The following is a 288,358-nucleotide window of genomic DNA, read 5'->3' on the forward strand; positions in this document are numbered from 1 at the left end:
CTTTAACCAGGGGAACATGAATAGTTTGAGCATGCTCTTTCTGAATGATGAGTTTCAAGAATAAAATAATGGTAACAAACAAAATTGATCTTTTTTTGAATCATACACCACACTGCAGATTCCCTGGAAGATAAGCTTCCCTTGTTATTGACTTAGGGGCCAGGAGAACCTTGCACCTATGCTAAATATGCAGCCATCTGCTCCTGTTCAAAATGGCCTCTTTGCTTCTGCTAATATTTTACATCCTTGGCTAAATAAGCCAGAAATTTAATCTAATCTTATCTTACCTATGTGTGTGTGTATTAGTGTTGTCTTCCTTTCAACTTGAACATTCAAGTGCCTTTGCTCATTTCTATTAATTTTCTAGTCAGCAGTTTTATGTTTATTGTATACAATAGCTTGGGAATACTTTCCAATGTACAGATCACTCTAAGTGTCAAAATTTAAGGTAGAATTAGGTTATATATGCTAAAAATTATCATATAGAATAACATACAAAATATATAACTGTGATCAAATTTGAGCTCACTGATGAGATTGGTACCCTAATGGGTATCTTCAGATGTCCCGGTCTTCATCTACAGAAACAAGCTTTCCTTGATAGTACACATATCTGCTAGTCAAATGATACCTATTGTGTCCAACAGTGTTACTAATTGCTAAACATATCAATTAAGTGCATGATAAAGTCTCTTAATTGTATTAGTGCTAGACAATATACTTAGATTCTCAATATGAGATCTAATAAAACACTATGAAATTAGGAACATGCCTATCGAGGCACATCAAAAATTATTCAGAAAGGGGGACAGAAATGGGGAAACTTCACAGGGTACTTAATGCTATATATGGTAATAAGCAGCCACATGATTTCAGTCATGTAATGCAAGACTGATTTCTTCCTCAGCTCACAGTCCAATGTGGGTTGGTAGGGAGGTTTTGCTTTTCACAAATTCAAGCATCCAGGCTCCAGGGACACCAGGAAAGAGAACAGAAAGCTCATTGGTAAGGCACATCTACTACTTTATGCCTTGGCCTGCTCACTTATCATTAGTTAAGCTGATTAAATGCCCTGAAATATACTTAGCCAAGGAAGAGGAAACATTGTTGAACATTAACCAGTCTCTGATGTGCCCATAATCCATTCTAATACTTTTTTCAGGCCAAAATAATTTCATGATAGTAAGCAAAATATTAATTTGAAAAATATGCTCTTACGAAAGTTAAAAGAAAATGTAGGCAGTTATGTTGACATAACATGGAGATCATTTAACCAAAAAAGTAAAGCATTTTGATTTCCATTATCTGATGATTTCTAATGAAACTGTAGTTAATTATACATGATGTTGTGAGAGAAGGGATTTTAGAGATGCTTTTAAAAAGATGAACTTTAGCATTTTAAGAAAAGGCTAAATATAAATGTGTTATTTAACAAAGAACAAATGATACTTATTCTCATAGCAGATCAAAGCCATCTAAACCCTGGATTAGATAAGATTTTAACAGCCAACATTTTAATAACTGTCTCCCCCAATGTATCTCAAATGCACTCTATTAGCAAACATGACAGTCCAATTATTTCCATGGTGCTTAGCAATTCATGGTGGCCTATTGCCAACAGTAGAATATGGAGTGGGAAACATGCCAAGGAAGTTAACTGATTTTAAAGGCTAAAATATTGCTAGTGCTGAAAATTCAAGGTTTATGTGAGGCTAACTGCCCTGACCCTGTTTAAACTCATTAGATAAGTAGGTGCCAATGTATTTACTTAAGTAATAACTCTTAATATTCTGCTGAAAAAAACAAGTAGGTAAGTCAATTTTGCTACAAAGATCATGTGGGTGAAATTTTGTCACATAGAACCTTTTATTTATCACTGGAGGATGTAAAACAATTAAAAAATATATTGCTAACCTATTATACATTGATCTGTCTATATCACAAAATCTAAAATATGAAAAAGTTCACCTGTCAAAACAGGAAGGAAAAATGAGGAAACTGAATAAACTACAAAAATATGTCTAATATTGGATTGTACAGGATTTTTCTGTAATTTTATAACCAGTAAGGAACCATAAAATAGGAAAATATAATCTGTTACTCTTGGAAAAGTCTGAATCAAAGAGAAATTATAACCACACCTGAGTGTCTGATCCACAGTAGGAATTTAATAAAGATATACTGAGTGACTGAATAAATGAATGAATGAATGAATGAATGAATAATGCAGTTGAAAGAGGTCTGAACTTGGAAGTCACAATGGCTAGGTTCCACTCTATGCAATCACCAGTTAGCCTAACAAGAACAAATAATAATAGCTATAATTTATTGAAGTCTTGCTAAGGAGTTGTTAAAAACACGCATTAGATCATCATCCTATGACATAGCTACTACTATTATGCTCATTTTACCAAGAAGTAAAGTGAAGTACAGAGGAATTAAATAACTTGATAACAGAGCCAGGATCTAAATTCAGACAGTGTGCCTGCTGAGTTCTCAATTTTATCCACTGCATTATATTTCTCCTCTATATAATCTAGGGATCCCCTCTCTCCTTTGAGTCATAGCTTCATTGGTGAATTAAAGGTTTTGGATTAGATGTCCTCTAGCATCTTCTGTATATCTAGATAGTTTACTCCAAAGTGGATTTGGACTCATATATGTAATTAGTACTCTAATCCAGAGTTGGCAAAAATTTCCTATAAAGGGCTAGATAATAAATATTTTAAGTTTTGTGGACCACACATACTGTCACAGCTATTCAACTCTACCACTGTAAAAAAGCAATAGACAATACACAAAAAAAAATGAGCAGTGTTCCAGTAAAACTTTAACAGAAAGAGGGTATAGTTTTTTGGCCCATGTCTAAACCATCATATATAATAAAGAAATAGGATAGTTTTAACAAGAATAATTTAGAAATATTCAGCATCATTGTGCTAGGAGACATCCTGACATATAAGATGTTCAAGTCTTCTGCCATCATAACTACATCATTTAGGACATATGACTATCTGATGGTTTTTAGAAAGACAGACTATACAGATCCAAACACCAAATTTACCTGTCAGTTTTTACAAATAAAAGCATACACGGTATATTTAAAAAAGATATTTCCAAATAATGGTTAGATTTCTAGACTATGTCACACAAGCCTATCAGATGCATATTATAGCCAAAATAATAACAGTATGCAATGATACACACACATGCATTCACACACACACAGAAGGAAAACTTACACGTTTTAGTTATAATCATTGCTAAATAGAATTTAGTAAACTATTATTTTCATTAAAAATACATTCCATAGCAAACAGTAAGTAGAACAAATATTTGTACCAAGAATATAAGTTATTTCCTCCCTGCTTTACTTATTAAAAGAGCTGAGGGGGAAATGTGGTCTAAGGTTTCAAAATATGTTCCTTCTGTATCATTGTGATAATTCAAAACAACTATGATATTTCATTCAGCAAATAATCTGATATTCTGCTCTTGTGCCAAGCACTAGGCCAGAATTTCTGAGAGAGAATTAACCTTTGCCCCTTTTTGAAACAAACTTAATTTTGGGGAGATGACATTGCCAAACAAAAGTGTTTACTACTGATACATTTGTTGAATGATATGCTGGCATTAAATAATCAGAGTGAAAATAAACAATTCAAAATAATAAGAAATAGCATGTAAGACTATGTAATTATTTACAAGAGGATGGTTAAGAAATCTTTTATAATTTAAGAGGAATGCTTTGGATTAGAGTGACTCGGTAAAGTTTTGTGGTTTATTGATTGTAGTAAGGTTCTTATACTAAAGACAAAGTGATGTAGGGGCGTCTGGGTGGCTCAGCCGGTTGAGTTTCCGACTCTTGATTTTGGCTCATGTCATGATCCTAGGGTCACATGCTCAGATGTGCTGCATATGTGCTGACAGTGCAGAGCCTACTTGGGATTCTCTCTCTCCCTCTTTCTCTGCTCCTCACCTGCTCATGCACATGTTCTCTCTCTCTCAAAATAAATAAACATTTAAAAAGAATAGATATTTTGAAGAGCTATGTACCTATTAGAGAAATTAAACATTTTGTAAAAACTCCTATCATAAAGAAAATTTCAGGCTTCCCTGGGAAGTTCTACCAAACACTGAAGGAGAAAATATAATATCGTCTATATACAAGCTACTAGAAAATAGATGAACACTTCTCATTTTATGAAGCTAGTATTACGATGATAGCAAAATCAGAAGACAAAAACTATAGACCAATGTCCCTTAAGAACACAGACATAAAAATTCCTAATAAAATTTTAGCAAATCAAATCTGACAATACATAAAAATGATAAAATATTATGACCAACTAGAGTTGATCTTAGGAATGCAAGGTTGGTTTAACATTAGAAAATATTGGCAAGTTACCATATCAATAGACCACAAAAGGGGGAAACTCAAAGATTACTTTCATATAAAATATTTGATAAAATTATTTTCCAACAGAAATTCTATTCCTGTAACTCTCAGTAAAATAGGAATAGAAAAAGGATCTTCCTCAGCTTCTTTAAGGCATCCACAAGTAACCTATAGTTGCTAATGTTGAAACTCTTCCATTAAAATGGATTTGTCAATTTCTCTTTGCAGTATTTTTTTTAATGTTTATTTATTTTTGAGACAGAGACAGCAGGGGACGGGCAGAGAGAGGGAGACACAGAATCTGAAGCATACTCCAGGCTCTGAGCTGTCAGCACAGAGCCCGACACGGGGCTCTAACTCACAGACTGTGAAATCATGACCTGAGCTGAAGCCGGACGCTTAACCGACGGAGCCACCCAGGCACCCCTGCAGTATTTATCTTTTGAAAAGCAGATTTATTGACATGAAATTTATAATAAAATTCATAAATTTCAAAGTACTTTTAAAAATATAGTCATATAGCTATCACTACAATCATGACATAGAGGCCCCTCTGCTCTATGCAGAAAATCCCCTTTCTTCCTACCCACCCCCAGCCTTGGGCCTCTGGAAACCACTAACATCCTGTCACTATAGAGATGCCTTTTCTACCATTTTATGCACACGGAATCCTACATGTAACCTTTTGTGTGCATCAGTAGGTGGATACTCTTCAAGGCTGAGTTGTGGGTCTGAGTTGTTTCCAGTTTGGGACTATGATGAATAAAAGCTATATTATTCATGCATGCCTTTGTATGGACACACCTTTTCTTTGGAGGAATACCCAAAAGGAATATTGCTGAGTCACATAGTTAAGTGTGTACTTAACGTCATTTAAAAAAGAAAAAGAAAACAAAACCCCCAAACTTCCAAATGGCTGTTGCAGTTTTTATTCCTATGAGAAATTCAGCATGTTCTTCTTTTTCTACTGCATCATTTCCACCTACATATAAAAATGCTTCCATTTCCCATCTTAAAAAAGTCTTTTGACCCCCGGCCTCCTCCATATTCTCTTTCCCTGCTCAGCAGTGCTCCTGGAAGGACCAGTCTCCAGTCTTTCCTCTCAGCATCATTTAAACCCACTCCAAACAAACCTCACTACTCATCAAAACTGCTTATCAAAGTCACCAAATCCAGAGGTCATTTCTTACTTATCTTTAAAAGTGCATTTTCAGCTTAAAATTATTCATCTCTCCGTAAAGACTGTGGACTCTGAGTAGAGGTGCTGTTAGTTCATTTACCCTATCCTGAATATTAAAAATATTTCATTGGGGCACTTGAGTGTCTTAATCAGTTAAGCATCTGACTTCGGCTCAAGTCTTGATCTCATGGTTCTTGAGTTTGAGCCCTGCGTTGGGCTCTGTGCTGACAGCTTGGAGCCTAGGGCCTGCTTCAGATTCTGTTTCTCCTTGTCTCTTTGCTGCTCCCCCGCTCACGGTCTCTCTCTCTCTCTCTCTCTCTCTCTCTCAAAAACAAATGTTAAAAAAAAATTAAAAATATTTATTATACTTGCAACCCTCAACATGTGTATTCAATGAATAACCGAAGGAATTTCTTTAATATCTTGGAACTGGAAAATCAAACTAGAACCCACAATTTAATAATCACAAATTTGGGTAGAATTTTGTTAAGTTTAGATTAATTTCTGAGATTTATTTTACCACCACAGATTCCTCAGATGCCTGTGTATCATAAGGAGGCATAACTACAGAGATGAAATATTGGAAACAGATACTCAAAGATTTATATATGAGCACTTACATTTTTCACAAATTTGTTTTCATTGTATGATAAAATATAGTTTCTTAAAATGAATCCTGTAAGTGTACAAGGTACCTGTTCACAAAGGAGAAATAAAGTTTGTCCTAAGGACTTATACTTTAAATAATTGAAAAGGGACAAGGTAGGGCAGTATTTATTTCTATTCTAAAGAATATTGTTAAACTAATAGGCACAAAAATAATTTACAATGGTAGCTACACATACTAACATATTTTACATTTTATTTCACTGAATTGGTAGGTCATTGTTCATAAGACATTTCTTTAACAAATGAAAACAAAAGCTTTCCAGTTGGAACTAAGTTCACCTTTCTAAAATGTAACTGTAATTATCAAGATCTTCAGTTTCCAATCAAAATCACCAATGAATATTATAAAACTAAGTCATAGTTCCTTCTCCGTTTGTATTTCTAATTACCATGTAAGAATTTTTTAAAAAAGAAATAAAGCTGCAATTTCTTAGTATCAGTAACAGTAACTCAGGAACAGAGTGGGTAGAAATGAAACCATAAACATTTTGTGAAACCATAAGCATTCTGTGAAACAGTTTTTCAAAATTAACTTTGAAAGCAGACAAAGCTTGGTATTTTGGGTAACCTAGAACTCTCTTACTTTACTCCTATCAACCACAGCTAAAGGGAGTAATATGTCAAATTAACTTGTTCAATTTTCTTTTCTCAACTTTTTCAATGCCCTTTAGGAACACCATTACAGAGCAGCTATTGTTAGCATTTACAGCATAAAACCTAGTTCTGGAAGGTTGATAATGCAATATCCTAAATATCACAAAACTGAAAACTGTACAGTGCCAGTTGTTTCATGATACAAAAGGAAAAATGAGTTTGTGGATGAGCCATTTTCAGTTTAAAAAAAAAAGCTTGAGAACAGTCTTAACGGTTGATTTATATTTAAATATAAGCAATGCAAACAAAATGACTACTACCTATAATTTAAAAAAACTTGTTAAAATTGCTAACTGAAAAATACTTTTGTGTATTCTTTCATATAATAAATGTGACAGTTAGAGGAAAATAGACCTTTCCATATTGTATTAATAATCTCATTGGAGCAAAGCCTTCCATTTAAATAAAACATCATGTTAGTCATTGAAAATAATTTAGAAATTATTCTCCTTAATGTTATGTTCAGTACAAATAAAATTTATCACTAAAAAATGCGTAACAAATGCTTATCAGTATGAAATAACCAATCTATCTTTTAAATGAACCATGTAGAGACATTTCACATGAAAAATTATAACTTGATATAGGTATCACAAGCAATTCCTAGAAACACAATTATGTCTGAGGACAATAGTTTTCTTAGCATTTGCCATGATAAATATCATTTATTTCCCCCACATGTTAAATAAATAGTTGTGGCTTTGTCTATTTTTCCTTTATATGTGAAGACAAGATATCAAGAAAACAACTGTCTTCCTTGTTTCTATGGACTCTCTCTCTGGCTAGTCAAACAATTATTCACAATATTGCCACTTCATTTAAAACTCATTGGAAAAAATATTTTAATCTTCTGGTGAAGGAAGAGATGTAGGTTGGGACTAGCTTTTATTTATTTTTTTTTTTTTAATTTTTTTTTTCAACGTTTATTTATTTTTGGGACACAGAGAGACAGAGCATGAACGGGGGAGGGGCAGAGAGAGAGGGAGACACAGAACCGGAAACAGGCTCCAGGCTCTGAGCCATCAGCCCAGAGCCTGACGCGGGGCTCGAACTCCCGGACCGCGAGATCGTGACCTGGCTGAAGTCGGACGCTTAACCGACTGCGCCACCCAGGCGCCCCAAGGGACTAGCTTTTAAATACAAGAACTAGAAGTAAATTAGATCTGACTCTAAAATCACCTTGCAAAACAAAAAACTTACAAAAAAGAATTTACTTCATGTGACAAATTGAGCTATATCTACTTGAATATATTATTATATTCAAAAAGTCTCAGCATTGATTCACAATATATATATATTCACAAAGCATATGCTGTTATAGACACAGAAAACGATTGTTTCCTTTAAACAGAAATAAAACGTGGCATTCAACTGTCTGTGCCACCATCTATGCGCTCTGCACTCTAACATTGCGCATGTCCCTCAGTACCACTGGTCGGTAGTTTTGTTCCAAAATCTCCATGTATTCAAAGTAATCACTCACTCGAAACCCATGCAGTGCTTCTTCCTGTCAAAAAATACAGAGAGAAGTTAATTCTCATGCGTAAAGAAACACATTCTACGTTAATGAATTTAAATAGTTGACTTTTTTTAAAGCTACAGACAGGGTTTTATGTTGCTAGTAAATTGTAATTGCTTTTTATGTAGTAGGCTGTGTATGTATGTGATAGCAAGAAATCATGTCCCTATGAAACAAGGTTGTCTGTGTTTAAAACCAAATATGCTTTACAGCTAAGAAAATATAAGACAAACTCTTAGTTAATGAAATCTTCCCAGTATTTTGGATAGTTTCAATTACAGAATGATTGTTCACATTTTTAGTTAGTAAAGACTCTAAAGCTTATCAAAGGATACTATAATGTCATAAGAAATATCTTGTTCTACAGCTATGAAGGTTCATAAAACCTTCAATAGTCTGTAACTCATAATGTTGGTACTATGCATGTCTATGCTAATTCTGAATTTAATGGTTAGTGTCCCAAATGAGGCACTCAAGAATAAATTAAAACAATATGAATATTAATTTAGAATCTTAGAGACTTTTAGAGAATTGTGTCTATTTCTTTTAGCATTTCCAAATACTAGCTGTGCAGTACCTACCCTTCAAAATAAAACAAAAATTCTGAAGAAAAATCATACCTGATTCAATGTAATAAGTATCATGTTCAGAATTTTGGAGATTATTTTAAAAACTGGACAATTCATGCCTTCCTATACATTACAGTTTAAAGGTAAAAGTTGCTAACAAAAACCAAAAGCAATTTAAAACGAGTAAGAGATATTATCATATACTAGAAATTGTGTTATAGACAGTTTACAGATGAGATACACGAATGTATAACACCTAGAAAAACATCACATATGCAATTTTCAATAAGAATGCTTGTAAAGGCTTCCCTCAGATGTCACTGCTCACTCCTAAGTAATAGTTCACAGCTTACAAATAACTTGGGAGAAGTTATACTAATTTTACCATGCATCACCTAAAATATAGGCAATCTGGAGGAATAGCTGGTACATTAAAAAATTTATTACTTATCTACAAGTCTGGTGTTATATCTTTTTTTAAAATGTTTTATTTATTTTTTGAGAGAGAGAGAAAGAGTGAATGAGCTGGGGAGGGGCAGGGAGAGGGAGGGGTACAGAGGATCCAAATCGGGCTCTGTGCTGACAGGCTGAAAGCAGCAAGCCCGACGTGGGGCTCAAACTCATGAACCGTGAGATCATGACCTGAGCCGAAGTCAGCTGCTCCATCATCCAATGTGCCACCCAGGTGCCCCCACACATCTGATGTTATATATAAAAGAACTAAATGATGTTAAGTTGTATGCAAAGCTTTACACCATTAAGGCTACAGTTAATACCTTCCAACATAAAAATCTGAACTCTATTCAATTAACACAAATAACTGTAATGTTATCTATTCTCTTATTTCTTCATTAACTCATTCATTCTCATTGTATGTAAAGTTCTTGGTCATATCTTGAAGACACAAAGAAGTCTGCAGGTCCCTGTCCTAAAACATTAACAGCTGAGGTGTATATTGTCTCCAGTTTTATGTATAAGCAACTCAAAGGGAAGATGTTCATCTTATGAATAGCAGAAACACTAGGTTTTTGTGATTTCTCTATAAAAAAATATTTCACTTTGTTCTTTGGGGAAAATAGGATTGAAGTAAGGCCATTCTTACTGTTCTAGAGTTCACTTTAAATAGTTACTGTTGTAGTCACAGAACTATTTATGGATTTATCCATTCTCTTCATTCAAATTATGTGTGATTTGGTACTGATCAACTCCTCACTAAAACTGTATCTCAGCTGGTGAGAAATTATAGTAATGTGTTAATCTTACCAGATAAAGGCCTCATGCCAGAAAAATTGCTTTAGTGTATATTCATGATTTTTAAAAGAATGTCTATTGTTCATCAACTAAATCACAACAGAGGATGAAAGCATTTGAACAATAGCTCTAATAATTCTTTTCTGGGCAAACCTAAGCAAAATATACTGAACATCTTTTAATTATTGTTTCACCTAATTTATAAATAAAAACTACCTATGGAGAACCATAGCTATCACTGTTTTAAATATATTTTTTCCTTAGAATGTTTTCTAAATTATGGTTTCAATTGTGGACAATAATTTTAAAATAAAGAGAAAATATCCTGATAACTACATTGAAGAGACACCTTTAATGCAAACTGGTGCAGCCCCTCTGGAAAACAGTATGAAGGTTCTTCAAAAATTTAAAAATAGAGGGGCATCTGGGTACCTCAGAAGTTAGGAGCCCGACTCTTGATTTTGGCTCAGGTCACAATCTCACGGTTCCTGAGTTTGAGCCCCATGTCAGGCACTGTGCTGACAGTGCAGAGCCTGTTTGGAATTTTCGCTCTCTCTCCCTCTCTGCTCTCTTCCTGCTTGTGTGTGCAAGTGCACTTTCTCTCAAAATAAACTTAAAAAAAAAAAGTTGAAAATAGAACTACCCTATGATCCAGCAATGCACTACTAGGTATTTACCAAGGGATGCAACAATACTTATTCAAGGGGACGCATACACCCCAATGTTTATAGCAGCATTATCAACAATAGCCAAATAATGGAAAAAACCCAAATGTCCACCGACTGATGAATGGATAAAGAAGATGTGGTATACACACACACACACACACACACACACACACACACACACACACACACTAGAATATTACTCAGCTATCAAAAAGAATGAAGTCTTACCATTTGCAACAACATGGATGGAACTAGAGAGTATTATGCTAAGTAAAATAAGTCAGAGAAAGACAAATACCATACGATATCACTCATATATGAAATTTAAGAAACAAAACCGATGAGCATAGAGGGGGAGAAAGAGGGAGGCAAACCATTAAACAGACTCTGAACTATAGAGAACAAACAGGGTTATTGGAAAGAAGGTAGGGGGAGTGGGCTAAATGGGTCATGGGTATTATGGAAGGGCCTCGTGATGAATCACTAAATTCTATTCTTGAAACTAATATTACACTGTAAACTAATTGGAATTTAAATAAAAACTTGAAGCAAAAAATGGCAAATAATTCTTATATCAAGGTCATATTTCATAAGAGAAAAATCAAATATTCATTTTAAAAGAATGTTTTTAAATTATGTAGTTCATTATTTAAAATTCACAATTTATAACTCTGAATAAAATCTTCAGAATCTCCAAATCTACTTTCTGTGTTCAGAGTGGTATATTTTTCATTTTATTCTAAATGTTCTCTAATGACCTTTTTACTGGATAACTTTACTTTGCAATTACAGCCATCTAGACTGCCAGTTTATCATTCAAACTATAACAGACCATTTCTTCAGAATACTGCTTTATCATTTTGTTTATGGACTTAAGTACATGGGACTCTGTATAAAAATATGAATCTCCTTATTCTTTTTTTTTTTTTTTGTAATCTCTATCTCCAACATGGGGCTTAAATTCATGACCCCAAGATCAAAAGTCACATGTTCTACTAACCAAGTCGGCCAGGCACCCCTGAATTCCCTAATTCTTTAAATAGGTAGACATATGTAATTATATCTGGCAACACTATGCCTTTTTATATAAACAATGCACTACTTCTTCAAGAAAAGCATTTTTTTTTTAATTAGGTTACTTCTGAAGTGGTTTACATATTGGTTAGAAGTTCATTTTGAGCATATTGCATTTTCTTTTTTGTACCTAATGGCTTTTCAACCAGTATGCCTTCAATGATTATCTCTCTAATTTCTGGGTTTCAAATGTTGAATCATCAAAAAGCATTAAAAATTACTATTCTAAACAACAGTGTTTCATGTGCATTCAATATGACATGATATGGCATATCCACAGCTTGCCTCTCTCATTTGCATATAGAACTCCGTTTTCTTTTACTAATGAGAACATTTAATTAGAAGGTCCACTGAATTTAAAGTTTTTTAAAAAGGTAACCAGATTACTCAATGAGAGACAACTTGATACACTAGAAAGAGCACAAGATTTCGATTCAGAGCAAAAAAATGTTTCAAACTCCCCTGTAGTAGTTACTAGATATATACACCTGGGGAAGTTACTGACACTTTAACCTTCAATTTCTCATGTGTAAATGTAGCACATGAACTCTTTATCATGAACTATAAAACCTTGTATGATCTGGGTCCTGACACCTCTCTAACTACCTCACCTTGTTCTAGCCACGGTAGTATCTCAACACTTTCTAAGTGGACCAAACTCATTTCTCCCTTTAAGCTTCTGCCCTTGCCTTTTTTCCCATTTAGAACAATTTTGTCCAGAAGTTGCTTTTCCTTGCCTCATTCAAGTCTCTGTTTCTGCTCTCAGAGTAGGCTTTGCTGGACTCTTTATCCAATAGCACCTCTGACTTCCCTTACCATGTTTAAGTTCCTTAAATTAAGATTTATCAATACCTAAAATATTTTATATTTATTTAAATATCTACCAGTAGACTGTAAGGTCAATGTGGGTAGGGATATGACCTGTTTTGTGACTATAATGCCTGGGACACAGCTCTTGTACAATAGTTGAATAAGTCAATGAGTGAATTAACAATGCGTATAAATTCCTTTGCCCTAGTGCCTGGCATTCAATAAGCACTCAAGGTGTTAATGGTGGTCATAATAAGAACATCTTTGTTAACTGACGGTCTCTAAAATGGCTAAGATAGATTTTCTTGATTGCACTGCAAATCTATAATGTGAAGCATCAATGATTATTGACTCCAGTCTGTTTTTTTCTTTTTTAATATGAAATTTATTGTCAGATTGGTTTCCATATAACACCCAGTGCTCATCCCAACAGATGCCCTCCTCAACACCCATCACCCACCCCCCTCTCCCTCCCACCCCCCCATCAACCCTGTTTATTCTCAGTTTTTAAGAGTCTCTTATGGTTTGGCTCTCTCCCTAACTTTTTTTTTTCATTCCCCTCCCCCATGGTCTTCTGTTAAGTTTCTCAGGATCCACATAAGAGTGAAAACATATGGTATCTGTCTTTCCCTGTATGACTTATTTCACTTAGCATAACACTCTCCATCCAGTTCTATCTACGTTGCTACAAAAGGCCAGATTTCATTCTTTCTCACTGCCAAGTAGTACTCCACTGTTTTCAACCCCTTGACAAAAAACATAAGGGAACAATCCACTTACGATATTATATTACAGTCTTTTCTTGTAACTTCTCAGGAATATGCCTATTATGGAAATCAAGCTATACCTATCCTTTCAAACATTGCTTGTACCAGCAAAGGTTTCCAAAAATAATTTCAGCAGAAATGTTTTTAGAGCTACTGCAAGCCCTGTAAATTTGGAATCTGAATCAAAGATAAGGCCTTTCAGGGTGGTAAATAGATACAAAGTACAAAAAGATCAAGTGTACTTACTTACATCTTACTAAGTAAGAAGTAAGAAGCATCAAATTATATTGTAAGAGTCACATGTGAGAAGGGGTTTTGTGAACTTAGTTCCACTTTTTACCTTTGCTAGAGATGGTTTCTTGTGTGTTGTGTTTGACCTATCATGAAAAAGGAGCTTCTTTCTCAGTTAAAGTGGTAGAAAAATAACCAATCTGCAAGTAATGCTTTTTTTCTAGTATGCTTCTCCTGGGGTGCTTGGTACAATTAGAAATTCCTAAGCCCCAAAGCCCCAAAACTTCTGAATCTCTGGTTTTGGCATCCTGTATTCAAGTTTCAAAGGTGACATTTTTACATATCCTAGAAGTTTCAAGCTATTTGAGGTTTTATACTAAAACGTGACAATTCAGGCCTGTTGTGAAAATTGTTTTGGTAGGTTGGGGAAGAGTCTAGATGTGTCAGTTTCAATAAACATACTAACGATCCTCAGGATCAGGGGAGTGTATATAGCATGTGTGCTTCTGGACAGAATGAGGCTCTTAAATATTCACTATAGTGTGTGATTCTTAAAATTTTTAACTCAGGGGCACCTGGTTGCCTCAGTCGGTTAAGCTTCCAACTTTGGCTCAGGTCATGATCTCACAGTTCGTGACTTCAAGCCCTGCGTCAGGCTCTATGCTGACAGTACCAAGCCTGCTCTGGATTCTCTGTCTCCCTCTCCTACTGCCCCTTCCCTACTTGCACTCTCTCTCTCTGTAAAATAAATAAATAAATAAATAAATGAATAAATAAACATTAAATTTTTTTTTCAGCTGAGGGGTACATGGGGATATGTGATGACTAGAGAGATGATCCTATCTTGGCTGGGTAAATGAGAGATGAGGCCTTGACCAGATACAATGTAAGAGAATGTTCCTGACATAGCTCTGAAGTACATGCCAGGTAATCTATGATATACTAAGATGTCTAAGGGCCTAGAGAAGAGAAAAATGGGAGCAAAATATATATTCTAACTGTAGACTCAGGAAAAAGGCCTATTTCCTTTGTTCTCTATGCATCTTTTTCTTCAGTTAATAAGAGCAACAGGGGTGCCTGGGTGGCTCAGTTGGCTAAGCAACTTGGCTCAGGTCTTGGGGTGGCTCTTTAACTTGGCTCAGGTCATGATCTCATGACCCTGAGATAGAGCCCCGGCATTGTACATCATGCTGGCTGTAGGGCCTGCTTAAGGTTCTCTCTCTGCGCCTCCCCCACTCACACTCACTTGTGCACTCTCTCTCTCAGGAAAAGAAAAAGAAAAAAAAAAAGAATAGGAGAAGGATGAGACAGGGATGTAGAAATTCAAATAACTGCTAACTTTTTTTTGAAAGCACTTGCTATGTGGCAATGTTCTAGAAGTATTTTACAGATATCATCTAATTACTCCATGTAATAGGTATTATTTCACAGTTAATTATATGGATGAGAAAACCGTGGCACAAAGAGGTTAAGCAACGTGCCCAAGCTTACAGAGTGACAGAGCCAGAATCTGAACGCGGGCAGACTCGAGTGATATAAGAACAATGAAAAACACATATCTGCAAACCACTGTTGACATAAAACTGAACATGTTTTATCTATTCCCTCAGATGGTGAATTATTTTTAGTACCATGTATACTTTTGTCTGTTAAAAGCTTAGCAATTCATGTGATGTTTCTCAGTCTGATCTCCATTCCTTACCCTGTCAACATGATCTGGTAACAGCTGCAAGAACAACAAAAACAAAATTCCTCCTGACAATTTACTGATTGGATTGAAATTAATCTGATTTTTTCATAATTATAAATTGATTTTGCCATAACATGCAGGATTTAGTTGAAGCATTCTAATTAAGTATTTTGAGCCTTCACAGCCTGATTTTCACTGGAAGGCAATCTTTTCCCAGCCTGGCATTTCAGTGAAGTTTTCCCCAAGTCGAATTCAATTGAATTCACAAACTAAACCAAGATCACTGCCAGCCTATTATCAAGCTAGAGAGAAATGCAATATAGCCAGTTGGCTGAAACAGTGAGTCTTCTAAACTATTAAACTCTTTCTAAACCGGCTTGCTTGCGTGAGTGAGAGAGATGACTCCACTTAAACAAACAAACAAACAAAACTTTACACTTCCAAGCTCACTGGGATATTTGAGAGCACTATACTTATCTTTCTGGGTGATGTTTTTCTTTCTAGTAAGTGTGATGCCTACAGATTTCCTGAACCTTTATCTGTCACAGATAAAAACATTTAAGACCCTAAGTCCAAGGACTAAGCTCTTCAGCGTACCTTCAGAAGTTGCTTTTTAGGTCAGTAATGATCTATCAATTGCCACAGTGTGGGGATAATGCACTTATTATACATAATATATAATAACGCTGCTCTATTATCAACCTACATATTTGTTGTGTCTACAAAGATGTTGTGAAAAACCGAGAAAATACCTTGCTAATAACAACTTATATTCATGCCATTCAATAATCATTTACTGGTTTAGTCAAAAAAGGAAAAATAAAGTGTTTGGGTTTTTTATTTTATTCTTTGGTTTTGTTTTTTAAGTAAATCAGGCCTGACTATGCTCACCACCTGGTCTAACAAATTCCAAGTCATCTTTTTAATACACTGATCATGAAGAATTGCTCAGTGGGCTATCAGAAAAGTAGGCAATGAGTCTAGACTCTCAATTACCTAATTTAAGATCTGGAGCCTAAACCAAATTAATACAAATGGGTTGATATTGTCTCAACACTATCTGCTTCAGATAGGTCATTATTATTCCTAAAGCGATGCTTCTATCATGTCATTTTCTGTCAATAATTAACCAGGAAAAAACTGCATATTTTCAATCTTCTGGAACTGTCTAGTACCTGAAGTTTTCAGGATAACTAATAATAGTTGAAAACACGTTTGTGGTTTTTCAAAATTTTTGAAACATTCAATTGGGTCTGATTATTTGAACATTGTTTACAATGGATGCTTGTTTTATCTATTTTTATACAATGATTCAATATCCTCCTTTTAAAAAGTAGTTTTATTATAAAAGAAGTATGGACCCATTCTTCAAAAATAAAAAAAAAAAATAAAAATAAACCCACCAAATACCCTAAAAAGTAAGTCCTCTGTTCTACTTCACCTCTTCCAAAGCAATCATTTAAAAATACGTACAGTCAAGAAATAGCATATAATCTATATAAGAATATTATTATGGCTGTGGTATATGTGGAGAATTATTAAGTTTTTTTCCCACCCTTTGCACAAGTCTGAGATTTCTGGATTAGAAAGTATAATAAAACATAATTCCCCAGGTTTAATCCTTTAACTTCTACTTGAATGAGAATTTTTGAATCATAGAACTATTTTTGACTTGGGTTGTCTTCCAAAGGAAGGGAAAATTAAATCACTTTATTAACCAAAGTTTCATTATTGGTTAATACGTGAATAAGTAGAAAATAGTCTGTATGTATTTATATACATTGGAAACAACAGACCATAACAGGGCTTAATAGAGTAACAGGGTATGTAAATGCATATTTAAATAAACCACACTGGAATTTATCACACAAGAAAAATAACTGCTCACCAAAAGAGATCAGTGAACTTGAGATTTACTTGCTGAAAACAAAAAATAAAGTGAAGCCACAATATCAGAAAGATATTTCTCCTAATCCCTCAGATGACTGCCAACAGCAGAGCAAGAAGTAAGGTTAGTCCCGGGACAAGTGCTAAAATTAATTCTTTGCCAACATGTTATTAGTTTGGATTTAAACCAATTCAATTAAAATTTTAGTAATTTAAACAGGACTTGAGTAGTAACCTTTCTCCCCTCATTTAAAAATTCTTTAAACTGACAGCATTATCAAGCAGTAGAGAACTCAACAGACATGAAACTGCAATAATCACCACCAGCAATCAAAGAATTCGGTAATGTTTGTTATTAAATGTGAAAAAAACTAAGTTCATCTTTCCCTTTATATTTTTTATTTGTTTATTCTGTCAACAGATATTTACTGGGCACCTACTATGTGCCAGGTACTGTTCAAGGCATTGAAAATACATTCGTAAACAAGATGGACAAAATCACTGTCCTTGTGGAATATGTACATTATACTGAGAAAGACTGACAAAAATATATATAAAATAATTTCAGCTATAAGAGGTACCAAAGTGGGATAAGAGGTTATAGATTTACAGGTTAGAGGATATTCAAATATAAGCCCTTAGGAAAACTTCAGACTCTGAGATTCCTATGAATTGACCATGGCAGTGACGAAAGTGTCCCTTACTAAATAGGAACCCACATTTTTGTCCTCAACATAATTCCCACTTGTTTAACCATTCCTGTCCTCCAAATCACCTGTTGCAGATAACTTTTTTTCTTTTTCTACCTAAGTTTCATTTTACATGTACAACCACTGTCTTGGTATATTTTTTCATTAAAAACGTTCCTAAGATCATAATTCTAGTGATACATATAGAAAGTCTGTGACCTTCTGAATTCAGTATCTCTATGAAATAGAAATGCCTGATAGTTTGGCAACTTTGAATAATTGATGACATTTATTTACAGAAAATCATTATTAAATGGAAAATAGCTCTGACAAGATCTAGTGGTAAAGAAAAATGACAAAGAATAATTAAAGAATTAATTAACCTAAAGATTATTTGTTGATCCACAGAAAACCTAGCAAAGGACTAATGCAGGTCTGGGTGTGTGCATGTGTATGTGTGCTTTGTGGGAAGGTGAAGGTAGCATGGGGAGGGAAACATACTTCAAATTCAAGGAAAGATTTTAACTTAAAATGAATACAGTTGGATTCCCATGAAGAACTGCACACAGGGATGTATTTATTGAACATGTGTTTCCTAAAGTCCAGAGCTTCAAAAGTCATATTACTGTGAGAAACAAACTGAGCAACTATATTGTATTTAAAACATTAACTATGTAAGGTAGTGACTGTTTAAAAAGAATGTTATGATGGAATAATCTTTCATGGAAACATTTTATAAGAATAGGTGAAAGTTTAAAAAATATAGAATATGAAGGTATAGGAAATTACATGAAATGCTTTTAAAATGTTTCAAACCTCTGTATTGACATAGTAGCTTGAACTTTTAGTGACCAAATAAGGTAGAAGGAATATAACAAAAAACAGTGTGTGGAGTAGCACGCTGGCTAAAGGCCAAGTTTTGAATCCCAGTAGCTTAGCTACTTCACATCCCAGTCCCACTGCTTCTTACCGTGTAATCTTGGGCAGCTTACTTAAGTTGGTCCCTCAGTTTCCTCAACTCTAAAATGAGAATAATAGTACCTACTCTAAAGGTTGTTTTATTTTAAGTTTATTCAATTATTTTGAGAGACAGAGAGAGCGAGTGGGTGAGGGGCATAGAGAGAGGGAAAGAGAGAATCCCAAGTGGGCTCCACACGCGGGGCTCGAACTCACAGACTGTGAGATCGTGACCTGAACTGAAACCAAGAGTCAGATGCTTAACCAACTGAGCTACCCAGCTGCCCTGCTTAAGGTTGTTTTTAGATGACTGTCTAGAAAAATTTCTGATATTAAGAATCAAATTAAAGTTAGCTGTGAACTCAACCACCATGTTCCCCCTGAAGTTACTTACTTTTAGGAAAACCTGCAGATCTTGAGTCTGAGTGTGCTGCAGAATGTCTTGTTGTAAGTGTTTGAATATAGCTATACAGATATACACTTGGTAATCAGGACCAAGGAAAACACAAGTAGCGATATAATGGCAGATTTCTATCCAATCTAAATAATTCCAAAAACACTGAGTTATCCACTGTAGGCATATCTAGAAAAAAAGAAGTCAGTTCATTAGAAAGCTTATAAAACCATACTTTTTTTAAAAAAAGCAATAACCACTAATTCATGCAAAAGCAATGAAGAGCTTGGCATCCGATCAAAATAGAAAGATATCCTGCACACAGGGATGCTTCATCTATTTGCTTAACGTGTGAGAAAACGTTCATGGCCTAGGGACCCAGGACTTAGAGGTCACTGATGGTGTTCACACTGCTCACATACCTATTGCTAAATGCCTTCTTTATTCAATATAGTCCTCTTAACCACAACATCAGTCTGCTCTCTACAGATAACAAATGCTAAGAGACCATTTTAATTCAGAGATGGGAGTTTTTTTCTACCCTACCTAATAATCACAGATGTATAATTATGCAGATGACAGATTGCTAAATGTTACATTAATGCGAATGGACTCTTGCTGAATCAGAAAATAATTTAAATCAAACAGGATTATATAACATAAAAACTGGGAGCTAATGTGGAAAATAACTTAGAAGTGAGACTTTTACAAAATCATTTATCTTACTTCTTGAATAACATTCAGATAATTTGGATTACAAAATGTATACATGCCCATTGTGGAAAAAAATAGAAAATACCCCTTTAAAATAGAAAAGTTAAAAAAAAAAAACACACAATAACAATGGGTGGAATTGTGTCTTTCCCCTAAAAGCATGTCCAAATCCTTGGATTTGGAAACATTATTTGGAAACAGATTTTTACAGAGGTAACTGAGATAAAATGAGGTCACTAGGGTGAGCCCTATTCCAGTATGACTGGTATCAGTTAGAAAGGGAAAATTTGAACACAGAAATAGACATAGAGGGAAGATGAAAAGGCACACATGGGGAATGTCCTACGAAGACAGAGGATTGGAGTGATGCATTTACAAGCCAAAAACCATCTGAGGTTACCAGAAATTAGGAGAGAGGCATCAAACAGTTCTTTCCCTAGGGCCTTCAGAGGGCACACAGTCTTGCTAACATTTTTTTTCTTTCAAGTTTATTTACCTTGAGAGAGAGAGAAAGAGAGAGGAACAGAGAGAATCCCAAACAAACCCCATGCTGTCAGCATAGAGCCTGACATGGGACTTGATCTTGGGAACCTTGAGATCATCACGAGCCAAAATCAGGAGAGTCAGACTAATTCCCCGACTGAGCCACCCAGGTACCCTGTTAACACTTTTATTCTGGACTGCTGGCCTCCAAAACTGTGAGTCAATAAATTTCTGTTGTTTTAAGCCACCAGTTCATGCTATTTTAATACTATAGTCCTAGGAAATTAAGATACTTTCCAATATTTTAATTTTCATTTATGGTCTACAAATTACCATTGAAGGAAAATTTCCTTTATTGAACCTACTTTTCTTTTTGGAGGTGGGGAGCAGGGAATGGCAACAAATATAATGGCTTCTCTCAATTTATCATAGATGTAAAAAACTAAGATACACAAATTTTCCTTTGTTCTACTGTCTTGTCCTTTTAAAAATATATTCTTGAATAGTTTCTAAAACTTATTTTTAGATCTGATACAATTTCGAGGAGTGGTTGATTCTACCTTAAGTGCCTTTAACATGGTGTATTAGTCTGCTCAGGCTGCCATAATATAAAGTGTCACAGACCAGGTGACTTAAATAACAGAAATGTCTCTTCTCACAGTTCTGAAGTCTAGGATCAAAGGGTTGGCAGGGCTACATCTCTCTCCTTGGGTTGGAGATGGCGGTCTTCTATGGTTTCATATGGTCTTCCCTCTGGGTATCTGTGTCCAAATTTCCTCTTCAAAGAACAGTGGACAAATTGGATTGGGGCCTACCCTAATGTACCTAATTATCATGTAATTACCCCTTTAAAAATCCTATCTCCAAATACGTCATTCTGAGGGTAGTGGTGGTAAAGATTTCAACTTATGAATTTCAGGGTTGGGTAATACCATACCAGATGGTATTATTGAATTTTTGTTTTCCATATGCTATTACTTATGTCAACCATTGACATCTTAATTTCAGATATTATGGGCATATCTTTTCATTTAATTTTCCACTCATATTTCCTATTATTGATAATACTGACTATAGATCCCCAAGTATTTTTTCTTTTTTTTTTTTTTAACGTTTATTCATTTTTGAGAGAGGGAGAGAGACAGAGCAAGCAAGCACACGAGCAGGGGAGGGGCAGAGAGAGAAGGAGACACAGAATCGGAAGCAGGTTCCAGGCTCTGAGCTGTCAGCATAGAGCCCGACGCGGGGCTTGAACTCAAAAACCATGAGACATGACCTGAGCTGAAGTCGGACACCCAACCAACCGAGCCACCCAGGCACCCCTAGAGCCCCAAGTATTTTTTCTGTTTTTTAATTGTAATTCCATTCTCAGGTATAAGATTTTGCTTTATAAATATTATGTTCTTCTTCTATTATGCTCCAAAATCTATTCACAGAGCCTATGAGTAACTCAATATTGAATTTTGTGTATGAATATTCGATATTTATGACCTGGCAGAATATATTTAATTTCCTTTTGTCTCAACTTTAGTCTTATCACTGATAGGATTTTCCCCTCAGATCTTGACCTGGAGGGTAGCTTGGCATGCAGAGTTCATTACCAAACTTCCATCGCCCACATAGTATGGCTCTACTGAACTGGGGAGAAAATATCTCCTACTCTTACTTAACTAGACAGGTTGAAGCAGTCAGTGGTTCTTTGACTAGAAGTAATACTTTTAATTCCCTTAGTGTCCTGCTGCCAGGGTTCTGTCTCTGTTCTATGCTATAGCTATTAATGCCAAGAAACTTCTGGCCATGCTGTGTTAATAAAAATGAATCTCCAGATGAGTTAAGGAGAAACAAAGAGTCAAAACTAGTACAAATGATCCCTGCAGCCAGGGGTATTTGTCCGTCCTCTTTCTCAAGTAGTCTTAGTGTTCTACTGGATTGACGGTGTGAAACTGCTGATCCTCAACTTATTTTGATCTTAAAACCTCACAACTCTATATGGTTCAAAGATATCTGAAGTTAAAATATATATAGGGAGATACTCTTCCTTATTAGTTAAAAGAAAGTCACCCCAGAATCTGCAATTAGTTATCATACATAGTTATTCATGCAGTTCAATGTTCTGGTATTTACATACATTCAACTATTGTTTTCCATACATTGTCTACTTTTCTTCCATTAAACAGAGATAATGCCTATCTTTTTCTACACATGGGAAATTTAGAAGAGGGGAAAAGATTATAACTGAAAACACTTTGAAAGTATATAAAGTGCTATTTAAATGTGATTCTATAACAAAGGTACAGATGTTTATTATTCATTTAATATTTATCAAGAACCTAATATACAAATAAGCATTATAATTTTTAACTGAAAAAGAGACATTTACTCTCTGTTCTCACGGAGCTTACACTCAAAGGGGAGATGTACTCTTTTTCAATATATGTCCCTCTTCATTTGGCAGAAATTATATCTGCTATTCTGTGTGCAAGATGATTCAGAATTATTAAACTGTAATACAATGCTAAAATAGTATTCCTCTAGAAGAGTGAGCAATGAGTCACAGTATTCAGTCCTTCAGCAAATAACTTCTCTATCTACAAAGATACATGAAAAGGATGAAAAGGTTTGCAAATCAGCTGATGAACTCGAATTTTAAAAGGATAAAGGAAAGAGTGTGTCCAAGCAGAATGATAAATTCCTAAGACATTTTTAGTGCGGAATTTTCCAAATATACATAAAATTTAAAAAGCTATACATCACAGCTTCAAAATTTTTAGTGATTGATAAGTCTCTTTAGTCCATCTCCCCCTACATGTAAGTTCCCCTTCTTTAAATTTTCTAAGAGAAAACACGTAAGTTGCTATATATTATATCTGTGTTTGCTTTAAAACACACAGAAAATCTCAGTTACCAATGCCACCCATTTTTGTTTTTATCACACAAGACAAAAATCATAGAATACCGGCACTACCATGAGCAATATGATTACTTCAAACAGTATTACTACTGTTCTTTGCCTTTAGACAACATATCACTTGACACATACAGTCAAATTACTGTATTTAAAGTGATTCTCATGAGTTTATACCATCAAATGGGTTCTGGTGGGTTCATTTTCTTCAGTTTGACTTTATATTCTCAGGGACAGAATATGTTTATTTTGTTGGTTATATACATTTATATCACATAAAGTATTTAAATGATTCTAAGGCAAAATACAAAAGGTTTATTCATTTCTTGATCTCATTCCTTCTCTATCCCTATAAGCAATCATTAAAAAATGGTACATTCTTTCATGTTTTTAATATAAGCACATGCATTTGTATCCCACTCTTTCTTACATAAATGGTAACATACTAAACACTTTATCTTCACCTTCTTATCACTTAACAAAGGATCCTGTATATCATTCCACCAAAATATACAGAAGGATTTCTCATTTTTACAATGGCATGGTATTCCACCATGGATAAGCCATAATTTTTCAACCAAGCCTCTATATCTGCATTGTTTCTAGTCTTCTGATACTATAATCAGTGCTGTAACAAACACCTGTACGTATTTTCAAATTTTTGTCAGAATATCTCTGGGATAGATTTCTATAAATGAGATTGTTGGGTTAAAGGGAAAATACATACATATGTGATTTTGCTAGATACTGCCAAATTCCCTCTTATAAGTACAAACATATACTATATTTTCAAATCTAAGCAACTGAGTTCTTAAATTCACCGAAAAATATTAGTAGTTCATGAAATGGTGTACAAAGAAAAGGAAACAAACTAATTAGGTTTGTTTTTTTATTATAGACCAATGTTCCTTAAACCTAATTATACTTGAAAACATTTAAATGGTGTTTTAGGCTTCGAGGAAAGTACGATACACATCAAAATGTATCACAGCCTTCCTAGGAAATTTTGCTCTTCAACCATACTTAAGCTGCTAAAGGACATTAGATAAACATAATTATTTTATCCGAGGTATATTATTCTCACTTGTATCTAGATTTGAAAAACAATCTTCAAAACATTCCATAAGAATTAAAAAAAAAAAAAAAAGTTTGGCTAGAGCAATTATTTGTGGATACCTGATTAAGCCAGAATAGGTATGAACTAAATGATCAAGTTTTATGATTCAAAGACAATATTTTTAACAACTCTTCTGGACTCATTTTATTTGCCCACACCATAGAAAGAATATTAGCAAAATAAGAAAGAAAACTAATTTCAAAATCAATAGATGTGGTTCCAAGTGAAGTCTTTGCTATCATGGTAACCTCACTAAATCAATTCACTGACTTCATTGATCCTGAATTTCCCCATCACATGAAGCAGTCAAAATTTTAAATGAGATGAGATCTGGAAATATACCTTTTACACTGCAAAGAGTTGTTATACACATACTATTTTTGTTGTACTTGTAAGCGAGATACTGTGTCAGACGCTCAAAGAACTGGAAGGTAAGTCAGGTACACATGCCTTTAAGGAACTTCAACTATTAAAGAGGTAAAGGACATAAAGAACTATTCCACAAGACAAGACACAGATTTCTACTAGAAGCATAGAAATAGTACACAAATTCATATCTACTGATAGTTCAGCAAAAAAAGTTTCCATTTGGACAGACATAAAGGATAAGTCCTTGACATATTAAGATGTGGCACAGGGAGAAAGAAGGTACTATTTCACGTGGCAACCTTGGCAACATGAGGAGAGAGAAAGTCTGGGGATATATATATTTATGAATATGACTATTAACAAGAAACATTCTGATTTGCATTTGTGTAATTTTCATTTTCAAAAAACACTATGTCACAAAGTATGAAATGTTAGAATAGTTTTCTTTAATCCAGTCTTCATGATGAGAGGAGAAGAAGAAAACAGTAAATGAGAACAACCAAAATGTTTTTCTAGAGTATATTCAGAGGATTATCCATGTTAGCCTACTTGCTGACACAGTACAATATAATAATGATATGCAGAATAAGGACCCCACGAAATTATAAGAGATAAATCACTAAAGATATGTGGTACTTCTTAAGCTAGGAAAGTTAAATAAGGTCCAATAATGAAAAGTGTTTTACCAAAGGATAAAATTGTTCAAAACACTAATCAAAACGCGATTTTCTGTTCATTTAAAAAGGAAGACTATATATTTGAATTTCTATTTTCCAATCTCAGTTACTCTTAAACTCTAATCAACATATATTTCTAACTACTTTATTTTTTTTGTATTCTAGTCGAACGTGTATTTTTACTCTAGAGATATGTGTATTTTATTTAGCAACCTGCTCACAAATCCTTCATTAATCAACCAACCCCTTAGTGTCTGTAAATACACAACTTCAAAAAGCACTGCTCCTAATTACATCAAAATGAATAAGCTTTGCAATACAAAATCTATATCCAAACGATTACTTAAGCACCTATACCTATTCATTACTTAAAAGTTGTTTCATATTTTATAATTAGCAATAAAATGGCAAATTATATCAACAAAGCAATGATATATACTTAAGGCACAAAATGATTTGCCCACATAGGGAGTCATTAAAAAGGAATTTTACATTAGATAACTTAAGAAACATAACATTACTGCTTAGAAATTTTTATTAGATAAATCTGCTATATTTATGCAATTTTAAATTGATAAAGAAACACCAAAATGATAAAAAGGTATCAAATTGATACAGTGAGGCCTAAGGTATTGCACGTTTTTCCCACTGTTTGTGGCAATACATTTTAAAATTAGAGGATATATGTTAGGAACTAATAAATGAATGGAGGTATTAGACAATATACAGTATATTAATCAAGACTAGAATGGCAAAAGAATTCTCAGGAACATTTTGTTCCCTAGCTTGGATTTTTAGAAGAGTAGAAAGAATAGATTACTGAGCTTATAGTAAATATTTAAGTATCTACTTCCAACCAGAATTAAACATTTTAGGATTTAAATTTCTGAAAAGTGTTTTATGTACATGCTGGGTAAAAGCACCATGGCCAAGAAAGAATATTCCTTTCCACTACATGTAATTCCTCATTATATTTAGACCTATTCAGAAAATTTAAAACTCAAGAGGCATAGTAACCACATACAAGTAAATGTAATTACATGACATAAAGGCTCTTCAAAATAAGTATAAAGGCATATTGCCGAGAACTATACTGTCTAATTAGGAAGAAAAGATTGCCAAGACAAATCCAAGGGAATTCAAGAATGGTCTACTATTAAGAAATCTACCAATAGGTCACATAAACCCCAAGATCAAGATAATCTTAACCCTAAAGGAACCCTAAAGGAACATTTTTATTTGAATAAAAGAAATAAAATTCAATATTTTACATAAAGTAGAAGGATTCTTCCATAGTATGACAGGAAATAATTCTCTTAATGGTGAAATACTGGAGGTTTTCCTAATCATTGTTAAAGTCTAAAACAAGGAAGCAACTATATAGAATTTTCTGGGAAAATTATAGAATTTAATTTAAAATGAAGCAGAAATAAAAAATTAACACAAATCTAGAAAAAAATGTACAACCTAACAATTATAGAAAATTTAATGTCTTTACTAATTATTAACAGTAATCAGAAAATAAAATTAAAAAAGATTTCAAGCTACTCTAATTAGAAATATCTGTAATATGAGATATATTATACCTATATGGAAAAAATATATGCAGCTTCAGTAAAATATAATACAAAGAAAATAAATGGAAAAATTTACTATGTTTCTAGATAGGAAGTAGGAGTAAGTAAGTATGAGTAAGTAGTATGAGTACATACTCATAATAGTATGAGTAAGTAAGGACATAAACTATAAATTACTTTGAGAAAAGTGAACATAATAGCTATCTAAATTTTATCCAGATCCAAAAGCTCAATTCAAACTAGGAAAAGTCACTTTAGAGGGCACATAAAGGAATAAACAGAAATAGTTAAATTAGCTTTTTTAGGGGGGAGTTAGGGAGTATATTATAGGTTTATTCTTACCAAGTATTAAGACACAATATAAGGTATTAGTAAAATGTAATAAATAATATAATAGTAAATAAATAAAAACACTAATAGTAAATAAGTAATAAATTACAATAGTAAATAAAATACATAACATGAATTGAAGAGATGTGGATAGTAGAGTTACTTTTTAAGAATATACAAATCAATAAGAAACATGCTAAGACAGGTGGGCAATTAAGAAGATTCAACTATTAACAAAGCTATGGAATTATAGTCAATCTTGCTAATGTTCAAAAAACCCACAAAATTTTAAAAAGAGAATGTCACCTATTAATTTCTCTATTAGTTTTGAAAAAGCCAAATACCCAGACCTGAAGAACAGATACTTTCTTCGTTTGTGTTAGAAGAGTAAAATCAAAGCAAAGTATTTCTACCTTCTGGAACTCTCACCTAAAGATGTAATTCTAAGAGTGAAAAAGGTTTAAGCTCTAAAACGTTAAGTTTTAGCCTGATTAGAACAGTAAAGAAACAATCCACCCCTCCACCAAGGAGGGACTGCCTATGCACAGGAGGGAGACATCTGTGACTACTGTGTGTGACCACAAGCACAATTCTAGGCCCTAGAAAAATCATTAAATCTTCCCAGCTCCCAAGAGCAGAAACAGAAAGCTGTGCTTTTTGTTGAGATCCAGTATCTCTTGCAAATGACATATCAGATAAAGGGTTGTCATCCAAAATCTATAAAGAACTTGTCAAACTCAGCACCTAAGAAACAAATGAGCAGGAGTGAAGAAATGGGCAAAAGACATGAACAGACACTTTTCCTAAAGAAGACATACAGATGGCTAACAGACACATGAATAGATGCTCAACATCACTCATCATCAGGGAAATACAAATCAAAACCACAATGAGGTATCACCTCACACCTGTCAGAATGACTAAAATGAACAACTCATGAAACAAGATGTTGGCAAGGATGCGGAGAAAGGAGAACACTTTTGCACTGCTGGTGTGAATGCAAACTGATGCAGCCACTCTGGAAAACAGTATGGAGGTTCCTCAAAAAATTAAAAAATTGAACTACCCTATAACCCAGCAATTGCACTAGTAAGAATTTATCCAAAGGATATAAAAATATTCCACTGTTTACAGCAACACTATCAACAATAGCCAAATTATGGAAAGGCCCCAAATAGCAACTGATTGATGAATGAATAAAGAAGATGTGGTATATATATGCAATGGAATATTACCCAGCAATTAAAAAGAATGAAATCTTGCCATTTGCAACAAAATGGATGGAACTAGAATGTGTTATGCTAAGTGAAATAAGTCAGAGAAAGATAAATATCATATGATTTCACTCATATGTGGAATTTAAGAAACAAAACAGATGAACACAGGGGAAGGGAAGCAAAAATAAGGTAAAAATAGAGATGGAGACAAAACATATGAGACTCTTAAATACAGAGAAATGAGGGTTGCTGGCAGGGTGTTGGGTGGAGTGATGGGCATTAAGATGGGCACTTGTTGGGATGAGCACTATGTGTTGTATGTAAGTGAGGAGTCACTAAATTCTATTCCTGAAACCATTACTACACTATATGTTAACTTTTTTGGATTCAAATAAAATTTAAAAAAAATTTAAAGAAGATACAGTATCTCTAATAGCAGACACCCAGTGTTAAGAATTCTTACCCTTAGTTACCTTACTTAATCCTTAGATTAGCCTTATGAAGTAGATATTATCTACATTTAAAAGCCTACATGTCATAGACTTCCAGAATGTCTATGTCCTTGAATAGGTTTTCAAAATCTGAATGCTAGGGATCTACTACAAAGAAAACTATGTATTATAACAGACCTAGGGGGAAAAAGTCAGTGTAGATATTTAAACATAAAGGTATGAATACTTACAAAAGTGATCTTATTAATTTAAATGTATTTCCTATATTTGGTGAGAATTTAATTTTCTTTTAAGACCCTGAGATCTGGGATTTGAAGAAACATTCTTTCCTATGGATTACCTGGGATGGTGCAAAACCAGACATGTGAAAAGCTGAAAACACAAGTGGCACCTCCACCTTCAGGAGCATTTCAATATAATGAGTGCTGCAAAAGTATATCGGATGGATGCCAGATTCTATAGTGTCAGCAGGTAGGTACCTCTGCATAAAAAAGAGACATTGAGAATTAATGAATATGCGACTAATTTAAAATAATATAACCAACTTACTTAAATCTCTTGCTTTGAGTGGCTACTTCAAAATTAATATGGTGGCATAAGTAGTTACTGCAAACATTATAATTATGCAAGTTAAAAAGTCAGAATGTTAAACACTGTAGAAAGAATAAACCTCAAATAACGGCAATGTGATATACTTTCCAAGACAAAGCAATGAAGTTAATACTGTAATTCAATGCCTTGTGGAATGAAGGGGATGAATGTTGCATGAAAGAATAAATGTATGAGTACACGAGTAATAAAGCTTTATAATTTAAGAGTGAATGTATTTCAATATGCTGGCTATCCTTGGCTTTGGCCAATAATTCTATAACATTAAAAAATTTTAGTTTGTCAGCTCTTAGGAATATTTGCATAGCCTCCTTTTTCTAAGATAATGTTATATAACCCAAATCTGAGCTTTAGTTACTAACAACTGAAATTGGGAATTCCGTAAGAAATTTATCTCTAAAACAGAACAAGGCATAATGCATTACCATCAAAGTTTTTGGGCCAACTACCTTATATGTATGTATATAAAAATTTCTATAATAATTACATATTACATAATTTATATATTTTATATTTTACATTTACTTATATGTCCATTTATATATGTGTGGATATACACACACACATTTACAAACTTGCATTTTTGGCTATTTCTTCATGAAGTTAGTTATTTTTTTTATTTGTCTCTTAAGTAAAATTTATGCCATCATGAATGCTCTATAATATTTCAATGATTGTTATCACAAATTCAGTATCTAACCACAGCATTTTTTTTTTTTTTTTAAATTTTTTTTTCAACGTTTATTTATTTTTGGGACAGAGAGAGACAGAGCATGAACGGGGGAGGGGCAGAGAGAGAGGGAGACACAGAATCGGAAACAGGCTCCAGGCTCTGAGCCACCAGCCCAGAGCCCGACGCGGGGCTCGAACTCACGCACCACGAGATCGTGACCTGGCTGAAGTCGGACGCTTAACCGACTGCGCCACCCAGGCGCCCCTAACCACAGCATTTTTTAAACAAAGAATAAACTTGGAGATATCATTTTGTGTCAAGAAAAACTGTTAGACTACCAAGTATATGCTATAAACTTATACTAAAAATTTACATTCTAATTAGTTCTGAAGAATACATAATTAAGAAACTTCCTGAAAGGCATTTTTATGTTCTTAGCTTTACTGGGTAACTGTAATAAAAGAAAATCCTTTTAAATTAAAACAAATCAAACTTACGTATAACAATTACATACAAGTTAAGATAAGGGTTTCTTTCAAACTTTATTGCTAAAATGCTTTTAAGGATTTAGGTTTGAGTTATACTAAAATTTCTGATATCAGTGAGGTGGTTTATCAGTGTCATCAGCATAAATTACAATTTACCATTTCACATTGCATAAATATATATTTATAGGAATACATATGTAGAAATACGAGAGGTTCTTAGAGATCCCTCACAGTACACAAGAAAACATTAATTTTATATACTGATTACTGGAGACATATTATAGCATATTAAGTGGACATCTCAAGGTCAACTTCAGATGAATGTCTAGTAAAGAAATTATCTCTTTTGAGTAGTTAAAAATAATATAAACTGAGAATTAGTATCCTTTAACTTACCTTCTTTTATGAAATATATGTGTTTTATTAATGACTATTTGTATAGTAGAATTAATGAATCTAATAAATAGCAAAATATCAACTTACACATATAATTTTCAATGCAAGCATAGGTAATCATTTTCTGAATATATGCATAATAGTAGTGTAAGAAATGTATGCATAAAAATCATTCTTATACAGTATCTTCTTTTTTTTTTTTTTATTTTAATTTGTTTATTTTGAGAGAGCGGGGGAGGGGCAGAGAGAGAGGGAGTCACAGAATCTCCAGCATCTCTGAGCTGTCAGCACAGAGCCTGAAGTGGGGCTGGAACTCATGAACCATGAGATCATGACTGGAGCCGAAGTCGGATGAAGTCGGACGCTTAACCAACTGAGGCACCTAGGCGCCCCTATAGTATCTTTTCTATGTTGCATTGAAAACAATGTATCTGGAGTTGGTATGTTTTAGAGTCCTGCCTGATTTCAGTTTTATGGAAATAAATGCTATTAGAGCACAATATCACTGTTACGTTAAAAATAATGTGTTACAAAATACTTTATAGATTCAAAACAAAAATGCAGCTTTATAAAATTATGATTAAAAAAAGTTGACTGGTGATATTTAACAGTGTCACGATCTAAACACTAAACTAGAATAATTAAGACTAGGGGAATGCAGGAATCATTTTCAAATATTTGACATGAAAATGTATGATTAGATTCAAATTCCATACTCATTATCAAAAGATTTCTCATTTGTAAATGTAAGAGTGGAATTTTTTTAAAGTTTTTATTTAAATTCCATTTAGCTAACATATAGTGTAATATTGGTTTCAGGAATAGAATTTAGTGATTCATCACTTACATACAACACCCAGTGCTCATCACAAGTGCCCTCCTTAATACCCATCACCCATTTAGCCCCTCCCCCACCCACCTCCCTCCATCAGCCCTCAGTTTGTTCTCTAGACTTAGAAGTCTCTTATAGTTTACTTCCCTTTTTCCCCCTCCCCTATGTTTTTTTCTTAAATGCCACATATGAGTGAAATCATATGGTGATTATTTTTATCTGATTGACTTATTTCGCTTAGCATAATACATTTTGGGTCCATCCACATTGTTGCAAATGGCAAGATGTTATTCTTTTAGATGGCTGAGTAATATTCCATTATAGATAGATAGATAGATGGATAGATAGATAGACAGACAGACAGATAGATAGATAGAACCACATCTTCCATCAGCCAATAGACATTTGGGCTCTTTTCATAATTTGGCTATTGTTGATAATGCTGCCATAAACATTGGGGTGCCTGTGGAATATCTAAGATTTTTAAAACTCAAATTCTGGTTAACAGGAGGAAAATAGTTTCATAGAGAAAAACCAGTACATACTCTTTTGCCATTTGCTTCCGCCTACTCATGTAAGCAAACTTCTCATTATGCTGAAAAACTAGAGCTAAACATTCTTATTCAGGAATTTCATATAGCTATTTCAAGCATAAAATTTTTAAATTTCAATATTTATAATGTATTCCTCCTTGATGTTTTGCTTTTATTTTCCTTATCACAAATATATACTGTAAAAACACATAATATGTGCTTTTATTTAACTCCACATACTTTCCAGCTCCCTTAACTTATCCTTGGGTGCCATGTGGTTGCATTGTCCACATGCTCTATGTCATAAAAACGGTTTGTGAAGTATTAGCCTATCTTATATAGTAGATAGTTTCCTCAAGTTGGAGATCTTAATGGCAGTAAGTAAAATAAAATACAGAAATATTGGTAAATTTAGGAACACTCTTACCTCTAAACTCCAAGATCTCATGAAGCTAGTAAAATCCTTTAAAATACACTATAATACCCTCAATCAAAACTCATCACAGATTTACAAAATGTATAGTTTTTTCCTCTTGATGGAATACACTGATAATTTTGACTTATTTTCGTACACTATAATTTAACTGATTCTTTCTAACAAAGCAATAGTAAAAAATCCATTCAATAGTTCTTATTACATATATATTTTTTATAATTTACTAAATCATAAGTTTAAAATTTAATCATCCATCTAGTATCACTAATCTTTCATGCAGTTACCATTAGGTAAGACATCAAGTATTTGAGAAAATGTCAAATCTGTAGCTTCAAAGAGAATCAGTCAAAAAGCATTCAGGTAGAAAACGAACATAAATTATTACAGAGCTCTCTACAAACAAGATCCCAACGAATTTAAATGGGATTTGCCTTAAAATTTCACACACTCCTTTCAAAATAGACTAAAAAGTCTTACAGAAATATGTAGTCTTGGCAACCAAAGGAAAGCAGAGGTCAGAAGCCTGGAGAACTGCTGAAGAAATCTGAATGTTTTCTCTTTGTCCCCACACATTATCATGAACAGAGAAGATACAAACCAGTCATGGCCAGCATAACTCCCCTGCAGGCAGACTGAAAAGCACAATTAAGGAACTTTTACAATATTTTATCTTAAAAGATGAAATATGAGAACTCCATTAATATTCATTTCCAGGATCCCTGTCAGGAAAGAGGTATTGATACTTAGCCCTCATTTTATCTTCAACCAATTTACAAGCTAATGTACTGTTTACTTACATGTTCAGTGGAGGCCAATGGCACTAGCAAATGGAGAAAAAACCACATGCCCTGTGGCAACATTTGTTCAAATCATTAAATAGTACCCTCTCTTTCTCTGGTTTAGGTTATCTGCTAAATTACTAGCATAATCAAGTATAAAAAACCCACAAATATTTAGAATTCAGTAATGCAAATGGTTTGTACACTTTTTTTCTCCCTTCAGGTCAAACCTATTTTTGAAAAATAACCAATTCAAGCAAAATGAATGTATGTTCCATTACTATTCTAGATTTACTAAGTCTGGAATACGCTTTTCTAGATACACTAAAACTATTTTTAAAACTTTCTTGTATGTATCTGAAAATACAGCCTAGTAACTTTACTCAGTTTAAGATTCAATGAAGAAGACTGAATTTAGTAGTTAATGCCCAATCTAATAAAATACATATTTAAAATACAGAATAGTATAAAGGTACATGATAACAAATCAGTAATATAGGTTAAAGTATTATTTTACCATAAATGTGTTAAGGTCCCCTATCAAAGAATTATGAAAAATACATAAAGAAAGTTCAACTACTGTGAATCCACTCAAAAAAGGATACGAAGAGAAGATTTTATGGGTACTTGCTGCTGTTTCAGGAATCTCTCACAGTGCTTTAAAACCAACGTAAGATCATTTTCTGCACTGTCTTTCAACAGGTTGAGGAACTTGCCATACCTATATTAAAAACCCACAAAACATAAAAACTGAAAAATGTCAGGTCTGCATTGTAAATTCACTTTTTAAAACCTATCAAGAGCAGTCCTCTTCTTGATAGCATAAGTATGCTATATAGAACTTAGTAAAGCTTAACACTCAGTGTATGTTCCTGATAATTATTTTTGGATTAGATAATGATATTTGAATTAGATTATTATATCTGGTAAATGCTGACATTTTAAAGGAAAATAAAACAGTAGTGAGAGAACAGAATGTAGATACTTAGATGAAAAGAATGCAAGCATTTTTTTCCTGAACTTAATCTAGAACATGTAATGTTGACAGCTTAGACTGACAGAATGTTAACACTGGAAGCAATTTTAGATTTCGTCTAGTCCAGTGGTTCTGAGGGGAGGGTACTTTCTGTCCTGGGGCCACTTTGGAAATTCACGGGGGTGTTTCTGATTGCATAGTGAATGGGGGCACTACTGGTACTTGGTGAGTGGTGGCCAGGAGGTTAGACATGGGGCAGTCCTGCACAACAACTTGCAAATGGCCTGGCTGTTACTTGCATGAAGAAGCTATTTGTAATTATCTGAAACCAATTCTGTATTATATAAAATCATAAGGGTTTTTTTTCTATATTTTTTATTATAAACCGAATGCAACCATGTGCACATCAGAGAAAGGAAGTACTTTCATTTCAAGCCTAAAACTTGTTCACCATTCTGGAAAGTTACTTTGCCAGTGGCAAAACTCTACTAGAGGTATTTGAAGCACCAAAATACTGTCAGTCTTTATTTACAGCTGCCAAAGTTACAATGACTATTTGGTTGACAGCTATGTCATATACTGCAGGTGTGTACAAACATTTCATTACAAAGTATTTTCCATTCACTTCTTACCAATAAGACGTTGTACTGAATTTAAAAAAATATATATATGACTAGCCTGCTTATATTATCTATAGATTCCATTTCAGAATAGAAACTGGACATTACAAAATAAAAAGCAGATAGAGGGTCACAAAACAATGAATTATATGCTTTATGTGATACAGATGGATGAGCTAAAATTACTTTAATACATTTCATTATAATTTCATTATGTTATGTATTTATGAAAACATTCTTTTTAAAAGCTTCCACGTGCATCCTTTTTATACTTGATTCTAAAGATTACCCACTGAAGTAGGAGGGAACTGTCAAGATCTCCATTTAATAAGCAAGAGAGAAGACTCAGTCCTTAATTCCCAGTCTGCCATTTAGTTTCTTTTGAAAATTACAATTTGAGTACTAAAAATTCAAACTACTATAATTGGCTTGTTCATTTTTAACTTCTGTGTCTATCCTTAAGGTACTTTTGTACTCATCACCATAGTTTAACAATTAAAATCTACCATATTTTAGGGGCACCTGGGTGGCTCAGTCAGTTAAGTGTCTGACTCTTAGTTTTGGCTCAGGTCATGGTCTCACTGTTTTCGTGAGTTCAAGCCCCACGTTGGGCTCTGCACTGGCAGCACAAAGTCTGCTTGGGATTTTGTCTCTTCCTTTCTCTGCCCCTCCCCCACTCACACTGTTTCTCTCTCTCTCTCTCTCGCTCTCAAATAAACTTAAAAAAAAAAAAACTACCATATTTTAGAAAATGGCATGATTGCGCTACCAAAGGCTGATTTTTACAATACTCTTTTTTTTTTTTTTTTTTTTTTTTTTGGTAAAAGCCAGGAGTCATAGAGGCTTAAATATACTGTAATTAACCTCTGAAGTGATAATGAACCATAAATGATGTACTGGCAGAGGTAATTTAATCATATGCCAATATCCTCAAAACAAAGTTATTATTTTCTGAATGATAGACTCTGCATTTAAAGTACACAAAATAGTTGGTTGTTAAATACTATTAAGCACATATCAGGTAGATAAAACAAATTCTAGAAATGAGCAAGGGAGATATTTCCCTGTAATATACCTGACAGTCATTTTAATGCCAAGCTGCTGCACAGATGAAAGACTTTCGTTCTTCACATTTGCATCAGTAGCTAAACACAAAAGAAAACTGGGTTATAAAAATGTATAAAAGTCTGCATAATAATCACAGTTTAATTGCAAATTGATGAAAGTAATATTTTTACATATTTTAATGTGAATTTTGAAAACACTGATGAATTTGTTCTTTTAAGAGCTGTCAGTTATATTTTCAAAGAAATTAATAAGAAACTTTACAAATAACTTTTCTCCTATAAAAATCATTTAAAAGCATATTAAATACAAACAACTAATTGTAGTTTTAAAGCAACCTATTTTTACTCGAATCTCAGAACACAAAAGGTGTTAACCCAAAAATGATCTAGCATATTGTACTATAATCAAGCACTGCATATATAAGATTTTGAATTACAAATATGTATAAGTATGGCTGTTTACCTCTTAAAGATTTAAGTCAAGAAGGAATAATCAGTTACTACTTATAATGTATAACAATATATGAGGGCGGAGTGAACAAGGTTCTTCCAGCAGGTGCAATTTCTTTTTTTTTTTTAATTTTTTTTCAACGTTTATTTATTTTTGGGACAGAGAGAGACAGAGTATGAACGGGGGAGGGGCAGAGAGAGAGGGAGACACAGAATCGGAAGCAGGCTCCAGGCTCTGAGCCATCAGCCCAGAGCCTGACGCGGGGCTCGAACTCACGGACCGCAAGATCGTGACCTGGCTGAAGTCGGACGCTTAACCGACTGCGCCACCAAGGCGCCCCAGCAGGTGCATTTTCTTTGTGATGGAGGAGTTGTGATCTACCAAAAGTGAAGGGGCTGTCTGCACTACGGGAGAGACTGAAAATTTAGTTCTGGAGAACATTGGATTATCAAGCTAACAGTGAATGCTCAAAAGCATCACTAGGTAGCGCTAAGGGGTCTAGGTGAAACTTTCAGTTTTTGGCTGAAGAAACTGTAGCATGCATACAGACAGACACACAATATTAAGGGAACTGTCCAAAATCACATAGTTATCAAGTGGTAAAGAGAACTAAAATCTGGGTTTCTCATACTCATATCAGTGATTTTTTTTTCCTCCCATTACACACTGGTGCATCTCATCCTATCAATATAATCTATTTAACTTGTAGACTCATTCACTCCTTTTAATACACCCTTTTGGATAAAGTAACTTGCATTACCATGCTAGAAGCTGTGGGGGCTACAAGATAAATCATACATCATGCCCTAAAAGAACTTCCCACGTAGTGTCAGAGATAAAATTCATATATAGATAACTCTGATAAAAATGTTTTAAAGTACTAAGTGGAACAAGAATGGTACAGATAGAGAGTTATGTGAATTCAGAGAAAGAGATTAGGAAGAAGCGGCCTTTAAACTGAACCTTAAAATATGGTTAGGCTTGAGATCTACAGACATAAGGAGGAGAAACAAATTAAACATCACTGTTATCAAACATCTACTCATTGGACCAGCAATAATTCATCTTTTAACACTCTTGGAGGTAAGGTACATCTAGAAGCATCTCCTAGTTTGCCTAGGACTAGAGTGGTTTTAGCACTGAAAGTGTCATGCCCTCATAGTCCTAGGCAAACCAGAGTGGTTTATCACCTACGTAGAGTGGCAATTTTCTTTAAAAAAAAAAAAAAAAAAAAAAAAAAGATAAAATACTAATGTGCTCTGTTAATTTCTTGACAAGCTACACCTGAGTTTTTCTTATTTAGATCAGAACACAATCTTAGTATTGTTATATTTTGCCTATAATGATAGCAGTTAAGCTACTTTTTATGTATCTTAGAATTCCTCCCTATTTATAACTCTAACTTTACTAATAGATGTGCATTCTAGATATACAGATTGCTAAGGACAGCTCTGCCCCATTTGTATAAGCCAGTAATTCTGCCTCCTTCTCTTAGACAGAAAAAAAAAAAAATGAGTTTTCATTACTTGACGCCAAAACATATATGTCACAAATTATTCTCACTCTCACAAAATGGTCTATTTTTAAAACTATTAATCATCATTCATCATGTTCACCATAATTTTAAGTTCTTAGTATTATCAATGGCATTTAAAAAGAAACCAGCCATAATTTAAGCATCATTTTTAATGTCCCCTACAATATAATCAGGTTAAATTCATTTGGACAGTGACCAGGATGTTCTTTCTGTGTCAGTACCTGAATCTAACTCCTGGTGATCCTATATTTTATTAGCAATTGTATTTCAGTTTCCCAAGTTTAAATAACATAAAACTTCAGTGCTGTAGTGTTGGTGACACTGGCTGACTTTACAAAATTCAAGAAGTTTCAGTAAAATAAATATTTTGGTTTATATATTTTTAGAACCATGAAATAGACCTACCTCCAATCAACTATCATAATGGGAGATTATAAGATTGATTTTTTTTATTAGTAAGCTATCAAATATTCTTTAGGTATACCTTATATTCAAAGAAATATAATTAAGTATATAGTTTAATTAGTTTTGACAAATGCATACAGGCTGTATAACCGACATCCCTCTAAGATGTAGAAAATTTCCCTCACCTAGAAGTTCCTCATGCTCCCTTCCAGACAATTCCTGCATATCCTTCTTCCCTAAACTAGCTACTATTCTGATCTCTTTCACTGTTGGTGTAGCTCTACTTAGAACATCATATAAATGGATTCACAAGTATATACCCTTTTATGTTTGTTTTTATTTCACTTAACACAGTGTTTTGAGATTCATTCCAAACTGTTGCATGTTACCAAGTTTTTTTTTTTTAATTACAAGTAGTATTCCATTATATAAAATGCTGAAATTTGTTTATTCAATGTATATCCTGAAATTTATTTTTATTTTGGGACACACGTGTTTCTTTTTTCAGATTTTAATTTTCATGAATAAAGAGCTCTGAACATTCTTGGACAAATATGAAAGGTGAGCTATCACCTCAGGCCTACCAGAATAGCTAAAAGACAAGAAAGAAGTGTCAGCAAAAATTGGACAAAAGGAACCTTTGTACACTATTGGTGGGAATATAAATTGGTAGCTATGGCAGAAAACAGTAGAGAGGACTCCCCCCCAAAATTAAAAATGGACATATCATATGATCCAATAATTCCACTATTGGGTATTTACCCAAAGAAAATTAAAACATTAATTCAAAAAGATACCTGTACCTCTGTTTATTGCAGCATTATTTACAGTAGCCAAAATATGGAAGCAACCTAAGTGTCCATCAACAGATGTATGAGTAAGGACGATGTGGTGTATATCTGTACATACGTACATACACATGCATGTACACACACACACACACACACACACACACACACACACACAGGAAGATTACACAGCCATAAAAAAGGATGAGATCATGCCACAGGTGACAACATGGATGGACCTAGAGGGTATTATGCTAAGTGAAATAAGTCAGACTAAAACAAATACCATATGATTTCACTCATATGTGGAATCCAAAAAAAAAAAATTATTTCTTATAAATACAGAAAACAAACGGTGCTTGCCAGAAGAGAGGGTGTTGAAGTGTTAGGCAAAATGGGTGAAGGGGAGTGGGAGATATAAGCATCCAGTTATGGAATGAATAAATCATGGGGATAAAAGCCACAGTGTAAGAAATACAGGTGATGATACTGTAATTGCAATGTATGGGGACAGACAGTAGCTGCACTTATAATGAACAAAACATAACGTATAAACAATCAAATCACTATGTTGTACACCTAGAATTAATGTAACATTGTGTGCAAACTATACTCAAAAACAAAACAAAATGAAATAGTAAAGTTCTTCAGGCTGAAATGATACTATGAATACATAGATACACACACGTACAAGAGTACAAGATAATGTAAATATATGGGTAAATATAAAATAATTTTTCTCGTTTCTTAATTCAGTTAAAAATAATTGACTCAAGGGAAAAATAATGTGTAAAAGTAAAATGCATGGAGTAAATAGCACAGGAATGACAAATGGAAATATGCTTTTTGTAAGGTTCTTATGTGAATAACATAATATTAATTCACGGTAGACAAAAATTATCAAAATTATATGTAGAAGTTTAAAATATCGATAATCATGTAAATGGACTAAAAACAATCAATGGCAGAAATTCTCAGACTGAATTAAAAACAGAAAGCAAGATACAACTATATGCTCTATGTTTTAGGATGCCCTTAAACTGAAAGACATGACAAAGAATGGGAAAACATATCCTACCAATACTAATCGTAAGAAAGCTGAATGTCTACATTATTGCCAGACAAAATACACTCTAGGACAAAGAGTATTAGAGATAAGATACTTTTTTTTAAAGAATAGCATGATCAATATATCAAGAAGAAAAAGCATTACTAAGTATGTATTTACCAAATTGGAAAGCTTTACAATACATGAAGCAAAAACTAAATAATTAAAGGGACAAACAGATAAACATAAAATAATAAAGAGACAGCTCAACACTACTGTATCAGTATTTGGTACCAAAAACAGACAAAAATTTAGAAATTATCTAGAAAATCTGAACAGCATGACAGAACTAAATTGTCCTTATCAGTTATTTATAAAACACTACAACCATCAGCTCCAAAATATACATCCTTTTCATTTGTCAATGGAACATTTACTAAGACAGAACATTTATTAGGCCATAAAAAGTTTCAATAAATTAGAAATAAATTAAATTATACAGAGAATATTCTCTACAAAAGAACTAAAATAGAAACCAATAACGAAAAGATTCTGGAAAATCTCCCAACACTTGAAAGTTAAGCAAAACACTGGAAATTGAGGTCAAAGAAGAACTAGCAGGCTAAATTAGGAAATATTTTCAATGTAATGATAATTAAGACCTATCTAAACATGCATTGGGAGGCAACTAAAGCACTGCTTAGGGGAAATTTTATAGCTCTATCTACTTATATTAGAAAAGAATAAAGGTTTAAAGTCAGTGATATAAACTTCTATCACAGAAGCTAGAAAAAGAGGTGGAAATTAAACCCAAAGTCAGTAGAAAGAAGGAATAAAATATAATACAAACCAATAAAAGAGAAAATAAAGAAGTACAGAGTATATCAATAAAACCAAATTTTAGTTCTTTGAAAAGATCAATAATATTGACAAAACTCTACACAGCTTATAAAGAAAAAAAGAGAGAAAACACAAATTATCATTATCAAGAATAAAAGAGAAAATATCACCATAGATCTTACACACCCAAGAAGACAGCAAATCTGTGAAGAGTCTTACATTAATTAATGAAATTGAATTATTTTTTAAAAAGCATACCATGAAGCAAACTCAGACCCATATGGTGTCACTTAACTAGTTAACTGTATCAAATAAGTAAATTAGTAACAATCTTGCATACTTATAAGCACAGCATAACCATGACCCCAAAAGATGCAAAGACATTAAAGAAAACTAATGACTAATATTGCGCATGAATATAAATAGAAAAAAATATTTAAAAAATATTAGCCAAATTCAGCAATATATTAAAAGAATAAAGTACCATGATTAAGAAGAGTTCATCTGAAAAATGCAAAGTTAGTTTAACATTCAAAAATCTATCAAATCCATCCTTTCCCCTAAGAATAGGAACAAGCAAATTGTATAGTCCTACTTATACACTTAATTAAGTCTTGACAGAATGTACAAAATAATTCAACGAGGTAAAAAGCTTTTCAATTAATTGTGTGGGAACTAGATATCAGGGGGAAAAAAGTGTAAACTCTTACCGCATACCATATAATGAATAACTCAAAACAGATTATAAACCTGCAGTTAAAACTATAAAGTTTTAACCTATGAAGTATAGAAGACTATCTTTATGGCCTTAATGTAAACAAAGATTTTCTGAACAGAACCCTGAAAGCACTGCTCACAGAAGAAAAATTGGTAAGTTGGACTTCATCAAAATTTGACTTTATTTTTCAAATTTTTATTTAAATTCTTGTTAGTTAATATATAGTGTAATATTGGCTTCAGGAGTAAAACTTAGTGATTCATCACTTACACAGAACACACAGTGCTCAACACAAGTACCCTCCTTAATACCGAATACCCATTTAACTTATTCTCCACCTATCTCCCCTCCATCCACTCTGTTTGTTCTCTATAGTTAAGTCTCTTATGGTTTGCATCTGTTGTTTCCCCCAAGTTATTAATTTTAACCATTCTGACAGATGCAAAGTGGTATCTCATCATGGTTGATACGGATTTCCCTGATGATCAGTGATATTGAGCATCTTTTCATGTGTCTGTTAGCCATCTGGATGTTTTCTTTGGAAAAATGTTCATGTCTTCTGCCCATTTCTTAACTGAAATATTTTTTTGGGGGGTGCTGAGTTTGATATATTCTTTATAGATTTTGAATACTAGCCCTTTATCACATATCTCATTTGCAAATATCTTCTCCCATTCTGTAGGTTGCCTTTTAGTTTGGTGGTTGTTCCTTCGCTGTGCAGAAGCTTTTTATCTTGATGAAGTTCTAATAGTTTGCATTTGCTTTTGTTTCCCTTGCCTCTAGAGACATGTCTAGTAAAAAGTCGCTGCCTGTGTTCTCCTCTATGATTTTGATGGTTTCCTATCTCACATTTAGGTCTTCATCAATTTTGTATTTATTATTGTATATGGTGAAAGAAAGTGGTCCAGTTTCATTCTTCTGCATGTTGCTCTCCAGTTGTCCCAAAGCCATTTGATGAAGTAACTGTCTTTTTCCCATTGGATATTATATCCCACTTTGTCAAAAATTAGCTGCCCATATAGTTTTGGGTCCATTTCTGGGCTTTCTATTCTGTTACATTGATCTATGTGTCTGTTTTTGTGTGAGTACCATACTATCTTGATGACTACAGCTTTGTAATACAGTTTGAAGTCTGATGCCCCCAGCTTTGCATTTGTTTTTCAAGACTGCTTTGGCTATTCAGGGTCTTTGTGGTTCCATACAAATTTTAGGATTGTTTATTCTAGCTCTGTGAAAAATGCTGGTCTTATTGGTAGGGATTCCATTAAATGTGTGGATTGCTCTGGGCAGTATAGATATTTTAGCAATGTTTGTTCTTCCAATCCATGAGCATGGAATGTTTTTCCATTTCTGTGTCATCTTCAGTTTCTTTCATAAGTGTTCTATAGTTTTCAGAGTACAGATCTTTCACTTCTTTGGTTGGGTTTACTCCTAGGTATCTTATGGGTTTTGCTGCAGTTGTCCATTGGATCAATTCCTTGATTTCTCTTTCTGCTTCTTAAAGGTGGACTTTCATTCATCAAAAGACACCATTAAGGAAATAACTAAACAGGCTACACAATGGAAGAAAATACCTGCAGTATAAATTAGATAAAGGATCATATCCATAATCTATAACCACCACCTATAACTCAAACATAAGAAGTCATGAAACCCATATAAAAATGTTGAGGTGGATAGGAAACAAAATACTTGGATAGACATCTCAAAAGAAGAGATGTATCCAACACCATTAATCATGAGGAAAATGTAAATTAAAACCACATGGAGATACTACTGCATACCTCCTAAAATAGCTAAAATTTAAGACTGAAAATACCGAGTGTTGGTAAGAATAAAGAGCAATTGGAACTGTCATACACTGTTGGTTAGAGTGTAAAATGGTACAACTATTCTGGAAAATGGTTTGGGAATTTTTCGTAACATTGAACATACTTCTCTCTATGAATTCCACTTATCTGTACTTATATAAAACATTGATTTTTATAAACTATTACCAGAACAATTTTTACTTAGACAATAATGCTTAGAATTCTAGTACATATAAAATTGGACTAAACATGAGAAATATTTATCTTCATCTACATATAGATCCATGTGCTTATAATACTAATGTTTCTCTTTTGAAAAGTATAATACAGCTAAATATCTTAATAGTAGGAGGAGTGTACAGTGAGCTAAGGGTACTAATAAGGAGCATTCCTGATGCTATCGAATTCTGTACATCAGGGTAACTTCTAGCAGAAGATGCTGACATCTGTATCAGTGAAGAATGGAATAGTTAAGGATCAAGGTGAGTGAGTTACCCAAAAGAACTATGATACTCCATGTTATATGAGTTTCGGGTTCTTAGTTCTTCCCCATATAAGGAAAGAGTACTTCCAGAGTGATCTAGCTGTCTCCTGAGGAGTCCTTTTACCTCTTCTGGGATTGTGTAAATAATTTCCCCAATCTATGCCTTTTCTAAAAGTTTATGATGCTGTATATTGAGTAAAAACTGAATTCTGCACATTTCAACAGATAATTGTTCCCAATTATGGCTGTTCATCAAATTTCTCTAAGCCTTTTAAAAGTAAAGATAAACAGACTCCACTCCAGACTACTGAAGGAGATTGCTGAGTGAATGTCCAGTCATTTGTATTTTTAAAGATCGCTACAGCTTATTCCTTGTGCACTGAACTTGAGATCAACATTTAAAGGAAAAAAGGTGAAGTTTAGCTACAGTTAAAATTGGACAGGAATAGTCCACCACACAAATTTCATTTTTAAGAATGTAGGAGTTAAATAATCAAAGAGGCTTTTAAATGAGAATATGGGGGAGGGTATTAAACATACCAAAACAAACATCAAATACCCATTCTAAGAAAACACTAATAATAGAGCGCCTCGGTGGTTCAATCAGTTAAGCGTCTGAATCTTGATTTTGGCTCAGGTCATGATCTCATGGTTCGTGAGCTCAGGACCTACATCAGCTCCATCCTAACCATGGAGCCTGCTTGGGATATTCTCTCTCCCCTCTCTCTCTCTCTGCCTCACCCCCTACTCGCACATTTGTGTGCATGCTCTCTGGCTCTCTCTCTCTCAAGATACATAAACATTAAAAAAAAAAACCAATAAACGAAAACAGTAATATTAAATACACATAGGTGACATTAGTGTAAATAAAACCCCATTGAAAAAAATAAAGTTTCAAAACAGGAATAAAGAAGTCAGAAAATAGTTAACTATTTACTAAATATTTTATTTACAGAGCCACTTCAATTTTAAATTTGTTTGATAGATGACAACTTGACAAACAGAAATGGATCTTGGTACTACAAAAGTTCATTGAAATAATCTTTTGTTATATGCAACCTGGACTAAATACAATTTATAAAGCAATAATTAAAATCCTCAGAAATAAAACAAAATTGATGGGGTAAAATAAAATTCAATGATAAAAATATATGTCTTCAGGGGATTCTGATGTATCACTGGTAACCAATGACTTATTGAAACATGCGCATCTATGTGTGAGATACATAATAGGTGCTTAATAAACACTGAGTGAATGAGTAGAAAAATGAATAAATGAATGAACAAGAAATTATACTTCATATCAAATGGAGCAAGGTAGAGATGGAAATGGATATGGATTTAAAAATATTTTCTGTATATTGAAATTAAGTAACCAATGGACGATATAGTTCCTACTCCCTGGAGTCACTATGAAAAACATGTTGCTGATAAAATATCAACCAATGACACCTGTAGCATCATAGTTACCCTACTTAATGTCAATTCAGTCACAGTATTAACTATTTGAAATAACCAATCAATTTAATTGTAAATTTAATTGTAATTGTAAATACAATGGTCTCAGAACAAAAAGAGTTGGAAAAATTGGCTTAATATTGACTGAAATTGCTCACTCTGGTAATGAATTATGTTCTGTTTTTGGTTTGCAAGCTAGCACACAGAGCAGTAGTCGAAGATATGAAATCTATTCCGCCTGGCACTTGGCTAATGTTGTGGAAAAAATTAATTTTTAGAAGAGTAAAGAACTTCTCCACTGGAGTACATTTCCATGGTTAGAGAAGCAGTTACCACTTTGTTGTTTACGGATTCTTCTGAAAGCCCTACTGTATTTGTTATAAAGTCAAAGAACTCTCACCATCCAAAGGAGTCGGAGTTCTTTGACTTTATAACAAATACAGTATCGGTATACTCTCTCCTACCTCCTTCCTTCCCCAGAGACAGTCTGCAGACTCTGTTGCTTCTCTTTTAACATGTGGTTGTAACTATCCATTTTATTCAATTCTTACTGACATAAAATTCAACTTCTTGTGGCCAAGCTATTGTGAGCCTCAGTCTCCTAATTGGTATAATCAGCATTATTTGGGGGAAAAAAAGGAATTTTCTTTCCAGGTCTCTATGCAATGACCCTTTCCAGCAAGTCTCCCTTTCTAGTTTTTTCAGCTGTAATAGCCCAGCAGGCCACACTGATGCCACTCTTTCTGCTCCATTATCACTTCTTCCTCTTATCCTCCATGATGGCACTAGTCAACTCTGATCACTCTTTCCACTGAAAACCTGTGGCACTTAAAACAAAACCCCTCATTTGATAATAACCCAATTTAAATACCATAATTAAAGGCACATTGCCTGAAATAAAATAGTGAGCTGGAAAATATCAGTTTTCTTTATTTTCTCTAACTAAATGCTGCAATTTACTTAATTCATGATTGTATTACTATTTCCCCTCTTTTGAGGACAATGTAATCCATGTTATATATTTCCTTGCAATTATCAAGTGTACTCACAAACATGCTCCCTAAATGTAAGATAGAAAAGAGCATATTTGCTGAATGTCCAAAGAAAGTAGAAAATGTGTTTAACTATATATATTAAGGTTAAAAGAATTTTAATAGTCAAAAGGTGAAACAATGCAATATTTTCTGATTTCTTTCCAACTTTTTGATTAAAAGCATAAAGAGTAAAGTCCTAACATTAAAAATAATTACTACCTTTAAAGGAATATTTCTCATTTAAAGAAGCAATTACAGTAGGAAAAAAAATCCCCAACTCATTCCAGGGAATTAAACCAAGAAAAAATTGACATCACTTAAGATTTGGAAAGATACCTATATAGATGTACAAACTGCAATTGTGCAGAAATTTGTTCATTCCTTTTTCTTTAAGGGGATAAACGGCTAAACTAATCTGATTTTTCCAGATTTGCAAATTTTATAATGAATTGAAATCCTGAGGGAACTAACAACAGATGGATGATTGTGTTATTCTAATTTCAGCTACCTTAGGGTTTAAGCAAGCTGTCATTTTTAAAAAGACAATCAATTTCTCATTTCAAGAAACATGAAAAAAAACAATGAATATATCTATCCAGCATTTGCTTTGAAACATCTTTTATATCAAAACATGGTTTTTATTTATTTAAAGTAAATAGAGTGAAATTTTATAATAGGAAACCATTGATTCACTAGCCAAAACAATAAATGATGAAGGGTAAGGATATCTAAAGCTATGGGAAGAAAATGATATTAGCAATAAGCTTACCCTATCATAATATATACTGTACAATCAATAAATAAGAAGCTACCTTATTTTTGGCTGTACTCTAAAACTCCAGTGGACAGCTGTTCAGCAGGAGCCTTTAAAGAATCTAAATTCACATTTGGAGTTTATCTGCCTTGATCATACATCCAAAAAAACCAACATCTGAAATCTCCCTCAGCATAATTGAGAAATTTAATACAGGGCAATGAATGTATACATATTGAGCAATTAGTCTTGTTAAGTATTAGATGATTTATAAAACATATCTACAGAAAATGTGACCCAACAATGTGCCAAGGATAGCTGCAGAAATTGGAGATTATACTGAAGACTAGGGAATGGGCACGCAAATCTCCATAATTACCATTTCTTGCTTCCTCTCTTAGTCACAGACATGACCATTAATCCCTGTATGTTTTCACATACATTTCCAGGCTTATTCATAAAGTTATCATTTTCTTCACAAATGGTCTTCTGCAAAATTCTCTTCACAATTTGTTTTCTTTCCTCTGTACTTCAATTGCCTGATTTTAAATGTGATGATTATGCCTACTGCAAAGTGTAGTTATTCATAGGGTTGAATAAAGAACACACATCAAGTACCTCAGCATACTACTTAGCTCATAAGAGGTGCTCAATATGTATCAATTCCCTTCATCTACCTAAATTTCTGTTTAATACTACCTTATATTTTCCTCTCATTTCTTTGTTCTCATTTTCTTATGTTCTATTTCACCCCTTTGCCAAACCTGCATTAAAGGTTACTGTGTAAATAATTAGGTATATGTTCATATGTGTATATGCAATTCCCAATATATTTAGAATTGTTATACAGATGTATTTGTGTGAATACAGATATGTTACAGTATATGTATTTATTTTAATAAAAATATATCAAATACTATATTAAAGATACAAAGGAGTTTGAGACCTAATGGGATAATTGAAACTAGCCACATACAACAAATATCAAAATAGTAGTTTAAAGTGAATATAATAATGAGCACAGAGGAGGAACATCTACTTAGTAAGAGGGAAGGGAACATTGTAGCTGCAACTTTACAGTTGAGTTGGACATTATCCTATGGGTGTCATGGGGAGAGGAAAGCTCATTCAGGAGGAAGAGGCAGAACAAAGGTTCAGTGACATGAATGCACGGGAGGTCTTTGATAGTGGTAATAGAGTCAGAGGGATAGGCTGGCCCAGACTGGAAGCAAATATTTTTAAGTAAATATGATGTATAGTGTCTAACTTGAATAAATATTTAAATGATAATTTCTCCAGCAAACAGAGGAGTCATGCCACCGTAATGAGGAAGAGGAGCAATATCTCTTGATTATCTATTAATCATGAGTCTTTGCTACATCTCTGCTATGTTCACTATCTCTTTGTTTACCAACCCTCCCATTCTGGATATTCACCTTTGGCAGATTTCACTCTACTTCATCCTTTACACAGTCACTAAAATAATCTTCCTAAAGTACAGATGAATCAAGTAAGGCTTCTGCTCAGAAATCTCAAAGGATTTAATCTATTGCCTACTAAAATTAAGACAAACTGATTGACATAATTTATGAAGCCCCCCTCCTTCATTCTTTTAGCCATTCTTTTATTTGTCAAATATTTCTTAATACTGCCATTCTCGTTGCAGAGGATATGATAGATAAGATATGGAAACTACCCTATAGGAGTTTACTGTCACATGAAGAATTAGACATTAAGTCAGAATGTGAGAAAGATATGACAGAGATGCATATTGGCTTTGTATATGAAGCTGATGATTTAGCAATTTATATTTCCAGTTCACATTTTTCCCCTAAATGCTAGATTCAAATATCCAATCCAGTGTAAAAAAGCATTATCTATTTAAATGTATAACAAGCATTCAAAACATAACATAAAATCAAGCTCTTCACCCCCTCTCTCAAACCTATTTCTCCCCCATCTCAGTGTATGATAATCTCATCCTTCCAGTGGTTTGGATCAATAACTTAGAGTCTTTAATTCCTTCCTTTTTCTTACATTCCATAGTCAATCTGTTACTCAATTCTGTTGGCTCTCTAATCAAAATATACCCAGGATCCAAATATTTCTTTCTCCCACTGACATCCTCATCCAGACCATTACCATTTTTCACCTGCATCTTCTCAATAGCTTCCTAATCCATCTTCCTGCTTTAGTCCTTTGTCCTCCCTTCAGTCTTTTATCAACACAGCCACCATAGTGATTTATGTGTAAATCTGAGCATGTGTTCCTATGTTCAAGATGCTACCAGTGACTTTCAAAAGCCCTCTATCATCCTTCCCTGTCTGCCTTCAATACCTACAATGCTTCTCTTGTACTTGTGTTCAGACACTCATGTCTCCTTCCTGGTCACTAGCTGGAATTCTCCTCCCCTGAAAATATCTACTTATCTTGCTCCCAACTTCTGCTAGTCTGAACATGATTTAATAATGTAACCTTCGTGCCCAAATAGCACTCTGTAGCCCTCTTCTCTGCTGTGTATTTCTCATTCGCTATCATACTATTTGATATACTGAAACATTTATTTCTTTATTGTCTGTGCTCCCACCAGAAGGCAAGATTTTCTCCTTCTTTTGCTTCCTGCTGTGCTTAAATGCTTAGAAAAATTCTACTAAATACTAGAGAACGATATCCATTTAATAAACGAATGTGTATTTGGGTGGGGGAAGGAGAAGTTGGCCATACTAATAGTTTAGGGTTCCTGAAAAATAAATAAAAGGCAAGGAGAGAAAGACATGATGCTGGAGAGGAAGAAAAGGGAAGGATAACATAAGGCCTTAGGTTTTATGATAAGAAGCTTAGACTTTATGCAATGGTCAATGGTGATCTTCCAGGGAATACAGGAATGAATGGTTCAGATTCGCACTTCAAAGATCACTCTGAGAGCAGCACAAAGAATACCTTTGAAGAGAAATCAGATTCTAATCAGCAACACCAGGAAAAGAGGCTGTTGTAATACTCGAGGCAAGAAGTAATGGTGGCCTGAACAAAGAAATCAATTAAGTAGATACACTTGAGATCTATTAAGAACACAGAATTAACATGGTTTGGTAATTGGGAAGAAAATGTGGGCTTAAATCCACATAAAATGTGGATTTACTCAGTTTCTGGTTTAGATGGACAGTAGTACTGCCCACCAAAATAGACAATGTAGAAAAAGAGTACATATCAACAAGGTCTGATGAGGTGAGGGCCCTGTTGGACATTTCAAGTTTGAGGGCTTCCATAGCACCTCTAGGTGATATTTACCTATCAAGCAGCTGGGAATACCACAATGAAGCTTAGAGTTGATCTTTGAATGGAGGATGTGAATCAGAAGTTATCAATATATAAAGTAGGTAAAATCGTACAAACAAATGAGATCACTAGAGGACAGTGAATAGAATCAGAAGAGAAGACACTGCCTTAAAGGAAAACAACTTTTGATGGGTAGATAGGAAAAAAAAGAGCTCAGAAAGGAGTTAGAAAGTTATAAGAAAACTCACACATTTGCACAGAAAAGACTGAAAGATATCTAGATTATCCATAACACCAAGTGAGAGATTTTTAAGATGCAAGTTTGTGCATATTTTTAATCTAATTAGCTCTATGAAATATTATCTATTTTTTAGATAATTAAGTACTTTTCAAAATTCAAGATGTTTAAAATGTACCTGTATATTCCACTGAGGGGAAGTAACATTCAGATGGGCTTTCAGAGAGATGAAGCACAAATTTTTCAAGCAATTCTGGTAAAGCTGTAATAAACAAGAGAATAATTAGGATATTAAAGGTTAAGAATATACATGATAATGCATTTCTAAAGTCACAGACTAGTAGATAAAAGTCATCTGAACTTCTTCACAGTTACACTCTTAAGGGGGTCCAATTCAAAACACATACCACTTTAATATTCATAACAATGTTTCCAATGTAAATTAAATTTTAATTGCTTCACTGAGAACCTATTCAATGTAAAACTGGAAAAGAATCATGTTATCTTTAGATTCTCTATGGATTACTTCAGAACTTGCTAAATGATTTCGATACAGAAAGAAAATCATCACTAATTAGGCTATAATATCTTATCATTATTCACACATACAAAAAAAAATTATCTGAACTCCAAGACCACAGTCAAGGGACAGTTCTCCTCTTTCAAAACCAGGACATGTTAGGTGTTTTAGACACTTTGCAACTTTATATATGTTCAAGACAACTGGATCAAAAGTAAGCTTGCCAGCAACTGGGCAAAGGGTAAGATGCACTGGCAGAAAACAGGAATTTTAGGGCAATGATACTCTTCTGTATGATAAATCTCCCCCATTATACATTTGTTAAAATTCATAAAATGCACATGGCACCTGGGTGGCTCAGCTGTTTAAGCATCTGACTTCGACTCAGGTCATGATCTCATGGTTCATGAGTTTGAGCCTCGCATTAGGTTCATTGCTTTCAGTACAGAGCCCACTTCAGATCTTCTGTCCCCCCCACCCCAACTCACATGCGTGCGCTTTCTCTCTCTCAAAAAATAAACCCTAAAAAAAATTCATAGGATGTACAAACACTAGGAATGAACCCTAATATAAACTATGTACTTTGGGAGACAATGATGTGTCAATGTAGGTTCATTGATTTTAACAGGGGTATCACTCTGATGTGAGATATTTATAGTGGGGAAAGTTGTGCATATATGCAGGCATAGAATGTATATGGGAATTCTGTACTTTCTGTTGAATTTTGCTGCGGATCTAAAGTTGCTCTAAAAAATAAAGTTCATATTTAAAAAAATAGGAAGAGGGGCACCTGGGTGGCTCAGTCGGTTGAGCAGCCGACTTCAGCTCAGGTCATATCTCGCGGTCCGTGAGTTCGAGCCCCGTGTCGGGCTCTGTGCTGACAGCTCAGAGCCTGGAGCCTGTTTCAGATTCTGTGTCTCCCTCTCTCTGACCCTCCCCCGTTCATGCTCTGTCTCTGTCTCAAAAATAAATAAAACGTTAAAAAAAATTTAAAAAAAAATAGGAAGAAATGCCTTTCTATTAGTGGAACAGTACAGAACTGAGCAAAAAAAAAAAAAAAAAGTAAGCTTTTCTCTGACAATGACACATAAGATATGCCACTGTGTTTGAATTTATTATCCTCAAAATGTATATAACCAGTTGAGTTATACTTACTATAGAATCCAGAATTATTTTGCTGGAAAGAAATGTATCTTTAAAGCAACTTACACGCTTATACATGTATATTTAGCAAGCAAGTTTAAGTCGCCTTTAAAAAAATTTTTTTTAATGTTTATATATTTTTGAGAGAGACAGAGACAGAATGTAAGTGGGTTAGGGGCAGAAAGAGAGGGAGACACAGAATCTGAGGCATGCTCCAGGCTACGAGCTGTCAGCACAGAGCCCTGACATGGGGCTCGAACTCACGAGCTGTGAGATAATGACCAGAGCCGAAGTCAGTTGCTCAACCAACTGAGCCACCCAGGTGCCCCAAGTCACCTTTTAAACTATGTATTACATTCAGGATATTGACTCTGATTTATATTAATCAAATAGTCTCTTTTTCATATCCAAGTACATTTTAAGCACATAAGTCACAAAGAAAATTAGTGTTCAACATGTGAAAAATGTAAATCAAATAGGAATAACAACATGTGCTTTCCAATAACTGTAGCTCTGATAAGTCATGTATCACAATATTTTAATGGCTTAAGGTAAAAACAAAATTTACTGAATTCTATTCATATTATTTCAAATTAAACTAAGTATTAAAAAGTATGAGAATGTAATTGTTGAGGATCAGAAAGGGCACCAGTATTGACAATTATTTGAACTTATAGTTGTTTAAGGGTTCTATCTTCACAGGCATAAGGATAAATTCTCTCACAGAAAAATCTTTCAAAGTTTTTAAGCTATGAATCTATACATAAATAATAGCCCTTAGGTGAGAGCTTTCAACCTCCATGTGTTTATGTCACTTAATATTGTCTCTTGAGATTATAATTTTTTAAGAGTATCTTGATGAATTTTAGAAACAATCATTCTGAATTCAATGATACAAATAAGAGGTGAGATACACATGAGTAGCAAAAGTTATATAAAAAGTTAGTTTTAAAGTGGAAATATCCATTTAAAATTATAATCGTTCTCATTTTAGCACAACCATATGTTTGCTATGTGTTATGCACACAAGTAAAATGTTTGAATTAATGAGAAAAGTCACAGCATACTGCTAAACAATTCTTTGAATCCTATGCCCCAAATCACGGTTAGCCATCAGACAGACACCTAAACAAACTCCATGAACTGGGAAAATTCTTTATCACATCTGTGAGGGAGGTAAACACAATATGATTTGAAACTTAATAGCCACCAGACTAATTGCAGGTGTTTGCAAAGCACACTATTTTCTGGGAAGTACTGATCTTGAAATGCAAAATTATGCTATTAGATCCATACATTGAGAGCTTTTAGATAAAGTAATTCTAGACATCATATGCAAAAATGGCATTACCAAACTATCTGAAGAAGGTTCTGGATTTCTACTGGTTCCAATACAGTATATTCATTTTGCCCAGCAACCCTTATGAACAGCACTAGGCACTTCCAAATATTTTGAGAGATAGGCTATAGTCATGGAATAATACTAAAAACTAATCTACACGTGGTACTTGCCTTTTCAATGTTCTCAAGTAGCTTATATTCATTCTTTCCTCTATATTTTTAAAGAAAATTTACTTTATATAATTATAGATTCAGAAAGTTGTGAGGACAGTACAGAGATAACTTCCTTTATCCCTTCATTTAGAATAGGTCTGCTTTGACAAATTCTTCATCTGAAAATGTCTTGATTTTCTATTCCTGAAGACTATTTTCAGTGCTTGAATGTCACACTACTTCCTCTGTCCTCCATCTTTTCTGGTGAGAAATCAACAGTATTGATTTTCCCCTGTAGGTAAGATGTTTCTTCTGGGGTGCCTGGGTGGCTCAGTTGGTTAAGTGTCCGATTTCATCTCAGGTCATGATTTCATCATTCATGAGTTCGAGCCCCGTGTCCAGCTCTGTGCTGACGGCTCAGAGCCTGGAACTTGCTTCGGATTTTGTGTCTCCCTCTCTCTCTCTGCCCCTCCCCTGCTCATGCTCTGTCTCTATCTTTCAAAAATAAACAAACATTGAAAAAATTTTTAAAAAAGATGTTTCTTCCCTTCTCTGCTTTCAAGATTTTTTTTGTCTTTAGTTTTTATTTTTTAAATTTATTTTAACGTTTATTTTTGAGACAGAGAGAGACAGAGATTGAAAGGGGGAGGGGCAGATAGAGAGGGAGACACAAAATCCAAAACAGGCTCCAGGCTGTCAGCACAGACCCCGACATGGGGCTCGAACTCACGGACCACAAGATCATGACCTGAGCCGAAGTCAGACGACTGAGCCACCCAGGTGCCCCTTGTCTTTAGTTTTTAAAAGTTTGACTATATTGTGTCTTGGTGTGAGTTTCTTTGGGTTTACCCTGGTTGTGGTTCTTGAATCCACAAGTTTAGGTTTCTTGAAAATTTGGAAAGTTTTTAACTATATTTCTTCAAATACATTTGTAGTCCTAACCTCTTTCCAGGTCTCCAATAACATGTTAGATCTTTTGTTATGGTTCCATAAGTCTCTAGGACTCTTAATTTTTTTTCTGTTTTTCAGTCTATTTCCTCTCTGTTAATACCTTCAAGTTTACCAATCCTTCCGTCTGTCCTTTCCAATTTATTGTTGACCAATCCATTTAGCTTTTTATTTTGGTTACAGTATTTTCATTTCTAAAATGTCCTTTTGGATTTTATTTCTTTGTTGATACTTTCTAATTTTAAATTTGCATGTGTGAGACAAAAAAACGTGTGGAAGGGAGGGAAGGAGGGGTGGTGGCCCTGTTACTACTGAGTGATGGTAAAAATCCTGAACTTTCTACCTGAGTCTCCTCTGATACAATCCTAGCAAGGAGCAGCAAGGGTGCCCCATTACTGCCAGGTAAGGACGGAAGTCCAGGCTATGCCCAAGTCTTGCTAGCAGGATTCTCTATGGTGGATTCTATGGTTGGATTAAAGTGGTCACTTTCTATAAAAAGTATCTTGATAGGCTACCCCTCTCCTGCTCCTTTTGGTTAAAGAGAGTATGCTTTTATTGACCCCGCCTTTTGATCCTATGACTTGATGGCCTTCTTAATCACTCTTTCTAGGATATACTAGGCAAAAAGAAAATTCAGAGAATTCACCTCTGAGGTGCCCACAAATATATACCACTTGTCTCTGAAAATGTAATTTCTCCAATAACAAAATATATTTTTCCCACTTTTAATTTTATAACAAATGATACAAATATGAAAACCATAAAGCATGGCTAATAAAGTGGACAATTTTAAATTATAGTTTACAAAAAAAATCTATCATATGTTTACATTAGAACCTTTTCCTTAGACTTTTATTCAAAATAATGTTCATTTAAAAATGATTTTTAGAAAACAAATGCACAAGTAACTATGTGAATATAAAACAAATTATTTGCTAGTTTAGGAAACATAGCCATCACCTCAAAATAAAATTCCAATTTCCTTAAGAGTAACTACATTTATTTGGCTGGATGTGGCAGAGTTTTAAAATATGTATCAATAAAAAAGTCAATCAAGTTTCCAAAAATGTAGCAGTATGGTAAATTCAGGGGAAAGCTGGTGAAACCAAGCAAATTATTACCTAGGTAAAGTCAGATCAGTATTCAATTTTGCTTACCAAGACCTCTTAGTTTAAAAAAAAGTTTTGTTGTCTCTCAGATTTTAATTTTTTTTGATAGTTTATGTGCTGCCTACAATTTTACTGGTATTAGGGAGTAAGGGTCGGTGGGCATCTTCCTCCATGTTCTTTCTGGCCTCCAGCTTCCTTGCATCTCAGATTTTAATTTTTGTTTTCAAGGATCATAAGTTTCTCAGAAGTTAATGGACTTCTGGAATGAGTATTATGTATTCTAGACATGCCAGTACTAATCCACAGGAAACACAACTTCCATTAATATAATTTCATACAAAAAAAACCCCACAAAAATTAACAACGTACTCACCACTTCCACTGATTATATCAGGTTTAGCCTTCATCATTTTGCAAAACTGTTTTCGGCAGTTTTCTATCCACTCAGTTTGTTTATCAGACATTTTGAAGCATAATAAAAGTTTGCCAAGATCATTGTCTAATAAGAAACATAGCTATATTATGATGAGAAACACTGAAAAATAAGTATTAATGTTAAATATGTAAATAGTTACAAATTCCAGAAAAAGTATAGTATATGGCTTTCAAAAGAAAACATTTTCTGTAATTACATCTTATACGATCAATTGCTATTTATACTTATTAAATGCCCAGAAAAAATTTAAAAGCTCACAAAATGGACTGACTTACAACCATAATGCTTGAATATTCTTTTTCTTTTTTTTTTTTTTTTTTTTAATTTTTTTTTTTTTTCAACGTTTATTTATTTTTGGGACAGAGAGAGATAGAGCATGAATGGGGGAGGGGCAGAGAGAGAGGGAGACACAGAATCGGAAACAGGCTCCAGGCTCTGAGCCATCAGCCCAGAGCCCGACGCGGGGCTCGAACTCACGGACCGCGAGATCGTGACCTGGCTGAAGTTGGACGCCCAACCGACTGCGCCACCCAGGCGCCCCTTGAATATTCTTTTTCTTATATGAAAGTGACTTATTACTGAGTATTTGAATAGACATCAAATAACAGATGTAATAAATGTAAGATTTCATTACATATATGGACATGAACATTATACTCTTATATCATGCACATTGATATAAAATTTTATTAATTCCTTTAAAAGCAAAAAGAAAACATAAGCATAGAAAAATTTCTAGTCAATCATTTATTTCCACTTCTTGCAAAAAAAATAATTATACTGAAAATGGATGACGCCAAAATATAACTTCTTTCTAAGCAATTTCATGAATACATGGGAACTTTTATCTAATTTTACTTTTCCATGTTAAATTTAGTTTTATTCCCATGAGATTTTTCCATCTTCCACTTTAATTTCATTTTTATGAGATTTAGCATTACAAAACATCTATTAATAATATATTAAATAAGGACTTTGGCGTCCCTAAGAAAAGGATATACAAATATTTATTCAAACAAACATATATAATATCTTCCCACATATATGTAGGCAAAGATTCAAGGGAACGAAAAAAGAAGCAAAAATGTTATTTTCTAGAAGATCATGGGGGAATAGGTAGTCACATGAACTCATACCTTTTAACTTTCTTTGAAAGAGATTTTTGGGATCAAAAAGGAAAAAAACACCTTTTGAAAATAAAGGGTCAAAGGCCTGACTGCTCCTGCCCAAAGATGTGTCTGGGAACACTACCAGCACAAGTACATCTGCCTAAGCTCTATTTGGGGTGATAAATCCCACCGGGAAATAACAGTGGTCAATCTAATACCAGAGATCGTTTCAATCAACTCTTCTTTTCAAAAAAAAATAATAAATAAAATAAATAAATAAAATAAAATAAAATAAAATAATAAAAAATAAAATAAAATAAAATAAAATAATAATAAAACAGGTCCTTATTCTTATAGCTTTAAAAACTTAATCATTCTACCATACCAAACTGTTCTATTTTTTTCATTCAATATTTGTAAAAATATATTCAATAAATATGTATGGAGCTCCTACATACAAGATATGTATGTATCTTGGCTACAACAATCAAGACAAAGTCACTTGCCTTCATGAATACCACATGACATAAACCATATGTTTGTATGCCTGTATATATATGTGTGTGTGTGTGTGTGTGTGTGTGTGTGTGTATATAATACTGCAATTAAGACATATCATTCCTATGATCTAAATTGGTTTTATTTAGTCCTAAAAAAGCAGATATATATATCACACAGCTCCCATGGTTATGAAATCTAAAATAATATAATTAAATATATAAATCATAATTTATGTAAATATGTCCTTATTTGACATGTAGGTCACAAAAAAAGCCTTTGCATATCAAAGCTACATATTCTTTTATACAAACATATGAGTATACAAGTAAACATACCAAAGATATGCATACTCACACAAATATACACATGAGCTAGAAAGAACTGTTTGTTCAAAGAATGTGTAATTCAGATACTTAGTATAAATATTCTCTTTGAATATTAAGACTAAAATAATCCTGTAACATTTCATAAATAGCCTCAATCAGAAACAATAACTAGAGAAAAATTAAAGTGATTAAATCAAAGTAAAAATGATTATTTCAAATAAAAACTCTAAAACCTTTAACCTAAACTCAAGAAATACCAAAGCTGACAATTTTGTTGAAAATTATGTTACTAATAACAACGTTATAATGTTAAATATATCTTAACATGACTTAGGTAAAATACTTAATGCAACACAGCATTAAAATAAGTTTTTGTAGTTTCCATTTAGAATATCTACATAACTTATTTCCCAAGAACAAACTACCTAGAGTCTAATAGGAATCACTAGTGGCACATGACTGCAAAGACAAATGCAGTTTTTCATCTCTCTTTCCTCTTCTAGGTCTTTTCCATCCTTGTGTAATCTGTCTTCTAACTACTATCTCCTTCAAGTAGAAGATGCCCACATAGCTCTTTCATAAATTACCTGCTATTTAACAATCCTATATAATTCTTTCCCTCTTCCCTCCCTCTGTCCATTCCTTCACATTTGCTATTCTGTTTCGCTTTTCATCATCTCATTCTAAGAAAAAAAGCACAAGGCACCATAACTGTAAACAGTGCTGAAGCAGCAGATGTGGTATGCCTATGGATCTACCAGTCAGAGGAAGGGCTAAAGGGTCCAGTTTACCTGGAAATTGGAATTTGGGCTGTCAGAGGGGAGGGTGGGTAATGGTTATTGAAGAGGGCGCCTGTTGGAATGAGCACTGGGTGTTGTATGGAAACCAATTTGACAATAAATTTCATATTAAAAATAAAGAAACATTAAAAAAAATTAGAAAAAAAAGAAATCTGTTAGGACCAAAACAGCTAACATAGGCACCATTACCTGGGTGTGCTGCCACAAGGCCTTCCAAATGTCTCCCTCACAATGAACTAACCTATTCAGTCACAGACAATGATTGACAACCAAAGGCCTCCCCTAATTAAAAGGTGTCAATACAACCTAAAGACAGGCTAACTTGAACGTACAGCCTACACAAGAAGGATAATTCAAGATTTTCCAACCCTCTCCCAAGTTCGCCTACCACTCTTCCTACTTTTGTGCAGAGTAAAGTGGGAAGTCCAGAGAGAGGCCAAAGGTGTTACATAAGCAAAGGCTCTTGGACATGGAGAATGAGGCAAGAGGAAATAAATCATAGGAACGGTAGTATAAGGAGTACAATAACTCTAAATTAGTGATTATGTAAGTAGAGCAAATATGAATCTGGTGTTGTCCAAAAATTTCTATGTTTATAATAACACAAAAGAATTAAACCCAGAGTTTTGTCTCTGGTCATGATATAGGTATAGGGAATAGGGTATAGGTATAGGGAATAGGTATAGGGTATAGGGAATAGGTATAGGGAATAGACCTGCTGTCCTGCTGTAAACAACATGAAAAATAAAATACAATAAACAACTGTTTTCAAACATTGGCCAATAGGCTGTAGAGGACTGTTTTGCTGGAGAAAAGGGAAACTAATGTGGTGAGCTTTATACATTTTTTTAAATTTAAACAAACAAACAAACAAAATGTGGTCAGCTTTACACCTGGGCTTTCTTCTTGAAGGCAATTCCAAGATCACTATGCAGCAAGGGGGATGCCATGGAAGTCTTCCAAAGTTGAAGAGACAGAAGTCAAATTGCAGAGACAGACTGAGGAGACTAAAATTTACAGATTATAGTACTGAAAAGAGCAGAGCCAAAAACTAGAGAGATCTGTGTAAATCTTTGTCAAGCTGATTGCAAAATACTCAGCTCTGCAAATGAAGAGTGAAACCCCACAAAGTTGGGCAAAAAACAGTTGGAAACTTGTAAAATGAACAATTCCCAGAGCATACATGGTTGCTACCAGATGTCCAAGTTCCAGGGTGAAGAGTCCTTAACTACCAGGTAGTTAGTAATAGTATTAAGTTAGCAATAAAGGCAATTCTACACTCACCCTAATCAAAAAATCAAAGCCTTGAAAAGATCAAACTGATCTGTAACTTGACAGCACTCCAAAAAATGTTTAAAGAAAACCAAAATCCCGCATTCAACAGTGTGATATCAATAATGTCTCATATCCAATAAAAAAAAAAATCACTAACATGAGAAAAGGGAAAAATGTGGCTCAAACCAGTAGCTAAATCAACTAATAGATGAAAGAACTAAAGTGATATGATTAGCAAAGATTTTAAAGTAGCTATTTTTAAGTATTTAAAGAAAATATGAACAAAATCAAAAGCTTTGCTACAATTTAAACCAATTGTAGTTTACCAGTACTGGAATTCCACTTAGTAAAAACAGACAGCATATGGTACATGTAACAAACTGGATGAATCTCAAAACTACTATGCTGAAAAAAATTAGGCGCAAAAGTATCCTATATAATTCTATTTGTATGAACCACTAGTTATAGGAAAACTAATCCTTGGCAGCTCTTCTCAAATGGACTACGTTTTGTTCTCAGGGAGGTATTTCAGCAGTCTTTAGAGACATTTCTGATTGTCACTGATTGTACAGTGGGGAATACAGAGACAGTTCTACTGGCATCTAGTGGGTAGACAGGGATGCTGCTAAAAATCCTACAATGCATAGGACCACACCCTCTGGTAACAAGCAGTTACCCACCCCCAAATATTAAGAGTGCTGAGGAAGAGAAATCCTAATCTACAGTAGTGGGGGAAAATCAGTAGTTGCCTGAGACTGGGCGTAGAGAGATGACTGCAAGGTACAAAGGGAACTTTTGCAGGGTCATGAAAATGTTACATATTTGATTATGGTGGTGATTATGTGTGCAAAAGTATGTCAAAATTCAAACTATTCTTAAAATGGATGCATTCTGGGGTGCCTAGTTGGTTCAGTCAGTTGAGCAGCCAACTCTAGATTTCAGCTCAGATCATCATCCCAGAGCTGTGGACAGAGCCCCATGTTGGGCTCTGTACTGAGCATGGGGTCTGCTTGAGAGTCTCTCTTTTCCTCTCCCTCTGCCCCTCCCCCGTGTATGCACGCACACACACACACACACACACACACACACACACGCTCTCTCTCAAAAGAAAAAAACAGATGCATTCGTTGTATATAAAAAAAATTGAGTATATTTACATATATGTATGTAAATGTTGATATAATTGAAAGTGTCAGTGAGTAAAATCTTCTAAGCATATTAGTTTCACTAAAATATGAGCAATTATAGTTCCTAATTTGATATAAAGTCTGTATTAGAACTCAATATTTCATAAGAAAGCATGTGCATATTATCAATTACATAGTTTTTAAAAAGAGGAAGATTATTACAAAATTACATGATCTTTGGGGGCAGTGAGGGAATTTTTCTTTCTCTGAAGAGCACTGTACAATTATATTTTTATGAAAAATAAAATACCTTGACCAGAAAAAAAAAACTTAATAAACCTTAATTAAGTATATGAGAATGTATAGAGGTGCCTAGGTGGCTCAGTTAGTTAAGTGCCTGAGTTCAGCTCAGGCCATAATTGGGCAGTTTCTGAGTGCAAGCCCCGCATTGGACTCTATGCTGACAGCTCAGAGCCTGCTTTGGAGTCTGTGGGTGTGTGTCTCTCTCTGCCCCTCTCCCACTCACACCCAGTGTCTGTCTGTCTGTCTCTCTCAAAAATAAACATTAAAAAAAAAAGTAAATGTATGGGCATGTATAAAATGATTCACTTGCAAGAACCCTAATCACAATATTAAAGTGTTTTCAAGTATATAGATTTTTAAAATCCTCATTACATCTTCTTATGAGATTCTGGCTCCTTTCTGGGTACAATCCAGTCTCCTATAATGAAATGAATATTTACTTCTTAGGGTTAAATGAGAAAAAAAATATCCTACTTCCCCATGAGGAATCCAGGTTTATATTCTATACACTAAATATAAAATTCCCTTAATGCACATTTTTATATAGAATGTTTTTATATATTTCTAACCCTACAATATTATTTTTAGAGAAATTAAAATACCATAATTTAGTTCCAGTACATTAATTACACATTTAGCTATGAAGTTCCCATAATAAACTACTGTTTTGATTTCCAAAGAAAGGTTTGGTGTGTCTAATGAGTTTATGCTCTTCTTCTCTTTGCTCCTTCAGACTATGATTTACAGACAATGAAAAATTGGAAGAGAAAGTTAAAAAATCTATTTTAAACTAATTCCTTACTACCATCGAGGAAAAGAGAAAAAAAAATCAAGTTTAATGTTCACCAATCACAGCTGACAATATTCCATATCTGAACTCTGAAATTCTTTGTTATGGTGAGCATAATCTTTTCATTCTCGAAGATATTATATCATTTTCCTCAAAAGATTATTATATAGAAATATTATATTGATTATAAGACTATTATGGACAACATAAAAAGAACCTCAGTTTCAAAGGGAGGAAAAATATAATTTCAGTATAAATACAGAGAAAACCTGCTATTTACACAGAAACTTTTAGTAATTCTTTCCTAGATGTAATTGTGAATGCCCACTTTATACAGATTATTTTAACAGATTGTACAAAAGAAACAAAATAAATGGAAGATTTCATAAACTAACTACCAATAGATTCCTAGGCTTAATTCAGATAGTCACCTTTGTATTATCCTAAACCTTATTTGTGTAATACTTGCTTTCCACATCTCTTTATCTTCTTCCATGTAGTTTAACATAGTCCTTTCAGTTTACTCTTATTATAATAAACAAGGGAAAACTTTGGAGCCATCTTGGAGAACAAAGATACTTAAATTCTCTGTATTAGTTTTCTGTATATCTCTAAATTTGGGAGTATCTAAATTCATTACACATTTTTATTCTATTTGAACTAAATGGGCTTTTAACACATGACATCCATATTTTATACAGATTATTCCTCATTGTGGAATTATCATACCACTTTTCTTTTTTTTAAATATGTGATAATCATTTACCATAAAAGAAATGGGTCATGTTTTTAAAAAATGGGGACTTAGTTTTCCCTTATCACCTGTACCTAAACTAGCAGGTGATCTGTCTCCCCTGGTTGCCACAGATGTTTGTTTCAAACATGAAGTAACAGGTACATGAAAATAAGAAGTTTTATTATTCAAAAGAAAATATTTATTCTGATTTTTAAACTAAGTATCTCAACAGCTGCAGCTCAAGATTTGCTGCATTGAAAGGAAACCATAATCTCATACTCCCAGTCTCCTCAGCAGAATGTCAAATAAACTATTTACCTTTATCTGCAAAAATATATCTTAATTACAGGTTAGAAAGAGTAAGAAAAAAGACGAAGAAAATGTCTGATCTGACATAGGCCTAAATTAGTAGTTGATAATTCATCACAAAAAATATAGACTGTATGTGCAAGACATAATACAAAAAGCATTTAATATCATAACAATATCCATCATTATGCTGCATTATATTTCATGTAGCATCATAATATTTTCAAAGTACTGTCACAGGTTTTCCTATGGGGTTATGTTTTTAGTTGACTGGAGGAGGAATGGTAATCCTAAATCTTACTGAATTTATCAGACTAGCAACGAAGGCAATCTGGTCTACTCAACTTGTTAATTAGGTAATTTTCATTCTTTTATTAAAATATAGTTGCCATTATATTTCATCTCATTCTTCTTCTTTTTTTCTCTTAAAAAGCTTATTTCTGGGGTACCTGGGTGGCTCAGTCAGTTGAGCGTCCAACCTCAGTTCAGGCCATGATCTTGTGGTTCATGATTTCAAGCCTTGCAGTCAGGCTCTGTGCTGACAGTTCAGACCCTGGAGCTGCCTCAGACTCTGTGTCTCCCCTTCTCTCCGCTCCTCCTACCCCACTCACACTCTGTCTCTCCCTCTCTCCCAAAAATAAACATGAAAAAAAAAACTGCATAAAAAAAGTGTTTTTCTACATACGATGTAGGTAGTATTCCAGTTTTGATCTATACTATTAGGATTGTATAATGGATTGTTATCCCATTTGTAAATTTAAAAAGACATGAAAATAATTAATCAGGGACACAGGCATGGACTTAATGTCTGAAAAGACAGAAATAATCAAAGTGTCAGCAAAAAGAAGCATCAGTGGATAAAGAATTAAACTCAATAAGGACATGAAAATTTATTAAACAAAATCAATAAAGATTAATGAGAACCATCTTGTTAAAATAAGAACATTGTTCCAACGACCAAATTACAGTATTTGTAAATTTGTAAATTTCAATGTCTTTTAATGTGAATGATCTAAAATACAAGCATGTCTTGAGAGCTAGGATAAAATATGCTGGCATCATAAGAATGAAACTACAAAACCCACGAACTTTATTACTCATTTACTGCACAATGTCTAGCTCCAGAGACAGAGAATATGGTACCCTTGTTCTTCAGATAACACCTCTAATTCAGAAGCTTTATTAACATTTGTTTCTTTATATTGAAGAAAATACACTACAATAATTATTTTATAAGCAGTAGTCTGCAATTATAAAATGTTCAAGATAAATTTATACATAATACCCATCAAAAAGCCTTTCAATTCCCCAACATATTAGTAATACACTGCCAATGGTTTGCATTTTCATTTATGCTTTTATAAAGTACCAAACCTATGCAAATAATATACATTTAATACAGTGGCTTAGATTCATGTTTCTCACTTAAGAACAGAATATAGTCCTCACAGACATTTGATGAATACATAGAACCTAATGATCAACATATATTTTATACTGAATTCATTCAGAGCTGAAAATTTACAAACTGAAAAGCAAGTTCTAACTGGAATTCACTTCAATTTTGTATGATATCCCCCCTCCTTTCCTCATTAATTGAAGAAGGGAAAACTACTTCATGTTGGGGTGGGGGAAGATATTAGAAAGAGATTATATCTCACATATTATTTAAAATGATCAGTTTTCTCATATATGAATAATGCCATCTAAAAATATCTGAACAATCAGACCATAAAGATTTTAACATTATGTGATGTATTCCATTAAAGGGAATGATTATCACCATGGAACTTACTCTTTTATATAGTATCTGAAAGAGAATGTTGTGCCAGGCAGAAAATCAATTTCCTATCAGATAAGTAAAAATGCAGCAGAGGAAGCAGTAAAGTTAAGCTATTGAAGCTACAAAGAGATTAAATTTGAAGTAATCACAGAATAAAGGCTGTGTATTTTTTTTGGTTATTTTTTTCAATTTTGGAAAAAAATGAAATGAATGCCAACAATATATATAGCTTTTATGTGCTATAAAACCATAAACTACCACTTTGTAAATGATAAAACAACTATAATAAAGGTGTCTACCTCATGAATGATATATACAGAAGTCTAGCTCAAAGTACTTTCTAACTGCAAAGCTGTTGATGCTCTAAAAAATGAGTCCCATCAGAGATTATTCTAGATATGAGAAAAATTTCTAAATTTACTTCAGATTAGCCTGAAAGGAATTCCCAATGTCCACTGACAAAGATTTGGAAGATAGAGTCTGATGATGGAAAAAATAAAAGGAGAAAAAAATCAATGTTAATTCATCCATTCATTAAATATACGTTTATTATTGTCTACCACCTAAGGCAGACAGCATTTTTGTCTCATAGAAATTACACTGTAGGGAGCAGTGAACAAAATACATAGCTCAAAGTAAGGTATAGTGTGGTAAGAGAAATCCACTGGGAGGCAGAGAGATGTAAGGGAAGAAGTATATTTTAGATAAGGTGGAGATAACTTCTCTGAAGAAGTAACATCCAGACTAAGCATAAAAAGTTTAGAAGGAACTGTGTGAGAGGAGGAGTCAGTACTCCAGGAAAAGGGAACATCAACAGCAAAGACTAGAGGCATAAACTTGACGTAGTCTAAGATGTGAAAGAAGTTCCCAAACCACTTATCTGATAAGGAATTTTTATCTAGAATATATAAAGAACCTTTACAACTCAGTAATAAAAAGATAAATAATTAAAAAATAGGCAAAGGATGTGAATAGTCATTTCTCCCAGGAATATCAGTCTTCAGGGGAATGCAAATCAAAACCACAATGAAATAGCACTTCACATCCTACTGGATGGCCAGATCACAACATATGATGATGATGATGTGGAGAAATGAGAACTCTCATAACACTGTTGATGAAAAGGTAAAATGGCAAAGCTGCTTTAGAAAGCAGTGAAGGTTCCTCAAACTATTAAACACAGAATTACCATAAAACTCAGCAATTCAATTTCTAGGTATATATTCTAGAGAAAAAATATATATGTTCATGCAGAAACTTGTACGTGAATGTTTACAGCAGCATTATTTATAATAGCCAAAAGGTGGAAACAGGAAGCCTGGGTGGTTCAGTAGGTTAAGCATCACTTGATTTCAGTTCAGGTTATGAACCCAGGGTCATGGAATTGAGCCCCGAGTTGGACTCCATGCTGAGTGGGGAGCCTACTTGGGATTCATTCTCTCTCTTTCTCTCTCTCTCTCTCTCTCACTCTCCCTCTTGCCGCTCCCCACTGCTTGCACATGCTCTCTAAAAAACAGTAAAAATTAAAAAAATTTAAACAGATTTTTAAAAGGTAGAAACAATCCAAGTGTCTATCACCAGATAAATATATAAACAAATTGTGGTATATCCACATAATGGAGTATTAATCATAAAAAGGAACAGAGTACTTATCCATACTACAACATGAAAGAACCTTCTAGATGAACCTTGGAGACATTATGCTAAGGGAAGAAGTCAGTCACAGAATACTGCATACCACACTATTCCATTCATATGAAAAGCACAAATTAAGAAATCTCTAGAGACATAAAGGACATTAGTGGTTGCTTAGGGCTGAGAGAGGGAAGTGGGGGAAGACGGGTACTGGGTTTCTTCTTCAGGTGGTAAAAACGTTCTAAAGTTGTTTGTGGTGATGGTTGTACATATCTACTAATATACTAAAAACTACTGAACTATACACTTTCAATGGATGAATTATATAGCATGTTAATTACATTCTGAAAGCTGTTTTTAACAAAACAAAACAAAACAAAACAAAACAAGACCCGCATGCTTATGTAGAGTATGTATAATTACTATAGAGAGGATAATTACTATAAAGAGAAAGGCCATGAGATGACTGAAAGAGCAATGGAAAGGAAAACAATGGGAAAGTGACACATTTGTTTATACAGCTGGCTCACATTAGTTGATACTCTGTGTACTTAGAAAGCTCAAAGGAAGTTAACTTCGTATTTTGGGTTGTTTTGTTTTAAGGAAGGGCCTCTGGAGGGATTATATGGGTAAGAATTACTACGGAGGACTTCCTAGGACCACTCAGAAGTTCACTTAAATTAGGAGTTACTAATATTTGAGGCTTTCAATGAGTAGCCATCCAAATTTCTAAGGTCAAAGAGAAGCAATCAATGCCACATGGCCCTGATGTCAGTGGCCCTGTAAATCAGTGCTGGCTTCTACCACTGTGTTGGCCCTGTCAGGAGTACTAGAAACATATAAGCAAGGACACACACAAAAAACTTACTCTCTACTTTGAAGACACCAACCCCAGCTGAGTGAATATATATACAAATGGTTTCCTGATAAAGACAGGCATTCCACAGTAGGTATACAGAATACAGATAGAACCCAGATTACTGATTATTTTACAATTCAGCCTGAATAAACATTATAAAAGTAATTTAAAAATGAATATAGGATGCTAGAAAGGGAAGAACAGCAAAGTCCTCACATTCAGATGTCTAATGCTTCCGATAATGAGAGTATTTTATCCAATCCCTCAAGCCATTTCTATTTCTCAGTATGAACGTACTGAATTTCACTTCTCTTTAGAGAAAGAAGTCCCATCCTGAACACACCAAAATGGAATGTAGTAGAGAAGACTAGCCACCTAGGGGTATAACAATAACTTGTAGGAGGTCTAAGTTTAGCTTAAAAAACAATCTGTTTTATCTTACGATCTGTTCCACATGGAAAGGACATTATGAGTCAATCTCCAGTCTCTTGATACACTAACCAGTACTGGCTTTTATCCATAATACAACTCTCCTTTCTCCCACTCTCCCCACTTTTTTTTTCATTTATTATTTTTTAATTTGAATTCAAGTTAGTTAACATAGAGTGTAGTACCGGTTTCAGGAGTAGAACCCAGTGATTCATCACTTACTTAACACCCAGTACTCACCATAACAAGTGCTCTCCTTAACACCCATCACACATTTAGCCCATCCCCACCTACCTCTCCTCCAGAAACACTCAGTATTTTTTCTCTGTATTTAAGAGTCTCTTAAGGTTTGCCTCCCTCTCTGTTTTCTTATTTTTCCTTCCCTTTCCCTATGTTCATCTGTTGTTTCCCAAATTTCACATATGAATGAAATCATATGTTTGTCTTTCTCTGACTTATTTCGCTTAGCATAATACACTCTAGTTCCATCCACATTGTTGTGAATGGCAAGATTTCATTCTTCTTGATCACCAAGTAATATTCCATTGTGTGTGTGTGTGTGTGTGTGTATACATATACATATATATACCTACATATATATATATACCTACATATATATATATATATATATGTATATATATATATATATATCTCCATGTTGTTGAAATGGCAAGATTTCATTCTTCTTGATAACCAAGTAATATTCCATTGTGTGTGTGTGTGTGTGTGTGTGTGTGTGTGTACACACACACACACACACACACACATATATACACCACATCTTTATCCATTCATCAGTCGATGGACATTTGGGTTCTTTCCATATTTCAGCTATTGTTGATAGTGTTATGATAAACATTGGGATGCATGTGCCCTTTTGAATCACATTTTTGTATCCTTTCGTTAAATACCTACAATTGTTGGGTGATAGGATAGTTCTAGTATTAATTTTTTTGAGGAACCTCCACACTGTTCTCCAGAATGGTTGCACCAGTTTGCATTCCCACCAATAGTGCTAAAGTATTCCCCTTTCTTCACATCCTTGATAACATCTATTGTTTCCTGGTTGTTCATTTTATTCGGACAGGTGTGAGGTGGTATCTCATTGTGTTTCTGATGTGTATTTCTCTGATGATAAGTGATGTTGAGCATCTTTTCATGTGTCTGTTAGCCATCTGGATGTTTTCTTAGGAAACATGTCTATTCATGTCTTCTGCCAATTTCTTCATTGGATTATTTGTTTTTCAGGTGTTGAGTTTGATAAGGTCTTTATAGGTTTTGAATTACTAATCCTTTATCCGATATATCATTTTATGTTTTCCCATTCCATGGATTGCCTTTTAGTTTTGTTGTTTCCTCTGTTGTGAAGAAGTTTTTTATCTTGATGAGGTCCTAATAGTTCGTTTTGCTTTTGTTTCCCTTACCTCCAGAGACATGTCTAGTAAGAAGTTGCTGCAACCTAGGTCAAATAGGTTGCTGCCTGTATTCTTCTGTAGGATTCTGGTAGTTTCCTGACTCAATTTAGGTCTTTCATCCACTTTGAATTTATTTTTGTGTATGGTATAAGAAAGTGGTCCTGTTTCATTCTTCTCTATGTCACTGTCCAGTTTTCCCAGCACCATTTGCTGAAGAGACTTTTTTCCATTGGATACTCTTTCCTACTTTGTCAAAGATTAGTTGGCCATACATTTGTGGGTCCATTTCTGAGTGCTCTTCTGTTCCACTGACTTACATGTCTGTTTCTGTGCACTGTCTTGATTGCAGCTTTGTTTTTTGTTTTTGTTTTTTTTCTTAATGATTGCAGCTTTGTAATACAGCTTCCAGTTAAGAATTGTAATGCCTCCAACTTTGGTTTTCTTTTTCAACATTACTTTGGCTATTTGGGGTCTTTTGTAGTTCCATACAAATTTTAGAATTGTTTGTCTTAGCTCTGGGAAGAATGCTGGTGTTATTTTGATAGGAATTGCACTGAATGTATAGACTGCTTTGGATGTATAGATATTTTAACAATATTTGTTCTTCCAATCCGTGAGCATGGGCTGTTTCTCCATTTCTTTATATTTTCTTCAGTTTTTTTCATATGCTTTCTATAGTTTCCTATATAAATCTTTTACCTCTTTGATTAGGTTTATTCCTAGATATCTTAGAGTTTGGGGTACAATTATAAATGGGATCAATTCCTTGATTTCACTTTCTGCTGCTTCATCTTTGGTGTACAGAAATGCAACTGATTTCTGTACGTTGATTTTATATCCTGCAACTTTGCCAATTCGTGTATCAGTTCTAGAAGTTTTTTGGTAGAGTCTTTTGGGTTTTCCATGCAGAGTATCCTGTCAACTGGAAAGACTGAAAGTCTTCTTTCTTGCCAATTGACTAGGACTTCCAGTACTATATTAAACAACAGAGTGAGAGTGGACATCTCTGTCGCATTCCTGACCTTACGGGAAAGCTCCCATTGAGGAGGATATCAGCTGTAGGTCTCTTGTATATGGCCTTTATGATGTTGAGGTATGTTCCTTCTCTCCCTACCTTCATGAGGGTTTTTATCAAGAAACGATGCTGTATTTTGTCAAATGCTTTTTCTGCATCTATTAAGAGGGTCATATGGTTCTTTTATCCTTTTTTATTAATGTTGTGTATCACGTTGATTGATTTGCAAATATTGAACCAGCCCTGCAGCCAGGAGTAAATCCCACTTGATCATGGTGAATAATTGTTTTAATGTACTGTTGGATTTGATTTGTTAGTATCTTGTTGAGAATTTTTTCATCCAAGTTCATCAGGGATATTGGACTATAAATTCTCCTTTCTGGTGGGGTTTTTCTCTGGCTTTGGTGTCAAGGTAATGCTGGCTTCACAGAATGAGCCTGGAAGCTTTCCTTCCATTTCTATTTTTTGGAACAGCTTGAGAAGAATAAGTATTATATATCTTCTATTAAATATCTGGTAGATTTCCCCTGGAGAGCCATCTGGCCCAGGACTCTTCGGTGTTGGGAGATTTTTGATAACTGAATCAATTCCTTTGCTAGTTATGGGCCTGTTCAAATTTTGTATTTCTTACTGTTTGAGTTTTGACAGTGTTAGTGTCTAGGAATTTGTCCATTTTATTGGCATATAATTTTTCATAATATTCTCTAATAATTGTATTTCTGTGGTATTGGTTGTAATCTCTTTCATTCATGATTTTATATATTTAGGTCATCTCTCTTTTCTTTTTGATAAGTCTGGCTAGGGGTTTACCAATTTTGTTTATTCCTTCAAAAAACCAGCTTTTAGCTTCATTGATATGTTCTGTTTTTTGTTTGTATATTGTTTATTTCTGCTCTAATCTTTAGAATTTCCCTTCTTCTGCTGACTTTGGGCTTCATTTGCTTCTCTTTTTCTAGCTCCTTCAGATGTAAGGTTAGCTTGTGTATTTGGGACCTTTCTTCCTTCTTGAGATAGGCCTGAATTGCAATGTACTTTCCACTTATGACTGCCTTTGCTATACCCCAAAGGGTTTGGACGGTCATGTTTTCATTTGCTTCCATTTTTTTAAACTTCTTCTTTAATTTCCTGGTTGACCTGTTCATTCTTTAGTAGTATGTTCTTTAATCTCCATGTATTTGAGGACTTTGCAAATTTTTTCATGTGGTTGATTTCAAGTTTCATACTGTTATGATCTGAAAATATGAAAGGTATGATCTCCATTTTCTTGTACCTATTGAGGGCTGATTTGTGACCCAGTATATGATCTATTCTGGAGGATGTTCTATGTACACTCAAGAAAGTGTATTCTGCTACTTCAGGATGAAATGTTCTAAATATATCTGTTAAGTCCGACCAATCCAGTGTGTCATTCACTATTGTTTCCTTGTTGATTTTCTGCTTAGATGATCTGTCCATTGCTGTAAGTGGGGTGCTGAAGCAGCCTACTATTATATGAGTTTCTTTATGTTTGTGACTAATTGATTTATATATTTGGATCCCATCAAGTTGGGGGCACAAATATATACAATTGTTAAATCTTGATGGATGGACCCCTTACTTATTATATAATGCTCTTCTTCATTCATCTCTTGTTACAGTCTTTATTTTAAAATCTAGTTAGTGATATAAGTATGGCTACTCCAATTATCTTTTGACATCCTTTAGCATGACTGATGGTTCTCCATCCCCTCACTTTCAATGCAGGTGTCTTTGGGTCTAAATGAGTCTTTTGTGCATAGCATATAGATGGATCTCGTTTTATCTATTCTGATATCCTATGTCTTTTGATTAGAGCAGTTAGTCCATTTATATTCAGAGTGATTATTGAGATATGGATTTAGTGCCATTGTGTTACCTGTAGAGCTGGTGTCTCCAGTGGTGTTCTCTGTTCCTTTGTAGTCTTAGTTGCTTTGCTCTTTTTTTCCTGCACTCAGAGTGTCCCCCTTAAAATTTCTTGTAAGGGCCAGTTTAGTGGTCACAAATTCCTTTAGTTTTTGTTTGTCTGGGAAACTCTTTCTCTCTCCTATTCTGAATGACAGCTTTGCTGGATAAAGAATTCTTGGCTACACATTTTTCCCATCAACATATTAAATGTTTCCTGCCACTCCTTTCTGGCCTGCCAAATTTCAGTGGATTGGTCTTCTGCTAACGTTATGTATCTATCCTTAGGTTAAGGACCTTTTGTCTTTAGCTTCTTTCAGGATTCTCTCTTTATCTTTGTATTTTGTAAGTTTCACTCTGATATGTCATGGTGCTGAGCTGTTTTTGTTGTTTGAGGAGCGTTCTCTGTGTCTCTTGGACTTGAATGCTTGTTTCCTTCCCCAGATTAGGGAAGTTCTCAGCTATAAATTGTTCAAATAAACCTTCTGCCCCTTTTTCCCCACTCTTCTTCTTATGGGGCTCCTATGATATGAATATTGTTTTGTTTTATGGAATCACTAAGTTCTCCAAGTTTCCCCTGATCTAATAATTATATCTCCCTTTTAAGTCAGCTTCATTATTTTCCATAATTTTATCTTCTACATCACCTATTCTGTCCTCTGCTTTTTAAATCCTTATTGTCACTGTATCCAGTCAGTACTGCATCTCAGTTATAGCACTGTTTATTTCAGCCTGACTAGTTTTTAGGTCTTTGATCTCTGCAGCAAGGGTTTCCCTCGTGTCTTCTATGTTTTTTCAAGCCCAGCTATTACTCTTATGAATGTTGTTCTAAATTCTTGTTCAGATATATTGTTTATATCTGTTTTGAGCCAAGTCCCTAGCTTTGATTCTTTCTTAAACCTTCTTTTGGGGAGAGTTCCTCTATCTTGTCATTTTGGCTAAGTTTCTGTTGTTTGTATGTTTTAAAAGCTTGGTGTGTTTCCTGTACCCGAGAGTGCTGCTATATTAAAAAGGGGTCATACACTGCCCAGGGCCTGGCACTTCAGGAAGTATTTTTGGTGTATGCTGTGTACACTCTGCTGTTGTGTTTTGGCTGCTCTTTCCCACTGGTCAGTCCTCCGCAGAGGGATGAGGAAAGCCCAGAGTCCCCCTACTTCTCAGCCATCTTAACTCCAACCCTCTCCTTTTTTTTTCTTCTGCACAGGTAATAGTAAGTAACTACACTAACAAACTTCTTCCTATTTGTCTAAACTCTCAGGTAACAGAGTGATGATATTCCAAGTTATTTCTACTACATGGAAGAGAATTCTTTTGTGTAAGATTATTTATATATGTTTACACATATGTGGTATACACACACATGCACATATGTGTACATATATCACATGCATGCTTATGTATATGTAATGTACATATATATATATATATATATATATATATATATACACACACATAATATTAATCACTAGCTTTTAAAGGTCTTTTACATTTTAGTATTATGACCCTAAAAACATGCACGATGAAAAATAACTGAACCAGATGATGTCTAAAGATTCTTATTTACAGATGAAGATAAATTATCTAAGAGCTAACACTAATGTCAATGAGCTAACAAGAAGCAATTTAACAGATGAGGAGATGCTAACTGTAGCAAGGAGGATAAATCTAGAAGCTGGGAGACAAATGAGAGGATGTCACCATGTGCACACAACCGAAGTGATTTTTTTCCCCCACAACAATGAAATGCTATTCCAAAATTTTGCAGTGTTAATGACAACTAAAACAACACCTATCAGAATAAATAAATCATTACTTTCAAATCAAAAAAGCAAAATGGGAAGTGTAAGAACTCTTGCCTGCAAAATAGCTGTCTTGAAGTGTTATAAGCTTAAACATATTTAAAATTGTACAATGTTTAATTTATTGAACCGTATTTGACCAGAAACATTACTTTCAATTTAGCTTTATACCTGTCAGAAATGCACTTGGCTCCATTTTTCTCATTGAGTTCACAGAGATATCTCTGTGATGTATATCCTAGGCTATCCACTGGTGCCTACATCATTTGCTCCTGCTTAACAAAAACCAGGATCACTATTACTAGGAGGAGGTATTAGTTATTGCCATTAATAATGAATAATGTCTTAATCAAACACTTGTTTCTTAGGGATAAACAGAAAGACCATAGAAGCTGTCGTCCATTATGGTAGGGAAATACAGAATTAAGTAAAGAGATTTAAAATGGTACAACACTAAAACAGAGCACTGACAGGGTTTCAATTAGAGGAGTAATGTAATGCAATCCACATTTCAATAGCAGTATTCTGGCCACTGTATTGAGAACACATTGAATACTTAGCAGGTTACCGCAATAAGACAGGTGAGAAATGAGGGTTGTAGTGCATGAGTGAAAGTGATTTCAGATACCCAGAGTCAAGACCATTTGCTGACAGATTAGATGTGGGTATGAAGACAAAAAGAAGTCAAAGAATGTCTTCAGGTTTACTGCCTACAGAAGTAGAAGCACAAAGTTGCCATTTCTGAAATGAGTAAGAAAACCAAAGGAACAGACTTTGAGGGAGTATCAGAAGTTTACCTCAGACTTGTTAGGTTTGATGTGATTATTAACCTTCCCAGCAGAGGTGTCTAGTAGGCAGTTACATATGAATGCAGAGTTCACAGGGCAGAGATAGGGGTTAAAGATATAAATCTGATAGCCATCAGCATACTGGACAGTATTTTATTCATGAGATGAGATCTTACCAAGAGTAAGTATAGCTAGAAAAATAGGCAAGTAAGAACTGAGCCCTGGGGCACTCCTAAATTTAGAGGTTAGAGAGAAGTGAAAGATGAAAAAAAAAAAAAAAAGAGAGAGAGAGAGACAAAAGAATTTGCCAGAAACATGGGAGGAAAATCCAATCAGGTATTTTCTAGAAGCCAAGTAAAGAAAGAGTTTCAAAAGAAAGGGAGGGAGCGAATATGTTGAGTACTAATGCTAGGTCTAGTAGGATGCAGACTGATCTATGCAGTAGATTTAATCATGGTGGAATGGTAGGGGTTAAAGCCTGGTTAGCTTTGTGAGTTCAAGTGGGTTCAAGAGAGAATGAAAAGAGTTAATGGAGTAACAAGATTAGACAACTCCTTCAAAGAAATCTGCAGTAAAAAGAAATGGAAAAGTGTGTTCAAAAAAAGATATTTTAAATATGGCAGAATTAACAGCATGCTTGTTGGCTCATGAAAAATCTACATTGGAGAGCCATCCCAACACCCAAAACAACAGCAATAAAGGAAAAGGGAGACCTGTTAGAAACAGTATCTTTGAGAAGAGGATGGAATGTAGTGCAAGACATGGGGAAGACATACTTTGTAATAAGCAAACTGGCAGTTTATTCATAGTAATGGAAAACCTAAACTGATATAGATGCAGCTAAGTGAGTTGGTGTATATCAGGAGCACATGGAAGCTTTTTTCTATTTCTATTTCCTCAGTAACCTTAAAAACAAAATTATCATCTGACAGGATGGATGAGGATGAGGTGAGGAAGGTTTGATGAGAGAGATTTTAAAATGGTCATCCAGGAGAGTATAGACCTGGGGACACAATGTACGACTGCCTAGAAGTATGATGGGCCCACTTAAGGTTAATAACCATCTGCAGTTATCTTCTGGGCTAGACACAGATTCTGTCATGACTCCCTTTTCTAAATCACTCACAAAAGAAGAGCAGGGAGTAAAATTTTATTCCTCTGAGCACCAATTCCTAGGAATTGATGATATATCTTTTCAGGGAAGTGTCCATTTAATCTTTTTTTTTTTTTTTTTTTTTTAATTTCTGTCTGCCTCATTCTGTTTAAAAAGATAAGGCACATTTTATTTAGGTTTTATTTTTTTTAAGTTTACTTATTTTGAGAGAGAGATGGAGAGCACGCACATGCAGGAGAGAGAGAGGGACAGAATACCAAGCAGCTCTGTGCTGTCAGCCCAGAGCCTAACACCAGGCTCGAACCCACGAACCATGAGATCATGACCTGAGCTGAAACCAAGAGTTGGATGCTCAACCAACTGAGCCACCTAGGTGCCCCATAAGGCATATTTTTTAAATCAAACTATTTTGAAGAACCAAATTATCAAACATGACAGTCACATAATAAACTGATAATGACTGAATTTGTTGCTCCAAAAATTAATATTTGTTTCTAAGCGAAACTTAGCAAAGATAACAATGCTTTATCATAACAAGGAAAAAAATCAGGAAAAGGGTTGAGGCACCAAGAATGGATCATGTAGATCTATCATCTTATCTCCAATGCCTAGGGAAGCACTTGATAATTAGCACTTGAGAAAAATGTGAAATACAGAAATGAGGGGGCAAATAAGTGATGGAAAAGACTGAAAGTACAATAGGAAAGCATGAGAGTAACAGACTGAGAAAGGTTTGGGTTCACTGAAAGATGGGACTCAAAAAGTGGGAAAAGTGTTCAAAAATGGTACTCTCTCAAGAGTTTCTTCCTGAAAAATAACTTATATCACTCACACATCTCTGAAAGCAGTAGATGATGTAGCACAAAAAAGAGGAAAACAAAGGCGGAATTTTGAAAGTGCATTATAAAGACAAATACTAAAAACTTTAAAAAGCTCCCTTGCGTTCTTTCTCTTTCCCTAACTTCCCAGTAGATAGAAAACACACACACACACACACACACACACACACACACACACAAATTTTTGTCTCTACCCAATTGTGAGATATATAATGTATATCTCAAACATTGGATAGAGACAAAACAATGCATATCAGTTGATGGCTTCTACTAATTGTTTTAAAACAAGTAAATGCAGAGAAAAATAAAAGGCAAATGAAGTCTCACACAGAAACATTTTTTCAACAATCACTCCATAAAATCTTAACTTATGTTAATCATATATAATGCTATTTTTTTCCAATGCAACTCTAATGGTATTACAGGTGACAGCACTGATATAAACTTTAACATCTCAAATTAATTGTTTAATCATATATATTCATATCTCATCTTAGAATTCTCTAGTCTAAAACTGAATTTTCATTGCTCTCCCCATAAGCTCTTGAGCTACACTGGCCTTATGGTTGAATTTGGCTTACCAGTTGTCCTCTGGCCTCTCTTGCCAAATCTTACACATCCTTTAAATTACTTCTTGTTTTACCCCCAAAACACCTATTTCACATCTTGCTTTAAACACTAATTTTCTTTGGAAGGGTATTTGGCATTTATGTTATCCTAGTAGGCTACACATTTGTCTATTTAGTTCCTATCACACTATATACCACACAATTATCTAATTACTTGAATGTATTCTCTAAAAATTCATGAATTCCTCTAAGGTAAATACTTGAACTTTTATTAAATTTATATAATTTATATTATATTTATATTTCAAGTCTTGACGACACAGAACTTATGTATGGCACACAGATACCAAAAATATTGCTGTGCTAAATAAAGTTCTATGTATCTAGAATTTATCAAAAACATAATTCTCTTTTTTTAATAAAAAAACATTCTGTTAAGAATTATTCAGTATCATACTGATAATTTAGTAAGAAATTTACAAAGAAATAGGCATAAGTGGATCCATATATACAAGCTGAATGAAAAGCAGTTATTAATCTCCTATAATAATACTTTCTCTTTTTTTAAATTATAACCACAAAAGCACTAAAATAATGTGATATTAGATTGTAAACATTGTACCTTGTTTTAGATCAGCATTTTGTGTAACTTCTGACAGGTAGCAGTTTGGTAAAGGATATGATGAAAACATTGGCCAAGGATACGGATCATCACCCTAAACAAGAAGACAGATAACTTTAGGAAGTAATATTAAATACTGAAGCTTAAGGCTTTTTGAAACTGGCTTTTGTTTCATATATACTAGAGTTGTAGCCTAACTAATCAAAAGGTGTTTGCTAATTACAACTCTATTCTCTAAAGGATATTAACTAAAATTAAATGTAGTAGAAATGACATTTACACAAGCACTAAAGACAAACATATGGTAACTTGTTCTAGCAACCAGGACCGATAATGATGCCTTTAGTATATTTTTTTCCATGAAAGGAAAATTACAGTCTTCAAAAGAAACCTGTATTTCCTATACTGAAATTGGAAACAAACACAAAAAACAAAACTCTATCTTGTGTTGTCAATCATTTCTCTTTTTCCCAGATTGACAAAATAAAAACGTACTTAAACAAACAAACAAAACCTTCAAGAGAAAGCAAAAGTCTATGAATACTGATGGAAGGAGAGGTACTCAATATTGCTAATTAAGTACCAAACACCTATTCATCTAATAAAAATTAGGTATCATGAAAAAGACATTGAATATAATGTCATAGACACAGGAAAATGACAACTTTTAATGAAACAACACAAACTAGCTCTAACGACCACCCCTTGTCATGAATATTGGTTTCATTTCTAAGTGTTTATTTGTATCCTAAAGTTTTTCTAGTAATCAAAATTCCTCTTTATCCCACTCACCTTCTGTAGTACCCTTGGTGGCAGAATTCGTTCCATAGGCCCACCAATCAAATTTATTCTAACAAGAACATGATTTCTCTCTACAGATAAGCCATCAATTATAAAATCCCTGAAAAAAAAAATACCAATTTTGTTTTCTGGTTTTTTTTTTTACCAATTTCGTTTTCTTAATCAAATATGATTTAATTCTAATATCAAATCAGTGGAATGTAAAAAGAAAATTTTCTATAGAAAAGTCTGGAAAATGGATTATTAACAATTAGTGCTTAAAAAGAGCTTAAATTCACTTTATCTTATAGCTTTGTCATAAAGCAAAGAATTGGTGGAGATATAACTGATACAATGAAATAAATGTTATTAATAAAATATTTTCTTGTCAAATGTTACTGCATTTAAAGAAATGGAAATAAGGTCTACATTATTTCCATGATTCTATCACATTTTAATTAGGGTTCCCTTACTAGAACCCAGTGCCTTAAACTCAAAATCTAAATGTTGCTTTTGAGCAGATTCCACACTTCCTGCAGCTGTTAATATCATCCTTTTCTACCAAATTTAGAGAATCCAGTAATGTGCCTGGTCTTCTATAATTTTCCAAAACCCAGCTAGAATGGAAGCACATTTTTTTTTTTTTAAATCACAGACATGAGGGGCACCTGGGTGGCTCAGTCAGCTAAGTGGTCGTCTCTGGGTCTTGGTTCAGGTCATGATCTCATAGTTTGTGAGTTTGAGCCCCACATTGGGCACTGCTGACAGTGCGGAGCCTCCTTGGGATGCCCACTCTCACCTTCTCTCTCCATCCCTCCTGCATTCTCTCTCACACTCTCTCTCTCTCAAAATAAATTTAAATAAATAAATAAACAGAAAACAATACCAGCTATTGAATATGTATTCAATAAATGTCAGCCAAATTGAGGTAATGACAAATATAATAGAAAAAGATCATCAAAATATTACCATAACCTCATTTTGCAATAACCAGAATTTATGACTATGAACTAACATAATTCAGAGAATGGAGTAAAGAGTAACTCTACAAAGGACATGAAATCAAACATTTTGTTTATTGGGTCATCTTACACATGCACACTGAATTTAAAGGTGATACAACTTCATCGAACCATTAATAAAGTTAGTCTTAAAAAAAACAAAAACAAAAAACCTAAACTAAACAACAACTTAGAAAGCAGTACTATTCAAGACTTCCCCACGAACATCTATCACTGTCTTTCTGATGGTGATGTTTCTGTTTTAATTGCTTTTTACTCTTATTTAAATCTATTGAATTCAGACAGTGGAAAAACATTAAACTATATACACAAAATTACATCTTAACAGAGCATCTGTAAAGAAAACTATTGTTAATATGTCTTAACAGGGCTTGAGCAGGGGGTGTTGTTTGTTTTTACCTGTGGCTTTCAGAGTTCTCTAAGATATTTTCTTCTTGAGCATTCAGTAACACTTCAGATACTTGATACTGAGCCTCCAATAGGAGAAGAGTGTCTAGATCACAGCATACCACACCTAATAACCTATATAAAAAGGAACAATAAAAGCAGATTTTATAAAATAGATCTTATAAATTTAGAAACTACTTTCTTGGTAGGTATCTCAAAGTAACATCTACACATGGGAATACAAATTTTATAAGAAAGATCACATAGTTACTTCAAAAACATTTGTAATCATTTTGATTAGTAATCGACTACAAAAGTTTTTCTCATTGGAATATTATTTAAAGACCATAGACAATTTCTATTCTAGTTTTTTAAAATTATCTAAATCTAGAAATAGTAAGTTTTCAACTACTAATTAAAAAAGTAGATAGGGAACATTAGTAAATCCATAAAAACTACAAATTGTCACCACTTTTTATTCAGCAACTAATTACATAAGGAATGACATAATCATTTTGCTACCAGGAAATGTTCATTAGGGTGAAGTGTCAATGGCTAATTTTATAATTCTCAGATAAAGCTGAGAACACCATATCATACTGATCTATCTCTAAATACAAATGATTTCCACTTGTCTCTCAACACTGCTAAAGTGGAAATCACGTGGCTCCTACTGTGACACAAGAGGACATACACTGCACAATCTATGAAATATTCTTGCTGAGAAAACTGAATGAACCTGAAACTAACCAACAATTATTACACTGTCAGTTTACAGGAAATATAAAAATCAGAGAAATGTTAAAAGATGACCACAAGAAGGAAACAGCAACCAAATCCAGAATTTAGAGAATCCCACACATTATTATATATTATTTCTTCAGAAAAAAGGATATAAAAAAGGGATAAGGTAACTTAAAAATTAAAAGCAAAATATCAAGCAAATGTGAAGACTTTGTTCTGATTGTGATTCAGACAAAAACTATAAAGTGCATTTGTAGTCTCATGGGAAAATATGGGTTAGGTACTAGATGAGATCAGGGAAATGGTGCTGATTTTGTTAGATGTAACAGTGACAAAGTAGTAATGCTTTTTTTTTTTTTTATATATAAACAGACTTTATATGTTAGAGATACATAATGAATTGTTCATAGGTAAAATGGCATATCTGGAATTGGCTTTAAAGTACTTTAAGAAAAGTGGCACCTGGGTGGCTCAGTCCAGTCAGTTAAGCATCTGCCTTTGGCTCAGGTCATGATCTCATGGTTTGTGGGTTCCAGCCCTGCGTAGAGCTCTGTGTTGACAGTTCAGAGTCTGGAGCCTACTTCAGATTCTGTGTCTCCCTCTCTTTCTGCCCCTCTCCCGTTTGTTCTGTGTCCCCCTGTAAGGGTTAAATTGTAGTGTAGGGCTAACGCTTAGCTTGAAAGATAACAACTTTGTTCTGACACTGAAGGTCAAAAGATAACAGCCTTGCTTTTACTCTTGTAAATCATAGTTCATACTCTTGTGAATCAGGCTTTACCAATGAAAGAAACAAAAGCTCAAAAAAAGAGCATCAGAGACAAGGTCAAGGAGATCCACTGGTTGCAACTTAGCGGCAGAAAGTCTAAAATAATCACCTCATTTGATAACTGTTTCTAACTCATCTGGGAACTGTTTCTCTGTTCTGTTCCCAGATAATGATAAAACGATGTGATCGGCTTTAAAAACTCTGTACCCTGGCTGTTCGGGGCCACACTCTTATCAAGAGTGTTGGTCCTGATCGGTCGGCCTTGCCTCTCATTGTAATAAACTTTGTTGCGACTGTCACTGGTGCCCGTAGCATTATGTTTCAGGAGTTGTGTGGATGCAACACCCCTCTGTCTCTTAAAAACATATACACATTAAAAAAAAAATTTTAAGTACTGAAGAAAGGGGCGCCTGGTTGGCTCAGTCGGTTAAGTGACCAACTTCCGCTCAGGTCTGATCTCACAGTTCGTGGGTTCCAGCCTCACATCAGGCTCTGTGCTGACAGCTCAAAGCTCAAAGCCTGGAGCCTGCTTCGGATTCTGTGTCTCCCTCTCTCTCTCTGCTCCTCCCATGCTTGTGTTCTGTCTCAAAAATAAACAGACATTTAAAAAAAATACGATACTGAAGAAAAAAATATGTATGGGAATGGGAGAGAAATAAAACCAGATTGGAAAATAACTGATAATTGGTAAAGATGAGTAATGGGTACACGGAACTCTCATTATACTATTGCTCATTCTGCTTTCTATAGTTTTAAAAATTCTATGATAAAAAAGTATATAAAAAGGATAATGTGAAGGCAATACCAGGTGGCTATGGTAATTGAGTGGTTAGGGACAATTTCTCTGAAAGGTGGCATTTGAGGTCATCCAAGAAGAAACCTTCTAATTACACATTTCTTGATTTATCTTGGAGATATTTTCAAACATAAGCATAAAACCATACTCCTAAGAACATTTACTTCAGAGTTGTGGTCATAAGTGCAAATAAAAAATTTTAAGTGTTCATTAAAAACATGAAGTTTAAATGTTTGGAATAGATTTTATGGTGATATACTATGCAGGTATTAGAACAGAGCTGCTATATATGTTTAGCTAAAGAACTGTCCCCAAGGTATGTTAAGTGAAAAAGGAGAGGCACAAAGCATTGTATACACTGGTATAATTTGAATAACAACAGAAAAGCATTTGAATGCCATTTAGAGAAATGGTCCATGTTTAGTTTATAAAAGTAAAAACACTTTTTCCTTGAAAAAATGCAATGAAACCAAAACAAAAGCCTTTTCAGAGTTCTACTTGAAGATTATAGTGTTAATTGGCATTTCCCCTGTCTCATCCTAGAAATAACTTCAAGGATTAAGGGGGGGGGGGGGGGAGAAAAGAACTTAACATCAAAATTTTAGCCACAAAATAATTTGAAGGACAGTCAAGGGCAGCCAAAATTGAACAAATACTGCTAAGGGAGAGAAAGAAACTGAGAAAAAAAAGTCATGGCTGACCATGACATGAAAAACACAGCAAAGTAATCCCCCTCCCACACACAAACAAAAGAATTCCTGAGTAAAAACAAATTTCTCATAATTGAGGCATATAACATAGAGGAAAAACCTTATCCTCTGTTTGCAACAGTGGAAAAGGAATACACAAGACAGCAACAAGCAGCAGGAGTTATCCCTGGTCCTATTATGTTTCTTAGAAGGAGGAAGGGAGAACAAGGAGTCAGACAAATCAATGATTAATTATTGGTTATACAGAATTATTAATAACAAAACTAACTACCTGCATATTAAGATGGGTGGGGACAACACAAAAAAGGGACAAACACACACACCCAAAACTTAGGCCTAGCTAACTAGAAACATGACCCTGCTTTCTCATCAACATGAGCCTCCTACAAACAGCTGATAATGAAATAATTCACATCTCTCCAAAAAGAAATACCATAAGATATACACAAAGATGCTCCAAGAAAGAAGAGGAAAATAACAGGATGAACAGATAACACATACAAATACACACACACACAGAGGCATTTAAGCCTCTAGGCATTAAAGACTTGAAAACTATGACCAAATGATTTTCCATGAATTAAGTTGTATAAATGTATCAGAATACATTGTACAACTTATATAATGTCAGTTATATCTCAATTTTAAAGTGTTATAGGTCAATTACCTCTTAATATAAAAAAAGTTTAATAAAAGCAATGGTCTCCAATAAACTCTGTGCACAAAGTAGAGCTGTACAAGCACAGGAAAGAAACAGCAAAACAAACAAAAAACAAAAAGAACAAAACAAAACAAAAAACCCCACAGAACTTAAAATACAAACTAGCAAAGCTGAGAAAAGAAAAAGAGTAAAACTGTTATAAAAATTAAAGCACAATTGGAAACAGAAGAAACATACACAGGAAGACTTAAGAGTGTGGAAAATATAATAGAAATAAAGAGTTTAAATGATCAATTTCTTGGGGCGCCTGGGTGGCGCAGTCGGTTAAGCATCCGACTTCAGCCAGGTCACGATCTCGCGGTCCGTGAGTTCGAGCCCCGCGTCAGGCTCTGGGCTGATGGCTCAGAGCCTGGAGCCTGTTTCGATTCTGTGTCTCCCTCTCTCTCTGCCCCTCCCCCGTTCATGCTCTGTCTCTCTCTGTCCCAAAAATAAATAAACGTTGAAAAAAAAAAAAAAAAAAATTTAAATGATCAATTTCTTGATAAGAAAAGGGAACCTGGCAGAACATATCTTTAAAGATATTAATCAAGAGATTCTTTCTGAGACAAAAGAAGCCATGAATCTAAGAATATAAGTATAAAACATGTCCCAGGGTAAACTGAACCAGAGAAGTCAACAGGGTGACAGAGCCTAGTAAAGCTATTAGATTTATAGAGAAAGAACCATTGGGGTATCCAGGAAAAAAGATCAAGTCACTGTAAGAAGGCATGTGGTTGTGAGGCCGTGTGTTGTGTAGAGAGTCAAACTGGTCTCAGACTTTCCACAGCAACATTCAATACCAGCAGAACAATGGAATAACACTAGGAAGAGGTTTAACACCAGAACACATTACAAAGCTGTAGAAATTTTAAAAGTGCAGTAATGACATGTGAATTAAAAAAAAGAAAATCCAGATACAGAGTCAATTATGTAAAGGAATTTATAATTACATCAAGAGAAGAGAGAATTTCCTGATGGACTGAATATGTGGAGCAGAAGAAAGACAGCTATCAAGGATATCTCTATATATTTTGTTAAAAAATTGGAAGGATCAACTAAGTTATAAGGCTTTAAGTTATGAAGGTGGAGGGCGACACAGAGACCTTTACGCTTTCTCTCAGCTACTAATCAGTGAACAGGAAATGAAACTGACCCTCAATGTCCTCTGGTTTATGTTTGAAAGAAGGGGTCCATAGGATCTGGATGTACAACGAGATGATCCATGGTGAACTAGAGCAACTCTGAAAGCAAATACACACCAGACAGAATTCTCCTCAGTACAGAATGAGTAAATAGAAACTTTAACAAGTGATGTATCCTTTTTAAGGTCTTACAAGTACTAGCAATAATGTAAAGCTTAGCAAATTTGGCCCAGCAATAAATTAAAACAATAGCATACTATGACCAAATACAGTTCATTCCAGGAAGAAAAGGACAGTTTAATATTAAAACATCTCGTGATGTAATTCATAACATCAATATGTAATAGAAAAGAATCATATAACCAGATGCTTAAAAGCTACTTAAGATTCAACATCCACTCTCTATTCCCTGCCCTCCAAAAAATTCTAAGTAAATTAAAGAAAGGTTACTTCTTTAATTTGATTTAAAAAACAGATTTATCTCAGTGCAAGAGCTAAAAGCATAAACAGGAAATGCATTCCCATTAAGGTCATGAGGAAGGCAAAATTGCCTAATATTATTTAACATTGTTCTAGGAGTTTAAGCCAAATGTAAAAAAAAAAAAAAAATGATAAAACCTTCTGAAAGAAGACAATAAAACTGTTTATTTGGAAACCACTCCTCCATGACATAAAATTCAATTTACTTAATTTTAAGAAACACTGGTTGAATACCTAAGTGCCAACTTGTTATTTGAAGTGCCCAGGATACATCACTGAACACAAGTGCACAAAACTCCCAGTCCTTATGGAAAGCAAAATGTTACATGAGGGGAAGACAATACACAAAATAAAAAGTTAAACAAAACACAGCACAGATAAAACTAAGCAGATAAGTGAACAAAGAGATTTAATAAGCGGGTGATAGGGATGGATAACTATACGTGATTTTAAACAAGGTGGTTAGGAAAGACCTCACCAAGAAGGTGAAACACTTCAGTAAAGACCTGTAAGAAATGAGGAAGCAAGCCATGGAGCTATCTGGAGGAAGAGGGTTCCAGGCAAAACGTACAGCTTGAGCAAACGACCTAAGGTGAGCGCATGTCTGGCATGGTTCAAGAATGAGGTGGTCAATATAGCTGAAGTGGAATAAACAAGAGAGAAGTATAAGGAGATGAGGTCAAATTAATAAATACTAGGCATCCAGATCATATAGGACTCTGCAAGACCATTGTTAAAGAGTTCCAAATTTTTCTTTTGAGAACAGTGTAGTAAGGTTTCATCCTGATAAGAGAAAGAAACCCTGTGAGTAAAGAATTGACATGATCTGATTTGTGTTTTAATGGGATCACTCTGGTTGTATACAAAATAGGCTGAAATTAGGCAGTGACACAGATATACCAGTTTTAAAAAAACTACAGCAATAATTTAGATAAGATAGTGGCTTAAAACAGGGTTTTGTCAGTAAAGAATCTATTGATCAGAAGAATAGCTCTGGGATGAACAGAATCTTGGAGTGGTCCCCAAGATCCCCACCTTCCTGGTACTCATGCCCTGGAGTGATCCCCTTGAACGTAGGCAGGACCAATGACTGGCCTCCAATCAGAGAGTGTTAAAGGGGAGAGAACAGATGTGATTATATGATTATATTACATAAGACTCTATTCCTTTCTTGTTGGAGTCTCTCTCCTCAGCTGGCTTTGAAGAAGCAAGCAGCCATGCTGGGGAAAACCACGTACCACCATGTAGCCTCCAGGAGTTGAAGACAGCCTTTGAAGGACAAGCTGCAGAAGACTCTAGGCAGCAAGAAAACAAGGCCCTCGGTCCTAAGACCATGAGGAACTAAATTCCACCGACAATCTGTGTGAGTTTGGAAACAGAACCTTCCCAAATTGAGCTCACATGAGACACAGACCCAGCTGACACCTTGATTATGAGACTGTGGACAGAGGACCCAGCTAGGTATCCTAGTACCTAGACAGAAACTGGGATAATGAATGTGTGTTGTTTCAAGCCACAGAGTTTGTGGTAATACATTATAGACAAATAGAAAAAAACTCCAAGATTTATATCTAACCAACTAAAAGTATGATGTACCATTTGGTTGATATATCAAAAACAACTAGAAACAAGAGGACTCTCTCTTTCTGCCCCTCCTGAGATTCTCTCTCTCTGCCTCTTGCTCACTCTACTCTTTCCCTCTCAAAAAACAAAAAAACCCAAAAACCAAAAAAACCAGCAAAAAAATAAAAACAAGAGGAAAAAAATTATGTGTGTATGTGTGTAAATATATGAGATATATGAATACGAGAATTATGTAGGGTGACCAGTAACAAAAAAACTAAAAATAATTTACATATAACTTACCAGTAATAACCAATTAAAACATTACCATGGAAAAGAAAATTGTGTTAACAATAGCCAAAAAAAAAAAAAAAAAAGTAGAACATAAAAGATACCAATAAGAAATGCACAGGACCCATATATGCAGACAGCTAAAGAACGTGAACAATTTTAGACACAGTACCTATCTAGATTACAAATTAAATATTATACAGATGTGTATTCAGTTCAGTTATGAAGTTAGTTTAAATGTAAATTATGCAATAATTTAATAAAAATTTAAGCTTTTTGTAAGAGTTCAACAAAACACTTCCACTAATAACGTAAAATTTAACAAAATTATGAAATGAATGAATAATTTGTAAATACATTAAATCTCATAGACTCTTTATCAGATGCTTACCATCTTCTAAATTTGGGAGAGGTATAACATATTTAGTCTCACAACTCTGTGAGGAAGTTTATCACTGACTCCATTCCACATATGAGGAAACAAAAGCACAGAGAGGTTAAAAGTCTTGCCTAAGATCACTCTGGCAATGTGTTCCAGAGTCCATGTTCTTTACCACAGACTAATACTGTCACATACTATAGTACATACTGGGGAACATAACATTAGGCTACAGATATTAAATTCACAAAAGATATAGAAGACCTCTTTGGAAAGAATACATTTTAATGAGAGTAATTAAAGAACACTTAAACTAAATAGAGATATACACCATGTTGACAGATTGGAAAACTCAATATTATAAAGATGTCAATTAACTAATTATTGATCTATAGATTCACTCCAATGATAATTAAAATCACAATGAGCTGCTTTGTGTGACAGACTGACTATAAAAAGAAAGAAAATAAAACTAAAAGTAGCCAAGATATTTTTTGAAAAAGAATAAAGTGGAAAGAATTGCTCTATCAGTTACTATAATTTATTACAAAGCTATACTAATTAAAACACTGTGATACTTGTACAAGATGAACAAAAATCCAATTGAACAGAATCACAAATTCAGAAACAGACCTTTACATATCCAGATACCTGTTTTGCAAAACAATGAAAAATTATGCGTGCATGTACACAAATAAATATGTGGCTGACATTTCACGTGTAATAGAGTTGTTTATAATAGCCCAAAGTGGAAAACTGGAAATAACCCAAATGTCCACCAATAGCATAATATATAAACAAAACACAATATATTCATACAATGGATTATGCAGCAATGAAAATAAATTAACTGAAATACATGCAACATTAATCTTAGAAACAATGCTACACAGAAAAGGTCAGACATGATAGAATATACAGTTTATGCTACCATTAATATAAAGCTCCAAAAGCAGCAAAATTAAAATATATTGTTTAGGAATACTTGCCTATGTAGAAAAAAATATAAAGTAAACCAACAAAGCAAATTTAGCCATAAAAGTCAGAATAGTGGTTACCATTAGGGGGAATGGAGGGACTCAGGATCAAACAAAATGAATAGTGCTAATAACTTCTCTTTGTTTACTCAATGGGAATTATGTGGATATTTATTTTACAATAATTTGTTAAGTTATAGGTTTATATTTTATGCAATATTTATATTTTAATATTTTGTAAAAAATTTAAGTGTTATGCTAGGTGGGTAATGAGAAAAGTCATTACATCCATAAGAAGTATAAACATGTATGGAACAAATAAACAAATCCAGAACACTAATAAGAAATGCAAACTCTAATAATTATGCACAAAGATTCTTGTAAGACTCAATAACAACTAATACCATTTACTACTCAATTATGTAATCATCTAATAAACAGATCTTAATGGCTTATTAATTATACCAGCATATGTATATGAACTAGCAGTCAGACTAAACGTGGGAAGAAAAGCCTAAGACTTTTTTTTTTTTAGCCTAATCTTCATATTAAGGGTAGGTTTAAAGTGAATAGAAGTGTACAAATTATTTTATATCCACTAACCTACAAAAGTGACCATAAAAACATGTCTCAAGATGTAAATATGAGTAGGTTTATAAACAACAAACTGTCAAGTTTAATTTTTTGTTGACCCCAACCCCAATTTCCTGAGTTATAAAAAAATAATCTGTTTATTTCACATATAAAACAAGCTGGTTATATCCAGAAGTATTCCGAAGAAAGTCAACAATTAGCCAAGGTAAATTCAAATTCATAGGTAAACTGGATAAAAATTTAGTGATACATTTTCAGTTTTTTTATGAACAGAGAAAAATATTTAAATAATTTAAAGTAGGTTTATGTAAAAATATCAACAGTAAGTTATACAGGCAAATTTCAGAACAGTGTGTGTATTTATATACACATCCGTCTCCTCAGCATACAGTTAGAAGTAGATTGACTTTATCTACCCCAGACCCAACCCTTCTTAGATTAGGCATTTTTAGGTTATTTTTATTGAAATAACTTTCCATACATCATAAGACAGACAGTAGTCAAAGACCTTAGCTATTCTTTTAACCCTGATTTCATGCAATGCTAAACAATTTTACCCATGCTATTATAGTCTTATGGCTCCCATGAGCCCAAACAGTCTAGCACCCTAGGGGATATGGGGCTGCTATTTGAAGGTGGTGAAGATACAAAAGAGTTTGTCCACAGCAAAGCTTTTAGAGGCATGACAAATGACTAAAGTGGGGGAGGATCCAGGCACCTTTAACTCTGAAAGCATTTGGATGCCTGTGGTGATATTGAGCCAACTCTATTGCCTCATTTGAGCCAGGTTTTGATGACATCCAATAACCTGACATCCCATAATCCAGGTTTCTCAGCTACTGAAGGCTAAATCCCTATCTCTATTAGACATTTAATGCTATACACATAAGCAGCATCTCTAGACAAATAATCCAGAGAAATCATATTGTCACAAGAGAAGATCTAACAAGTGAATTAAATTTTCTGTGAAGAAATAGACATCTCTAAAATACATTACTCAAAAAAAATGGCCACAATTCATACACTGTATTTGGGGGAAAAAAACAAAAAAATATTGATGGAGAGTCTCAGGGTTTTCCCAGTCTTTTCATAACAGTGGAAAGCCAACCATGTTTTTATTGTTGATATCAAAACTCTCTGAAATACTAAACACTGGCTGTGAGCCTGTGCAACAACCTTCCCAAATACATCAGAAATTGGAAGCACTGCTCAATCTGCCCAGTGTTCTTGTGTTTCCCTAAGCCTTAGTGTTTGTTCTTTATATGTAACAAAAGACATCAAGATAAAGTCTCTTTACAAGAGCCAATTAACAAACCCTATACAAATGATTTGATGCTGATTTGGCCAATGTTAACACCAGAAGCAGTCTGCTTTCACTGACATGGACAGTAGTAATGCAACTGTATAATTTCATCAAAACTTAGTCCAAGATCCCTTTGATTGTCCTACCATCCCTCAGGTTATCATGAAAAACTACTCTACTGATACAATGTTAAACGGACCTGCCTCGGAGGGAAGAAGTAGCTGGTACTCTAGATATTTTAGTGGAAAATAAGTGTGGCAGAGAATGATAGATCCATATAAATTGAGAGGTTTGCCATCTCAAGGAGGTTTCAGTACCAGTGGCCTAGAATGTCAAGATATCACATGTGTATTACTAAATCTTATACTATTTACTACCAAGAAAGTAACATTATGCACAATTTTAGCCTTTTTGAATTCTGGAAGCAATACCTCTGGATGTGCTGCTCTGAACGACTTATCAAGTAACCCTTAACTACCAACTTTGTGTGACCTAAAGGCTAGAATAAGATCTATAACCCAGGATACTCCAAATCAAGAAAATGTACCACGTGAGCCTTTAGTCCAGCAGATTCAATGTTGGTCGAAGTCTTAATGGCTGATGAGATACTACACCAAGTTTCTGGCAAGGGGAAATATAAGATTTACACAAGGGCTCCTATAATTTTGGAGTCAATCCATGTTTTATTTGTTAAATAAATATTCTTACTTGATGAACATAATCCTTAGCCTCTGCCATCATGGCCACTGGGTTCATAGGCCATTTGAGTAAGCACTAGGGTAGCCAAGGAAAGAGACTGACCTATCAACAAAAGGATTATTTTTCCTCCTTTACAGAAGGAGAGATCCCCTTCAAGGTCATTAACATGAGTCAAAAATATTATCTCAGTCTGGGTATAATCTCAGAAGACCATCTATACACCTCTTCTACCAATCTTCTTAAACCAATCCTTCAATTTTTTTTTTTTTTTTAATTTTCTCTGAGTCCCTGACCATCCAGCACAACCATTAGGTATGTTCCATAAGTTTATAAATCAGTATCTAAAGCCATATCTCCTTCTATATTAAAGAAAAAGTAACTCCCCAAGTTATATTATGTTTTGTAACTCCCCATTATATTATGAAAGTTTCCATCCCTTAGAAGTCTTGAAAAACTTCCAAACCATCATTTCTTACTAAGAAAGTACCTCTATCAGAAAGAAGTAAACCAAGAAATAAGAAATTTGATCCTAGGTAAAAGAGGATCCAACTCAGAAAAGAGACTAAAGCAATTCCCAGAATGATGAAGGGAAATCCCAGAAGACTGACACATAGGGTCAAAAGATCCTCCAGGACAAAATTAAATAAAGAGATGTGATACAAGGAAAAAAGCTAATATATCACCTGTATGTATACCTGTAAAGTATGTATACTTTAGCTTATTATATGTTTTGACAACTATGAATAGGAAATGGCTCCTGCCCTCAAGAACATGAAAGCCTTGAGACTATAAAAACATAATTGGAAAGAATGATATTAAGGCATCTTGGCATTTACGTTTTAAAGCAGTACAACGTATGGGTCAGGTATTACATTCTCTGGAACAAGACTATCTGGGTTCAAATACCAGCTTCACTAATTACTAGCTGTGTCACCTTAAGCAAATGGCTTCACTTTTCTATAGCTCAGTGGAGTCATTTGTAGGAGACAAGGGTACCTACTTCACAGGGTTGTTATGAAATTAAGTGTTTAGATGTGAAGCCAATATCAGTACCGAGGACATAATGAGCCCGACTTAACTGCTATGCTATGCAGTGGCAGCAGTATCTTTTTAATGATAGTCTAGGGATATATTAGTAGATATGTAAAAAATGAAGCAAATGAAATCATGCAATTATTAACTTCAGGAGAAATAAAATACTAGGAAAAGTGAAATATAGTCATAGTATACTACTTGGCTCGCAAAGAAATATTTATATAGATGTAAAAATGTCTTTTAATAGCGACTTAATCAAGTTTGTGATAAAACTACACAGCAGGGAGAGGGAAAGCAGAGGACATCTAAATCCTAAGCTTCTAAAATCTCTAATGACAAGATAAAATCTAAAATTTAAAAATCAAAACATAGTATAAATATGTTACTTAAAAATCTGGAGGTGATGGGCACCTGGGTGGCTCAGTTGGCTAAGTGTCCAACTATTGACTCACAGTTCATGGGATCGAGTTCCACATTGGGCTCGCGCTGACACCACAAAGCCTGCTTGGGATTCTCTCTCAAAATAAGTAAACAAACATTTTTTAAAAAAAATATCTGGAGGTGAATACCAAAAATACCAATTCAAGGAATTGAAGGTGGCAGCCTCTGAAGACAGGGACTTGGGTGTAGAGAAGAATGGGCAGAGGATTACTCTTCATTCTTAAATGATTTCCCATCCTATTTGGCTTTTTAAACAATATTATCTTTATTACTTTAATAAAAATAAATTAAAAATATTTGGTAGATGTCACATAGACCATGAACAATATCTTCTTCAGCTGCTTTGCCAAAGAAGATAAATACAGATTCTGTGCTGGAAGGGTAAAGTAAACTTTAAGCCACACAAAATCTGGACCTTTACTCAGCCCTTTCCTTTTGTTCAAATAGATAAATCAAAAACAAATACAAATACATTTGTGTTCTAACCTCTAAATTATTTTTTTTCAGATCTTTTTACCTTATCAAATTTTATCTCTAATGTAATGAAAGTCCCTATGATTTAATTTTTTCATACAGAAAAATGTTGTGGGTAAAGAAGTTATGAAAAAAAGACTTAAATGCCAATTTGACAACACAAATGAGTTTAGCTTGCTTACATAAAAACCTGAAACAAAATTCGTCCTGGGCAAAGGATTCAGGCTTAACAATAGAAAGCTTGCATTATGGACCTCAAAACTAGAATCTTCTGAAGGGAGGGAGAAAAAAAATCAAAGTATACAAAGTATACTCAGAATTTAAGAGCAAGGATTATCAACCAGGTCACCAGACTCCTAAGATTTGCAAGATTTTGTGCTAAACATTAAGAATCAAATTGGAGCGCGTGGGTGGCTTGGTCAGTTAAGTGTCCAACTCTTGATTTCAGCTCAGGTCATGATCTCATGGTTTGTGAGTTTGAGCCCCACACTGGACTCTGTGCTGCCAGTATAGATATTGGGATATTCTCTCTCTCCCTCTCTTCCTCCCTCCCTCCCTCTCTACCTCTTCCCTCCTAGCACGTGTGTACTATTTCTCATTTTCTCGCTCAAAATAAACTTTAAAAAGCTAAAAAAAAAAAAAAAATTGAATTGGTCACTGCATTCAATAGATAACAATGTATTCTTATATGCATATTGATAATATTAATTTTAATTGGTCCTATAAGTTTTATAATAGTTATATATTTTATACACATTATAAAATATAAGCATACTAAGGGCTTTTTATGCATTGGTAAAAAAAAATGTTAACATGTTTGATTCTATTAAGCCAAATAATTTACAGACATCCAATTTATCACAACACTATACACAGATGCATCAAGTATAGATGCTGTCCAAGAGACATCAATATATCTGTGAATCTTCACTAATAAATATAACTAGCATAACCTAGTTATAATAAAAAGACTCATCTCTGGCCAGATTGTTCCTGTTATCAGCGTGGTCAGGAATGATGTGCATCAGCTCACACTAACCTGCTGTAAGCCTTCTGTGAGGTTCCTTGTCAATCCTGACCTGAGGATAGCCCACTATACCCTATGTGAGCCAGGATGCTAAGAGCTCTGAAGCTGAATCTTAGGCCCAACTATCAACAAGGAAGATACATTGTTTCATCTCAGATGCAAAGAAGCCTCCCAATCTAGTGTAGAAATGGGCATTTTATATCCCTGCAAAACTGTTTTTTGAAATATCACACACAATATATATTTCTCTTTCTCTTCACCCCTACCTCCTTCCCCTACCCATATGTGATTTGAAAACTGCAAGTTCATGATGTAAAGGTCTATAATTCCTTATCTATAAATCTTAGGGCCAAGAATCTAGAATTTTTATGGATTTAGCAACAAAATACATTATACACAGAATCTGGAATAACACTTCATAATCAAGCATATTAATACTTTTTCAGCAAAAGACTGATACTCAAATTAGGCAGGCTAAATAAAGACTAGAGAGTCTCACATAATTTCAGATAAGATTAGGTGCAGACGGAAAATAAGTTACAAAAAAATTTTAGTTTTTAAAATTTTAAAATTTTTTTCTGATTTTTAGAATTTAAAGAGATTGTGGCACTTGAAGCAAGGTGATACCAAAAGTAACATTATAATATTTATAAGTTTAGAAGAATGTGTCTCTAATACATGGGATATAAAAATTTATTTTAAAAATCCAGCCATCTCTGAATTTCAGTCCATTTCTGGAAGTGAAAAATTGGTGTTTCTTTAATGTGAATGTTTATTTGAACTATTTGAAGGAATAAAGCAATATCTGAGATTTGGGACTAATCCCTTCACTTGTTTTGGAATTTATCTTGAATATGGCAGATCCCCCAGGTGTCTGCTAATAACCGAAATCAAATCTGACCACACGAATAATTCTCTGTTCTTAATTACCACATACTTTGTAAGTTACTTTCAAATATATCATAAATGTGAGCAGGTGAGCACTTGTCCAGCATACCTAGATAGTTCTGTGAAGTTTAGCCTTAGCTACCATCTCTGCTTGAAGAAATTCGAAACATGTTCTTTGTTTACCTCATGCCTGAAGTCATAAGCCTTTTCTCTCTACCCTGCCACTTTTTCCCTATTATTTCTTCCTTGAATACACTCAATCAACACATTTCATTTCTACCAACATTCTGAATACTTGCATGTATGCATCATGATAAATTCCATAAGTTAGTCATTAACTCTGTAATCAAATGCATTGGTCAAGATAAGCACCAACAGTACAAAATCCAACACAAAAGATCTCCTTCTGATCAGCACATAAAAACTAGCTAGCAGAAATGTAATGCCTAATTCCCTGCCTGTTGATCAAAACCAAGAAAGGGACATGGATTATACACACAACCATACCTCCAAATCTGGAGATTAAAGTTTCTGATGTGTATACAACCATATCTGGAGAGGAGAAAGGGGGAGTTAGAGTCAGTCTGCCAATAAAACTAGGTAAGCTGAGGCTGCAGAGATCCTACTCACTTGCTCTGAGTACCAAATTCATATCTGTTTCAGAAAATGCTCTGGGATCCCCTGAAGCTAGAGGTTGGTTTGGACTTCTGTAAAGTTCAGAATATAGTTTTTGGATTTACCGAGTTTGCTGGCCTTGCAGATATGCAGAGCCAAATGTTCAGTAAAATTGGATATACCATGAAGGGAAAGCTTCGAGATTGATACATAGATATAGGGTTATAGTCAGTACAGAACGGATTGTTGAAGCCACCGAAGAGAAAAAGAGGTAAAAGTACTGAAGACATACTAGAAGAGAATCCAACTGAAAAGGTAACTAGAGGAAGAGGAAAAAGAATCATCAAATACAAAGGACAGAAAGGAATCCAGAAATAAAAAGAGAACAAAGTTACAGAATTCCCAAGAAAGACCATTCATAGCAGTGCAGCACTCAGTAGGAATTCAATAAATATTTTCTGAATGAACAAGTAAATGATAGGAAAAAGTGTCACTAGTGGGTGGAATATGAAATGGCACAGAGAGATAAAGTAAAAGGAGTCATGAAAAGAGGGAAGATAGAAATACAGAGGATTCGAATATGTGCCTACTCTTTAACATAGCAAGTCTATTTTTAAGGATTTGTTGTAAAGATAATTATGGGCATAGAGATACTTATAAAAACGTATAATTTTTAAAAAATAACCTACATGTCTAAACAGAGAAAATTGGAACTCATTGATGTATTAGATTATTCAATCTTTTAAAATTGTGCATATATGAACATTTAAAGGTATGAAATAATTTAAAATTAAGTAAAAAAGGCTTTATTGTATTAAAACAATAAAGCTATTTACAAAAAACATATCCAGCTAAAAAATGAAAAATATTGGCATGAGAGGTAATGGTAATTATCTCTAAGAGGAAGACTAACAAGTATGGTTTTGTTTTCATTATTTTCTAGTTATTCTATATAAATGGGAATTCTTTGATTAAATAAGAATTTGAATCCATTCTGGAGATCTTTAATTATAATAGATTATCAGTTTCTTCAAATAAACCTAAAACTAAATACTGTATGTGTGCAAGTACATGTGTATACAAAATCCAAAATGTGGATCGTTTTGTAGTCATATTACATTCTAATTTATGATATTAAGTAAAGATTGCAAGAGATAATTCTAAAATTACTTATTAGTAATGTCAATCAGATTTAAAGCTAGTTAGCATCTGGGTCACGGGGAATAAATAATTTTGTGATTTGTTGTGATAGACTATTAACACTTGTCTATGTCTGTTAAAATAACCACACTGGTTCTAAACTTAAAACTATTTTTTTTTTTGTCTTCATGTCATCTTATAGGTCAGATTTTTTTGTCATAGAAGATGATCATGCATAAAACTGTTGTACTGCATATACAATTTACTGTCGGGGGATAAATGTAAAATAACAAACAGCAAGTGATAAATTTTAAAGTCTGTTCTATAAATACAGATTTCTCAGTTTGGTTATTTTTTTATTTTGCTTTTTTTAAAGAAAACTAACAATAGGCCACATTAGAGTTTCAAATAAAGGAGGAATAAGTTTTAGGAGAACTATATTAACATCTCTTTAACCATATTAAATTTTAATGTGTATACTTAATGAAGAATTACTATATAAGATTTAGTTGTTAAAAATGTGCAATTCTATCGTCTAATTAAAACTTAATTTGGGGTTTCATATAAAGAAAACTATTGACACTGAATGATATAATTCTTTCTCCATGAGATACAGTTTTTATAATAAAATAAAATATTTTAGGCATGAGCATAACATTCCTCTAAGTCAAGACGGTTAAGAATGGCTGACACCTGTCAGAATGGCTGAATTGTTGGGGGGAATGTAAACTGGTCCAGCTACTTGGGAAAACAGTATGGAGGTTCCTAGAGAATTTTAAAATACAACTACCATATAATCTAACAATTCCATTTCTGGGTATTTATCTGAAAACAAAAACACTAATTTTATATTTATGCACCCCCATATTCACTGCAGGATTATGTACAATAGCCAAGATATGCAAATAACCTAAAGGTCTACCAATGGACAAATGGCTGAAGAAAATGTAGTATATACGCAATAGAATATTACTCAGTCATAAGAAAATGAAATCTTACCATCTGCAACAACATGGATGAAATTTGAGGGAATTATACTAAGTGAAATAAGTCAGACAGAGAAAAGAAATACTGTATGTTCTCACATGTGGAATCCCAAAACAACCAAACTCAAATACAGAGAACCAACTGGTAATTGCCAAAGGTGGGGAGCGGGGAGTGGGGGGAAATATATAAAGAGAGTCAAAAACAAACTTTCAGTTATAAAAGAAGTCGTGGAGATGTAATGTATAGCATGGTGATTACAGTTAATACAGAACTGCATACTTAAAAGTTGCTAAGAGTAAATCTTGAAAGTTCTAATCACAAGAAAAATAATTCCATAACTATGTATGACGATAAGTTTTAACTAGACTTATGTGGTGACCATTTCACAACACATACAAATAATGAAGCATGTTATAACCTGAAACTAATATACGTCAATTATAACCTCAACTAAGCCTCAACTCTGGAAAAATAAATTACAGACAATAAGAACTCCAAGGTGCCTTAATTGTACATAAAAAACAATGTTCAAGAAAATAATTTGCACCCAAAATTTTCAATAAATGTACAGCTTTCTTAAATAACCCCCCCCCCAACAGATTTAGCAAATAAATGTCATGAAATAACCAAAAATTACCTACCTATGTGGTGGACATGAAAGTCAAAGAAAATATTCCCTCAGGAAGTTTAAGTTTTAGTCAGGGGGAGAAATAAATTTGTGGGAATTACCATAAAGGCAAATAACATGCAGAAAAAAGACAAGATGAAAGTGTGCTATAGGAAGCCATAGAGGAAATGATTCATAAAGCAAGCTCTGCCTTGAAGGAGGAGTCAAAATTTTATAAGACAACAAAAGTGAAAGCAATATTCAAGATGCAGAAAAATGGGCTTGAGGGAGACAAGAAGTCTAACCTACTCAGCATTATGAAGAAAGTTGGAAAATAATGTACATAGGAAAGGTATAGATACATTATGGAGCTCCCTGAAAGCCACATAAAGGAGTCTGGAACTGCCAGATATTTAAAATGGGAAGATGGGGAGCTTTATAAGGATGTGTTTCTTTTCTGCATTAATTACCTCACATTTTGCTTAATTATCTCAATATCTGATTCCTCATTAGGTGGTAAAGTTAAAGAGAATGAGCACCACATCTTATTTACTCATTACATCCCCTACATCTAGCATAGAGCATAATAAGCACTCAATAAATATTGACTGAGTAAATGAAGTGGAGAAGAGTAAACTAACTAATTATAAATATTAATCTGCAGTCATATTAAAGAAGTACTGCATATCTCATGTCACTACACCAAGAAACCTAGGTTAGTTTCCTCTCCCTACTGGCTAGAGAAGAAAATAAGGTTACTGACTCAGAAAGGCAGGTTCGAAAATGGCAGGAGAAGAACATCCTCCTAACAGGTGGAGACAGGGGAGGTGGGAGGCCAATGAGAGCATTACTGTCCTCCTAGTTCATAGGCGAGAGTCAATCAATACTGTCTAAAAGTAAAATATAATGTTCAAACCACTTGAAAAGTTTTACATCATCTCTTCTCCTTAACCTCAGAGGAATCTCTGGGGAAATAACAACCCCTGGAGTGAAAAATCAGTTATTTGAAATTCAGCAATTTCTTCTGTCTTGCTAGTTTTTCTTTTCTATAAAATTCAGTTAGAATTTAAAATGGAAACTATATCATGATTCTATTTTTATAAAAGATATCTCCATATATCTATTCTTCTGTCTGTACATGCACAGAAAGATGTCTAGAATAATTTTCCTCAATGCTACTTTCAGATAGCTGCAGGAGGATTAAAAGTAATGTATGAATGAACAGAGTAATGTATGGAATTGCATACAGAGTATGCAGAGTAATGCATTGTACACCTGAAACTAATATAATACTATATGTTACCTCCACTGGAATTAAAATTTTTAAAAATAATGTTGCTTTCAGAGTTAGGAAGAATTTCACTTTATTATAATTTAGTCTCCTGAATCACTTAATTTCTCTATAATAAAGATAAATCATTGTTTGAAAAAGCAAAGGAAAACAGTGAAGATGACTTTCAAGAGTGAGCAACTGAATAGATGGGTGGGCCACTTAATGAGATGGAAACAGGAGATTTATTTTGTTTTGTTTGTTTTTGTGGGAGGAGATCCAAGAGTTCAGTCTTAGAAATGTTGTTACTAACATCTGAGAAATGTATGAATTGAGATGTTAAAAGAGTTGTATATTTGAGTCTGATAGCTCCAAATAATGGTTTAGACTAGGCCTATAAATTGTGGGGCACCTACTGACATAGGTAGGTGTATACTGTATATAAGTAGATGAACTCGGGGCAGAACAAAGAAGAAAAAAGTGCACCCACAACAAAGTCCTGAGTATTGCAAATTTCAGTGATGCTTACAGAATGCAGAAGAGAAAAAAGAGCAGCCATAGGAGTGTCACAGAAGCAAAGAGAATTTACACACAGAAAGAAATGGTCCACTATATCAAACGCTGTTATAAAATAATTCAAAAGAGAAAAATCCATTACATTCATCAGCATAGAAGCTACAAGCAACTTGAGAAAGATGTGCAATTCTGACAGAGTTACAGAGTCAATGTCGAATCTAAGTGGGCTGAGGAGTAGAGAGAGGTAATCAAGTGGGGACAGTTTACACAGATGTCTTGCTATATGGTGAGAGAAAGAGAAACAGGACAGTGACTTCACAGATGTGAGGTCAAGGGAAATTTCTTTTTGAGTGTGTTCCATTATAAGATGAAGCATGTGAAGGCATGTCTGCACCTAGATACCAAAATTAGAAAAGGATAGGCTAGAAGTGGAAACAAAGACAGGAGGAGGGCTAATCAAAGGAGCAGCCTTCTCATATGTTAGTCATTTAAAACATAAGATTTGTAGGATCTTGGCAAATAAAAGTTCAGAAATTTACATAGAATGTGATGCTACTGAAAAGTGAAAATCCATGTACCACTAAGCCATATATTTAGCCTTATCTAAGTGCTGTGGCACACCTACAGAAAGTGTATGAAACTTACCCTTATTCAGAGGGGAAAGATGAATGGAACAAGCAACGCTAAAGGTAGAAGGCAAATATGTTAATGAGATGATCTATTAAAGGGAATAGTACAATAAAGTTGTACAACTGGAAACAAAATCACTGTAGAAAGTAAAGAAAATGATACAGGTAAGAATCCAAAAAAACACACAGAAACATTAGATTTATATAGTACAAAGCTATTATCTAAATTATCACTATTGAACCACACTGACCAATGCTAAACTGAAATTAGTAGAAGAAATTATGTAACTTCAAAAGTAGGACTTAAAAATATAACCAAATAGGGGCGCCTAGGTAGCTCAGTCGGTTCAGGTCATGATCATGGCTTGTGAGTTGAGTCTCGCATAGGGCTCTGTGCTGAACGCTCAGAGCCTGGAGTCTGCTTCGGATTCTGTGCCCCTCTCTCACTCTGTCCCTCCCCCACTCATGTTCTCTCTCTCTCTCTCTCTCAAGAATAAACATTTAAAAAATGTCAAAAAAATACAACCAAATATAAGGAGGATGAACTCTGAAATACAATGAAACAAATATATTGTCGAAGAACCGTTAACAAGCACAAAAAATAAAATACAACATTTTCCTCAGAAAAGTGATTTGGTCAATTTCTTTGTCTTAATGCTGATGTTGTAAACAGCAAATTACTTGGCAGCATGTAGAAGACTACTGGGCTACTGAAAACATGAAGACAAAATTAACCTCCCAATAAAACACAAAACTCCTAGAAAACAAGCACAAGTAAGGACACACTTGAAGTACTACTGCTACTACATTCACTACTAACATTTTTGTAGTGCTTGCTACATGCCAAGCACTGTAGTAAGTCCTTTTAATTTTTCTTATGTAATTATCGTAATAACTCTGTGAGGAAAATAATATAATTTTCCTTCATTTTACTGATGGGTACCTGAGATCCCACCTCACACAACTAGCAAAGAGCAGACAGTCTGACTCCAGACAGAGGCCATGTTGCTAACCTAACCACCACGCTACAAAACTCTAGTACACAATCAACAATGCGATGACAAAGTTTCTCATGTAGAACAAAATGACTCCATTTGGTTACTGTACTCCATTTGAAGAATACACACACTATGCAAATTAACATTTTATTCCCAGGAGCATGTTACTTCTTGGATTGCTTTTTTACAGGACTTAAAAATCATTTTGTTTTTAAACAAGAACTCTAGAGAAAAATACTATTCTTTATACGTAAAAAGAAAAAAAAAAAAAGAAAAGAAAACATTCACTCACTGTATCAGTAACAAGAGGCCAGAATCTATATTCTATAATTATAAAACTCAGAAATACACCTGCAATGCAAAAGGAGGTTCTACTGAATAGATTTTTCTTAGTATTCTTCATCACTGCTTGCTATATGTTATATCTGATACTATACATGAAAAGTTAAAATTTAATGTGAAAATACATCTTGAGATGAAGGACACACCATTCAAAGAACTATAATAGTTACAGTTTTTTCTACCTTCTTTAAACTAAAAAGTCCAAAAATGAAGCACAGCTATTGATGGTAAAAAAAAAAAAAAAACCAATTTGAGTATGTATTATATTATATACATGTATATATATACACACACACTACCATCAGAAATTCTAATTTTAGAAAATTCTAATTGCTTTACTTCTTAGGTAGATCATTCTCACTGTCTCCCTCCCTGTTGTCTAAAAAAGTGACTTTGCTAGTAGAAAGGGGAAAAAAAAATCACAAACTTCTGAAAATAGAAAATGCCTTAAATAAAGCTGTTTTTAAAAGTGGTAATTTATAGATAGGAAAACAAACTAAAGGTCTATATAAGACCAAAACGTTTACCAGAAAGATTTAAACCTTGGGAAACTGAAGTTAAGGAGTAATGGTTAACATCAAGGAGCAAAATTTGAGCCTCAAGATAAATCATGTATTTTCAAGCTTCTTTTCAAGTCTCTATTATGGAAGGAATCCCATCAAATACAATCCCAGGGAAGCCCCAGATGACTCCTGAGTAAACTGAAAAGTCTGCAAAATGCCTCTTTTTAAAGAGGTGTTTGTAACGTAAATTGAACAAAATACATGGTAGTAACACAGAACCTAAACATAGCCAAAAGCCATAATATAAAAACCTAATAGCTGTATTTATTTTACCTATGATGTTACAAATTACTTTTAGACATCCTTAAAATTAGCTTATTTTAAATATTTTTTGGAAGTATATAGAATATATGCTTGACTGTTCTGCAAGATAGAAAATATATCTCAAGGGGCGCCAGGGTGGCTCAGTCAGTTAAGTGTCCCACCATTGGTTTTGGCTCAGATCAAGCCCCGCATCAGGTTTGTGATCAAGCCCCCATCAGGCTCTGTGCTGACAGTGTAGAGCCTGCTTGGGATTCTTTCTCTCTTTCTCTCTCTGCCCCTCCCTCCCTCTCTCATGGTTGCACTCTCTATTTCACCAAATAAAAAAAAAAAAATTTAAAAAAAAGAAGAAAAGAAAATGTATCTCAGGTAAAATTTAGCACCTTACCTTAGACCAAAGATGTGTGACTGTTCATAGTTGAATAAAGAACGAATCTTCGCTTCTGAATTCAAAAGTATAAGTCTATCTATAATATCCTGAAAAAGAAAGACTTGGAGTGAGAATATGCTGGACAAGTCATTTAAAAAACAAAAAAAAATCAACAAATATTTATTTAGATCTTTGGTTCTCAAACTTGGCTTTACATTTGATCACCTCTGTAGAAAAAAAAAAAAAGTTATTAAATGCCCAAGTCTCACCCCTAGAGATTCTGAATTAATTGGTCTGGGTGTGTCTGGACATTAAGATTTGTCAAAGCTCTTGAAATGAGTCATCTAATGTTTACCCAAAGGGGAGAATCACTAGTTTATACCCCATTCTGCTAATCTGTGAGCAACTTATGCAGCCAGCTAAGTACTGATTACACTGCTGAAAATGTAAACTACTCTGAAAACCAAATATGAAATCTACAAGGTTTCATATGAAGCATGAACAGTGGGCTGCTAGTTTTATCTAGTAGCTATCTGAGATTTTGTTGATAGTCTCTCCACGTGTAAATCAGTGGTTTCCAACCCTCGTTGAACATTGGAAGCACTTAGAGAACTGTAAAAAAAAAAAATTATATATAAATGTACATATATAAATAATGCCCAGGCTCTACCCCAGCAAGTCACTATCCTTGGGAGTTAAGATTCTGGCATTCATATCCTTTTAAAAGATTCCCAAGTTGTTACGATGTGTAGACAGGCTTAAAATCATGATGTAAGTGCTGAGAGAATCAGATGAGCCAGGTGCCACCCGCCATCTCAAGCACTGACAATGTAAGCCTACAATGTGCACAGTTTCAAGAACTCCCTAAAAGTCTTTCTTTTTATAATGCTCTGCTTTGTGTAGATCTTTGGGTTTAGGCCTAAGAAATGTATTTATAGGGGCACCTGGGTGATTCAGTCAGTTAAGTGTCTGACTTTGGCTCAGGTCATGATCTCCCAGTTCGTGGGTTTCAGCCCCGTGTCGGGCTTTGTGCTGACAGCTCAGAGCCTGGAGCCTGCTTCGGATTCTGTGTCTCCTTCTCTTTCTGCCCTTCCCATGCTCATGCTTTGTGTCTCTCTCGCAAAAATAAATTAAAAAAAAAAATTAAAAAAATTTATTCATAAATAAGTACTTGTCTCTCTCATTGTTCATTTTCCTGACCAAGAAACTTGCCACCCTCCAGTATGTTCAAACTGAAGACATTTCCACGACCAGTAAGATAAAAGGAAGGTTTTGCTAGGGAGTAAAGTGATGTAATATTGACTGAGGTCTATGTGGATGATAGTGCAAATGTCATAACATCAAATAAGAGGCATGGAAATGACTTTACAAGGATGAGGAAGTAATGAATCTCTGAAAATAACATTTGAAAAATACTAATTGAAACAGAGTAAAAACTGGATTTAGTGTCAACTTGTACAGTAAAGGTTTATAGATAACACTCAGGAATGCATTTATTACCATTCTACAGATAGGCAGTAAAAATGTGTAAATACTAGCACAAGAGTTTACAATCAGCAAATATTAAATCAGCTGCCTAACAAGAATAAAAAGATTACTATCTTAAAATCTGTGATTTTGTCTGCTTCTTAGTTGGGCATTCCTTGTTTCAAACATGACAGAACATGAGCTAAGTAACTCATTCATATTCCCAGCTTCATATTCAGATTTTCAATAATTTGCCCACTCTCTCCTTTTTCCTAATTTCTTCTCTGACAGTCTTGTTTAGCTACAGTGATGGAGCCATGGAGTTCTCCTTGACTTCTCAGCCACCTGGATACTATTAAGTAGTCTCTGTAGTGTACCTATGGAGAAACTTGTTTGCTATGTGTTCCTAGATTTTTACTGTTTAAAAAATTTAAGAAATGATTATCACTGTTTTTATTATAGTCTTCACAGATTAATCTAGAATTACGTATCACTGGCTTTCTCTTACCTAAGAGAAGAGAATCTGCCAGTCTGTTCTATGCATAGAAGCTTCTGGAAGGATTACTATTGATTTCTCTTCATTAGTAGGATACTAGCATAGGTGACTGAAATTTGTCCAATCATCTGAACACTAAGCTCACTAAGACTTTGACAGCCAGTGACACTCCGGGACTCTATATAGTTGTAGTTTCAAATCTTAAGTACTAGATATTTTAAGAATAAAAGAGATAGAGAATGTATTATCAGCAAGCTAATGGAAGAGTAGATTGCAGTGATCTATCAACGATAATGCATTTTCAGAGAACAAATGTTACGGTAAATAATTTGTTCTTTAAAGAGGATTACATTGATGGATCACCACTTAGGGAAGAAAATTAAACTCCTGAGAAGCCTGCCTTATGGAGAACTTCAGTTTCTAAGCTCTGCAACGTGTGTCAATAAGGCAATCAGTTTTCTAAATCAAGCAGCAGCTTCCCAACAAAGAGCCAATGCAAGTAACACTTTGGACTCTCTCTCCCTCTTTCTCTCTCTCATACTCACACTCTCACACACACACACACACACACACACACACACACACACAAAGAAGAAAAAAAGAAGAAGAAAAAGAAAAAAAGAAAAAGGAAAACAAGTCTGAAACTCTTTAAAGGATACTGTCCAGCTGGAGAATAAGTTCAATAGGACAAACTGAGACCAAGAGTAGAAAAACAAAGGAATATCTATTCACATAAATACATACATGTTTGCCCGCTGTTTACATGTGTCCCAATGGCCATGTTTGTGTTATCTGACCCTTTCTACTTCAGAAAGAGATAAGTGAAAGAGGAGGAGGGGGCACCCGGGTGGCTCAGTCAGTCATGATCCCAGGGTTATGGGATCAAGCCCTGCATCCGGCTCTGCACTGAGCACGGAGACTGCTTAAGTTTCTCTCTGCTCTCCTCTGCTCCTCCCCTGCTTTCTCTATATAAAATTAAAAAAAAAAAAAAGGTGTGGGGTAGGTCGATCAAAATGTCAGTATTTCTGCACCTGCACCATTAGAAGTGGCTTGTGACTGGTTAGCCCAGGCACATCCATCAACAAAACTCAACCTGTAAGGTTCTTCCTTGGGATTTTTCAACTGAGATGGGTCTCAGTACATTCTGGCCACTATAACAGAGTACCATAGGCTGGGTGGTTTATAAACAACAGAAATCTTATTTCTTATAGTGCTGGATGCTGAGAAGTCCAAAAATCAAGGCACCAGAAGATTTTTTTTCTGGCAAGGATCCACTTTCTAGTTCACAGTCCTCTTTTCACTTTGCCCTCACATGGCAGAAGGGATGAGCAATTTCCCTGGAGTCTTTTTTTTTTTTTTAAAGGCACTAATCACCTCCGAAAGGCCCACTTCCAAATATCACATTGGGGATTAAGTTTCAAAACACGAATTTTGGGGGTATACATTCAATCTGTAGCAGGGAGGTAGAGGAAAAGGCCACTCTCCTGTTTGGTGTCATACTGAGCTAAACTGTGACTCCAACAAACGATACATCCATATCCTAATCCAAGAGTAGAAAAACAAGGAATAACTTATGACTGTTCCCTATTTGGAAAAAGTGTTTTCAGAAGTAATTAACAATTCTAAAATCATCCTAGAATAACCCAAATAGGCCTTAAGACTGTTAAAAACATCCCTATAAGAAAAAGACGAAGGGAAATTTAAGGCAGAGAAAGGAGAAAGCCCTGTGAAGATGGAGGCAGAAACTGGAGTTATGTGGTAATAAGACATGAAATGCCTGGAACCAGAAGCTGGAAGAGGCAGAGAAGGATTCTCCCCCTGGAGTCTTTGGAGGGAATGTGGCCCTATAACACCTGGATTCTAACTGTAACAGAATAAATTTCTGTTGTTTTCAGCTACACAGTGTGTGGAATTTGTTATGGCAGCCTTAGGAAACCAGGACAAGAGGAGATGGTGAAGATGTCAGTACAGAGTGACAGGTAGGGAGAAGAAAGCACTAATGATAATTACAGCAGACAATTATATAGCGTTTTTTTATATGCCAAGCAGTGATTTAAACTTTTATATTTCATTTAATTCTCACAACAACCTTGGGATAGGAATGTTTACTGCCCTCTTTTAACAGAAAACTAAAATTTATCTTGTCTGAAGTGACATAGCTTATAAAAGGCAGAACTGGTAATCTAATCCAGGCAGTCTGGCTTCAGAATGCAATCTTTTAACCACTACACTATGTACAGCTTTCAATAAAACCAAGATAGTGGGCGGTAACAGGGCAAGTGGACATAGAGAGACAGACAGATGTGGACCTGACTACATTCAAAGTTCTATTTCTACTTGTCCCTGCTTTTTGTTTTGTTTTTTGTACTGTGGCATAATGAAGTCCACAAGTATTTTACTTAGCATATACTGCACATCTACTCTGTGCCAAGCATTAGGCCAAGTACTGCAAACATATTCTTATCATTGAAAAAAGAGCTGAAAGATCATGTACTACAACCATCCAAAGGTCCTTGGATCCGATTTACATTACTTCCACCAAGAACAACTCAGGATGAGGAACTCACAGAATCCCAAGGCAGTCCACCCCACTTCAGTCAGCTCCGACAATTAGCAAGTTCTTCCTTCGGTTAATTCATTGTTTACACTCCTCAGTTATGTTAAGGGAACTATAATTAGCTAATATGGATTACTCCTGTCACTTGTACTGGCATCTTTGTTTCCCAGCTATCTCTCATCTTGCAACCACACAAGCTGCAGATATTGTTTATATCTGGAAAATTTTGAGTCAATAAATTTCCTCTTCTGCTAAAACTAATTCAAACTGGGTTTCTCAATAACCAAAGGGGTCCCACCTAATACATCATTTATTTAACTGCAAATTAAGTGATAGGAACTGAAAAGCAATCAAAGATTGTATGTGTTAGAGGGAAAGAGTATTTTGTGTCATTGACCTTTAATTTACTAAAGTACAACTTGAAAGTTGTTTGTAGGGCCTAGAATTTTGGTAGATAATTGATATGAAATCATGAGAAGTTAAGGCCTAACATCCCCAAAATATAATGAATTCCTTAAAACTAAGAAAGAGAACACAAGTAGAAAAATAGTAAAAACAAATAGAAAGACCAATGAGAAGAAGTCAATGGCCATTAAGCATATGAAAAAATGTTCTGTTCATGAGAAAAACATACACTAATACTTTTCTCTTGTCAGACAAATATCTGAATGTCTGATCATATAAACTTCTTAATGAAGCTGCTAGAAAACAGTCACTACAGTATCTCATTGATGGGAAAGCAGAGGATTATTCTCTATGGATGGAAATCTAGTGATACATACCAAAATTACAAATGAACTTACCTTTCAACCCAATGATCCCACTTCGAGAAATCTAGCCCAATGATACTAAAATAGGCAGAATTTAGGACGGCCCCAAGATTCTTAAACTTAATGCACGTATTGCTGTGAAGAGATTTTTGCAGAAGTCCTTAATTGATTTTAAAATAGGAGATTATCAGGGCACCTAGGTGGCTCAGTCAGTTAAGCATCCAACTCAATTTCAGCTCAGGTCAGGGTTGTGAGATCAAGGCTTCAGCTGGGCTCTGTGAAGCCTGCTTAAGATTTTCTCTCTCTCCCTCTACCACTCATGCATTCTCTCTCTCAAAAAAAAAAAAAAAAAAAAAAAGATTAACAGAGTGGCTCTGATATTATCACAGGAGCCATTTACAAGCAAAGAATTTTCTCAGGCTGGTCACAGAAAACAAAGTCAAAGAGACTCAAAGCATGAGAGGAATTTCCCACCAGGGAGGTTGTTCACAGTTGAAATAGGAAGGGGGCCACAGTACAAAGCTCCAGGAACAATACCTGGTGCTCCAAGTGCCAGCAGGAAACCAGGCACTTCAGTCCTAAAACCTAAGAAACTTCCCTCTCCCCAGAATTAATTTGGAATTGAATTTTTCTCCCAGGGCCTCCAGATGAGCACTTAATCTGGCTAACACCTTGATTTCAGGTTTATAATACTCTCAGCAGAAAACCCAGGCACACAGTGCTAGACTTTGACATGCAAAACCGTGAGCTCATAAATGGGTAGTTTTAATGTGCCAAGTTTGTAGCGATTTGTTATGCAGCAACGAAAAAAAATATATATACATAGGCATACTGGTAAATATAATAAATATAAGCCAAGCTATTAATTGAGGCATAACTTATAATGACAAAAACTTAAAGAACCCAAGTGACCACCAGTAGATGACTGGATGTATATCCCAGCACATCCATACACCACTGTACTATGCATTTGTTAAAAAGGGTAAGGGAAGAGCTCTATATACTTCTATATAGTAATCTAAAAGACAAAGAATTAAAAGAAACATTGTTTATAGCATACTATCTTTTGCTTAAGTCTGAACGGGAGTAAAATATATTCTTTTTTAATGTAACAGTTGAAGGATAAACCAAAAACTAACAAAAAGTGTTAGCTATAAGGCAGTGCTATAAAATACTACTTTCTGAATGATGGAAATGTTCTCTCTCTGGGCTACCCAATGTGGTAGGCATTGGCCATCTATGGCTAGTGGGCACTTGAAAACCTGAAGTGTTGATAGAAACAAAAGGAAAAAAGTTTCTAGCTTTATTGAGTTGTGATTAATATAAATTTAAACAGCTACACAGAACTAGTGGCTATATAGTGAAGATCAAACACATGGGGAGAAAGAACAAAGGGGATTCACACATAAGCACTTTCTATAAATATACCTTGTTATATATTGGAATCACAAACTTTAAAAGAACATTAATCATGTAATAATTGAAAAGACAAAATTAAGGCAAAAGATAAAACCACCTCTCAATTTAAAACATTCTAAAACAAATCTATCAAGTTAGTGGCATAACCAGGCATTTATTTTGATTTATTTTGATTGTAAATCCTTGGTGGCATATATTCTAAGAACAAAATTAACTGAAATGAAATGTCAATATGTATGCACTAATGTCATAACTATTATATGTACATTGTACAATAAAAGCAAGTAAGTAGTTTTGTTCATGTTATTAGTAACCAAGCTTTTTGGTAAAAGAAAAATATACAAAAAAATATTAATATAGGTTCATGATGAATTTCTCTTCTAAAAAAATAATAAATACTGGGGCACCTGGGTGGCTCAGTCAGTTAAGCGTCCAACTCTTGATTTCAGCTCAAGTCATGATATCATGGTTCATGAGATCGAGCCCAGTATCAGGCTCTGTGCTGACAGCATGAAGCCTGCTTGAGATTCTCTCTCTCTACCCCTCCCCTGCTTGTGTGCTCTCTTTCTCTCAAAATAAATAACCTTAAAAAACAAAATACTTATTCTCCTCAGCTCTCCCCCAAAAGGACTAGAAATAATGACAACCCTAAACAATGAATATTTCTAGTTTCCAAGTTACAGCTTCTAATTAGCAATTCCTAATTAAAAAAAAAAAAAAAAAAAAAAACAACTCTTTGAAGATGGTGGATTCCAGGTCTGAGCTAGAAAATGTATACAATGAGCCTGGAGCATCTTATATGAGAAAGAAATATATCAAACAGGAATAAGTACAAGTCAAAAGGACTCAGCAGTCAAAGGAACATCTTGAGTATCAAAAGCAAGATGATTGGGGCACCTGAGTAGCTCAGTCAGTTTAGCGTCTGACTCTTGCTTTCAGCTCAGATCATGATTTCATAGTTTGTGGGTTCCAGCCCTGTGTCAGGAATCTCCTACTTGGGATTCTCTCTCACCTGCTCTCTCTACCCCTCTCCTGCTTACTTTCTCTCTCACTCTCTCTCTCTTTCTCCAAGTAAATAAATAAACTGAAAAAAAAAAAAGCAATAATGACTTCACTGGATTGAAACATACATATATATATGGTATATGTTATGGTAATTATTATATGGAAATAATAATAAAACATCCCTTTTGGAGATTACTAGAGCACCAATTCACTACTCTGAGAATATCTAAATAGTCAAGCATTTAATCTGATATTCTTATAAGAAACTTTTTTAGGTTTTCCTTTATTAAACAATTCCAGTTAAATACACAAAGAATGGCAGAACTAGAATCACCATTTCATATCTCCTGGTGAAATAGTGAATCAATGCAACCCAGGACAAATAACCAGTTTTTCCAATAAATCAAGGGCATGGACACAGAACAGTTTTAGAATAAAGACTTAAAAGATATAATAACTAAATACAATTTATATATTTTGTTTGGATCATGACTTGGCCAACCATAAAAAGAAAAAAAAAAGACATCTTCGATAAAAAGGAAACTTATATAGAAAACTTATTAGATAATATTAAGGGATTATAGCTAACATCTTGGATATGACTAAAGCCACAAGGGTTTACAAGGCAGTAATTCAAAAAAAAAGCAAAAACAAAACAAAAAACTCAGAGGTCCTTATTAGAGATGCATACTAATTTATTTACAGATAAAATGACATTATGCCCAAAATATGCTTTATAATTCTCCAGGAAAAAAAAACAAACAAACAAACAAACAAGCAAAAGGCAGGAGTAAAGGAAACTGGAGACAAATAGAGACACTGACAAAACGGTGACAAAAGCCGCAGTTTAGTGTTGAGTATATGGGAGTTCATTATATCATTTTTTTTTTAAGTTTGAAAGTGTCCACAAAAGAACCCCATGTGCAAATACACACACACACACACACACACACACACACACACACACCTCCTCAGTTTAACTTCCTAAGGTCCATGCCATGGAACTCCCAATGAGACAGATACTGAATTTAAATTATTTTAAATAAAGACTAAGAAGAGCCAAACTCATTAAGAGTCAATAGATCATTAATTAAACGGTGAAGTTACTGAGAACCTACCATGCTCACAGTAGCAAAAGAAAAACAAAACAACCAACTTGCTAGACTTTCAGGGCAAAAGACAAAATATAGTTCCTCTTCTCATGCAACTATAAGGGGAAACAAATGCAAAAATAATTATAAAATAATGTGACATATGAGAAGACTTCACAGAAAGAGTAAAGCAGGAAAAATGAGGAGATACTATCTAGTCAAAAGGCAAGGTTATATAGCTTCCAGATTCCAGAGAAAGGAAGAAACTGTCTAAAGATCCTGGAGGTCAGAGAGTGGAAGGTGACAAAAGAAAAAAGAAGGCTTTGAGAAACAAGGAGAAACTGTATGTCATGCAAAGGAATATAACTACACATGGAGGTAAAGGGAAATCAGCAAAGATTTTAAATAGAATTACTGCATCCAGTTTTCATTTCTAAAGGATCACTTTGAAAATAAATTAGCATGAGGATAATTTACAGGTTGAGACAAGAGGGAAAAAACACAGGATCACACTATAGTAATCTAGACAAGAAATGAGGGTTTGAAATTTCTTACACCATACACAAAAATATATACAAAATGGATGAAAGACCTAAATGTGAGACAGAAAACTATCAAAATCCTACAGGAGAAAATAGGCAGCAATCTCTTTGACCTTGGCCGCAGCAAGGGAAATAAAAGCAAAAATGAACTCTTGAGACCTCATCAAGATGAAAAGCTCCTGCACTGCAAAGAAAATAATCAGCAAAACTAAAAGGCAACCAACGGAATGGGAAAAGATATTTGCCAATGACATATCAGATAAAGGGTTAGTATCAAAAATCTATAAAGAACTTAACCAAACTTTACAGCTGAATAACAAATAATCCAGTGAAGAAATAGGCAAAAGACATGAATGGACATTTCTCCAAAGAAGACATCCAGATGGCTAACAGACACATGAAAAAATGCTCAACATCACTCATCATCAGGGAAATACAGATCAAAACCACAATGAGATACCACCTCACACCAGTCAGAGTGGCTAAAATCAACAACTCAGGAAACAACAAATGTTGGTGAGGATGTGAAGAAAGGGGAAAACTTTTGCACTGTTGGTGGGAAAGCAAACTGGTATAGCCACTCTGGAAAATACTATGGAGGTTCCTTAAAAAATTAAAACTAGAACTACCCTACAACCAAGCAATTGCACTAGTAGGAATTTATCCAAAGGATACAGAATGCTGATTTGAAGGGGCACATGCACCCCAATGTTTATAGCAGCACTATCAACAATAGCCAAATTATGGAAAGAGCCCAAACGTCCATCAACTGATGAATGGATAAAGAAGATGTGGTTTGTATATACAATGGAAAACTGCTCGGCAATGAAAAAGAATGAAATCTTGCCACTTGCAATGATGTGAATGGAACTGGAGGGTATTATGCTAAGTGAAATAAGGCAGTCAGAGATACACAGATATCATATGATTTCACTCATATGTGGAATCTGAGAAACTTAACAGATGACCATAGGGGAAGGGAAGGAAAAATAAGATAACAGAGGGAGGCAAACCCTAAAAGACTCTTAAATCCAGAGAACAAACTGAGGTTTGATGGGGGTGGAGAGCTAGGGGTAGGGTAGGAAAAATGGGTAATAGGCATTGAGGAGGACACTTGTTGGGATGAGCACTGGACATTGTATGTAAGTGATGAATCACAGGAATCTACTCCTGAAGCCAAGACTACACTGTATGTTAGCTAACTTGAGAATTAAAAAAAAAAAAAAAAAAAGGAAACGAGGGTCTGAGCTAAGGTGGTCTTAACATGAATAGAAAAAAGTAAACAAGATCTAGTCATTAGGAAGGAAACAATCTATAAATGGTGATTAATTACATATATAGAATGAAGTCAACAATGACTTCCAAGTTTCTAGTTCAATCACTGTGAAGATGGTGCCATATGCTGAGATAGGAAAATTGGAAATGAAATTGATTCAGGATAGAAAAAAATTATATTCAGTTAGAGAAGTGGTAAGACTAAGATGCCCATGAGTTTTCAGATGTTCATTATCTGGCAGAAATCTGAGTATAGGTCTGACAGCGAGGTGAGCGATATAGATCAGAGAGCTGTCAGTAAACAACTAAAAGCCACAGTATTGGAGAAGATCAGTCTGGAGGACAGAAGGCAGAGAAAGAGAATACAAAGGAAGTCTCCACAAAGGAGACTCTATAGATAAGACCATAGAAGCTGGAAGAGAAACAGAAGAAGTGCCACAGTCATAAGGGAGAGCGACACAGAACAGTGGATCAACTGTGCTGAAAGCTGCCAGGTGGTAAATTAGGTTAAAGGAAGGAAGAGGTTTCAGTGGATTAAGAACTTGTGTATTTATTCTGACTTTTGGCAGAACAGTTTCAGTTAAGTAGTTGAACAAGATGCCAGATTATAGTGCTTTCCAGAGTTGACAGAAGAGAAAGAAGTAGAGGCTTCAAGTACAGTTAATTTTTTTAGGAGGTTTTTTTTTTTTTTTTTTTTTTTTTGGTGGTGGGGAAGGAAGGAAGGAGAAGAAAACCATAGGATAGTAGCTATAAGAAGACACAGGTCAAGGGAGATGTTCTTTGTTTTTAATAGGAGAGTTTAAACACGTTTAAATGATGAGAAGTAACTATTCTGGTACATGGTTAAAATGTAATATCCATTAGGAGAAGTAGAATAACAAAACTATTTGCAGTTAAGTGTTTTAAGACTAAAAGACAAAAACTTCCTTAAGTGTAAAGATAATCTTTGAATACACACTATAGATATCAATGAAAACTTGAGAACAAACATACAAGCCATTTGTTCTAGATTAAATAATGCAACTAATATGCATTTGTTTCCCCTAATTGATTTCAACAAAGGCAATAATTTTATGAATATTTAAAAGAAAACTATTCACTGGACATCTATGTGCTAGATAGATGATAAGAAGGACTACGATATCCTACTTGCTCCCAGGCACTCACGGTGTAGTAAGGAAGACAAAACACCTATATTGCTCATTGTAAAACTACTTAAGAAGTGCTGAGATATAAGTAAGCACAAGATAAAATTGAAACACGTCAAGGAAAATATAAATTAAAAACTCAACAACAGAAGTACCTATCTTTATATTTTGTTCATAAAATTATCAAAAAACTCCAAGAGTACAGAAAGTTTTAAAAAATGAAAATGTTTAGGGGCGCCTGGGTAGCTCAGTCAGGTGAGTATCCAACTTCAGCTCAGGTCACGATCTCGCGGTTCAGGAGTTCGAGCCCCACGTTGGGCTCTGTGAAGACAGCTCAGAGCCTGGAGCCTGCTTCAGATTCTTTGTCTCCCTCTCTCTCTGCCCCTCCCCACTCGTGCTCTGTCTCACTCTCTCTCTCAAAAATAAACATTAAAAAAAATTAAAGAAAAAAGAAAATGTTTAGGGTTAAAAGTATCCAAATGGGCAAAACTATAGAAAAAAACAATAACACACATGACAAAGTGTCCACAAAATAAGATTAATAGAATTTGAGTGTTAATTCTTTATAAATACATGAATATACATTATTTTGTGTATTTAATTTATAAACCTACCCAAAGATGAGGAATTAAATATCTCTAAATGATTGGGGCGCCTGGGTGGCACAGTCGGTTGAGCGTCCGACTTCAGCCAGGTCACGATCTCCCGGTCCGTGAGTTCGAGCCCCGCGTCGGGCTCTGGGCTGATGGCTCGGAGCCTGGAGCCTGTTTCCGATTCTGTGTCTCCCTCTCTCTCTGCCCCTCCCCCGTTCATGCTCTGTCTCTCTGTGTCCCAAAAATAAATAAACGTTGAAAGAAAAATTTAAAAAAAAAAAAAAATTAAAAAAAAAAATAAATAAATAAATAAATATCTCTAAATGATTAAGAAAAGTTACCCATTTGGGAGTATGAATATGAAAAAAGTCTCAAATAAATATGTATACACTGCCCTCATGGGGTAGTATTATGTAGTTCATTAAAATATAAGCAAAAAATGTATTGGACCCCTTGGATATAATTTAATCCTAATTACCCTAACCAATGAGGAAGCAATACTAGTGTGACTAATAATATAAACCATACATATTTCTATTTATGCCAAGTTTCTTTCCTGGTTGGGGAGCATTAACTTTGTATTCCAGTAGGTACTGTAACTTTTGGGCGACCTGGATCAAAAATTCCATGCACAGATAATTCAGAGCTAACATTCCATGGGTAAATCAAATCAGCCTTTAAATCCCATTAAATAATGTTCCTTCTTTTTTAACTTTTTTATGTTTATTTATCTTTGAGAGAGAGGGAGAGACAGAGCATGAGTGGGGGAGGGGCAGAGAGACAGGGAGACACAGAATCTGAAGCAGCCTCCAGGCTCTGAGCTGTCAACACACAGCCCAACAGGGCTCGAACCCACGAACAGTGAGATCATGACCTGAGCTGAAGTCGGACACTTAACAGACTGAGCCACCCAGGTGCCCCAGTAACGTTCCTTTTTTTCTATCAAACTGCATTGTACTACAAATCTCGTTTATAAAAGGTAAAGACTAAAAGAAAATGACTTACAATAACACATGTTGGGACTTCACGAAGAGAATATTCTGCTTTATTAGGAAGCTCTCGATTGCCTACCAGCTCATAAACAGCAGGATAAGGTAACAAGTTCACCAGTCCTAGAAAACACTAGGCAGAGAAGAGAGAAAACACAGTCATTTAAACGCTTCATTTTTTCAACCACATCCATAAAAGAGTCATAAACATAGTTTTATAGGACTATAACTGTGAGGGTTAATTTTTTTAATAAGCCTAATTAATCCACATAAATGTGAATTATATGCATGTTAAGTACCAAATAGTTAACATCAGCAATAATCTATGTGCTGATAACATATAGCAATAGTAACAGAATATACAAGAGTTGGAAAAGGTTATAAAATGTCTTGTATCTCTTGAAAAGTTTTTTTTTTAATGTTTATTTAGAGAGAAAGAGAGAGAGAGAGAGAGAAAGAGAGAGAGAGAGAATGAGCACGAGTCGGGGAGGGGCAGAGAGAGAGAAGGAGACACAGAATCTGAAGCAGGCTCCAGGCTCTGAGCTGTCAGCACAGAGCCCAATGAGGGGCTCGAACTCAAGGACCGTGACATCATGACCCGAGCCAAAGCCAGACGCTCAACCAACTGAGCGACCCAAGCACCCCAATAAGTTTGGTTTTTAGGAAAAAATGAAACGATCCATCTTTCTCACTCTTTGCATTGTAATAATCAATGTGTAAGAAATACAAGAGAGTAACACTTTGGGGCTCTGAAGCAAAATGATAAGTTCTATATATACTTGCACTCAGATCACAAGGCCATCTTTACCCTTTACATTCATTGGAAATCCAACTAATCTAAACATTATAGTTAATTTTTAAAAGTCATGGCTTTCCTATCAAAACCAGCTCATTTTCTGGTGCAATCTTAATAAATTAATCTCTCCACGAAGTTTTTAACCTCTCATTCTCATTTCGTCTTACTAAAAGCAACCTGAGTATTTGGATCCCTGCACAAAAGCATGCAGTGGTTTCCCATCACCAACCATCAAGTCTAATAAGCTCCTTAGCATGACTTTCAAGGCACCTTACTAATTGATACCTTTCTTCTCTTCACACAGTCAAAAGCCTCCTTTCCCATTATCCCTCAGCAGGAAGTCACCACTTCAGTCAGTTGAAACTGCCTGTGGTCTCCTTCAAGTGACTGCCACATATGGAAACTTTTTATCCTACCAACATGGTCCTCCTGCCCTCCCACTTACTCTGTATCCCACTTCACATCTAGAAAAATGCCACATTTTTTTCTAGAAGACTTTCTAATGAACTCTATTCACATCTAGAAGCCTTGTATTCTGCCAATTCTTGTTTCATTTGTATTATATTAATTTACTTTTTGTAACTATTAAGTTTTCTCCTTGTCATTTTAAAAACTTTTTTCTAGATTCAGAAAATTTGAGAATCTAATTAAGAATTTTCACTATAATCAGAACATGAGAAAATTTTAAAGAACAGTTAATCTCTCATTTAATAGATGAAAAACTTAAGGACCAGAGAAGTTAAGTGACTTGGCCAAAGACATGCAACCAGAGAGTTGGTAGCAGAACTAATCGCCATTTTCTTACTTTCATGGTTAAGTTACTCATTAAAAACCTAGTATAATCTTCAGACACTATTTAACAATGTCAACATTGCCACAAAGTTCTTGTTTGAGGACTTGGAAGGTAGAGTCACCTTTATCCCCTTCTCCACCCTTATACTAAATGCAATATTCCTTACAAATAACAGTGGTTATAGTGACTATATTTAACACAGTGAGTTTTAACAAATAGTGTTGTAGAATGAAAAATGAGCTCTTTAAAAGCTTCCATTTTTTACCATGAATATTCCATAAAATGAAGATGGAATTTCTAACCATTTCTAAGAAGAACATAATCCACACATTCATTATTTAAAGCTGGTATCATTTGGATAGCAATAAAGTGATCATAAAGTAGAATAACTAAATTTAATAAACTGGTTGCCATTTACTGAATGCTTATCTAAGGAACACTATGCAAGAAGTGATCACTATAGAGGGAAAAAACTAGAATCAAGGAAAGGATGTTTAAGGAATATGTCTATCAATTATATGTAAAATAAATGGCAGGAAAACTAGAGAGTTCATGGCCACCTATGAAACCACCTAGGAAAAATTTACTAATCACCAAGGTGTTGACTACAAAGGTGATTAAGATAGACAGACTTCATATATTTTTATTATTCACTTAATTTATAAAAAACATAAGCTAGGGGCGCCTGGGTGGCGCAGTCGGTTAAGCGTGCGACTTCAGCCAGGTCACGATCTCGCAGTCCGTGAGTTCGAGCCCCGCGTCGGGCTCTGGGCTGATGGCTCGGAGCCTGGAGCCTGTTTCCGATTCTGTGTCTCCCTCTCTCTCTGCACCTCCCCCGTTCATGCTCTGTCTCTCTCTGTCCCAAAAATAAATAAACGTTGAAAAAAAAATTAAAAAAAAAACATAAGCTAAAAAATAAACAGAAAATGCTTTATAATTTAAGCATGTAAATAATTTATGTGTCCTGAATATTAATCCAATATTTAGTTATAAACGAGTCTTATTATTTTTTTTAATGTTTATTTATTCTTGAAAGAGAGAGAGAGAGAGAGAGTGAGTGTGTGTGTGTGTGTGTGTGAGCGGGGAGGGGCAGAGAGAGAGAGAGAGAGAGAGAGAGAGAGAGGGAGAGGGGGAGAGGGAGATAGAGGATCTGAAGTGCGCTCTGTGCTGAGAGCAAAGAGCCCAATGTGAGGCTTAAACTCACGAATCATGAGATCACGACCTGAGCCAAGTTGGACGCTTAACTGACTGAGCCACCTAGGTGCCCTAAATGAGTCCTTCCCATCTATTATAACAATGACAGATATAAGAAACTTATTTTTTTTTTTTCAAGAAACTCTTAAGTGCCAATTTCGACATTTATTATGGACATTTGACATTGTCCAAAAAGGCACATGGTCTTTACAGATTACATATCAATACTATATTGAGTTTTTGTATTCTTTGCACATGAAGAATTCCATGGGTAAACATGAAAACTTCCCTACCTACATCTAAGAAACAAAATAATGTGGACCACACACAGAATCATGAAAACTTCTGATAAGGTTTTATATAGAACTTCAGGTAAAAACAATTCAGTAATTATATTTGAACAAAACAAGCTAAACAATTTAAAAGAAACTTGAGAAGATTTCAGCAGCTTGTCTCTGGAGAAAAATGCATTTTTCATACAATGAGCATTTTTAAAAGACATAAGCATCTTTAAAATTGTGATGGTTTAATAAGTACTTGTAGAACTCAAGAAAATATTTATAACATAATCATGAGTACCCACAGAAACATCATTAAGATATTGCTAATATCAGACATTAATTATCCTAAAATTTGTTAGCACAAAACATTTTATTTCAAAGTCTTGAAGAAAATGAGGTTTTGTAAAATAACAGTACGGAAACAAATGGAAGGTCAAATATTTGATATATTTTGAAACTACAGCATTTTAATGTTTGTTTATTTTGAGAGAGTGAGCAACAGAGGGGAAGAGAGACAGGGAGAGAGAGAGTCCCAAGCAGACTGTATTGTCCACACAGAGCCCAACACAGAGACCATGGGATCTTGACCTGAGCTAAAATCAAAGAGTTGTACATCCATCCAATTGAGCCACCCAGGCATTCTGAGACTAAACCATTTTAAAATCCAAGATCATGGGTGCCTGGGTGGCTCAGTCAGTTAAACATCCGACTCTTGGTTTGGCTCAGGTAATGATCTCATGGTCTGTAGGTTCGAGCCCAACATCAGGCTCCACAGCTGGCACAGCAGAATGTGCTTGGGATACTCTCTGCCCCTCCCCTGCTTGTGCTCTGTCTCTCTCAAAATAAATAAACTTAAAAAAAAAAATTACCTAAGATCAAATACTTTTTTTAATGAATTAAAACTCTTTCAGGTTGATAATGATCATCTATTTACTTATTAATTCAAAATATTTTAACACTAGCTGCTTATGAGCAATTATGCCACATACTACCAATAAAAAATATGAATGAATAAAGAAATGGTCCCTGCCCTCAAGGGCTCACAGTGTAATACAGGACAAATATACTATTAGATCATTTAAAATGGCTCTCTAGGGGCGCCTGGGTGGCGCAGTCGGTTGGGCGTCCGACTTCGGCCAGGTCACGATCTCGCGGTCTGTGAGTTCGAGCCCCGCATCGGGCTCTGGGCTGATGGCTCAGAGCCTGGAGCCTGTTTCCGGTTCTGTGTCTCCCTCTCTCTCTGCCCCTCCCCCGTACATGCTCTGTCTCTCTCTGTCCCAAAAATGAATAAACGTTGAAAAAAAAAAAAATTTAAAATGGCTCTCTAAATGATCTGATGGTGCTATACTACTGAGAGGGATGGAAGGACATTGGGAAGAGGACACTATACAGCACAGAGAAGGGAGATGAGAGCTAGGACTGCAAAGTAGCAGGCAGGTAGGCAGGAGGAGATGTGCTATGTTCATGAGCTCTACCTTCAACCTCTAGGAAAAAGAACGAAGTTTTTCCAGAAAAGTAATGGTAATTGCATTTTACCTTACAGATAGAAAGCTATGAAGGAAAATGGTTCTGAGGGCAGACAATACTGGAGGAAAAGCAATTAAGATTTGGGGTTCTAAGAATGACAGATATCAATTATACTCATTAAACCAAAAACGTATTTTTTAGGTGTCTAACAGAAAAATCAATAACAGCAAGTTTTTTGAGATGAGAGAATCAAATCATTTTCAAATAGTTTTACATCTTTCCTTCTAGTCTGTATGCCTTCTATTTTTTTTTTTTTTTTTCTGGCCTTATTGTCCTAAGACCTACAATGTTAAATAAGAGTGAACTGATTTTAGGTCCAATATTTCACCATTACATGTAAGATTCATGTTTTTGAAAGACAGCATTTATAAGATGTAATTAAATCTGCTGAGTTTTTTCATAAATGGGCATTAAATTTTGTCAAATGATGTATCCACGTCTAGTGAAATCATTGTAGGAAAATTCCTTATTCTGTTAATATAGTGAATTAAAGTCCAATTTTAGAATGAGAAACCAACTTTCTGTTGCTTGGGATAAACTCCACTAGATCATAAAAATGATACTTTTATATATTAGTACACAATTCGATAATATTTTATTAATTTTACTGTAATATATTAATTATAATTAATTTAATATTAAATATTTGTGATTTTTATACATTATATTTTTACATAAAAATTATATATACATATACATATATATATATATATTAACAGTTTGTCTCATTCATTATCAATGTTATGCTGGCCTCATCACATAAGTTAGAAACTGATTCTTCCACCTCTGTTTTCTGAAAAAGTTTGTGTAAGATTGGTGTTCTTTCTCTTATACGAGTTCCATAAAATTCACCAGTAAAACCATGTGGTTCTCTCTATGGAAAGTTTTTTGATAATGAATTCAATTTCTTTAACAGATACGTAGCTATTCAGATTTTTTTATTTTATACTGGATCACTTTTGGTAAGCATATTTAAGAAGTTTGCCAATTTTATCTTAATTGTTTAATTCATAGCATAAAGCTGATCACAATGTTCTTTTATCTATTCCTTAATAACTGTGGGGTCTTTAGTGAAACTCTTCTTTCATTCTTGATCAATTTTCGGTCTCTCATTTTTTTGATCAGTCTAGCCAGGGGTTTATTTTTAATAATCATTTCCAAGAACCAACTTTTGGCTTTGTTACTTTTCTCGTTTGTCTTTTTTCTGTTTCATTGATTTCTGCTCAAATGTTTATTATTTCCTTTTTTCCAATGTGCTTTGGGTATACTTTACTCCTTTTCTAGTTTCTTAGAGTAAAACCTTGATTTATTCATTTTAGGTATTTCTTTCTACTGTAAATATTATTACAGTTCAATATCCTTCTTAGCACCACTTCAGCTACATTCACAAATTTTATATTTTATTATTTTCTAGTTTAAAATATTTCCAAATTTTCCTTCTGACTTTTTTGAGCTGTGTATTATTTAGAGGTGCACTTCCAAATATTTGGATTTGGGTTTTTATAGCTTCTAGCTCAAGATTCTTAAGTTTACTGTGGCCACAGATCATACTCAGTATTATTCCAATCATTTTAAACTTATGTAGACTTGCACTCTAGCCCAGCAAGTCTCTTGGTAAGAATGCGAAGTGCCCTTGAAAAGAATAGGTGTCCTGCAGTCACTGAATATAATATTCTATAAAGAACAATTAGATCAGTTGATAATTAGTGATATTCATACCATGTACCTATCAACAAACTGAAAGATCTGTTACATCAATCACTAAAAGAGGAATGTTAAAATCTTCAACTGTTACTGTGGACCTATTTCTTCCTTGTTATTTTTTTAATTTTATTTTTTATATTAGTTAATATGCAATGCAATTTTGGTTTCAGAAGTAGAATTCAGTGATTCATCACTTACATACAACACCCAGTGCTCATCACAAGTGCCCTCCTTAATACCCACCACCCACCCCCCTCCATCAACCTTCAGTTTGTTCTCTATCATTAAGAGTCTCTTGTGGTTTGTTTCCCTTTCTTCTCTTTCCCCGCCCATTCCCATATGTTCATCTATTTTGTTTCTTAAATTCCACAAATGAGTGAAATCATATGATACTTGTCCTTCTCTGACTTATTTCGCTTAGCGTAATACATTCTAGCTCCATCCAAACTCTTTCCAGGCATTACCTTGATTCCAAAACCAAAGGCCCCACAAAAAAGAACTAAAGGCCACTATATCCCTGATGAACATGGATGCAAAAATTCTCAACAAGATACTAGCAAATCAAATTCAACAGTACATTAAAAGAACTATTCCCCATGACCAAGTGGGATTTATTACTGGGCTGCAGGGCTGGTTCAATAGTCACAAATCAATCAACATGATACACCACATTAATAAAAGGATAAAAGAACCATATGATCCTCTCAATAGATGCAGAAAAATTTTGACATAATATATTTGACAAAATACAGCATCCATTCCTGATTAAAAAAAAAACCCTCAGCAAAGTAGGGATAGATAGAACATACCTCAATAAAGTAGGGATAATGTAACATACCTCAACGTCATAAAGGCCATATACAAAAGACCCACAGCTAATATCATCCTCAATGGGGAAAAACTGAGAGCCCTTCCCCTACAATAGGAACAAGACAAGGATACTCACTCTCAACATTACTATTTAATATAGTACTAGAAATCTTAGCCTCAGTAATCAGAAAACAAAAAGAAATAAAGGGTATACAAATCAGCAAGGAAGACAAACTGTCACTATTTGCAGATAACATGATACTCTATGTAGAAAACCCGAAAGACTCCACCAAAACCTTGCTAGAACTAATGCATGAATTCAGCAAAGTCGCAGGATATAAAATCAACGTGCAGATATCTGTTGCATTTCTGTGCACCAATAACGAAGCAATAAATCTAAAGAGGTAAAAACTCTGTACTCCAAAAACTGTCAAACACATATGAAAGATAGTGAAGAGGACACACACAAAAAAATGGAAAAACATTCCATGCTCATGGAAGAAAGAACATTCCTTAAGTTATTTTAATACTTCATATATTTTGTATCTTATTTTTAGGATCATAACTAACTTATGAATGTTATATCTACATATAATCAAATGTTTCTTAATCTGGTATTACTTCATTTTCTTTATCTCTGACATTAAATATGGCTATTTCAGTCTTCTAATGTATAGTTTTTCCTCCCTTTTTCTATTCATTGATTGTCAACTTATCGGTATCTTTTCCTTTGTAAGGAATTTCTTAAGACCCAAATGTTTGCTGTCTCTACCTATTCTGAAAATCTTTGCATTTTAATTATTTAGTCACTCACATGTAATGCATTTATTGATTAGGGCTGCTATTTTCCTATTTGTTTTCTTTTTTCCTCATCCCTTTCTGTTCCCCTATTCTTCCATCTCTGCCCTTTGGGGTTTGTTTTCTGTTTGTTTTAGAATTTTATTTTGGCTATATCTTTTTGCATATTATTTAATGGTTTTTCTAGTCAGTGCTGTCCAGTAGATCTTTCTTTCTGTGGTGATGAAAATGTTATATAATTTGAAATGGGCAACAGTCACTAGCTACATGTGGCTACTGAACATCTAAGATTAGATTAATGTATTTGAGAGACTGAATTTTTCATTTTAGTTTTAAGTAGGTTTACATACCCACATGGTGTTATTGTCTATCATACTCCAAAACACAGCTATAGAAAGGTAAGAAGTGACTCGACTGAAAATAAGTTTAGTGTACCTCATTATAAACTGAGGGCATATTAATGTTTTCTATAATTTAAAAGGCAGTAAAATTAAACCCCCAAAGAAAGCAGAATCCTTAGGGAATAATATTTGTAACTACAAGCTAAGCACTAAGGATGTTTGTTTGCTAGGAGCTATTTCTAGATCTTTCAGTTCATAGTTTATAAGAGTATACAATTTTTTTTCACAGAAATTAACCATTAGTTTATACTGACATTTCTATTTCAAAGTACAATAAGTTGAATCAAATCCCAGCCTTAAATTTGAAAATACAAGTATTTTCTAGGTATTAAAAATTAATGTGTTCCACTTCATGTAAAATTTAAGAACCTTAAAGTCACATAGATTCACATACCATTATACCATTTGCTTACCCCATGTGGTAGAGCTGTCATATATGTTACCTCTAAGTTAAAATAAATCCCACTATATGGCATTGTTTTCTTTTAAAGAGTCCTATGTACTAACAAGAAATTAAAAGAAAAACAACAGGCTTTTATACTCACTCACCCGCTTGCAATTTCTTTTTAATGTGAAAACAAATACCCAACTGGTATCCTTGTCCTTCAACCTGAAGAAATTCCTTTAGTGTTAAATAAAACACAGGTCTGCTGTAAAATACTTTCTTAGCCTTTAAAAGTTTATTTCACTTTTAACCTTGAATATTTTTGCTGGATATAGAATTCTAGGTTGACTGGGCTTTCCCCTTTCATCAAAGATATTCTATTATCTTCTGGCCTCCACAGTTTGCAATGAGACACCCGTAAACTTTTTTCTTGTTCCCTGTATGTATGATTTTCTATGGCTTCTTTCAAGATTTTCTCTTTCTCTTTAGTTTTCAGCAGTTTGTATGTCTATAAGTGGGCCTTGCTGTGGTTTCCATTGTATTTTCATTCTTTGCATATTCTTCCTTGAGATTCACTAAGTTTCTTGATCTTTAAGTTTACATTTTTCAAGATGTTTAGAAATTCAGCTTTTGTTCAAATATTTTTCTATCCCACTTTCCTTCTCCTCCATTTGATACACCAACCAAACATATTAAATTTTTGGATAAGGTCTCACAAAAATTACTTCAAATAAAAGGTATTTACTTCTAGAATTTAAGTTTTTATTTAATTTTGAGAGAGACAAAGACAGCATGGGTTGGGGAGGGGGAGAGAGAGAGGGAGGGAGAGGCAGAGGCAGAGAGAGAGAGAGAGAGAGAGAGAGAGAGAGAGAATCTCAAGCAGGCTCTGAGCTGCCAGTACAGGGCCTAAAGCGGGGCTAGAACTCACAAAACCATGAGATCATGACCTAAGCTGAAACCAAGAATCAGACGCTTAACTGACTGAGCCACCTAGGCACCCCAGATCTAGAATTTCTATCTGGTTCTTTTATATAGTTTCTATTTCTCTATTATAATTTCCAATTTGTTCATTTATTACAAGCATATTTTCCTTTACATGCTACTTATAACAACTTCTCTAAGTCCTTGATAAATAATTTCAGTTTAATCATCATTCCTAATCTTCTACTAGATGCCTTTTTCTGGGTAAGAATCACATATCTCTTATTCTTCATATGTCTAGTAATTATGGATGATATCCAATATACTATGAAAGGTATATTCCCCAACGCTGATTTTAATTTAGCAGTTAACATGGCAAATTCAAACTCTAAACTCTAACCTCTGTTGTAAGATTATCTGATATCAGTGAAGTCCAAGTTCAGGAGACAGTATTAACATCTGGACCATATGAACACAGAGTTTAGGTGCCCCCTAAGTACTTCTCTACTTTCCAGAGACCTCCTTCCATTTTCCAGCTTCTCTTCTGCTTCTCTTCTGCTAAACCTTCTCTTCTGCTTTTTCAAACTTGTTAGAGTATGGATTTCTATCTGTGGAGCACCAACTGGTACCTGCCCTCAAGCAAAAGTCTGTTAAATCCAGAATTTCAAACAGTATCAATCTTTTCATCTACATAGTGACTCACCTCCATCTTTTCCCCTCTATTTAGCCATTCCAGTACTTTTAACTAGTTGATTTTTTAAGCCATTTTTCCTGAGTTTATGTTTCTACCGGAAAGAACTAGCCTACCCTTATAGAAAGTAGAACTTAATTTTTTAAGATTATTTTATGACATCCACTGAAACTTTTCCAGTCAAAGACAGGAATCATCGAATAACTTCAGTGAAATTCGCAAACATGTCAACTATATAAAAGCCACTGAATTATAACAGAACATTGTATAGGTGCTTCAGAATTTCTTTTTTGGCACATTTCTCTAAAGGATAGCATCTTTTCTTCACCCACCCCTGCTTCAAATAATCCTGAAAATTTTCTATTAGATTTAAACCAAAGGGCAAAATCTTACTTATCTTTTTTTGCTTTGGTTGATTGGTTTGTTTCAGGGTTTTTTGAGAGAGTTTGTTTTTTCATAGCATGTCTGGTATATATCACTCTTTATTAAGAGAAAAATGACAGTAAAAATATTGTGAAAGAAAAACATCCTTGAAAAATATAACTCCCATGGAACACTGGTAGTTCTAGCCACTTATTTTGAAAACAAAAATTAGAAATGAAAAAAGAAGAAGAGAAACGAGAAGCTGGTGATTGTAACCGAATATAGATAAAGTCTAGATGAAGTAATTTCTGAGAGAGATACTCAAATCATTTCTTACCTTTTGACAGCTCCGGTCAATAGGATCCACTGGAGTAGATCTGGGATGGGTTACTCTAACATCATCTCTTCCACATTCCAGATTGGTCCATAATTCAGTTATAAGTGCATTAATAAACCCTGAGAAGAATTATATACATATTTACAGTATACAATTTCTTGGAATTATGGAAGAAAGATATAATTATCCCTCTGACAAGATTGGTTCTCGCTGACAAAAGACACGTACTTACATATTCTGTAAGAAATAACCTTTAAACTTAGTAGAAATTATATCTCCTGTTGTTAATTATACCTATATGATACCTCATTATCCTAAAACTATATAATGACTAAATTCTGAGAGACCATTTCCCTAAAGAACTGAATTTTGAGTCTCTGGATTTATCACTTGGCCAATAACGTCTCACCATGCTTTTCTGAAAAATAAGGTTTACCCTTTACTCTTCGAGTGAGAAAGGCAGCTGAAAGGTGGTATGTGTTTGTATGTATACGTGTATGTTGTGTATCAGGACGCAGGGTAGGCACTTAAAAGAGTTTAAGTGTGTTCCTTATTCTAATATAACTGTTTTTATAATTCCTATGCTTAAAACAATTCTTCATTTCACACAATTTTGGCTCAATACAGTCTAAGTTCTGAATCAGGTACTATATATCTAAATGAAAGTGATTATTAAGGCTGATTATTATTTTATGAAGAATCAAATTACATTTTAAAAAAGTGTAAAACAGAACACCTAATCATAAAATCAGTAAATTCATAATAACATTAGAACAGAAAGGTTCCTCTGGTATAACAGGAAAAAAAAAAGGCTCTGAAATCAAGAATATCAGGGATCAAATTACAAATATGCAGGCTTAGTAGTCGTGTCCTTAGATTTGTTCAACTTCTTAGAGCATCAGGTCCCCTGTTGGAAAACTGAAACAGTGCTATATTCGAGGGTTGCCATGAAGTATAAATGGGACAATACATATGAAGTTCCTAACATAGTACCCTAAGAGATCATAGGAATTCAAGCAATGTTAATCTTCCTTCCTTTGTCCTGTAAAATTATTGCAATTAATCCTCTCATGGGAAGCTTGACAGTATTGGGCTCAGAAGCTTAATGACTTGACCAACAGGGAAATCTGAGATTGTACCTCCAAATGCTTCCATTAATATGCCTTTGAGTATAGCAATATGTTAGATTTTACACTAAGCAGAAGAAAAAATAAGTCGTTCAGTTTAGGACAACTTCTTCCAAGAAGCACATTTCATAATACAAGTACTCCAAATCAGCTTAGCCGAAAAGTTTTTAAGATATATTATAGTAAAATATTTTCACTTAAGGAAAGGACCAATTATGGTCAGTGATGTTCTAGCTCATCAACACTAAACTTTGAAAAATATAACCATAACATCTCTATTAGAAGTTATGTCTTGTCTCTCTGGTCTCAGGTTCAGATAGCCTTAAGGTTATTAAATTCCCAATGTTTAAACTCTTAAAAATTCAATCCATTGTGGATAATACATGCTGACTGCAAACACAGTGGTAAAAGTGGTGAAAACTAAGCTTTCAAGGGCAAAAGAGAAAGAAGAAGAATAAGGAAATAGTATGTATGTATGATAATTATTGTGGTTGTGTATATTTTGATGCATATACAGGCCACTAAAACCGAGCATTAAGAAATCATGTAAGATTTAAGAGGGGAAAAAAAATCTTGTAAGATTCAACTGTACTGAAAGAGGATTTATAAGATGAAGACAATTGCTTAAGCATCAAGTACTTCTCAGTTTAATTCATTACGTTCCATTGTTCTGAGGAAAAGAGAACAAGGCTGTGTATATATACTTCAAGGGAAAAAAAATCCCATTGTAATTTCATGGAAGAGAAAAGATAAAGGAAACCCTGTAACTTTCCCTTACCTAAGGCCAAACCTGCGAAAAAGAACTTTATAGAGTAAATATCCTGAGAGCTGATCATGCCAGTTAAATTTTCTATTGGCTTGCTCATTTTATTTAAAATTATTAACATTCTGATTAAAAGAAAAAACCTACCTGAACTTTGTAGTGCCACTGCACCTGCTGCTGTTGATGACACTTGTGTAACCAAAACTCCGTAGCCAAACTTTTTATGCCTGCTGATCTAACAAAATGAATAAGGAACAATGAAAAGCAGGAAAACATAAAATGCTAATATTTTATTTATATGTTACATGTAGGTTACTGATTCTTCTTGTTAGAATACTAGACATTCTTTTAAGTAAACATAATGAGCAGCAAAACAAACTCAGACACTCTGTCAATGAGTTAATATTTTGGGGGTTCTTATTTCAGATAGAGGTTCTGGTCCCAGCCGTAAAAATAAGTAGCATTTTGCTTTGAACAAGTCACTTCCGTCTCTAGGTTAAAACAAAGGACTTTGACCATGATGAAGATTAACATTCCTTCCAAATTTAAATGCTGTTATTTTATTCCTTAGGTCAGTCCCTCAGTAATAAATTTCCTCGCATATAAATCTGTATTGACTGTCAGCCAAACTATACTCTTAATTTAAAAAAAAAAAACTTAAAAAAATAATATCTTCTCAATGGCAATCATTTTTAGAGGAAATGTGATTTTTTTTCCCTAAAGTAATTTTATATATATTAAACACACAAAGAATACTGACCATTAACATACAAGTTTATAAATAGTGTTGTAGAAAACACTGGACAATTTGCATGTCACAAAGAGTACTATACATGTATTCCTGGTAAAGTACACAAGGATCACTCCTGGCAGAAAACAATACAGAAATAACAGAAAATAAACAGTGCTTCTCCTTAGATCTTAGCTAAGACCAGGTTGGGTAATAAAATTGTTGATACCTAAACAAAGTTAACCATTCACAATTTGTATTTTTTCAACATTTCATTAAAAGAATTGATTTTTTAAAAAAGGACCTGTTTTAATCAAATTTTTAAGATATAAACTGTGCATTCAGTCTTGAAGGCAAAAAAAAAAAAAAAAGTAGACAGGGAACTAAAAGCCCATGGGAAAGAATTAGATTGGATTTTCTATTCATGTCTCCATTTGTTTGCCTTCCTTTTCCATTTTTATTACTCATATTTTCCACTTTCCTTGAACCTGCCATAAATTAGTTTTGTAGTTAGATGACAGAGAGGTACAAAAATATGAATGGCTATTTTTTTTCCCACTCTCCTTCCATAATAACTAAATAAATACCTTACTGATCAATCAACCCCATTGACCCTGCTGACTTAGATATCAGCAGCCACAGGGGCTTCCTAGATTCACACTAAGTACTGAAAAGGAAGAGGCAAAGAAAAACTTCATAGAAGTTAGAGATGCTTTACTAAGACTCAGCTTTCATGAAACACAAATTTGAGTTCGAGTCTTACTGCTGTAAGTAGATGTGAGAGCATATGCAGATCAGTTAACAAGCCTGGGTCTCTACTTTCTCTTCAGCAAAATTAAGGAAATGGCCTAGTGGCTTTCTTACAAGATAATGGAGAATTTAAATTTTCAAAAAATTTCTTGAATAGCATAAAGCATCATTAAACTATTGTATTATATTACAAGGTTGTAAGTTACTGAGGTTCAGGGAACAGTGTCTTCTATTATAACAACCAGTGTGGTACAAAGACTAGGGTTTTTTTTTTTATATTCATAAATGTTAAAACAGAGACATCTATTCCTAGCTGTATTATCACAATAGCAATAGTTGTGTATGCACAGTCTCAAGCATCTGATAAGAAAAGTGTCTATGAATTGCTTCAATATTTTCAAAAATGTAAAAAAACAAAACAAAACAAATGGCTAACTAGTACACAAGGTGATTCAAACTCACCAACAGAGAAATTCAAATTAAAATGGCCATATATGTAAACTTAAAAATCCTGAGAAACTTCAGGATTTACTATAGTCTGAATGTTTGTGTCACCTCCAAATTTCGTATGTTAAAATCCTAACCTCCAAAGGTGAGATAGTAAATGGGACCTTGATTTGGTCATAAGGTGGAGAGAACTCATGAATGAGATTAGTGCTGTTATAAAAAAGATCCCAGAGAGCTCCCGAGCCCGTATCCATGTGAGGATACAATGAGGCATCTGTGACCAGAGAGGGCCCTTCTCTGACCACATTGGCATCCTGATCATGGACTTCCAGCCTCCAGAACTGAGCAGTAAATTTCTGTTTATAAACCACCCAGTCTATGGTATTTTAACAGCCCAAATGGACTAAGACAACATTCTACAAGATATATACATATCCCAGGATATTACACATATTAAAAACATTAGCATGGAAGTCTGGGGTAGAGGAATACACACAGGGTGAAATGGAACTGTGAACCAGAAATGATAGGGAATAAAATTAATTAAGACAACATCTTGCATGGACAAATGACAGCAGTATGCCATAAACTGAGGCATGTAAATAAGTTCTCTATACTTGAGGCCCATTTAAATAATAATTAAAAACACATCTGCTCATATAAACCTTATGTCAAACTGATGAACTAATGCTCATAGGTTTTATTTGTGAGGAATGGTCAGGACCGTCTCTCAAAAACTACTTACCTTCACAGGCAAAAACTCTTTTTTGTTTTTATAGACTTAAACAAAAGCAGGGAATTAGAACTGAAGAACAAATAAAATCGTATTTACAACCTGGTAACCTAGTAACATCAATATACAACAGCTGTGAGAGACAAAGAAGACACTTTTAAAAGCATACATATAATCCTAAAAAGCCCAAAAGTTCAGGAATGTTTACACCATCACAGCAAAAAGCTGAATACACCTTAATGGACTTAAGAGAAAGGGCTAAATTATACTGTACATTTTATTTAACAGTATCTAAAAATAAATCTACAAATATTTTTCTTTTTAATGTGAGGACCAAATTCTTACTAACGTGTACATTTAGACCCAATAGTGAATTTCCTCCTCCTGAAATTCCACCCAGCTTTAGTACAACCAGATGTTTGTTATATTTATAACACATCTGGATGGTTAACTATATTTTTCAATTCCATCTGGTTGTTTCCCATCCTGTAAACATATCCATAGATACCAACATCAATTCTAATGCTTTCCTGAAATAATATCAAGTTAAATATTACAATGCTATATGGTTTTTTAATTGAGGTTTAATAACCTCTTCACTCAGAGAAGACAGAATGATGTTCTTAATAGCTTTTACAGCAAGAAAAATTCTTTTCGCCTCTAGCAGATGGTAATTCATACCTGTAATTTTTTTGCATATCGGTTGAACATAAATGTCAGACATTCGTTGATGGCACCTGTTCTTTGAAGAAATAGTAGTCCTTTGGGAGTGGCAGCAAAATTTAGTAAATCATCTAACAAATTCTCTTCCCAAGCCATACTGAAACAAGCAAAAGAAAGGTATGCATTTCTTTATTATACTCAAAACTAAAAGAAAATATTTCAGCTTAATGTTGTTGATAAACTTAAAGAGTACATATTGAGGACTAAGTATTCAATATTTTAAAAAAAACAGATTTAAAAAAGTATGCTCTCCTTGATAATAATGACTTTTATTGTATTTTCTGCCCAATAATTTTCTTTCACTTTAATTAAATATTAACTGCATGTGTCAGCATTTTTTTACACCTAGATTCTCTCATCTGTGCTTTAAATTCTTTCTCTTCTCTTCTTGTAATTCTGCTGGGCTGGGAGTCCCCAGGCCCCAACTCTCCATTATTTTCATACTTTTTATTTTTTTTCAAGTATGTACATATGTATGTATCTATGTATGTGTATGTATGTATTTACTTAGAGACAGTGCAAATAGGGGAAGGGCAGAGAGAAAGGGAGAGAATTCCAAGCAGGCTCTGTCCTGCCATCACAGAACCTAATGCGGGGCTTGAAGCCATGAAACCACGAGATCATGACCTGAGCTGAAACCAAGAGTCAGACACTTGACCAACTAAGTCACCCTGCCTCCCCTATATTTTCTTTTCATTACAGAGTATCTGTCCTCTAACTTTCTAAAGCATATCAGGCATAGTATCTATATTTTAATAGGTTTTTCATTTTACTTTTGGAGAATAGCATTGTTTTTTTCTCAAAACACTTTTAAAAGGAGGGCCAGTAACATTCTCCCCAGAAAAAGTTTGAAACATTCAGAAGACACAGTTAAACAGGGGAGCCAGAGCTAGAAATATGGAAACATAGGAGGGGAAATGAGCCCTTCATTTGAAGTACCAGAAAGAGAAAATGTACTCCCTACTGGATATTCCTAGTTGTCTAGAAAGAAACTTTGTATATAAAAATAGACCAAAAATTAATTATTGACATGTATAGTAAAACAGTGAATCTGTAGAAGTGTGCCATTTACCCACCAAGGAAGTTTCAGAAGTCTGTTTTGAAAATGATTGTAAAATTACTTGAAATCTAGGACTTTTCTAATCAAAAAGAGAATAAATCCGTGTTTTGACACACATCCCTCTGCACCAATCACAGAGTAGTGGCCAAAGATTCAACCATGTTTAAATAACAAATTCCATCATGGACAGAAACACACAGAAGTGAGGCTCTAATTTTAAGGTAAATGCAGGCAATGGAAACTAAATTTAGTACCAGTAAGATACAAAGGACTAGAGGAGTCACACATCAGATACAAGACCAGTGCTAGGCTCACTGCTTAAGACCTACGACTGGGTGAGACTAATAGAAATAATATATATTTCACTCAAGTAAAGTATAATTTACATACTTAAAAATATTATATGTAACAAAATACTTATGTATGTATAACAAGGTCTAAAAGTGGGGCTTTTGACAGAAGCTTTTGTCCCAGAAGCCTAGGACAACAGGAAGACACAGATAAAGCCTCATTTCTAGAAATGAGCATATGATCAATTTATATTCTAGTTCTTCAGTTGTAGCTATACTATCCACATCATCAGTGACAGGAGCCTCAAAATACCAATACAAAATGTATTTAAAACATGACAGTAAAGAGAAAAACCATAAAACTGCTTGGCAGGGAGAAATGAACATAGAAATATAAGTGGGAAGAAACAATAAGGGAGGAGGAGAAAGAAAATAGGGAAGGAAACCAACAAAAAGACTGAAAAATGAACTCCCAATCAAACTTTAAGAAAGATCTAAAGCTTATCACAATACCCTCCAGTTCCATCCACATTGTTGCAAATGGCAAGAGGTCATTATTTTTCGTTGCTGAGTAGTATGTAGTATTCCTATGTATGTATGTATGTATGTATGTATACATACATACATAACATGCTGTATGTGTATACACACACACACACACACACACACATCTTTAACCATTAATCAGTTGAGAGTATTGTGCTAAGCAAAATAAGTCAATCAGAGAAAGATATATGATTTCACTCATATGTGCAAGTTGAGAAACAACACAGGAACATAGGGAAAGGGAAGTAAAAATAAGATAAAACAGAGAGAGGTAAAACATATGAGATTCTTAAATACAGAGAAAAAGCTGAGGGTTGATGGGGGTGGGGATTTGGGGATGGGTGGGTTAAATGGGTGATGGACATTAAAGAGGGCACTTTTTGGGATGGGTATTGTATGTAAGAGATGAATAACTGGGCTCTACTCTCTTGAAGCCTAGAGTACACTGTATGTTAACTAACTTGAGAATTTAAAAAAAGATATCTAAAGCTAAGAGCTAGCAGAATTGACACTTATCAAATGAATCCATTCCAGCTGAAATAATTTTCAGAAATGACTAAAATAAATTTATGATACTCAAGGGAAGTTTTTAAAATGTTTCTGTTAAAACTGAAGCAAAAAGCAAAAGGGAAATAAAAACAAGTACATTTTTTAAAAAAGAACCATTGGAAATTTTGGAAATAAGAAGCATAGCCACTTATCAGTCACAGTCAAAGAATTATTGAATTGGATAGTAGATAGGTAGGAAATGTTTAAGAAAACAGATGACAAACAGAATAAAGACTGAAAGGCCTCAAAACACATCTAATAAAAGCAGGAAAAGAGAAACAAAGGGATATACGAAAAGATACTAAGAATTTTCTAGATTTGAGGAAAGACACCAGTCCAGTCTATAGATTGAAAGAACATTCAAAGTACCAAGCAGGATAAACTCAAATCACACAAATGACAAACATCCAAAATACACACACACACAAAAGCAAAAAACAAAAAAAAAACCACAATCAAATTAAAAGATAGGAGAAAAGATATGACCTATAAGAGAAATGTGATTATACTAACAGATTTTTTCAGTTACTACTTATTCCAAAAGAAAATGGAGTAATAGCTTCAAATACTGATGAGAAATAATTGTGTATCAAAAATTTTATACCCAGATAAACTATAAACTACCCTTTAAGAGGGGCAGTTTAGATAGGAGTGGGTTGCATGGATTGGAGGGGAAATGGTCAATTTCAGACATAAAGAGAAGACTAGTTTACTTCTCTCAAACCCTTAAAGAACAATTAAAGGAAAACTATTTGGAAACTTACTATGGGGGAAAATGTGAGCCTGTGAGAAAGAATGAGCTACAAGTTTCAACAAATAGCAAAGAACAGTAAATGTCTATAAATTTAATAACTGACTGAAAAGAAAAATTAGGTGCTTCAAATAAGAAAACAAAGTAAGGTTTTTTAAGCAAAGACAGATTTGGGTTTTAAATGACCCTGTACTGTATCACAATATCTCACCCAACATAAAAGGATACATATCATGCAATCCAGGTCCTCTGAAAATATAAATTAATTAGAAGTCAACAGTTAAAAAAATATATTAGTAAAAATAACTGTTTGGAAACAACTGTATTGAAAACATTTCATGGGTTAAATACTAAAATCGAAATAGAATGTTTTTAAAATATTTAAAAGAGCTTAATATGAAAGTACTACATATCAAAATGTATTAAAATTAGCATGGCTGAGGTGCATTGCTTCTTTCAACATCCATTCTCATTCCCCTTTTCATTTACTTTCCTGTACTACAGAAGTGAGGAAAGGAGAGAAGATGCAAACAGCATTAGTAAAACCCAAACCTGGTCTTTGCATAAACTAATACAATAAAGTAGTCAAGGGAGGAAAACAGCCATAAAAATACTAAGACTCAAAAAATAAATAATTACAGCTAAAGAATTTTTTAATCATACAAGAATATTTCAAACGAGTTAAAAAATGTATATGTTTAGATAAGAAAAAGTCATTTTTTAGGAAAATATCAAAAGTCTCTCAAGCACAAAAAAACCTGAATAACCATTAGCCATTAAAGAAATTGTAAATTTTTTTAACGTTTGTTTATTTTTGAAAAACAGTGTATGTGAGGGAGGGGCATAGAGAGAGGGAGACACAGAATCTGAAGCAGGATCCAGGCTCTGAGCTGTCAGCATAGAGCCCAACACGGGGCTCGAACTAGTGAACTGGAAGATAATGACCCGAGCCAAAGTCAGATGCCTAACCAACTCAGCCACCCAGGTGCCCCAAAAGAAATTGCATTTTAAAGTCTACCTTGACTCCCACCCCTCCAAAAAAATTAACAGAGGCGAAAAACTTAGAAAGTGCATCCCATAATTTTGAAAAATTAGAGAAAACTGACATAATTTTATCTTTTCTGCCAAGATCTTAACATTTAATTTTCTTTCACTTATAGAGAAGATATGGTTTGAAATGGAAAATCAAGCCACTGAATGTGTTTGTTGGTATTGAGATAAGGCCAATGGCAAAAAATACAGTTTTGTTAGCTTATGAGAACTTGTTTCTTTGAATAGTTAGATATTATAGAGGGTTAGACACTTTCATGGATATTGAGTTTCAGGTGTTTATTTCTTTGGATCATGGGCGGAGTTTTACAGATCAAAGACACCCCCCTTACTTCACCCTCAAGTTTTTTAACTCTTGATGATTGGTTGGGGCAGATTGGGCACCTTGTTTTCCCTCCAATTATATTCTTCTCTATGGTCACACTAACAATGATCCCACATAGTTTGCAATCACTGCACTCCCTACTATCAACCAAAATAGCATGGTAGAAATTTCAGTTGGGATTACAATCCAAAGCCTAAATTTAAAAGACATCAATCCCGTATGATGACTATATAAATGTTTCTAATCTTCTCTGCAGTATTGTAAGCATCAATAAATAGAAATATGGAGGGGGAATCTCCAAAATATGCTTGTCAGAAAGTATAAGCTCAAAATACCTAACATTAGTCTGTCAGAGGTTCAAAAATAAGAATTTTACCAACTTACTGTTAATTTTACCTTTATCTTATCAATCTTACTATTGGTGTCATTATTTAGAAACTAGTGTCTAAGAGTAGAAGTGTTATTTATTCATTGATTCAAGAAAGGTATAAAGAATGGGAGGAGATATTTGCAAATGATATTTCTGATAAAGGTTTAGTATCTAAAATATATAAAGAATGTATACAGCACCAAAAAACCAAATATTCCAGTTAAAAAATGAACAGAAAACATGAACAGACATTTCATCAAAGACATACAGATGGCCAACCAACACATGAAAAGACATTCAACATCACTCATCAGGGAAATGCAAATCAAAACCACAATGAAATATCACCTCACACCTGTGAGAATGGCTAAAATGAAAGATTCCACTACTGGGTATTTAACAAAGAACACAGAAACACTAATATGAAAAGATATGCACCCCTATGTTAACTGCAGCATTATTTACAATAGCCAAACATGGAAGCAAAATGTCCATCAACAGATGAACAGATAAAGTGACACACACACACACACACACACACACACACATATACACACACACACACACACACATATACACACACACACACACAATGGAATAGTACTCAGCCATAAAAGACAACGAAATCTTGCCATTGGAAACCACATGGATGGATCTACAAAGTATGATGTTAAGTGAAATCTGTCAGCTGGAAAAAACAAATACCACACAACTTCACCCCTATGTGGAATTTAAGAAACAAAACAAATGAACAAAGACAAAAAAGAGACAAACCAAAAAAGACTCTTAACTACAGAGAACAAACAGATGGTTACCAGAGGGTAGGAACATGTGGGGACAGGCTAAATAGGTGACGAGTTTAAGAGTGTGCTTATGATGAGCACTGAGTAATAATATGGAATTGTTGGATCACTATATTGTACACGTGAAACTAACTTAACAGTCACTGTATATTAATTATACTGGAATTAAAAAAAAATAGAAGAAACATTATCAGGAATCTATGTACTGACACTAGAACAGTCTAATTAACTGGTCCACATGGTCTTACACTCCAATTTTAGCAAACTACGAAGGAACAAATAATGTCTATCTCCAACTTTTCAATTAACACAAAAGAACAAAATACATTCAATTCTATGAGGTAATTTAATTTTGCTGACAAAAATGAAATCAACAGTTCTGACTCTCTATTATCAAAAAGTCTATTAAATCTTATTTCTAAGACATTAGAATCATATACTGTAGGAACCTCCTTTTCCTCCAGAATCAAGTTTCTACATTGAGCACACATTCCCCATTTTAACATTGCTTGCCTCTTACCACCTAATCACTTAGTCTCCATGGAAGAAGGGACTCAGGAGATCTGGAGAATGTCCTAAGCACACCTGGCTAAGTAATGCCTCTCTCCCAGTCTACTGTGTGATCCAGCTAGGTAGCTTCCTGTAGGAAGCACACATTCTGCTCTGTTCTACTGTGTAGTTAAGTCTGTTCTTTGTTAAGCTCTGCCTCAGAGGGAAGCCTATGACTGTCCACTAACCATTGTGACAGAAGGGTAAATCAAATTCTTGAGCTCTTAGGAAGCCTGTATATATTCAATGTTTTGATCTGTTTGACTTCTTTATCTCTATTACTTGGTTGACAGCTCAGGAAAGAAGCGTGGCATATAATTTATTAGCTCTTTCACACTCTAACTTCAGAATCTAAAAATATTACTGAGAGTAAAATGTATTGACTATTAATTACATTCCCTCTTCTTAGCCTATTTGACCATACTATTTCTTCCATCTGAAATAACATTTTCCCCCTTTTTAGTCAGGTTAGTATCTATTCTCTTTAACTTACTTTAACAACTTCTTCCAAAAAGATTTCCCTCACAAGTTGCCTCCCAATAAACCCTTCATGACCCCATCATATAAATTTAGTATACCATATTGCCACGTTGTATTTATTTGTATTCTACCCTACATAATAAGCTCTTAAGATATAGGTATCCTCAGAAGTCCAAGCCCTTGGTCTAGCACATGGCTGAATGAATCAAAGGAAGATGAGAAATCAGAGGAGACCTCAAAGAAAACATCTAAAAACTACCTCAAAAACTGCAGAAATGTTTTTCTCTCCACACACAAAAAAATGGCAATTAAGTTTATGATAACAATCAGAAAAAAAATTATAGCTAATTTTTAGGAAATTAGCTATTTGTTGAACAATTACATTGTTAAGGAAATTAAAAAAGGCTTTTTGTTAGACTTCCTTAGTTAAAACTATGCCTATCCAAAAAAAATGTTGATTTTTAATTTTTTCTCAAGAATATCCCTTAAAGTTCTATTATCTGTTTAGAGCATGCCAACAACTAAGAAGAGAATGCAGGTATATTAGTCATCAGATACTAATTAAAAAAAAATTTTTCCCATCACTAATTTGACTCCATGTCCTATTGGTATTTGTTTTTTTTTTTTTTTTTTTTTTTTTTTTTTTAAATTTTTTTTTTCAACGTTTATTTATTTTTGGGACAGAGAGAGACAGAGCATGAATGGGGGAGGGGCAGAGAGAGAGGGAGACACAGAATTGGAAACAGGCTCCAGGCTCTGAGCCATCAGCCCAGAGCCTGACGCGGGGCTCGAACTCACGGACCGCGAGATCGTGACCTGGCTGAAGTCGGACGCTTAACCGACTGCGCCACCCAGGTGCCCCAATGTCCTATTGGTATTTGTGAAGATACATGGAGACATCTAAATTAAAAATTAGTATAAATACTGAATTAAATAATTTCCTTATGCCAAAATGTAATTAAAATGCATTCCCACACATTCTGAAAAATCATAATTTAAATATAAATAGACTTTGCTGGCATTTGAAATCACCTTATTCCTATGGAACTCCCTAGTTAGCTTTCCAAAATTTAGTATTTGATAATTCTCTGTATTTTCTGGAAACATAACAGATCCAGTTTCTTAACCCAAAATGTAAAGACAGGATTAAGCAAGTATAATAAATATTGCTATATAAGGTACAAGTAAGGTACAAGTATCTCCAAAAGTTTCCCGTAGGTATAATTTTCCTCAATCCTATATGTATATGGTCACCTTCCTATAAAGTTCTTTTTTTTTTTTCTAGTTTTTATTTACATTCCAGTTAATTAACACATAGTGTAATATTAGTTTCAGGTATATTTTTGCTACAATGTTTAATTATATTCTCATTTTTTTAATTATTTCAGCAAATGTAGAAAAACAGATTAAGTTTATTCAATTGTGCTTACAGGTTTTGGGATTCCTGGCTTACTGAAGAAATAGATTCCAAGCACTTTACTGGAGTAGGAGTTCTTTCAGATTGCAAACTTGTCTAAAATATAACAGATTAATTTACATTATTGATTGATTACTCGTTAAGATCTCATGATACATTTTTATAGTTGATCCTTAATGTAACTAAAATTAAATCACCTTCAAATTTTAAGCTATTTGGCTTTTAATTAAATGTTATGTAAAATATTTTATAAATGAAGCATATAAATGTGAGGAAAAAAGGCTTATTAGTCCACTGATACATACTACATTTGACTCTTGCAACATTATCTCCAGTGTCCATAACAAAACCCCAGCTGTCTATAAAAGTTGCTCAGAAACAGCTTCTAAAGGATGTCAGTTTATGCAAAGATAATTTATCTAAAGGCTCCCCTGCAAGAAAAGACTTTGAAATGTAGTTAGGTCCTAGAACTTTGTCTTAGTGGGAGATGAGGTACAGGTATCCTGTACCAAATTAAAAAGCATTCTGTTCCCTAAAGTACTGTGATACTAAAGAAGGCATATTTGTGCCATTAAAAGATTTTAACTGCATTATGATAATACTATAGTGACTATATTTGAAGTAAAGATTTTCAGGGGGGAGGAAAAGCTTAAAAATTCTTACCTTTTTCCATGCTTTTGCTATAGACTCATGCAAACTATAAGGAATTAACACCTGTAAGCCTTCACATGTACCATATATTTGACGACACACAGAAATAAAAGCTCCTTTAACCACAGGCAACATTTCCGAACCAGAAAAAATAGAAATGTCTTCATCAAGAAGTTTTTTCGAAAACTGGGCAATTATATGAGCACCTGTAGAACTAAAACATGATACTAAAGTTATTCCAAGGTTATAAATCATCACCTCATCAAGTACTACCAAAAAAGTCGAATTGTATCATTTAGTCCTCTAGCTTTTCTTGGACATGTCAATATTCCTGTTCCCACCTATGTACAGATAGGTGTCTAATAATTAGCAGTTTCAGGAGACTAGAAGGAAAGAACATACAGATAGGCAAAAGCAAAACTATACACTTAACAGGTTATAGACACCATGGGTCCCGGGCCATATGGAACTTCACTTGATTATAGTGAAAACAAAATCCTGAGTTCCCCTGCCATTAATAGGATGTAGCTCCTGTATTTCAGAATCTCGGACACATTAATAGTAATAACAGATAAGGAAAACATAGTAAATGTTTAATATGCCAAGTACTGTTCTAAATATTTCAAATGTATTAATCCATTTAATCCTCACAATAACCCTATAAACTATACTCTTCATTTTTTAAACAGATAAGCAAATAAAGTTAAGGCTTACAGGAATTAAATAACTTGAACAATACCACAAGGTTGTGGTGGCTTGTCAGAGGTGGAGCCAGGCCTCAAACCCAGGATATCTGGCTCCACAGCAGCACACGTTTAGTCTTTAGGATAGGGCCTTCCATGTACCCCTCCATACATCTTCAACGGTTACCAACATTTTGCCAGTCTTGTTTTATATATCCTGACCTCCCCCTCTGCCCACCTCTACTGAAATATTATATGCTACATCCCAGACATCATTTTACCTAGTGTACATCTTTAACTGATAAAGGTTTCTATGTTATGTGCCAATACCCCACCAAACTATGATTCTTTAATCTATCTGATAGTCCACCCATCTCAAGATTTTCCTAATTGTCGCAAGGTTGTCCTTATAACAGATTCGTATAAATCAAAATTCAAACAAGTTTCATGGAGTGCATGAGGTTATTGTATTATTTAGGCTCCCTTTTTCTCTTTTTTTTTTTTTTTTTTTTTTTTTTTTACCTATGCCAATGATTTGGAGAAACGAAGTTTTTTTTCCTATCCATACTATTATTTGGATAACTGCTTCATCATGGTGTCATTTAATGTGTTCCTCTACTTCCCCATAATTTCCGTAAGTTGATAATTACATCTAGAGGCTTAAGGTTCAATTTCTTTTTTTCTCAGAAAAAATAACTTTATAGGTGGCTGCTACTGTGTACCTCCGACTGCATCATGAGACACATATTGTTGTCCTAATTTTGGTGGTGCTAAAAATCAACTGGTCAGATGGTAGGAGCCTGAGCTCTCCAGTAGGACTTCCTACTGGAAGTCCTCCTCTCATCAAGCCATTCACCTAATGGTTTTAGCATCAATTCAGGATAATTTCCTAAATGAACTATTTCATTAGGAATTACCAAATGGTGATTTCTAATTATCTTACATTTATTAACTAAAAGCTTTTTATGAAGAATTTTATCTTCAGTAACTTAACAGTTATATTAAAATACAATTGGTACAAGAAAGAATAAAAAAACATGTTTGAATTTTTTTAATCAATTTACAAAATGAGTTGGTGTCCTCACAACTTCAATGGGTAATTGACGAGGTTTTCTTTAATTTTAGTATGTTTTTTAAAACTATGTTTGTATGCTTTATGTATGTTAACCATTGAAGTAACTATTTTTTTAATTCTTAAATTATCCATCTTCAATCAGTAGGAGGCCCCTTCTGGTAGCTTGGGGTACTTTTGACACAACATCTTTAGTCTTAGATAATTTCCTTACTTTCTAGAATGGTAAGATATCCCAGGATCACCTTGCACATTTCCCAACCCAACCCAGAAACAACTACCTTCAAGGATCCCTTCCTCCTTTTGTCGGTTGGGGGGGGGGGGGGGGAACCTTAGATATTTAGAGACCACAGTCTGCTAAGGGGTTACCATTACTTCTAGCCTGTCAGTGCTAAGAAAAGTATAATTTATGGGGTGACTGGGTGGCTCAGTCAGTTGAGCATCCAACTTCGGCTCAGGTCATGATCTCACAGGTCATGGGTTCAAGCCCCACGTTAAGCTCTGGGCTGACAGCTCAGAGGCTGGAGCCTGCTTCTGACTCTGTCTCCCTCTCTCTCTGCCCCTCCCCTGCTCACACACTCCCTCTTTCTCTCAAAAATAAGTAAATATCAAAAAAAATTTTTTTTAAAGAATAATTTAAGAGAAATATTTATTTCCATTATGAATTTAAATTTCAATTAATATATTTTATATTTACATAAATTTAATTTTATATATAATTTTATATATAAATTTAATTTTAATTTAATATATATTAAATTAATATATGTTATTTAAAAAAAATTTTTTTTTTCAACGTTTATTTATTTTTGGGACAGAGAGAGACAGAGCATGAACGGGGGAGGGGCAGGGAGAGAGGGAGACACAGAATCAGAAACAGGCTCCAGGCTCTGAGCCATCAGCCCAGAGCCTGACGCGGGGCTCAAACTCCTGGACCGCGAGATCGTGACCTGGCTGAAGTCGGACGCTTAACCGACTGCGCCACCCAGGCGCCCCAATATATGTTATTTTATAAATATAAATTTAATTTCATATTTTTGTTGAAATTCTAGTTTCTTATGATGCTAATTACTTATTTGCTTTATTTAGAATATGGGCATAATAGTTTCAGAATATATTAAAGGCAGATTAAGATTATTTTTGTGGTTTTTTTTAACCCTATATATCCCACTAGAAATGTTCAAATCAGGTCACTTTGAAGTAATTTTTTGCGTGGGTAGGTAACTAACTTGATTGGTAGTTAAATGCACTTATTTCCATTTGTTTTAATTTCTTCAAAATTTGAACTCTTCTTTTTAACTTTTACATTTAGCATATAAATCAGATACATGATTCCAAAGTCAAATCTAGGTCCAATCAAGGTACATGTCTTACCTTTCTACCTTCCCATCCACATGCTTTTCTCCCTTCCTCGAAAACTATTACTTTTCAGTTTACCCTTTCATTGCTCCTTTTGAAAAATATCAACATGGGGCGCCTGGGTGGCGCAGTCGGTTAAGCGTCCGACTTCAGCCAGGTCACGATCTCACCGTCCGTGAGTTCGAGCCCCGCGTCGGGCTCTGGGCTGATGGCTCAGAGCCTGGAGCCTGTTTCCGATTCTGTGTCTCCCTCTCTCTCTGCCCCTCCCCCGTTCATGCTCTGTCTCTCTCTGTCCCAAAAATAAATAAACGTTGAAAAAAAAATTAAAAAAAAAAAGAAAAATATCAACAAGTATGTTTTTGTTTATTCATATTCTATTCATATAAAAGGTAGCATTCTATAAACATTCTTTTGTTTTGTCTGTTCACTTAACATATTCTGAAGACAACTCCACAGCAATACATAAAAAATTCCATGTTCCCACTGCAGAGCTAAGTGTTCCTTTGTGCAAACATAATTTAATCAACCAGTCTCTTGTTACTGGACATTTGAGACGATTCCAGTCTTTGGCCAATATAAATAATAATATCAGAAACAACCACTGAACAATGGGGAGTCAGAAGAAATGGACATTTTATGTCTTACCTGTTTAACTTCAATTAAGGAAAACTTAAAAAAATGTAGAAATCCTAATGACTGGGAAAAAACTAATTATATAATTAAATGTCTATATAGCAAAAAAAGACAAAAATCAAAACAAAAAAACTGAAATAGGGAAGTGATGGACAATAAAAAGAAACTTTAGAACTCGTGACAAAAGGTTAGTCTTTCTCATTTTACAAAAGAATTGTTATCTATATAGAAAAATACTTCCAGTTGAGTATGGCAGATTGAACACCTACACTCACATCTGCCCCCTCTTAAAATACTAAAATGCAAAATAAACAGAATTTTCAGAAAGCTTTTATAGCTGTCAAGAAGAAAAGAAAGGATGTGATAGTAACAATTTTTTATACTCTAGAATGTGAAAAAAACAAGAAGTAATTCAGGACCTGGAAAAACTGAATGATCAGCCAAAATACAGAAAACAGAACACAATTTATTTCATCAAACCTCCCAAAAAACTCAAATTGTTGGAACCAAGCATCTCTGGAGTTGGAGACAGAAGTGAGACTGAAAACAGAAGAAATGCCTGAAAGTCAACTTAAAAAGAAGTTCACCCAGGGGCACCTGGATGGCTCAGTCAGTTGGGCGTCCAGCTCTTTATTTCAGCTCAGGTCATGATCTCACAGTTCATGAGATTGAGCCCGTGTCAGTCTCTGTGCTGGCCATAAAGAGCTGGCATGGGATTCTCTCTCTCCTCCTCTCTCTGCCCCTCCCTCACTCTCTCTCAAATAGATAAACTTACTTTTTAAAAAAAGTACCATGGAGCTATCAAAAATAGTGTTTCATTCATCATCTAGGAAGATGCTCATGGTTACACATAGGAAAACTGAATAATGTATATGACATTTTTATGAAGAGAAACAAAAATTCTAGTTATGAATGTACGTTTTATACATCATTATAAGTGCAGAGAAGGTCTAAAAGCATAACAAAAATACCATTGGTTAAGCTAGAGATGGAACTGAGCGAGGGTAGCTTTTTCCATTGTGCACTTTTGTGTGGTTTGACTGGAATCAATCATGGGTGGTCTTAGAAGTCTGAAAGAGTACAAGGAGCAAAAACATCCCATATGGAATGAATCCTCCTATTCTTACTTTGAAGTTATTGACATCAGGCCTACTCTGCCTGTATAGTCCACAATCCTGGTTACTACTAGAATCTGGAGATCATCTACTATGTTGTTAGTGGCTCGTCAGAAACTAACTATCTAGAATAGTTACCCTGATTTTCATTATTACACATTGCATAACCTTTTGGAAACTTTGAATTAGATTGAGACAATATGCTAAAAATTCCACAAATTTAAAGCATAGACATGTACCTTTTTTCTCCAGAAGAGTTCATATTTTCTCCATAAAGAAGTAAGGTAAGTCCTTCTTCTATAGACGCTATTCTTGCCAATATATCAGCTATGTGAATTAAAGCGGTTTCAGAGCAATTTGGAGCAGTCTGTACATTAAAAAGATAACAAATCATAATTTTATGACATGTTAATACATCACAAACTAAAACTCAAGGGGGGTAGTGTAGTCTAACAAAGTTATATTACCACAACAAAAAGAGAGTTAATGATTGTTTGGTTGTGAATTATGTCTGAATTAAATGTGTCATTAGATTATATTCACTTAGCACAGTTGATAAGACAAATATATACAGGCTTTTTACCCGAACCAGTTATTGTTTATGAACACAGTTGAGGAACCTGCTGTTCCCATTACAGTTTTATATATATAATTCTATTTGACAGATGCAGTAGCTCCTATATTTCCACTTTGCTCTTTACTTCCCACTCACTGGATTCCTGAATATCCAAACTAATTTTTTTTATATATGGTTTCTAACAAACTGCCATCATTTCTAAGGAACATCACCCCTTCCTGCAATTGGCTGGGTCATAAATTATAGGTCTGAGTAAGGACAAGCAATTCATGGGATGGCCAATAGTGAATGATGTTATCTAATGAGGAAAACATGGCCTGAACCAATCATATTTCTTCACTTTTAATTGTAAATAGAAATACTAAAATATCTTTGCAAATTAGTACAAGGCAAATACTAGAGTCATATTAATGCTGGAGCCCATCTGGAAGTCTAAGTCTACTAAAATTCTGTTCTCTCTGGGGCCGACCTACTTGTCTGTACCTGCACAGCTGCCAATACACATATTCTCTATAAGAAATCTGAGTATCTAAACATTGCAACCAACATATCCTAATAAATTCAGTGAGTTAGCTTAACTAAGGAGTCAGGTATATTCACCTGAATATTTCATAATTATATTAGGCATTATTATACTATCTCTTACTTTCATATTAAGTATCTTTCTTAAAACAACTTCTCTGCCTGGAATACTTTCCTTCTCTCATACATACACCTTCTTTTAAAGAAAAAAAAAAATTGTTAAGTAATCTGTCTACCCAACATGGGGCTCAAATTTACAACCCTGAACTCTACTTACTGAATCAGTCAGGCACCCCCCTTACATACACCTTCTTAAACCTTTCTGCTCCTCATTCAGTATTTTAACAGTTTGTCTTTCCTATTAGAGTACGCTCCTTCAAAGAAAGGTATGGGTCTTAATCTCTTCTATATTTCAAACACCTAGCACAAGCCAGTGATACAGTAGTGGCTCAATGAGTGACGCTGAATGTTTTAATGTTAAATACAGAATGTCTACCATGTGCCAGAGGGCTGTTTCTTACTTTCAAGAATAATTCCAACGTAAGTACAGAAGTACATAACATGAGAATATAAGAGAAAGAAAGCTTTTCCAGGGAGAACTAGAAGTTTTAGGAGAAAAAAAAAAATAAACTATGGTCTGAAGAAAGGAATTTTTCACCTAGACCACTACTTTCCAGGGCAAGGGGAAAGCATACAAACATAGGGAAATATTGAAACCTTGTTCAAAAAATGCAAATAATCTCTTATAACTAAAATACATGGGAAAAAATAGGTAGGACACAACAGAAAACTTGACTAATGTCTAGTTAGACAGTCTGAAATGTATCTAGCAAGGAACAAGCAGGAAAACACCGTGACAGTCTTAGTGGCAATACAGAGGACAGGCTAGAAAGGTGAAAGACTGGAAAAAAAATTAGAAAATTATTTCAGTATTCCAAGCAAGGAATTATCAGAGCTTAAACAAAATCAGTAGCAGCAAGGATTAAAAGACATACATGGATTTTAGAGATATGTAGGAAAACAAGTCTTTAGGGCTTAATTACCAACGGAATGAAAAAAATGAGGAAGGAGTCTAGATATATAGCAGTCCTTTTTTTTTTTTTTTCCAACGTTTATTTTTTTTTGGGACAGAGAGAGACAGAGCATGAATGGGGGGGGGGGGGGCAGAGAGAGAGGGAGACACAGAATCGGAAACAGGCTCCAGGCTCTGAGCCATCAGCCCAGAGCCTGATGCGGGGCTTGAACTCATGGACCACGAGATCGTGACCTGGCTGAAGTCGACGCTTAACCGACTGTGCCACCCAGGCGCCCCAACATATAGCAGTCCTACTTACCACGCAGGGAAATGCAAGGAAGCTTAAAAAAGCTGAGCAAGAACAACAACAACAACAAAAAAAAAAAGAGACAGAGAGAGAAAGAAAAGAAGTGACAGGCCAAAAACTAATTTTTTTGAAAATGCGAGTTTGATTTTCACATGGAATAATTCAAAAAAGGTGTTCAACAGGTATCTAAAGACAAATCTGGAGCTGAAGAGATCTAAATTTAGAAGTTAACAGGGGCTCCAGGGTGGCTCAGTCAGTTAAGCTTCTGACTCCTAATTTCAGCTCAGGTCATGATCTCAAGGTTTGTGAAATCAAGCCCCACGTTGGGCTCCACGTTGTCAGCATGGAGCCTGATTGGGATACTCTCTCTCCTTCCCTCTCTGCCACTCCCCTGCTCACATGCATATGCTCTTTCTCAAAAATAAACCTTTTTAAAAGAAAAAAAAAAGCTAACTATGCATCTAATCATCAGAATTGGAGGAAATCATCTAGGAAAAGTGTACTGAGAGAAAACAAAGTGAACCAGATTCTGACTCACTGAAGACAGCAGAGACCTAGAAGGGGAGCCCTCAGAGGTGACAGAGAAGGAATCATTAGAAAGACAGGGATAAGAGTAATATATAGGACTTTAGGAAAGCCAGGTCAACAATTCTAGAAGTGGTCTACTGTGTTAATAATAATAGGTAAATAACAGTCTGAAAAGTGGTCAGTAATTAGTTAGAGGTTTAAGAAGTTATGAGCAACTGCAATCAAAGTAGCATCAATGATGTAGTGGAGATAAGATCATAATACGATGTTTGGAAACATGATGGAATAGAGGGAGCCAGGACAACAATGGCAGTCCAACATAATTAAAAGCTATCGTTAAAGAGACCAGATATTAGGTGGTAGCTAAAGACATGCATTGATGATCAAGAGCTTTTCTCATCCCAACCATGAGACAGATTCAGGCATATTTATAGGGAAAGGAAAGAAGCCAAAGGAAAATAAAAAGTTAAAGATATATGAAAGCAAAGACAAACAAAAACTCTGACACAAAATCCAAAAGCACATTTCTCAGCTCTAGTATATGGTTTATATTTCATATTACTATTGCTATTATTTATTACATTATTATATTATATACATTAAACTGTATTAGGAATTCTACTGGTTGTTCTCTATTTATCTTCCTAAGGCTGATCATAAAAATCAAAATTCTATCCCCTTAATTTCCTAGAATCCCATACTTTGTATCACATTCACATAAGTGTTTAATGTTTTCTGAATGAGCAATGAAGAATGAATACATAGATGGGTAAACAGTTCCCAGCCACTGAGGGGTGGGCAAAGGAGATGAAAACAGTAAAAACACTACAAAACACAGACCTAGAAGGGCAAAACCTTTAGCCTACTAAGATTTAAGTCATTCTCCCCAAAACTTAAGTCACAGAAGTGAACATTTAGCAGTATTGGTAGTGATACCAATTCTGCCACCTGTTAAATGTATAAATTTAAAATTACTCTGACCTTGAGTAATTTACTTCTTTCAGCCTCAGTTGTAAGGATTAAATTATATAACGTAAAGAAACAGTCCATACAAAACGTAAAGAGATATGAACATCCCAGTTCTGAACATGTAGAAGTTTTTTTTCTAAAATATTATTTCTTCATATAAAACAGAGCTGACTCTTCAGAAAAATAATCTAAAGGCTATAAAATTACTATCAAAACAAAACATTCACAAGATTTACTAATTTTACAAGACAAATAGCTTAATAACTTCTCTCAATCCTTATAATCAGATCTAGGCCTGACTAGAAAAAAAATTAAGATGTTATATGTATTTTCCCCCTACACTGTCAATAATGAATAAATCAACTGACTATGTAAACTATGATTTAATAGTAAATAAAAATTTATGTCAGCATAAAAGCATATAGGGAAAGATGATATAATAAATATTTCAAATACATGAAATTTAGAAATAAAGTCCCACTGAATATTCCCTAATACCCATTTAAGAGACCCTTTTTAGTAAATACCAACCTTAGTTCCTTTCATTAAGTTATGAATAGGCTGAAGAAGTGCCTCAACCACAGTGTTGTTATACAAGCATTCAATTGCACATTCTTTCTGATCACAGAGTATCTGAAGAACTTCAGTCACCATACTTGCAGGAGAGTAATTATCTGATAAAATAATAGTTCTCTTAGAAATTAGAACTTTAAACATTAAGAACTTAATATAGTTTATTTATGAGTTAGCCATTGCTGTTCCAAAAAGATCAACATCAAAGTTAAATAGTTAAAAACAAACAAACAATTACCCAACTCAATGCCCAAAGGATGATGTATTGCCAAATCATAACCTGAAACCTAAGGGAAGATCAATTAGCTTAATATATCCTCAAGTTAATTTTAAAGAAGTGAATGACAAATCTGAATTCTGAGAAACAACAGATGATCATCTGCTATTTGACATTAAATCACTGCTTAACAGTAAGGACGTGGTATGAAACAAATTTACAACTTTTCTCCTCCCAGCAAATATTTACTTGTATTCACTTTTTTTCTTAAAATATGCATTCAAGTGTTCATCCTGGTAGAAAATTAGAGTAAAACATGATCACCAAAAATGCAAAAAGGGGAGAAAATTCCTCAAATACTAATATACTACTACTTATATATATTACCATAAAACCAGTGAAATGAATGAGCACTGTAAAGATTCTCCTTTAAAATATGTACAAAAAACCACAAATATATATAAATCTAACAAATGGAATAGTCACTAAAATGAGTATGATATTTTTTGGTTTCATAAATCAATATATTTTCAGGTTATTTGACCTAATATACTCACAAAATACTGTTTTACAAGAAAGTAAGGAACCAAAAGTTAACGGCATAAGGTTTTAAGACAGACTATTAAAAGTAACACCAAAGTTCTTAATTTATGTTACAATATTCTTTCCTCCCTGAACACACTAAGACTTCAAGTCAACACTTGACAAAAAGAAATGAAAAGTGACCTTTTTCAATCAGTTCCAGACCCTGTTTGCAATGAGAGATATTATTGATGAGCATACAGCCATTTATTCATTCATTCTTTTATCTACTTACCAGTGCCTACTATGTGTCAGACATTGTGCTAGGCACTGTAGACATGCATAACTAAGACAAAAAATAGAAAAAAAAAAAAGTCCACTAGATGGTAAATCAAGCCACTGACAAGTAATTATAAGAAGGAACATTTTTAACATAAAAGAAACACAGTATGTTGTAGGAGCACTAAGCAGGAGGACCTAAGCTACATCTTTATAACACGGAAATGCTATAAAGGCAGAAAGAAGTTTGAGAGCCACTGTTAAGACTAATAAGCTGGTATAACTGCATAAATGAAACATACTAATTAATTGGTAGCTGCATTTAGCACTAACATATATGGCCAAAATTTGTTTTCCCTTTGATTAACTTGAACTCAGAATTTTGCAGCATTTCTACGGTAACTTCCAGGCTTAGAACATTGACTAAGAGTCGTTTTATTGAAAAATGAAGTTTCTGTTTTTGCTCTATTCTTTAATAAGAGAAGATCTGAAGTTTTAAATGTGACCTAAAACAAGCAGGCTGATCAAAACATCAGAAAAGTATAAAGGACAGAAAACAGCAAAGAAGAACACATTAGTACCTATCAATCAAACTTCCTTTAATAGCATTTCTTAAGAATGACATTAAAATTCTCAGCAAAATTGATTCTACATAAGAAGGAAATAAATTAGGAATATCTTAAAACATCAATAAACAAAATTAGATTTCATGGTTTACTCCAAGATCAATGCGATTTGTTATGAACAATACTGCATCTTAGGAAACCTCTTTACCAAACTAGGTCAGTCACTCAAAACATCTAGACAACAGAATATTAAGTATTTTTAGATATTTCTATTACTCTATTTAAAATAGAAGCAGAATTACCTAGATGTGCAGCAGATGTCATCTTTGGACAACTTGGTGAGTAATAGATAAGTTGGGTAAACAAAACCACAAGATCTGTAAGGGATACTAAATCTTCAAAAAGGAGAAAGAAAAAGATTATTTTCTAGTATATATTTACAACTTAAAAAAATTTAACTGAGTTTCCCATCCTCCTGAATTTTCAGAGATTGTGGTAAAATCAGTGAGAAGCAGGCTAGAACCCAAGACAGAAGACTCCAGAAAAACAAACTGCCTAATCTGTTTTGTCTAATGGCAAGTTAAAAGATGGCAAGGAAAATAATACAGTAGGTGCTATGTGAAGTTTTACCATTGATGTTGGACCAGTCACTTAATATAAACCTACCATAGGAAGATCTTCAATCTGATCAGGACTATGAATTTATTAGGAATGAGAAAATTCAGCTTAATGTGTTAGTGCAGCCAACTTATCTATATAGAACTGTGAAACAGGTGTCAAGCTTTTTCTAGTAAATATTTTAGGCTTAGTGGCCAAAGTGTTTCTGGTTCTGTTACAAACATGAAATTCTGATGTTGTAGCACTAAAGTAGCCACAGATAATCTGCAAATGAACTATTATGGTAATTTTCCAATAAGACTTTGCATCAAAATTTTATTTCACAGGTCACAAAATATTCTTGTAAGAATATAGAAACCATTCTTAGCTCATGAGCCATACAAAACAGTACCAGACTTGGCCCATGGGCTGTAATTCACCAAGCCCTGATGCAGAATCGTTACCTAAAGATTCTAGTGAACACACACGTAAAACTTAAATGCTGACATACACTAATACAGTAGAATAGAGCTCTCAAAACTGAATTTTGAGATGGCCTGTGACATTTGATAGGCCAAAAAGTCGATGTTAAAAGTCAACATAAAGTGCTAAATTATAGATGACAGACATATAAACTTCAGTTAAATACCTACAATAACATCACAGATTGTTTATTAATCTATTTCTGTAAAGTTCAATAATAACCCATAAAAATGGCAGCTCTTATCTTGAAAGTTCATTCTCTAAGTGCTCATTTATGCCTCGAGTTACACGTCTACAGAATATACAAGTACATAAAACAGTTTCTGTCAAGGAGCTCACAGCCAGCATAACCAAGGAGAAAAACTTAAGTAAAACAACTAGAGAACAGTACAGAAGTGTTCAAAGTGAAGATACTCCGTAACAGAATTGGCAAACAATAGCATTTATGGCCTAATTTTATAAGGCTTGCAAGCTAAAAATGTTTTGTTTTGTTTTACACTTTTCAAGGTACGTAAAGTGTGTCAAGGATCCCCAAACCATGCCCAGATTCAGTGATTTGGTAGGAGGACTCAATATATAGTTGTACTGCCAGCTACAATTTATCACGACAAAAGGATACAAAGCAAAAATGCATGAGGTGAAGTCCAAAACAAACCAGGTGCAAACATACAAGGGTCTTCTCCCAGGGGAGTCACACAAAATACACTTAATTCTTCCAACAACAAACTGTGACAACACATGTGAAATGCTGGCTACCAAGAAGCTCCCTAGAGACTCAGTGCCCAAGCTTTCCACGGGGGCTGATGACGTAAGCACCTTCTGCGTAGCAAATACCAGGATTCCAGACTCCCAGAATGACAGCAAATATTCAGCATGAACTATATTACGTGTACAAAGTGTTTACGTAGGCACAGTGGACCACTCTTAACAGTTCTGGGAACAGTGAGAAATCCAAGTTCCCACATGCCAGCTAGAGTGAAACCTTGCAAGAAGGCCTTCCTATGGATAGAGTCTCAGGCATGCTGTGATCATTATTTTGCACAAATGAGCAAGTGTATAAACAAATATACAGGATATTCAACAAAGACAGTATGTGGCTCACAAAACCAAAAATATTTGCTATCTGGCACATTATAGAAAAAGTTTGCTGATCTCTCGACTATATTCCTAGTATAAAGTTGTAAAGGAGGCAAAATAATAGCATGTGCTGAAGTTGACGGAGAAAGCTTTAAAAATAGAGCTTAGGGTAACATAGTAATATATCAAATGGTACAGGGCTTTGCAGTTTATAGAACAGTATTGTGGAGGTGCCTGGGTGGCTCAGTCAGTTGAGTGCCTGACTCTTGGTTTCAGCTCAGGTCTTGATTCCCCAGGTGGTGGGATCGAGCCCTGCATTGGGCTCTGTGCTGAGCATGGAGCCTGCTTGGGATATTCCCTCCCTCCCTGCTCCTCTCCTCTCCCCAATTTGTGCTCATGCTTACTCGCTGTCTCTAAAATAAAACAAAAACACAAATACAGTATTCTGAAAACTCATCTCTGACCATCACAAAAATTGTATGAGCTCAGCATCACTGATATTATTCCATTTTTATAGAGTAAAAAAACAGTGGTTATATGATTTTCCCCAAAGGTCACAGCCAGTTTATAAGAGAACTATAATTTAAATGAGGTCTTCTAGTTCTGAATCCAGATCTGGATTGTTCAATACATCTAGGATTTTGAAAGACAGGGGGAAATAAGGGAAGCAATAAAGGCTGAATAGAAAAAACTATAATGTAAGGAAAAGCACATACTGAAAAAAGGAATTGTAACACTTAAAGGTGTACAAGCCATCAGTAGACTAAAAGCCATGTTGCTACACACCCTAGAAGACACCATGCAAAATCTCCAAAGTTCAGCAATTCATAGCTCAACCACCTTACCAGCTAAACATATTTGTTTCTCCTAATTGTACATACCTTTTCTATTCTTCAGCTTTATAGGAAATAGCCGTCTGCCTTGTGTATAGATCAATAATCTTCCTAAAAGGCACAGTGAGTGAATGAAATAAATATATTGTAATTCTTGTCCTGAGTAGTAGAAGGTTTTCTGTTTGTTCCCTTAAAAGAGAAGCAAACAAATACATTTATTTTAATGTATTTTTTAGATAGTACCTATCTTCATTCCCTTCTGAACATTAAAGAGGGTTGCAGTCTATAATGAAGACTCTGATGGTATAAAAAAAAAAAGTTAATTATCTTTCCTAAGATCCTATAACACCTAAATCTCTGGGGAAAAGCATTCATCACAAATTTAAGCTCATGAAAGTGTAACATGCATACAGTGTTCATTCCAAAATAGCATAGGATTGTCAGAGTTATCACCTGTTATCAAGAGGAACTTCAAAAATAAGAAAGGGAGAAAGTCATTAGAAAATATCACTGTTTAAATTCTACCAATTAAAAGTTAATACTATGAAGACTATAACCATGTTAGTAAATAAAATTAGAATCTGTAAAATATATACACCTAAAATATATCATTCATTCATTCATCCATCCACACATTCAAGATCTCCTCAGTATCTGTTTTATATAAGACCTCGAACTATCTGATGTCAAAGAACAGTAAGAAACATGAAACTGGGCTTCCAATTCAGAGTACGGCAAATAGTCTAGTATGACCAGAGCTTGAGGAGGACAAGTGGCAGAGACAAGAGGCTAGCTGGTAGCAGGGGCAGATCACAGAGGACTAAGCTGCAGAAGGAATATGGGTTTTATTATAGAGGCAACTGAAATGATATTAAAGGGTTGTAAGCATGAAAGTAATCAAACACGCATGTGAAAAACTAACCCTGATGATAGCATAAAAGATAGATGGAAGAAGGTAAAGGCGTGAAATAAAACTAAAAACATCATGAGCAAAAGCATCAACAACAAAAATGGAGAAGAGCAGAAAGATAAATGTATAGAAAATTAAATCAATAGGCAGGCCTTAGACAGAACTACATGTGGACTGTGAAATAACAACAAAATCCTCAAGTTACTAACTCAACATCTGTGTAGACAGTGAATTTTTATTCTATTTAAGTAATTCTAAAGGGGAAAAGAGGGAGAAACCAGTAAAGATACAGAAGAAAGTGATTTTAGTCCTTGACATTTTAACATTAAAGTGCCCATGGAGCACCCAGAGATATTCTAAGTATGATATAAGCGTATGAATTTGAAATTCAGAAAAGTGGTGGACTGAAATATCAGGGTCATCATATACATATGTAGTACTTGAAACCATGATCCCCCAAGAGAGAATAGGTAGACTAAGAGGAGGAAAACAAGAGCAAAGGGCGAGTGCTCAGAGCGCCTGGGTGGCTCAGTTGGTTAAGCGTCCAACTTTGGCTCAAGTCATGAATTCAAGGTTCGTGGATTCAAGCCCCATGTTGGGCTCTGTGCTGACAGCTCAGAGCCTGGAGCCTGCTTTGGATTCTGTCTCCCTCTCTCTCTGTTCCTCCCTCGCTCTCTCTCAAAAGTGAATAAACATTAAAAAAAAAAAAAAAAAGCAAAGGGCAAAACCCTTGTGGGTACAAACATACCAAAAAAAAAAAGGCTTTCCAGTGAAATTATGATTCCTCACAATGATGAGAAAATATAAGAAAGAATGGTTGAAAAGTAAATAGGAGGTAAAGAAATGGGGCCTGGATATATTTAGGATACTTAGAAGAGTTTTCTCTGCAGGGAAGCAGGGAAGTAAGATACAGGTGAACTGGTTCAGGTTTCTATTTGAAAGATACATAAGCAGGTTCAGAGTATGCAGGGGAAGGTACCAACAAAAAGGGAGACACAATAACAAGCGAAGCAATGTCCCCTTTCTAAAACAGGAACAAAACCCCAAAGAACATCAGAGAGGAATAAAATCAAGAACAAAGATCAATCTGGAAAAGAATACTTCTTCAGTGCAGCCCAAAGAAAGGGAATATTGATAAGGACATATAAACATGCATTGTATGCTTAGAAGAAGGACATCTGGGGAATTCATCTCTGTAAAGTTCTGCTTTTCTTAGTGAAGTGGGATGCAAGGTCTCCTCTTGAGAGAAAAGTAGGCCAGAGCAGAGCAGGATCCATGCTAAAACTGGCGAAAGCTTGCAATAACTATTATGGACACTGCAGAAGGAAAATCTAAGAGGATGCAATAAACATAGCAGCTATGGTTAGAAAAGTATGTATGTGCACTAATTATATCACTAATGCTGTCTGCTCAATTTCCTGAAGACCAAAGAAGATGAAAGACAGAACTGATCTAAAGACAAGCAACTGCAGACAAGAAACTCAGAGAAAGAGCAAGGATTTTGAAAGAAATGGTGGGGGCGGGCGGGACATGAAGCATCCCAGGTCTTCACTAGATAGGGAAGAGAGGAAATTCATGATGTCCTGGTAGTAGTAGGGAGAGAAAAAAAAAAAAAGCCCTAGAGTATTTTAATACCAAGAAAATTTTTAAATACATAAATTTAAAAGGAGAGAGGTTTATATAAACTTATCTTTTTCCTTCTCTTGAAGAATAAATTCTAGCTCCTGTACTTCCTCCTCTAGTACAAAATGCTAGTTTTTGAAACCCACTAATTACAGGTCTTTGACCATTTTTTCTTGCTTGAGTTATAGAATTTACCTGAAGATAAAAAAATAAGATCTTCATATTCTCAGAGTACTATTTGCTTAGAGAAGTGACATAAGAGAATGATAAAAGATTAACAGAAGTGTATAGACACTGGTATGCAGAAAAATCTTACTATAAAAGAATATTCATTTTATTCCTGAGATGAGGTTCAATAGAGCAATTAAGGCCAGATTATGAAACATCTAGGGTATTTTAACTTTTTAAATTGTATTTATTTTTGTAATTTACATCCAAATTAGTTAGCATTTAGTGCAACAATGATTTCAGGAGTAGATTCCTTAATGCCTCTTACCCATTTAGCCCATCCCCCCCTCCCACAACCCCTCCAGTAACCGTCTGTTCTCCATATTTAAGAGTCTCTTATGTTTTGTCCCCTTCCCAGTTTTTCTATTATTTTTGCTTCCCTTCCTTTATGTTCATCTGTTCTGTGTCTTAAAGTCCTCATATGAGTGAAGTCTTATAATGTTGGTCTTTCTCTAATTTTGCTTAGCGTAATACACATCTAGGGTATTTTATAGCTCGGACAGGATAAGCAGAGAGGAATCACAGGGTGGGTTATCTAATAATAAAACAATATTTTACAGAAATGCTCCCCCTCCTAAAATGCATAAGGACAAATAAATGACTACTATACCAGAGGAAAGAATAAGCAGTATATTATTGCAGTGTAACAGATTAGGACATATACTCTAGTATAAGTTGAAGAACTTCAGATGTAAGAAGAACATCGATAACAGCTCCACATTGGAAATTAAAATTATCATTGTGATGTAGTTTTTAAATTTGTGAAAATATTTTATATTAGCAGAAGTGGTCTAATTTACTATGCTACTAACCATTAAAAATAAGTTACTAAGCTACTAAGCTAAGAGGTCATTTTTAAAAGTATGTAACAGAAAAAAACAATACTTACCACAATGCTTTGAATGACCCAAAATCTCATCGATTTTCATGGCCTCACACAACTCAAAGTACTGAACACACTGCTGAACTGCTGTAGTTATCTAATAAAATAATAACTTATTAATTCTAGAAATTTGTAGCCCCCAATTTCAAGTAGTAAAAAAAAAAAAAGTTAATCAATGTTATAAAAATATGCTGAGAAAAATATTTAACAAAAGTATTTAAAATAATACTTTTCCAGTCCACAGAAGCTCAACTTCCCCACTTACATTTTAAGTATGGCATCATTCCGGAAAACACCAAAAATACTTGAAGACCAACAATATTGCTATACTGTCAGTGTAAATGGACAAAGATAGATACATACTTCATAGTGAGAGATGCAAAAGTTCTGTGACCATGACTTTAAGAACGCTCTTGCCAATACCCCTTACAGGTATTGCCTTCGAGACTTGTCTTCCTATCATACCAGCAAAATATGAACTAGATCAAGCCTTCACTTCCATCTCGGATACCAGCACTGATGAAAACTGATAAAGAAAAATCTTCTAATTCAAAGAACAATGACAACAGAAAATGATTTCCAGCCTGTACTGAACCCAGTCATTCTCCTAGGAGTCTCCATTCTACCTCCTTCTCCCATTCTCCCCACATAGACTTTTTCAAATCCCCTCCCCTTTCCCTTGGATGTACCCACTTCCAGTACATGTCCTCTCATTCTAGTTCTCAAAATGGAGGCCACCATGAGATAAGGAGTAATAATTGTTACACTGGCAATAAAGAGATTGTTGATGACCCTGAAAAGATCAGTTTCATGAGAGTTTGGGGAATAAGCCAAACTGTAATGGAAAAAAAAAAAAAAAAGAACCAACAAAGTAGACGCAGTTGGTATAACTTTCATTTTCAGGAAGGCTGGCTGTAAAGAAGGAATAAAAAAAATACAGCAACCTTTGGTGTACAAAATAGAGTCAACACTGAATTCTTTTTCAAGTTAGAAGGGTATGATCATGCTTAGATGTTATTGGAAGAAGCCAGCAGAGAAGAAGAGTTTGACTATATAGGAGAGACAGAGGAGAGTGGATAGAAAAAAAGTATCTAAGAGACAAGCAGACAGAATCTAAGGGGAAGGAAGGATTAAGTTTTCAATGGGAAAAAAGATGAAGATTGTGTGGACAGAGGCAAGTTCATAGTTGTGGTGTCAATGAATTGATGGATTTCCCAGTCTCATTTGTATGGCCTCAGTTTTATGCAGAAAGGAGTTAATATGGCAGGACTTCCATTGTAAGAAATGCCTGCTTGCAAAGTTTGACCCTGACTCCATCTGGGAGGTTATCTCAAGAGGAAATTCCAAGAACTGATAAGAAGGGCTCTCTGTACCTAAATAGTGTGTACAAACAATGAGATTTATGCTCAACACCTGCTTTCCTTCTGGGAGTCTGAAATCCTGGTATATGCTAGGCAGAAGATACCTACATAATCAATCCCCAATTTAAAAAAAGGGGGTTGGGGGCAGAGTCTTTAATGAGTGTCTCTGGAGGACATTTCACATGAGCTATTATAATGATGCTGGAGGAATTAAGTGGAGTCACATCAGGACTCCACTGTGGGGGACAGAGCAAGAACTCTTGGAAGCTTAAGGTTGGTATCCTCCAGACTTCACCCAAAGCTCCTTTTCCCTATGTCAATTTCTTTGCATACTTTTTTTGTTACAATCATAGCTGAGAGTACAACTATCGTTGAGTCCTACTAGTCCTCCAGCAAATCATCAAATCTGAGGGGTGGTCTTGCAGACCTCCTCCGATATCTGTCTTATCTAAATCAAACTTTAGAGATCCAGATCAAAATGAAACTGCCTCTTGAAAATCTCGATCTCAAACTTGTATAAAATCTAAAGTTTTACCTTTCCCCAAATTCTTCCTATATTCCTCCTCCTGTGTTACTTCTCTCAATGAATGATATTAATCACTCAATGAAGTCCTTACCCATCCCCTATTTTAAAAACCAAGTCCTCTAAACCCTATATTCTAAAAATAACAGTACTTGGGGTGCCTGTGGCTCAGTCAGTTAAGCATCTGACTCTTGATTTCAGCTCGGGTCACGATCTCATGGTTCCTGAGTTTGAGCCCTGCATCGGGCTCTGGGCTTACAGCATGTAGCTTGCTTGGGATTCTTTTGTTTCCCTCTTTCTGCCCCTCTTCCTCCTCTTCCTGCCCTTCTTCCTCCCCTCCTCCTCCTTCTTCTCCCTCTCTCTCAAAAATAAATGTAAAAAAAATAAAAAATAAAAATAAAAACAATAGTACTCCCGATTCCATATATTTAACCCAATTCATGCTGCCACAGACTAAACTCATGTTTCGTTCATCTTTTGCTTGGATGAATCCTCTTCATCTTTTTGCTTCAACATTTCTCTATCTTCATCTAGCACCTTCAACCCATTTTCAAAATTTTCCAAAGCCCTAATATAATGTCACTTGAGTACTTAACCTATCAGTGGCTCTAATATAAAAGCCTCTAATATAAAAGCCAATCTCCTAAATTTGACATATTATATAGAAAAACTAAGATCAGACATTAGTTTCATTCTTCTTGGATACCTCCATCCCAGCCATACACACACGCACAAACACAGAAATACATCTACCTCTGTAAAACTCAGTCACCAAAAGTCAATTCAACATATGACCAATGACCAATTAATCAAAAGCAAATGCACTCAAAACCTCACTAAATCAACACAGTTAAAACTGAAGCACTGTGGGGCGCCTGGGTGGCGCAGTCGGTTGAGCGTCCGACTTCAGCCAGGTCACGATCTCGCGGTCCGGGAGTTCGAGCCCCGCGTCAGGCTCTGGGCTGATGGCTCAGAGCCTGGAGCCTGTTTCCGATTCTGTGTCTCCCTCTCTCTCTGCCCCTCCCCCGTTCATGCTCTGTCTCTCTCTGTCCCAAAAATAAATAAACGTTGAAAAAAAAAAAAACTGAAGCACTGTGAACAGACATTTACAACAAACTCAACACTTGTACTTCTAAAAGGAAAACGACTAAAAATTTCCCTTAAATAGGTCTATTTTTATGGAATTACACACTGCCCCAGGCATGAGTACATCAACTGTCACAGTCCCAATTTAAAATATCCAAGTGATTTTCAAACAACATTATTACTTAAATTAGCATTCAGAGAACCAACTTTCAGGAAATTTCCTGTGTCCAGTCACAAAATATGTAGAGTTTCTAAATGTGCTTTGTGTTTTCCTAAGCCTAAGCCTTTAAACATGCTATTCTGCTGCCCTGACATATTTTCCTGCCACAACCTTAACCACACCCCTTCTCTTTTCCAGCATAACACCTACTCATTAAGAACAAAAAATTTCCACATAATCCTAGTAAAAAGCTGACTGTTCCACAAATAATAAACATCATAACCGAATTTAAATTTATTTAGCAAATTGATGACAAATCTATATAACCCATGATAACAGGTATCTGGAATAACAAGTTTAAAACCTTGTAAATCAATACATGTCAACACATCTGAAAAATATATTTCTGAAATCCAACCCATCAGTGTTAGCCCCTTGCTGCTGCAAAATGAGCTAACAACAAGAGAAACACTCCAGGAAATATGTTTGTAGAAGCCAGTCAGTCAGCAACAATCTCACCCGAGCTGCCATCCTTCCACTGCTGGTATGAACTACTCTCACCTCTGAAAGTCTACCAATTTCTGAGTTCTAAGCTTTCCCCAAAACCTTGGAAGATTAAAAATCTGCTTTGCCTAACTTAAGCAATAAATTTGGCTTTATGTGTTATTTCAGATATTCAACAGCAGTCTTAATCCTTGACAATTCTAGTGCTTCCATCCAGATTACCTTGAAGGCTCACACTTGGTGGCATTCTAAGGGATCCCCAGATAAAGAATGTTCACTGGGCCCCCCCCCGAGTCCCAAACTCTGATAGTCCTTCAGATCTATGACTATGTGAGTTGGCCTCAACAATCTGAGCTCAGACTTGCTTCATTGAGTATTCATTGCTAAATTATTTGTTATCTTAAGATTTATGACATAAGTCTTTCTAGAAAGTAGCTTTTGTTTTGCAGGGGCACCATTTGGTAAATATTTATGCTATTAACCAGCTTATTCTTCTGTGTTTGCTTTACTTTTGTTATTTACACAGTCTTAACTCCTGTTTTATTTTGGTTTATCTTGCATCTACTGAATATACAAAAGACTGTTCCATAGAGAACAGAAGGAGGGATAGTCTAAAAAGTCTCTAATCCAGTGAATCAAATCCAAGCCAGCCCTGAGATTCCTGGCTACCAGCAACAAATTCATGCAAAAGCAACTAGTCAAATTGCCTTGGGAATCCTACAAAAATTTCAAAAGGATACTCCAACTTGTCAATTCATGTAACTGATCATATATAGTTCTCACTAGCTTCTGCTTTATCAGAACCTGAGACATCATTCATAAACTTTTGGGCAAAAGTGTGTTTCATGTTTGTCTAAATTTAAGCTTCAACCTCCTTCTGATAGAACTCCTACTTCCTGGATGAACTTATTCTTAAAATCCTAGCTCTTACACAGACCCTGGTAAACAGGAACAACCAAAAATGAATTACAACAATACCAGTATGAGTAATTTCTGACATGACAAAATAAATACTTCAGAGCAGCTCTAAAATAGGAGACAAAAGAGCAAAACCTAGTCAGTTTCCTCAGCTGATAACTCAAAATATAATCTCCAAGATGGTCTTTCAAAAAGGCTATTTAGTTCGCTTCCATTCAAACCTTCAGAAATCCATCCTTCCAGTGCCCATCCCTACCCAGCTTTATCTTCACCAACCACTTCTGTTCCTTCCCCTTTCCCCTTGCTTCTTAAATATTGCACCTTTTATTATTTAGAAAAAGGTAACAAAACAAAAAAAGGCACATGCTCAGGAGAGAAAACAACCACATTATATAATATCCCCTTTAAACTGAAGCAGAAAGCAAATTTATAGTAGGAAAAAATTATACAAAATTTATACAAATTTATAGTAGGAAAATTTAAACAATAGTCTTGTTTAAGAGTCTAATTTAAGAGTCAAATTGAGGGTATAAAGAATGATTTTCCTAAACTCCAGGAAAACAAAAATTTGCTGTAAAATTCAGGATTTTATTTGATACTTATTCTCCTGTACTATCAAACACATACCAGCCTTAATTGCTAAACCATAAGATGGAGGGAGGTTAAAAAACAGGGTACATGAAAAACCCAGGGAGAATTGAAATAACCTGTCAATATTTTTTAAATGACTTTGAGAGAGCAAGAAAAAAAGGAAATACACTACATAAAGCCATTTCAAAAGCTATGCACTTCAGGGTAGACTGGACAAAGAATGAAGATATTAAAAATAAAAGATTAAATATTTGTGCTGATAGACCAAATGTTTTTCAACTAGTTCGTGACTTTACAATGCTATGGAAATAACGTTCTCAATTTTCTCAGCTCTTAAAAATCAACAGCACATACATAAATTGTGTTGTCTAACACTACCTACTTAAAATTTCATAAACGTCATAAATATAGAATAGAATAGAATTACATCAAGTGGCTTCTAACCATGTATTAGTTCTAAGTTACAATTAAAGTTAAAAATACCCAGCTTCTCGGGTTCCTGAAATTCATCCCAAGTTTTCAGTAGCCACATATATCTAGTGGCCACTCTACTGGACAATGCAGATATTCCAGTGTTGTAGAAAATGTTATCAGAGTGCACAGAGGAGAAGCTAAAGGAAATGCTTTAGCAGGACATCGTGCTAAGCAGGCTGCTGTGACTCAAGTCCTCACGCAAGGAACTCTTACAAAGCAAAAGGAAAATGCATGGAGTGGTCTTAAAGTTTCCACTGTAGACGTCCAAAATCTGATCCTCAATTCTGAAAAGTGGAGATAGATCTTGTATCCATTTTCCCCAAGGTTTCCTTTCAAAAGTTGGGCCATGTTTGCTTTAAAACTTATACACACACACACACACACACACACACACACACACAGTCTTTACATATTTTGTAGGTTCAGGAAAGTTTTTAAGAGAATATGAGGTTTAAGTCGGAATCTCATGCAAGTTTGACCAATTATGTATAAGAAATACTTGATTCAGTTGATAAAATACGTAAGTTGTTTATAATAAAGTAACTATTTTCAGACTAAAAATTGATTATGGTATAATTAACTCTTAAAAATCTGTTCCTTATTTCAAAAGTTAATCTATAAGAAACATTTGCAATATTTCCACCCAAGCCCCTATGACAGCAACAATGAGTTATAGGGAGAGGGGAATCATTGGGTTTTCCCCCTTTCTCTATTTTAACAAGATCAGTTTGTGTTCATATGGCAACAAATTTTCATTTAAAATGGGAATGGGAGGGAAAGGAGACGTGGAAGGATTTTATTTCAAGTCATTAAACATTTTTAAACACTTATTACCTCTACAAATAAACTCCTGTTCTATTCAACATCCCTCTCTCTCTCTTCTGAAACTCAGTTCTCTTGATTCTCAAACACAAAACAAGTTTTCTTTTTTCATTTTATGCTCTACTGCATTCACCCAGAAATTCACAACTCTAGGACCATTTCCCTTCTCCTGACTTTTAAACTCAAGATTCTAACTACATAAATCATATTTATCATTTCAAAGTCCTATTAGAACTTTTAAAGTATTTTAATAAATTTCACATTTCATGTTTGTTATTAGACTTGATTTATTTTCAAGTCTTTACACATTATTCCACTGATAGCAATAAACGTGGAACATTTTGCTAATATATTTTATAGTTTTAGTTTTTATTTGATGTAACTTGAATTAATTTTTGTAAATGCAAAAGCACATATCATTCTGAGTTTTTAATACAACTTTCAGTCCAGAGCATGGGTATATTTTATAGAACTAACTCCCCTACAAATACCTGACCTGAATTAAGTCACAATACTTAAAAATAGGGCTTGTTTCAACTTGCTTGTTAGCATCCCAATTTACGACGTAATTATGTATTTCCTAAATGTTATCCTATTACTCAATTCTATACTTTTATCCTTTTATATGTCACAAAATGGTAGTTTAAAAAAAAATCACATAAAAGAGGAATTGTTTCAGGGTGCCAGGGTGGCTCATTCGGCTAAGCATCCAACTCTTGATTTCAGCTCAGGTCATGATCTCATGGTTCATGGGTTCGAGCCCCGTGTCACGCTATGCACGGACAGCATGGAGCCTGCTTGGGATTCTCTCTCCCTCTGTCTCTGGCCCTCCCCAGCTCACACACACATGCATGCTCTCTCTCGTAATAAATAAACATTTATAAAAAGGGGGGGGGGAATTATTTCATGATCCAAGATAAATTATCAACTTTGCACATTCAACTTATTACATCATGTATCTTTTTGTGATATTATTTCTCAACATAAGGACAGAAACAGACTTACCAAAGATTTATATTTCTTTTCAAGAAGTCTTAGTACTGCAGTTCTGCTATAATATGCATGCTAAAATTAGGAGAAAATGATATTTAATATTCAAGCTATACCACTCAAAGTCTATTTTTCCCGAATCATTTCCAATAACATGAATTACCAATAACAGTTTGAAATTATTGTAATCAGTACAAAATAGGTTTTTCTATGTACAATGGATTATGAGCATAGCAATTACCAGAATGCAAATGGTATGAAAAGAACCGTAGATCATTTATTGACAGACAAGTAGAAAAATATTCTATCCCTCAACTGCAACCAGTTTCCATGTTGTTACTTTAAAACCATTATCAACACACATATCAGAAGGAAAGGAAAGACACAAAAGCCGGGGTGAGGAAGATCACAACCGTCACAATGAAGGATACTGTACTATCTACATATGCAGAAATTTGCCAGGCTTGAAATGCTCTGAAGCAATAGTATCTTAATCACTTACTGCCAATCATGTATTTTAAATAATTCAAAGTGCCAAAAAAATAATTATCTCCTTAGAACTAAATATAGTGGGATTAAAACATACTTTTTATGCTTTCCACAAAGGGGAGAATATAAATGTTATTAAATTATATTAAATATAATATAAATTATATTTTTAAAAATTTATTGTCAAGTTAGCTAACATACAGTGTATACAGTGTGCTCTCGGTTTTGGGGTTAGATTCCTGTGATTCATCCCTTACGTACAACACCCAGTGCTCATCCCAACAAGTGTCCTCATCAATGCCCATCACCCATTCCCTCCCTCCCCCACCCCCGCAATCAACCCTCAGTTTGTTCTCCACATTCAAGAGTCTCTTATGATTCGCCTCCCTCTCTGTTTGAAATTATTTTTTCCCCTTCCCTTCCCCCACTGTCTTCTGTTAAGTTTCTCAAGTTCCACATATGAGTGAAAACATATCTTTCTCTGACTGAATTATTTCACTTAGCTTAATACTATCCAGTTCCATCCACGTTGTTGCAAATGACAGGATTTCATTTTTTCTCATTGCCAAGTAGTATTCCATCATATATATAAACCAAATCTTCTCTATCCACTCATTAGTTGATGGACATTTGGGCTCTTTCCATAATTTGGCTATTGTTGAAATCACTGCTATAAACATTGGGGTACATGTGCCCCTATGAATCAGCACTCCTACTTTTGACTATGTTCTGAAAAGAAATCCTCATAGTGCATCCCTTAGACCAGAGTCACTACACCAAATTCCCAGGCCAAGTTCAGCTGCCACCTGATTTGGTACATAAAGTTTTATTGGAATAGTTACATCCATTCATTTATATATTGTCTAAGGATGCTTTGGGGTTACAACAGAATTGAATAGGTGCAGGGACAGTACAGTCCACAAAACCAAAAATTTATTGTCTGTCCCTTTAAGAAAGTCTGCCAACCTCTGACTTAGATGAGTGTAGGATAATGTAATGAATTTTCATTAATACTAGAACACAGGAGCTAATTTATATATATATATATATAAAATTTTCTGTTGGTTAGTGTTTCTGTGATCTGCTGCATACTCTTGAGAATCAAGTACTGACAATAAAATATGTTAAGTGAAAAAATGTATTAACAGAATAAGATTTGTTAAAGATCTAAACCAATAAATTTAAAAGTGTATATAATGTAACTACATAAACCAAAATCTTAATAGTTATCCCTGTGTTGTAGAAATTCAATATGTGCTTTTACATATTTTGTATACTTTCTATAATAAAGGTATAATTTGATAACTAAAAATTAAGAATAAAGTGTCAGATGTAAGGCATAAAGGGTTCAAGTTAATTAAATTGAGCAAACACTTATCAACCATATACTTTATAAGCCAGGTAAGGGCTAAGCTCTGGACGGAACTGTTTGGGTTAATTGCATTATACAGTTTACATAACAAAAGGCAAGACAAAAATAAAAATAAGCCATCAACTAAGTAATGTGCAAACTGTATGGAGCAGTAAATAAACACGTTGCTCCTCGTCATGGCAAGTCACGGCCCCATCCCTTTCCCTTCGCCACAGCAACAAATACATAATGCCTGGCAGACAAACTTAGAGGGACAAAGATGTGAGAATAATAAGCCAACACTGCTGCAGCTACTGCCAGACAGACAACTCATTCCACAGCAGATGAGGGAGGTAACAGTATAAGGATCTTTAAAATTAATTTCAGTTCCAGAATAGTGATGAGCTCCACTGGAAATCACCAGCATTCAGGCATTAAACATTCTCCAGATTGTAGGTTCAGGAGGAAGCAAATGAAAGGAGGTATTTCTGAAAATATCCTAAGTCAGAGAAAAATGAACACTGAACTCATGTTCTACCACATCTGCTTAAAAAATCTGAAGTTTTTAGACTAAAAAAAGAACAGATTTTAGATAGGTCATTCAGGTTAACAGTCAAATGAATTATCATTTAAAATCCTATTTTGGCTCTGTCACTTACTAGGTAAACAATCTTAAATTACTTCTCCATATTTCAGTTGCCACATCTGTAAAATGGGGTAGTAATACCATATATCTCACAAATTGTTATAAGAGTTAAGTGAGTTAACATGTAAAAGTGATTAGAACTCTTATAAATAGTAAAAACTGGAATGTTAGTTATTCTTTGACACAATACAGCAATGCACTAAAAAGTAGACAAATATTCCATTTTTCCTTACCATCCACTTTTTGAACCACACAGCTTTGGTATCAACCAATGCAAAAAAGTAGATTGGATCCAAAATCTTTTGTGAGACAAGATGGCCCTGATCATGTTTAACGGATAATAAGGACAAAGTATTCTCCACAATCTCTTCCATATACCTTAAAGTTTGGGAATAAAACAGTTTTAGAAAAAAAAAAAAAAAAATGCTATTACACACACCCCCACACACACAGAGTGATATATTTTCTATTTATGGAATAATAAAGTGAAAATTTTTAGAAAAAAACTTTTTTTTATGTTTTAGCAAATGGCATTCACGCCCAATTTTTTTCCCGTTTTTTAAAAAAACTTTTGTTTCTACTTCAACACTGGCTCTCCAAACTTAACTTTCCTTTTTAGACTCAACAGTTGGCTCTTACAACCTTATTAAAACTTTTAGAACTGAAAGGAAAAAATTTAAAGAACACTTAAGGAACTTGTCCAAAGTAGCAAAGACTAATAATAAAAGAATTGGAAACAAGGCTACAACATCCTCATTCAGATTTTTTGTAATAAATAAATGGCGTAAAATGGTATTTGCAAAGAGCCATTCATATAGCTAAGCACAAAATATGAAAAGCTAAACTTTATTAATCCCTCCCCAATTACATAAGTCAATTAAGACTGTCTCTATTCTTTCTCCTTGTAATGCACAAGGGACAGTAACACTCCTATATTTCATATCGACATAAATTAGGGGACTTACTTTTCTGGGTGACGAATCCAGAAAGATGGAGCCTCTTTCTGATATTCATTTAGAAGACGAACCTGAAAAGCAGTATGTAACAATTCTCAAAAAATTAGAATTCTTAAATATAGAACTATTTAAACAAAAATAAAAGCATATAGCAAGTGAATACCTTTTTAAGTAAGCAGATCACATTAGGATTACTTATATCTATACCAGTTGACAGAGTAGGAATATGATTTTCTCTAGAAAGAAAGTATAACTTCAAATATTTAGCTGAAAAGAAAAATTAAAAATATATTACATCATTCATTTGCAGTGTTTTCTGAAAAGTTATTTCCTATCCACTTTCTTAAGCACAAATAAAGGAAAATGCCTTTTAAAAAATCTAATAAACATACCTAAGCTTGTATAAATTTCCTTGGTCATATGTAACGGTGAAAGAGTAAATGTCTGTGCATAGAATTTTAAAATCCGGTCCTATGAAAACGAAAAGATTTGTATCAGAGATTCTTATAATAGAATGGAGATGAAAAAAACACTTTTCACACAGTGAAAAACTTAGAAAATAAATAGAAACCTTTCAGAAATCTGAGTAGGAATGTACCTTTAAGTAAAAGCACAATCTTATGTTGGTCAGTAAAAAGTAAAATACATGGATGGAGAAAGAGTGAGGTTTGATAGAGTAAGGTACAATGTTCAGACAACAGCAGGAGTACTAAGTGGTTAAAAACAACAACAACAACAATCACAACAACAACCATTCTCCTTTCCAAATCCAACATTTGCTGGTTTTTTTGTTTTTTTTTTTTAATTGCTTACATGGGTAGTTTCAGTAATTAGACATTTAGGACTCCGATATTTTGCCTATCTCCAAGAAAAGTATTATTTAACACATTTTCAAAATATACATTATTAGAACTCAAAGTAGAAATTATCACAAGGTAAATGAATTAGTATATGTGCTGCCGAAGCGAGCACAAGGTAAATGAATTAAATGATAATAGATGTAGCTAGAAAAGTACTTGGCCCTAGTAGGTACTTTAAAATAATAGCTATCATTTTAATTATGCCAACTTTAATACTGTGATGAAATTAATCCTAATAGTGAAATTCAATGTCCCATTACATAAAAACATAAAATTTCCTCAAGTGTTCTAGTCTGGGGGTGGGAGGTATGGGGGGGAATGACCTTGCCTATATCAAATGTTAGGATAATTTACTTTTTTTAAAAAAAGGTTACCCAAATGACTAAAGTCTCTAATAACCCAAAGGAATTCCTACTGAACACAGGATATTAAATACTTTGGAAAGTTTATTTTTATAATTGCAGCAACTGATAAGTATCTGTCACACTTTTAAAACACTATAGGCTTCACTAAATTACATGGAAGAGTTCTTTAGAGTTGGAAATGAAGAAACAGAATCAAAGAATCCAATCAAGAGTTTGGATCAAGCATAAATTTAAAATGAAAAGAATGCCATGCCTTACTTTCGACTCCAAAATGACTGGTTCTATTACCATCTCCCCTCTATAACAACTTCTTCCAATTGTAAGTATCGACAACACTCTTGTGAATAATCTGTAATAGCTAAACAAAACCACTTATATTGACCCATTAGGATATTCATGGTTTATAAAAATTATTATGTAATTTTTTAAATAATTAAAGGAAATTTGCCTGACCACTATTCTTTGTTAAGAAAAAATACACAGAAATTAATAATTTCATTTCCTTTTAGAAAGCCTTGAAATGTTAAAAGTGACCCTGAAAAGTCTTTTTCCCTTCCGAAGTTCTTGGATCATTGAGTTTTTACAGAAGTCTGCATCATCTAGTGTCAGTAAAGCTGAACTACATCTGGGTATTAGGTAATTGGAACACATTTTCCCCCCTTATAAAAATCAACAAACCACTTCTGTTCCCAAACGACTCCTGTTTACCAGTATAATTATATCTTCATTGATGGAAGAGTATGATTTTCAACAGATAAATGTATTCAGCTTTTTTTTTTTTTAAATAACTGCTTACTGTCCCACTCCTCTAGTAGAATGTAAGTTCTATGAAGGCGGAGACTAATGTCTTGGTCAGTGTGTTTCCAGCATCTAGATTAGAATGCTGCACATTGTTGGTAATCAATACGTATCTGTTGAACAGCTAGTACATTTTAACCCTCATGCTAATATCTTTAATTTTGTACAAAACACCATAATAATTTTAAAGCAAAATTTTTCTTCACTGATACATCAATTAAGAAAAAAGACCCTCTAAACCTACTTTGCATTTAAATGTGATATGGGATATAGCCAGATTTTTTAAGATTTTATTATTTTTTTAAGTAATCTCTACACCCAGTGTGGGCCTCGAACTTACCACCCCAAGATCAAGAGTTGCATGCTGTACTGACTTAGCCAGCCAGATGCCCCTAGCAGAATTTTTTAAGTCACATTATCGATATTACCAATAGAACTATACTTTTTAATATGATCTTACTCATGTAATAGCATTTCTGAGAAGTTATAGGAGAATCATTTTTTACATTCAATCATTTTTCTGACTTCATAATTTTATAATTTTTGGAATTTTCTATATTTGCTTTATGATTCATCTCAATTGTCTTCTAAACTTGGCTTTAGTTTTCTTTTCTTTTTAAGCAATTAAGCAATCTCTAAATAAACACTTAAATCCATAAGAAAAATGCTTATGATTCAGTTACAATAAATTCTGATCATTTTAAATGCAAATTTTCATATGTCATTAATTCTTTCAAAAATGCTTTAAATAATCTTTTAAAATATTTTTCTTAACTCAAAAACAAGACACAAATTGGATATCCCTTTCTAAGATAAAACAAAATGCACAAGGTACCTATATTATTATTTGGCAGTGAAATGTGACAATGATCATTCTAATCATAAAAGAGTTAGGTCAATGCTTTAAAGAAAATCTTCACAACTCAAAAGCTGGAATTGAAATTCTATGAGTATTAGAGCTACTATTAAAATAATAATTCCAGGGGCGCCTGGGTGGCGCAGTCGGTTAAGCGTCCGACTTCAGCCAGGTCACGATCTCGCGGTCCGGGAGTTCGAGCCCCGCGTCAGGCTCTGGGCTGATGGCTCGGAGCCTGGAGCCTGTTTCCGACTCTGTGTCTCCCTCTCTCTCTGCCCCTCCCCCATTCATGCTCTGTCTCTCTCTGTCCCAAAAATAAATAAACGTTGAAAAATAAAATAAAAAAAATAAAATAATAATTCCATTTGCTTACAGAATGGTAGGAAAACAAATTTTTAAAATATCATTTCTATAGAAAGCACCCAGATAGGTGGCTGAGTCAGTTAAGCGCCTGACTTTGGCTCAGGTCATGATCTCTGTGATTTGTGAGTTCAGGCCCAGATGGAACTGCCAGTGCAGAGGCTGCTTGGGATTCTCTCCCTCCCTCTCTCTCACTGCACCTCTCCCACTTGCACACACTCGCACTCTTTCTCTCTCAATATAAATAAACTTTAAAAATGTATATGTTCTATAAGCATTTCCTTACACTAAACACAGGATCAGGATCTGAAAGGGACATCGTCAGTTTTTCACAGAGAGTGGTCCAATTTTCACAATTCAGTACATCAGATGGCGGAGCTGAACATAACATTTGCAAGGCTTCATATCTCACCTATAATTTAAAAGACTTTTATTAATACCCAGCCACTGGAACACTACCAATACTCCAAATATTAAACATCGAAAAGCAGTCTTATCTAGATAATTGTTTTAAAGAGCCAACTACTGAAAATCAAAGGTTCTTTTACAAAACAATTTTGAGAACTGATTTTTTTAAACTAAGTGTTAAACAGAAAAAACATAGGTTGTTAATCTTACATAAAGCAAAAATTAAAACATAACTGTGTGAGATTCTAGGTCCTATATCTAAGTGAATGAAGAATGGTGGCCGAATCTGAATCATCAGGGCAAGGTTTTCCAATGGCCTTGTTCCACAGACTTCCCTTACTAAAGTAGACACCCATAGGTGGTCCTATAATTTGGGGGCCTTAATTTAAAAATAGCCTAATATGCCCCTAGTGAAGCATCCCCACTCCAGAATATAGGAACAATTCTCACAAAACAATTTGGACTAGTTTTTGATGCTATACCACATTTTCCGACCTTCAAACCACTGAGATAGAAAGCAATGTGATGCAAAACTGAATTTCTGTATTGTCACAAAAAGCTTACTTCTTAATCATTCTTCTCAAAAATGAATCAGAGTTCCTTCAAAACAGTATGACCCAAAGGACAACAGTGGAAAATAGCCCTTCTCCAATCAGAAATGGAACATGGCTTCTGCCCCACCACTCTCCAATTAGTGAATAATAACTCACTGATTCCAACCCATTCCTCAAAATCTGGTTCTTTCCCCTGCTGAAATAAGTGAAATCTAGTGGTTTAAAAAAGGGGAAGAGGGAGGGGCATGAGGGAGCAGTAGGGGCCAAGCTTAGGAAACCAGACCCTTTAAATCAGGGTATCAAGTTTTACGTGAAAAAGACAGAATATACACGCACTTAAAAGTGTCTATATATTCATATGAAAGAACTCCTAAATACAACTGTATTTGTAATAGGGACTGGGGGACTTAGGAATGATTTCAGAAACTTTAATTTCTCCTTTTCAGTTAATTTTTAGGACAAAATCCCATTAAGAACTTACTACTAGGGGCACCTGGGTGACTCAGTCGGTTGAGCATCCGACTTCGGCTCAGGTCATGATCTCATGGTCTGTGAGTTCGAGCCCTGCGTCGGGCTCTGTGCTGACAGCTCAGAGCCTGGAGCCTGCTTTGGATTCTGTGTCTCCCTCTCACTCTGCCCCTCCCCTGCTCATGTTCTGTCTCTCTCTCTGTCAAAAATACACAAACATTTAAAATAAATTTTTTTAAAGAACTTACTACTAGCAGAAGCATAATAAATGTTTCTGAACAAGTATAAATTTCCAAGTAATCCACTTAAACTGAAGACAATAAGATGTTATAGAAAAGTCAAGACTCATTTCTAATATCTTTTGAAACATTTACTAGGAATCTAGAAAATAAAACAGAAGGTGAAATGCTAAAAATTATTATGTGATTAAAAAAAAAACATCAGTGGGAGTAAATCCTAACTATTCATTTAGTTTAATATGAAAAGTTGACTATTTTCTATTTCATACTGACTTAACAAAATAATACTTAATAAATAGTAATTTATATAGTCTTAAAATATAAACAGGCACAATTCAATAGAACTGCTTCTTTAAAATCCCTTTTTCGGGGCGCCTGGGTGGCTCAGTTGGTTGAGTGTCCGACTTCGGCTCAGGTCATGATCCCACGGTCCGTGGGTTTGAGCCCCATGTAGGGCTCTGTGCTGACAGCTCAGAGCCTAGAGCTTGCTTCCAATTCTGTCTCTCCCTCTCCCTGCCCCTCCCCCACTTTCAGTCTCCCTCTCTCTCTCAAAAACTAAACATTAAAATCCTTTTTCTAATCAATGAACACGTGTGAAAGTTGCTCACATTTTCTAGAAGTAGAAGGAACATTAAATGAAGATAGTTTTCCTCAAAGAAATTACTAAAATATTACACACAAAGCAACAGTGAAAGAACAATTTGGGGGACAACCACTTATAACTTTATCCCTTCAAAACTGAAACTAGATGTAAAAATTTCCTCCTACAAACCATGAAAATTCTCTGAGAGCCTCCCTTACTCTGTGACCTCTTATTTCAAGACTGGAAAGTCTAGCAGGGTTATCAGTCTAGGAGCATCATGATAATAAACACCTATCCTCAAGAGACACAGTCTAGCTGAGACTGAATATATTATATATATTATATATCTGACTAAACTTGATAGCTACCCTTTAAACTTACCTCTTTAGGTTGCCCAGGCTCCAACTGGTCTAAAATCAATTGTAATTTTCCTTGACAAAATTTGTAACTCTGTAACACAATTGACAAAACATTCATTTAGTAGACTTTTAGAAGTACTGCTATAAATTATTTTTTAATATAACTCCAAGCACAAAATGCATTCTGAGCAAGAAAAGGGGGTGATCCATTCTGACTTGGCAGAAAACTTGGAATTTGTTTCCCAAGACATTTAAATGGGAACTGAATGTCTCAGGAGAACAGTGTACTACACATATCTGAAAATTATTATTTGCTGAGCAACTTCAATGTGTAGAACATAAGATTCAAAAGATGTAAAGCCAAGATGTTTTGTGCCCAGAAATGTGAAATGAATGAAACAGTAAGATAAAACAAGAAGGCACTGCTAGTACCCTAGGCATAGCTACAATGCTGCTTGAATATTTTGGTTCCTTTGCTTTCCTGTACTTTTCTTAAGCCTTTCTCCAGGCCTCCTTTTTGGTGACAACTTCCCGAGGTAAAAGTCTCCATCTAGAAAAAAGTTTATAATAGACCATAAGCTATGTTGGAAAAGGAAAGGGTCTTTTTCTTGATGAAGGCAGTTTAAATATGACTAATACCTAAAATAATCATCTAAAAATAAAACTGCCATTAAAATAATAGCTGTCATTTATTATCTTTTATGTAACAAGCCCTATAGGATATAAATTCACAATGACTGAAACAGGAGAAATATGAAAACCAAGGTTGAATATCTTTTCCAAGTCACAAAGTTATCAGAACTCAGATTCCCATCCACATTTTTGCTATCTATACTCTTTCTCTTCCAGTTAAGTACATCATGATGACTCAAATTTTTATCAGTTACTTCATCTCCAAAGTTATATATAATTATCCTTTCAACATTTCCACTTGAATGTCTAATAGGCATCTCAAACTTAACATGTCCAAGACAGAATATTTTATTCCAAACCTGCTCCTTCCTGAAACTTCTCCATCCTCCTAAATGACGTTACCACCCATCCAGATTTTGTACTTAGATCAAAACTAGGAGTCGGGGCACCTGGGTGGCTCAGTGGGTTGAGCATCCGACTCTTGATTTCGGCTCAGGTCATGATCCCAGAGCCGTGGGATCATGCCCCACATAGGGCTCTACACTTAGTGTGGAGCCTGCTTAAGATTCTCTCTCTTTCCCTCTGTCTCCCTCTGCCCCTCTCCCCAACTCATGCTCAGGCTCTTTCTATACAATTAAAAAAAAAATGTATGTTAAAAATAGGAATCAATCTTGGCTCTTCACTTTCTCACTTCCTATATCCAATATTATTAAGTTCCAGAAGATAATCCCCAAGTTTCACAAACCTTAACTCCAACTACCCCACACCACTTCCCTGCTAAAACCTTAAACCAAAGCACCATCGACTCTAGCCTAGACCACTTCAGTTCATCCTAACCAGTCTCCTTGCTTTGACTCATCCCATCCTACACCACACCACCATCCATTCTCCAGCAACAGTCAGATGGAGCTTTTCAAAGTTATAAATCAAATCCATTAATTTCCCTTACTTCAACCTCACAACTAAAGACCTCTCACATTATTCAGAATATAAGGAATTTACTTACATGATCTGGGCCCCTGATTCTTTAATACACGGTCATACAATTTTTCCCTCTGCCAGTCAGGCTTCAGTCTCACTGGCCTTTTTTCTCCATTTCTGGAAGATGCCATCCATGCTCACTTTAGCCTAAGAACCTTTGCTATTGCCATTCCTCCTGCTGGGCAACACTCTTCCTCCAGAATTCTTCATGTCTGCCCTATTATGGCTTAGAATTTGGTCTTTTTTCACTATAGCATCCCCAATACCTGAATCAGTGCCTCATAGGCCCTCAATATACATTAGTTTAATACATAAATGACTCCAAAGTGAGTCTTCCCACAATGCTACATGGTCCCTAACAATACAGGGTACATAACCACTTTATAAAAAAAAAAAATAAAAAATAAAAAAATAACAGACCAATACTTCATTTCTTAAAGAGTCTCAGGTTTTGCTGAGTTTTCTTCCTTTCTAAAAGTATATAGTTCAACTGTGAAGAACTCTGATACATGCTACTTTTTAAAAGCACTATATATTAAATCTTTAACTTTGAATTTTTGTATTACAATTAAAATACTAAAATTTATGAATAATTACCAATGACAAACATAAGTATATGAATGTAGCAGTCTTGAAATGAAAAAAAGATAACATAGAATATCTAAAATAGTATATATATATATCTATAAACATAAGTGCTAATATGCATTTGTGATACATAATGCATATATGTACTTTCAGCAGTATATATACACATGCATATAAGTGTCTAAAATGTATGTAAAGTATATGTGTATATACACTCATTCTACTCTATTGCTAGAAAAACTTCCACCCCCTTTACCTAGCCCTTTTGCCTCTCTTATAAACTTTATTTCTTCTACTTCCATCATGACTTTTACCAGATCATTATCTATGTCTAAAATGCTGTCCAGCTTACTAAAAAGAACTACAGTTTCAAGGACATGAATCTTAATTGGATAGATGAAGTTTCAAATCCCAGCTCAAACTAGTTATATGACTCTGGAGTCAAATCCCAGCTTAAACTAGTTATATGACTCTGGAGTTACATGACTCTGGAAACTCATTTTTCACATCTACCTCCCAGCATCACTGTAAGAATTAAATGGGAAAATTGTAAAGTCTTTTGCTTTCTTGTTATAAAATTTTTAACTGCGAAGTAAATTTCCTGTTTCTCAAGAAATTTTTTTTGATAAATTTTTAATGTTTATTTATTTTTGAGAGACAGAGCACAAGCAGGGAAGGGGCAGAGAGAGTGGGAGACACAGAATCCAAAGCAGGCCCCAGGCTCTGAGCTGTCCACACAGAACCTGATGCAGGGCTCAAACCCACAAACTGTGAGATCGTGACCGAAGTCAGATGCTTAACCATGGAGTCTCCCAGGCGCCCCTCTCAGGAAATTTTCTTTTTTTTTTCAACGTTTATTTATTTTTTTTGGGACAGAGAGAGACAGAGCATGAACGGGGGAGGGGCAGAGAGAGAGGGAGACACAGAATCGGAAACAGGCTGCAGGCTCTGAGCCATCAGCCCAGAGCCTGACGCGGGTCTCGAACTCACGGACCGCGAGATCGTGACCTGGCTGAAGTCGGACGCCTAACCGACTGCGCCACCCAGGCGCCCCTCTCAGGAAATTTTCTATGAAAAAATATAAAATAACTGACTCTACCTACCAACTACCTATTCAAGATCAAAAAATCTAAAGATATATTTCATTGATTTCCATAGATTCCCATTCTAATCTAGTCTCTTTTTCAATATAGAGGCATGCTCTACAACAACCCTGATAAATGGGGAGCCAGACATTTTTTTGAACATTCTCAACTACAGTGAGTTCATATTTGGGGAAGCAACCAATATTATGTCAAAGTAGCAGTCAAAAAGGGTAATTACATAGACCTTAACAAAATTCATTTACTTAAATGCTCTCCATGACAAAGCCTTTGTTTCTAATCTTCTGTGCAATACTCCAAACAAGCAACCCTTACTCTCTGAAAATGGTTTTGCCTTTTATTTAACAAAATGATTAAGGCTAATCAACATGATGATCCCTCAAATTACCTCCTCTTTCCCCCAATATTATTCTGTGGTGAGTTAGCCAAATTAAAAGATCTTTTCTTAGCCCTCATGATAGACTTCCCTCTAGCCTTCATTGCAGCTAATTACCATCACTTCCACCTTGAAATTCACCCCCCTCCTAAAATTCCCTCTAGCCTTCATTACAGCTAGTTACCATCACTTCCACCTTGAAATTCACCCCACCCCCACCCCCGCAAGTTCCTACCCAGTGCATTGTGGTTTGGCACCTTCTTGTATGACTCACCTTTTGGTTTCTCCTGGCCCTCTGAAACTGTGTTTCCTAGGGTCTCACCTATTTTAGGTGGCTTCCATAGGAATTAGACAGAGATGACTCATACTGTGTTATCCCCAACTTTTCTTGAATCCTGCATTTTCAACACTTGTTACACCATTGAGATACCTTACTGGTACTTGAAATTCAAAATCTTTAAAAATAAATAAAAGTGAACTTCCATATTCTTCTCCACACCTAAACCTCCTTTCTAATCCCAGGCGTGGTTTATGACACCCCATGGTCTTGTAGCCACTTTGGCTTGAAATCATAGGTAGACTTTTGACTCTATACCCACTCTGCACTACCCTCCTGCCCAAAACCCACTCTGCACTACCCTCCTGCCCAAGTTTAATGATCCTATGTAATTCTCACATCAGTCACTATTTATTTCTACAAAGCCTCCTCAATTCAGGCCTTCTTCAGCTTTCTTTCCCACTCATGCCCTTCTGCACATAACTCAAGTAAATCTCCCGAACACATTTTTCTGTTCAGAAACTTAAAATGATTTCCTTTTACTTACAAAACAATCCAGTTTATCCTTTGAATGCATTCATTTATTCCTTAAATATTTATTTGGCATCTACTATGTTTCAGATACCTATTATGTACCAGGCACTTGAATTTTATAGCTAGGAGCAATAATTAAGATCTAATCCTTGCTCCATAATTTGGCCTTAACCTACCCTTTCCATTTACTCCTCACAAACTCTTTGTTCAAACTCTTCACATAAACTACAGGTTCCCCAATATGCCATTCTTTGTTGATTGAGAGCTTTTGTCCATTCCCTTGTCTAACATACTTTCCTCTATTGCTCTGATATTCTTAGTTACAAGGATTCTTCTTTAGATTTCCTAAGACACATTATTTCTACCTTACAACTCTGTTATTTGTGTACATATCCTCTTCATCTCAAATAAGCTCCTTGAAGACATAATGTGTATATAATTAATCTTTTCACTTCTGCAGTGCCTATTACAAAATATTACACAAAGTATATGCTCAATACATATTTGTTGGGCTGAAGTCCCTCAATTCTACCATACTTGCCTTTTCTCCCAGGTAATAATACAAATTTAAAAAGCACAGACTTGGGGCACCTGGCTGACTCAAAGGGTGGAGTGTGCAACTCTCGATCTTGGGGTTGTGGGTTCAAACCCTGCATTGAGTGTAGAGATTGCTTAAAAATAATAAAATCTTGGGGCACCTGGGTGGCTTAACTGGTTAAGCATCTGGCTCTTTGATTCAGCACAGGTCATGATCTCATGATTCATGAGTTTGAGCCCTAAGTCGGGCTCAGTACTAACAGCCTGCTTAGGATCATTTCTCTCCCCTCTCTGCCCCTCTCCCACTCATTCTCTCCCCCATCCCCTTTCTTTCTCAAAATAAATAAATTTAAAAAGAAATAAAACAAAAAAATAAAATCTTTTTTAAAAAAGAAAAAAAAGCATAGCCTTTAATAGTTATTTGATTGGAGCTGCCTCATCAATCTATTTACTACCCCTTTATCACTTAATTATGAATTCTGTTAATTATCTTAGATATAGTACATACTGGGGCACCTAGGTGGCTCAGTCAGTTAAGCGTCCAACTTCAGCTCAGGTCATGATCTCGCAGTTTGTGGGTTCAAGCCCCAAGTCCGGCTCTGTGCTGACAGCTCAGAGCCTGGAACCTGCTCCAGATCTGTGTCTCCCTCTCTCTCTCTGTCCTTCCCTGCTTGCACTCTGTCTCTGTCTCTCCCAAAAATAAACATTTAAAAATTTTTGGAAAAAAAGAAAAAAAAACATAGTATATGCTACTCTTTAAAAATGTTATTTAAGCAATGAAAACTTTTTTTACACCGGACATCAGAATGAGCCTAATATTTGCCTTAAAGGTTACCCTTTTGTTTTTTTAAGGTAGCTGTATGTTATTGTGCATCAGTGAATAAACATCAATTGTGATAGCAACCAACTAATAACTTTGTTAACTAGAGCAAATTAGATAGTGTGTCCCATTTAATACCAATTTGTTACGATTTTTCAGCTGTTCCAGATATTTCTTAGATTGAAAATTCCTGGGGTGACTAGTATCGGCCCACTTGATTTGTAGAGCAATATATCTGTTGGCAATATCAATACAGGTACTTCCTATAGGAAGTTTCTTCCCTAACATATTTACATACGTTAAAGCATAAGCTACACAAATCATTTCTAGCACATTCTAAGGAGAAAGAGCAAGAAATAAGATTGATAATCTAAGGCTTGGTCCTCTGTATAATCATATAGATCCTAATTAAAGGTATTTATATGCTAAAATAAGATTGGGATAGATTTCTTTCAATTGAAATTTACTAAAGATTGCAAAAATTAATCATTCTGTAATTTTTTTGGTAACAGTTATCATAATTAATTACAACATATACTAAAGAATATTCACATTATTCAATGACTACACTTAAATAAAATCAAACTACCCTCAAAATTAATGTACCCTGGAAGTCTCCAAATGTTTGGCTTGTAAACTGTATAAACCATTAAAATACAAGCAAAGACAGACAACATTACTGTGGTCTGAACAACATAACTATTGGAAATAAGAAATATATAACTATCAAACCTAATGATATTTCAGGCTTTAATATGTCTAAATGCACAATTTCTCTATTTTTACTTTTAAAAATCACCCAATGATGATAAATAGGACAACAGCAAACATTTAGTTCTTATGCCAGGTTGTGTTGAAAATGCTTTACATACATTAAGTCCATAAAGCAACCTATAAGGTAGGTTCTATTACTATCTCCACTGTAACAGATAAGAAAACCGAGGCACCGAGAGAAGAAACCAAGGTCCACAATTCATCGATGGCAGAGCAAAACTTTATTTCAGACTGGTTTGTCTCCAAGATTCAGAATGACTTAGTTTCCTGTAGAATAGCTTTTTCAAATTTTAGTGCTTCTAAAACTTTTTAAATTATGAGCCTGCCTTTCATTATGCCTTAAATATGGAACAAAGTTACTAATTCAAAACAAAAGCAATGCTTTAAAAACATTTTCAAATGAAAAATGTTCCTTAATTTCCTATGTCTTATGGTTTAACAAAAACAGCTTTCACTTTAAAAGTGCTGCCATTGAGAGGTAATAACAAAAATCTATTAATATTTTAAAGTATAAAGAAACTTTAGATATTCATCAAGAAGATACTTAGCACTGCTAATCAAAGAAATTAGTTTTTCTGGTGTCAGACTGTCTCAAGAGATGACTGTTAGGCAAGCAAGCAGGGTCACACCTGCACCTACCCAAACCTCCCCAGCAATCCATCTGCCTCCAGCCTAAAATGAAGCAGCTGCATTATCAATGCTACCATCTTCCTGTTCTCTAGTTTCAGCTACCTTTCCCTTTCATTTCTGCTTTTAAGACTTTAGGCTCCTATCTTTTTCTGCTTATGAAACAAGAATAATCAAAATCTTATGAATGGAGGGTAACTAGAGATGGGAGAACTTGTGAAGTGCAGTTTGGGCTGTGTATTTCCTCCTGTTCTCTGGCTGATGTTGCCGAAAAAGAGGAGTCTTACAAGACTCCGTAGCATGAAATCCTCAAAAGCAGAATTCCTCACCAAAAGAGCACTGTAAAAGCTTTGAAGACTTTAGGAGAGGCCAGAAAATGGGTTGAACTCAAAATACTCTAAGGTTTGAGAAGTCCGGATAAAACATACATTAGGGTCCTTGAAAGCAAATACTCTCAAAGACAGAAGAGAGACCATCCACCCAGTAAAGGGAAAAAGCTACACAAAAAATCTTACTGGAAAAATTCAAAGCCTAGCACAAGATGGAGTTCAGACTGTTCCCAGGAGGTGGTTCAAGCACAAAGTTGAAGGAATAGTATCTCCTTTTCTATGAATTAAAAAACAGGGAAGACCAGCCCTGGCCTTTGTGTGAGAGGTGAAGACAGGTGAACTAGCAGGGATAGAGGCCCTAATACAGTAGTTTCCTATTGCCGCTTTAAAAATTACCATAATCTTAGGGACTCAAAAGAACAATGCATTTATTATCTTACAGTTCTGGAGGTCACAAATCTAAAACACATCAGCAGGGTTGTGTTGCTTCTGGAGGCTCTGGGGCAGAATTCATTTCCTTACCTTTTCCAGCCTCTAAAGATTACCTGCTTAAGTAAGGAAAACTGCCTAAGAGTTTTCCTTAGCTCATAGGCTTCCTTCTATCCTCAAAGCCAACAACCGCCTCACTCCAGCGTCTATTTCAAACCACACAGTACCTTCCCTGACTCTGACCCTCCTGAGGCTCTCCTATACAGATGGCTGTGATTGATTATATTTGACTCTCCTTGATGAGGATAGTCTTCCCAGCTGAAGATCCTTAATTTAATCACATTAACAAAGACCCTTGGGCCATGTAAGCTAATATATTCACAGGTTTGGGGGATTCAGACATGGATATCTTCAAGGGGTCCTTTAAACTGCCTACCATAGATACCAAGGATGGGTTTCAAACACAGCCTGTCTTGAAAGCAAATAAACAGTGAATGCCTTAAATAGGTTCACATTATGCAAGGGCAACAGGTTAATGCTATCCTAAACTCACCTCCTCCACACAGTGTACACCTTGGGGTTCCTTTGGAACATAATTAAATAGTTTGCACACTATAAAACAGCAAAATGCCTGTGCTGTACCACACTGAATATGGTTAAGAAAGAAGAAAACAAAACAACTGCAATAGAAAAGGACATGACTTTTAAAAGCTTAATGTATATTAGAGGTAATCCTCTTCCTTCCCAGCTGTAGAAAATGACCCAGAAAAGCTCAGTTAGAAACCATACAGGACCACAGCTGAGACACTGTCTATTTTAGTATGTCTCTGAATGGCATCCACTTCAGCACATCCTTTAAGACATGAAAGCTAACATATATAGAGCAGCAGCAACAGTTCTAAGGACTTGATACACATTAACTCTGTTAACAGTCTCAACAACCATATGAGGTTAAGTGGTATTATCGTTCCCATTTTACAAATGAGAAACACTATGGCACAGGGAAGTTAAGACATTCAGGGTCACACAGCTAGTAAGTGGTGGAACCAAGATTTGAACTCAAGCAGTCTCCAGGTAGTATAAGCATGGAACAAAGACTTTAGAGGGTGAGAAACCAGGCTTAAATTCACAGTTCACTCCTAACTAGCAATATGAGTTTGGGCAAATTACTTATCTATAACCTTGCCTTTTTTTCCTGTAAAGTTGACTAGTAACACCTATAGTAAAGACAAAGTAAAGTACAGGGACCAATATATGGCAGAAATCTCAATAACAGACAGCTAGTATTATTATTTCTATCTTTCCAACATTACCTTGGTTCTTTCAAGGTTTTCATTACCTTACTTTTTTCAAGGTTTAATCACAATACCAAATCTTTTCAGTGCTCTGTTCAAAATTATAATAAAAACCAATCTCTCTATTTTTTAATATTCTCAAACATACATTAATAGTGTCCAAGGCCAACCATGTCCAAAGATTTTCAATAATAGGTCAGAAATCCATATATAACCAGGCTGCAATTTTTAAAATAATAACAATGAAATAAAGCCTACTCTGTCCGCAAACTAGAAATTTTCTACTAGTATCAAAACAGCAGGGAATGCAAGCTGGTGCAGCCACTCTGGAAAACAGTATGGAGGTTCCTCAAAAAACTAAAAATAGAACTACCCTACGACCCAGCAATTGCACTACTAGGCATCTATCCGAGGGATACAGGTGTGCTGTTTCAAAGGGACACATGCATCCCCATGTTTATAGCAGCACTATCAACAATAGCCAAAGTATGGAAAGAGCCCAAATGTCCATCAATGGGTGAATGGATAAAAAGATGTAGTATATATATATATATATATATATATATATATATATACACACACACACACACACACACACACACACACATATATATATATATCTACAATGGAGTATTACTCGGCAATCAAAAAGAATGAAATCTTGACATTTGCAACTAAGTGGATGGAACTGGAGGGTATTATGCTAAGTGAAATTAGTCAGAGAAAGACAAATATCATATGACTTCACTCACATGAAAACTTTAAGAGACAAAACAGATGACCATAAGGCAAGGGAAACAAAAATAATATAAAAACAGGGAGGGGGACAAAACAGAAGAGACTTATAAATATGGAGAACAAACTGAGGGTTACTGGAGGGGATGTGGGAGGGGGGATGGGCTAAATGGGTAAGGGGCACTAAGGAATCTACTCCTGAAATCATTGTTGCACTATACGCTAACTAATTTGGATGTAAGTTAAAAAAAAAATAAAATGAAATTATCAAATGAAAAAACAAACAAAAAAAACAACAGCAGCATCAGAATTGTTTACTCAATGTTATTCACAGAACAATTCAGATTTTTCTAAGTCCAGAGCAAATAATTTATCAATTTGGAAAGCATTATTGCCAACATCAGTATTTATTGGAATGAATGACTGATATATCTTCGGACACCTTTTCAACCCTGAACATATTAATTCAGCCTCTCTTTAGTAATTTACACGTAAGAGAGTCTCCTTTCACTAAGCAAAAGCATACCCACACATCTCCTAGAGTTCTGCCAAACTAAAAGAGCTGTCAGGGTAGTTGTGGCATTCATATCTTTTTTCCAAAAGTCCAGGGATCCCATGCCTTGTTGGTGGACACAGTTCACTTTCAACTCGATTAGAGCTTTCTGAAATAAAGTCATACTCATGGGGCAAACACTTGAAAATGCAGTTATACCCTGTGGACATCCCAAAAGAAGCCATTTAAACTTAAAGTCTGATTTGTCCCCAAGAATAAAACCTGAACAAAATAAAAAACAAGAACATCTTTAGAAAGTATGACCCCATTTCTACCAAAGCTTTGAATTTCTTCAAAAACCTACGATTCTAGGACTGGAAATAATTTAGTCTGAACACCTGGACTTCTTAGAACAAATTAAAGATATTCCATTTTATTTTTCTTTCATTGTTCAATTCCAATGTAAACAGATGGTTCATCAAATCAGTAAGAAAGTATGATCCTGTGAGCCCCCAGAGTCCTAAAGTTGGGTTTTCCTATGCTTTTTAATTCCAGAAAGTCCTTGATCTGAAGAAGCAGTTCCATAAACCTACTGAAATAAAACAAAACTAAAATCCCTATAACCCAGTTTCTTCCAAAGAGTCCGTCAACAAGGAAATATTAAGGGCTACAATGTGAAGAAAATTCATAATCTTTGCCATTTCCTCCATCATATCAAGAAAGCAAACTTGAGGGGCACCTGGGTGGCTCAGTCCATTAAACGTCCGACATTGGCTCAGGTAATGATCTCACAGTTCGTGGGTTTGAGCCTTGTGCATCAGGCTGTGGTGTGCTGATAGGTCAGAGCCTGGGGCCTGCTTCAAATTCTGTGTCCCCTCTCTCTCTCTGCCTCTCCCCAACTTGTGCTCTCTCTGTCTCAAAAATAAGTAAATAAACTTAAAAAACTAATTAATTAATTAAAAATCTTTAAAAATAAAGAAAACAAACTTGACTTGTAAAAGTCAAAACTTAGCACAATCTCTCCTTAGCAGAGCAACTTTTAAGTTCTGCCTTAACTACTTCCAAACATTTTTCCTTCATAAGTGCAGTCTCAACTGTGACCAATATACATACTTTTTCACATCTCACCCCAACTCCCCAAATCCCTTTTTGGCATATAGTTATTAGGATCTGTTATAGCTATATCCCAACATTAGCACTAATTAGGTGAAAATGTTTCATTAGAAATATCAGGTAGGATTCACAGAAAGGTCATACCGACTCTATCTGGCCTGAAAGTTTTTGTGGGGAAGTTCATGGTACATGCATAAGGCTTTATTCTAACTAGTTTCCTTTGTCTTCTATTAGGTCTAGTCTAACCAGTGGCCTTTCTGCTAGCTTTGCTCTAGCCAAGTGACAAGGATTCCAATAACCTGGAAAGAGAAAATGTAAAACCTCAAATCTCTTGATGCCAAAAAGAAGCTCATGTTTTAAAACTAACAATTTAGAGCAGCTTTCATCTCAGAAGATAAGGGAAATGTTTTATCTCTATATCTTATCTATAATTTAGTTAAACTTTGATTAATAAAAATCAATTGGGAATAAGATGTTTTGTTTAAACCTTAAGCAGATCTTTCAAGTGTTATTTTTTTAATCCAAAATCAATTAGTTTATTTCCATACCTCATTAAGATTTGTCTTAGATATAATGTAATCAATCACTGAACATATAATTCTAGAAGATGTTATTTCATGTACTAAATCTTTAAGGTTAGATAAATATATTTTTAAGATTTTTAAGATTAATTATTTAAGATTAGATAAATCTTAAAACTGGAAAGCAGAAAAAAATCTAGCTAACAAAAAATGTATTGAAGCTACTGATTATTAAATATCATTTCAAGGGGCACCTGGGTGGCTCAGTCGGTTGAGCGTCCGACTTCGGCTCAGGTCATGATCTCACAGCTCATGAGTCTGAGCCCCGCATCGGGCTCTGTGCTGATAGCTCAGAGCCTGGAGCCCACTTCGGATTCTGTGTCTCCCTCTCTCTGTCCCTAACCCACTCGCATTCTGTCTCTGTCTCTCTCAAAAATAAACATTAAATAAATAAATAAATAAATAAATAAATAATCATTTCAAGACATAAATGCAAAACAAAACAACACACCTGATTGAAAGATGAATCACTATCAGAGCAATTGTCTGTGCAGTAACTGTTGCTCTTCTCCTTCTGGATTTTTTTCTGACTCTCTTGACTCCGTACCTCATCTTCTTCAAACTTGTTAATCATAGATTCCACCACTACCATCATGATGTTCTTCAGGGAATGCATCATGTCTTTGTATCTTTAAATTCAAAGCAGTCTTGGTAAGAAAAAGACTATTAGCACAAATTAAAACGCTCAGCTCAATTAAACTATCTTATTATTTTTTCTGTAAAGTCCCTTTAAAAGCACAATTTTAAAGAAAAAAAATGCAAGTCAGTTTTTCTTAAGGAACAAATGGCACAATTCATACAACAGAAATAAAAATTAATAGGAAATATAAAACATGTGTTATTCCCCAGGTTTCTTCATCTGATTACATGGACCAAGGTAGTAAAATTAACAGAATCTAAGGCAAGATGTTCCGATGGTACGGATACCAGTAATTAGCAACAGTCAACTGTTATTATCATACTATCAAAACAGTCTATTTTACATGTCACTTTTATTCTTTGTTTTATTTCTACCTCTTTCTCTATTTTCCTCCCTTCCTCTATTTTCTTTCCTTCCCTTTTCCCTGCCTATACTTTATATCTATAGGCACCTATAGCCACCATTGAGACCTAAATAAGAGTTAAGCTATCAGTGGGTCCTTCAAAACAGAGACTAAAAAACCCACTGTCAGTAATGTTAAAAAAGGGATTCCTGAAATAGGTAAGAGTTTGAAATGGATGGCTTCTAAATCCCTTTTAGCTCCATGGGTCTGAAAATCTCAGAAAGAACTTATAAATAAATTTCTCTACTTATTAAGTGCAAACTCTCAAGCATCCACATTAATATTAGATTGAGATGCCCAAAACCCTAGAAATAGAATTTTAGAGCTAGATGAAACTATAAAAAAAAAATTCTAATCTAACCCTTTATTTTACAAATGAGGAATATGTGACCTGGACCACTGAAATTTCTACATTTAAAAAAAGCCATAAATATTTAAGTAAACATAGTGAATACAATACTAAATTTGGAATCAGAAAACCTGGATTACAATCCTGATGACTTTACATACCAGATTTGTCATCCCAGGTAAGTTTCATTTTCCTCAGTTATAAAATGTGACAAAAAGAATACAATCTAGCTGACCTATTTCACTTAGCTGTAGCAAAACATAAGAGTATGTATCTGAAAGTTCTTTGTAAATATAAAGTATGATACATATATTTATCATTTATCATTTAATAATGAAAATACTTGAGGAAAATAGGCACAGAAACTTCCTCTTTCTTTATATTTCTGGTATATGGGTCATTGTAACTCCACAAATCAAAGGAAGAATAGGTGAGTTATTCTCATATTAAAGGATAAAACCATGCTGGGGGATTTGGATAGAAGACTAAGATTTTAAAGTTTAAAGGAGTTTTACGATCTATTTTAAATTATATGATACAAATTACATATTATTAAACATACATAATTCTATACATAACTTAAAATATATTCTCATACATTTAATGATTTAGCAACATAATTTATGTAATATATAACTAGAAGCAAATTTAATATAATACATAGTTATAGATGTATAGATTTTCAAAGCACCAGAAACTGTGAGAAAACACAAAAATATTAAATTAGATGGTAATAATTAGAAACAATATAGGAAGAAAACATGTACAGAAGAGAACTGTTACAGAGGTAAGAAAGAGTCCAGGGAAGATCCAAGTTTGAGGTAAGAGGATACAAAGAGCAAGAAAGAATCCTAAGACACTCATTAGACTAATTGGCAAAGTAGCTATAGGATAACAGAGAAGAGGCTCCAGCTTTCTCCTCTACACATTCTCAGCAGCAAGAAATAGGGAAACATAACAATGCCCTGGGAGCAATCAAGACCTATCCATCAAAAGCTGCTCTCTTCTTCCACAGTAAGTGGATTATAGCTGGACACAAGTCTAAACTACAGTCCCCAGACTCCTTTGCAGTTAGGTATAGCCATGTAAACGAGAGAAGTCCTGTCCCCTTAAAAATTACAATATGGTAATTTAATGAAGACATATAAAAGTAAAATCTCTATGATGTATAAGGTAAGATTAAGGGTAAGTAAGTAAAATCCACAGAAAATCTTTAAGTTTCATTTTAGATATGTTTCCTCCAGACCTGTTTGAAAATACCAACATGAATTCTTCTGCAAGAAGTATCAGCAAACTGTCCAGAGAAAAAAATAAGAATAATTCTTTTTATTCTTTTTAAAAATGTTAAGTAATCTCTCCACCAACATGGGGCTAAAACTCACAACCAAGAACTAGAATCACATGCTCTACCAACTGAGCCAGCCAGGCACCCCAAGAATAATTCTTAAGATTTAAACATCAAAAACAAACAAAAAAGCTAGAGAGCCAGACCCTAAATATCAAATGAACTATATACTTAAATAGTAGCCACTGTTTAAGTTTTGGCTGTTTTGAAAAAGCCAAAGAAAAACAAACACAGGATGGACTATGAACACTATTAAGAAGCCTCATTCAATACTCCAAGAAGTCAAAATAAGAAAAAGTTCTAAGAGGTAATGAATAAAAACCACATCAATTAACCCTGCAAATTTTACATGGTGAGTAGTTCTTACATATATGAGGAACCGATGATAGACCCTACAAATGAATTCTTTATTCTGTAAAACTCTATTTAAAAAATAAATATCGGGGAACCTGGGTGGCTCAGTTGGTTGACTGTCTGACTCTTGGTTTTCAGCTCAGATCATGATCCCAGGGTCGTAGGACTGAGCCCTGCGTAGGGCTCTGCACTAAGCATGGAGCCTGCTTAATATTCTCTCTCTCTCTCTCTCTCTCTCTCCCTCCCTCCCTCCCTCCCTCTCTCTCTCCCATTTGTGCTCTCTCTCAAATAAAAATAAATAAATATCAAAATGTTTAAGAAAATAATCTGTAATTATTACAGTAAAAATGCTGTTAATAAAAGTACTGTTGACTAATCATTAGTCCTAGGTAATTTCTGAAGAATCTCTCACACACACACACATACACAAGAAAGAAAAGAGAAGAAGGAAAGAAGGAAGGAAGGAAGGAAGGAAGGAAGGAAGGAAGGAAGGAAGGAAGGAAAAAAAGAAAGGAAGGAAGGAAGGAAGGAAGGAAGGAAGGAAGGAAGAAAATAACACTTTGCACAACTGAAAATCTTTCATCTATGGTTCACAAAGCAGAAGACAAACATTCATTAAGATATTTAACATCTTTATGAGGTAATTATTATTGTTTTAATTTTTACACATGGATAAACTAAAACACAAGAAAATTAAATGACTTACCCAGAGATAAAAAAATAATTTCCTAATAGTCCCATATAAAACTTTGCTTTTAATATGAAAATTCTTTCATTCTCTAATAAAATATTTTAATACTCCTTTTAGAATAAGTTTTATAGTACTAACAGAAATAGATTATTAGAAATTATATTATCCAAAAATGAAGATGACTCTAGTGTTTGCTTTTTCTGCAAATCAAGAATTAGGAAATCTTGATCTGAATGGCTTTTACTTAATATATCTTAGTGCTTTGAACTTTATTAATTTATTGATAGGCATACACTGTTGCTTTGTTCAATAACAGATTTGTTTAGATAATATAATCAGTTGTCACAAAGAGAAAGAGGTCCTGTCCAATGTCATAAAGAGTTTAACTATTTAGGGGCACCTGGGTGGCGCAGTCGGTTAAGTGTCCGACTTCAGCCAGGTCACGATCTCGCGGTCCGTGGGTTCGAGCCCCGCGTCAGGCTCTGGGCTGATGGCTCAGAGCCTGGAGCCTGTTTCCGATTCTGTGTCTCCCTCTCTCTCTGCCCCTCCCCCGTTCATGCTCTGTCTCTCTCTGTCCCAAAAATAAATAAATGTTGAAAAAAAAAAAAAATTAAAAAAAAAAAAAAGAGTTTAACTATTTAAAAATAAATCCTATTTAATGCTTTAAAATATAATAGGTAACATAAGCTCAAGTATGTAATACAGTTTTTGTAATACTGGAAAGATGAGCCACATTCTAAGCTTCCATATCTGCCTTCAAACTGCAATAGGAAGTAAGGCCCAGCACGGAGAGAAGCCAGATTGCCAACAGCTCCTAGACACATCACATACAACCAAGCCCAGAGACTAGAATTAACAAAGCAAATGTCATATGTCCAGAGCATTACCAAAAATAAATTTGTGGGATCCAAATTTAAAAGATTTTACTATGTATAAAAATTCCATAAAATTTTTATTACAATAAAAAAAAATCATTGCCATCTAGCTTCAGAAGGCAATTTTTAATATTACCTAATACACTAGTTACCCTAAGAATTAAAAGCCAAAGAACAGAGCTACAACAAGTATGAATTACGGAGAAACTAGAAGGGGTACCTGGCTGGCCCAGTCAGAAGAGCATCCAACTCTTAATCTTGGGGATGGGCCCCACATTGGTGTAGAGATTACTTAAATAAAACTTAAAAAAAAATTTTTTAAAGGAAAACCAGAAAACTATTTGTCCATGCTGCCCTTCATAGCCCTAAAGTCTTCTTTTGTGTCACATTTCATGCTGGGGGTAAAGAAAAAAAACAGACCTTCAAATTGTCAATCATATGCCAAAGACTGAAACACTAAAATGTGGAATATCCAAGTAGCTGAGCTTACACATGAGAAGGAAACCCTAAACCATCTTTCATCTCAGTGACTGCTCTGTATTAAATTGCACTTTGAGTAAGAGTTAGGCATTTTGTCATGCTACCCACTACTCAAGAACCCAGAGTGCCTCCCTAATGCCTTTATATCATCCCAGTTACTACTCTATATTAAATTGTACTTTGAGAGTTAGACATTTTGTCATGCTGCCCCCTTCTCAAGAACCCAGAGTTCCTCCTTAATGTCTTTGGTATCCATTTGGCTTCCATTTAAAGTTTCCATTCACCTGGCCAACTTTGAGCCTCACGACCTTTTTAGCAAAAAGCCATTTCTTTGGGGGGGGGGGTTGTTTTTGGTTTTGTTTTTTAAAGTTTATTTATTTTGAGACAGAGAAAGAGAAAGAGAGAGAGAGAGAGAGAGAGAGAGAGAGAGAGCGAGCATGTTCGGGAATGAGAGTGGAGCAGAGTGAGAGAGAGAGAGAGAGAGAGAATCCCAAGCAGGCTCTTTACTGTCAGCTCAGTGGCTGAATCAAGACTCGAACTCACAAACCACGAGATCATGACCTGGGCTGAAATCAAGAGTTGGGCTCTTAATCAAGTGAGCCACCCAGGCACCCGAAAAGGCATGGTTTTTAAAACACCAAATCAAACAGAAACTATATGGTTCTCATTTTCTGTCAGACCAGAAAGGCAGGCAAGCAAGGAACAATACACATGGAGAGCATTAGGGCTGAAGGTCAGACATGTATATACTACACAAATCCTACCCTAAGGAATCTATAATAGATTAGCAGGGAGTCAATAACACAAGTAACTAGAAAAAAAAAAAAAAAAAAAAAAAACCTAGAAAAAAATATATATGAATTCTTACAGGGCAACATATACCAAAAAGTGGTCCTAAAAGGGAAGTGAGAGAAAGACAGGCTCTACACTGGCCTCCAATATCAAACAACTGTACCTCTCTAAGCAAATCACTGAATTTGCCTCTCTGGGCCTGTAAATTAAGGACCTTAGAACAAATAATTTCCAAGGTATTTTCTAGCACTGATATCTTAAAGTTTTATGGAGTTAAAATTGATTTAACAAAAACTGAGCTCATAAGTGACTAACGTACTTTTTTTAGTTTTTCCATGACTACTGTCCAGCCATGCTGCATAACCCCTTATTCAAGGGTTTGTCTCTAGTATCCGTCCTCCCCTTCTTCTACGTACTATTAGTTTAAAACTCCTCCCTCAAGTTTTCACTGTGGGCACATGGTCATCAGTTAGGTATTAAACTTCCCAGTCTCTGTTATAGGTAAGTTGGGCACATGACCATATTTTAGCCAGTAGAAAGTGAGTAAATAAAGAATCTTGCTTTCTACCCTCCCTTCTCTTGCCCAGGCTGAAATCCTGTTGTGGAGTTAGTGTGGCTGCTCCAACTATGCAGATGAAGGCAATATTCAAGAACAGAGATTGGTAAAATACATATTCTGGACCTAAACTAACCTACCACTTGTTTTTGTAAAGTTTTATTAGAACATACACACACTCTTATTTACATAGTGTCTACTGTTGTATTATTACTACAACAGCTTGCAAAGCCTAAAATATTTATTATACAGCCTTTTACAGAAAAAGTTGACTAGCTCCTATCCCAGATATGATGGAACAATAGAATAGAAAGAAACTGGGGTCCCTGGATAAAGTCATTCAGAAAATCCACCTACCTTTGCTGCATTCATGTACTTCTGAACTGTTATATAAGAGGGAAAAAAAAATTGCTTTCTTTGAGCCACTGCATTTTGGTGTCTGTTTGTGATAACTGTTTAGTATATTCTAACTAACATCCTCTTCCTCCATATTTCCATGTGATCTTTTGCATATATCATGGCACTTACCATCCTGTATTGAAATTACCTATTTCAAATTTATTTTTCAGTCTAATGTTAGACTCCTAAAAACACTATGGATTATTTGGGGGTAGGAGGCATCTTATTTAACAGTATAGCCCCAAGATTTAAAACCTAACATACAGTAGTTACTTATTAAATGCATGTGATATATAATAAGGGAAAAGAAAAAATAATTTACTGCTAAAGTCAGAATTATGTCAAACATCAATAACATAAAATTGATTATAATGGCAAGAAACAATATCATTAATTCATCCAACAAATACCTATTATATACCTAACATTTGCTGGGCATTTTCAAGGCATTATGGACACAGAAATAGAAAAAATAAAATTATCTACTTTTTGAGAGTTTACATTCTAGTGGGGAGAAAATGAAAATGAGCATAAAATAAGCAAATACATATATTATCCTATATTAATCAGTGACGAAAAGTTAAGAAGAAAAAAAAAGCAAGGTAAGAAAGAGAAAAAGTAAAAGGGAAAGGCCATTGTTTTATATAGAGAGATCAGGGAAGGCCTCTCTGGTAAGGAGACATGGAACTGAGACCTTAAAAAAGTAAAGGAGAATTAGAAACAAGCCAAGGATATTCCCTCCCACCACTGCTTTTCAACATCCTATGGGAAGTCCTAGCTAATGAAATAAGACAAGAAAAGTAAAAAGGAAGCAAGACTGGAAAGGAAGAAATAAAACAGTGTTTGTAGATGCCATGATCATCTATGCAGAAAACCTGAAAAAACTGACAATAAAATTCCTAGAATCAATAAACAATTATAGCAAAGTTTCAGGATACAAATTTAATATGCAAAAATCGATCACTTTTCTGTATACCATCAATGAACAAGTAGAATTGGGAATTTAAAACATACTATTTATATTAGTACCCCAAAAATGAAACACTTCGGTATAAACCCAACAAAATATATATAAGATCAGTATAAATAAAACTATAAGTTTCAATTGAAAGAAATCAAAGAAGAACTAAATAAACTGAGAAATAGTCCATGTTCATAGATTAGGACAATACAATATTGTCAGGATGTAAATTCTTCTCAACTTCATCTATAAATCCAATGCAATCCCAATCAAAATCCCAGGAAGTTATTTAGTGAATATAAACAAACTGATTCTAAAGCTTATACAAAGAGGCAAAAAAAGAAAAAACAGAATAGCTAGCACAATACTGAAGGAGAAGAATGAAGATGGAGAACTAACACTACTCAACTTCAAGACTTGACTTTGAAACTATAAACCTAAGTAATCATACAGTGCAGTATTCACAAAAGAAAAGATAAGTAAATCTGTGGAACAGAGTAAGAGCCCAGAAGTACCCTTAAATATAATCAACTGATCTTTGACAAAGGAGCAAAAGCAATAAAATAAAACAAAAACAGTCTTTTTAACAAATGGTGCTGGAACAACTGGACACCCACACACCAAAAAATCAATCTAGACATGTGCCTTACACCCTTCACAAAAATTAACTCATAATGGATCACAGACTTAAATGTAAAACACAAAACTATGAAGTTCTTAGAAGATAACATAGAAGGAAGTCTCAATGACCCTAGGTTTGGTGATGGCATTTTAGACATGACACCAAAGGCATGATCCATGAAATAGGTAACTGATAAGCTATACTTAATTAAAATGAAAATTAATATCTGCTCTGCAAAAGACACTGTCAAGATAATGCAAAGACAAACTACAGACTTGGAGGAAATACTTGCAAACAACTTACTGATAAAGGACTATTATCTAAAGTACACACACACACACACACACACACACACACACACCTCTTAAAACTCAACAATAAGATAACAATCTGATTAAAAAATGGGCCAAAGATCTTAACAGACATTTCACCAAAGAAGATATACAGATGACAAAATAAGTATATGAAAAGATACTCCACATCTTATGTCATCAGGGAAACACAAACTAAAACAAAGAGATATTACTACACTACTATTAGATAACTACTATTATAACACCCAAAATCTGGAACATGGATATCAAATGCTGGTGAGTAAGTAAAGCAACAAGAAACCTCATACAATGTTGGGGGAATACAAAAGGGTACCACCACTTTGGAAGACAATTTTATAGTTTCTTACAAAACTATACATACTTACCACATGACCAACAATCATGTTCCCTGGTATTTACCAAAGGAGTTGAAAACATATGCCCACACAAAAACCTGCACACAATGTTTACTGTAGCTGTATTCATAATTGCCAAAATCTGGAAGCAACCAAGGTGTCTGATACATCCAGACAATGGAGTATTACTTAGTGCTAGATATGAATAAGCTATCAAGCCATGAAAAGACATGGAGGAAACTTAAATGCATATAATTAAGCAAAAGAAGCCAATCTGAAAGGCTAAATAATATGTGTTTCCAACTATATTATATTCTGGAAAAGGCAAAACTGTGCAGACAATAAAAGGATCAGTGGTTGCCAGGGATTTGGAGGGGGAAGAATGAATAGGCAGAGCATAGAGGATTTTAGGGCGGTGAAATTACTGTGTGTAATCCTATAATTGTGGATACATGTCGTTATAAATTTGTACAATTCCACAGAATGTACAACACTAAGACTAAGCCCTAATGTAAACCATCCCCCTAAGGGAGGGCTTTGCTTAGCTATCTGAGAAAGAACAAGACAAGGATGGCTGAAAGTGTGAGAGGGAATATGGTAAGAAATGAGGAAGGAGAGGGAACAGAAGGCTCATGTTTGGGGCTTCTGGGCTACACTCTGAATTTTACTTTGAATGAGATGAGAAGCCTTCACAGAATGCTGAGTGGACTCAAGTGGCAGGATCTGACTGATTGTTTTGAAGCATCATCCTAGCTGCTATGAAGGACATGGGTTAGGGGTGCTTTCAAAATGCCCTGCTGAGAGAAAATTGCTTTCAAGTATTATTGTGAACATACTCACTCTTTAGATTCCTGGGTTCTTTTAGTAACATGCTGTACAACTGTGTCATAGCCAGATTCTTCATCCTGATTCTGATTAGACATCCATTTTTCCATTTCTTCTTCAATCATGGACCCCAAAGTGTTATATATATGCTGTCTAAGATATTTCACAAATTCATAGCTAAAAAAAAAATTTAAAAAACAAATGCAGTCAATATCATGAACTCACTTATTAACCATATCCAGAAGAAAATGTTAGCACAGAAAGATTTATGAAATACTCAGATTTCTTACCTTGAACCAGGATTAAATTTTTCATCCCAAATCATCAAGCCAATCTAGAATTATGTTGTTTTTTTCTGGGACATTGGCATTTTCCACACCCCATGCCCACTCACTCTATCAATCCACCTACTCATAGACACTTGTTAACATTTCCTACACATCCCTTGGCTTCATCACTTCCTCTTTTTTCTTTCCTTTCCATTTCTATTGATCAGTGCAAAAGCACATCACCTCACGCAGACATTACTACAGCAGTCTTCTTGCTTGTCTTCTTTCACCCTCTTCCCTCTCATATTTATCCTGAACACTGTAGTCATCTTGGGCCTCAAAAGTCATGGATTTCATTATTTCTGAGTTAGAGTCATTTCACTCATACCCAATAAATATTTCTTGTATTTAAGACTAATTATTGGCTATTTTCCAAATACAACTTCCTTGGCTTGGCATTTAAATACCTAATTAATCAAGCCCCTTAATTACTGCATCTCCACTTACATGAGGCCACACTCAGTTTTCTCCACAAACCATCAAACATGTTGATTTGCATATAAGCAAGGAGGGACTTTTAAGTGACTACCATGTGTTAGACACTGCGCTAAGCACTTTATTAATATTGCTTTATTTACCACATGAGATAGGTAAATAGATGAGGACACAGACTAAAAAGTTAAAAAGCCTTATCAAATTCACCAACTAGTAATTCAGGTCAACCTTACTCCAAAACCAGTATCATTCCCACAACCCCACACTCTCCCAAAGATGCAAAAATTCCAAAACTATTTAAGAAATAAAATAAGAGGTTCTATAGTGTTCAACTGAAACTGGAAAGGAAAATAAATAAATGCAATACTCATATTTTTACTAATTTTTGTATTATTTACATTTCTTCCCTTTAGAGAGGTAAATCTATTACATTTTATTTTCTCAAAATAATAATTGGCATATTAAACTTAAAAATAAAATTTACTTAAAAGTTTAAGTTATTCATTGAAATTACTTTTAAATGTTTAATATTTATATTCAACGTTTAGCTAGTAACTTTTCTTTTTCTTAAGTTTATTTACTTATTTTGAGAGAGGAGGGAGAGAGAGAGAGAGTACAGAGTGTGGGAGGGGCAGAGAGAGAGAGAGAGAGAGAGAGAGAGAGAATCCCACGCAGGCTCTGCACTGCCAGTGCAGAGCCAGATGTGGGGCTTGAACTCACAAACAGTGAAATCTCGACCTGAGCCAAAATCAAGATCAGATGCTTAACCGAGTGAGCCACCCAAGTGCCCTTAGCTAGTAACTTCTAAGCTTTAGGAAAATAGCTATTAAGAACAGAAGAGATAAACAAAGTGATTTTGTAAACATAATGACCTGCAGTGTTAGACCAAAATGACAAACACAAAGTTTCAGAAATACTCCAAGAAAAACAAAACCCAAAACTTACTGAATCACGTGTCCTAGAAAATAGCCTCTAATAATTATTCATGCAATTTTGAAGTTTTTGCCTCTTCTGGGGAGTCATCATTGCCTTACATCACTTGAAGACCTTCCCTTATACAAGCATAACTTCCCATCCATTTTAAATGCTAACTTATTTTTTGGCTTGTATATTTGTAATTATAAGCCAAATATTTGCATATTCTATACAAAATGGTAAAGACTTATATAAGCAAGAATTCAAAGATTAAGGTTTCAAGAGAATCTTTTAAAGATATTCTTAATTTTTTTAACATTTGACAGTCCCTAAACTGCCTCCACAACTTTAGCTCTGAGACTAAAGTTGACAGATGTGCATGATGTGATCTGAAGAGCAAAAAATACATGTGTTCTCCACCACAACTATTCCACCACCACAAACCCTCTAAAGAATCAGAATATCTGAAATTCCAATACCATAAATGTATCATTGCTGTCTTGAAAATGTCCTTGTAGGGGTGCCTGGCTGTCTCAGTCAGTGGACCATGCAACTCTTGATCTCAGGATTTTTAGTTTGAGCCCCACATTGAGTATAGAGATTACTTAAAAATCAAATCTTAAAAACATAAAATAAAATTAAAAAAAATAAAAAAATAAAATGTCCTTGTAAATGAAAAAGTATCCAGGAATAAATAATCTCTTGAGCCCAATCAGTCTGAGCTCACAGCCAGCCAGAGAAAACTGAATGTGGAACAAGGTGCAAAAAGATAAACAGTCCCTAAAAACAATCTTGATCATCCTCATAATCCTGCCCTAGGCTAATCAGACACACCAGTTTTACTTTACATCTCTAAGACACTCAGTGGGAAACAAAACATGGGGCAAGCTGGAGTTAATTCTCTGAAACTAAAGGAAGGGCCTCTCTGAAGATGAATTCTACATCTCACCATCAACATTTACTACAGAAAAGTGAATTATTCCTTAGTTTTATCAGTCCCGTTTCTCTGCTACAAATCAAGCAATTAGGAGAAATGAATATTTAACTAATATAAATTTTGTGCTTGCTGTTTAAAGCCCAAACTGTAAGCAAGTAGGTTATGATATTTTCGTAACTAAGGCAGTGAGGAAATACAAGGAAAGCCCATTGATACAATGTATTCAAGAAAGTTAACAGAATACCACTCTAAAATAAAAGACACATCAAAAACAAAAACAAAAACAAAAACAAAAACAAAAACAAAACAAAACCTCCCCACTATTTATCACCATCTATATGATACAGCAAATATGCTGAGAAAAAGTTTAAACCTCCTCTTTGGGAACTTGAATAACCACATACTTTTTTTAAATGACATCACTTTTATCTGTGGCCACAGTAGTATCTCCCAGAAGACTCCATTCAAAATATTTCAAGGTTTTGGTTCATCTTCCAAGTTAAATGAACCCAAGAACCCCCAAATTTAATATCGCCTAATGGGTTATTGCTCTTTTAAGAAAAAAAAAAAAAATATCCAGGGAAGATAAGGCCTTCTATCATGGGAGCACTACCAGGCTGCCTATAGCCCTTTGGATGCTCTACTAACTCAAAGATTATTGGAAAACTCTCAAGCTTCCAATCTTAAATTAGTAAATAGAGTCATTTCTGCAAGTAGACCTTTCTACTCTGGGTAAGAAAAATCCAAGTCTTCAAATTCTCACGTGACAATTCATTTTGTGTTGGTTCTTTTACTATCTGAATTCATGGCAATACCCCATAAAATCCTACGAGGAATACTATTCTTCTGTAGTAGTGCCCAGGATAGAGAATTATTATTGCTATGGGCTGGGAGATACTATAACACTTAATATATTTAATTATTATGTACTTAATCATGAAATTAAGTACTATGTTGCTTTCACTGTAATCCTCATAGTATTGGTGCCATCCAGTTGCTCTTATGAAGTCTTCATCTAATCTAAAAGATTGATGATAACCACAGCTTTTTAAATCAACCCATTGCATGATTTTTAGAAATTATTCTGGTGTAGCTATATTCATATTTTGTATAAAAGCAAAAGCCCTGGATGCACAAGAGACTTTCGAAAGGTCCCATACTTATAACAAGGATTGCAAACTCAGCGTCACTGGGGGTAGACAGGTAAACTAAAGCCAGCCACGTGTAAGAGAGAAAAGGAAGAGGTGGTGGTGAAATAAAAGGATGTGTCTCAGCTAAAAGGAAGAGCTTCCACATGGCTTTAGCCACTTACTGCCATTTAGGACTATTACAGCCTGATGTGGATTTTTCAGTGTTTTAATAGAAGCCAGAAAACTACCTTATGTGCTATCTCCCAATTTTTAAATGTTACTATTTTTTAAAACCAAGCCAAAGAAACACATCCATAGACCCAATATGGCCTGCGGAATGCCAGTTTGACCTTTCACCATCCATTCATACAAGTATTATAAACAACATAAAATCCTTACCACTAAAGATACTGGTAAATCATCTTTATGTTTAAAATTTCTATTTAAGAAATGTAAAACTTCCCTCAAAAAAAAATTTACATACTTAATAACTTATGTTAGAAGATCCTTACTAGGCTTAATTAAAGCAATTCTGCTACAATTTAAGCCCTTTCCTCTCAGAATTAGTTTTAGCAAACTCCTTTAACATTTTCAGATTAATATACTCTAATTGCACAGGAAAGACCAAGACTACAATATTATGGGAATAATACCTCTTTGCCATGGACTACAATAAATACAACTTCCATTCATTTGTATTTTAACTGAAGTCTATTAATATTTCTTTCTTGGTCATTTTAAAATATTCTAGGGAGTGCCTGGATGGCTCAATTAAGCGTCCAACTGTAGCTCACATAATGATCTCAGTTCAGAAGTCCCACATCAGGCTCTCTGCTGTCAGCACAGAGCCTGCTTCAAGTCCCCTATCCCCCTTTATCTCCCCCTCTCCAGCCTGTGTGTGCTCTCTCTCAAAAAATAAATAAACATTAAAAAAATAATTTAAATTTTCTAATAACAAAGTTTCTTCTTAAATAATTTTATCTTTAGAACTCTACAAATCCCTTTGTTTCAGGCTTAAGTTCTAAATCTTACACTGGTCAATCTTGTAACCTTAGACAAAACACATGACTTTGCTAAATGTCAGTTCCCACTACATAACAATAATGATAATCCCAATGCAAAAACTGTTGTCTATTACACATAGCTATACTTTGACACTTTTCAAACCAAATGTACTATACATGTTTGACTAACCTTATTTGTTACCATAAAAGTAATTTAATGAGAAAAAATAAACATTTGGTTTCAAAGACGCTATCACCAAGTGAATGCAAAGTATCTTTTTCCAAATATTCCTCAAAGAAGGACATTAAAAACCTGAGTCAGGCATTTGCTACTAAGGAAAAATATGTTCACCTCACTACATTTCAGAAGCAGCTCAACTAAAATAGACAGCAATGAACCTCATCACTTTGCTTTACTACTGGCAAATATGAAATTTTTTACATTTATGTCAGAAAATTTACAAAGTTGAGTAAAAGAATATTCACTTTTTTCCATTTTGTTCTCCAGCTTTATTACCTAGATTTTTCCAAGAAAACTTAATTATTTCTTCCATGATGAATTTCTGACATGTTCAAAATGTCTACACCAAAATATGCACTGATACACAGATTACTATTACAACATAAGAACATAAAAAAACTAGTACAAGTTTGTTTCAAGACATCACTCTCTTAGTTATTTAAATAAGCAAGAAATTTTTCAACCATATATAGAAAAAATTATCAGTATTGGTATGTTTTAAAAAGAGACTTTATTAGAGTAAGTTATGAATTATAACGCTGATATTTGGAATTCTTATTTCAGAATCAAAAGATTTATTATATAACCAACCTAACTTTATATATCATATTAGTATATAAGAGATTATGTAATAGAGGGGCACCTGGGTGGCTCAGTCGGTTAAGTGTCTGACTTTGGCTCAGGTCATGATCTCACAGTTTGAGTTCGAGCCCCACGTCGGGCTCTGTGCTGACAGCTCAGAGCCTGGAGCCTGCTTCGGATTCTGTCTCCCTCTCTCTCTGCCCCCTCCCCTGCTTGTGCTCTGTCTCTCAAAAATAAATAAATGTTAAAAAAAATTTTTTTAAAGGTTATGCAATAGAACGAACAAGCTTTACATCACGTACAAACTTTTAGGTCAAAGAATAGGCTTCTGAGTCATGATAAACAATTACTAGAAATGCATTCATTAATTATGGAAGCACGCATGTAATTCTTAGTCATTTCTCTATACATGGATATCACTTTACACAATGGAGGTTTTCTTGAAGGTACCATTTAAATGGATTTCACAGATTTAAAAAATCAGTGGTACATTCTTCTATAAAACAAAAAATAAATCTAAATCAACAAATTATTACTGTGTTCCCTCTGTATCAAACCAAAAATATACTGGATGTGAGGGTTACAAAACTGAGCATTTGCATTAGAGACTCTTACAATCATCACAGTTGATAATTACTAAAATAAATACACATACACACACACACACAATTCTTGTGTAAATGCAAGTAAATATGCTCTAACTCTGTGGTTCTCAACCCTGGCTGCACGTTACAATTCTGCACGTTCTCAACCCTAGAGAGCTTTTTGAAAATCACTACGGCCCAGACTCTACCACTCCCCCTCTGCCAAGCTGCTCAGGAAATTTTGATTCATTCATGATGAGGCCCAAGCATCAGTATTTTTTTACATGGGGCCCACCTGATTCTAGCATAGCCAAGAGTGAAAACCAGGGCCAGTTTGGTTTCTGGGAATCTACACAACACATGCACACATAATGAAAGCAATATCCTCATCCCTACCTCTCCTCCCTTCCCACAGCCCTCAAATCCTTGCTGCCACTTTCAAAGACAGAGAGGGAAAGTTTGGATATTTTAAAGAATTTGTACAGTTTAAGGTAGAAAAATAGAAGATGCTATACAAAGCAGAGATAGTAGTTTAGGGAAGCTGCCCATTGGGGCAAACCCCCAGATAGGGCTATACTGTCTACATGATGGTTTTCCCCAAGTGACTGCAATTTCTCCCATTTTAATTTTTTATAGTACCTAAAGTTCCATCATGTATGGACTCAACTGTCTTAAATATCTTCATACAAAAATACAATAGCCTAAAGACACCAGTTCCCCCATAAGTCTCTTTAATAAAATTTTCCTTGTCAATACTAGGACAACATTGGGTGGATTTAAGAAACCAATGTTCTGATAGTGGAGAAGGGAAGGTAGATAGTTCTGAAGTAGGAAACACTTTTGGAAGCAATACATACCTAAGTGACTTAACGTACAATGTCAAGGAGAGTTAGGTCAGTGAAAACAAAGACCAAGTATAACTGTACTAACTGACCTTTAATATCCGACTGAATTGTAAGAGTCTATGAAAATACCAAAGACAAGCAAGTCCTCCTCTTTTTCTCTCCTACATAAAGAGTTCCTTCCTCCTAAGGCACAGATCTCAGGTTAATGCAGCTAACACATGACTTTTAGCATCTGTGCTTTTAAGACTACAAGCTACTTAAAATACTTTTAGGATTATATGGAGAACAAACAGAGGGTTACTGGAGGGTTTGTGAGAGGGGGGATGGGCTAAATGGGTAAGGGGCATTAAGGAACCTACTCCTGAAATCATTGTTGCACTATACGCTAACTTAGATGTAAATTCAAATAAATAAATAAATAAATAAATAGATGCAAAAAAAAAAAAAAAATACTTTGAGGATTATAAATCTTACTTTTAAAACTACAAACTAGTTATAATTTGAGAGTGTCTGGATTTTTTTAGGTAGGCCAAAAGTAAATCTCTTTAGTAAACAGTGAACATTAAGTATGAATGGTAATCAGCAGGTATTTAATCTAATGCACTGCTGAAAAGCAAATTACTTTATTACAACAGTCATTAAACTACTAAGAGGAACAACAATGACCTAACTTAAACTTTAAAAGCATTCTAAAATTGAAGCAGCTAAAGCAATACAGGTAAACATTTACATTGAAGAAAAAAAGAAAAAAAGAAAAAAAGCTGCATATTAATGAGCTAACCATTCATCACAAAAGTTTTAAAAATTTTTCCAAGAAAAGAAATAAACAGCAGAAATTTTAAAACCATAAAACATATACATAATACAAAGGAGGAACAAAGCCAATAGCTGGTTCTTTTAAAAGACTAAAAGAAACCCCTAGAAGAACAGAAGAGGGAAGGCACAAATCAAAGAGAAGAATAAAAAGGGGGATATATAGCTATAGATATTAAAAATATTTAAAAACTATAGGATTTTAATGAAAAACTTTTTACCAATAAATTTGAAAATCTAGACAAAATGCACAAATGCCGAGAATATGATCCTAGCAAAAATTGACATAATAATTTACAAAGTATTTAAACAATTGCTTGTATGTGAAATAAAAACCAGAAATGAAACCCCAAACTTAATGCTTCATGTGGATTTGTGTGAGGTGAACTTGTATTACATGAGTTTATAAAACATTATTAATTAAACCTTAATTTGAGAAAATTGCAATTATTCCATAGTCTATTGTTTAAGTAATAAATCAATAGTTAACCAATAAAAGCTGTTCTGTAATGTCTCCCAAAATAAATATGATCACAAATAACAGCTATTTGTAGTGGATTCAATTAAGAAATAAACAGGAAAATCATGGAAATACGAAGAAACTTTATGTATATCCATAAATACCAATGAAATCAGTAACTATATTAACAAGAATTCCTTACTTTTGAAAACTCCCTTGAGAATCTGGTGAAAACTATAAATACTCCCCCTATAAAACTGCAAGTAAAAACAAACTTTTACATTAAAGGGCTCAAAAACCCAATTATGCGCATAAAGGAAATGAGTACGAGTTCCAGATAAATAGAATTTCAGAGTCAGTAAAGGTAACATAAAAAAATTTTTTTAAAACATCTCTGTAAGATCAAAATGAAATACAACCACTGAATTTAAAATACTGCTACCAATAATAATTAATTGGGTTCCTGCAAGAAAACGTTTCAATGGAGAGGATTAATTTAAATTAAATGAACCAAAACAAAAAAAAAAAAAAAAAGGTCTCTAAAGAAACGTAACCTTCAAGGTTGATCTCAAGTGGTACCTCTCTCATTAAACTCTTTCTACTGCTCGCAAACCCAGAGTACTCTGCAGCTCTTCTACAGCACTTATATTTTTGACATGTATCACAGACATTGGAGTATGTGCCTTATCCCTTTATAGGAACTTAAACTATTCGATAGGAAGTTAACAATCTAACGTCAGTATTCCTACAGTGCTCAGAATGGGGAATTGGGGCAGCCACTGAAATACCAGATCAGCCAAGGAACAGAGATCTTGGGAACTCATTGCTTTACGCCAATGTGACAGGCACAGTGACAAGAAAACATGAACAATTTTCAATTATTGTTACTGTGTTGCCCATGAGGAAAAACGAAGAATTAGGATATGTTGTTGTGGCAGCAGAAACACAAAGGAGACAGAAGCTTTGGAAAGTAAGTAAAGAATAAAGAATACATAAATTCGATATTTGTGTAAATAAACGAAAAAAAAAAAATGAACCTCAAACTTGGGCGCTATGTTAACAACAATAATCAAATGAACATTCTTTAACTACACTTTGGCCCTTTCCGGATCAGCTCGTTTGTTTGCTTAAGACATCAAAAGCTATTTTACTTGTGAAAATTTTCATCAGTTTCCTCCAGATGTAAGAGGATTTCCTCGGCGCACTCCAGAGAGGGGGCACCCGTGATCTTCTCTTTTACGCTCTGGAACAACTGCCTCAGCATCGTCTGCATCACCACCTCGTCCTCGCCAGAGAAATGGGCCATCCTCTGCAAGAATCAAACACCCACGCCCATTACTCCAGGTCGGCGCCAAGGCCGCGCACTGCGCACGCGCGCTCCCACCCCACCCAGGCCAGTGCGCTACGCCGTTCCCCGGGAGACCGCGGCAAGCGCTTGGGGGTGGGTCCTCTCAGCTGCCTGCGCGTCTTTCCGGGAAACAAGTCACCTTACTTTGGGGAAGCACGGGTCCTCAAGGACCCGCCTTATGTACTTGTCGTTGCCGGCCTTCCGTACGAACAGAGTTCAAGTTGTCACTGCTAACCGCAAAAAAGACAGCCCGGAAGGTTTTGATGGGTGGGCCTGACGGCAGGACGTCTGCGGTACGTGTGACGTCATCACTTGACGTGACTTCCTGAGTGGGAGGGAGTGCCCCTTGGAGACCTGCCCGGCGCCTATGGGAAGTTTCAGGTGTGCTCGCTGTCCCTCGCCATGTGTTTGTAGAAGGGAGGGAATGGAGAATTCAGTCAGAATTCAGTAAAAGTGAAACTGAAAGTAGCTTGAAAAGTTTTTAACTACGTGAATGGTATTGAAATGTTACACTGTTGTTTTTCTCTAACAGCCAATATCTGTTGACTCCTACTACTTAACCAAGCACCTTGCTAGGAACTATGAGAAGATGCCCTCATAATCAGACAGACACACCCAAAAAATCAACATTTACACCGTTAAGTGTGATTAAGTGTTACGTTAGAGAAATGCTCCAGGTAGGTGTTGTGGAAACCAATCCCTTTTTAACCCAATAGAAGAAGCAAGGAAAGAAGCGAAGAAAGAGGCATTAACATTCAGGTGCTCGAGTTGGTAGGCTGGAAAGAGGAGGTGAAGAGGCTACAGAAGCAAATCGGCCACAATTGAAAGGGTCATATTTGGCACGTTTACAGGAGAGAGATTAATCTTGGAAGTAGCAGGACACAGTTGGATTCCATAGTGACACCATGAGATATGTATATGAGGATCACTGTGCAGGAAGATGCAGTGTATAATAATAGACTTTCATCCAGTTTCCAATCCAGATAAATCCTCAGACCATGGTCATGTCCAAGCTAAGGAGCCAACCCAACAAAGTTTAGAATCAGATCCTGGTGTCTATGGAATAGTCAGTCCCAAGCCATTGATGGGTGGCTTAATGTAGATAAATTCTACCTTATCTGGCTTAAATTTTACTCTCCTGGTAACATCCAATATTCTTCACATGTTAGCCAGGATCAGTGATTCCTTTGATGTCTTTGCTGTTACTTCCAAGAGTAGAAGTATGATATATCCTTGCCAACTCTGACAGCATGTTTCTTAGTAAAATGAATGCTTAATCTTGATTGTCTCACTACTACATTAGGAAAGAAACATACTAGCAGAGTAAACAAACTGTATTTGTCAGTGAAGCTATCTAGTATTATATGTGCATGTGTATGTGTGTGCACATTCGTAGAATCACCAGCAAGGCAACCAGCTCCATGTTCAGATTAACACAGATGAGTTGTACTGGCACCTTAAACATCAAGATTAACATAGCTATTAGTGGTGGGATTTTTCTGAAATGTAAGCTATTACTGTTAAAATTCAGAGCAAAAAAATAATAGCTTTATTTTATTTAGTTGTTGCATTCCTAGAAAATTCAGTGTGTTAAAACTGTGCCAAACATTTTTATATAAATGGAATTAGTTCCTACACTCAAGTACATATCAAGAGTTTTTTCATCTACTTTGCATGTCCAGCAGGATCATTGAAAGTCATAAGGAACCAGAACAATTCTTTTGTGTGGGAGATTGTCCTGTGTGTAATTCCAGATGTTCAACATCCATAGCTTACACTACAAATGCCAGTAAGTACCATCTAATCATGTGATAATAAAATGTCCCCACATATTTATAAAATGCCTTCTTGGGAAACAGGGATGATTTGAACCACAGATTGAGAACCACTGTTCCAAAGGATATAACTTAGGAGAAAGAAAAACAACCTTAATAGAATACCTGAGATGCAAGAAGGAAAGATAGCCAAACAGCAAGTGAGCATAGTAATGTATTTAAGCAAATCTCAATAAATATTGTCTGTGTAAAATAATAATAATCTATAATATTCTAATTTGTGAATGTATAAATTCATAGCCCTAAAATACTGTAAACAACCATTTATAAGTAGGAAGTGTAATGATAGGTTGAAGTATTCTGAAATTCTTATATTTTTCTTTTTTTTAATGTTTACTTATTTTTGAGAGAGAGAGAGAGAGAGAGAGAGAGAGCAAGGGAGGGGCAGAGAGAAAGAGGACAGAGGATCTGAAGCAAGCTCCGTGCTGAGAGCAGAGACTCCGATGTGCGGCTCAAACTCATGAACCAAGAGATCATGACCTGAGCCAAGGAAACTTAACCCAACTGAGCCACCCAGGTGCCCTTATATTCTTCTAAATGGAGTTTAAGATATTGAACTTGGTCATATGGGCATGGTAAAATTTCAAATGTAACCATTAAAAAATTAGAAATAGAGAATTAAATTCAAAAAATGGAAGGAAAAAATGAAATAAGTAGAGAAAAGCAGAAGCCTCAATCAATTAAAAAAAGTCAAGAAAGTAAACAGAAGCATAAGAAAAATAGGAAAAATTAAAATGTACAAAGAAAAATGATAGAAAAAGTCCAAAATACTGATACATTTAAATAAACTTAGCCCTTCTCTTATAGGAACTGTCAGACTGGATTTTAAAATAACCAACTATATGCTATTTATCAAAACCCTAAAAACAGAAAAGTTAGAACCAAAAAGGTGGGGAAATATAAACCAGATGAATATTATCTAAAAGAAAGCTGTTGAAGCTATATTTGTGTCAGCAAAAATACAACTTAAGAAAAAGATGTTAGGGACATAGCATGCCACTTCACAAACATTATTTATTTCAATGGAAGATAAAATTTTGAACTTTAAGCAAAATTCTTAATCTCTCCAAGAGTCTTTAATATTTTCCAGAGAAGGTTTCTGCACGTGTCCTTATAAAATATCCTTGAATAGGAAGCACTTCGAAATTGAATACCTAAGATCTATTTTTTAGGTTTGGTTTTGCAGATTGTTAAGAAACAAAAAAAACACAATTGCTTCAGCAAAGTTTGCATGTATGAAGAACTGAAATATCATTTGTTATTGTTAAAGATGCAAAACCTCTCAAGATATCAAAAAACGGTTGTAGCAAACTAATTACCTTGTTGTCCATACTATAATAACCCTATCATTTTTATGACTCAGTTTGTCTCTTTCTTTATCATCTCTGCTTCTACTGCTTCTGACCATCTTTCTTAAAGCCACCTGCATTAAAATTCCCTAAGACTCTACAGGATGCCTTGATGCACAGCCCTTTAAGACAAAGCATTTATTCCTTCATATCCTTGGAGCATTGACTGCTAATATTTTACATCTGAGTTCCTCTTCAGGCATTGCCCTGGAAGAAGGAAGTTGTCGTGCTCAAAGTTATGCTCTCTAGGGGTGCCTGGGTGGCACAATCGGTTAAGCGTCCGACTTCAGCCAGGTCACGATCTCACGGTCCATGAGTTCGAGCCCCACGTCGGGCTCTGGGCTGATGGCTCAGAGCCTGGAGCCTGTTTCCGATTCTGTGTCTCCCTCTCTCTCTGCCCCTCCCCCGTTCATGCTCTGTCTCTCTCTGTCCCAAAAATAAATAAACGTTGAAAAAAAAAAAAAAAAACAAAGTTATGCTCTCTACCTGAGGAAGGCTCATGTGTGATGACTGGTCACTGTGGTATCTAATGGGCCATCCTTTTTGTCTCAATTGGAACAACTCTGAAGCATCCCAGTCTCAAAACTCCTCAGATGATTCCTGAAGCCTCTGTTCTGAGGGCATTACAGTTGAACTTATTTCTAATTTTGCCTCCTAAACTTCTACCAGATATTGTCTCCAAGAATACACACTAATAAATCTACTACATAAAAATCTCAGATTCTTGGAGTCTGTTTCCAAAGCAATGCTATCTACTACAGAACCTAACTTGATCAATTAGATATTATCCCATTATCCAATACATATAGTTCCTAATAGAATGAGTTTCTGATGATGGCATAAACTGCTGGTCTTCCTTGTACCTGTGGAATTTTGCCAAGGCACTGATGTTGTTCCAAACATACATGGCCACAGTAGCAATGTTAATTACCTAAAACATGGTTTTTATATGTTTGCTTTAACTAGACTATGGGCATAGAAGGTGCTTTAACTAGACTGTGGGCATAGAAAGTGCTTAGAAATCATGGACTTGCAAAAAGATAAAAGACTAACCGAGGCCTGCAATTTGAGGACAGTGTTCAGTAACTACAGAGTATTAATATCATTGTTGCCCATTTCCACAGCTCTGAATTGAATATTTTCATAGAACTTGGTCAGATTCAACTTATATAGTCTAATAAGAAAGTAAAGCATTTCAAATTTTCTAAGTCTTGAAATTGGTTCTTTTTTCCTCCGGACAATAAATCAGAGTGAAATGAGAATATAAACTTCTAACATCATTATTAAAGCCTTCTCTATATCTGGGATTTCCCATTTCAGAGTGGACTTTGCTTTTACCCAGAGGGATATTGTCATTTGATATGAAAACCAAAGTCTTACTGATGAAAAATTCTTCCAAAAGTCTCACATGGCATTTGGCCATTTACCCAAAATGTAAGTGTTTTAGAATGAGGATATTCTCCAATGTCTGGATAAAGAATTTGAATTAGTATAGGTATCTATTTTTCCCTTTATACAAAGTTCATGTACTGATCCCACCTAACTTGGCCTAAAGAATATTCTGATTTGGCTTCTGAGCTATGGCCCTATCCTGTCTATCAATTCTTCTTTTAACAGTATGTGAGCAAGACAAGAAGCTCACTCTTCTGAAAGCAAGGTTACAATACATTCACTCTCAAGTATAACTGAATTTTGCTTCTGAAGATTTGATTTAATACAGCTTTTAAGTACTTTACTCAACTCTGTGTTTTAAGAGCACATTACCAGCCCACAGCCAGAAGTCTTTTTTTTTTTTTTTTAAGTTTTCCATTTTTTTTTTTTTCCAACGTTTATTTATTTTTTTTTGGGACAGAGAGAGACAGAGCATGAACGGGGGAGGGGCAGAGAGAGAGGGAGACACAGAATCGGAAACAGGCTCCAGGCTCTGAGCCATCAGCCCAGAGCCTGACGCGGGGCTCGAACTCACGGACCGCGAGATCGTGACCTGGCTGAAGTCGGACGCTTCACCGACTGCGCCACCCAGGCGCCCCCAGAAGTCTTTTTATATAAGAATGGTAGATGAGTGGGGCACTTGGGTGGCTCAGTCGGTGAAGTGTCCGACTTCGGCTCAGGTCATGATCTCATGGTTCGTGAGTTTGAGCCCTGCGTCGGGTTCTGTGCTGACAGCTCAGAGCCTGGAGCCTGCTTCGGATTCTGTGTCTCCCTCTCTCTCTTCCCCTCCCCTGCTCACACTCTGTCTCTCCCTTTCTCTCAAAAATAAACATAAAATTTTTTTTTAAAAAATGGTAGATGAGTTACTCTAAGTCATTCCTATAAATATATGGCATATGTTTATAGGAATCATACCTGTTAATAGAGTAACATGCAGTCATTTTCAGACTTGGCCTGAAACTTCAAAGTCCACGTATGTCTTGTATTTAGGTTACAGTATAAGCCACTGTAAAGAAATGGGGGGGAGCAAAAATATAGTAGCGAGAGAAAGAAAGAAAGAAAGAAAGAAAGAAAGAAAGAAAGAAAGAAAGAAAGAAGAGAGAGAAAGAAAGAAGAAAGAAAGAAAGAAAGAAAGAAAGAAAGAAAGAAAGAAAGAAAGAGGCTTATTTACCTCTTACGTTGCTATCTAAATATAGTAGTTCCCAGGCTAGTAGAGCAGCTTTGACATCATCAACAAGAATTTTTCATCTTTGGATCCAAGGTGGCTTCTCTACCTTCATGACCACACCTGTTTCTCAGCCAGTAGAGAAGAGAAACAGGCAAGGGCATCACCAGAAAGTGTCATAAATCACTTCTATTTACATCTCATTAGCCAAGATTCAGTTACATGAACACTGGTAGCTGCGGCAAAGCTAAGAAATGAAGTCTTGGCCTGGATAAGAAAAACTAGGATCTTCAGTTACAAAGAGAAGAAAGGAGAATGGGTGTTGGTGGATAGCTAGCAGTCTCTGCCACATATTGCTATGGTAATACTGTCCTGACTTTCCAAGTTGTATACATTTTTAGTAAAGGGATAAATCAGTCATGATTCAGGTCAGGAAACAGAAAACCACTCTAGGTATTTTAAGAAATGCAGGTATTTAGGAGTTTACAAAAATATTAGACAGGCAAGAGAAGACTTTAATCTGAGGCTCCACAAATTCTTAGAGCACTACAAAACTGAGCCTGCAATAGAAATACTACTTCTGAGCTACCATGGAACTATTGAGTTTGTGAACACAAAGTGACAGCCAAATTCAGGAATAGGAGACGTAAGTCTGGAAGCCTCTGCAATCAGCAGAAATATCCATCTAATCCCAGAGCCATTTACTGGGCACTGAAATATGGCCACCATCTCCAATGAAGTTGTTTCAAACACATAGGAAGCTGGAGATAAGATCATGAAATACTACTACAGAAAATGTCACATTTCTAAGACCATGTTTACCACCGTATATATAACCGAGACAAGACATAAAACATTTACCTTCCAATTTGTGCAAGTGCACTTAATTGCCGAACCTAACGCACATCCAGAACACAAGGTGCAAAGGAGTCTAAAAATGTCATTGATAGTGCAACAGCTTTTATAGAATAGAAAGGCACAGTAGGAATGTGGGTTTGAAGATGATCAAGCCAATCTACAGTACCCACTACTGTGGCAAATAACACCATATATTCTGGAAAAGAAGTTGATCAGCCATGGACACTGCTGATCAAGAACCCAGTTTAAACTTCCACAACTGACTGACTGCTTGAATATTTTTTGTACTTATTCAACTAGTCAGATTCTGCCTATAAGTCATAAACTTTCACCTTTGACATTGATGTCTCATCTTCTTACATACCTATAACTACCTACTTTTAAAAATTATTTTAGGGGCACCTGGGTGGCTCAGTCGGTTAAGTGTCCAACTTGAGCTCAGGTCATGATCTCGTGGTTTGTGAGTTCGAGTCCCGGGTCAGGCTCTGTGCTGACAGCTCAGAGCCTGAAGCCTGCTTCAGATTCTGTGTCTCCCTCTCTCTGCCCCTCCCCTGCTTATGCTCTTTCTCTCTCTGTCTCAAAAAATAAATAAATAATTTTAAAAAATTATTTTAGAGTATGCTAAACAAATAATGCATTATATCATTCATAGAGTATTCATAATTCTTTGTTTTTATTGGTTTTAGAGTTCAGCATATAATTTCATGTTCATAGACATGTTTAAAACCAAGAAATATTAAGCTAATATAATGAAAATAAGGTCAGTCAGTTCTGACTGGTACTGTTCTGTCAATAAAAGCATTTCTTTCAAATAAATGTATAATCCTAAAAGAAAGAATACTAAAAACCAAATGAAATGTAACTTATTACTACATAGTACTATTTATAGTTTTATATAAGAATGAGAGCTATTACATATTTCTAAGGTTCTTTTTGTTATACCAAACACTATTTTAAACAATTCAAACAATCCTTAATTGGTGTGTTTATATAGTATAACTGAAAGCTCAAACCCAAATAGTTATAAAATGATATTACTTGATATCCAACTTGAACTAGTAATTAATTTCAAGGTTCATGCATTCTCTGATTAGTCCAGGTATACCAGTGCTCATTTGGGAAACAAGTTTGAGGAATCTTTGTGTAATTAATTCTCAAAAATATACAGTCATCTAGATTATTAGAGACCAAGATTGTATGGAATATCACAAGAATAAAACTTTATCCTACAGATAATGGCTCCATTGAAATTTTTTTAGCAAAGATAATATAATTGATACATTTTTTTTTTTTTACTGTCTAAAATCCTATACCCTGTCACAAATTTGGGGGAAGTAGCCGATTGTGCCTCTCATTAAAAAATAAAGATCCAGGGGCACCTGGGTGGCTCAGTCGGTTAAGCGTCCGACTTTGGCTCAGGTCATGATCTCACAGTTTGTGAGTTTGAGCCCTGCGTCGGGCTCTGTGCTGACAGCTCAGAGCCTGGAGCCTGCTTCAGATTCTGTGTCTCCCTCTCTCTCTGCCCCTACCTCGCTTGTGCTTTCTCTCTCAAAAATAAATAAACGTTAAAAAAATTTTTTTAATCCTTTTTTAAAGTTGATATATTATTGACGAATAACATTGCATTCACTTTATGTGTCTCTCATTACTGAAGCCACATGAGGAAGATGCTCCCTTTCTCAACCCCAAACAGACATAGGCAGGTGACACAGCCTGAACCAATCAGTGCTAAAATGTGTATTTTGTTGGTAATACATGGAGGAGCACCTGGGTGGCTCAGTCAGTTAAGCAGTTAAGCACCTGACTCTTGATTTTGGCTCAGGTCATGATCTCACCATTCTTCAGATGGAGCCTTGTGTCAGGCTCTGCACTGTCAGCACAGGGCTTGCTTGGGATTCTCTCTCCCCCTCTCTCTCTGCACCTTTCCTGCTCAGTCTCTGCCCCTCTCCTGCTCACTCTGTCTCTCTCAAAATAAATAAATAAATATTAAAAAGATACAGTGGAAAAGCTTGCTATCTTCTCTGCCTACCTCTCCTAATCATAGGTTGCTACGGGGATTTTTTTTTTAATTACGCAACATTCACATATCACAAATGATATTTCAAATGACAAAAAGTAAGTGGGAAACCATGGGAAAGAAAGATCAAAACTAAAAAATTGATCATAAAGCATCAAATACATTAGTAGAATAACCATTGTCAGTTTCTAACTTATAAAAACCATCTCACCTCAAGATGGCAGTAATATGCAATGACTATTACACAAATTTTAATAACAAAAAGTTTTATTGAAATTCCAAGACCCACAGTATATAATGAAATGCAAAATAAATTTTAACTAGCCATGCAGCTAAATTTTACATCACTGTAAACTTTTAATAAGATTGCTAATCCTTAATATTGCTTTCCTTTGAGATTTTTTAAAGTGTAAAGAATAGCCAATAATGTTACAACCAAGAAGTAATTTATAAAGTACTTCTCTGAATATTAAAAAATTCAAATTAGTGATATAATAAAATATTAAACTGAAGAAATTAAAATGTTATGTAATAATGAGTAATAGGACGTAAGAAAAAAATCTACAGCAACACTGGCAATCAAAATAATTGCGAGCTTGGGGAACCTGGGTGGCTCAGTAGGCTAAGTGTCTGACTTTGGTTCTGGTCATGATCTCACAGTTTGTGAGTTTGAGCCCCACATGGGACTGTGTGCTGTCATCTCAGAGCCTGGAGACTGCTTTAGATGCTGTGTCTCCCTCTCTCTCTGCCCTTCCTCTGCTAGCACTCTCTCTCTCTCTTTCCCTCTCTCAAAAATATATAAACCTTAAAAAAAACTTTTTTTAATTGTGAGCTAAAACAAGGTAACCATCTTAAATCTATAAAATTAGCATAGTTTTAGAGCTTACACATATTTAGCATTTAGTAATATGCAATGAGATGATTACTCTTTTATGGTAATCTTTTATAGTAATCTCTTTTATTAGTATAAAAGGCAAAATCTTCTTGGAAACAAAACTGGAAATATGTACCAAGAACCTTTTTTAAATGTTTACTTATTTATTTTGAGAAAGAGAGAGAAAGAGAGTGTATGTGTGTGCGTGTGCATGCGTGCAGGGGAGGGGCAGAGAGAGAATCCCAAGCAGGCTCCATGCTCAGTGTGGAGCTGGACACAGGGCTCAATCTCAAGACTGTAACATCATGACCTGAGCCAAATCAAGAGTCAGACGCTCAACTGACTGAGCTATCCAGGCACCCAGTAGCAAGAAGTTTTGAATCAGTAATTCCATTTCTAGGAATCTACTCCAAGAGTCAGAGATGTAGTTGATGGTTTTATTATAGGGATGTTTACAGACAAGTTGTTTGTGTTCTTAAGAAATAGGAAAAACCCCTAAATATTTCATAATATGCTGAAAGTTAAATAAATTATGGTGCAGCCATATGTTATTAATGTCAGCCATTTTAAAAAAATGTGTCCTGGGGCCCCTTGGTGGCTCAGTCAGTTGAGCGTTGGACTTCGGCTCAGGTCATGATCTTGTGGTTCATGAGTTCGAGCCCCACATCGGGCTCTGTGCTGACAGCTCAGAGCCTGGAGCCTGCTTCGGATTCTGTGTCTCCCTCTCTCTCTGCTCCTCCCCCACTCACACTGTGTCTCTGTCTCTCTCTCAAAAATAAATAAAACATTAAAAAAAATAAAATAAAAAAAGTGTCCTGTGAATGTTTAATAACAGGGGAAATGCTGACATTTTAAGTGGAAAAGTTTGAACCTAAAATATATATATTCACTCAATATTTATTGTCTAAAATGTGCAATGCGTATTATGTCCTAGGCAATACATACACACTTATTTGACAATTATGAGTGAAAATTTCCTCTACCATTATTGTGATATTAATATATATAATGCTAGACCTAACAAAACTTTAGTACAGGAATAGAAGTACACTAAATCCTGATGCACAATAGAAGAAAGAAGCCAATGTATTATCTCTAACATTGATAAGTTGGTAAAATAATAGCATGGTTGTGTTATACTGAATCAATGAGAAAATTATCAGGACAATTAAAAACAAACATTTGAATATGGTTTCCTCTGAGAAGTTGAAACTGGAATGGACTTGGCGCAGCAATGAGGCGGAAGGGCTTGCTTTTGGTTATAAGTCCCGCTATACTATTTGATTTTTATTAATGTATATTTATACTTTCATTTTATAAACAGAATGCCCTTTTAAAAGTCAGTGGTACTTGGACCCCAATATATAGCAATCCCCTTTCCCACCCAAGACCAGAACTGAGAGGTACACATAGGGGTCAAATAGCTAGGGATAAAATATCCACTTAATTAAAAGTTTAATTGAAGGGGGCACCTGGCTGGCTCAATCGGTAGAGCATGTGATTCTTGATCTTGGAGTTGTGAGTTCAAGCCCCATGTTGGATCTAGAGATTACTTAAAAATAAAAGCTTTTAGGGATACCTGGGTGGCTCAGCCGGTTAAGCATACAACTTTGGCCCAGGTCATGATCTCACAGTTTGTGGGTTCGAGCCCTGCTTTGGGCTGTGTGCTGACAGTCAGAGCCTGGAGCCTGCTTCGTATTCTTTGTCTCCCTCCCTCTGCACCTTCCCCACTCATGCTCGCTCTCTCTCTCTCTCTCTTTCTCTCAAAAAAAAAAAAAAAAAGAAAAAAAGAAATTGCAAAATAAAAAAAAGAAGAAGAAGAAGAAGAGTGAAATGAGTCAGAAGATAGAGCTCACCACACTCAGGCATCTGTACCTACAGAGACTTAATGATCCATGATTTTAAAATACCAAGTATACTATGATGACTCTCTAGCTTTTATCTCCAGCCCTGACATTTCACTTGAACTATGGATTCTTATATACAACTGCCCATTGAACATTTCCATTCAGGTAGATAAGTGTACTCTCACAATTTAACGTTTCCAAATCCAACATTTGAAGATGCTCTGCCTCTCTTACTTCCTGAGTCTCTCCCCCATCTGAGTAAATGACCCACCCTCATTTTCAGTTGCTCAGCCTAAAATTTTGAAATCATCCTTGACTCCTTTATTTGGTTACGTACCATAGTTAGGATATCAGGAAATGCTGCCAACTCCACTATCAAGCAAGTCCACAATCTGTCCACTTCTTACCACGTCCAGTGACACCATCCCAAGCCAAGACACCATCAATTCCCTCTCTGATTTCATCTCCATCTTGTTCGCCTCCATCCTCCCCTAGTCACTCTGATACCTACAGGCTTTCGTGCTATTCTTTTTTTTTTTTTTTTTTTTTTTAATGTTTATTTTTGAAACAGAGAGAGAGACAGAGAATGAATGGGGGAGGGTCAGAGAGAGAGGGAGACACAGAATCTGAAGCAGGCTCCAGGCTCCAAGCCATCAGCACAGAGCCCGACACGGGGCTCGAACTCACGGACCGAGAGATCATGACCTGAGCTGAAGTCAGATGTTTAACCGACTGAGCCACCCAGGTGCCCCTCTTTCGTGCTATTCTTAAAATATATTAAGCAGTCTCTTATCTAAGGCCATTATGTTTTGGTCCCCCTGGCTAGAATACACTTCCTTTCAAATACGCATGTCGCTGATTCTTTCACTTCCTTTTAGCTCTCTGCCCAAATATCAATAAAATAGATAGATATCAGTAAAGAAAGATCTTTTACTGGCTACCTTGTATTAAAATAATTTAATACTCTTTCGCAGTCATTTTCACAAAGTTCTCTCCACTTTTTACAAAATCTGATTATTTCCTGAGCAGTGAATGATCATGCAAAAACTCTTCAATTCTCTCCTCTAAAAACTTTTATATTGATTTTTGTACTCTTCCTTGGAATGTCATAGCTCTTTTACATTGGTGCCTGTATAGAAACGTCCGGTTTAACATCCAACTCCATTTTTCTTATGTTATGCTTCTCTCACTAGAACTTTAGCTCTATAGAAGAAGAGACTTGATGTAAGTCTCCAGTACCCATAATACGGCCTGGCACATAGCTTTCTGGAATATTTGTTCAATGAATGAATGAATGAATGAATGAATGAATGAATGAACATAGAAGAGAAGTGAGGAAATAATTTGGATAATGGTAAAGAGAAATATCAGAATAGCAGAACTGATTGATAGTCTGGAGTGAGACCCCAGTCTCCATCTTCCAAGAGATCAATTAGACAGATATCCATAAACAAAAACAGCTGTGGGGAAGTTCTGGTGTCCACTTTAGCAACATAGTGAAACAAAGAAAAACTGGGAATAACTACTCTCGAAGAAAAAGAAGACAGCCTTGTTTTGCCAGCATCATCCCATCCTCCAAGCTAGCATTGCTTAGGGCTAAGAGGAAATTTCCCAGCTAGTAGGAGTTCCCCTTACCAGGAAAGGAAAAGGAGGGTGAGCATCTAGCCTCCCTAGCCTCTGGGAGCACCACATGAAGGTCCTGTTTAGGCTTCCCCTCTCCCAGGCCCACAAAAAGCTGAGACATATAGAAACTATAGACACAGCCTGGCACAAGAAAGAAAAGCAGGGGCTACCAGCAGTAGCCACACAGTGGGAGACACTGGTTCGCAGTGACCTGCTCTGCAGACTAAGACAGCAGATTTCACTACTGAAGAAACTAATAGCACTGCTGCCATGGAGGACCCTTTGCAGTTTTCATTAGCTTTTGTCCCACAGGCATTTGTATTCACTAATGCCAGCCCCCCGCTAGAGCCTGGAAACCACAATGACATCTAACCCAGGCCTCTGTAGCTGCCCTACCACAAGATGATGGCCTAGACCCCTGCAGCTGACTTCTACCACCTTATGCGCTTTGGGGGCTAGTCCATCCAGCTGTGCTCTTGTTCATTGCCAACCTGATACCTGTCATTAGCACACACTGCACACAGCACTGCAGTGCACGTGCCCAAGGGAGACTATATGGACATGGGAGAGCACTCCAATAGCCAGGGTCCCCACAACTGCTTGTGGGCCCAGATGAGGCCCTGTCTTCTGTCACCAGCCTGCACTACTGTACTTCAATGCCTACTCTCACCACTCTACTTCAACATACTACTGGAAGTTCTAACTGGAGCAATCAAACAAGAAAAAGAAATGGAAGGCATTCAAATTGGAAAGGCAGTAAAATTGTCTTTGTTTGCTGATGATATGATCTTTTATATCTAGAAAATTCTAAAGACTCCACTTTTGGTAGACTGTTAGAACTAATGAAGAAATTCGGTAAAGTTGCAAGCTATAAAATCAATATATAGAAGTTAGTTGTGTTCTTATACACTAACAATAAAACATCTGAAAAAGCAATAAAGAAAAAAATCCCATTCACAATACCATCAAAAACAATTAATTAGGGATAAGTTTAAGCAAACAAGTAAAAAATCTGTACACTGAAAACTGTAAGACTTGGATGAAAAAAAAAAAATTGAAGACACAAGCAAATGGAAAGATACTCCATGTTCGTGGATCAAAAGAATAGCCAAAGCAGTCATAAAAGAATGAATAAAGCTGAAGGCATAATACTTCCCGATTTCAAATTATATTACAAACATACAGTAATCAAAACAACGTGGTACTAGCATAAAAATAGACAACATGGACCCGAGGAACAGAATCAAGAGCCTGGAAATAAACCCTTACGATACAGTCAACTAATATTTGGCAAAGGAGCCAAGAATACTCAATGGAGAAAAAAATAGTCTCTCCAAAAAATGGTGTTGGGAAAACTTAGAGTGACTTTTCCTGAGATCTGAAGGAAACTGACAGATTTCCTAATTTTTTAAACTATGTCAAAAGTTTCTTTTAGCTTTTTTTGGATTTTTGTTGTAGAGTTTGGGGAAAAATTAATTACAGTTATATAAAAGTCCAAACCTCCCCAAAATGAGGCAGTTATTAACTCCAAAAGGAAGTGTAACTATTGCACAATTAATGTCTCAGAAGTGAGCCATATGTGCACAGTAATAATACATAACTAGAGTCATAATAATGTGAAAACTGAAAGTTGATTTCACCAGAAATTATGATGTAAATATGGTAGATGAATGGATGGCAGTTGGTAAAAGGCAGTTAAATCCCCTGCTTTCACAGTAGGAAATCGATTTATAATGCTAAAATTTATAGAATGAGAAATAGGAATTTGAACAAAAGTTTTAGGAATATAGAAGTAAATTCTAAAAGAAGCTGACAGTTGAAAGTGGTTTATTCAGGAGAGAAGTTGTTTGGGAGTGAGGAGGAAATGAAGCAGTGGTCTACTTGCTACTTTTCATTAGAAGCCCTGTGTTACTATTTGGCTTTTAAATTATGTATATGTTTCACTTTGAAACATAAAAAATATGTGTATGTGTATGACATGTTTGCTACAAGTACAGAAATTCACCAAAAGTAGATCAAGTGAAAACACACAAAGGCAACAGGGAAATTTCAAGCAAACAAATTTAGGACCCAAAGCCAGCTTTCAAAGTCTGGTCATTACTGCATAAGTTTTTTACTCTGTAGGACCACAAAGATCCTTCTCTCTACTTAGATTTATGTATTTGCTCCATTTTCCTCCTTGCAGATTGTTCTCAATTTCCCCTCTTCTTCCCTTGTGACTTCTGCTTGCTGTTTGCTCAGGCTCTCCAAAGAGCCAGTTCTGGCACTGACTTCACAAGAAGAATCCAGTAGGCACATTTTCAAAAACAATGTTTGGTCTGTGTCCCTTGGTTCAAATTCTAAACATTGAGACTGAATGATTAGGTCTAGATTCGGATTGTCTACCCATGATGGGATCACATGATATAAATATGACCACCCAAGTCCATCACTTTAACAAGAGCCCTGAGATGGATACAATTTCAAAGAAGGGGCCACTATTGGAAAGTTATATAGACATACCTAGTCACTCAATCTGATTCCATGCTTACCAAACTATCTGCCAATTATTTTATACCTTGAAGTTTACCTACTGGAGAAACTAAGGCACTGGACTTTGGGACTTATATTTCTCTTTGAGAATTAATAGGTTGACTTCAACAATATAAGCAAGGAGAGAAGGAGAGAAGATAGATAGGGTATGTCTACAAAGAGGAAAAATTCTTAAATATACACCTGGAAGTACGGATAAAGAAAGAGAACTAGAAAAATACTTGACTTGGGGCACCTGGGTGGCTCAGTCAGTTGAGCGTCCGACTTCGGCTCAGGTCATGATCTCATGGTCTGTGAGTTCAAGCCCCGCGTCGGGCTCTGTGCTGACAGCTCAAAGCCTGGAGCCCATTTCAGATTCTGTGTCTCCCTCTCTCTGACCCTCCCCCGTTCATGCTCTGTCTCCCTCTGTCTCAAAAAAAAAAAAAAAAAAGAAAGAAAAATACTTGACTTGCCATTCTTCAGGTTTGGTGCTTCATCATGAATTTCTTTCCAGGAGATTCTCCTGTAACCTGTAGATATATGACATTTTTACTTGATCCACTTTGAATGAATTTCTAGTTTTTCAACTGGGGCTCATTGACAAAAAAAAAAAAAATTAAAAATTGTAAAGTCTGAAACACTGTGTCAGACCCGAAAGTCAGACTGCAGTAAATTGTCCAAGGCTGGGCTGTCTTACAAGGTTTCTTGGTAGTCAGCCAACTTTAACTAACCTTCCTTGAGTCAATAATATTTATGGATTTGCTTATCCAAACAAAATATATTTAATAAAAAGCCTAAAGTAATATTTTTACTTGTGCAAAGAAACCTATATAAACCCTAAAGATTTTAATTAGCAGTAAAATATGAAATGTCGTCACTGAGTCTTTTTTCCTCAACTTTTTTTTTTTACTCCAAGAAGAAGTGGTAGGAAGTGCATGGAAGTGGTTTGAGTAAAACTGTGACAAACCTAGCAGTTTTAAATTTTACATACCACAAAGATAGTTATAGAATCCAAAATCTTAGTACCTTTAATAAGTCACACTGGCTTCCTGTGTAGTTTTCTCTGAAGTGTGTTTACACTTTATTTCAAATGTCAAAACATAGACACAACAATGATGTTCATTGATTCCCACCATAACTGCAATTGACTGCAGTAGACATAAAAGAAAGAATGATTGCATGGTATTGTAAGTTCTTACATTCAAGAAATCTAAAACACATGGCATGTGGATGGAAAAAGGGTGCTTTTAAGAGACAAAATACAATGTTATTCACTTACGGAAAAATCAAGACCCCTGCAAAAAATACTAAAAAAAAAAAAATACCTAAATTCACTAGTTTTAAATGTTTTTTTTTTTTTAAGAAAGCAAGCAAGCAAGCATAAAGTGAAATAAATTTGTTCCCTCAAGTGATTCTACCTAATGTTGCATAATTATTCAACCAATACTTCATTAGTTTTTCTCAACTAGACAGGTTGGGGAAGAATGTTAATAATTCATAATATCTTTGATAAAGTCTTTAAAATTCTCTACCTTGTCCAATAACCAGTCATATGGAAATATTTCACCTTCCAAGTTAGTAAACCAATGGAAAAGAAAAACATATTTTATGTGTTCTTCTGTTGCTTGTTAGTTAACCTATGTCTACCAAAAGTCTGGTCCTACTTTTTGATATCAAGGTAGTGCTTATTCATGGTAAAAATTTTAACGTTTGTTATTTCTTTTTCAACCACATTAGATAGACCTAAAGGAGGATTAGAATCCCAGTGAAGAAAGTACTCTGCCATCAGCTACTTCATGGCATAGTTCAAAACAGGGCAGACACTCTCAGGAACCTGTGAGTAAACAGTAAATGGTGACCAGCATCCTGCCCCCATTACTCCATATCTTGCCATTTAATTTTCTGCAAAAACAAAACACATAATTTATCTTGGCAATTGAGAACTTGCAATTGCTTCTCTCTACCTTATGTTGAATTCTTTGTTTCTCTTGGCCTTAAATATTACTGAAGAATAATTTCACATGGGTACAAAAAACAGCCAATAGAAAATTTTTTACTTGTATCCTGTGTACACTTTTATGGTAAGGGCCATAATGTGGCACAAAGTATATTCTGCACATGTCTTCAGAACTTGCTAAATGTCAGTAACAGGAATTAAGGATAACCCTGAAGAATGAGTCTTAACATTATCTTAAAACCAGGCTAAGGGGATCAGAATTTTCTCTAAATCACTTGGATTTTATAATAGTGCTTAAACGAGAATTTGTCTTCCCACTCAACAATGTTAATTTTTTTCTGGGCCAACCTCTCACAGTTAAAGCACTACTTATACTCACTATGCAAAATTGTTAAAATGTAGTTGTGATGGAAACAGAAGTTTATGCAATGAAAAATTAAATGATTAATTTTTTCCCAATGGTCTAACACTTAGATCCACTTTAAACTATTTTCTACAGCAAAAAAAAAGGCAAGATAAATATATATTTTTTGATACCTAGCTGTTAAGGCTTTGAATAAAGTGTGATAATGTGCAGCAAAAGTCAGATATGAGGTTAATGTTCAAAAAAGTGTCACTATTAATTGTGTAATTCTTTATTATTTTTAAGTTTTTATTTTAATTCCAGTTAAACATACAGTGCTAGATTAGCTTCGGGTACAGCTAATATTGTATTAGCTGTACAAGATGGTGATTCAAAAATTTCATAATTAACTCAGTGCTCATCACGACAAGTGCATTCCTTCATCTTCATTACCTATTTAACCCACACCCCGCCCCTCTGGTGACCATCAGTTTGTTCTCTATAATTGAGTCTGTTTCTTGAGTTGTCTCTCTCTAATTTTTTTCCCTTTGCCTCTTTGTTTCTCAAATCCCACATTTGAGTGAAATCATATGGTATTTGTGTTTCTCTGACTTACTTCTCTTAGCATTATACTAACTCCATCCATGTAATTGCAAATGGCAAGATTTCATTCTTTTTTATGGTTGAGTAATATTTCATCATATATATAGCTATCTTTATCCATTCATCAGTCAAATGGACACTTGGCTTCTTCCATATCTTGGCTATTGTAAATAATGCTGTTATAATCATAGAGGTGCATGTATCCCTCTGAATTAGTGCTCTTGTATTCTTTCAGTAAATACCTAGTAGTATGACTGCTAGATCATAAAGTAATTCTTTTTTTTAACTTTTTGAGGAACCTCCATACTGTTTTCCACAGTGGCTGTACCAGTTTGCATACTCACCAACAGTGCATGAGGTTTACTTTTTCTCCACATCCTTGCCAACACCTATGGTTTCTTGTACAGTTGATTTTAGCCATTCTGAGAGGTTTAAGGTGATATCTCATTGTAGTTTTGATTTGTATTTCCCTGATAAGTGATGATAATCATCTTTTCATATGTCTGTTGGTGATTGTGTACTGTTTTATTTCAGAAGATCAATGTATTTCAGGAAAATGCCTCCTTGGGAGTAACAACATAGATCAGAACTTTCTTCTAAATATCCAAACCAATGCTCTGAGAGACTGTACTTGATTCTTCAATAAGCTGTTTGTAAATATGAACCAAACTAAGTATCAGTTCATCCCTAGGATGAAATACCTAGACTTGTTACATGAAACATATTTTCGACTATTGGTTTATCTTCATTTGAACCTCAAACCATTTTTCAAATTATTATACCATCTGTAACATATTTGAAAAATTATTCCTAACCTAAAAGCTGATTTGGGGGCGTATTTAGGCAGTAAGTAGTATAAAGCAATCAAACATTAATAACTTCATCTTCTATCGAGTTATCCACTCCTGATTCTACTTTCTCGTGATGAAAGAACATATCAGCAATAAGCTATATCAGAGACACTGGAAAATAAATAAGATTTATTGAACTGAGTACTATTCAGTGTTGCTGTTCTGACCGTCCTTTTTTCTTTCTTGTTCGATAGAATGTTTCAAATTAGCAGAAATTCTTCCTTACTGAATTTAAAGAATCATTTGACAATGCTTTAAGTTCCCCATTCTCTCATTTTTGTTTCAACAAAATAAGATATAAAATGATCAGAGGTTGGGGTGCCCGGGTCGCTCAGCTAGTTGACCATCTGACTCTTAATTTTGGCTCAGGTCATGATCCCAGGGTCATGGGATTGAGCCCAGCCTCAGGCTCTGCACTATGTGGAGCCTGCTTAAGATTCTCTCTCTCTCTCCCTCTGCTCCTCTCCCCTGTGTGTGCACTCTCTGTCAAAATAAGTAAACTTTTTTTAATAAATAATGATAAAAATAAATAAATAAAATGACCAGAGATTCAAAAAGTGATTCAAAGATTCAAAAAGGATAACTCTGCTGAATATTCTGATGCAACAGAATTTTATGATTATTTTTAACTTTTGGAAAGAAAGGATACTATCCAAAACACATGCTTAATTATACCACCACTAATATGTAACTACTTTAAGGTGTAATGAATTATTACTTTTTAATTAAAATTAATTGATCTTTATTTTTTCTAAAATTAGACTTCAGTCTTACAAAGCTTCCCATATGTCTAAAGAAGAATGATTTGCGCTGATAGCTACTTTTTCATAGTTATCTTGCCAGGTGAATGTAAACACAAGCAATGGTTGAAAATAAATTCTAAAAATTTATATAAATGTATGTCCATATTATCATAACTTCTAATTTTTTCCTGTTTTACTACTCCATTTTTTGCAGAAAAAATATTAAAATACTTTCATATCCTCTTTCTTTCCTTACCCACTATGAATAATTCTCTTTTGCCTCTTAAATTCTTGGGTTTTTTTGTGCAGATCTGGGTACCAGGTGAGGGAAGAATTGAAAGGAGTTTGGGCTAGTTAAATTGCTTTAGTTGGAAATGACAGAGTTGATTACAGAAGAAAAATATGGAAAAGGGAGAAGTAAAGAAAAGGAGGGCAAGAAAGTTAAGGATCACTCTAAGAGGATATTTGGAGGAGTTCTGAAGATTACAATTTAGGGCAATCTGCTCTAACATGTGGTGTAGGACTCTAGAAAGATAAGTGGAAAAAAAGGATTTAAAGAAATTATGTTGTGTATTATTATTGAAAGGTTTTTTTTTTTATGTCTTTGGAGAAGACATTGGTAAATTAAGTTGCTTTCCAAATATTTAGGGATGTTGTAATATGATTTTTATTTCTATGTTTGTTTTATATATATACCGTGTTCAGGATGATTTCAGAGTGAGAGCTATCAGATCCAGCTTTACATGGATTATAATTTAGATTATGCATTACTGCTCCACTAGTGGTAGATACTCAATCTGTAATTTCAAAGAAAATTAGTCTTATTTTTCAATTTCTTCCAAGTTTTGCTATGAGCTGTAACATATTAAACCAGATGATTAGGAAGCCTGTATATTCTGTAGCTCCTATTTAGTTATAAGTACCAAATAGTTCATGAGTAATATTTAAAACCACACAAGTTAAAACTGATTATGGCATGATATATCCATAATAATGCATTACTAACATTTATTAAATGATTACTCTGTTCCAGGCTTTGTTCCAAGCAGCTGACATCATTAATTAATTTGAAATGTTCACTACAACTCTATGATGTAGAAGTAGGTTTTCCTATTCCTATTTCCTATTCCTATTCCTATTCCTATTTTTTCCAAAGAGGAAAAGATAAATAACATGCTCAGAGTCACACAACACCATTTGGTAGTTAGTAAGGCTGGATTCAAAACCAATCTTTGGGTATTTGAGTGGTCTGTTGGTTGAGTGTCCGACTCTTGATGTCAACTCAAGTCATGATCCCTGAATCATGGGATTGAGCCCTGCATCAAGCTCTGCACTGAGCACTGAGCGTGGAGCCTGATTAAGATTCTCTCTCTCTTCCTCTCTCTCTCTCTCTCTCTCTGTCTCTCTCTCTCTGTCTCTCTCTCTCTCCCCCTCTGTCCCTCTCCCCTGCTTGTGCTTCTCTTTCTCTAAAATTAAAACAACAACAACACATTCTAGTTCCAGAGCCTGCCTTCTTTTTCTTAAAATTTTTAAAATCTTTATTTATTTTTGAGAGAAAGACAGAGTGTGAGCAGGGGAGGAGCAGAGAGAGAGGGAGACACAGAACCGAAGCAGGCCCCCGGCCCTGAGCTGTCAGCACAGAGCCCAATGCGGGGCTTGAACTCATGAACTGTGAGATCATGACCTGAACAGAAGTCGGACGCTCAACCGACCGAACCACCCAAGCACTCCCAGAGCCTGCCTTCTTAACCTCTGTATTATACTATCTCTTTAATCAAGGTTTATATTTCATCTATAAACTGTAAAACATATTACTGGTAATCACTCAGATTGGAAAAAATGGAATATAAAGGCTTTTCATAATCAATAACAAAGGATACATAAGGAAATCAGTTTCACACTATGAATTTCAAAACAATCTTATTCTCAATAATATAAATTATGTGCCTTGTACTGTATTTTGCTTATGTTCTACCCTAATCCACGCATCTACCTGGCTTTCTGGATAGAACTGCCATTGTTACCACTACTGACTAATGCACACATAAATCTTGGTGTGACTTAAGAAAAAGAAAAGCAAAGTCACTTTTTTTTTGCATGTTTTTCTTAAGTGAGAGAAAAAGTAATGTGTCAGGTTGTTTCATATTTATAAGGGAAAAATATGACTAAGGGCTTCTAGGAACACTAGAGTCTGCTCATGTATGGTACAGAAGGATAGAAGCTGTCTGCAAAGAAAGGTGATAGATAAACTATGTATTATATATTGTAATTTATTTAACACACACCATATATATTTGGCAAAACTGATAAACACAAATCCTATTGTTGAATCTGGGTTGCTTCCTGAGAAAAGTTATATTATACTTCTTCATTGTTGCTCTAGGGACATAATAGGGTTGATAGATGTAAACCTTAGAGGTGCAGATAATCAGTTAAAATTCACTGTCATCTTAAAGAGAAATGCGTGTCACGGAAATGTGGAAATGGTCCCAGGAGGGCACTAATAGGGTCAGTATATGGACAAATATATCCAATGATCACCATGGTAACAACCCTGACAGGTCACACATGGAGTAATCTTTCCTTCATTATCTGAAATGGTAATTTTCCTGGGGATGTCTTGTACTGAGGCATTACCAGGATTATCTCTGTAGGTGTTGAAATAAAATTACTACTTCTATAGGGAATTGCCTAGAAAATGACTTTCTCATGGAACAATCTAACTCACTTCAAAATATGGTATTTACAGGACTATTTTGAGACTAGTGAGAGCATTAGTAACCATTTTAAAAGAATCTTCCCAGAATCACCTAGATAGACTAGGCTGATTTCCCAACTATCCTACTGAGCACTTCCAGAGGACTCCTCAAATGTTGAATTTAAAACCCAGGAACTTTCAACATTTGGATGAGTTCATCCACAAAGCTGTTTGTGATTCTGACAATATTTTGTGGGATTTTTTGGTAAGTGATCTTTTTAGAGTGGAGAGATGAATGCCTTATGGGACACCTTCAAAAAAATCTCATTTGGGGAACTCAAAATATCTGCCACCACCATGTAATGATTTTTTTCCTTCCACATGAGAAGTAGGTGAGATTAATGGACTATGATTTTTGTCTGTTGTTCTTACTCAAAGAACTCTCAAGTTCCATGGCCCCTTCCTAGTAAATAAGGCACTAACTCTGCTGGGGAAGAGAGTTTCTGGCAATGTGTAAATCCTAAGCTCAAAGCACCTTTATTGAGGCATCAGTCCAGTTTTTTCTGTTTCTATGAAGGATAAGGAGGAGCTTGGCTTCAGTGCCCCATATGAGGCCTGAGGATTATGAGTAGGTCTCACCATAGGCATATGTCTTCTTCCCTGGAGAAGGTAATAAAAGGGATTAGAACACCTTTACCCCTTCTGACATTAAACCAGTCCTGCTGGTAAAGGCTCTGCTCTAGGTATTGAGCAAGCCATTTGTTATTCACTCCCATCTCTGAAAAGTCCAAACCATGAAAAATTAAAGAATCCCACCTCTGGGGCACCTGGGTGGCTCAGTCAGTTGAGTGTCTGACTCTTAATTTCGGCTCAATTCATGACCTCACAGTTCATGATTTCGAGCCGCACGTTGGGCTCTATACTGACAGCAGGGAGCCTGCTTGGAATCATCTCTCTCCCTCTCTCTGCCCCTCCCCCATGTATGTGCATGCTCTCTGTCTCTCTCAAAATAAATAAACAACAACAACAAAAAAGAATCCCCACCTTTAAGCAGAGGGCAGGAACAGTGCAAACAATATCTCGATATGCTTATCACTGTGTTTGAGATAGAATAAAGGAACAATGAAAGTTTTTGGCTGATGCCTGTATTTTGAGGACTTTATTATTATTTTTCTCTTTGTGATATAACTGTTTGAACAAGAAGACCAACCCCAAATGGGTGTGTCTCTATTTTTGACAAGCCCTAGAACTGTACAGAAACCAGGTGACTAAAATTCTCCAAACAGTGACCCCATGCAAATATAGATCTGGGGCGCCTGGGTGGCTCAGTCGGTTAAGCATATGACTCTTGATTTCAGCTCAGGTCATGATCTCATGGTTCGTGAGTTTGAGCCCTGTTGGGCTCTGTGCTGAGCATGGAGCCTGCTTGGGATTCTCTTTCTCCCTCTCTATCTCTGCCCCTTCCATTCTCTCTCTCTCTGTCTCTCAAAATAAATAAATAACTTAAAAATAGTATAGATCTGAGATATGATAAGCAAACAAATAAACAAAAATTAACAAACTGAAAAGCAAGTGTAGAGGATCAGGCAAAAATGTGCTGACCTAATAACTCTAGAACTATCTGGAGTCTATCAGACTAAAGGCAAAAGAATCTGTACATAAGGACAATACTTAGTTGATAATTTTTTTTTTCTCCACGGCAGTGTAGGTTAGCAATTCTAATACTGCTATCCATGTGTGTTAGAATTGAAAAACTAAGATGGCAGATAGTGGGAGCCAGGTATCTCACCATTGGAGTGAGGTTTACAGATAAACAAGTAGAGGCGGTTAGAAGGATCCATGTGGTAAAGGATTAAAGCTGGAGACATCAGTATGAATTCAGGTTTAATTAAATATGGATTCAGATGGTTACATATAGAAATATTTATATATTTAATATATTAATAATAATATTAATATTATAATATTAATAATATATTATAATATATTAATATATTTATATTATATTTATATATATTATATATATTTATAATATATTAATAATAATATTAATATTTAATTATATTATTAATATTATTTATTAATTATATATTTTATTTATTATTATATAAATTATATTATATATAAATATATATAATTATATTATATATAAATATATATAAATATAAAATATATATTAATAATATATATAATTATATATTATAATATATTAATTAATTATATAATTAATATTTAATTAATAATTAATAAATATTAATATTTAACATATAAATATATATGTATGTATATACACAGGTTAGTATATACATATGTATTTCCTTGCTCTATCAGCTAAGGGGGTCTAGAAGCAATGATGCTTCAAAAGCAGAGAGCACGTCTAGCAGGTAGATCTGGTTTCTGGGATCATTCTCCAGTTAAAAAAAGAAAAGAAAAAAAGAGGGATCCTTGGATAAAGAGCTGTTCCTGGGATTGGTGCAGGAAATACACAACATGAACTAGACCATCTTGTAGTGTTAAAAAGTAAAGAAGTGCTCAAAATAAAGCAACAGCTCACAATGATGAGGATATGTCAAAGAGACATGGAAGAAAACTGAAGGAGCTCCCAGTGAACAAAACTGGTACAATACAAGCAACAATATACAGCAGCATTGGATTAAAAGTCCGTATAAAATAAATGCCTATGAGTCCATACTAATAGAAACTAATGATTGAATAAATAAATGGAGAAGAGACAAACCTCTCATACGGAAGAATTATAAATAATTTATGCAGATACTCTACTTTTGAGGAAATACAGCATAACTCCTACTCCTTAAGCGTGGGTTATGTATAGACAGTGACTTCTTTCCACAAATTACAATATGGGAAGGAAGAAGAAAAAGACTAACTTTGCAGTGAAGAAACCTAAAAAACAATACCTCAGCCAGGCAATCAACGTTAACATCAATAGTTTAAGTCATGTTGACAGTATATACCCTTGATATGAGGCAATGAAAACAGCACTTTACCCCTGTAGTCTTCCTCTCAAAGCCCACAATGCTAGTCTAACTAGTAAGAAAATATCAGGAAAAAAAAAATGAGAGACATCCTACAAAATACCTAACCGATACTCTTCACAACTAAATGCAATGTGGTATTCTGAATGAGACCCTGAAACAGCTAAAAGACATTTGGTAAAAACTAAGAAAATCTGAATGAAGACTTTATATATTTGTATAGACTTTGGTGAATGGTAATATCAATATTGGTTCATTAATTATAATAAATGTACCATACTAATTTAAGATATTGATATTAGGGGAAACTGGATGAAAAGTATATGGCAATTGTCTGTACTAACTTTGCAATTTTCCTGTAAATCTAAAACTCTCCTAAAAAAAGAAATGAAGTTTATTAGGAAAAAAAGTACACATCTCACTGTGTGTGTCTAGTTTAATTTATGGTCCTTTTGCAAGCACTGGCAGCCTTCTCTGATTTAACGTGTTTTTTTGGGTTGTTTTTTTTTAAGTGTTTATTTATTTTTGAGAGAGAGAGACAGAGCGTGAGCAGGAGAGGGGTAGAGAAAGAGACCCAGAATCCAAAGCAGGCTTCATGCTCTGAGCTGTCAGAACAGAGCCTGACGCGGGGCTCAAACTAACGACCCCCGAGATTGTGACCTGAGCTGAAGTCAGACACCTAACCAAATAAACCACCCAGGCACCCCTAAAAAATACATCATTTTCTGTTTTGATGAAGTATATGATCAATATCTACAATTGTAGATATGAGAATGTGTAGTCTGTTGAGCATAAGTTTCTACCTATAAATCTAAATCTTCTTATTTATATTAGTTTATGTGCACCCAGTTCTGTCAAATAATTCAATTCAAAAAATTATATTTTTGTCATTTCTAGTTTCTGTTTTGTATATTTCATTGATAATATTATTTACTGCATATGTTTTCGTTTGCTTTATCATTATATAGCTTAATGCATTTGCCTAGAATTTTCACTTGATCTTGTTTTCTTGTTTTAATTTTGCCACATTTGCTTTCTTTTGGTTTTTATTTGCCTGGTATAATTTTGCCTGGGGCCTTGTTTTAAACAATTTCCCTTCTCTTTGTTTGAAATAAGTTTTGCTAGATTTTTTTTTTCACCCAAGCTGACAATTCCCTGGTTTTTAATCATGAAAGTCGGTAGTTTCACAGGTCATTTTTTATTGCTTTGCCTTATTTTGTGGCATGTTTACTCTTTATTTTCCCCCTAATTTCTTTTCCTTTCACTGACATGAGCAGTTATCTTTTCATTCTCTTTTTTCTTCTTTCTTCACTAATAAGGTCTACTATACTTACCAGTTCTGTTTTTGACCTTCCCATTCCTAACAGGCATAATTAAACTATGTTTCTCTATTATTACATTAAAATAAAATATCAGTTATCTCTTTCACCTTACATGGCTACTTCCTCCATAACAAGATGAAAACTTTTAAATTAATTTATATTCACTCAGTTTAACCATTGCCCTGAATAAAACCTTTAGCATATTTTACTCTTCCACCCAGCCTACCCCAGTCACAAATTTATTTTTCTCTAATTTAGCCTCCTGGGTTGCAGGCTATAACTGGAGTTTCTCTCACCATTTGTCTCTTATGTTTCAAAAGTTCTTACTTCATGATTTTATTACAAATTCCTAAGCAATATTACTGATTTCTTAAGATTTGTAACTCTATATAAGATTCATCACTCCCCCCTTATTTTTTTCTTTGTCTTTTCCTATTTTGAAAGCTCTCTTGTGATTTATCATTTGTTAGAATACTTCCTAAAGTATTTTTGTTAGACAGGGTATATAACTGTATGCTTTCTGAATCCTTACCAGCTCAAAATGCCCTTCATTTGTTGCCACAGGTGCAATGGAGAATGACTTCTTCAATGGCACTTTTTTCCTTTCAATAGACTGTTGTCATTACTGTGCTGTGTGCTAGTTTCTAATATTACACATCAGAAGCCTGATATTAGTTGTTAATCTCTTTTTTCTTTCTAGAAAGATCTTCCTTTGTTCTTGTAATGCAGAATATCATCATGCCATGCTCTTTTTAACACAGCCTAGTGTAGTCTTTCATCAGTAAAAAACAAAATTTTTATTTAATTTTCTGTTTATTACTTCTCCACTTATTCCTTTCTCTCTCTCTGGAACTCCAATTTTATTTTGTTCTGACTCTTGAAACTGTCCTCTAAGCCTTTTCTCTTATCCTCATGATTTCCATCTCTCTATGTGTTTTTGTTTTTTGGGGTTTTTTTTTATGTTATTTTTTTTTTTTTACTTAATCTCTCAAACTACTAATTTTTTAATGTTTATTTATATTTGGAGAGAGAGAGAGCATGCCCGAGCACCTCCAGGCTCTGAGCTGTCAGCACAGAGCCTGACTCAGGGCTCAAACCCGGGAGCCATGAGATCATGACCTAAGCTGAAGTCCGACGCTTAACTGACTGAGCCACCCCACCCAGGCACCCCACCCACTACTAATTTATTTATCAGCAGGAACCATTCTTTTGTTTTCAGTTAGTCTAGTGAGACTTTTTTAAAAATATGATTCACAACTCTAGAAAGTTTTGTGTGTGTGTCCTATCATTTTGTCCTTATTTGCTTTCTTTTTAAAGGTTCATTCTGCCTCTTCCATTACTTTTAGTCCAATGAGAGCCATCAGGTTTTATCTTGGTCTTCACCTTTGTGATCACTGAATCTACTTAACAATTAGCACTTCCCCTTTGCTTCCCCTTTATTTGATCCCTCTCAGCTGTTCAGCCATCTGTTAGGCTCCTTCAAACAGAAAAAAAAAAAAAAAAAAAAAAAACACCTAGCAATTAATAAAAGGTACAGCAGTTTGTTGGTTTCTTCATCTTTTCTGACAAGCCAGGTTTTTTGTTTGTTTTAATGCTAGCTCTCTTCTGAGGCAGAAAAAAGAGCACCTTTGCTGTCTTGTCTCTTTCAAACACAGGGATGGTAAACAAATCAGCCCAGTGGTTGTTTCCAAGATTACTGGGTTCAGCTTATTTCCTTCCAGGCCCATAGGCCATTGGAAACATAGCCTTCCTCAAGAGAATTCACAACTTTGCTTGAAATACTGGACTTTACACCAAGCCTTGAAGAGATATGGGCCATCTCTTCTGCCGTTGAAGAGCTGCCTTCCTCAGCTCTTGCCTAACACTAAGAAGAATGAATTCCTCACCTAAACTCTCTGGACAGTCCTGCACCTCTGAAGCATAGGTGTGACTGAAGAAGGAACTGACAAGTGATGCCATTAAGAAACCTCTCCCCTTGTGGCGCCTGGGTGGCTCAGTAGGTTAAGCATCTGACTTTGGCTCATGTCATGATCTCGCGGTCCATGAGTTTGAGCCCCGCGTCGGGCTCTGTGCTGACAGCTCGGAGCCTGGAGCCTGTTTCACATTCTGTGTCTCCCTCTCTCTCTGACCCTCCCCGATTCATGCTCTGTCTCTCTCTCTCTGTCTCAAAAATAAATAAATGTTAGAAAAAAAAATTAAAAAAAAAAAAAAGAAACCTCTCCCCTCAAACCCACCAACAATCACAACCTTGCCAATGCAATTTATCTGAGAGACTGGACCAATATCTGACATCCGGGTGTCCTACAGCCCTGATCTACCTGCCTGGAAGTCTCTTTCCCCACTTATCTTACTTTCTTCAGCTTTCTGATCAAATGTGACTTCCCAGAGGGGCCTTCCCTGTTCACTCTATGTAAAATAGCAAAAACTCATTCCTCTGTCCTCTTAACCTATTTTATTTTTCTTTGTAGCAGTCACCTTATTTTTCTTATTATCTGTCTCTGTCTACTAGAATATAAACTCGGTAAGAGCAAAGTTTTTCCTATTTGTTATTGCTGTATTCTCATCACCTAAAACATTGCCTAAAATAGTATAGTTGCTCAAAACATACATGTTGAATAAAGAAATAAATGAGATTCTCATACAAACAGTGGCCTCAGGGGTGCCTGGGTGGCTCAGCTGGTTAAGCGTCTGACTCTTGGTTTCAGTTCAGATCATGATCTCACAGTTTGTGAGTTTGAGCACCATATCAAGCTCTGTGGTGAAAGCGTGGAGTCTGCTTGAAATTTCTCTCACCTCTCTCTCTGCCCCTCCCCGCTTGCTCTCTCTCTCTCTCTCTCTCTCTCTCAAAAAATAAATAAATAAACATTAAAAAAAATAAAAGATAAAATAAAATCTGCTTTGCTATAACTTAAAACACACACACACACACACACACACACACACACACACACAGTGACCTCCAGTGCATCTTCTTGACTTGGTAAACTCACAGATCTGATTGTTTTATTATTCCATAGGTAGAGTAGGTAATGAGAAACAAAATCCAGAATATGTGCTCAAGCTACTTTCACTCTCTATCTGAATACTCCCACCACGAACAATATGAGTTTTTTTAACCAATCACTTTTAATTCCGAATAGATAAAATAAATTTGTGTTAACTCCTAGTCAGTGACACACTGAACACATGATTCTATTTCTGTTCCCTTTTTAAGCCACACTAAACTGATAATAGAATTTTTAAAAGCATAAACTCACAAAAGGGAGAATAGATGCAAAGCTAATAGCTGTATTACTTTATAAGTTATAGCAAGCAAATAGATAAGTAGGAAATGATTCAGCAGACCTCAGAAAAATTAATCTTAAACTAGTAGTGTGGAAAACTAAGAGCCAAGAGAAGAACCTGGTTTAAGTCACAGAATTGCCTCAAAGCTCACAGATCAGCAATCACAGATACCACTAGAAATGATCCCAGCTACAACTTAGGGATATATTCTCTGAAGAAATAAACAGAGGACCCTAGACTTGGAAACCAGTGTTGAGGAAGGAAAAAGCATACTCAAAACAAAGATATTACATAAATACTTTCACACTCAAGGCTAAGTCCATTCGTTTAGCTTCCTACGCCCTTAGCAACCAGACACAGACACCTAGAAAGTCACCCTTTTTGCCAGAAATGAATAGTCTTCTCTCGGAACTGGACCAGCCCCAAAAGAGAGAACAAACTTCTCAGACAGATCCTACAATTAAACTCACAGTCCTTATGCTATGTTGTTCTATTGCCAGGTTAGCTAAGTTGGGAGCTACATTTCCCCTTCCCTGTGTGGTTCTGAGTTAGAACTGGCCAGGAGAAAAACTTGGATGAAATTTGAGGATGAAAGTTAAGCAGTGGTCATTACTCTCTGAGTAATCACAGCTAAATATCATGCCAGAAAGTACAAAGTTCCTGATCAGTTCTGTGAGGTGCTCGGATCACTAGGGGGCCACCAATTGTGGGGCATCCCAACTGGTGGGAGCCAGCAGCATGAGCTGTGTAAGAATTCATCCAAGGCAGAACAAAAGAGATAGAAGTTTACTGAATATACCACAAGGGAACAGCTGGCAGGACAGCAAAGGAGAGATTGTCTATGAGGAGGCAGTGGTGAGGGACCACAGAGGACAGAATGAAGGAGTATGGAGACATATGGAATTTTCCATTTTTTTGGTAATCTTAGGAACTGTGCCTGGTTGTAATTGGCCAGTAGGGCCTAAGGCTGTTTTAAGGTGGGTTGCTGATGAGCCTGTTTGCAGCTCATTGGTCTCTGTGGGCCCTTTTGCCTTGTTCAAGTTTCTATTGCTCAAGCATGTTGCCTAAAACCATCCTCTATAGATTCCAGCTTGTCTCTCCTTTCCTTAACTCCATGTCTAGCTCTTCTCAACTGTAGGCCCTGGTAACAAATAGCATTCCTAGGCTTACTACCAGACACCTGGCAGCAAACCTACAGAAACAGTCCAGAGGTAATAGTTTCCCACAGGCCTTTTTTTGAGTTCCTGGTCGTAGTCCCGCTCTGATGGCTGGATGTGCGTGGTTTCCTAGATTCCCCTACAAATCCCAACTTCTCTGTGTTTCTCAGTGCCTGAAGAAGAACATGCTAGTGACTTCCCTGATCCACCAGTCTTTCATTTCCAGGACCCCCTTATAGTCCTTACTATAGCTCCTCCCACAATTATTTAGGTTCAGTCCCTACAACAAATCTCTCAACATTTAGAGACTTAAGAATTCATAAGCCCCAGACATGTGCTCAGTTTCCAGTCAGCTTTGCAATCCTCTGCTCTTATTTACCTGACCAAGGATCTGGGAAAAACCTCTAATAGGAAGGCTTCTAATAGGAAAGACTTAAAACAAACAGGAAAAAAAAAAATATATAGCAAACAGAGGGGAAAAAAAAAAAAACCCTCCTTTCCCAAAATACTATTATAAATCTCCTTTGAGAGAAAAGAGATAATATTGCAGACGCAGAATAGGACTATATTATAAACAACTATTCAGACAGGGAATTAGAAATATGACAGTAAAATTTATTTTAAAAAACTCATCAGAAGAACTGAAAAAATAATATTGAAGCCATCCTTAGAAGGTAAAACAAAGAATAAATTGATAAAGATTGGGATGCATGGGTGGCTCAGTCTGTTAAGCATCTGACTTCAGCTCAGGTCACGATCTCACAGTTCATGTGAGTTCACGAATTCAAGTCCCACACTGGCTGAGCACAAGCCCCACTTCAGGTGAGGTCACCCTCCTGCAGGCCCTTTCACCCTCACTTCATTGCCAATCACAAGTCCTAATTACACCTGTGCTTCTGACCAACTGGCTATAGAATGGAGGTTCCAAAGACTCCCCCTTGGAGTATGATTAATTTGCTAGAGCAGCTCAGAGAACTCAGAAATATTTTTTCTTACTAGATTACCAGTTTTTTTTTTTTTTTTTTAAAGGACATAATTCTGGAACAGCCAGGTGGAGATGCATAGGAGGAGGTATGGGGAAAGGGCAAGGACTTTCCATGATCTTTCTGGGCATGCCACTCTCCCTGCATTGACATGTCTTCACCAACCCAGAAGCTCTCTGAACCCTGTCCTTTGGAGTTTTAAGTGGCTTCACTATCTAGGCATGATTGATAAAATCATTGGCCATTGATGATTGATTCAACCTTCAGATCCTCTCCCCTTGTGGGGGTGGAGGTTCAGGGGAGGGGGTGCTGAAAGTTCCAGCTCTCTTATCACATGGTTGGCTCCAGTGGCGACCAGGGCCACCTTAGAGCTTTCCAAATGTTATCTCATTAACATAACAAAGGACACCTTGATGGCTGTCTTCCCAGGAAATTCCAAGGGTTTTAGAAGCTCTGTACTAGAAACAGGAATATGAATACAGTAAAACCTGGGATTGCAAGTAACTTGCTCTGCAAGTGTTCTGCAAGATGAGCAAACATTTCCAATAAGTTTTTTTTTAATTTTTTAAAATTTTTTTTTAATTTTTTTTAATGTTTATTTATTTTTGAGATAGAGAGAGACAGAGCATGAACGGGGGAGGGTCAGAGAGAGAGGGAGACACAGAATCTGAAACAGGCTCCAGGCTCTGAGCAGTCAGCACAGAGCCCGACGCGGGGCTCGAACTCACGGACCCCGAGATCATGACCTGAGCCGAAGTCGGCCGCTCAACCGACTGAGCCACCCAGGCGCCCCTGTTTTTATTTATTTTTGAGACTGAGAGAGACAGAGCATGAGCAGGTGAGGGGCAGAGAGAGAGAGATACACAGAATCTGAAGTAGGCTCCAGGCTCTGAGCTGTCAGCACAGAGCCCGATGCGGGGCTCGAACCATGAACTGTGAGATCATGACCTGAGCCGAAGTCGGGGGTAGGTTAACCGACTGAGCCACCCAGGTGCCCCTCCAATAAGTTTTAACTTGATAAATGTGCAATGTTTTGCAATACGAGTAGTACATGACACTGAACATCACATGATCACAATTGAGCCAATGGTTCTTCTCTCTCTCTCTCTCTCTCTCTCTCTCTCTCTGCGGGATTGTGGGTGATTGTCTCCCATGTTCAGATGCTCCATCTCAGGCAAAGGTGTTTGGCAGAAATCAGTTATTTTTCAGAACACTGGAAGGTGCCCACAACTGGCACTAGTGTAGTTTTTGTCACTTCAAAGCACCTATGGACAGTCCTTTGCTTTTCCATACATGAGTAAGCTTAGGAATGTTTTTGCTTCATTCTAGGTCATTGGATAGGTACCTTGTTAAAGTTGCATGAAAAGAAAAAGACCTGGGGCACCTGGGTGACTCAGGAAGTTAAGCTACCCCCGACTTTGGCTTAGGTCATGATCTCACAGTTCATGAGTTAGAGCCCCACATAGGGCTCTGTGCTGACAGCTCAGAACCTAGAGCCTGCTTCGAATTCTGTGTCTCCCTCTCTCTCTGGTCTTCCCCCACTCATGCTCTGTTTCTCTCTCCTTCAAAAATAAATAAAAATATTTATTAAAAAAAAGAAAAAGACTCCATTAAGCCAATAGATAGCAGTGATTCCGTTAATGATAGTGAAAGTCATCCTACACTATAACCCTCCTCTCTCTTGTCTCCCTCACACCTTCACACCTGAAGGTTTCCAAAGGTAAGTGCGAGTTAATTTGTTCATTTTTCTTTATATTTTGCATTTTCTTTATTATTTTGTATTATATTACAATATTGTGATCATTTTTATATGACTATTTTTGGGTTGTGGAACAAACTATCTTGAGTTTCTATTATTTCTTATGAGGAAATTCTCTTTGATAGACAAGTGCTTTGGATTACAAGCATGTTTCTGGAATGAATTATGCTCACAAAACAAGGTTTTACTGTATATATTTCAAATCATGAGAGGAATTAAACCAATAAGAATACATGAGACAACAAATAAGAAAAGTGAAGAGAATTCCTAGGTAATATTGAAAGGGAGTAAAGATGTACCAGAAAGAGAAGGCATACAGTATGTTCAAAAGAATGAAACCAAGAATATGTGAAGGTCTGTGCATCAACTCTTCTCTCCACAGTGAACAGATAACATTTTGAAAATAATGGAACCATTGCTTTTGTTGATAAGATCTAGAATGCTGATAATGTATGACAGAGACTGAATGATATGTCAGTGAATAAATGACCTAGGTTAACATGAATCATTATATTAGAGCAAAAGATGTCTGATTCCTGCAGAGTGCAATGTCTAAAACACATACACACACAATCTGTGCAAATGAAGATGAATGATGATGAATCACTGTTGATGAATTGATGCCCAAATATAGATGTACATAGAATATCTTCCAAAGTTGGAAATCAAAAGAAGCTGGTAATAGTGCTTGCAACTCTGAGGGTGGAAAATCAGTTGACTGGGAGAAAGGAATGTGAGAAAGACTTTTTGTAACCAGGTCACAGGAGTGCAGGAGCTCCAGGGGTCCCAAACAGACTAGGTTGGGCCACTTGACACTGACAAAAATCCAAAAGCAGAGAATATGAGTGGTAGTGAAACAAAAGAGGAATTTATTTCAGCGGGGCCAACACCAGGAAGATAGAGGACTAATGTCTCAAAGTCTGTCTCCAAAGTGCCAAAAGTACTTCTAGACTTGTGTGAGGAAAATGTGGGACAAAGGTCTACTGTTTCATTCAACTGGGCAGTAAAGGTCAAGTCCATCATTGTCTTGGGGTCAATCATGTGGGATCTTCCTGTCTCAGGGCAGTCCCTATTGCTTGAGGGAGTAGTTTTGGTTTCATTAGGGATTGCTTTGTCTGCTGGGTTTTCTGCCTGCATTAAGAAATAATCTGGAAAGAAGAACTTAATCAGTTAGAAAGCATATACTAAGGTGAACATGGGGATAGCTGAAGACTTCTTTCATTTTCTTGGTTAGCATTTTGTTGCTTCTGAATTTTGGACCATGCACGTATTACCTATTTCAAGAATCAAAATAACATACACCACACACACACATACACACACACACACACACACACACACACACACACACGAAAAATAATGGCTTCAGCCTTCTCAATAGCCAGTGGAGGATAAAAGGCAATGGAATAATGCCTTCAAAATTCTAATTCTAAAATTCTAATTCCAATTCTAATTTTCACTTAGAACGTATTGTGTTACGTATGGAATTATTACCTAGAATACCATACATAGTCAAACTATCAAGAATGAGAATACAATAAACATATTTAGGTATTTTCTAGCATAAAAGGTCTCAAAATTTACTTCCTGGGTACCATTTCTCAGGAACCTACTAGAAAATATATTTCAACAATTGAATAGATGAACCTAGAAAGACAAAGATGAGGTTATGTAAATAGAAAATCCAGCTCAGGAGAGAGACAAAGGGAATCCTCAGGTGAAGGGTGATCCCAGGATCACCTGGGATCCAAGCCTAGTCAATATCCAATCCAATTAGAGCTGGTCAGAGACTTCAGAAACCTCCAAGACAGATTGCTACCCAAAGGGGCTAGAGCCTCCAGTGCATCGGAAAATCCTGAGAGGAATTTTAGAAAACTGGTTTGTGCCCCTCCTGGTCCTGCTTGCTCTCTGAGGAATTCTTTGCCATTCCCCTGCTTTACTCCATATTTCAAGAGGGATGACCCCTGAAGATTCTCTTTCCCAGGCCTCTATGTTACCATGTGTCTTAGTCTATTCAGGCTGCAATAGCAAGATAACACAGACTGGGTGGTTTATAAACAGAAGATATTTATTTCTCACAGTTCTGCAGGCTAGAACTTCAAGAGCAGGGTGATAGCATCGTTCAATGAGGGCCCTTTGGGGGGGCCATAGACTTCTCTATCTTCACATGGCGGAAGGGACAATGAAGCTCTCTTGGACTTCTTTTATAAGGGTATTAATTTCATTCATGAGGTCTCCAGCCCCATGGCATACCCACTTTCCAAAGCACCCCCCTCTGCTAATATCATCACATAGAGAACTAGGATTTTAACATATGAATGGTATAGGGACAAGAACATTCAGACCATAGCAACAAGCTTATGACTAAAGCCACTGGTGACAGTTTAAAGGAAAGGAAAGAAAGAAAAATCAGATGACTTATTTTCTTCCTTCTCTATTTTGGGCAGCTTCTTTAGCAATATTGGTGTTTCCTTTTTGGTTCCAGATCTCCTTGGACATGGAAGCCATGGCTTTAGACCCTGTGGTACAGCAATACCACCTTTTTTTTCTCTCTCTAGACTAGAGGTGCTAGTAACTTACTGCTGTTGCTAATTTTTTTAGTTACTTCACTGCCCTCTTTTAGCTTCTCAGCTTCTGCCTGCATTCCAATCCCATGCATTACACTCCCTTTATTGTACTGAATGTGGTTTCTTTTTTTCCTGATGAAACTTAGACTGATAAATGGCTGAATTACAAAGAAGTACCTAGGACTCTAAGAAAAACAATAAAGCAAAATAATTGCTAGCAGAGAAAACAAGTTCTGTGGAAAGGGAAGGTGCTCTTATTTTACTATATGACTCAGCTCATCTTTATTTAAAGGTCTAAATAATGCAAATAATGAATGTTGATCAAAAAAATATTAGGTGCACATTTAATAACCCAAACCCTCCAATCTGATAGATCAGATCATAGGATTTCTCCCACATAGAGGAAAAATTTTTTCTCCTACCTATAATGGCTAGGATGTCTTGCAGTCTTGTTGTAGAAGGAGAATATGATATGGAAGAAGTAAAAGGGAAGCCCTTCCCTTTCAGTATTGGGGTGGGGGGGTGTAGAAAAGAAAGAAGAGGGAAGGAGGAAATGTGGGAAGCAAAACACGTGCATCCTGATCTATCTACCTTCTCTAATCTCTTTTCCAGAGAAGCCAAGTAACTTGGGTAAATTTCAAATGCAGGAGACCTGTTTCTTCTCTATCTTTGGAACTCTGAAAGGAGACCCACCTCTCAGAACCAGAAGCAGACCATGCCAAGTAAACTTGGCCGCAACTCTGAATTCTAGCTGGGAGCTTGTCAGGAGTGGCTGCTGTGTAAGGATGAGGGCTCTCAGAGCTGGAGATTGAAGAACAGAACACCCTGACTGGAGTTTAGAAGTTTAGACAGCACTAAGGAGTGCCAAGCTGGGACAAAGTCAATGTGGAGAGAACACCAGGTCCTCACTAAGTTAAGGATCAAGAGAAAATGAGCTCATTGCCATAATTGTCAGCACTGGATTTAAGCAGTGGGCACAGCCCAGAAGTGAAACAAACCAGCCAGCGCACTCCTAAGGACCAGGCTGAAGCCAAAGAGAGACTGTTTCCCTCAATTCTTTGAATGTCCTAAGTCCAACAACACCTTTTCCCTCCAGAAAGCTGCTATTTGGAAGGAACCTAAACAAGAAGCAGAATCCTGAAAAAACCTGAATAATGCAAGATGAACTGGGCTATTACTTGAAGAGAAAAATTAAATTATAGGACCCTTCTGCTTCAAGTTGATGTGGGTTAAAATTAGTTTATATAGTTTTTTTTTTCTCACTACCTAGGAGACGTAAAGCTCTTTTGCTTTGCACATCTGAGTTGTAGTGGAGTCAATTTGCCACCTCACAATACAGAAGTTGAGCTGCAGACGTGAAGATGTCATTCACGAGAAGACTGAATGAAGCACACACAGTTTAAATGTCCTTGCCAAAGCTAAAGCTGAAAAAAAGGACAATTTTTTTGTTCATTTTTGAGAGAAGGAGAGACAGAGCATGAGCAGGATAGAGCAGAGAGAGAGAGAGAGAGAGAGAGAGAGAGACATACACACACACACACAGAGAATCCAAAGCAGCCTTCAGGCTCTGAGCTGTCAGCACAGCCCAACACAGAGCTTGAACTCATAAACCGAACTCACCACAAGATCATGACCAGAGCCAAAGTCAGACGCTTAACCAACTGAGCCACTTAGGTGCCCCCAAAGAAGGGCAATTTTAACTATACTTGACCTTAGTACAAAAACAACAACAACAACAACAACAACAAAAACCCAAACTGGCCCTCTTTGACAAATACAAGTATCTTGATTTCTCAGCAAGGGCTCTTATTCCTACATTGACTGTCACTACCTTTCATTCCCCATCCCCAACTTCTAGTTAATATGCAGCTCTTTATTCTTCTCATGGTCCTGCTCAGAACCATGTGTTTGATGTTAATTACAGATACAGTTTCCTTTAAAAAATTTCAGTTACAGATAACTTTAAAAATTTTTATGTTTTTATAGCAGGCCACCTATGAAAACAAGTCAAAGAGGACCCCAAAGTCACTGACAGATTCTGATCAGATGTTTTTTGGCAAGAATGGAATGTAGGAAGGAGAAAAATCCAAACCACAGTCCCACTTGGAGAGTTGTATTAATAGTGACACTACCTTCCCAGCTTAAGTTTAATAATGACAATACAACTCTGGTGAAAATATAAGTGAAGAATATATCGGTTGACAAGAGAATATTTTCAACAAGAATGATTGCTCAGACTGTTGACAACTGCTTCAATGTATGGATGGCCAAAACAGAAAAGTAGTTATTATGATATATGAGGATTCTGAACATAAGGCATCCCCCTCCCTCTCTACCACTTCCCTTCATTTTACAATGAGAAGTTGCTCCTGGGCATCAAAGACCTAACCACTTTTAACTGTTACTCTTTCTGTGTTTTGAAGTAATTTGATTCCTACTCAGTGCAGACCTTCAACAAAACTGTGCAGTCTTGAGATAATACTTGGTAATTTATAGCCTTCTGTTAGATACATTCTTTCCTGTTATTCTCATGATACTCTCTATGATAGATGATACAGATGAGAAACTGTGGTTCAGAAAATTAAAGTGATTTCTCCAAGGTCACGTAACTGGAACGTGAGGAGCTGGGATTCAAAACAGTCTTCGAACTGCAAATCCTTTTCCACATGGATTCATTCCTGGATTTATGTGATTTACAACAAGGCAATGACTCCTTACCCTTGACTCTGCCCTAGCAAATTATTCATACTTTTCCTTATCATCAAAAAGTAGTTTGTCAAGAATCACTGTCAAAAACTCTTAATCCGATGAACTGTATTGCCCTTCCAAATTTAACTCTATACCAAATTATGCATAGACTGAGATTCCTTGGCCTTCAGGCTTGAGATTTTGAAATTTTTTGTAGTGCCTAACAGACCTTTTTGATTCGTCACATTTAGGCACATCAATCATATCACCTCGAAGAACACATTGTAAAGAAAATAATGTAATGTGATTGATGTGAACAGATGTGACACAGGACAATTAAGTTGCAGTTTAAGGACCCGAGGAGAAAAACACCTGATGCTCTATAAGGTTCACTAAACAAAGACTCCATTGCTAACAGTATAAATACAATTTATAGGCTTTGTTTTCTCAAGTGGGAGAGAGAAGAAATACAATATATGTAAATAGTATAATGTGTGTTTATCCACCATGCATGGGCAGAAAATTTCCTCTGAGTTCCTGAAATCTAATATTTCCTATTGCATTCCAGAGCCAAGTCTAATTTAACAATGCTAATCCACAGGGAAAACACTAATGTTTTAAGAAATAAATTATTTATCATTATTATACATATGGATGAGAGCATTTCAAAATAATTCAATATATTCTTTTAAGAAAAATAAAGGTTTTTTAATGGATTTGAAATGTAAATGATATTTTATTGGGAATAGTTTTAAAGCATTTTAGATGGTGAATCCTTAAAAGAGATTTTCATTATTACTAAATGTTGTGATCATTCCTGGGATTTTTTTCCCCATTATATATCAAGAGATGTGATGTTTGTATATTTAAGTATCTTGATGGAGAGAATAATAATTTATAATCAACTCTGTGTTTTTAAAGCATTTATCTTTATTGTCCCTTTTTGTTTCTCCCTTTCCTATCTCTATTACTCTTTCTGTCTTGCCTTCCTCTCTTTCTCTTTTATTTTCTCAATTATTTCTTTTACAAAAGGAATCCCTAGGATTTCAGTGCCTGGTTCTCAGGTGCTGTACTTCTGGCTGCTTCCTGGGAAGCCTGTAGCACAGATGAAACTATCCTGACAAAGTGTTCCATGTAAAGGTAATTTGTGACCTTGGCCATGTAACTGAATTCCTATGCCTGAGGTTTCTTATCTTTATACTTGACATAATTACAGCTATAGATCTGATGCAGTAATTTGTCGGAATTAAATTAGGCAATTCTAAAATGCTTAACAAATTTAGCAGTCATCATAGATGTTCAATGTTCGTTTCTTTTCTTGATTAGTTAAGGGATTGACAGTTTAATCTTTTTATTGCAGCTACTGTTTTATCTCCCAATTTTGTATCTTATTTCTCTTCATTAATGCCCAAGAAATGAGGTAAAGATAAAAGCTGCAGGCTTCTACTCCTCTCTCCCTTCTCTAATTTAATGTAAGCACATACCACGAAGCATTCATCATGGTGCCATACCCCATGAGAACCGAAGACAAATAAAATAATTTATGGAGGTGAAAACTGAGGGAAGGAGTGGAGAGGCATTATAATTAGGAGAGAAAACATATGGCGTCCCAGAGCCATCACAGTAATCCCAAACAGTTAAGCTCTTAGCCTCTCCTCCCAAGAAGAACTTACTTCAGCCACAACGGCAGGCTTTCCATGTCTAAACTTTCCTACCTGTGCTACTGCACATTCTGTTGTTTTTATCTGTAGTGTCCTTTTCTCTTTACCTATCAAAATTCACAAACCATCTCAGATGTTATCTGCTATGGGAGACTTTCCCTTCTTCTGCCAGATGAGATTAATCACTGTCCCTCCCTCTGGCTCCACAGCTTGCTTGTAGCACTACTACAGTCTCCCCCACAAAACTTCTTGAAGATGAAATCTTGCCTTACTATTTAGCCCTAACAAGAAAATTCAGTAAATTTTTTATAGAAGATTAAAACTATAAAGACCTATATAGTAGTCACTGTACAGTCACATTGTTAACATCCATTTAAAATAATATTTCATGGATGTTGAGAGCATAAGGCATTTCTTCCAACCTGCCTGCGTAGCACCCAATTTATAAGATTCCCTCATGCGAGCACAGTGACTAACAAGAAGTAGAGGGGTTTGGGGGCACGTTATTGGCTCAGTTGGTTAAGTATCCGACTTCAACTAAGGTCATGATCTCGCGGTTCATGAGTTCGAGCTCCATGTCGGGCTCTGTGCTGACAGCTCAGAGCCTGGAACCTGCTTTGGATTCTGTGTCTCCCTCTTTCTCTCTGCCCTTCCCATGCTTGCACTCTGTCTCTCTTTCAAAAATAAACAAACATTAAAAACAATTTTTAAAAAATTTAAAAGAGGGGTTTAGAGAAAGTACTAAAATGGGAGATTGGAAATCTGATTGTGTCCCCGCTTTGCTACTCACTAACTGTATCACCTTAAGAAAATCATGTCTTGGGGCCACAATCAACTCATTTGTAAAAGAACTCAAGCTAGTCAAGCTAGCAAATTTATTTTCAGCTGTAATAATCTACCGTTCTACAAATACCAATCCTGACATCTTACCATTATACGACTTTCACCCAAGGACTGACACTGATAACACCGAGTTTAAAGGAAAGTTTAAAGTAAGATGAGGGTAGTGACTCTGAAACAAATGAAGAGTTATATGTGATTAGGATGCTGTGCCATCCCTTTTTTTTCTGACAAGTTTGGGAAAGCACCAATGCTGGCATGCGGTCTTGGTATGCCACCAATGAATGCCTTAGCTCAGGTTCCATAGAAGAAGAGCCAGAGATGAAGATTCCTGTTCATATGACTTATTGGGGAAGTGTCCTCAGGAGAAGTAAAGTGAAAGCAGAGGAATACGGCAGGGAAAAATGAAGCTCAGCAGGGATGTGGAATAACAGTTTCAGTCTGATCCCATAAAGAAGCTCTGGAAGATGAATTACACCACATATTTGACTCATCTTGAGGCAAAGGGGCTGACCTTTGGACTCCTTTGTCATTGGCCAAGGTTGGGAGGGCTTGGCCTCCAAGATAGGGTTGTTGGTTCCTGGCTACCACTTCACCTAGGGGCAATTCTCTGGAAAGAGAAAGGGAAAGCTTTGAGTTGTTAGTAGTTAATACTCAGAGTGCCTGTGTGAGGGGTGTTTCAGCTGAGAAAAGGAATCTAGGCAGGTACCAACACCATTTTCTGATTAAAATCCCTTTGCTTCCCAGAGCAGAAGTACTAAAAATGTTATTTTCACTGTTGCGGAAATATTTAAATACTAGAATATTCTAAGTTGTGAGTGTAGCCATGCATTTATTCATTCACTTCTTCATATGTGCAATTATTAAACATTTAGTGAGTCCTGCTTACTATGGCCCACTCCAGCAAACAATGCAACTGTGTTTGAGTCAGGTGCTCTTGAATATAACAGTCTAGTGGTTTTTATTTTTTTATTTTTTTTTTAAATTTTTTTTTTCAACGTTTATTTTTATTTTTGGGACAGAGAGAGACAGAGCATGAACGGGGGAGGGGCAGAGAGAGAGGGAGACACAGAATCGGAAACAGGCTCCAGGCTCTGAGCCATCAGCCCAGAGCCTGACGCGGGGCTCGAACTCACGGACCGCGAGATCGTGACCTGGCTGAAGTCGGACGCTTAACCGACTGCGCCACCCAGGTGCCCCTATTTTTTTATTTTTAAATGCTTATTTATTTTTGAAAGAGAGAGAACAAAAGCAATAGAGGGGCAGAGAGAGAGGAAGATACAGAATCTGCAGCAGGCTTCAGGGGCTGGAATTCACAATGAGATCATGACCAGAGCCGAAGTGGGACACTTAACCAACTGAGCCACCCAGACACCCCTTAATGGTTTTATTGGTTTAGTATAAGAAACTATACCTTTTAACAAAAGAGTTCATTACTTGGTGGGATAGATCCATATACCATCTTTTCTGCAAAAGACCTCTGAAGAAGTGAACGGATAGCTTAGGTGGTGAACTATGTGCACCAGAGTATAGACCTGAGCCTACCAGAACCACCAACCAGTGACCTTTTGGTGTCAAGACCCAGGAGACATGGATATTACTTTTGCCAAAAAAGAGTTCTTGGCAGTATCAGGGCCTCTATCTGGCGTTCCAGAATACCTGGGGCCTTGAATTCACGTGCTCTCTAAGTTGTGTATTATGAGTTTGGTTCTTTCCTCTTGATTCAATTTCTGTGGGGTTGTTTGTGGTCAGCATTCTTGCAAGTAAGGAAGTTGCTGCCAGTCTGCTAGAATATGCAGAGTGTTTACTACAGCCCTCAATGTGACCTAGGTCTTATGGTCACGGATGTCTCTAATAGATAGGAAAATTCATATTTAAATCAAAGAATGACTCCAAGGTATCTGGCATGATTGAATAAGGGGTAAGAATACCAGCAAGCAAGTGAGACAGAAAATACTTCAAGAGGAGGTTCGAGAGACAAGCATATGAACTGGGTCCAAGAACTTAACAGCTCTTTCCTATCCAGGCAGGTATCTCACGCAAGGTCTCCTCTTGTAGAAGGCTTCGTTTTTTGTTTTTTTTTATTAACTTGTTTTATTTTTTATTTTTTTTTTAATTTATATCCAAATTAGTTAGCATATAGTGCAACAATGATTTCAGGAGTAGATTCCTTAGTGCCCCTTACCCATTTAGCCCCCCCCATAACCCTCAGTTTGTTCTCCATATTTATGAGTCTCTTCTATTTTGTTCCCCTCCCTGTTTTTATATTATTTTTGTTTTCCTTCCCTTATGTTCATCTGTTTTGTCTCTTAAAGTCCTCATATGAGTGAAGTCATATGATTTTTGTCTTTCTCTGACTAATTTCACTTAGCATAATACCCTCCAGTTCCATCCACGTAGTTGCAAATGGCAAGATTTCATTCTTTTTAATTGGGAAGGCTTTGTTTCTTGAGTGTGATAATTCCTTCTGGGCTAACATCACCTTTAGTTCATTCCTTTTGATTCAGTTCTTACTCTTTTGTCCCTATAATTGTAAAGTTTCAAGCTATTTCTTGCTTCCTTAGCCACTTTGCCTGGTGTTGTGATATGTTCTCCTTTGTCCATACTTCTTTTATGAACTGGGACTAGCCTTATCCTTTCTGTTCATAGCCTTGAATTGTGAAACCCCAGACCAAGAAGAGCCCCAGATTCTCCACTCACCAGGAAGGGCAGATCTTTTACTATCTTTGAGAACTCAAGTCTTCAGGACATTTTGAGTCTCTAAGATAGTAGTTCTCTCATTCAGGGGCAATTTTGTCCCTGGGGGCATTTGGCAATTTCTGGAAACACTTTTGATTGTCACAGTTTGGGGGAAGAGTGTCACTGGTGTCTAGAGTGCTACTGGGGATCCTCAAATCTAAGATACTAAGCATGTTAGCCCTTTTCACTTCAGGGCTCCACAAGTTGACTCTTCTCTCTACTGGGCTTGTGAAATCATCTCTTCCAGATAACAAGGAGATATCTGTTTTTATCAACAAATGGCTCTCCAATTTCATGCTCATTCTACTTCCAGCTGCCAGTGAAGAGCCTGAAATGGCCAAGGAGGTCCTTAGCAGACTGGTGGCTGCTCTCCATGGTCTGATCCCTCCCTCTAGTGGTAAATATTGCAAATGCTGCAGCTGCAAGGATAGAATTCTCCATTCCCCAATAGGAGGGTGGTAGTGGAAATCCAAGTACAGTATTCAACAGACTATCTATCCCGTCCCCACAATCTCCAAAAACAAACATATTTTGGAAACATCATGGGCCTTTCAGAAAATACAGGAGGTCATCTTGAAAGATATTTTATTTATTCAGATACAGAGTAAAAATTACGCACTTTTCATGAAGATAGAAATGAAAACCTACCACTATCAAGTGTAATTCATCTGTGTTCCTTCAGCATTTTAGAAACCACCCTTGAGATCCTAAGAATGAATTTGAGCTCATTTGCTGTGCGATCTTGCACAAGTAAATTTTCAAAACCTTAGTTCCTTCATTTGTTTAAAAAAAAAATTCCTTCATCTGTTTAATAGTACCTATCCTATAGGGTTTAGTGAGGAGTGAACTATTGTGTGTAAATCACTAAGAATGGTGTTTCACATTCAATAAATGGCAGATATAATGATTATTAAGTTATCTGGGCACACTAAGCTCTGGGTACAGACAGGCAGCCATCTGTCACCTTCTTGTTTTGCGTTAGGTGGCCAAAGTAAGAAGTGTGCGGTGCCTCTCCTCCAGCCTGCTCAAACACTACTCCAGGCCTTCGCAGCACAAAGCTGCTTGTTTTGTGACCCTTTATAGACAGTCTTCCAGGGGTTTCAATGGCAACCCAATCAGAGGCCAGGTCAGTGGCCTACTCCACTATTCAGTTCTGACTCCTAACCAGGAGATTGAATGGACTGACTAGCTCTTGATCTCAAGTCTAGGAAGAGCCCATTGCATAAATAAATGACCTAGGAGGTACTATAAATCCCCCAGCAACTCTGGATGGGTTTGACCTCACTGGGACCTAATTCAACACCATCTACCAGTTATTGCCCCCCTCCCTTTATCACTCACAGGATGGGGTCCCAGGTACTTGAGGTCTAATTCAGAGACCTCGGTGATACCAGAAGGGTGGGGGGTGGGGTGGGGGCTGCAGATGCAAATACAGTTGGTAAAACTATAAAGAAAAGCAAGGAAATGATTATCATTAAAACAGACTGTAGTGACTATAATAAGGAAGAGAGAGTACACAGGGCTTCTTCGGTGCTCATAACATTCTCTTAACATAGGGAGTCATTATCTAATTATTTGTTGAACTCTACAGATATGTTAAATATTCTTTTCTATCAGTAACTCTGAATCTCTCAAAAGAGTTGGACACTGAATGTGAAAAAGTTTTAGGAATATTTTAATTATCATATTTTATTTATATTTCCTTTGTGTACATGCCCAGGAGTGATATATGATAAAAATATATATCTAATTCCAAAATAAGTACTCCAGCAGATATAAAATAAGCATTCCAAGTTAATAATAAATAAAATAGTAAATACTAATAAAAAAGGAGGGAGTTACAATAAAAACGAGAAAAATTTCTCATGTGTCTCTGTTGGATCTCTTTACTATTAGCCAGCACCCTCACAACTGACCTAGTCAGCCTTATATAGTCAAGATTACTGCCTCCACTGGCCTTAAAGGCCATTGTGCATTCTTTCCTAGCAGAATTTGCTCTGGAAACCTCTGCCTACATTTTTCATTTTTTTTTCTCATGAAAGTTGGCCACAGCAGTCTCCTCTGAGGCTTAGAGGCATTACGTCCCCCAATAATGTTTTCCTGTGAGCTGAAGTTTCAGGTAGTAGCAGCCACAAATTCTTGCCAGAAGACCCTTTCTCCGGAAGGGTCCCACCTGAGCCAACAGAATGAATAAAAGTTATTCATAAATGAATGACTAGAAAATAAATGAACTCTGAACATAGTTAACGTATCTATAGTGTATTTAACACCAATAATATATTTAAACATTAATAATAAGATTCAGTAATTCTAAAATTGTACAGAAAGACCATTTATGTAAGCGATGTTTGTGATGGAAGTTGAACTCTGCTGTGTATGAGCATAACCTCTTCACACACAATGGCTTGGACAGAATTGCTGGCATTCATTTAGCTCTTCATTTACATAAAGCAAAGTATAATTAACATATTCTAATCATTGAAAAAACCTGTTCACTGACCCATGCTAATTTAAAAGCTTTCTTACCTTCTCAATTTTAGGAAATTCCTTTAGAGGTTATTTTTTAATCCCACCAATTCACAGGTGGTTGGATGAATGAACAAATGAATCACTCTTGTCAATCAACAAATTTTATTTATGGCTTAGGCAGAAGAACAATACTCACATGGAGCAAATAAAACTGACAACCAATTTCATCAGAGACACACTGAATGAGACAGGATAACTGGAAGCACCATAGAACAATATTTGGAACATCATAAGGATTTAAGTAAGGTCATTAGAATTTCAATTTAAATGCAGTGCGCCTCTCAGTTGCTTATTGTAACATATGTAAAAATAGGAAAATTATAGAGACAATAATATTCAGAATAAAATTCCTGACATAAAATAAGCACTTCAAAAATATTTGTTTTATGAATATGTGAATTCCAACAGTTTTTAGAGCTAATTAGTATTTTAATAGATTTTCCTAAGTTTTTTTTTCCTGTGTGCTCTTTATAAAGTGAGGTCATACTGTATGCATTATCTTATATTCTGCCCTTATGGCTTATATTATAAAATGTCCTTTCCCCATAAGCACAATAAACCATTTGAAAATATAATTTTAATGACTCCCTAAAACATTTTGTATTTCTTAATTTACAATTCCCCTATTGTTGGGCAATAGGATTGCTTTTTTTTTTTGTCTTGTTTTCTATTTTTTGTTGAAACTTTATGACTAAAGCTGTAATAAATGTAAATCTGCATCTATTATTTCTTAACATTAATTCACAGGAGTGTTATTAAAGGGTGAAACTGTACTATAATAACTATTTTTCTGACCAGCCTTCATTTCCCCTCATTTTGGTGACAGTACCTTACTTTGGAGAATCACCCTATATCCCAGGAGTTTGGGTTAAAGCCAACTCCACCCCTAGCTGTAAGGTGTGTGCAGGACCCACGCCTGGGAATTAAGGCATTTACTCTCCTGGCTGCAGTCACTGGTTCAGGACCAAATGTGAGACCCAACTCGGATGAGACTCAGTCTTGTGTTCTTCCAAGAACTACTGTGGAAGTTAGGGATTGCTAACAGGGTGATATAAGTGACCATTGGAAGGAGCTTGCCTTGGTATGAAGCTAACAAGGAAGAAAGATAGAAGCCAGAGGTTCATTTTAAGAGATTAGAGATTCCTAGTAACATCACTTCAGTAGCAGACTCCATCCTGAAACTAGGATATAATTTCCCTTTTGACCTAAGCAGGTGTAGCGTGGGGGTTTTGGTAGCTTACAACCCTGAGAGACCAGACTAATAAAAAGTATAACATGTTTAATACTGATGCTTTATTGCTAAGTTACTTTCAAAAAATTGTAATTTATACACATTGTAGCATTGAATAGTGGTGTCATCACACCCTGTTATCAGTGTTTCCCATTGCTATTTTATAATCTCTGCCAATTTTAGAGAGAAAATGCTATTTTATTTTAATCTATATTTCTTATTACTAGTGGTGGTAGTTTTTTTTAATGTATTCACCATTTTGATTCGTTTGTTAATATACTTTGCCTATTTATGTATCAGTGCTATTGATATTGTTATGTAATCTGAATTAGTCTTTTGCTATGTTTTTCTAACTTTTATTTTCTATGTATGTTACAAGTATTTTTTTAATCTATTGCTTCACTTTTAGGTATGTAGGATCTATGTATTTTCCAGGAAATTTCTCCAATTCGAACTTGAAGAAGAGAGATCTGATAGGAAAAGCAAGCATGTTCACTCGGTATTCTCAATTTACCTAGTAGAAAACATAAGTTTTAATTTATAGAACAATTAGCATGTCAAGAGATGCCTCTTTCTTAATATTCTTAGTGTTATCTCTAATAAAGTAAACTTTCATATTGTGTATATTCATGATCATCTAAACATTTCCTATCCTCCTTTCTAATTCCCCATACTCTTATAAGGAATTTATCAGGAGCAATAATGGAATTCTCAAGGGAAGACAGTTTAAATGATGAAAAGACTATTAACACCAATTTTATTAAGTCTTTAAAACAAGGATTATAAAACGTCCTCTAGATGTCAAAGACAATGAGTCCATCAGAGAGGGGAGCTTAACTGAATGTTCTTAGTTCATTTTTATTTAAACTACTCTTAGAGCAACAAGTTCTACAAAAATGCAAACTTGTTTAACATGTACATACCATATTATTCAAGAAGAGAGATAAAACTATCTAATGGAAATCATCATCCTTGTAGAAGTGAATGAAATGGCTTTTTACCAAGTACTTAGGCCTTTTTTTTTTTTTAATAAAAGCAGCAGCTTATTGCTTGACTACTAAGTCTTTTGACAAGGTGGATATAAATTTTGATACTGCAAATTGTTGAAAAGAGCCATTATTTCTTTCCCTTGTTGAGTATTTGAGCATGAGCAATATACTGTGTGTTTCACTAGGGAAGAAAAGGATCCTAGAGACGCCCCATAGTATTGTCAGTTTGTTTTCTTATTGAAGTGATTGTACTTCAAAGGAAAAACTATAGGAATATTGAGTTGATTTTTTGGTCTTTACCTTCCACTGGTATATATGTCTCTTGAGGTCAGAGACCCCATAGTATTCAACATTGTATTATCAGGGCAAGGCAGTGCAGTGTCTGGATCCTGGCAGGCGGCAGTGATTATTTATTGTAATAAATGGATGAATAAATGAGTAAATGAACAAGGTCAGCTCTTTCTTGGTTTCATAGGGGCAAATAGTATGTCTACTATACTCAATTATAGTTTTTTTTGTTTTGTTTTTTTTTTTTTTTAATTTTTTTTTTTCAACGTTTATTTATTTTTGGGACAGAGAGAGACAGAGCATGAACGGGGGAGGGGCAGAGAGAGAGGGAGACACAGAGTCGGAAACAGGCTCCAGGCTCTGAGCCATCAGCCCAGAGCCTGACGTGGGGCTCGAACTCACGGACCGCGAGATCGTGACCTGGCTGAAGTCGGACGCTTAACCCACTGCGCCACCCAGGCGCCCCTCAATTATAGTTTTAAGTCATTTTGGTATCGGTAGTAATAATGATTATAATAATAATAATACGTCTAATGAATTAACTTTTACTGAGTTTTATGTACCAGACACTATATTAAACATTTTAACTGCAAGGCACCCGGGTGGCTCAGTTGGTTAAGCATCTGACTTTGGTTCAGCTCATGATCTCACAGCTCATGAGTTCAAGCCCCACATCGGGCTCTGTGCTGACAGCTCAGAGCCTAGAGCCTGGAGCCTGCTCTGGATTCTGTGTTTCTTTCTCTCTCTGTTCCTCCCCTGCTTGCACTCTGTCTCTCTCTCTCTCTCTCTCAAAACTAAAGATTTAAAAAAAAATTTTAAACCATTTTATCTGCATGATCTTAATTCTTATGACAATTCCAAAGTGCATACTATAATCATCCTTATTTCACAGATGAGAAAACTAAAGAAACAACAACAATGGAGAAAGGCAAGAACTTCCAAAAGGAGCCCTCCCTTCCTGTACGTTTTTTGTTTGTTTATTTGTTACTTGCCCAAGGCCACATTATAGTTTAACAAGATAGCCAGGATTACAACCGTTTTCCAGACCATCAGATGAAAACAATTTTCTCATTACCAGAGGGTCTTTGCTGTGCTTCAGAGTAACCTGCAGATCTTTTTAAAAATATACACCCCGGGGCGCCTGGGTGGCGCAGTCGGTTAAGCGTCCGACTTCGGCCAGGTCATGATCTCGCGGTCCGTGAGTTCGAGCCCCACGTCAGGCTCTGGGCTGATGGCTCAGAGCCTGGAGCCTGTTTCCGATTCTGTGTTTCCCTCTCTCTCTGACCCTCCCCCGTTCATGCTCTGTCTCTCTCTGTCCCAAAAATAAATAAACGTTGAAAAAAAAATAAATAAATAAAATAAAAATATACATCTCTTTCTCTCTCTCTCCCTCTCTCTCTCTACCTCTCCCCAACTTGCTTGCTCTCTCTCTCAAAATAGATAAATAAAAAGTTAAAAAAACATATATATATTAAAAACATTTTAAACCATATATATATGTTCAACTACCAGCACCCAGAGATTCAGATTCATTATACCTCTGGTGGATCCCAATCATCTGCATTTAAAATAAGTTCACCAATTAAAACCATATTCTGCAAATGTGGCACCACTATTCTAGAGTTTAAAGTTAAAGGGGTCTCAATGATATAGGTAAAAGCCATTGTGAATAATACTTAGAAAAGATTTTAATGGTAAAATGCTTTTCATTGTGCAGCAGCATCTGCTGTCCCATTATCATGATCTGTGCCTAAAGAGGGAAGTAGCATATATTCACAAATAAAGCTGTAGGCTTAAAGTCTCCTCTCCAAATCTTCACTTGGTTTTCAGAAGGAATCAATGTTAAGAATAAAACCTTATGCAATCTCTATCAAAATAATACCAGCATTATTCACAGAGTTAGAACTAACAATCCTAGGGGTGCCTGGGTGGCTCAGTCGGTTGAGCGTCTGACTTCAGCTCAGGTCATGATCTCGCGGTCCGTGAGTTCGAGCCCTGTGTCGGGCTCTGTGCTGACAGCTCAGAGCCTGGAGCCTGTTTTGGATTCTGTGTCTCCCTCTCTCTCTGACCTTCCCCCATTCATGCTCTGTCTCTGTCTCAAAAATAAATAAACGTTAAAAAAAAAAAAGAACTAACAATCCTAAAATTTGTATGGAACCAAAAAAACCCCCAAATAGCCAAAGCAATGCTGAAAAAGAAGAACAAAACTGGAAGCAACACAATTCCAGACTTCAAGCTGTATTACAAAGTTGTAATCATCAAGACAGTATGGTATTAGCATAACAACAGAATAGAGAACATAGCAATGGACTCACAAATATATGGCCAACTAATCTTTGACAAAGCAGGAAAGAATATCCAATGGAAAAAAGAGAATCTCTTTAGCAAATGGTGTTGGGAAAACTGGATGCCGACATGCATAAGAATTAACCTGGACCACTTTCTCACATCATACACAAAAATAAACTCAAAATGGATGGAAGACCTAATTGTAAGACAGGAATCCATCAAAATCCTAGAGGAGAAAACAGGCAACAACCTCTTCAACCTCGGCCACAGCAACTTCTTATTTGACATGTCTCCAGCGGCAAGAGAAACAAAACAAAAATGAACCAATGGGACCTCATTAAGATAAAAAGTTTCTGCACAGCGAAGGAAACAATCAGCAAAACTAAAACAGAATGGGAAAAGATATTTGCAAATGACATATCAGATAAAGTGTTAGTATCCAAAATCTATAGAAGTTATCAAACTCAACACCCAAAAATCAAATAACCCAGTGAAGAAATGGGCAAAAGACATGAATAGACACTTTTCCAAAGAAGACATCAAGACGGCCAACAGCCACATGAAAAGATGCTCAACATCACTCATCATCAGGGAAATACAAATCAAAACCACAAGGAGATAGTACCTCACACCTGTCTGAATGGCTAAAATTAACAATTCAGGCAACATGTTGGCGAGGGTGTGGAGAAAGAGGAACCCTTTTGCACTGTTGGTGGGAATGCAAACTGGTGCAGCCCCTCTGGAAAACAGTACGGAGGTTCCTCAAAAATTAAAACTAGAACACCTTACGACCCAGCAATTGCACTACTAGGTATTTATCCTAGGTGTGTACCAAAGGATACAGGAGTGTTGATTTGAAAGGGCACATGAACCCCAATGTTTATAGCAGCACTTGGAAAGAGCCTAAATATCCATCAACTGACTAATGGACAAAGAACTAACTTGGGTTTAAATTTTAAAAAATATAATAAAAATATTTAAAAAAATAATAATAAAACCTTACACTTCAGAAATATAAGGGACAAATTCATGCACATACTACATTAGAATGACACCTGTTATAGCAGTATCTTTCTTCTTAAGTACATGCCTGTTAACTTTATGAAATGTTTTACTATCAATCTTAGAGCTTCAGAAAGCACGATAAGCTGCAACCACCTTTAGACGGGTCAATTACACATCTGAAAATTTCAACAAACATGAAGGTTAGGTAACTTAAGAAAAGCAGGTAGCAAGTGAACAAACTGTTTCTATCCACTGACATTGATTAAATATTAGCCTGCCAAATCATGTACCGTTTGTGTAAAAATGTAGCCTTTTAAAATAGGTTGTTCTGTGATTTGATTCTGTGTTTGTGAACTTGAAGGAAATACTTTCTTAGCTTATAAACCTAATTCATCATGAAGGAAATGATTTAGAGAAAGACCAGAATAAAATCCACTTGAGATCAGAGAACCATGTCTTTCTATAAACATGAGAAGAAAAAGAAAAGATGAACATGAAAAGATAAACATGAAAAGAAAGAAAGAAAGAAAGAAAGAAAGAAAGAAAGAAAGAAAGAAAGAAAGAAAGAAAAAGAAAGAAGAGAGAAAGAAAGGCTTAATTCAAAGTGCCAAACTGAGAAATAGGAGATTTGGGTTCTAGTCCTATATATGCAATTAATTTATTTACTAGGCCTCTATGGACTGCAAGTACCTTATTAATAAAATGGAAAGGTGGAGGGTGGAGAGAAAGAAAAATAAAATCTCAAGAATACTTTAAGAGTAGGGATTGGCAAATTTTCTGTATTTAGACTCAGAGAATGAACATTTTAGGGTTGGGGTCATACAGTATTGGCTACAACTACTCACCTCTGCTGTTATAGCTCAAAAGCAGCCATAGACAATAAATATACAGATAATCATGGCTGTATTCCAATTAAATAACATAAGATAGAATTTTACTTTCAAAAACAGATGGTAGGCAGGATCTGGCCTGTAGCTTATAGTTTGCCAATCTGCTTTATAGGTCTTCCTACAATACAATGAAATATATTTATGCTCACAGAAGTACTAATGATAGGACATAATTATTTTAAATATACTAAAAGAAAATTGAATAATTATGGTTTAATATAAACTTGTTTATATTTCTCATAAAATACCTACTAATTTCCTGATAAACTTAATACCATTATACACAAAAAACTCACAGAGTTAGCATTTGCCAGTGTACTTTCCTTCAGCAATGCTCTTTTCCCTCTGCCAGAAATACCACTTACCAAAAATATACTTAAAGCATACTTACACACACACATACATACACACATCCTTATAAATACCAATTAACTCACAGTAATTAGTCATGTATTATATGTAACTAAAAGCTCAGACTTAGAATAGGCCAGGCCTTGTCATTTAGTACAGTGATTTTGGGCAGGTTACTTAACTTCCCAGAATGTCTGTGTGATCATCTGTTAAACAGGGAATACCTACCCCATTGGATTAAATGAGATAGTATATTAACATAGTGAAAAGGAAGATGGATAATATCCATGTATTAGGTATAGTAACCGTTTTTTCCTAGATGACATTGACATCTATTTGTCACTAACCAATAATGCTAGGACTATAGTGAATCATAAAACAATTAGCAGACAACTGATGAAGCTTTTATTTTTTGGTAAAAATATTTTTTCTGACCAAATGGATTCATAATTATTCTCAGGATAAGACAATCTCTCCTTTAAATCATCCGATTCTAGGGTGCCTGGGTGGCTCAGTCGGTTAGGCATCTGACTCTTGATTTCAGCTCAGGTCATGATCTCATGGCTCATGAGATTGCACCCTGTGTTGGGCTCTGCACTGCCAGCATGGATCCTGCTTGGGATTCTCTCTCTCTCAAGATGAATAAATAATCTGTTTCTAAACATTCTATTAGCTCACAGGGTTGGCAATAGATATTGTATACCAAACAAACTAAAATATAGTGCTTTTTTTTTCATTTTAAAACAACTTTTTTTATTTTTTGGAAAAAAAGCAATAGTTTAAAAAAATCTCATGAGAGTTGTTCAGCTTCCAATAATGACAGAGTAAGATCAAGTCAGCCTGAATCCTCCACAGAAAACAATCATAAAATCTAGACCTAATACAAATAGCGGCCACTTAAAGCACTGGAGAGTAAACAGAGTAAGATCAACTATGTACTTGTTTAGAAAAATGGGGGCGCCTGGGTGGCTCAGTCGGTTGAGCGTCCGACTTCGGCTCAGGTCATGATCTCGCGGTCTGTGAGTTCGAACCCTGTGTTGGGCTCTGTGCTGACAGCTCGGAGCCTGGAGCCTGCTTCAGATTCTGTGTCTCCCTCTGTCTCTGCTCCTCCCCCGCTCATGCTCTGTCTCTCTCTCTGTCAAAAATAAATAAACATTAAAAAAATTAAAAAGAAAAAAGAAAGAAAAATGGAGTCCCATGAAGTGAGTTTCCATTTTTTGCAGACTTTCAGCAGGAAGCCAAGGGCGGATGGTGCTGGAAGCACTGGGACTGTGAAGGAAAATGGTGTGCAAACCATAAAACTGAAGCTCAGAAAACTGTGACCATTGAAGAGAGTAGGTAAGTTTTGGAAGGAAAAGAATCAGAAAGGGGTTGCTCAAATTCTTCCTTCCCATATCTTTGACTGACGCCTTAATCACACCTGTGTGGAAACATCCTGGCCAATAGTAATTAAATACTGCCACCCAAGAAAGAGAGTTAGCAGTTCAATTTTGCATGGATTACAGTAGGTTAGATAATTGAAAGGATTTGCAAGAGTCAACAGAGCATATTCATGTAAAACAGTTATTGAAGGCAAAGGATATGGTACAACAAGAAAAAGAGGGGAGAAAAAGCATAAAAAAAAAAAAGCACTAAGGGTGTGTGAAACCTCCAAGCACAACACCTTACGCTCTGTCATATGAATACGTGTTTCACCTTGGGATTGAATTGGCCAAGATTTCTCTGATAAGTCTTGGTTTTAGGAGACTTGCCCAAAAATTTTCAGTGGGCCCTTTTATGTTCTTCTAGGTATAAAAGCCAAGCCCAAAAGTTTAACTGGTCATGCTAGGTATAATTCATCAATAAACAACCCAATCTTGGGTGCCTCCAGGGGAGGAGTTTTGAACTTAAAACAGCATATTATAAATCATTAGCTAGCCGACTGACCTTTTCTTGGCCAAGATTAGGTGACAGACTTCCAGATGTCCTGAAGATAAACATAGAGCTGTCCTAGTTCAGCTCTAAAATAATTTTATCCTATAAAAATATCCAATAATATAATTGCTGGCTAAAACAAAAGAAATAGCAGACATCAGGGAAAAATAACAGAATCCAGAACCTCGACAACTTAACATTTATCATTTCTAGAGTATAATTTAAAATCACCTGACATGAAAAACCAGACAAATGGAATGCACTGCCAATAGAAAAAAAATCAACTAAGAGAAGCCCTGAGATGTCCCAAGTGTTGGTACTAGAAATTAAAAGTTTTAAAGTGGCTATTTTAACTAACCTCAATGAAGTAAAACAAAATATATTTGCAATTGAATAAGAAGATACAAAATCTCAGCAGAGAAAGAAAAATGATAAAAGAAAAAACAAATGGAAATTTTAAAACCAAAAATATATATAAATATATATATAATATATAATATATAATCAATGGATGGACTCAGCAGAATGGAGATGACAAAAGAAAAAGCAAATGAACTTGAAGATAGATCAAAAGAAATTATCCAGTATGAAAATAGGAAGAGAAAAACATGAACAAAGCCTCAGGACCTGTTAGATGATAGTATGTAGTTCTATATACATCATGGTCCAAAACAGACATGAGAATGAGAATGTAGCAGAAAAAACACCTTTTTAAATTGAAGGTATGTCTGGGTAGCTCTATCAGTTAAGCATCTGATCCTTGATTTCAGTTCAGGTCATGATCTCATGGTTCATGAGTTTCAGCTCCACGTCAGGCTCTGTGCTGACAGCACAAAGCCTGCTTGGGATTTTCTCTCTCCCTCTCTCTCTGCCCCTCCCCTCCTTGTGCTCTCTCTCTCAAAACTAATAAATAAACATTTTCTTGAATAATAAAATAAATTGAAGATGTAATGGCTCCAAACTCCCAAATTTGATGAAAGACAGAAATTTTCAGTTATAATAGTTGCACAACTGAAAACCAAGGATAAAGAGCAAATCTGTGAGCAGCCAAAAAAAAAAAAAAAAGACACTTTACATATACATGAATAATAATCCAGGTAACAGCTCACTTCTCAGATACTAGGTAGCTAGAAAAGAGTGGAACATAATGCATGATAGTGCTTAAAGAAAAAAACTGTCAACCCCAAACTCTCTATCCAGTAAAAATATCCTTGAAAATGAAGGCAAAATAAAAAATAAAAATCTACAGAATCATCCCTATGCCACCCAATAAAAATCCCAAGTTTTTTTTTCTTATTTATCTTTTATTTTTGCATGTATGTGAAAACTGAGATGAATTTTTAAAAAACATGAAAACGCAGGGCCAAGTACAGACAACACCATCTGAAAAAGTAAAACAAAGCTGCAGTACTTATTCTATCAATATATCAAGACCTTTCATGAAAATATAGTAACTAAGAGAACATGTTATTGGTACAAAGACAAACTGACCAATGGCACAGAATGAAGAGTTTCAGAAATAGATCCAGACATATACAGTCAGCTGATTTACAACTGACAGAACACTGCTATGATAGGAAAAAGATGGCCTTTTTTTCTTTTTTTTTTTTTTCATGTTTATGTATTTATTTTAAGAGAGGGACAGAGAGTGCATGCCCAGGGAAGGGGCAGAGAGAAAGAAACCCAAGCAGGCTCCATGCTGTCAGCACAGAGCTCAATGTGTGGCTTGAAGTCATGAACCATGAGATCATGACATGAGCCGAAATCAAGAATCAGATACTTAACCATCTGAGCCACCCAGGTGCCCCAAAGGATGGTCTTTTTAATAAATGATGCTACATAAATTAATATGTATATCAACAAAAATGCAATTTGATGCCCTACCTTATACCATACACAAAGTCAATTTACAGGTATTGTAGATCTAAAGGTGAAAAGTTAAACAATAAAGTTTAGAAGGAAACATGGGAGAATATGTTCTTGATTTTAGTTGGAGTAGGCAAATATTTCTTTAAAAGAATGCAAATGGTCCAAATTGTAAAGAAAAAAAATGACGGTTTAGAGTATATTAAATCTACAAATTTTTCTTTATCAAAAAAAAATTAGAGTAAACAGGCAACACAGAGGAAAAGTTTTTCACAATACACTCATTGACAAAGGACTCATACAATAAAGAGATCCTACAAATCACTAAAAAATGATATAAAACTCAAAAGACATGTACTAGAATGTTAAGAGGATTTTTATTTGTAAAATCCAAAAATTGTAAATTGCCCAAAAATCCATTAAAGGTAGAAAAAATAAATTTTGGTATTTCATACAAGAGTATATTACTGACCAATAATAATGAATGATCTGTAACTGTCTACAACAATATAGATGAACCCAAAAGAAGTGAGATAACAAAAAAGCAATTTCTTTAAGATTCCATTTAATTAAAGAGAGGAGGAAAAATAGGAAAGACTGATATTGATTGTATTACCCATATGGGAGAAGTAATGAAAGAAAAGGGCTTCAAGGAAAGCTATGGGGATGATATTGATGTAATTCTCCATTTCTTGGTAGGATTGCAGGTTAAACAGATGTATCTGATATGCAAAAATCCTTTAGATGACACATTTAAGGTATGTTCCCTCTTCTGCAAATATGTTACACATCAAAAAGTTGATAGAAAAGAGAAGGAATTATCCAAGGCAAAAGTGACTAGTAAGTCAATGGCAAAGGAGGAGCTCCAACTTCTAGCTTAGAATCCAGATCCTTTTACTAAGAGGCCAGGGGATAGAGTAGGAGCTAAACACAAAGGCCATTATCAAAAGGGCTATTAGGTCTGGGCCTCAAGTGTGGAATTTTGATATCATTTCTAAATAAGATTATACATATGGTTAGATAAACTGACATTTGAAACCTTTAAACATTGTGGACTCATCTTGCCTCATGATGAACCATTAGGCAACTTTATATTGTTTTAAATAAACCCTATAATTTGTGATATGAATAGTAAAGTTGTATAGCTTTATGAGGTTTTATATTAAAATTATTAACTAGTTAACTTAAATATTAAAGTGTACCAAGAATTTTATAATCTGGCTGTAGCGTATCTTCATATTTAAGGATATTGGAAGCCCCTCCAAATGAATCTGACTTATCAGGATTGCCTGTAGATAAAAACACAGAAATACTAAAGACATAATAGGCTTTCTATAACTGTTTCTTAAATCTGAATACAAAATTGCAGTTTTCATTACCTAATTAAGGTCTAAAATAAAGATTGATTTTATGTCCTATCTGGTTTAGTGGTCAATTCATTAAAAATGTCTGTTCAGGCTGGCTATATTTTAGAATTTAGTCTAAACACATAATATGCTGTCTTTTAATGGATGAGTATAATCAAAAGGTCTGATTCAAAACTATGCAGTATTTTCCCCACTGGCTAAACTATTTCAAAGAAGCCAAGGAAATTACTGAAATCTTTATATACAAATCCATGAAACAAGACTTATATTCCTGAAGTACCTCCATTGTCTTTATTAATGCTTTAGAATAAAAAAAAATACTCTATTACCTATAATAATCATAACTTGATTTCTTTAATTCTCCACATTTTAATATTTTGAATTTCAGTATTTAAAAACCATTAGTGTTTCATTCAAGATTGAAAATAAAACAAGTACTAAAATTATGGAAGGGAAATTGGCTGCTGAAATGAATTCCACCCAATACTGCATGAATTTCTAATAGATTAAAAAGTCATGTGAACCTTCCAAACATATCAAATCTGCTATTTTGACTGGAAATTTTATAAAACAAGATTGTCAAGAGAATATCAAAATACCAGCTGCCTCTGCTGCTTTCAAGATCAGAAGTCAGGTGATAACAACCTGCCTACAAGTATTTCAACAAGAGTGATTCAGGGTCAAGAAAATGGCAGGGGTATGGAGTGGAGAAGGTCAGTGTGAAACATGAATGAAAGTCCACTGAATATGTATAAATCTGAACTTTACATGATATAAGATTCAAGTTACTTATGAAGGAAATATAAAGTATTATGAAGTATTACACTTTAAACTAAAAGTATTTAAAATATCCATGCCTTTTTTTAGGAGTAAATTCGTAACTTCTTGAGATGGGACCATTCAAGGGTACAATTTTTAAAATATCCCTATGTGTTCTTAATACCCCCCAATTCTTCTGGTATCTCCTTCGAACTCCTGGCTTTCTCTTCCCCTCTTACCACCAGGCATCCAAAAGGTAACTCCATTTTCTAGTATACTAAATTCTAGTATATTAAATCTAGTATACTAAATAATAAACTAAGCAAGCATAGTTTCCCTGTTTTATGATGTCTATAATTCACTTTTTAAAACATCAGCATGGGTGCCTGGGTGGCTTGGTTGGATAAGCATCCCACTTTGGCTCAGGTCATGATCTCACGGTTTGTGGGTTCGAGCCCCGCATTGGGCTCTGTGCTGACAGCTCAGAGCCTAGAGCCTGCTTCGGATTCTGTGTCTCCCTTTCTCTCTGCCCCTCCCTGCTTGTGTTTCTCTCTCTCAGAAATAAATAGACTTTAAAAAAATGTGTGAAAAGAAAGAAAGAAAGAAAGAAAGAAAGAAAGAAAGAAAGAAAGAAAGAAAGAGAAAGAAAAGGAAGGAAGGAAGAAAGAATGAATTTTATTATCAAGAATTCATGTTCTAGGGGTCTTGGTGGCAAATACACATCAGAAAGCCGACCTCAGAGAGAACTACAAGTGCTGCTGTATCCATGTTCTTAAAATACATGAGACATTTGTTAATTAGCATCCCAAATGTCAGATACAGATTTTCACTAGTGAAATTAGTGGTTTATTAATCCGCAAAATGAATGCTAAACATAGGCTCCCCTTGGGGAAATTAGTGGTATTCAACATCTGTACATTGGCTGTAATTCAGCATGAACAGGATTTAAGAAACCAGTAACTTGACCCTTTGTTCTGTGTCCATTCATTGGTTTGGAAGATATCTGGTTACCAAGTCTTTGTATTACAATATGTATGCTGTTTCTGGAATATCATCACTTCTTTTCATGTGAAGTAGTGGGCTCAGCACCTACAAAGAAGAGAGTTGGGACTTCCTGGAGAATACTAAACAAGTTATACAAAATGCTTAGTGCCTGCTTACTAATAAGTGCTTATTAAATAAGTACGTAAACCTGAGGCTGAACTTGGTCTAAAAGCTTGTTTTATTTTCATCTGGCACTAATGTCACAGGAGAGTAGCCTTAATACACCTCAATCTTTTGTGATGGCCACTAATCATATGCCAAAAAGAGCACAGAAGTTGTGCACAACCAAACTGGTTTAGGTCAGTTTGTAGATCTCTTGACTGCTTATTTCCATAAAAATTTATATTCCCAGATATTTAAAGCTCTCTTCATAAATCACAATGGTAAGTTAATTTTTGTTAAATTGCCCATAGGTACCTTGCCACCTATTTAAGGACTCTAATGTTTTAATCCACAGGTAGAACTTTAATGGTGGAAAATCTAGCCTTCAGAGTGAATGGCTAGAGAAGATGATCTTGGTCTGAAAGAGTTTTGAAGGTTTTAATCTATACTTCACTGGGTGGTAATATTCTGACTTTATATTGGGCTGGCTCTGACCTCTAGTGTTTTGTTGTAGGTGACTACATGAATCTTCAAGAATTTAAAAAGTCATCTAAGCCTTGCAAACTTATTAAATTTGCTACAATAGTTTTGGACCTTGTTTTTATGTCAGTAACCATCTGACACTAAAGTACTATTCATTTCCAGTAGCAAATAATTAATTAATAAGAAAACTGGAGGCTGTCATAAGGTCTTTTGTTTAATTTTGTATCCTTAGAGCTTTGTGGGCTGTAATATTTTTACTACATATAGAATTTATAGTTACTATCATGCATAATTTCTTATAGATAATTGTGTTGTTTCATACTATCCTAAATGAAGACTCTATTAAATTTGGTGGTGTCCATAAAGGACATGTACTATCTAAAGCTGCCCATAGGTACCTTTCCCTGTGCACTTAAACATACAACAGAAAGATATTTTAATGATTTTGGTAAGTGGTGCTATAACCAAGCATATAAATTTTTCATTTGGGAATTTTTATCTCAGCTGACTTCTGAAGCAATGCTAAGTCTTTTCCTTTCCTTTGGCATCAACTCAACACACATACAAATAATTTTGTGCATTAATTGTTATTATAACTATGTGTTTGTTTATGCTCTTGATTGTTTGCAAACATTTTTCATATAAAGGAATCACCTGCACTTATAAAATATTCTGTCTGTTCTCCAAAATTCCATTGCATTTAGTACAATGCCAAATATAAAATGATGGTGAATGATTATGTTGATGAGATAACTACTTTGATGAATGATTTTTAATTAATGAAATAACGTTCATTTTCTTTGCCCTAAAATATATTTTCTCATTTGTTAGATGATATTTAGCTGATTTAAGTTTGTTAGAGCAGTCAATTGTCAGTCTGTTCAAATGCTTTATTGTGTCTCCTTAACGTAAACTAGCATATGTGCTAAATCAGCAGTTTCAGATACAAAACCTCTAGCTTTGCTTCTGGTAATTTTTTTAAGTGGGCGTGCCATTAATAGGATGCTTAAAAATAGCAACCCCCTGTAGAACGTAGAGGAAAAGAACACGTTCCTTAAAATATAAATATTTTTTACCCAAGCATTATTTGCTTCTTTTTTCAAAATTCAGTTAAAGAAAACTCAAACCATAAAGCTGAATGAATTCAACCTAATACTGTTTTTGTTTTCAATGCATAACTAAAACATCCTTACTAGCATAGTTCCTCAGACATAGGAAATATTTGCTGAAGGAATATAAACATTCACAAATGATCATAAAATTAAGCTTAATTTTTAAGAAGGTGATTTTTTTTTTAAGTGGAAGTATTAAATAATTTACGTTACTTCTGATGATGTTCGTTTTCACTTTGTACAGAAGGTGGAGCCAAAGACATATTTATCTACTGGCTGGGGCTCTTTCCCATTAAACAACAAAACAAAACAAAACAAAACAAAACAAAACAAAACAAAATAATTCTTCCCTTGACAAATCTTTTTGTGTGTGTAGCCTCACAGTAAGATTCACTTGAAGATAGGTGTGGGCTATCTGTCAGAATAAGTTCAGATTTTACCCAAGTTGAGACCAACTTTGATCCTTAAATCTCTCTCAAGGATGACAGAATGCTAAATAAATAGGAAGCAAGTCTAGGCTAAGTGAATTCTCTGGTTATGAAGCCAATTGTCAGACCCCAGAACTCTAACTATTGAAAACGGATTCTAGCTCAAGTCAGCAAATATGTTGGGAAATTTTCGTTACTCTAAAGGAAATATGATTAATCAACAGTCACATTAAAAGCACATTTTAAGGCTGGTTTTACCAATTTAGGTAGAACTTGCATACTATTGAGGTTCAAATTAACTTTTTCTGCTTCCTTACTATCCAATAAATGTTAGATAAAATGGAAATTTGGTGCATAGAAGGGATTATTCTGATGCTAAAGAAAGGAAAGCGATAAAACAATGCCATCTTACTCCAATACATAATCATCCTAGACCCTCCCAGTCTTAGATAATCTTTTTATTCATCTACAGCTGTCTTCAGAATCCCCCAGAGGTATGGCAAACTTCAACTCTGCTCAATTTGCTCTTCATTTGGAGTCAGCTGATAACCTCACCACCTTGAAAAATTATCTTCAACCCCCAGCTTCCTAATGCTCATACTCTTCACCTCAAAATGTGTATATTTTTTCCCTCCGTGTTCTGCATTCACTGTTGGTTTAAAGGAATAACTGTCCTTTTTTCAAAGTTGAGACCCTCCCCAGTACTCAAGTGATATTTTCCTTACAAATAACCCCCTGTGGTCATTTTAAATATCCTTCTCTTTCCCAGATTCTACATTGCCTCTTTTTTTTTTTAATTTTTTTTTTCAACGTTTATTTATTTATTTTTGGGACAGAGAGAGACAGAGCACGAACGGGGGAGGGGCAGAGAGAGGGAGACACAGAATCGGAAACAGGCTCCAGGCTCTCAGCCATCAGCCCAGAGCCTGACGCGGGGCTCGAACTCACGGACCGCGAGATCGTGACCTGGCTGAAGTCGGACGCTTAACCGACTGCGCCACCCAGGCGTCCCCTCTTTTCCGTTTTCCCAATCAAAACTCCAGTCTCTGCTTCCATACCTTCTTTCCCTTGTGCTCCTCATTCAATCTGTCATTAAGCTCGGATAATTCGATTTCCCTTTATCTTTCTTACTCCTAGAACCCTAGTTCAACTTCTTATAACTCACTCACCTACCATTACCATATTCTCTTTACTAGTCTCCAATCTACAGCCATCAATTACTTTTGAATGTTTATGCTACTCATTGAAGTGAGTAATCCACCACAGTTTATGTGAGATAGGCATTGAAAGTGCTTAAAAACTAATCCATTCATCTCTTAAAATTTCAGAAACTGGTATTTAGGAACAAATGTAAATATCCAAAAATACATTTGGCTCCCGTATTAAGAAATCCTTTTCACAGTTCTGAATAAGAGTCTGCTTGCCACTGTGCCAATAATGTGCATTTTTCAACACACAGGGCAACATGGATAAAGTAGGCTCTAAGCCCTGGCCCGTGGTGGGGCCTAAAGAAGCCATGCAGACGACAGGAACTGTAAATGACTGTCCCTCATCCCTTAAGAGCAGTATTGCCCGACTAGCAAATCAGAGTGCATCCATTTCTTCTGCAGAGACAAGACCTGGCAATCTCAGAAGATGTGGTGCTGGGAAGTCAGTGTTTATATTAATGAAATGGCATTAATATTTCTGAGAATTTGAGAAAAACATTTTAAAAAAACCTGTCCCACAATTTTTTACAAAACATTTCAATTGAGACAAGATTCTAAGATCAGATAAGTGAGATTCTGTATAAAAGTACATTATGGTTCAAAATGTAACTCATCAGCACTGCTAGAGTACGAAGTATAATAGGAGTTACTACCAGGCATTTGGAGATGCTGGTAGGTGTTCATGAGAGAAAACTGCGTTGTTGGTGTTCTAACAGGGAAGCCATCCATAGTAACGCAATGCCCCTTGAGTATTATTACTTATTGGATCACATTTTGGTAGAATTATTCCAAAAGAAGAGAAAATCACATAGCGTGTCTTTTATGAAGGATCACATGAAAATAATTTTAGAGATAAGAGATATAGTATATTCCATATGTTAAGAGAATATTTAATTACTGGCTCATGCTTTAGCTAATCTTTTTGGCTTAGAAAATGGTTCAAGTGATATCCGTGAATAACTTAATTTTGTATAAAGAAGTTCTTTAGTCTTATTTCAAGTTGGTCATAGAGGCATGGACTAAGAAGAAAAGGTAGCAGAATACTTAGACATCAATATTCTTTCATATGCCTAACAAAACATAATTGAAAAAGATCACAATTTTTCATTTAAAAAACCCTGTTATAAAATAATCATAATTGTTCTGTCATGAAACTAATTCTGAATTAGCATTTTAATAAATTTTTTAAATAAAATGGACAAATTCAGTAATAATTGTACTTGATAAACAATTTCACTAAGGTAAAACACATAGTTATGTAAACTAAATGAAGCATAGATTTCTTTTTTTCAAGAGGTAAAAGAGATTTTCTTATAATAAAGAGAATTCAGAATGTGTTCTGAATTGAATAAAATAATTTGTAGTTAGGACAACACCTTAGGCTCATTTAAAGGAAAGGACAATATAAATACAAGACCAAAACATATTCATGGGCTGCTGACCTTGGAGACAAGAAAGTTAGATTTCAATTTCTTTATTTCCCTTCTTTAACTTAAAGAAAATGTACACTTGGAAATAGTATAGCCCAACAAACAAGAGTAAAATTGTGTCTTAAAACTACATTTCAAAAGGTGTTTTCTAATCATTTTAATGAAAGTATATTTAGGGAAATGTATCTGTCAAGAAATATTTCTCATCTCCTTTTTCTTGGTATTCGTATTACTGAGAAAACAGTAAGGAATATCAAGGCTGGATGAGTTTGCTTTGTTTCCAGAAAATAATGGCCAAGAGATTTCCCTGCCCAACTTCAGGAGCATCACTGAAGCCTGTTTATGGGGAATTGTCCTACCACAGCCCTCTGGTATGGCATCTGGGGAGTCCTCAAAAGAGCTACCCACTCTAAGAATGAGGCAACATGACTCAGGTTATTATAAACATTAATGCAGAGCACCAAAGAGGGAAGGCCATGGAAGTGGAGGAAAATCACATAAAAATTCTATGCACATACACAAAAATTATATGCACAGCTTTACTGTCATTGGGCAGAAAACTCTACAGTTCGTTTAGGAGAGGGAGATGGTCACCAGGAGGGTCAATAATTTGGGGACCCACTCAATGCCAACTTATCATATGAATACTTCATTAAAAAAAATCCTGACATCTCACTACAGAAGATATTGATTTTTAATGTGCTGCCATGAATGGGACTGAGATACTATAAATTTTCAGTTCCTCAAAGATCTGATACAGGTCAGATACCACAATTTCACAATTAAAATATTTTATATATAATACAGTTATAAATATAGTTTTTGCTACACTGAAGGAAAGAGTAAAAAATTCAAAGCAGTTGGGGGAGGGGGGTTGGAAGGTAGATTTGGGATGAGCATACCACCATGTATATTCATTTTTGCAATGTCTGTCTCCCATCCCACCATTTCCTTTGTTAATTGTCCCCACTTAAGAGGAAAGGAATTAGATCATCAAATAACTCACACCCACCTTTAACTTCACACACCTTGGCCAATATGAAACAAGTCTGCACTGGCTATACTCTGTTCCACCATTTTTATTTACTGCAACACAAAACATTCAATGTATATAATTTTAGAAAAGACTGTAATATTATAAAATAGAGAACTTTTTATTATCCCTGGACTTTTGGTGAAACAAGCACTAACTAAAACCAGTAATTGCTATCTATAAAGAGTAACTACAAGTAGTGACATTCACGCCTCTAATGCTCTTCCATTTTTCTCGTCAGCAAATTTAAACTACAACTTGATCTCAACCTGGCTATTCCTCAGTGCCTTTTCTCCCCAACCCTTCCACGTTCACCGGCCTCCCCTCCACTCTCCTCCCCGCCTTTCCTCTGCCCCTCCCCTTCTTCAGCCCCTCCTCCTCGTTGAGTCAGTGGCTTGAAACTTTTAAAAGCTCTGTGCTCCAATTAGAAAAAAGCTTTTACGAGGTATCAGCACTTTTCTTTCATTAGGGGGAAGGAGTGAAGAAAGTACCAAGCAGCAGCAGACTTTTAAACTTTAAATAGACAGGTCTGAGTGCCTGAACTTGCTTTTTCATTTTACTTCATCCTCCAAGGAGTTCAATCACTTGGCGTGCCTACTTCTTTTAAGAGAAAGAGTAAGTTAAAAAAATACTTTACCTGTTCGTTTCTTTTTCTAAGTAAAAGTTTTCTAAAGTTTGAAAATTTATTAAATGGAGCTTTGATATGGTACTGTAAATGGAATGGTGAACTTGAAAATGTGTCTGTAGTTTTAAATTTAAAATTGAGAGTTCAGTATTTATTTTCTTGACTGTTGAAAAGTTCCTAACAATGCAACAGGTAAAATAAGATTCAAACTTTTCCAATTGGAATGAAGCACTAGTTTACTGGATATTTGGTTCTTCATTTTAGAGTATAATTTTTCTTTTTTCTGGAGTCGATAATAGTCTAGGTGCTTTGTAACTTGGGGTGGGGGGGGGGCTGGCCTGGGTTGGGGATTTGACTGACAACATCCCAAAAATCAAAGTGCAAATTTGCTTAGCGTGCTTGCTATAGAATTCTACACTATGTGCTTTTTCATATGTAAATCTTGATTGATGTTCTATAGCCCTGCAAAGCAAACTTCTTAACAAAGTGCTTTGTTAAGACCTTGCGGTTACTTGACTTCCACGTGGTCCCTTCCTAGAATTTTCCTCAGTAAACAAAAAGATATAAAAATCAGAGTTGTAATATTGAGGTTTTTAAAACAAATAGTTACTTTATGTTAGCAACCACTTTGGAAAGATTTGAGACCCTAGGAGAAGCACCTTTTTTACTCGACCACGTTGGCAATTCAGCAGATGAAATCCCTTGAATGGGTGGTTACTCACAAAGCATTTGAAGGGAAGAAACTTTTAGAAAAAAGTGAATGCCAGGGTGCATTTTCAAAACCGTCTCCTAACACTGAAACTCCTAGAAAGAATATGAAATAAAATAAAATTTCTTAAACATCGCCTTAAGGGAGCTAGCCGCCCTCCCCCGCCCCCCCTCCCCGCCCCCTTAAGCCCCTCTTACGTTGGTCCGAACCTGTAACAGACTTCAGAACTCTGGAGCGACTTTGGGTTGGAGCAGCTTGGGTGCTGCCAGTAGGCAGTGGTTATGTTGATTTGTTATTTTAAAGGGTTCAGTTCCTTAAATGCTCTATTGGTAACACATTCTGTTATCCAGAAATGCAACCATGCATTTTGGTGCTTGCTAAGGATTTTGTTCACACTTCACAGGCCAAAGTAATTAGTTTAAATTCTTAGTGCGACCCTACAGTTTGAAGTATTTGCACCGGCGAATGCTGAAAAGCAAATAAAAATGAAAGCTTCTGCGGAGGCCAGGGGCGGGGTGGGGGGGGGTGGCGCGGGGCGCCTCTGCCATCTTAGCATCTGTTGGGCTCGCTCCGGGCTCCTGAGCTGCCCGAGCTCCGGGGTTTGGAGAGGTTTGCTAAGACATTTCCTTGAAATCCTTTCCAGCCAAACCGAGCGCAGGTCCTCGTTCCGCCACTGAAAAGGAAGGGGAGGGGGAGCAGAGCGGGGGCAGATGGACTGCGTGCCAAATGGTAAAAGAAGAGCAAACGATTAATTCAATTAAATGTGTCAATCCAATTTCCCTTCCCTCTCCCCCCCTCCCCTTTTTTTCTGAGTCCTACTGTGTAAACGTTGGTTAAGCAGTCTGAGTACCTCGGGAATTACGGTGCTCGTATTGCACTTGTAACTCTTGCAAGTTCTCGAAACTTCCCAAGAATGGGAAGGGGGGGCGCGGGGGGAGCATAATGAAATGAGGAAAGAGCTAATGACGTGTCCAGAGGCGAATCAGTACAGGATTCGGAAACTCAAACCTTGAGTTCCGAGCAGCGGATTACCCATAAATCCACTTAGGCATCCAAATGTTTACTGAGCGTTTCTGATAAAGTTTATCATAATCTCCCTTTGACCAGCCTCATACTCACCCTCACCCTGGGGCAAGTCTGTATCTCTCTTTACAAGTGCTAAGTGGGGGTGGGAAGAGGAGACCTATAAATTGTTGGTAAAATAGATTTGGTTTTATTTGGAAATGAGTTTAATTTCTTTTGCTTCACGAACCAAGTTAGTAGTAAAAACATGCTTAATCTCACCCCCCCCCCGAAAATTGGGCACACTTGATCACCAAGTGCCCCGTTGCAATTTGAAGAATAGATATTTCTTAAGGAAGCCTGATTTTTACTTTCTGTGCGAAGATTGTTGAAAATAAAAGCCAGTATTAATGCAGAAGTCTCATTAATTCCATCTCACATAATGAAATAAACTGGTTAGAAAATAACTCGGAAGTGTAATTTTTCTAGGTAGGCCGAATTGACTGGAAATTATACCAGTAACAGGAGTACATTCTGTCCTGGCAATGTATGTGATGCTTTGTACTTCCCAAAGTCAGGGGTATAGCTGTCACCTGTCCTTTGCGTGGAAAATGCAGTGGTACTGCTGTGCTCCTACTTTCTTCACATTTTAAACAGGTTCCACATTTTTCTAATGCCTTTTAGAATTTATCACCACAGCTGCCCCATCCACTGGATTTCTCAGCCTTTCCCGTGTGATTCCTTCATTGATGACTCCGGGAAACAAGGTTCCAAAGATACTCTCTAGCAAGCATCTTTAAAGGGTGCGTTTTCAGATACTGAAAGTTGTTTTCTTACTTAGATGTTTCCAATTCCTGCATAGAGAAGGATGGAAACTCATGATACAGTGCATTCCTTCCTTTCTTTTATAATATCCAGAGGTGTAGCTTGGTATGAAGTCTCAGAGCCTTTTATATATGATACCCGAGGGAAGAGAATGATAGGAAAGTCACCAGTGATTAATACCTTCTACTCCACCTTTCCTGTTCTGACTTCCCTCCAAGATTCTAGGTTGTTTGAATAGATTGTTGGAGCTTATCCACAGATACCAGTTCAGCTCTGAAGGGAAAAGTAGTTATCTAGTGTTTATGATTAAGGTCAATATTCAATATAGGTAAGTCCAGTTTAAAAAAAATCCCCAGAGTTTTTCCTTCATGGGAAGTTAATTGTGTGAATTCTGTGGTGGTGGTTGTGTGGGGGGTTTTTGTTTTGTTTTGTTTTGTTTTGTTTTTTGGATCCTTGTGATAACTACCTAAATTTTTCACTTTGCCTGTCTAAATTCACCATTTATGTGTGTACATATTATTTTTTGCCAAAATGAAAACACAAACCATGGTGAGATATGTATATCAATGGCTTTAGCCTTAAAATTTTCCATAATGTCCATATTCGAATTTCCCTAGCTTTCTAAGTAATTTCTAGAAAATATAGATTTTATGGAATGTTTAAAATTCAGAGTAATATAGAAATGGAATGGGGGTTTTTTGTTTGTTTTGTTTTTTTAAAGCAACTTCTGTGAGCTAGATGCATTCTATAGAATATGGCTCTTTTAATTATTTGAGGAAGATGCCTTCAAATAGAAACAAAGACAGAGATGTTCTTCATGATTTTTTTCTTTTTTTCCTTAACAGCTGATAAAGGGTAAATTCTTCCTTCTAGATCTGTAGGGAATTGCTAAAATAGCAATATTGTAATCATTACAAGAGCATCTTAAAAACTAATTGATTACCATTAGGAAAATGTTAATCATTTCCTAGCTGCTATTTTGCTAAAAAAATACTCCAAGATAAAATAAATGAGCTATATCTATATCTAAAGATCTTTTAAAGAATACTAGCTAAACTTTATTAGCTCTTACTATGAGCTTTCAAGTGCAAGAGTTATCTTATTCAGTGCTTACTGAAGAAAACAGACTGTTCTTAATCAATACACTTGTGAGTACCTAATGGTGTATTTATGTGATGACAAAATAACCAGGCTATTCAATAAAAATAGTCAATTTGGAAGTAAGTGGAGGAGAACACCAAGAACTTATAGAAGTTGTGTTTTGTTTTGTCTGTCACCTCACAGTAGAAGAACATGGCTTTCAGCTTGCAGCTTCTTAGTTAAGGTTTTTCTTCTGGCATCCCTAAAGTGACCATGAGGCACTCCTGTTAGTGGGGGAGTTGAGTGGTAGCCATTGAACTGGGGGGGGGGAGGGGGTGTCTCTATGTGATAGGTATCATACTATCTTTGGAGTCCCTCAACCCCTATCTCATCTCATTGTTCTATGGAGGCTGATGTGGGTTGACTATGTGGTGAAGAGGGAACCAAGGAAAGAAAGTCTTGTAGCCCCTGTCCCCCCAAAACTACACAGTTCTATGCTCACATGAAAGCTGAGGAAATATAATGGTATGCTTCTTTTTAAATAGAATAGGTATTTAAATGGAATAGGTTTGATACACTACAGAGTTAGGCTAATCCTGCAGATAGGAGGAAGCAAAGGTTGTGTATTATTTAATGAACTGGGAATATTTACCATGGTACTGGATTCAAATCATTCAATGCCTGCATAGACTCAGGCTACTTAGAGGTGTTATGTGAACCAGGGTTAATATCAGCTGCTGCTCTTCCCCTTCAGAGCCCCAGCCCTACCTCAAGATTTGTCATTCTTGAAGTAAAAACAAGTTTAAACGGGCAAGACACTATGGTGTTATTTATTCTCACCACGTAGTGTACAGAGTGAGAATACAGCAGAAGAGGGATGACAACACAAGTTTGTTGTTTAATATCTTAACCTGTAACAACATAATAGACTGAATAAACATCTCTGATACCTGACGCAGTTCTGCAAGAATCCCAAATTACTGTGCTGTGTAATAAATTCAAGAAGCTCTTTGTTAAGGAACCTTTTTACTTACATCAGTCCTTACTGCTTGCTCAGGAGTCATTTGAAGCATATTGTTTCAACAGACAGTTTTCTGTTTTAGCAATTATCACTTGAAAATTTAATGTCTGCATATGAGATGCTGACAGTACTTTTTTTTTTTTTTTTAAATACTATGAAACTAATGTAAAGAAAAAATTAGTTTGAAACTTCAGAAGTTTGGGATATATGTAAGAGAATCCCAAAGAGGTAGTAAACAACAAGACTGGTGAATGGAACCTGGTGCCTTTTTGGGTACTGTGGAGACCACAGTGGACAAACCCCCTTGTGGAGCTTGCATTCTGATTGAGGAAAGCAGACGGTAATAAGTCCTTGTCCTGGAGAGAGACAAACAACAGACAGGTAAATACGTATAAAACCTGTCAAGTAGAGCTAAAGACCATTAAAGAAACAAAAACAGGACAAAGGGAAATAGGAAGTGACAGGACTGGAGGGCTGGCTGATGAAGTGAGACCAGAACTGAGACCTACAGATGTGACAAAGTGAACGGCGTAGACAGAGCAGAGCTGATCAAGGCAGATCAACTTGTTAGTTTTTCTTTCAAGATTGGCTGGCTGTTGGAGGAGAATAGTTTGGCAAGCAGGGTGACTATGCTAGTGACCTGAAACCTGAGGAGGTGATGATGGCTGAGATCAGGCTAAGTGGTGGGGAGACTCCGTCAGTCTGGGTTTTGGGGGAAGATAAAGCCTATAGTATTTGCTGACAGTATGAATGTGAGTTATGTTAATTATGTGTGGATATGAATATTACCAAAGAACATCTGGCTGTTGTGACTGTAGAGGAATGGTCACAACTGAGCTCAGTCAAGGACGTTTACTGCAAGGGACAGGGGTTCTTACAAAAGTTAAAAAACCTCAGGAGCGTTTACATTTTAGCTTGAGCGGCTTAAAATTTTTTGGTCTTAGTATATTAAACACACGCACTGCATTACCCTTTCCCCCAGATAAATCTATGAAATGATTTTTATCAGGCACTTCGATAGTCATTTTCTTACACATTTTTAGCCCGTGTGATTTTATTTTTCCTTTAAGTGCTTACTCTCAATCACTGAAAGGTGATCGATATCAAGTCTCACTTTAGTTCTTAATCCTATTTAACTTTACTTAAGTCCCTACTCTAAACTCATTACAGCTGTCACTTGTGAAATTCTCTAAAATCAAAATGAAAATATTTTCTAATTTTCCTAACAATTACTAGGGCATTAATGACATGGAGCGACTTGACTACAGCTTTGGCGTGGTGATTTGTTTTTAAGGGCCTGGCAAAAGGGACACTCAAAAGTAATTTAAAATTGAAGCTTTCTTTTCATTTTGGATCAAGTGTTTGGATCTTTATGCTCTTGGGGAGCATCTGATGGAAGTAGAGTGACGCAGGGTGGTTCAGTGAAGGGGGAGCTCAGTTCCCAGATGCCCTGAGAGCCTCTGCTCCTCATCCTGGACCACCCCTTTGGCCTTTTTAGATTTTCTTTTCCTTTCTGCTCTTCTAACATTTCTCCAATCCTAAATATTTTGAATAAGCAGCAAAAATGTCAAGGAACCATTGTTTGCCTCCTGGCCTGAAACTTCAGAATCACCTGGTGCATTTGTTTTAAAAAAGAAAATAAACACCGAAAAAACCCAACCAAAAACTAATTTCCCTGCACTCCCCTCCTGCCCCTCACCCCCCAATCAGATTAAGTCAGGCTGGTGAGTGCCAGGAATGTATATTTTCAACAAATGTTACCAAATGATTGTGGTTCAGGAACCACTGCAGAGGGTCTAGGGGGTCCTTGGAGAGGTCATGCTTGGATGCCCGTGGCTTTTGGCCTCTGGTCTAGAGGGCCATAAAGAGCAACGGGGAAAAAATGTGACCTGACCTGACATGGTACACAGAAGACAAGGATGATCCAGCTGCTGTCAAGCATTTGCTTCTAATGAAAATTTTGCATTAACTCCTTAACCTAGACCTTATTCTACATATAAAGTCCCAGCTTGGGAACCTAGAGGTGAAGGCATGAATATACATGAAGTACACTCAGCTCCTGTGTTTTCCTCCTGTATCACATAAGGAATATACCTGTAAATATGAATGAGGTATACAGTCTGTAAATCAATGCCAGGGATTCAGTAAACATAATTATGCCCATTCTTTATTTAAAAAATATTAATTTTTTAACTAAGATTTGGAAAAATGAAAATACTAATGGGGTAGAGGGTCAACTAGTTGATAGAACTTTTGACTCAAAACAAAGTGAACAACTACCAGAAAAAGTAACTATTTTTGTTACCTCTCCTTGAAAATCACAAGCATTATAAGCCATCGCATTAAACATTACCTGATGGTCTCTGTGAGAGTGGTAATGACAGGATACAGGATACTGGGTGTCCAATTGGATAATTCATCTTATTCAGATGAAAGAGTAAACTCATTAATGCAAATGACAACTGCGTGGGTGCTTAAAGAAAAGACAACTTTGCAATTAAGTTGCTGGTGTATTAATAAAGAACTATTACCTAGTGAACTGCCCAGTGACCCAGTTCACATACTGTTGCACTATGGGGTTGTTTTTGGGAATCTCAGAATTACATGGAAGTTGAGTTTTATTTTCCATAATATGTACTGGAACTTAGTATAGTACTTAATTTCCACAAGCATCTACATAATCATATTTTACTTTGAATAATGATGAAGCACTGACCAAAATGACAACTTTTCAGTGTGCCTGGTAATATCTAAACATGTTAAGTTTGTCTTGAGCTCCATCATTGGGTGAGTATGATGAGATGTTTGAAGACAGTTTATCATTTTATAGTTGATTGTTTTTGTGGTCCCCTTTTCCCCCGGCAATTGGAGTATTGAGCAAAAGCAGATGACACTGGCAAAATATTGTAATTCTCTGCAAACAGAATTAAGGCCAATTTACACATCATCACATAGAAACTATCTACTGATATAGCTCCAAAAATTCTGTTTTGTTTGTTTGACCCTCATGGACTGTACTTCTTCATTCCCAGTGTACTATTTTCTGCTAAATTGTAGGTTTTTTTCTATGTTCTCTCACCATTAAACTGTCCATCAAAGCTAAATTACTCCTATCACTTTGAGCCTCCCCTGGACTCTAACTCTTTTTGTAACCTTATAAGCCTTTGTTTTTTTGTTTTTTGTTTTCCCTTTGTTCTTTTTTGACTGCTCTTTCCATACATCAGCTTCACTGTCTAACGTGTCACTTCAGAATCTAAAATGGCCCTTCCCAAAAATGGAAGGGAAGCCCCCTTTTTAATGACCCTTGGAAAAGCATTACTTCTGTGATCTGCCTACCCACTTCCCCGTCTTCCTTCAGCATTCTTTGGGTTGCCATCAAAGATACCCATCGACTGCTGATTTAGATAGCTGGCACATAGTTTCATTTTACGGATCTGCCATCTCTTCTCTGTTCCGTCTGGGAAATCCCAAGCCAGATTTCCATTTCATTTCTTCACTTCCCTTGGAGGGATAGGCATTAAATGGCACTGTAATGTTGCGTGGTGGGGAAGACGACTCCCTTGGATTTCATTAACTTCCTACAAGGAGAAAGTGGCTCATAGTTCAATTCCAGATGAGAAGCTTTTATATTCAGATAACGAACATATTTCTATTTCTAAGAAGCCTATATAATCCTACTTTCAGTTACACTGTTTAAAATTTATTATGAAGCTCCTGGAAAGACTTTGCTTAGCTTGTTTTTGATTATTAAATAATCTTTGAGCACTTCTTACTTTTGTAACTCTCCAATTACTACTCTGGTGAAAATTAGACTGTATTCTCTATGCCTGCCACGTGTAATGTTACTCATTTCTTCCCAGCTTTCAGCCCTTGCTAAGATTGTATGAAAGCATGAGAACATTTCTAGCCTTAATCCAGCTTTATTATAATTTTAAAACCAGTGTGGTGCCCTAGAAATCCTTGGCCTTGGGATCGTAAGTCTTCTTGTGGCTCTAGTAATAGTTAAATATTTCCTATACCCCTAAGAGCTCAACTTTCATCAATTAAATGAAGGAGCTATTGACAGAGGTATCAATCGAATTATATAAATAACTTTTGGGATCCATGTTGAGATCTCTACAGAGTTGGATCTATTTCTCATCCCCAGCAATGGGGAAGTGCTAGGCTTAAGATATCTAGCTATTGATAGGAAGTTAAATCTAGTATATCGGCTGAGGGCCCAAAGCCTGGTAAGTGAACTTGAAAGTGTACAGCAATCAAAAGATGAAAACCAATCATTTTTGCTAGAGATAACACTTTAAAGTGGTCTAATAGGAGTGAGACAAATTGAACTTTTACTTGAAATGTAATGTGCATTTATTTACTCTTTGCTTTTTTGAAAGAAGTGCCCTGCATATAATGACAGTGTGTCAGAATGGTGTATTTTAGTACACTATACTTTTCTCTGGGAAGAAGACAGACTTTTGGACCACATAAATCACTGCTTAAGAAGAAACAGAAGTATAAATGACCGTAATATAGAATATACACAAATTACACTTGAAATAGCAAGGTGAAACATTTCACAGTAGTTAGGAATAAAATGCTGTATAATAGCATTAAGGTTTGGAAATGGCTTGTGTATAAATGTGTTCATGGGTGTTCTTACTTCAGTTCTTAACTACCCATACTTTTCGAATACCATCCATCAGCGTTTTGCTAAGGCATGCATCCAGACACAAGCCTATCTGGCGAGAACTATTGTCACTTACCAGATGGATAAAATAAGCAGAGGCACTTAGCATAGACAGTTTCTCAAGTCACATGGTAGGGCAGTGGTTGAGCAAGTAACATCTTTGCCAGTTAAGATTGCAATTTACCAGGCACATCGGCTCTGTTGCTTCTAAGACTTACCTTACTTCAAGAAAATTGTGAGACATCTTTGCAGGCGGAAAATGGGACAGGAAGAGTTTGCACTTTTTTGGCGGGGCAAGGGCGGGAGGGATGTGCTAGAAAGATATGAGAACTTGAATAATATTTTGACTATTGACTGAAAACAGTTATACATTTTAACTAATGATTTGCAGTCTATGATCATTTAGTTGTCTTTCTGCTTCTTTTCAGGTGGTGCTCTGGCAACATGGGTGACTGGAGTGCCTTAGGCAAACTCCTTGACAAGGTTCAAGCCTATTCCACCGCTGGAGGGAAAGTGTGGCTGTCTGTCCTTTTCATTTTCCGAATCCTGCTACTGGGGACGGCGGTTGAGTCGGCCTGGGGTGATGAGCAGTCTGCCTTTCGTTGTAACACTCAGCAACCTGGTTGTGAAAATGTCTGCTATGACAAATCCTTCCCAATCTCTCACGTACGTTTCTGGGTCCTCCAGATCATATTTGTGTCTGTCCCCACACTGTTGTACCTGGCTCACGTGTTCTACGTGATGCGCAAGGAAGAGAAACTGAACAAGAAAGAGGAAGAACTCAAAGTTGCCCAAACGGATGGTGTCAATGTGGAGATGCACTTGAAGCAGATTGAAATCAAGAAATTCAAGTATGGTATTGAAGAGCACGGCAAGGTGAAAATGCGAGGGGGCCTGCTGCGAACCTACATCATCAGCATCCTCTTCAAGTCTGTCTTTGAGGTGGCCTTCTTGCTGATCCAGTGGTACATCTATGGATTCAGCCTGAGTGCCGTTTACACCTGCAAAAGAGATCCCTGCCCTCATCAAGTAGACTGCTTCCTCTCTCGTCCCACAGAGAAAACCATCTTCATCATCTTCATGCTGGTAGTGTCCTTGGTGTCTCTTGCCTTGAACATCATCGAACTCTTCTATGTCTTCTTCAAGGGTGTTAAGGATCGTGTGAAGGGGAAGAGTGATCCTTACCATGCTACCACTGGCCCACTGAGCCCCTCAAAAGAATGTGGATCTCCGAAATATGCCTACTTCAATGGCTGCTCCTCACCAACTGCTCCACTCTCACCCATGTCTCCTCCTGGGTACAAGCTGGTCACCGGAGACAGAAACAATTCTTCTTGCCGCAATTACAACAAACAAGCAAGTGAGCAAAACTGGGCTAATTACAGTGCAGAACAAAATCGAATGGGGCAGGCAGGAAGCACCATCTCCAACTCCCATGCACAGCCTTTTGATTTCCCTGATGACAACCAGAATTCCAAAAAACTAGCTACTGGGCACGAACTGCAACCACTAGCCATTGTGGACCAGCGACCTTCCAGCAGAGCCAGCAGCCGTGCCAGCAGCCGACCTCGGCCTGATGACCTGGAGATCTAGATCCAGGCTTGAGAGCATCGAGATTCTGCTCACTTGTGGAGAAGAGAAAAGGTGCTGTCGAAAGTGCACCTTAGGTGTTCATTTTGTTCCATTGCAGGTGGTACTCAACAGCCTTCCTCATGAGGCTTAGAAAACACAAAGACATTAGAATACCTAGGTTCATTGGGGGTATTTGGGATAGGTGGGTGGAGAGGGAGGGGATAAGGGAGGTACATGTTGGTATTTAATGTAGTTGATTCAAAGAACTGTAGTTCTAAATATAAGTTGCATTAGGTGATACATAGCTAAGGGCTTTTTCTCCCCCCACACACCCCTAAGAATAGTTCTGTGTATGTGAAAGAGTGGGTGATATTTTTGGATAAGTACTTTTTTTATTCTACCATGAAACTGAAATAACTTTGACCAGGAAAAAAAAAAAAAAAATGCTTCCTGGACATCTTGTTTCTTTTTATCAAGAAAAAGTTGGAGGATTGTCCTTATGTCCCTGCTAAAACATTCCATTGTTAAAATTTGCACTTTGAAGGTAAGCT

At 35.4% G+C, this 288,358-nt stretch overlaps 2 protein-coding genes and 2 long non-coding RNA genes across 7 annotated transcripts in view; 3 read left to right on the forward strand and 1 right to left on the reverse strand.

Moving 5' to 3' along the window:
- Positions 1 to 8,094: 8,094 nt before the first annotated feature.
- On the reverse strand, positions 8,095 to 209,574 carry TBC1D32 (TBC1 domain family member 32). 4 transcript variants are annotated; one of them, XM_045499429.1, is made up of 34 exons: positions 209,423 to 209,574; positions 209,082 to 209,239; positions 199,671 to 199,832; positions 190,145 to 190,322; positions 177,491 to 177,559; positions 175,144 to 175,269; positions 172,011 to 172,089; positions 171,782 to 171,885; positions 171,628 to 171,689; positions 170,896 to 171,040; positions 168,192 to 168,251; positions 160,754 to 160,844; positions 157,152 to 157,292; positions 154,416 to 154,508; positions 152,488 to 152,630; positions 148,278 to 148,405; positions 143,189 to 143,390; positions 142,539 to 142,621; positions 134,294 to 134,432; positions 131,100 to 131,187; positions 129,063 to 129,181; positions 118,078 to 118,194; positions 104,728 to 104,816; positions 81,415 to 81,537; positions 80,006 to 80,114; positions 79,214 to 79,307; positions 57,088 to 57,213; positions 51,679 to 51,762; positions 36,667 to 36,736; positions 34,601 to 34,716; positions 33,694 to 33,848; positions 29,590 to 29,730; positions 19,409 to 19,597; positions 8,095 to 8,409 (listed from the first exon to the last, which is right to left on the reverse strand). In XM_045499429.1, exons 2-34 carry the CDS (start codon positions 209,234 to 209,236, stop codon positions 8,290 to 8,292), a joined length of 3,900 nt encoding a protein of 1,299 aa, XP_045355385.1. In that variant the 5' UTR covers positions 209,237 to 209,239; positions 209,423 to 209,574; the 3' UTR covers positions 8,095 to 8,289. The 4 variants fall into 4 exon arrangements, with proteins under 4 accessions (XP_045355385.1, XP_045355386.1, XP_045355387.1 ...); XM_045499430.1 differs by having other exon boundaries at positions 209,418 to 209,551; XM_045499431.1 differs by lacking the exon at positions 175,144 to 175,269 and having other exon boundaries at positions 209,423 to 209,559.
- On the forward strand, positions 59,836 to 61,349 carry LOC123608948. Its single transcript, XR_006717532.1, has 2 exons — positions 59,836 to 60,533; positions 60,587 to 61,349. It is a non-coding gene; the product is annotated as an uncharacterized LOC123608948 (long non-coding RNA).
- LOC123608949 lies at positions 209,558 to 226,763 on the forward strand. Its single transcript, XR_006717533.1, has 3 exons — positions 209,558 to 209,659; positions 210,961 to 211,067; positions 226,526 to 226,763. It is a non-coding gene; the product is annotated as an uncharacterized LOC123608949 (long non-coding RNA).
- A 49,914-nt stretch (positions 226,764 to 276,677) lies between these two features.
- Positions 276,678 to 288,358, forward strand: part of GJA1 (gap junction protein alpha 1) — a 12,921-nt gene continuing 1,240 nt past the window's right edge. The window contains exons 1-2 of the mRNA XM_045499433.1: positions 276,678 to 276,913; positions 286,664 to 288,358. The exon at positions 286,664 to 288,358 is cut by the window's right edge and continues 1,240 nt beyond it. Coding sequence (XP_045355389.1) covers positions 286,680 to 287,828 — 1,149 coding nt within the window. The 5' untranslated portion in view covers positions 276,678 to 276,913; positions 286,664 to 286,679 and the 3' untranslated portion in view covers positions 287,829 to 288,358. The remainder of the gene's footprint in view (positions 276,914 to 286,663) is intronic.

Source organism: Leopardus geoffroyi, chromosome B2 (genome assembly GCF_018350155.1).
Source record: "Leopardus geoffroyi isolate Oge1 chromosome B2, O.geoffroyi_Oge1_pat1.0, whole genome shotgun sequence".
In the NCBI taxonomy this organism is placed as follows: Eukaryota; Metazoa; Chordata; class Mammalia; order Carnivora; family Felidae; genus Leopardus; species Leopardus geoffroyi.

Excerpts from the sequence above, each read along its gene's own strand:
- TBC1D32 (XM_045499429.1), bottom strand. The coding sequence starts at position 209,236 with ATGGCCCATTTCTCTGGCGAGGACGAGGTGGTGATGCAGACGATGCTG. Across the intron at positions 19,598-29,589 it reads CTGGTTTTGCACCATCCCAG|ATATGCCTACAGTGGATAAC; the intron begins GTAATCCATAGG and ends CTTTTTTTCTAG. Across the intron at positions 8,410-19,408 it reads ATCTGCAGGTTTTCCTAAAA|GAAGAAGCACTGCATGGGTT; the intron begins GTAAGTAACTTC and ends ATTTTTTGACAG.